This window comes from Eptesicus fuscus, chromosome 25 (genome assembly GCF_027574615.1).
Source record: "Eptesicus fuscus isolate TK198812 chromosome 25, DD_ASM_mEF_20220401, whole genome shotgun sequence".
In the NCBI taxonomy this organism is placed as follows: domain Eukaryota; kingdom Metazoa; phylum Chordata; class Mammalia; order Chiroptera; family Vespertilionidae; genus Eptesicus; species Eptesicus fuscus.
Genome location: NC_072497.1, coordinates 4,875,072 through 5,156,444, shown reverse-complemented (window position 1 = coordinate 5,156,444; position 281,373 = coordinate 4,875,072). Strand labels below are relative to the sequence as shown.

Genomic DNA, 281,373 nt, shown 5'->3' with positions numbered 1-281,373 from the left:
TGTGGCCACATGGCCACTCACCCAATGAGGCCGGCCCACGGAGAATGTCCAACACCGTGAACAGGGGTCGGTGGGAGGGAAGCTATTTCTTTTTTTTTTTTTTTTAATATATTTTATTGATTTTTTACAGAGAGGAAGAGAGAGGGATAGAGAGTTAGAAACATCGATGATAGAGAAACATCCATCAGCTGCCTCTTGCACAACCCCTACCGGGGATGTGCCCGCAACCAAGGTACATGCCCTTGACCGGAATCGAACCCAGAACCTTTCAGTCCGCAGGCCGACGCTCTATCCACTGAGCCAAACCGGTTTCGGCGGGAGGGAAGCTATATCTGCTTCCGCAGGTGAGACTCCTGGGTTCCAGAGAGGGTGGATCTGGTTGGTTATTGGGGAGCAGAGCCATCCCAGAGGACAGATGCAGAGAGAAAGGTGCTTCCCCCCCCCACACCCCGCCGTCTGCTGGTCCCCCCAGGAGAGGCCAGAGGGGGGCTGGGGGCCGGAAATGCTCCCTGGAGGGAGTCCTGGGGCCAGCAACCACTCAGAAAGCCTGGCTCCAGCCGGCTGGTGTGGCTCTGAACTTGAGCATCGACCCACGAACCAGGAGGTCAGGGTTCTATTCCAGGTCAGGGCACGTGCCAGGGGTTGCGGGCTCGATCCCCAGTGGGGGGCGTGCAGGAGGCAGGTGATCCATAATTCTCTCATTACTGATGTTTGTCTCTCTCTTCCCCTCCCTCTTCCTTCTCTGAAATCAATAAAAATATATTTAAAAAAAAAAAAGACTGCTCCAAACCCAATCCGAGTGACACAGGAAGGAGTGGGGGGGGGGTCAGGGGACCCCAGCGGAGGGGAGCCCCACAGCCCCCGTTCATTTGGAGACCTCGGCCGGCGCCTCTTATTCTGTCCCTGCCCAGCCAGGGAGCCCTGGCGAGGCCAGTTCTGAGGAAGGAGCCACTTCCAGCAACACCGCACCCTCCCTCTGGCAGCCGCGTGGCCAGACCTGCCGCCCAGGGGCAGGGCCTCCTCTGTGGACCGCAGCCTGGCTCCCAAATTTTGTTCTGGAAAATTCCTCCTGTGCCCCGAGGCCTCCAACCCTGGGGTGGTTTCCTTCGCCCCCGTTTCCAGCCACTCCAGTCCGTCCCTCCTCTGTGGCCGGGCCCCTTTCCCAGATCACCAGCCACTGGCCTGCGCTGCCCCCACTGGCCACTTCCTGATGGCCCCTGCCCAGGGAGGGAATGCGCCAGCACCTCCCAGAAGCCAGTGCGCTCAGCCAGGAGGCCCTGCGCCCGATTGGCAGCGTCCTGGCCCCCCAGCAGCCTCCTCCCTCCTCCGGCTGGGAAGCAACGTGCCGTCGGGCAGGTGGGGGGTACGCTGAGGCTCCGGGGACGCTGCGGAGGAGGGTGCGGGGGACCAGCACCCGGAGGAAGGACCACACAGCAAGAGCTCCAGGCAGTGACATAAATATATTTTGGAAGCTGCCTGTGCACTCGGGGGGGCCGCCCAGGCCCGCCCACCTCCGCCCCGTCGGGTCCACAGACCCACCCCGCCCCCTTCTGTCTTTCCAGGCTGCAGCTCTCAAGGGTCAAGAGGGGTCTCCAGGGGAGGTGGGCGGGCGTGTCAGAGGGCTGGGTGGCGGCATCAGGAATGGCAGCATCAGGGACTGTTATCTCCAGCTTGGCGCCTCGGGGTCCTCCTCCAGCGCCCCTGGGAATGTGGGGGGTGGGAGGCGGGCTATTGGCGACAGAGGCTGGAATGGGGGACCTGAAGCCACACCGCGGGCTTGGCTCTTTCCTGTCCATCCCAGGCCTATTCAACTCCCGCAGCGCCTAAGAACACGGGATGGACTGTCCCTCGGCCTTTTGGCAAGATCAAGTGTAGGAAGTGGGAGGGCGTGAGGGCTGGGCGACAGGCGGGGGAGGGGGAGGGTGGGAGGTGGGGCGGGTGTGTGGGAGGTGAGGTGTGAGGAGGACAGAGGGAAGGAGAGGGGGCTGACATCTCCCCCACCCCCGCCCCCCACGGCACTACAATCAGGCGGGCGGTGGGTGGAGGAGGCGGCAGGACCACAGAAGGTCAGGAGAACCAGGGATGGGGCGTTGGCCCCACGGCCGTCCGGTCCCGTCCGCCGGTCCTACTACGCGCATCCCAGCAGCTCCACCCGGAGGGTGATTCGGTTGTGCCAGGCTACGGGCAGGATGCGCACGAACCGAGCCACAAAGGGCGCCTCGAACATGTTCTTCTTGTGGGAATTGTTGTCACAGTTGCCTGGGAAAATCTAGAGACAGAGAAGGTATCAGAAAGGCCCCCCCCCCCACCCCCGCCCCAAGGCTGGCCGCCCTCCCCTCAGAGCCCCAGGGGCCCGGCTCGGAGGGCAGCGCGGAGTGGCGAGGGGCGGACGGCTGACACTCACCTTGCCGCCCTCGGCCCCCGGGTCCTTATACTCGGTCCATCTCAGGCCATCGTTGCTGTGGGCCACCTTGTAGGCCGCCACGTACTGGATGCTGCCGAAGTCTCGGGCGCCCTGCGTGATGATGCCGGCCACTTGCTTCTGAGAGCCAAGGTCAATCTACAGGGGGGAAAAAAAAAAACACAAAATCAAATCAAATCAACCACCTTTTCTTTGCTTGCATCCTTTCCAGTAAAGTGGGAAAAGGCAGACACACGGAGACAGGAAATGGGAGTTTGGGGAACGCCTGGGCCTGGCAGCCCTGCCCTACCCCCCATCCCACCCACAGAGCCGGGCCCACCTGCAGCCACTCGGAGGCAGAGTTTTTCTCCGCGGTCCAGGCGTTGAACTTGCCCTGCTGGTCCAGCCGCGCGTAGTGGGGATACCAGCTGAAGGAGCTCAGGCCCCAGGTCTTGTAGATGCTGGAGGCCGTGATCTGCTGGTCGGGGATGACTCTGTCCTTCATGCCCAGGGGTTCATCACATCCTGCTAACAAGGGGGGGGCTGGTAGATCGGGGGGTCCCCAGGCTCCCAGGGGTGTGAGCACAAGGCAATGAGGTGGGAAGAACTGTGTGGATTCCACTAGCCCCTGGCATCCTCTTGGACAGAAGCTCTTTCTGCCTTTTATTTATTTTTTTTATTATTATTTTTTTTAAATGTATTTTATTGATTTTTTTACAGAGAGGAAGGGAGAGGGATAGAGAGTCAGAAACATCGATGAGAGAGAAACATCGATCAGCTGCCTCCTGCAAACCCCCCGCTGGGGATGTGCCCGCAACCAAGGCACATGCCCCCGACCGGAATCGAACCCGGGACCCTTCAGTCCGCAGTCCGACGCTCTATCCACTGAGCCACACCGGTTAGGGCTCTTTCTGCCTTTTAGGATCAACCATTCCTGCCCAGCCCGTGTGGCTCAGTGGTCGAGCCATCGATCTGTGAACTGGGAGGTCACGGGTTCAATTCCCAAGCGGGGCGCGTGGCTGGGTTGCGGGCTCGGTCTCCAGCATAGAGCATGCGGGAGGCGGCAGATCAATGATTCTCGCTCATCACAGATGTCTCTCTCTCTCTCTCTCTCCCTCTCCTTTCCTCTCTGAAATCAATAAAAATATTTTTAAAAATTAAATTAACCATCCTTTGTTCTCACTGCCTGCCCCACCCACGCCTCCCTCAGCCACCTGCTCTCAGCTCCCACCCCCACCCGACTTGCCCTTCACCGATCACCTGCTAGTCTTCCTTCTCTGCACCAGGGCAGGCCCTGATCGATCCACCACTTCCCCACCCTCCTTCAAGGCCGGCCTGTGAGACACCTCCTCCAAGAAGCCCGCCCTGACCACCTCGCTGGGGCAGGACTCACAGCACTTCCTGCTGAGTCCTGGAATGATCCTCCAGGACATGAATAACAACCATGTCATTGATTCAGTGCTCACTTCGGTCAGTTCATCTACCACACCGAAAACTGAAGATATTAGCCACCCCATTTTACAGGCAGGAAAACTGAGGCCAAGAGACAAACACTGTTCCAAGCCACACCCACAAACTCCTGATCGCCACACCATGCTGTAACATCATCTCCACCATCCACACCCCCACCCAGAGCCGTGAACAGGACCTCCAGCAGGTGGAAGTCAGAGAATCAGAACTCCTGGGGCCCAGCAGCCCCTCTGTCAGCGTCTAGAAGATTCCACACTCAACAGCCAGGCCTGTGAGGGCGGGCCTCAGGAGCGGGCCTGGGTTTCATTCAGGCCTGCCCCAAACACTCAGGAATGTGCCAGACTGTTATGTACTCGTCACGTGCCCCTTCGGGTGGCCTTTAGAATAGCTGAAGACTCCCAGGGGAGGGATGGGTGTGTCTCACATCTGGCGGAATCCCCAGTCCACAGCTGGTCTCCCTTTGGGTAACTGGGTGGGTGGGGGGCAGTGGGCCTGGAGAGCCGGCCGACTGGAATGTCTAGCAGGGGCAAGGAGATGGCCCAGACCTCGAGGGAAGCAGACAGGGCATCCTCGCCGGTTCGGCTTGCCAGGCTCAGCCTGTCTCGGCCTCAGAGGGAGGCGGCGGGGACAGGACCGTGCAGGCAACGGTAACCGCCTAAGGCAGTGCTCCCCAACCTCTCTCTGGCCACGCCCCACCTAAGCATCTCCAACATCCTAATGCCCCCTGTGACCTATAGTTCTTACTATTCAAAACGTGAGCTCCTATTCACGTGGAGGAAGCCTCAAAGGCCATGAACTTGGTCTAAACAAGCTTCCCAAGAACATGGCATCCATGAGAGAGAAAGATAAAAGAATGAAAGGAGCCAAAACCGGTTTGGCTCAGTGGACAGAGCGTCGGCCTGCGGACTGAAAGGTCCCAGGTTCGATTCCGATCCAGGGCATGTACCTTGGTTGCGGGCACATCCCCAGTAGGGGGTGTGCAGGAGGCAGCTGATCGATGTTTCTCTCTCATCGATGTTTCTAACTCTCTATCCCTCTCGCTTCCTCTCTGTAAAAAAATCAATAAAATATATATTAAGCCAAAACCGGTTTGGCTCAGTGGATAGAGCGTCGGCCTGCGGACTGAAAGGTCCCAGGTTCGATTCCGATCCAGGGCATGTACCTTGGTTGCGGGCACATCCCCAGTAGGGGGTGTGCGGGAGGCAGCTGATCGATGTTTCTCTCTCATCGATGTTTCTAACTCTCTATCCCTCTCGCTTCCTCTCTGTAAAAAAATCAATAAAATATATATTAAGCCAAAACCGGTTTGGCTCAGTGGATAGAGCGTCGGCCTGCGGACTGAAAGGTCCCAGGTTCGATTCCGGTCAAGGGCATGTACCTTGGTTGTGGGCAAGTCCCCAGATGGGGTTGTGCAGGAGGCAGCTGATCGATGTCTCTCTCTCATCGATGTTTCTAACTCTCTATCCCTCTCGCTTCCTCTCTGTAAAATATCAATAAAATATATATAAATATATATATATATATATATATATATATATATTAAAAAAAAGATCTTTAAAAAAAAGAATGAAAGGACAGTGGAAGGACTGAGGAAGAAATCACTAAGAAATTGCTAAAATAATAATATGAAGTGATAGGAAACAATCACTAGCAAATAAAGTTTCAAATATAGAACAGAGACCTGAAATGCATACATATGTCACCATATATATTTACAGGCTGTACATGAGGCCCCGAGAACCAGGAGACATGCAAAAGATTCACTGTTAATAACTCATTCTCGAATTGCCCCCCTTAAACATCACATTGCCCCCCTGTGGGGCGTGTGCCCCACGTGGGGACCCGCTGGCCTAAGGCTTCAGACCAGGACAGCGAGTAGGAAGGGACTCCAAGGACAGGGGCCAGAGTCTGGGACCCCCAGAAACTGCCTCTGCCCTTTACCAACGGCCAAAATGTCCCTTTAGCAGAAGAGAGCGTCTTTTTCTTTTTTAATTTGTATTGAATTTATTGAGGTGACACTGGTTAATAAAATGAGGTTGCAAGTGTACGATCCTGTAATACGGCATCTGTATAGTATATTGTACACTGAGTGGCCAGATGATGATGATCTCTGAACGCGTAATAATCTGGCCACTCAGTGTCTATCCTATATAGTAAAAGGCTAATATGCAAATTGTCCCCTCGACCAGGAGTTTGAGCAGCAGGCAGGCTGGCCAGCCGCCCATGTCCCCTCCCCCTGGCCAGGCTGGCCGGACCCCACCCATGCACGAATTCATGCACCGGGCCTCTAATATATATATATTTATACACACACACACACACACACACACACACACACACTGAGTGGCCAGATTATTATGCGTTCAGAGATCATCATAATCGGGCCACTCAGTGTATGTTCACCAACCAGTCAAGTCTCCTTCCATCACCATGTATCCCCCCTTTACCCTCTTCTACCTCTGCCCACACACCCCTCCCCCCCACTCTGGTAATCGCCATACTGTTGTCTGTGTCGAGGAGTGTTTTGTTCGGTTTTGTTTTTAACTTAATCCCCTTCACCTTTTTCACCCGGAAGGCAATTATTTAACTCCCCACTTACACAATTAGGCTCAAAAGGTAGTGGCCCTGGGAACACAGAAGCTCACACTTAAAAAAAAAAAAACTAAACCCAGCCAGGCACAGAAGTCAACTTCGAATCGTATTGGGTGGTATCTGAAATGGGGTAACAGGAAGAAGTGCCACGGAGGGGGAAGGGGGCGCAAAGGGTGGGGGGTCTTGGGTAACAGGAGAAAGGCGATCGGCCTTACAAGCCCTACAGTTCCGCCAGTGGCCAGCAGGTGGCACTGTGGCTGCAAAAAAAGCGGGAACTACTACCTGGATCTCCGAGAGAAAACAGCTGAGCTGAGACAAGGAAGCTGGGTGGCCCAACCCCCTGCACCCTGACCCCCTGCACCCTGACCTCCCCAATGGTGCGGTTTTTTCCTGGCTCAGAGGAAACCCGTCCCTTTCTTGTCCCCCATTCCTTTGTCTGGGACTGTCTCTGGAAATGGCAGCAGGAAGCACCAGCTACCCTAGAAACCTTCCTTGACTCTTAAATGCAGACAAACTGTGGAGTTTTTTTTCGGGGCGGGGATGGAGGTGGGGGTGGGGGTGGAGAGTAAAAGTACTGGATGGGTAGGTGTCAGAAGCCCAGGGATCTAGACCAAGTTTTTTTTGTTTTGTTTTGTTTTTTTAAATATATTTTATTGATTTTTTTACAGAGAGGAAGGGAGAGGGATAGGGAGTTAGAAACATCGATGAGAGAGAAACATCGATCAGCTGCCTCCTGCACACCCCCCACCGGGGATGTGCCCACAACCAAGGTACATGCCCTGGACCAGAATCGAACCTGGGACCCTTCAGTCCGCAGGCCGACGCTCTATCCACGGAGCCAAACCGGTCAGGGCTAGACCAAGTTTGAATGCCTGCCAGCTGTAGGCCCTTGATAAATAATTTATCTGGGCCCTAGCCGGTTTGGCTCAGTGGATAGAGCATCCATCAGCCTGCAGGCTGAAGGGTCCCGGGTTCGATTCCATTCAAGGGCACATGCCCGGGGTTGCGGGCTCGATCTCCAGTAAGCAGGCATGCAATGAGGCAGCCAGTCCATGATTCTCTCTCATCACTGATGTTCCTAACTCTCTCTCCCTCTCTCTTCCTCTCTGAAATAAGTAAGAATATATATTTTTTTAAAAAAAAATACTAACCATTTATCTGGGCCTCACTTTCCTCATTCATTCACTCATTCATCAAGTACCATTCATTCATTCATTCATTCAGGCACCGTTCTATGCACCGGGAACAAATCAGACCAACTCCCCGCGGACGGGAGCTGACATCTGCGACACAGAACGGATGCTACGGAGTCTTATCAGAATTAAGATAGACTCAGAATCAAGGAGCCCATCAGGATTAAGTGACAACACTCTGAGGGCGGAAGCGGCGTCTCTTTTGTCCTCTACCCACCAGAATGCCGTGGGTGGGCACCGAGAGGGTGATTCCCCGGGCAGGGCAGCTGACGGCCGGGGGACCCCTCTCTGCTGTGTGAGCCCGGGGTCCCTGGGCCTTGCTTTTGCTGCAGCCCTGCCCGGCTCCGCGGGGCTGAGAAGACAGGCCAGCCCCTGGGACGGACCCCGGCCCCCCGCACTCACCATTCAACTCACAGCCGAGGAGCTCAAAGCGCAGGGTGCAGCCCCGATGGCAGCCCACGGGCATCAGCCTCACGTACTGCAGCTCTTGAGGGACGTCAAACATGTTGACCTTCAGGCCACTGTTGTCCACGTTCCCCGTAAAAATCTAGGAGGGAGAGGCGGCGTGGAGGAGAGGTTCGGGGCGTCTGGAGGCTGCCCAGGAACTGCGTTCCGTTGCGCTCCCTGCGAAGCCATGGGAAGCGTGCGATCCTTGGGCCCCCTTTGAGGGAGGGGGGCATTGACCCCCCCAGGGCAGTCCACAAGCACCTGGAACAGGCGTCCTCAAACCAGGCCCCTTGCGTGTGGCTCTTCCACAAAATACCACGGCCTGGGCGAGTCTATTTTGAAGAAGTGGCGTCAGAAGAAGTTTAAGTTTAAAAAATTTGGGTCTCAAAAGAAATTTCAATCGTTGTCCTGTGGACATTTGGCTCTGTGGACGAATGAGCTTGCCGACCACTGGGCTAGCTGGTTTGGCTCAGTGGAGAGAGCATCAGCCTGTTGCCTGAAGGGTCCCAGATTCGATTCCCGTCAAGGGCACCTACCTAGGTTGCAGGCTCAATCCCTGGCCCCAGAGGCAACCAATCGATGTGTCTCTCTCACTTCAATGTTTCTCTCTCTCTGTCTCTCCCTCTCCTTTCCACTCTCTCTAAAAAAAAATTAATTAATTAAAAATAAAAATCAATGGAGTCCAGTAGGCATGGCTCAGTGGTTGAGCATCAGTCTATGAACCAGGAGGTCACGGTTCGATTCCCAGTCAGGGCACATGCCCGAGTTGCAGGCTCCATCCCCAGTGTGGGGCGTGCAGGAGGCAGCCGATCCGTGATTCTCTCTCATCATTGATGTTTCTCTCTCTCTCTCCCTCTCCCTTCCTCTCTGAAAGCAATAAAATATATATTTTTTTAAAATATCAATGGACAAATATCCTTGAGTGAGAATTAACAACAAGAACAAAATACCAAAGAAAAGATAAAAACCTTTAAAAAATTTTAAAAATAGAACTATCATATGATTCATCAATCCCACTTCTGGGTTTATATCCAAAGGATAAGAAAAAAATAATAATAATAAATAAATAAATAATAAATAAATAAATAAAGTGAGGCGATTTACTTGTAACCACAAAACATGGGAATAATCTGGGTTTCCCAATTTTGGGGAGCGAAGACGCACTTGAAGACCCCTCCACAACGCGGGAGCCTCCGGGGTGCTGACCACAGCCCTTCCTTCCGGCCCAGGCGGCCTCACCTTGTCTCCCGAGTCCCCCTCTTCCTGGATGAACTTGAACTTTTTCCCGTCGAGGCTGTACGCCACCTTGAACATCTTCACGTACTCGGCTCTGCCCGCGCGGCTGGCGCCCTGCGTCACCACGCCCGTCACCTGCATCCTCCGCAGCAGGTTCACCTGGACCCGGGGTGGGGAGGACAGGACCCTTAAAACTCCCACGGCCCTTCTACCTCCGCCCCCCCACCCCACCCCCCAAAAGCGGAGCAGGGACGATGCAAGCAGATAAGTGGTGGATGGAGTCTCTCTCTCACCCCATCCTCTCAGGACTATGGACCCAGTGCTCAGGGAACCCCAGAAGGATGCACAAGGCCCCCAGAGACCCCATCCAGTGCAAACAGCCCCTCCACAGCCTGGGGTCGGCTCCCCCTCTCCCCACCCCTATACTCCAAGTCCCCCAAGGCTGCCCTCCTCTTACAGGCAATTCATCTGGAGGAACCTGCTACCTTGATACCTGGACCCCCTGATGAACCCTCCCACGGCGACCCCCAAATGCAGGCACCCGCATCTCACCTTTTCCCCCCCTCCCATCACGCCACCCACCCCCACCCCCCTTCCACACCTGGATCCAGGGCTTCCTGTCGTAGTTGCTGGCTGTCCAGGCGTTGACGATGCCCGAGCGATGCAGGCGGGCCAGCTCCGGGCCCCAGCGCTGCAGAGCCATGAAGCCCAAGTGCACGGACGAGGCGGAGATCTGCCGGTCGGCGATGGCCCCCGTCTCCATGCCCAGCGGCATGGCGCACCCTGCAGGGAGGGAGAGGGGCAGTCAGGTGGCCACCCTCCCAGGGGGGACCCAGAAGACAGGAGAAGAAGAAGACAGACGGTGTGGCCTCTGCCAAGGACCCCGAGCAGAGACCCTAAGAGGCCCAAGAGGAGGTGCCAGGAAAGGGTGCGCGGTGAGGAAGCAAGCACAGCACCCAGGCCTGTACTCAATCACAGAGGCTGCCGTGATTGACAGCTGGAGTCTCCTATCAGGAGGACCGTTGCACCCAGCCCCGCCCCTGGCTCCCCCAGGACGGCTTTGGGAGAAGGGGCACCTCAGAGGGCAGTGGGCTGCCCGTAAAGCAATAAGCACACCCACGCCCTAGCCAGTGTGGCTCAGTGGATAGAGTGTCAGCCTGGGGACTGAAGAGTCCCGGGTTCGATTCCCGGTCAGGGCACATGCCTGGGTTGCGGGCTTGATCCCCAGTAGGAGGCGTGCAGGAGGCAGCCGACCAATGATTCTCTCTCATCATTGATGTTTCTCTCTCTCTCCCTCTCCTTTCCTATCTGAACTCAATAAAAATATATTTTAAAAAATAATAATAAGCACACCCATAAGCAAATCCGTGTGGAGTCTTCTAGAACCCCATAAGGCATGAGTTTTCTGGTGGGACGTGAAGGCCATTCTGATTTCTCCCGGACCCTCTGCTCTTTCCAACTGCTGGTCGGTCGGGCCCCAGCCACCTGCCCAGCCGCCCCTGGCCGAGGCCACACCGCCTTCACCATCACCCCCAGCGAAGTGGTCAAGGGGTGAGCCATTCTCCTGGCTCCCAGCAGGGAACCCAGGTTCAGGCCACCCCCTACCGCCGCACCCCAGGCTCACGCAGGGAGAGCGGGGCTCAAAGTGCGACCACGCGCCCAGGATCAGAGCCGCCAGTGGCTGAGCAGAGGTCTGAACCCAGGTCTGGACTAATCTCACACCCCACGTGCCTGCCCCCTTAGGGACTCAAACGTGCATTCTTGAAGCTGCAGCCCTAGCCAGTGTGGCTCAGTGGATAGAGCAGCGGCCTGTGGACCAAAGGGTCCCAGGTTCGATTCCGGCATGTACCTTGGTTGCAAGCTCCTCCCTGGCCCGGGCCCTGGTCAGGGCACGAGCAGGAGCCAACTAATCGATGTGTTTCTCTCACATCGATGTTTCTCTCTGTCTTTCCCTCTCCTACTCTCTCTAAAAAAAGTCAATGGAAAAATAGCCTCGGGTGAAGATTTAAAAAAAAAAAAGAGGGGCTGCAAAGGTCCCCCTGGGGGGCCGCTCAGCCTCTGTGGACGCCTCCTGCCTCGCTCAGGTGCCACCCGTCTAAGGCAGACCCCAGGCCAGAAGCACAGGAGGCTAGGTGGGTAATTCCGACTCAGGCACACCCATGGTTACCTCGGCGCCCAGCACGGTAATTAGTGGGCCCACCTGTCCCCCACCCAGGGCTGTCTGCGTGGCGAGCCTCCCACCCCCCACTCCCCACACATTCCTGCACCCGGGATAGCAAATACATTGGCCTCGGCCCAGGGCCCAGGGCCCATGCCTGTGAGGTGAAGGGCATCGTTTAACCTGCTCCCCCCGCACCCAGCGCCCCAGCAAACCTCACAGTGTCCCCTTCTCCTGCCTGAGGACAACCTCCTGCCCGCTGCCCAGGATGCTCAGTGACAGACCCAAAGGACTGCAGAAGCCCGCCCACCCCCGCATCCATCCCGGGCAGGGGGACTTTTCACACCTGGACCAGGAGGGAGGACACGAGAGCCACTGCGGGCCAGGTCAGCTGGGCCCGCCCAGGGCCATTCTGCAGCTGCCGGGTAAGCAAGCAGGACACAGGCCAGCTCTCTGCATGTGCCTGGCTATGGGCCTCTGACGGCCTGACTGGGGAAGGGACAGCCCAGCCTCCCCAGGCCCCGCCCTCCTCACCTCCACAAAGAGGCCAAAGGTCAGACATGGGCCAGGGGCTGTCAGACCCGGAGGCCCAAGCTTTATTGACTGACCTCCTGGGCCCCAAAAGAAAAATCCTAACACTTGCCCTAGCCGGGTTTGCTCAGTGGTTAGAGCATCAGCCTGCAGACTGAAGGGGGCCCCAGGTTGGGTTCTGGTCAAGGGCACATGCCTGGGTTCCGGGCTTGATCCCCCAGTGGGGGGTGTGCAGGAGGCAGCCAATCAATAATTCTCTCTCGCTCTAACGGGTTTGGCTCAGTGGATAGAGCGTCGGGCCTGCGGACTCAAGGGTCCCAGGTTCGATTCCGGTCAAGGGCATGTACCTTGGTTGCGGGCACATCCCCAGTAGGGGGTGTGCAGGAGGCAGCTGATCCATGTTTCTCTCTCATCGATGTTTCTAACTCTCTCTTCCTCTCCCTTCCTCTCTGTAAAAAGTCAATAAAATATACATTTTTATTTAAAATAATAAAATAATTCTCTCTCATCATTGATGCTTCTATCCCTCTCTCCTTCTCCCTTCCTCTCTGAAATCAATGGAAGTATCCTATATAATAAAAGCCTAATATGCAAATCAACAGATCAGAGGAAGGACTGGTGGAACGACTTTGCTCTGATGAGCACTGACCACCGGGGGGCAGACAGTAAATGCAGGAGTTGCCCCCAGCCGGCAGGCCCCAGGCCAGCCAAGGTGGGTGCCAGTGGGCTCCCCATCTCCCATTGCCCCGAGGCAACCCGCAGAGGGAGGTGACTATTGGCTGCAGCAGCAGAGGTGGGGCCAGCTGGCAAGTGGATGGTGGGGGGGCGGCGGGCGGGGGGGGGGGGGGGTGGGTAGCAGGGCCAGCCAGCAAGTGGGCTGGACGTGGGAGGCAACTGGCGGGGCGATTGGGGGGTAGGGCCAGCAAGTGGGCAGCCCCAGGCTGGCCAAGGCAGGTGCCAGTGGGGACCCCTTGATCATCCCACCAGTCGCCCCACAGATCGGCCCTGATCGCCAGCCAGGCCTTAGAGGCCCTCCTCAGGCATGAATTTCATACCCCGGGCCTCTAGTACTAAAATAAAAGCAAGAAAAATCCCAACACTTAGCCTTAACTAACGCTATTTATCTGGTTCCTGGGGACCCAGGAAACAGCACTCCCGTGATTCAGGGGCCACCATCCCCCTGACTCCCCCTGCAGGGACATCTGGCCTGGCCTGCAGCCCCAGGAAAGAAGCAACAACACCCCGCCCCCATCCTATGGCCTAACTTCGGCTCTGACCCACCCTCACCTCAATCCACCCAGAGGAGGCCCTGACACAGGATAATAAGACCCGGACATGACCCAGCTGCCAGGACGGTGGCTCGGGGTCTCCTGCGACCCCGGCAGGGACAGGCCCCAGATACTCACTGCTCTCACAGTGGATGCCCGAGTAGCCTTGCGGGCACTCGCAGATGTACTGTTTGAAGACATCGCCTCGGTGTTCCTCCTCCCCAAGCGCCTGGCATTCGGCACCATTGCGGCAGGGGTTTGGGAAACAGGGACCTGGGTAGGAGGAGGCAGGTAAGATGGGCAGGTGATCAGGAAACAGGGCGGGGGAGGGGAGTGGAGACAGAGACAGACAGCAGCCATTGGACCCAGCTCAAAGGGACCCTCTGCCTAAGCTCCGCCCCCTGCCCGCCTCCCTCTCCCATGCCTTCCCTCCCTCCCCCACAGGGCCTGGTGGGGCCTGGGCCAGCCTGGCACCAAGGAGGGTCGTGGGTGGGTGGATCAGCCCAAATCAAGGAAGCACGCAGCTCTGCAAGGGGCTCGGGGGTTTTCCAGGGAAATGCTGGCTGACAAGGGACAGGTGCGGGGGACACTGCCCGCTTCGACACAGACCAGCTCACCCCAGCAGCCTGGGCTGCCCCTGGGAGGGAGGCGAGGCGGGGGGAGGCAGGTGCAGCCCAGGGCAGGTACCTTTCTCAGTCTCGTTGCAAATGGGCCCCGTAAAGCCTTCGGGGCAGAGGCAATAGAAGGGGAGCTCGTCCTGGCCCGACAGGCAGGTCCCGCCGTTCAGGCACTCGAGGGAGTCACAGAAGTCACCTGCAGCGGCAGCTCCGACTCAGGAACAATTCCTTCTCACAGTCAATACTTGGGGGGCCCACTACCATCTACGTATGCGCGGGGTCCCCCCCGAGACAGAGAAATCAGGCGTCGCACAGGCCTCAAGGAGTCCCCGGGAGGAGGCGGACCAGTGAATGGGGGTGACAGGCCCCATGAGCCTACACAAGGGGCCACTTTCCAGTGGTTTCCGCCAAGGAGACTGCGGTTCTGCAGAGGAGGGGGTAGGTGAGCTGGCAGAAAAGACGGGCTGGGGGCGTGCACCAAGCAGGGGAGTGAGGAGAGAACGTGCTAAAGAAAGGCAGGCCCGGCCGGTGTGGCTCAGTGGTTGAGCATTGACCTAGGAACCAGGAGGTCACGGTTCGACTCCCAGGCAGGGCACATGCCCAGGTGGCAGGCTCGATCCCCAGGAGGGGTCGTGCAGGAGGCAGCCAATCCATGATTCTCTCTGGTCATTGATGTTTTTTCCTCTCTCTCTCTCTCCCCTTCCTCTCTGAAATCAATAAAAATCTATTTATTAAAAAAAAAAAAAAAAAAAAGGCCGAAACCGGTTTGGCTCAGTGGATAGAGCGTCGGCCTGCAGGCTGAAAGGTCCCAGGTTCGATTCCAGTCAAGGGCATGTACCTTGGTTGCGGGCACATCCCCAGTAGGGGGTGTGCAGGAGGCAGCTGAGTCGATGTTTCTCTCTCATCGATGTTTCTAACTCTCTATCCCTCTCCCTTCCTCTCTGTAAAAAAATCAATAAAATATATTTAAAAAAGAGAATGACAACTTTAGACTTTTCTACCTGCACACCAAGGGCTCGTCACCTTCCTTCAGCCTCCCTACCAGGATCCACCAGAAAAAAAAAAAAAATCAGAGATCCTCACTCGGGACGGGATGATGGGGACCCTGGTTCCAGTTCCGAGAAGGGAACTGTTATCTGCCGAGATGGGCTGGACTCGCCGGGGGTGGGGAGGCGCTTGGGAGGGACACAAAGATCCCTCTGACTGTTGGGTGGCCAGGTGACAGGATCGGGGAGGTAGGGGGCCAGGAGAGCATCGGGGAGGCTGCCCCAGGCCTCCAGGTAAGAAAGGAAGGCAGAAGGGGTGAGGAGGGCAGGTGGGTGTGAGACACCCTGGACGAGGACTTCAGACGTGGGAGGAGGGCTGGCGGGGACATCACAGCCTCGGGTTGGGGCCTGCCTGGGTGGCCGATGTGAACGATTACCCAGAGTCCCTTGGCTCTGGTGAACGGGGTGAGCCAGGCCTGGAGGAGGGGCTTCTGACCTTAGCATCCCAGAGGGCTCCCCCAGGCCCCACACCTGTTCGGGGTTAAGACATGAGACACATTTGTTCCTCCCCGCAAGTCTGGCCATGCCAGGCTGGAGGGTCCTCCTGGAACCCCCAAATCCCTGCGAGCCGGGGCCGGGCTGCAGGGAAGGGAATACCGTTAATGAGCTGTGGAGCCCTCAGAACTCCACCTCGGCACGGGCCTCCTCGGGAGCTTAGGCGGCTCCCAACGCGCTATTAGTCACTTGCTTTAAATAGCAGGTTAATCCCCTCCCCTGACCTGGCGGGGGCGGCGGCTCGGGCACAGACAGGGCCTTGGTAATGGCCAGAGTCCTGGGCTCCGGTCCCAGCAAAGTCCAACGGCTCTTCCTCGCCCTCCCAAGTGGCTGCAGGGCCAAGTGGTCCAGGGGGAAGAAGGGAAAGGGAACGGGACAAGGTACCCCTTTCCCTTGGGGGCCCTAGACTGACTCACCTGGCCCGTCCCAGGAAAAGCCAGATCACCCCCCTACTGCAGTAACCACCTTCGGGATTCCAGGGTCCCGCCCTTTGGGTACATTTCTCCAGGGGCATTTTGCCAGGCTGCCAGGACTGAGAGGAATGGGACGGGACAAGACCCAGCGCCTCTAAGGGTTCCTGAGGGGAGCCACCAGCTAGCTCCCCAGTGCGTGGGAGCCTGGCATGCCCTCAAAGGCTTCTGCTGCAGGCCAGGGGTCAGGGGTCAGACCGTCACGGTTGGCAGAGCCAGGCCTCCGCTCTGATCCACCCACCCCCTCGCTTCAGTCAATCGTGGAAATGATGGAGGGGGCGCCTGAAGAGTCCTGGTCACCCACCCACCTCCTTTTCCCGGTCCCGGGGGAAGGGCTGCGTGACCCCCCGCCGCCAAGGGGAGGATGGGGCATCCCAGGACCCGCCTGCGGGGAGGCCCGGCTGGTGGAGGGAGGCCTCCTGGGCGGGGGAGGAGGAGGCCCAGGGAAGATACAACAGCAGGCCAAGGCCACGGAAGGAAGGAGTCAGGAGAGGAAGCCAGTCTGGCCGGCCGCGGCAGGAGGCAGCCCTTTCCCGAGGCCTTCCCCAGCCTGGGGATCCTCTCCTGGGCCCCCCTCTAGAGCCCTTCCCATCCCACCCACTTCCCAGCCCTCCCTCCCTCTTATCACGGGAAGGAAATCTCCAATGATCGGACCAGCGGCCAGGGCTTGGGAAGGAAGCAGTTCGTGGCCAAGGAGGGAAGTTGGCTGGAGACTTCTCGATACCAGAGTCCTAGGGACGTACAGCGGGAAGGCGCGCGCGCGAGGCGAGGCGGTCACCGTGCCACGGCCTCATTAGACAGACGGGGAAAGAGAGGCCCTAACAACAGCGGATTCCTTTGTTATGTGGAAGCCACCTCCCTGGGGATGGCTGGGCTGTCACCCCGTGTCCCGAGCCACCGCCCGCCCGACGCCCGAGCCGCTCTCGCCGACCCAAAACTCCCCCCAGTGCGGAGGCAGCGGGAGAAGCCGAGCGCACCGCGGCCGCCAGCGGGGGCGCAGCCGGGGAGGTCGCCCCGCGGCCCCGCGGCCCCGCGGACGCTCTCTGCCCAAGTTTGTCAACAGTTGGAGGTGGAGGGAGGGCGCCGCGCCGAACTTCCGAGCGGAGAGGAGGGGCGAGGGCGGCGCGATCACTCACCGGAGCCCGCGGAGACGCCGGAGGCGCAGAGCAGCGCGCCGCAAAGCGCGGCCAGCAGGCGGGGGCCCGGCATGCTGCGCACCAGTCGGTGGGGCGGGTGGGGGGGACCCGGCGGAACTGGAGATCGGGCCGTGCAGACTGCAGGCTCTCACTCCTAACTCCTGGACCGGAATAAATCAGGCAGCGCTGCACCTCCCACTGGCCCGCGAGCTCCGCCCAGGCCGGCCCAGAGGCGGACTCGGGGCGGGGCTCCGCAGCAGGGGTGATGGGATGCGGGGGACCCAGGGGTCCTCGCCTCCCACCTCCTGCCCCGGCCACGCACGCCCGGCCCGGCGTCTGGATTGGGGCTGGTGTGACCTAGTCTAAATAGACTGTGGACAGGAAAGAGCGCAGATGGAGTTGTTTGGGGTTTTAGTTGTATATATATATATATTTTATATTTGTTTTTACTTTATTTTAGACTTAAATAGCTAAACCTTATGCATCGTACTAATGACAACGGCAAGCACGACGAATACCAGTTTCACTTATCAGATTGGCGATGAGCAAAGGATGCGCGCACGCTGTTTGCAGGGGGCTGTGGGGAGCAGGCCCCAGCATGCATTGTTGGAGGGCGTGTCCATGGGTCCAACTTCTCCCGGGAGCTGCTCGGTAATCCCTGCCCAAGTGACGAGCGCTGAGCCCAGGAGACTTAGCAATGCCTCGTGTAGGAATTCGTCCTCCACATGTGGCCCTGGCTGGTGTGGCTCAGTGGATAGAGCCTCAGCCTGCGGACTGAAAGGTCGGCCCGGTTGGATTCCGGTCAAGGGAGAGGTGCCCCGGTTGCTTAGCGGGATCCCCAGTAGGAGGCGTGCAGGAGGCAGCCGATCCATGATTCTCTCTCATCCTTGATGTTTCTATCTCTGTCTCTCTCTCCCTTCCTCTCTCAAGTTAATAAAAATATATTGAAGAGCCCTGACCGGTTTGGCTCAGTGGATAGAGCGTCGGCCTGCAGACTGAAGGGTCCCGGGTTCGATTCCGGTCAAGGGCATGTACCTTGGTTGTGGGCACATCCCCAGTGGGGGGCGTGCAGGAGGCAGCTGAATCGATGTTTCTCTCTCATCGATGTTTCTCTCTATGCCTCTCCCTTCCTCTCTGTAAAAAATCAATAAAATAAGTGTTTTAAAGGTGTAATTCTTTTTTTAAAATATATTTTATTGATTTTTCACAGAGAGGAAGGAAGAGGGATAGAGAGCTAGAAACATCGATGAGAGAGAGACATCGACCAGCTGCCTCCTGCACGCCCCCCACCGGGGGATGTGCCCGCAACCAAGGTACATGCCCTTGACCGGAATCGAACCTGGGACCTTCCAGTCCGCAGACTGACGCTCCATCCACTAAGCCAAACCGGCTTCAGCAATAAAATAAATTTAAAAAGAAAAGAAAGAAACTCGCATGTGTAAATTGATGTGCATACAAAGGAAGCATAGCACCTCCTAGCAGCATCCTTTGACGTGGAGTTGATAGATGGCGGCGGCTCCCTCCCAACCTCCGTTCCCCTCCCCTTGCCCCTGTCCCCTTCCCCCCACCCGGCCTCCACTGCCTCCTGCCTTCGGGGAACCGGCCCCAACAGCGGTCCCCTCGCTCCTCTCCTAAGGCTCCTCCGAGCGCCACATGGCGCCTGCCTCCCGCCACTCCGCACGCTCCAGGCCTCTGGCCCCCGCAGTGCCACCCGCAGGCCATTTCGGGCCCATTTGCATCCTTGAAGAGCCTCAGCAGAAGAGGAAGGAAAAGATGGGGTGAAAACATACACTCCTAGCTCTCCTGCCCGCAGTCAGGAAATGCTGCGACAGCTAAACATGCTGTGAAATGATGGCCATTTCTCTGACATCACCATTCCTGTCCAGGACAAAATCCGCCGGCACATAAGGTGGTACTAGCAGTTGGCAGTGATTTTTTTTTTTCTCCGCACCAAACTTGTAGGCCAAGCAGAGGAGGAGGACAAGAATGTGTTGGAGACCTAGCTGGTTTGGCTCAGTGGATCGAGCGTCAGCCTGCCGACGGAAGGGGTCCCGGGTTCGATTCCGGTCCAGGGCATGTACGTTGGTTGTGGGCACATCCCCAGTGGGGGGTGTCCAGGAGGCAGCTGATCGATGTTTCTCTCTCATCATTGATGTTTCTAACTCTCTATCCCTCTCCCTTCCTCTCTGTAAAAAAAATCAATAAAATATATATATTTTTAAAAACTATCTCTAAGAGGCTGGTTTACAATTATTGGTCAGCACTATGCAACTCCATCAATGTAAAGAGGAGAGAAGAGACTGCCCGACCAGCCCCTCCTCCTCTGCTTTCCGGCATTGGGAGCGCAGACATCCCAGGAGCTTGAGCAGAATGGGACAGTGGCCCCACACTCACAGCCTTGACACTCACAGCCTTCAAACGCACACCCTCTTTCCCAAAGCAGCTGCTCTGTGAGCAAACATCCCTGCCCGGGGCCCGAACAACCCGCTTTTGTTGACAGGCCAAAGGCCAAGGGCCAGGGGCTAGTGCTGGGGAATAAATACGCTCTCAGTTTCAAAAAACGCAGAAGTGTTTTCTCGCCGAAACCAAAAAGGTGGGTCGGATTCTGAGGTCCCTTTATGTGAATTTTCTTACTTCGGTTGGGGCTTCAATTAACCACTGTCCTCCCTGATGTCTCTGGCGACGACCCCACCCTAATTACCCGCCTCTGACGCCTGAAGCCGGACGCGCAGAACCAGCCAAAGGTCCCCTGGTCACAGCTGAGCGGCATCCTGATGTATCTTCTCACCCACCGGCTGCTGCACAGGAGTTAGAGCTGGACCCAAGCCCCAGCTTCACATCTTACCTGTCCGATGACCCCCGCCCAGCTGCTCGTCAGGCACCTTTCTTTTCTTTTTATTTACTTTTTACTTTATTTATTTTTTCTTAAATTATTTTTATTGATTTCAGAGAGAAGGGAGAGGGATAGAGAGAGACAGAAACATCCATGATGAGAGAGAACCATTGATCAGCTGCCTCCTGCACGCCCCCTACCGGGGATCGAGCCTGCAACCCAGGCATGTGCCCTTGGCCGGAATCGAACCTGAGACCCTTCAGTCTACAGGCTGATGCTCTATCCACTGAGCCAAACTGGCTAGGGCTACTTTTTTTTAATTTTTTTTTTTTTTATTGATTTCAGAGAGGAAGGGAGAGAGAGAGAGAGAGAGAGAGAGAATCATCCATGATGAGAGAGAATCATGGATTGGCTGCCTCATGCATGCCCCCTACTGGGGATTGAGCCCGCAACCCGGGCATGTGCCCTTGGTCGGAATCGAACCTGGGACCCTTCAGTCTGCAGGCCGACGCTCTATCCACTGAGCAAAACAGGCTAGGGCTTCTTTTTAATTATTTTTAAAATATATTTTTATTGATTTTAGACAGGAAGGGAGAGGGAGAGAGATAGAAACATCAATGATGAGAGAGAATGATTGATCGGCTGCCTCCTGCAAGCCCCTTACAGAGGATTGAGCCCACAACCTGGTGTTAGGTTTAATCAAATAATTGAATTGAACCCTAACCGGTTTGGCTCAGTGGACAGAGCATCGGCCTGCGGACTGAAGGGTCCCAGGTTCGATTCTGGTCAAGGGCATGTACCTTGGTTGCGGGCATGTCCCCAGTGGGGGTGTGCAGGAGGCAGCTGATCGATGTTTCTCTCTCATCGATGTTTCTAACTCTCTATTCCTCTCCCTTCCTCTCTGCAAAAAAACAATAAAATATATTTAAAAAAATAAAAAAGAATGTACACTGGGCTTGCTAGCACGGACCCAGATTGCTAGGCCCCCAAATATCAGGGTTACATTGGAATTAGCCCTTTTTAGACTTCTCAAGCCCATCTGGTTTTCCAGGTGACCTAATAAATGCATAATTCTTCACCCCTTTTCGCCTCGTGTGTTCCTCCTTCAGCGACCCTAACATAAGCCCTGACCGGGAATCGAACCGTGACCTTCTGGTTCATGGTTAGACGCTCAACCACTGGGCCACAGCGGCCGGGCAGGCACCTTTCTTTTCTCCCTCCAGAGTTCGTCTCCTTTCTTCCTTCCCCAGGGGCTAAGGGCACCACGGGGCGTGGCCTCACGGGCCCAGAACGGTTCTAGCAGCCTGCATCGGCTGAGAACCAGAAACACGCCCACACTAGGCTGGGTGGGTACCCGCTCCACAGAGTAGGGAAGGGAGGAAGTGACAGAAAGGCCTTAGAACGATCTATTTTTATAGGGCCCGGTTCAAGGCCTTTCTAACTGGGCCAGCTGGACAGCTGGACATCCCATCAGCTCACGCCTGAGTCCAGAGCAAGGCCATTGCCAGAAGAACATCAAGTTCTTTCCTGGAAGTGGAATACAGGAAGGCCTGGAGCTGGGCAGGGTGGCGGGCGAGGTGTCCGTAAAATCCAGGCCAGGACAGCTGGTCACTGGCTACCCCCATCAGCACTACCATCGCCAGCACCAGCCTCTCCTGTTCCTCCCCTCTTCTCATCCCTCAGCTGGACGTGAGGCAGGGTAGTAAGAAGCTGGGAGAGCCCTAGCCGGTTTGGCTCAGTGGATAGAGCGCCGGCCTGCGGACTGAAGGGTCCCAGGCTCAAATCCGGTCAAGGACACATGCCCGGGGTTGCGGGCTCGATCCCCGGTTGGGGGCATGCAGGAGGCAGCCGATCCATGATTCTCTCTCATCATTGTTGTTTCTATCTCTCTCTCCCTCTCCCTTTCTCTCTGAAATCAATAAAAGTATATTTGAGCCCTAACCGGTTTGGCTCAGTGGATAGAGCATCGGCCTGCGGACTGAAGGGTCCCAGGTTCGATTCCGGTCAGGGGCATGTACCTTGGTTGCGGGCACATCCCCAGTGGGGGGTGTGCAGGAGGCAGCTGATGGATGTTTCTCTCTCATCGATGTTTCTGACTCTCTATCCTTCTCCCTTCCTCTCTGCAAAAAATCAATAAAATATATTTAAATATATATATATTTTTTTTTTGAAAAAAATAAGAAGAAGCTAGGAGAATTCCTTGGCACGTGGAATGGGGAAACTGAGACAGAGAGCTGAACAGACAAGTCCAGCAATTTACAGCCTGATAGTAAATCGCCAGGTCTTATCTTCCCTAAGCAAAGACGCTTAGGAGCAGATGTTTACACAATCAAATCGTGCCCGGGCAGGATCCTAAGTCCTTCCTTTGTTGTGCTGTCCACGGCTTCCATAAACGCGCTCTCCAAGTCCCCTGGACTCGTGTTGTGAGATCCGTCCTGTGTGAAGTCAGGAACCCACACACTCCAGGCCGGCCCTGGGCCTGGGCCCCTCCCACGGACAGAAGGAAACTCTCCTCAAGGGCCTGGGAGCCTTTCCCCCGAAAAGATCCCCAACCAGTCTGGGAGCTGGGTGTCTGCCTCGTACTCACTGTGCCCTCCCCTCCCTCCAGCAGCCCCAGGAGGACGTGTCAGACATGCATTTTCCCATTTCTTTCAAGAAAACGTCACCCTCTCGCCCTAGCCAGTTTGGCTCAGTGGGTAGCGCACCGGCCTGTGGACTGAAAGGTCCCGGGTTCTATTCCAGTCAAGGGCATGTACCTCAGTTGCAGGTTCCCCGACCCTGGTTGGGGCGTGTGCAGAAAGCAACCAACCGATGTGTCTCTCTCACATCGATGTTTCTCTCTGTCTCTCCCTCTCCCTTCCTCTCTGAAATCAATAAAAATATCTTTAAAGAAAATATTCACTAAGCCCACTGCCAAACTGTGTGGTGCGAGGAGCCATTTAGAACCCCAGAGTTGGTATAAAGAATATTTGAAAGCCGAAACCGGTTTGGCTCAGTGGATAGAGCGTCGGCCTGCGGACCGAAGGGTCCCAGGTTCGATTCCGGTCGGGGGCATGTACCTTGGTTGCGGGCACATCCCCAGTGGGGGGTGTGCAGGAGGCAGCTGGTCGATGTTTCTCTCTCATCGATGTTTCTAACTCTCTATCCCTCTCCCTTCCTCTCTGTAAAAAAATCAATAAAATATATTTTAAAATAAAATAAAAAGAAAAGAATATTTGAAGCTGGAGACATTTGAGCTTCAACAGATATAAGAAGCCTCTGGAAACTTGCCTCTCTGACCAGTCAGAATCTTTTTTTTTTTATTCTCTCTTTTTTTAAAAAAATATATATTATATATTTTATTGATTTTTTACAGAGAGGAAGGGAGAGGAATAGAGAGTCAGAACCATCGACGAGAGAGAAACATTGATCAGCTGCCTACTAGAGGGAATGTGCCCAAAACCAAGGTACATGCCCTTGACCGGAATCGAACCCGGGACCTCTCAGTCCGCAGGCCGATGCTCTATCCACTGAGCCAAACCAGTCAGGGCATACAGTCAGAAACTTTCGAGAAATTAGGACCGCCATCAATTCTCTCTTCGGGGTGGGTCTACTCCCAGGAAAGGGAGCGAGAGTAACCCTATTATAAATCCCGTCTCTGGACGAGTTTCCTGGCCCTGAAGGAGACAGAAAGACCAGTCGTATCTTTAGAGGCGCAAACATCATCACATTCCCATGTCTTCTTTTCTTCTCCTAGGAAAACACATTTGTTCTTACCATAGAATTATTTTTTTTAATCCTCACCCCAAGGATAGTTTTCCATTGTTATTTAGAAAGAGTGGAAGAGAGAGGGAGGGACAGAGAGAAATATCAATATGAGAGGAACGTATTGATTGGTTGCCTCCTGCAGGAGCCCCGACCAGGGCCAAGGTCGGGGAGGAGCCTGCAACCGAGGTACATGCCCTTGACCGGAATCGAACCCGGGACCTTTCAGTCTGCAGGCCGATGCTCTATCCACTGAGCCACACCAGCTAGGGCCCATAGAGGCTTTTTATCCCCCTTCCCTTTCCCCGGCTAAAATAGATAAGCCCCTAATTCTCACCCCTACTTGGAGTTAGTCATCTGTGAGCAAGCCTGTGTGTAAATGAAGTCTCCTCTCTTGTTACTCTGTCTTTTGTAAATTTAATTCACAGGCCCTCAGATACAGAACCTAAGAGGGTAGAGGAAATGGTTTGTTTTCCTTCCCAACAGTGGTTTGTACTAAACCTTGTTTTACCCTCCAGTTCTCAGCAGGGTCTGGAGCCCCTCATGACGTCACCTACCACTCCCAACCTTTTGACCCTGAGACATTAAACCCTTCTCACAGGACCCGTGGGGGTGTCTCCAGTCCTAGCCTTGCTCCCCGCTGTGCTGTCCACGGTTCTACCAACCTCGGCAGAGGAATTCCCTGGGCCAGGGGCTTTGGGCCAGAATCCACTCCTTCCCCAGCACATCCACAGCCCAGAGATATTTGTCTTCTTTCTTTTTTTCTTTTAATATATTTTTATTGATTTCAGAAAGGAAGGGAGAGGGCGAGAGCGAGAGGAACATCCGTGATGTGGACCAAAGGGGCCACGTGCACACCTGACAGACTCAGGGGAGGCCTGCTTGGCGATTGTGCAAACTCAGAGACCTAAAATAACCACAAAAGATGGTCTGAAAATTAAATATTTAACGACAAGCAGGTTATGGTGGGTAGTCATGTCCTAGGCCAGTATTTTCCCTGGCAAAGATCAACTTAGATCTTTACTGAGCCCATTTGTTTGCCTTTTTGCCTCTAAGATAACATTACCTGTGAAATGTCTGGGTAACTTGTAACTTCCCTTTTTTCCGGACCCCTCAGGGCACAACAAATGGCACCAGGACATCCCCTTTGTAACTTCCCTTTTTCCGGACCCCTCAGGGCACAACAGATGGCACCGGGACACCCCCTCATTGTTATCATGTTAATCGTCAACTGTTCACTATGTTAAACTATCCTGTATTCATCTATGTAGCATATGGCCCTCATTTCACTTTTTACCCAGTCCCAGAGGTTTCCCCGCTTTGCTTTCTCCCACCTCCTTAATCTATCACCAATGGATTTCATGTAACTCACCTACGTCCCTTTCCTTTGATGGCAATGTATAAATAACAGATGTCACCCTCCATTCTCCGGAGCATTATCTCAATTCGTTGAGGTTCTGCTTCCCGGCATATGTCGACAGTTTGGCTCAAATAGACTCACAAAAATTCTTCACAGGTTTCCATGGTTTTTACGTTAACAAGATGAGAGAGAATCACTGATGGGCTGCCTCCTACACGGCTTCCTACTGGGGATTGAGCCCGCAATCCGGGCAGGTGCCCTGACCAGGAATCGAATTGTGACCCCTTGGTTCAGAGGTCGACGCTCAACCACTGAGCCACACGGACCGACCGGGCAAAGATATTTGTCTTTTTTTTTAAGAATTTCGTTTCTAGAGTCCATACTTGTCTTTCTAGAATCTAGAATGCTGATGAATGCTCTGGGGCAAGGATGTCAAACTCAAAGGCTAACACGGGCCAAGTACACGAGGCATGTGGCCCGAGGGCTGTGAGTTTGACACGCTTGCCCTAGGGGCTTCTGCCAGACTTTGCTGGGCTTTTCTCCAATAATCCAGCTCAGCGTTGCTGAATGAGATCCGCCCACATTTCCAAAGATCCGCTCTCAGAAAGAGTCTCGCCTAACCCTTCAGGACAGGCCTCTACGAGCCAGGCTGCCTCAGATACAGAGTTCATACTGAAGTATGGTAGTAAAAACTGCTGTTAGGGTTCTGTACTTATTTGTTTGCTAAAACAATAGAAAGTTATTTTGATTTTCTGAACTTAGGTATGATTGAATACTCCCTTGATGGCGGTTTGAATGTCCCATTGATTGTGATCTCACTGGTCATCGAAGCACATTCCTGGGACCCAAGACAGATCAATGATCCTAAATTGCCTCAGTAGCTACAGAGAGTGCATTCCTGTTGACTCGGTGATCCCAGAATCTGGACAGCACAATTATTCTAAATTGTCCAGGTGGTCCGTCCCAGATAATGTGTTTCTGTTGATTCAGTGATTCGTAGACACTTTAGATAACTAACTTGCTCAGTTTCACTTCTGTAAAATCTCGAAACAGGTTCCTCATTCCAGACCCAAAGATGTAATCGGTACCTTTGTGATATTCGGCCAATATAAGCCAGGCGTGGCAAGCTGTTCGGGGCTGCGAGGTCTGGAGCTTCAGCCCCTCGTAGGCCGCTGGCCTTTAATAAATGACTCCATAATTCGACTTTTTTGAGGCGTCCTTTGTAAGATGGGGGTTACACCACAACAATACTTCACACCCTGCTCCCCCAGGCCCCAGGGCCTGCCAGGCACCAGAAAGGGTGCCAAGGAGCCAGACCCTTCAAGGCTGCTTCTCTCAGCCACACACACACACACACACACACACACACACACACACACAAAGAACCGGGGGAAGCTTTGAAATGACCACTTGTAAAGGCGCGATCAAATTCTTAGCCGCGGGGGGCCCTTTTCCCCCTCTGCCCCTGATTGGCAGTGGGGAGGGGAGAGGACATTCTTCCAGGATTGTTGTGTTTGGGGATGTCAAGTTGAGATGTGGGAGGAAGTGGATGCATACAGATAGGTAGATAAATTGTTGGAGAGTGGGAATTTTTGAGCATGCTTCCAGAGAGGCCGTGGACTATGCCCCAGATAGAGTTGTCAGTGCTGACACTAGGCCAAGCCTTGAGATAGGGCCTCATGGCCCCTTCCCAGCACATAGGCCTTCTTTCATAGAACACTGTCGGCTTTCTGGAGAACAGGATGACCCTGTGAATAACGTGGTCGTCATTGGCATGATCCTGACGTTGCTTGGGAAAAACTGTTTTGTCTTGGGTTACTTGTTCTGCAAAGACCGGATGTGGTTAATGTGCTTAAAAGCGGTCCTACACAAAGAGTCGCTGCTGCTCTCTGGTCTCCCTGCGTGGAGAATGGCAGAGCAGTCGCCGGGTCGCCCGGCCGGCCGGCTAATAAAGGCTCCCTAAATTTTAATTTGGTCTGGGCTCCAGTGGTCGTTCACTCGCATCCGCTCCACAACAGAATGTGACAATCCTCCCAGGCCGTGGGAATGGGGGCGCTCCCTTGGGGGCAGAATCCAGGAGGAGGCGGAAGGTCTGTGTTTGCACCTGCGGGCTCCGAGAAGGTGCCCTCTGTTAGGGTCTCGTTCCTCCTTCGGGGACCCTAGCACCCTCCCTCACCTCTGCCCGGATGCCTCGACTACTGAAAGGCCAAAGGGCAGGGAGGAACTGCCAGCGGGGGAAAAAACATCCAAACCTGTAAGCATCTTGATGAGTTCATTTGATCCAAACTGACCATTGCTGGGAAGCAAAATCTCAACGCATTGAGGAAGGTTCGCCATTCTCGGGCGCGTGTTTTACACATTATAATCAAAAGGGAAAGCAGAAGGGGGTTTTTACATGATATCCATTGGAGATAGATTGGGGAGGCGGGAGAAAGCAAAGAGGGGGGCGGTGAGGAGACTCTGGGATTGCATAAAAAGTAAAAAGAACAAATAGACACGTACTTCTTCTACATAACAGTGAGGGGTTCTGTAGTCTCTGCTCGGGTGGGCGATTGTGCCCGGAGGGGTCTGGCAAAAGGAAATTACCTCGACTTCTTAGTGCAAAAGGACAATAGGCTCAGTTAAGGTAAAGGTCAACCTTTAAGTCCAGCCAGGTGTGGCTCAGTGTGGGGCCTGCCGGAGGCAGCCGATCCATGATTCTCTCTCATCATTGATATTTCTAGCTCTCTCTCCCTCTCCCTTCTTCCCTGAAATCAATAATACATATATATATTATATATATATATATATTTGAGAAAAAAAAAGATCGACCTTTATTAGGGAAGGTACTGGCCTAGGAGGTGACCACCTGCATGACTCCCTTTTAGTTAGAAAGTTTTAATTTCAGCCCTAGCCGGTTTGGCTCAGTGGATAGAGCATTGGCCTGCGGACTGAAGGGTGCCATGTTCGATTCCGTCAAGGGCACCTGCCCGGGGTTGCGGCTCCATCCCTAGTAGGGGGTGTGCGGGAGGCAGCTGATCAATGATTCTCTCTTCATTGAGGTTTCTATCTCTCGCTCCCTCTCCCTTCCTCTCTGAAATCAATAAAAATATTTTTTTTATAGTTTTTTTTTAATATATTTTATTGATTACAGAGAGGAAGAGAGAGGGACAGAGAGCTAGAAACATCGATGAGAGAGAAACATCTCAGCTGCCTCCTGCACACCCCCCACTGGGGATGTGCCCTCAACCAAGGTACTGCCCTGACCGGAATCGAACCCGGGACCCCTGAGTCCGCAGTCCGACGCTCTATCCACTGAGCCAAACCGGTTTCGGCTCAATAAAAATATTTTTTTAAAAAGAGAGAAAGTTGCCGCCCCTGAGCTTGTCAAGTTTAGCCCTGCCCTTTGACCTTAAGTACTCCAGGCACCTTCAAAGAGCCTGCAGGTGCAAACACAGAGCTTGTCAGCTTGTGAGTGCCTACTGGCCACGAGGAAATATTAGGATTTGTAAAGACCATGGAGTTCTGAGGCCTCCAAACTGGGACCCACATAATATCTGGGGACCAGTGCAAAATGAAAATGCCAGTCCTTCTGCTCGAAAATTATTAAGAATTTCAGCCCAGCCGGAGTGGCTCAGTGGTTGAGTGTCCACCTATGAACCAGGAGGTCACAGTTTGATTCTCTGTCAGGGCACATGCCCGGGTTGGGGGCTCAATCCCCAGTGTGCGGCGTGCAGGAGGCAGCCGATCCGTGATTCTCTCTCATCATTGATGTTTCTCTCTCTCTCTCCTTTCCTCTCTGAAATCAATAAAAATATATACTTTTTTTTTTTAAAGAAGCTCAGGTCTTTCATATTCATCAAGGTGAAAGTCAGCAGGGCAGCAGACCTTTCTCATCGCCTCTCTGAGAGCATGACTTTGCTACATTATGAGGCCAGAAGGCCTCTTTCCTCCTGGGATGGGAAAGGAAATAAAACGGGAAGCTATACAAAAATACATGGCTCGGCGGTTGAGTGTTGACCCAGAAACCAAGAGGTCGCTGGTTCAATTCCCGATCAGGGCACATGCCTTGGTTGCAGGCTCAATCCCCAGTAAGGGTGCATGCAGGAGGCAGCCGATTGATGATGTTTCTCTCTCATCGATGTTTCTATCTTTCCCTCTCTCTGTAAAAATCAATCTAATCTAATAATAGACAAATATGCAAATTGACCGCACCTTCGCTACACCTAAACCACGCCCACCAGCCAAGCCACACCCACCAACCAATTAGGACGAGTATGCAAATTACGCCAACAAAGATGGCGGCTAATTTGCATATCAAGACAGCGTCGAAAGAAGCCAAGAGCTGCAGAAGGGAGTAAAGAGTCGAAGAAGCAAGCAAGCCGGGGGGAGGGGGGGGAAGGAGAAGGGAGGAGCGAAGTCAGGGTCAGGGGCAAACGGAAAAGCAGGCGGGCTGGAGGAGAAGGTGGGGCAGGCGACAAGGGCGGGGTGGAGGCGGGGCCGGGGGCGAAGGGAAACACGGGTGGGCTGGAGGAGAAGGTGGGGCTGGTGACAAGGGCGGGGCGGAGGCGGGGCCGGGGGCGAACGGAAACGCAGGCGGGCTGGAGGAGAAGGCGGGGCGGGCGACAATGGCGGAGCGGAGGCGGGGCCGGGGGCAAACCGAAACGCAGGGGGGCTGGAGGAGAAGGTGAGGCGGGGGACAAGGGAGGAATGGAGGCGGGGTAGAGTGCAGCAGGAAATCCTATTGCAGGATTTTTCCTGCAACGGGAAAGCTAGTAAAAACATATTTTAAAAAACCACACACCATTACACCTCTCAAATTACAAGCCACAGTTAATCCAGATTACTTATCTGTGCTTGCAAAATGGCCCCGGAAAGTACAGGAGAGTTAACAATTAACTCGTTAGCAATGGACTGCGATGCATGAAATTCTCCATCCTCGGGCTGGGCATTCAGTATCTGCCAGGCCTGGTGCGGAATGCCACAGGCGCATCCAGGCGACCAGATGGAGCTTGAAGCCCAGCAGGGCAGCGACCTCACCTAGGGGCTAACGAGGCAGACGTGATAAGGGTGCCGTGAGGGGTTCTAGCTGAGACCACTGGCTCTCAGAGACAGTGCCAACACCTGGAATTGCATACGTCACACTCCATGCATCTCTGCAGGTGCCTTCCTGCAGCAATGCTCATGCTTTCCCAAGCCGGGGTCTCAGTCTGAAAACTCATGTCCTCCCTGCAAGTAGCAAGTGGAGGCCCTCTTGTTGCCTAACTTCCGTGATGAATGTGGGGAGAGGGGGGTCTCCCAAAGCCCTCTGCCTTAGTATGGCAGCCTCCTGCTTGCTTCCCCAGCACCTCCCAACTCCTGTCCTGGATGCACCCCCTCCAACGCCAGGTTTAGGGGCTTACTTCTCCCAGTCATCACGAAGCCTCTTCTCACCCCGCAGCAGGCTCCTCTATATTTATTTTAATTTAAATTCTTTATTGTTTAAAGTATTACATATGTCTTCTTTTTCCCTCATTGACCTTTCCCCAGCCGCTCCCCCTATCACTCCCCACCCCCCCGACCCCGGCCCCTCTATTTCTGCTCTTCCAGCAAAATTTCTCCGATTGGAGACTTGGCTGTAGCCCTGTTCTCTCCCTGCTTCATTTGGGCACCCTCACCTTCAAATCACCTTATTCCGTTGTGAACCCGAGAAGACAGATTCATCTGACGTGAACCTCCAGACGGAACTAATCTGCTGAAATGGACTCCTCCATGGTCAACTGAGGGCCCAAGTTCTATAAATAATGAGAACCTGGACGGGGGCTTCTCACCTATTCTGTGACGGAACCCTGGCTTCCCGCCCCTTGTCTGCTTGCTCATGTCCCTTTAAGTCAACTCACATGGGAAGTTCCTGGTTCTGTCATTTTTTTTTTTTTTTAAATCCTCACCTGAGGATATTTTTCCATTGATTTTTATTTTTAAAAAATATATTTCATTGATTTTTTAGAGAGAGGAAGGGAGAGGGATAGAGAGTTAGAAACATCGATGAGAGAGAAACAACGATCAGCTGCCTCCTGCACACTCCCTACTGGGGATGTGCCTACAACCAAGGTACATGCCCTTGACGGGAATCGAACCTGGGACCTTTCAGTCCGAAGGCCGACGCTCTATCCACTGAGCCAAACAGGTTAGGGCTATTTTTCCATTGATTTTTAGAGAGAGGGAAAGACAGAGAGAAATATCCATGTGAGAGAAACATATCGATTGGTTGCCTCCTGCACGGCTGGGGCGGAGCCTGCAATCGAGTTATGTGCCCTTGACCAGAATCAAACCTGGGACCCTGCCGTCTGCAGGTCAACGCTCTAACCACTGAGCCAAACTGGCTAGGACTTTGGTTCTGTCTTCTGACCAATGGGCTTTGACCTGCCATGGCCAATCAGAGCTGCACGACTATACCCTCATTTGCATCTAAAACGGACCAATCAGAACTGCTCCATCTGGCCAATCAGATCGCGTAATGCTGACCAACCGGGACTGCGCCACGCCTCCTTTACGTACGGACGTAAACCGGAACCTGGGTGGGAAGTGTCTCTATAAATGGCAGCCGCCCCTTCCAGTGAGGGAGTTCCCTTTCGGTGTCTACCACAGGCGCTGTTTTCTCACTTTGCAAACTGTTCGTGGGCATAATAAGGCCTCGGCCATTTAATATTCTTTTTTGGGAATTTTTGTTGACGGTGCCCGTGTCACAGTGGGAGGGTGAGGCGCAGAGAAACCTCCCGCTTGCTGTCGGCTCAGGGCAAAATGGAGGCCAGGCCCTGAGAGCGAACAGAGTGAGTCCTGGTTTGGGACCCGGTCCTCCAGGGAAGGCATGTCGTCAGAGCTGGCAGCCGAGGGCAGCTCCCGGGCTCCCTCCCCGCGCTCCCCTCGACCAGCGAGCGAGCTTAGACTGGGAGAAGACACTCAGGGGAAGCACCGGAAGCGGAAGTAGAAGCTGCCTGCAGCCTCCCTGCAGCCTTCCAGACTGAGCCGTTCTGAGATCAGGCCCTGGAGGAGAGCAGGTGACAGGTAGGCCGCAAATGGCGCCCTCTATAGGGAAAAGCAAAAATAATACATTTAACCAGTGGGTGGGTGGTCAAATGTTTACCTCTCCCTTAAAAAATTTAAATTCGGGAGATCAACTGAAGGACTTGCATGCATGCATATAAGCATAACCAATGGACGCAAAACTCTGGGGGGTGAGGGCATGGGGTGGGGGAGGGCAATGGTAATATATGTACACATATAATACCTTAATAAAAAAATGGGAAAAAATTTAAATTCGGGGTTTTGCCCATAATAAGACTTATCACCAGCCCCCCCCCCCTTTTTTTTAAATATATTTTATTGATTTTTTACAGAGAGGAAGGGAGAGGGACAGAGAGCTAGAAACATCGATGTGAGAGAAACATCGACCAGCTGCCTCCTGCACACCCCCTACCTGGGATGTGCCCGCAACCAATGTACATGCCCTTGACCGGAATCGAACCTGGCACCCTTCAGTCCGCAGACCAACGCTCTATCCACTGAGCCACACCGGTTTCGGCAGCCCCCCCTTTTTTTTTTGCCTATTACTGAACGCCTACTTTTTCTTTTAATTAATTAATTAATTGATTTATTTATTTTTGGTTAATCCTCCCCCAAAGATATTTTTCCATTGATTTTTAGGGAGAGTGGAAGAGAGAGGGAAAGAGAGAGAGAAACACACTGATTGGTTGCCTCCTGCATGAGCCCAGACCAGGGCCCATGCTGGGGAGGAGCCTGCAACCCAGGTACATGCCCTTGACCAGAATCCAACCCGGGACCCTTCAGTCTACAGGCCGACTCTCTATCCACTGAGCCAGAGAAAGAGAGAGAGAAACGTTTGTTACAGAGAAACCGGAATAATCAAACAATGCCCAGAGAGTGTGGAGTCACGCTTTATTCACCGGTGGGCTTAGAGAAAATGAATTCAAATTCTAAGCAAGGCTACAATCAGAACTTCCCTTTTTATTAAAGAGCCAGCCCCATGTGCGCTTAGTGGTTACCTCGCTGCTGGCCTTGAAAACAACACAGTTCTATCCAATTAAAAAATGCACCTGGCATGGCATTGAGAGTATGGGCATATCTAGTCTCAGGCCTACAAGGTCAGACAGCTCAGTTTATCTTCCTCATTATTCAAGCAGGCTAAAGCAGGCTAGAAAGCAAAGTTATTTTTTTTTAGAATAAGAGGCCGTCTAAAAAAACAGCAGAGAATGCCAAACAGTAGTTTTACAAAATAGGGGTTAGCCTTCTCACATTGATTTGCCTTCCACTTATTTATGCATTCATTGATTGATTTGCTTGAAGATGCCCTGACTGGGGATCAAACCGGAACCTCAGCTTATCGGGAGGAAGCTCTAACCAACTGTCTACCCAGCCAGCATGAATATCTGCTGTTACTGAGCCGAGAGAGAAAGACCTTCCTCCCCTGTGTAGCCCTAAGCCAGTGGTCGGTACGCTGCGGCTCGAGAGCCACATGCGGCTCGCGAGCCGCGGTTTGCCGCTCTGTTGACTAATGAGTTTGCCGACCACTGACCTAGACTCTCGATTCCAATAATTACAGGCTGCTGTTGTTCCTTGTGATTAAGCCCCTATCCCAGTGGTCGGCAAACTCATTAGTCAACAGAGCGGCAAACCGCGGCTTGCGAGCTGCATGTGGCTCTCGAGCTGCAGTTTGCCGACCACTGCCCTAGGCTTTCCCTCATCCTTAGCTCAGAACGTGGGATATACCTCATTTTCCTTCTGTCTCTGAACCTCTCTCGTGTACGTGGGCTTCCTATGTGCACACACATCTGTAGTTAAAGTTGGTCATTTTGCCTTGTTAACCTGTCTCATGTCATTTTAATTCTTAGACCAGCTGAAAGAACCTTGGAAGGTGGAGCAATGTTTCTTCCTTCTCACACTACCAGTGGCATTTCCTCATTAGCCCAGCTGGCCAGACCTCCCTGCCCCTACCCCCACGCCAAGCCCAGAAAGCCAGTTGGCACGGAACGTGGGCACCAAGAGTTCCTTTCCAGTGTGGCAATTAGATCCAGACATGGGAGCAGATGCACATTGTCAGGGAGGCCAGGTCCCAAGGCCTTGGCAGGCACCGCGGCAGCTGCCCATGGCCAGCGAGGCTGTCAAAGGGAAGTGAGGCGTGGGAGCCAGGCCCTTGGAGGGGCCACCACGGGACCTGCCAGGCTGCCACCAGGTCTTGGCACGAAGAGAAAACTTCTCTGCTCTTACAGAGAGTAACGAAAATGGCAGCGTGGCCGGGCAAGCCAACTTCTGCCAGTCTGCAGGGGGCGGAGAACAAAACCCTTTTTTTCTCTCGGTCCTCGAACCCTCTGCCAGGCCCAACCATTGGTTGGTTCTTTCCCAGCTCTCTTGGCACTGGGAAGTGTGGCGATGGACCCACTGAGGAGAGGCCCTGAATTGGCACATTCAGGAGGCCCAGGCCAGCGGATGCTCCTTCCTGGAGTCCAAGCCTCATGGGCTTTGCATTCTGAGAGACCTGCATTCACCGTCCAGGCTCCATAACCCCTGGGAACCTCAGGGTCCTCTGATTTAAAATACTGACCATAGCCCTGGCTGGTTTGGCTCAGTGGGTAGAGGGTCGGCCTGTGGACTGAGGAGGGATCCCAGGTTGGATTCTGCTCAGGGGCACATGCCCGGGTTGCAGGCTTGATCCCCAATGGGGGTTGTGCAGGAGGCAGCCAATCAATGATTCTCTCATCACTAATGTTTCTATATCTCTCTCTACCTCTCCCTTTCTCTCTGAAATCAATTAAAAAAATACTTAAACCGGTTTGGCTCAGTGGATAGTGCGTCGGTCTGCGGACTGAAAGGTCTCGGGTTCGATTCCGGTCGGGGGCATGTACCTTGGTTGCGGGCACATCCCCAGTAGGGTTTGTGCAGGAGGCAGCTGATCGATGTTTCTCTCTCATCGATGTTTCTAACTCTCTATCCCTCTCTCTTCCTCTCTGTAAAAAATCAATAAAATATATATTTTTTAAATACTTTAAAAAAATATGTGAAGTGCTTAGGACAGTGTTCTGTGTGTGCATTCTTATTCTCAGAGAGGGGTGGTATGATGAGTTGGGCAGACGTGGCTTTAAGTTCTCCCTCCCCTCTTACAAGCTGTGTGACCTCAGATAAATAGCTTAGCCTCTCAGAGACTTAGTTTCTGCATCTGCAGACCTGCATCTGCAGACCAGGCCATGAAGCCAGTTTGGCTCCGTGGATAGAGCGTCGACCTGTGGACTAAAGGGGTCAATGATTCTCTCTCATCACTGATGTTTTTATCTCTCTCTCCCTCTCCTTCCTCTCTGAAATCAATAAAAATATATGTAAAACAAAACAAAACAAAAAACCTGAATCCATCCTAAGAAGGGGGATAAAATAATAGTATTTGCCATGTGCAGTGGTTGTAAAGATTAAATAAGATAATGTATTTAGCCCTGGCTGGTTTGGCTGAGTGGATGTCGGCCTGTGAACTGAGGGGTCCCGGGTTCGATTCCAGTCAAGGGCGCATGCCCGGGTTGTGGGCTTGATCCCCAGTGGGGGACTTGTAGGAGGCAGCCGATCCATGATTCTCTCTCATCATGGATGTTTCTAGAGAAACATCCTTTCTGAAATAAATAAAAATATATATTTTTAAAAAGATAATGTATTTAATGGCTTATTATATAGTGCCTGGCACACAGAAAACTTTGACTAGTAGATAGCAGCAACTTCTTTGGGATATATGAGGAGGAGAGCTTGCTTTCCTCTTTTTTTTTAAAATTATATTTTATTGATTTTTTACAGAGAGGAAGGGAGAGGGATAGAGAGTTAGAAACATCGTCTACGGTCATATCACCCTGAACGCGCCCGATCTCGTCTGATCTCGGAAGCTAAGCAGGGTCGGGCCTGGTTAGTACTTGGATGGGAGAGTTAGAAACATCGATGAGAGAGAAACATCGATTAGCTGCCTCCTGCACACCCCCCACTGGGGATGTGCCCGCAACCAAGGTACATGCCTTTGACCAGAATCGAATCCAGGACCCTTCAGTCCACAGGCCGACACTCTATCCACTGAGCCACACCGGTCAGGCCTGCTTTCCTTTTTTTATTCCTTTATATATATAACCACTTCAGGAAATTCACTTTACAAAACCCCCAATTTTTTTTTTTTTTTAAAGATTTTTATTGATGTCAGAGAGGAAGGGAGAGCGGTGGAGAGAGAGAGAAACATCAATGATGAGAGAGAATCATGGATCGGCTGCCTCCTGCACGCCCCCCACTGGGGATCGAGCCTGCAACCCGGGCATGTGCCCTGACCAGGAATCGAACTGTGACCTCCTGGTTCATAGGTCAATGCCCCCATCGCCACACCTCCCACTGAGCCACGCCGGCCGGGCACAAAACCCAAATTTTGAAAGAGAAGATAAATCCGAGGAAGAAGATTCTAGTTATGAAATAACTCACTGACTGGATTAGGGGTTTTATGTGTTTGGCTAATGGCTGGAAAGCAGAGATCAGGCAGAGAACAGACTTGGTCATTGACACCATAAGTGCTTTGAAACCCTGAGAGGACAGTACCTGCAGGAACCGATAGCCGTGCCTTCGGCATCCTGAGCTGTTGCTGAGGAGCTTCTTGCTCTCAGAGCCGAGGGCTTCCCAGCGGCTTCCCAGATAGACCCCAGCTCTCATCTTCCCTCCCCTTCATCTTAACCCAGGCCACCCCTGTCCTTTTGGAAATTCCAAATTTTCCAGCCTGATCCTCCCCAAGAACAAAGCCACGCACAACTGGCCACAGCTGGCGGCGACACCTTCTGCCCCAGCTTCCTGGCCTGGCAAGGAGCTGAGCTGGCTCTGGACAAGCCGAGGGCCTGGAATCAGATGGCCTCTGGGCATACCAGGGCAGAACTTACACTCGGCCCCGGGGCAGTGTGGGATGGATGTCCCCTCGGCCCCTGAAGTCCCCTCCCTGGACCCCTTCTCTGTCCCTCCCTGACTGTGGGCCCCTCTTCTATTTCTCTCCTCCCCTTGCTCGTGAATCCAGCCTCTTTCCAGCCTAAACCAGCGCCCAAGTGAAGAGCCCATCTCTCCTATGGGGGGGGGGGGCATTTCACACCCAGCTTTGTCCTCCCCTCCTGTGTGTGTGGTCCCCTCTGAACGTGCCCACGTGACCTTAGGCCACACCCACATTTTCTAGACCAAACAGACCCTCCAGAAGTAAAGATGCCAACCCCCCGTGATTCTGGGTGACGGAGAGGCAGTGCCCCTGACATCCCGGGCTCCCGTCCCAGTCTCCCTTGTTTGGCCTTGATCGTGTGACCTCAGAGCGTCACGCAAATTCTTTCCTCGGTGCCATAAAGTGGGGGGAGTGATAGCCACACGGCCCATCTTGCTCGAGTGTGGTGAGGATGAAGTGAGTTGCTATGAGGGAAAGGATCCTGTAAACAGAAAGGCATGTAAGGAAGAAATTATGATAATACGTTTGCGGAATTTCCAAGACCAGCCTGACTTGGCACACTCTCCTTCTGTCCCCTGCAGTGACCTCAAGCTGCTCGGACCCTTCCTTCCCCTTGCCTGAGGGAAGACACGTCTGTTTGTCCCACGGCTCGGAGGGTTTCCTCCACACCTGGTTGCATGGTGCCTGGGACCTCGTGAGCATGTCGCTCTGACCACCTCCTCCCCGGGACACCACTCACCCCTCATCCCAGCTCCCTGCTGATGCCCAGTCCCAGGACAAGCCACCTGATTGGCTGAGTGAGGTAAGAAGTCAGCTTCCCCAACAAAGGTCTCAGACTCCCCGTCAGATAAAAATGCTTCTAAGAAAACAAAAGGGATTCTGTGGTTGAAAAAGTTTGGGAAATTCTGCTGACCCACGACTAACCTTTTCCTCTCCCCCACTCATCAAGGAAGAGGCAGCCTGCCGAGTTGGGATAGCGCAATGGGGTGTTTTTTTTGTTTTTTAAATATATTTTATTGATTTTTTTACAGAGAGGAAGGGAGAGGGATAGAGAGTTAGAAACAGTGATGAGAGAGAAACATCGATCAGCTGCCTCCTGCACAGCCCCCACTGGGGACATGCCCGCAACCAAGGTGCATGCCCTTGACCGGAATCGAACCCGGGACCCTCCAGTCCGCAGGCCGAAGCTCTAATCCACTGAGCCAAACCGGTTTGGGCTGTTTTTTGTTTTTTTTTTTAATATATTTTTTATTGATTTCAGAGAGGAAGGGAAAGGGAAAGAGAAATAGAAACATCAACGATGACAGAGAATCATTGATCGGCTGCCTCCTGCACACCCACACGGGGATCAGATCGTGACCTCCTGGTTCATAGGTTGACGCTCAACCACTGAGCCAGGCCGGTTGGGCATAATGGGTTTTTTTTAAGGCAATTTGCAAATACACACAAATGCAGCGAAGGGTAAAAGGGATCCTTTGGTGTGTCGTTCGCCTCAGCAATCATCAACATTTAAGAACAAGGGAGACCGAGGGTTTGGGAAACATCCTCACGTCGGAATTCCAGTGCCACCAACCAGTTAGTGCTGGACCCTGCACAAGCTGTGCAGTCTCTGAGTCTGTGTTCTCCTGTATGAAGTGGAAATGTTCCCTCAAACCGGAAGGGACTGTTCTAGAGTCAATGAAATACGTCAGTTCTCAGGCACTAGCTGAATGTCCCAAGGGGAGTGCTCAGTAATAGGACCAGTCATTGCTAGAAGCAAGGTGGACCAGGCTGAGTGTGTGGGATCTGGCGCCAGATTTCCTGGGTTCGAATCCCAGCTCAAACTGCTTCCTCGCTGGGTGACCTTGGACAAGTTGCTGATCCTCTCTGTTCCCGAGTGTTTTCATAGCAGTGCCTGCCTCCTGGGTGTTTTAGGAAAACTTCCCCCCTCTTCCCGTCTCAGTTGTTTAGCTGATCTAATAGGTAATGACATTGACACAAAACAGATTAATGGGGAAAACATTTAATGTAGCACATAAAGAGATAAGTGATCATATCTTTGTGATCAAAACAGGCGGGTTTTAGACCTTTTAAATAAGAAAACAATAAATTTGTGAAGAATTGACAAAACAAAGGGCTTAGGTTTGCTTATAATCTTTTCAGCCTAAATTTTCTTTTCTTTTTTTTTTTTTAAATATATTTTATTGACTCTTTACAGAGAGGAAGGGAAAGGGATAGAGAGTTAGAAACATCGATGAGAGAGAAACATCAATCAGCTGCCTCCTGCACACCCCCCCACCGGGGATGTACCCGAAACCAAGGTACATGCCTTTGACCAGAATCGAACCTTGGACCCTTCAGTCTGCAGGCCGACGCTCTATCCACTGAGCCAAACTGGTCAGGGCTCAGCCTAAATTTTCTGTCTCTGGTCATAAGGATGCCTTCTCCCCACCTCGTACAGGGAGGGTACCTTCACAGGAGAGATTTACTTCCTGCTTTCAGGATGCTAAAGGAAGGATTCCTTCTCTCTAAAGCCCCAAATTGCCTTACATCACCCTTAGCTCAGCATGTCCTTCTTACACAGGCCGTTTCTCAAGAACTTTAACTCAGAATAATAAACCAAAGTGGCACATTTGGGGCTGGTATAATTTGCTCCCCTTTAGACATGAAGAGCAGTGGGGCTCGGCCTTGGTGGCTCAGTGGTTGAGCGTCAACCTATGAACCAGGAGGTCACGGTTCAGTTCCCAGTCAGGGCACATACCTGGGTTTCTGGCTCAACCCCCAGTAGGGGGCGTGCAGGCGGCAGCCGATCCATGATTCTCATCAATGCTTCTCTCTCCCTCTCTGAGATCAATAAAAATAAATTCAAAAAAAGAGCAGTGGGAACAGAGCTTGGCAGGTAATGAGGGCTCAGTACAGGTTTGTTTTGTTACTGTTAACACAAGCTACTGCATTTGACTTGGCGTTTTGTAAATCCCATTCACACCTATAAGCATCTTCCTTCTGAAGTGGAATCTCAGAGCCCCTGTTTGGGGAAATGAAGAAATAAAAGTCTGAGGAGTCCCACTCCCACCATCGGTGCTCCTGCCGAGATCTCAGCAGAAATGTCAGACCTGTGGCCCCAAGAGTTATGTGCCCTGATTTGCTGGCTCAGTGTGTGGGTCATAGGCTATTCACAGGACACAGAAAAGCTCTTAGGGTGAGTTGATGCAACCCGGATAAGCTGGAGTCACAAACCAGGGGGGAGGTTCACAGTGCTTCCCCACCTCTAGCTGAACAAAGGGAATCTCTAATCTTGAAGACCTTTGAACTGATGTCTGACCCTTCCCCAGGAGCCCTGCCACCTGGAAATCCTGGAATGGGGCTCCCGGATGGTCCGTTCCATTATTCTTCGCTTGTGGAGTGAACGTAACATGCTGGGCACTGGGATGGCAGGATGCAGCCTGCCCAGTTTTCTCTGGAGCTCCTTGGCGGGTCACTTGACACATCTGGGCTTTCTTTCTTACTTTCTTTATTTTAATTGATTTTTTTACAGAGAGAGAAAGGGAGAGGGGTAGAGATAGAAATATCAATGAGAGAGAAACATCGATCAGCTGCCTCCTGTACACTCCCCACTGGGGATGTGCCCACAACCAAGGTACATGCCCTTGACCGGAATCGAAGCTGGGACCCTTGAGTCCACAGGCGGACGCTCTGTCCACTGAGCCAAACCGGTCAGGGCTACTTTCCTTTTTATATATATATATTTATTGATTTCAGAGAGAGAGAGATAAAAACATCAATGATAAGAGAGAATCATTGATCGGCCTCCTGCACGCCCCCTACTGAGGGATCAAGCCCACAACCCGGGCATGTGCCCTTGACCGGAATTGAACCCAGGACCCTTCAGTCCTCAGGCCAATGCTTTATCCACTGAGCCAAACCAGCTAGGGCTGGGCTTTCTTTCTTTCTTTTTTTTTTTTTAAATCGTCAGCACCCCGATGATTTCGAGTCCCTTTCAAACTTTGCCTTTTGTGTTTATATAATTCTGTTTTTAAAAATCCGAAATTCTACTATTCTAATAATCCGGTTCTTTGGCCCAAATGAGGGAGCAAGAGGGAAATCAGGGGCCTGTGTCTTCCAAAGAAGAGCGTGGTTCCCCTCTCCGCCTGCATCTGCCCACCCCACCTTCTACATCCAGATGTTTACAGCAGCCAAAACCACAGCACTTCCTTAGCTTTCAGGCAGTGTGGCCAGCTCATCCCCGCTGACCTTTAGCTTTGTTTATTAGGGAAAAAACACCCCAAAATCCCAACTGTCAAAGTCCCAGACAGGCTGAACCTATAACCTCAGGGAGGGCAAATGCCCTGAGGCAGTGCCAAGGGGAAATCCCAGAGGCCCCAAGGACAGGCGGCCTCCTTTCGACACCCTGGCTGCATTATCAGGAACAGGGAAGAGAGCATCTGTTGCCCAAGTTCTGAGCTTTTCACACCAGAGTCCAGATACTGAGTTTAAAGTATCTGTGTGGACGGGCTGAGCAGATAGAAGGAAATGTGGCTCTGAAGCTCATGAGAGTTGCAGGGAAAAGCATTGTGGTTTGGACAGGCCTCAAAATACAGGAGAGAGGTAAGGCTGTAGGAGTGGATGTGGTCATCCAGAGAGGAAGCAGTGCGTGACAATCAGTGCTCTGTCTGGCTGCCGGGGAAATTCCAGCACCAAAAGGACTAGCAGATAAAGAAGTTACAAAAAAGAGAAAAAATAAGGGACATGAGGGGCAGTTCATCTGGAAGTTCCAGAAATGGAGAAGAAAAGCAGACAGAATGGAACCAATAGAAGAAAACACCTATGCTTTGAAGAAAGGAAGGACTTCATGTTGAAAGGGCTCAAATGTCAAGCAAGATCAACAACAGGACAAAACACCCCAACAAAACTAGACACAGTCTGATGATACTACAGCACTGGAAGGGTAATCTTTAAAAGGAAGTCCTAAAAGTTTCTGGAGAAGGAAAAACAAGTCACCTGCCTAAGAAGGAACATCCAACTGGCCTCAAACTTCTCATCAGCAATATTGGATTCTACAACATATTGAAATAATGACTTTCAAGTACGCAAGGGATATCGTTTTAATCCTATAATTGTATGCCCACCCAAAAGATCAAATAAAAATTTTTTGAACATTGATTTCCCATGTGTCCTTTTGCGGGGGGGGGGAGGGAGGGGGCGGAATCAAGGACATAAATTTTCAAAATGAAAAGGGAATTCAGGAAAAAAGAAATAATGAGATTAAGTGCGGAACAGAAGGGGAGGAAAAAAAATCCCAGAATGGCACTTGTCCACAGATCTGTCAGTTAGTGGCTCAGTTATAGTAGGAAGTCAAGGAGTTTCATGAAGAATGCTTTCAAGGAGAAAGTGGATTCCAATCAACAGATAATATTTTTTTAACTTTAAATAATTTTTATTTTTTAATTACAGTTGGCATTCATTGTTAGTTTCAGGTGTACAACCCAATGATTAGACAGTATATAACTTACTAAGTGCTCACCCCAATAAATCTGGTACCCATCTGACACCATATATAGTTATTACAATATTATTGACTACTAGAGGCCTGGTGCATGAAATTCATACATTCAGGGGGGTCCCTCAGCCCAGCCTGTGCCCTCTCACAGTCCAGGATCCCTCGGGGGATGTCCCACTGATGGCTTAGGCCTGCTCCCTAAGCTGTCAGTCAGACATCTTTAGCGCTGTCTCTCCCGCCACCGCCACTATGCTCGCCAGCCTTGAGCCTGGCTTCTGGCTAGGTGGTACTCCCCCTGTGGGAGCACACTGACCACCAGGGCACAGCTCCTGCATTGAGTATCTGCCCCCTGGTGGTCAGTGCATGTCATAGCAACCAGTTGTTCCACGGTTGGGTCAATTTGCATATTAGCCTTTTATTATATAGGATATTCCCTATGCTGTACTTTACCGCCCTGTGACTGTTCTATAATTGCCAATTTGTACTTCTTAATCCCTTCATCTTTTCCACCCATCCCCTTAATCCTCCTCTCATCTGGCAACCATCAAAATGTTTTCTGTATCTATGAGTCTGTTTCTGTTCTGCTTTTTAGAGTCCACATACAAGTGAAATCATATGGCATTTGTCTTTCTATGTCTGACTTATGTCACTCAGCACAGTACCCTCTGGGTCCATCCATGTTGTTTCAGATGACAAGATTTCATCATTTAAAGTAAAGATGAATATGTACTTATTGCCATTTTATTCATTTGTTTTTCCTTCTTAAAGAAGACCCTTTAACCTTTTGCACTCGGATGTCGAGATTAAAATTACTCTTTGAATATATCAATAATTTGAAATATAAAAAAAATCCAAATAAATAAGTTTGTATGAAAAGAAACTCCAGTGTTTTTTTCTACTGCCGTGCTTTGTAAAATCTGGGGTATTTAAAAAATTAAATCCTGAGTAGAATAAAGGAATCGAGAAAAAAGGAAGCGAGTGCAAAGGGTTAACATTTCTTGTAATGCTGGTTTGGTGGTAATGAATTCCTTTATCTTTTTCTTGTCTAGGAAGCTCTTTATCTGTCCTTCAATTCAAATTATAGCTTTGCTGGGTTGTAGGTCCTTGTTTTTCATCAATTTGAGTATTTCTTGCCAATCCATTCTGGCCTGAAAAGTTTCTGTTGAGAAATCAACTGCCAATCTTATGGAAGCTCCCTTGTAAATAAATAACTGTGTTTGTCTTGATGCCTTTAAGATACTCTTCTTTGTCTTTAATCTTTTTCACCCATACCCCTAACCCTCCTCCCATCTGGCAACTATCAAAATGTTTTCTATATCTATGAGTCTATTTCTGTTCTGCTTGCTTATTTTGTGTTTTAAGGTCCACATACAAGTGAAATCATATGGCACTTGTCTTTCTATGTCTGACTTACTTCACTCAGCACAATACCAGTTGAGAAATCAACTGGCATTCTTATGAGAGCTCCCTTGTAGATAACTAACCACTTTAGTCTTGCTGCTTTTAAGATTCTCTCTTTGTCTTTTTTTTTTTTTTTTTTCTCTCTTTGTCTTTATCCTTTGTCAACAGATAATATTTATACCAGAGGACAATTTTTGTCTCCCCTTCAGTAAAAAAGGGGAACCAATAAAAACAAAGAAAAACAGCCCAGCCGGCATGGCTCAGTTATTGAGTGTTGACCTATGAACTAGGAGGTCACGGTTCAATTTCTGGCCAAGGGCACATGCCTGGGTTGCAGGCTCGATCCCCCGTAGGCGGCAGCCAATCAATGATTCTCTCTCATCATTAATGTTTTTATCTCTCTCTCCCTCTCCTTTCCTCTCTGAAATCAATAAAAATACATTAAAAATAAATAAATAAAATGGTGTTTTTCCATTACTTTGGAAAACAGTCTGGAAGTTCCTCAAAAGATCAAGCAAAGAGTTACCATATGACCCAGCAAATCCCTCTTACTATATACTCTAGAAAAATGAAAACATGTTCACACGAAAACCTGCACACGAATGTTAATAACATTATTCATAATGGCCAAAAAGTGGAAACAGCCCAAATGTCCATCAGCTGATAAGTGGATAAACAAAGTGGAATATCACACAATGTAAAACTATGCAGCAATAAAAAGAAACAAATAATATATTCTGCAAAGTAGAGGAGCCTTGAAAACCTTATATTAAAAGAAAGAAGTATCCTATATAATAAAAGCCTAATATGCTAAGTGTCCGGTCATCCAGTTGTCCGTTCAACCAATCGAAGTGTAATATGCTAATGATATGCTAAGGCTGCTCAACTGCTTGCTATGACGTGCACTGACCACCAGGGGGCAGATGCTCTGACCAGTAGGTAGGTTAGCTTGCTGCTGGGGCCTGGCCGATTGGGACTGAGCGAGATGGGCTGGACACGCCCTGGAGCCTTCCTGCGTCCCTCCCCGGCCCCAATCATGCACCGGTGGGGTTCCTCAGCCTGGCCTGTGCTGAGGAACCCCCCCCACCCCGAGTGCACTAATTTCGTGCACTGGGTCTCTAGTCCAGAATAAGAAACCTGTAGAGACAGAAAGGGGATGATCGTTCCTAGGAGCTGAGGGGAGGGAGGAGTGGAGAGTTTCTGTTCATGGGTACAGGGTCTCTTTTTGGGTGATGAAAATATTCTGGAACTAGTGGTGATGGTAGGACAACTCTATGAATATATTAAAAGCTGCTGAATTGTACACTTTAGAAGGGTAAATTTTATGGTATGTGAGAAAGGAAGGAAAGAAGAGAGAGAGAGGAACAAAATGAATGAGAAAGAAAAATACAAAGAAAAAGTTTGAGGGAGAAGGGAAAGAAATTCCGGACTTAACTAGCCCTTTTATTTTCTCAAAGAAACATTCATTCCACAGGATGAGTTATGTGTGGAGCGCTTAATAAATGCTTCTTGACTCAGCAGCGGCTCTGTAGCTGATCATTTAACAAGAAGGCAACAGGTTCTGCTGATTTAGGAGGAGTGGGGTTGAGGATTTAAGCGGGGAGGGGTCCCATTGACCCTTCCTAGTGCCAGGGAGCACCCTTGGTGTCTTCACCATCCTGGGCCCATGGTCTGTTACCCAGAAGCCTTTTAAAAGGGCAGGCATCCTTTTCTTGGCTTCTGCAGTGAGTCACCTTGCCAGTGACAACATCGGGGGAGCAGTGGGAAAGGACATGTTTCTAGTTCCTGGGTAAAAGGACATATTTTTAGCCTCCAGGGTTTTGGCGAAGAAATTCTCGTTGCCATTTACCCCATAAGTGACTCATTCTCCTGGAGGCAATTCCGTGGCACTTCCTGGACACCCACTCACCTGGAAAAACTGAGATTGCGCCTGCTGTTACCTGTGGAGGAGACAGGCAGCCTGTTGTAGGTAGAAGTGGCTGCCTTCGCTCTCCTCCACGACCACCTCATCCCCGCGTGGTCTGGGGGACTTGTCCTCGATGCCAGAGTGAGCAGAAGGAACATAGATTTGTCTTAGGGGCTGGAGATCTGGTTAGGACAAAGAAGGCCGCCTTAGAATGTTTTGTTTTGTTTTAAAATATATTTTACTGATTTTTTACAGAGAGGAAGGGAGAGAGAGAGAGAGTTAGAAACATCCATGAGAGAGAAACATCCATCAGCTGCCTCCTGCACACCACCCACTGGGGACATGTCCGCATCCAAGGCACATGCCCTTGACCAGAATCGAACCCAGGACCCTTGAGGCCGACGCTCTATCCACTGAGCCAAACCAACCAGGGCATCCGCCTTAGAATGTTAATGACGCTAAGAGACATTGTTCTATGGCTGCTGAAGCTTAACCACAGAGGTGGCACTTCCCTGGCCTTTCCGGGTAGCGGAAGCCACGAAATGCCCCAAAGCATAAGACAGCTTTGTTCTCACTCGGTCACTGCTGGCCACGTTCCTCGGTCTCTGTCTGCCTGAGTGGCCCCATCTTTGGCCTTCTTTTTAAAATATATTTTTATTGACTTCAGAGAGGAAGGGAGAGAGAGAGAAACATCAATGATGAGAGAGAATCATTGACCGGCTGCCCCCTGCACGCCCCCCACTGGGGATCGAGCCTGCAACCCAGGCATGTGCCCTTGACCAGAATCGATCCCGGCACCCTCCAGTCCACAGGCTGACACTCTATCCACTGAGCCAAACCGGCTAGCTAGGGCCCTTTGGGCTTTGTGAGGATGCAGTGAGGAGAATGTGACACCCCAATTTGAGATGTCCCGCTCCCCAGTGCCCTCTAGTGACTAATCGGACCCACTGCTTTCTCCCCTCCCTTCAACCACCGCACCTCTGGTTCTGGGATCTGAAGGATCCTTTTGTAAGTCAAAACACTTCCCTGACCACATCACACATCCAATGACACGTCGCCAAATACTCAGGACAGTAAAAGGGCTTTTAATATCCATTGCTTGAGGAAATGTTTTTGAAAAACTGGCAGTTACATAAGTAGACAAAGCATGTTATCTGACTGCTTGCAACGTCCTTGGCATGTGTACTTGTGTCATGTGTTGTGTATGCGTTCCCTGTATTTCCAGGCGCTTCTCGCAAGCCACATGCGGCTCTTTGGCCCCTTGAGTGTGGCTCTTCCACAAAATACCACGGCCTAAGCGAGTCTATTTTGAAGAAGTGGCGTTAGAAGAAGTTGAAGTTTAAAAAATGTGGCTCTCAAAAGAAATTTCAATCGTCGTCCTGTTGATATTTGGCTCTGTGGACTAATGAGTTTGCCAACCACTGGGCTAGGCCACTCTGGCCCTTGTGTTAAAAACAGACTATGGCCCAGCTGGCTTGGTGTGGTTCGATTCCTGGTCAGGGCACATGCCTGGGTTGAGGGCTAGATCCCCAGTGTGGGGTATACAGGAGGCAGCCGACCAATGATTCTCTCTCATCATTGAGGTTCCTATCTCTCTCTCCCTCTCCCTTCCTCTCTGAAATCAATAAAAAAATATATATTTTTTTTTAAAAAAACAGACTAAGGCTGTAGCCACCGCTGTCAGTAGTTAGGTTCTCACTGCCCATTGCTCCGTTCACTGGGGAAGTTCCAGAAGCTGTCCTCCGCTTTAGCCAGGGCTGACTGACATTCCCGGGGGAGGGGAAGTCCTGTGGGGAGTCACGTATGCTCCCAGCTTCCAGGCTGGACCTCAGGCGTCTGGCAGGAGGGTCTCTTGTCGCCTGACCTTGTCTTCGAGTGACTCGTGGTGTGTAGGTGGTGCCAGCATTGACCGCGTGTCTGCAGTGTTACAGTGGGTGAGGTCAGCGGGCTCCTCTCGTGATGTGGTCATTACTGTTATCACAACCGCCAGCATTTTGTGGGTCCCTACTACGTGCAGAGCACATTCCAGGAACTTTGAAAGAGTAGAAAGCAGTGCCTTTGTCTTCCCAAAACATATAGTCTTTTTTTTATAACATATTTTTATTGATTTCAGAGAGGAAGAGAGAGTTACATCAATAATGAGAGAGAATCATTGATCGGCTGCCTCCTGCAGGCCCCCTACTGGGGATCAAGCCCGCAACCTGGGCATGTGCTCTTGACCGGAATTGAACCTGGGACCCTTCCATCAGCAGGCTAACGCTCTATCCACTGAGCCAAACCAGCTAGGGCAAAACCATATAGTCTTATGGAGCGAGGGGCGGTGATAACATGAGTACATACGAGAAAATAAAATTCTGTTCAAGTCCATCAAAACCAGTTGAGCACTTGTGTAAGGACTTGCATAAGGCATTTTAAAGTTGCCTTAGAAGAAAATTGTTAAATTCTTAGTTAGAATCTTCTGAGGACAATAAGAATGAGGAATGGGACATTATTAAAATACTAGAGGCCCGGTGCACAAAATTTGTGCACAGATAGGGTCCCTAGGTGTAGCTGGCAATCAGAGCCAATCAGGTTCCCCGCCTTCATGCCCCCGCCTCCTCCTTCCCTTGCTCCCTCAGCACCCCACCATCGCCGCTGGTCACCCGCCATGTTCCGCGCTGCCCCCTGGTGGTCAGCACACGTCATAGTGAGTGATCGAACTCCTGTTCTGGTCGAACTCCCAAGGGGACACTTTGCATATTAGTCGTTTATATATATAGATAACAGTCAATGGTGCAAAGTAGAGTAAGTTCATACCTATACTAACCAGGACTTTCTACTGCAAATACCAGTTAGTTAGCGCAAACTCACATAAACAAACAAAAAAGCCTTTATTGGTTCATTGAAAGGATAAAAAGGTAGGAATGGGCTAGCTTCAGGGACAGCTGGATCCAGGACGGAAATACCAGGAGGACGCTGGCCCCTTCCCGCCAACCCAGAATCTTCAGGTTTCTCTTCCCGTGGCTCACACAGAAGGGCTTTCTCAGCAAACAGGAAAGGGGCCCCGGGCAGATCTGGACCTGTCCCTTGGCGCTCTACCAAAGAAGAAATGAAATCTTCCCTTTGGGTTCCATTCAACAGAAGATAAAGCAAAAACCAGAAAAGGACTTGATGTGCTTACCCTTCTGGGAAGCGTGGGGTGGGGTGCTTTTATTGCTAGCCCATCTAGAGCCAAAGCGTTGGAGCGGGGAGAAATATACCCCCAAATAAAGGGGAATGGTGGTCTTGGTAGACAAAGCAAGGTAAACCAGTATGAGTCACGTGATTGCTTTTCTGGAATGAGGGTCCATAGTTGTTGTTTTTTAAATATATTTCGATTGGTTTCACAGAGGAAGGGAGAGAGAGAAAGTGATAGAAACATCAGTGATGAGAGAGAATCACTGATCGGCTGCCTCCTGCACACCCCCTATTGGGGATGGAACCCACAACCCAGGCATGTGCCCTGACCAGGAATTGAACCGTGACCGTCTGGTTCATAGGTCAACGCTCAACCACTGAGCCATACCGGCCAGGCAGGGTCCATAGTTTTAACCAATGGTCAAAGGGATCCCAAGGGATCCCTAACCCAAAAACTTAGCTCTAGAAGTAACCTTGGTGACCACTGGGTTCCACTCCCCCATTTTAAAAAAAATATATTTTATTGATTTTTTTACAGAGAGGAAGGGAGAAGGAGAGAGAGTTAGAAACATCGATGAGAGAGAAACATCGATCAGCTGCCTCTTGCCACACCCCCTACCGGGGATATGCCCGCAACCAAGGTACATGCCCTTGACTGGAATCGAACCTGGGACCTTTCAGTCTGCAGGCCGATGCTCTATCCACTGAGCCAAACCGGTTAGGGCTCCCCCATTTTATAGAAGGGAATACTGAGGTGCAGAGGGTTTAGGTGGTTCGCCTAAGATCACACAACTATGACGGGTTTCCATATTGATCTCATGTAGGTTGAGGAAGGGGATATGTAAGAAGTAAGGGTCAAAACCTGATCTGAAGGTTAGAGATAAGACAAACATTTAAAAAATGGTAGCGTACCATAAAAAGAGAGTGTGGGAAGCCCAGTCAGCGTGGCTCAGTGGTTGAACGTCGACCTATGAACCAGGAGGTCACAGTTTGATTCCCAGTCAGGGCACATGCCCGAGTTTCAAACTTGATCCCCAGTGTCGGGCGTGCAGGAGGCAGCTGATCAGTGATTCTCTCTCATCATTGATGTTTCTATCTCTCTCCCCCTCTCCCTTCCTCTCTGTTAAGAAAAAAAAAACACTTTTTTTTTTAAGAGAGAGAGTGTGTGGGGGAAAAATAAAGCATAGAATGAGGTGAGGCTAATTTTTAAAAAACCAACAAAATAAAAATAAAACTTTGCCCTGGTCAGGTAGCTCAGTTGGTTAGAATGTTGTCCCAGTATACCAGAGTTCAGTCCCCGGTCAGGGTGCATACAAGAACCAACCAAAGGATCCCATATAATAAAAGCATATTATGCAATTTGTCCCCTTGACAGGGAGTTCGTCAGGGAGTTCCACCAGGGGGTGGGGCCGGCTGGGGGAAGGGAAGGAGTACCGGGCCAGTAGCCAGCAGCCAGCAGCCCCAAGGGACCCTTCCAGTGCACGAATTTCATGCACTGGGCCTCTAGTGCATAAATAAATGGGACAACAATTGACATCCCCCCCTCCGCCCCTCCCGCCCTCCCTCCCTTCTTCCCTTCTCTCTCTAAAAACATCCTTTAAAGTCAACAAGGGCTGCTTTGGTTAAGATTCAAGGCTTCATCGGTGTTTTTAATCTTGGGAGTTTTTAAGAATGGGTGAGGCACCACCTGACTAGAAATGGGCAAATGTTGTTCTGATCTTCCAAGAGGAACAAGCTGATTCTAAGAGTTCCAGGCTGGTGGCCTGGGCAAGGCTCCAGTGTGGGTTTAAGAACAGATCATGCCAGACAGGCCTCATTTCCCTTTTTGAGAACAGCCTCGCCCCGGCAGGTTACTCGGGAGGAATGTGCTACACTCTAATCCCTGCAGGGACTGAAAAACCAGGGTTGCCAAACTAGTGACTCCCACTTCAATCCAGGCCTCAGACACGTTAAATAAATGAGGACATTTCCCATAAAGCCTGCCTTTCTGGCTTCATGATGAGATTGGTCTGCGTTCCTGCCTGCCAGGGGGTATCACTGCCCTCAGTAGGTAAAGCATGCCCATGAACACGCCCCTTCACCCCAGACCCCACCGTTCCCTGTTGCCTCACCGTTGGCCAGCTTCATTCCTTAGCGTCAGCCTGTGAGTGTGTGCCCCTGACCTCATCTACCCTTTATTATTTTACAGAGACTCCGGAAAGACGTGGGGCTGGAAGCACTTCTCATTTCTCCAGAAGATGGCAATCTGGCGTGGGCTACAGCTCCTGTCTACGTGACCAACTCTGGAGAGACCGGAGAAGCTTGGATCTGAGAACCAAACCTCAAAACCGTGAGTGCTCCCGGGAAAACCAGGGCTGCTGTGAGCTAGTGTGTGGTGGTATTTTGGAGCGTGGGGGCTGGGCATCCGCCTGGGGGCATCCACCTGGGCATCCTCCTGGGGGCATCCACAGCAGTGGGAGGATGGGCTGCAAGAGATTTTTTTTTTCCTTTTTTTTAAATATATTTTATTGATTTTTTTACAGAGAGGAAGGGAGAGGGATAGAGAGCTAGAAACATGGATGAGAGAGAAACATCGATCAGCTGCCTCCTGCACACCTCCTACTGGGGATGTGCCCGCAACCAAGGTATGTGCCCTTGACCGGAATCGAACCTGGGACCTTTCAGTCCTCAGGCTGACGCTCTATCCACTGAGCCAAACCGGTTAGGGCTATTTTTCCTTTTTTAAAAAATATGTTTTTATTAATTTCAGAGAGGAAGGAGAGAGAGAGAGAGAGAAGCATCAGTGATGAGAAAGAATCCTTGATCGGCTGCCCCCCCTGTACGCCCCCTACTGGGGATCGAGCCTGCATCCCAGGCATGTGCCCTGATAGGGAATCAAACCATGACCTCCTGGTTCATAGGTCGACGCTCACCTACTGAGCCATGCCAGCCAGGCCAAATTCTTAAGTCTTTCTCTTACTTCTTCCTCTCACTGATTGGGACATTCTGTGTGGCAGAAGCCAGGAGTGACAGTTCACATTTCAGGTGCTGGTGGGGTGACATCAGGGGTGAGAAGCTGGGGAAAACAGGTGTGAGCTGACCAGTTTCCCTCAGACTTTCACTGGAGGAGACAGAATGTCCTGGAGAAAGTGAAGGGGGCCGGGCATCCCCTCCCCTCAGATGCTGGGCCGGGGAGGAGGAAGGGGTCGGGTCCCAGGAGCAGTGCAGACCTGGCCTGGCTCCCTGACAGACCCCAAAAGCCACACACCTGACCTGAGAGAAGAATGGAAGCAGTGTGTGTCAGGTGGGGGGCTAGTTTAGGTGAAATTTGCAGAGTTTCTGGGCCTGGGGTCTCGGGCCCAGGATTATGGACCTTTTGGCCGTAACCAAGTAGACATTTATCCAACAGGATGGCTTGACACGTCTAGGATTTGGGGACTGAAGAGCAGCCATGGGGTGGGGTAGGGGAGTAAGCAGCCCATCTCCTTAGAAACCGGGGTTAAGTGTTCCCAGGTTAGCAGAGTAATTGACTTTGAAAAGCGGAGTTAAACCTCATGTGCATCTGAGTTTGCAGGCAGATGTCCACCCCGTGCACCTTCTCACATTGTGAGTGCTGGGGACCCAGCCTGTCCCCATTCCAGCGATCTCCCTGGGTTCCATCTGCTGGGGTAGGAGGTGGGGAAGAGAGGGCCGGCACCAGGTGACAGTTCCCCAGGGGGGTGCAGCCCCGAGGGAGGCAAGGGCAGCATGAGGGACATCCATGGGTCAGTGAGCTTGGGGAGCGCACTCCAGGGTCCAGGAGAAGAGTGAGGAAAGGAAGCTTCATGAAGCTGTCTTAGCAGGGGACTTTCAGTCCGTTTTAGAATGACCTTACTGACTGCTTCCCATGTGCCAGGTCCTAGGCTAGGCGCTGGGGGATAAGTAAAAGAAAGAATGCCAGAGCTTGGCTGCTGTGCCTCAGTGGTTGAGCATTGACCATTGAACCAGGAGTTCACGGCTCAATGTCTGGTCAGGACACATGGCGAGTTGTGGGCTCAGTAGGAGGTGTGCAGGAGGTAGCCGATCAATGATTCTCTCTTATCATTGATGTTTCTAACTCCTCTCTCTCTCTCTTTCTCTCTCTCTCTCTCTCTCTCTCTCTCTCTCTCTCTCTCTCTCTCTCTCTCTCCCTTCTTCTCTGAAAGCAATAAAATATATATATATATATTTTAAAAGAATGCCAGAGCCGAGGCTGGTTTGGCTCGGTGGATAGAGCGTCGGCCTGTGGACTCAAGGGTCCCTGGTTCGATTCTGGTCAAGGGCATGTGCCTTGGTTGCGGGCGCATCCCCAGTGGGGGGTGTGCAGGAGGCAGCTGATAGAGGTTTCTCTCTCATCGATGTTTCTGGCTCTCTATCCCTCTCTCTTCCTCTCTGTAAAAAAATCAATAAAATATATTTAAAAAATAAAATAAATAAATAAATAAATAAAAGAATGCCAGAAACCACGCGTCAGAGCTTGGCCCTTAGTGGGCGCTTCATAAAAATGCCTGTACTCCTAAAAGGCTACAAAGATGAAGAAAACGCTTAGCCCTCCAGGGTCGAAGGTCCTATAAGAGGTTGACCCTTGCACACAGCTCTCGGTAACCCGGGCAGAGCAACGGAAACACTGTCGCCTGGGCCCCAAGATCCAGGGGCTCATGGGAGGGCCAGAGACGTGGTGGAGGCGTCCCAGGAGAGGTACCATGTGAGGGCTGAGTGTGTGTCCAGGGGAGGTGGGAGGTGCGGAGGGAGCCAGGGGACCAGACTCGTGGGAAGCTTATGGGAAGACTGAGCTGCAAGAGAACACATTCCGGCAGCCCCTAACCTCCAGAGGGCAAGTTCATGTGCAAATCAGTCCTTTGGAATCTGGAATGCATTTTCCCATGGGAACAATACCATACATGGAGGCTGGGTTCTTAGGCCAGTGGGTGGAAACGGATTTACCCCACAACGTTACTCAGCTCGATTACTCAGAGCTTTTCCCTAGATCAGGGCTCAGAGAGACCGGAGCTCTGAGCATAACTCCTTTCCGGGGAGCTGGGCCTGTCAAAGGCCAAGGTCTTTTTGTGTGTGGGTTGTTACGACTTAGGAGGGGATTGAACTTGAGTCTAGTTAAAAAAAATTTTTTTAATATGCTTTTATTGATTTTAGAGACAGAGGAAAAAATAGGGATAGAGAAATAGAAACATCAGTGAGATACATCATCAGCTGCCTCTTGCCTCCTACTGGGGATTGAGCCCACAACCTGGGCATGTGCCCTGACCAGGAATCTAACCAGTGAGCTCTGGGTTCATGGGTCAATGCTCAACCACTGAGTCACATCGCTGGACCATAAGGCTAGTTTTAAGTGTATTTAATAACAAAGCTATCAGCTGACATACATTTATAATTACATATGAAAGGGGTAGTTAGCTTGCAGGAGGTAAGGGATGACTACATTGCTATCAGATCAGAGGCAAGCTAGTTTCAGAATTTCACAGTGGCCCAGGCAGTTCTGTTTGATATAAATGCCTTCGAATCCCTAATCCAGTATAACAGGTGTTCTTATAAAAAGGGGGAATTTGGCTCTAACTGGTTTGGCTCAGTGGATAGAGCGTCGGCCTTCGGACTGAAGGGTCCCGGGTTCGATTCCGGTCAAGGGCATGTACCTTGGTTGTGGGCACATCCCCAGTAGGAGGTGTGCAGGAGGCAGCTGATCAATGTTTCTCTCTCATCGATGTTTCTAACTCTCTATCCCTCTCCCTTCCTCTCTGTAAAAAATCAATAAAATAGCCGAAACCGGTTTGGCTCAGTGGATAGAGCGTCGGCCTGCGGACTGAAAGGTCCCAGGTTCGATTCCGGTCAAGGGCATGTACATTGGTTGCGGGCACATCCCCGGTAGGGGGTGTGCAGGAGGCAACTGGTCGATGTTTCTCTCTCATCGATGTTTCTAGCTCTCTATCCCTCTCCGTCCTCTCTGTAAAACATCAATAAAATAAATTTAAAAAAAAAATCAATAAAATATATTTTAAAAAGGGTGGGGGTGGAATTTGAACGCAGACACGCACACAGGGAGAAAAGAAAAAGTAGAAACTCATGTAGCTGTGGCCATGGAATCAGAGACGGGGCCTGTCAGCTGCAGCAGGTGCTGAGGCAGGCCCCTTGGAGTCAACGCTTCCTGCTGCCATTCCCACTCTGGCCTCAGGGTGGCACTGCTCCCTCTTCAACAATGACCATTGATGGCTGCCGCACAGCTAAACCCTAAACCCAATCTGAACTCCCCAACAAGATGGTCCTAAAGGCTGAAGAATAACCCAAAGAAAATAGACTCAGGGTACCATGAGTTAAAACTCCAGCTCACCAGGCCTAGCTTATCCCCTGCAGCTCACAGCCCTTTCCCTGACCGCCAGGGACCCCAGGACTAGGACTCCCAGCCCTAGGCCCTCTTTTCTGCTGTGGACGCCCCTGGTGTCCAATGATTGACACCATAAAGACCTCACCTGCAGGCAAGATCACAGCGGCTGATGCTAAAGTCTTTCTCCCTGAGCCCTCAACAGTATCTCAATAAAAACAGCAACCCAACGCTCATATCATTAGAAGTCTACAGTGATGAGGGGTGGGGTAGGAGCTATTATTTCAAGGGAACAGAGTGCCCGTCCTCTCTCAGGGGACAGATAATTCTGGCCTTAATGCAGCTCTTCATCTGCCCAGTCTCCAGCTGATGGGAAATCAGGCTCCTGAAGCAGCCCCAGTGAGAGATAAGGGCTCTCTGCCTGAAATGAAAAATTCATGAAGAAAGACGAGGGATCGGGCACTCGGATAGCTGCCAAGTCGCTGTGCTCTGGGGACATGGCAAGGAGATGGAGAAGCCAAATGGAAATTTTCTCTCCTGTCCAGCACCTCCCATCATGCTCCCCTTCCATGTTGGGGGTCGGGGTGGGGGCTCCCTTCTCGGCTACACCAGGTCACACCTCAGGCTCAGGACATCAGGAAGAGGCCAGTTAAAGACTTCATCTCAGTTAATGCCTTCCTCTTAGCTTCCTCCTTATGCAGATCAGGTACCCACCAGCAACCTCAACAAAACTGTGCACTGTTGCTAGAGCTTTCTGGAACAGTCCTGACCACCTGGCACTCCCAAACCTGGACGAGCCCCAAACAAGTGATTATTTGTCCCTGGGAGGACCCCCTACAGATGACTTCCTGTTCCAGTTCCCTGACGCACAAATGTGATCACTTCCCATGTGGTTGGTCAGATGGTCATAACTCACAACGGGGGAAGGAAGCCTGGGATCTCTTGTCACCATACTGGCAGACAACAGTTTGGATACAGTTAAAGGGGGGTAAACCCTCAAAGTGTAAGAGTTGGATAATTTTTAAAGACAACAACCTTCCACATTATTTAAAAAATATTTTTATTGATTTCCGGGAGGAAGGGAGAGGGAGAGAGAGATAGAAATAGAAACATCAGCCGAAGCCGGCTTGGCTCGGCAGATGGAGCATCGGCCTGCGGATTGAGAGGTCCCGGGTTCGATTCCGGTCAGGGGCATGTACCTTGGTTGCGGGCGCATCTCTCATCGATGTTTCTGGCTCTCTGTCCCTCTCCCTTCCTCTCTGTAGAAAATCAGTAAAATATATATTTTTTTAAAAAGAAATAGAAACATCGGTGATGAGAGAGAATCATTGATCGGCTGCCTTCTGCAGCACCCCTCTACTTCTCCCCCCCCCCACCCCCCGCACCCGCTACTGGGGATCGAGCCTGCAAACCAGGCATATTCCCTGGCCAGGAATCAAACCGAGACCTTCTGGTTCATAGGTCGAAGCAGAACCACTGAGCCACGCCATCTGGGCAGAGTTGGATAATTTTACTTTAATGTAGGGATGGGCTTGAGAATTGTGACTGGCTAGCCTGCAATATGCAAGATGGCACGATAGTTGCAGATGCCAGTCCAGAGATGGCGCGCAGTGAGTGGGCAGTGGCGGGTCCTCAGAAGTCAGGTAGGAGGGCAGGCTGCCCTGGCAAAGGAATCCACAAGACTCCACTCTCAATGGGAAGTGGCGGACTGATTCTCCTGCTGCAGTACCTCCTCCCACCCACAGGGGCCGCTGGTCCATGGCTGTAGGAAAATCTCACTCCACTGTCCCCTGCCCAGGCCAGCCTAACCCTCAAAGGAACACATCTTCCTCGGTGAGCTTGGGGCCCAGTGCCTTTGACTGTTGGCTCTCAGTTCTTTCAAGTGTTTGCACAGCTTTTCCCGTTCAAAGAGGAACCCGGGCTCAAGCAACTGCCTCTCATTGAATACCAGCCCTTATCCCTCCTTCTCATCTCTGAGAACCTGTTTTTCAACACCAGCTCCTCCAAACAAAGGATATGTTCAGCCATTTCCTCTATGTTAGAGCTCCATCAAAAGAACACGGACCTCAAAAACCTGAAGGCTGATCTGCTCGCCACCCCACCCCGACATGGACAGGAACCTCTCACACAGCATCCACAAAACACAAATTAAATTCTCATTGATATATACCTGGAAACAGCAGTTCAGACTAGGGCCCCAGATGCACAATTTTGATCAGCAGTATTTTTCTATGGCATTAATAATACTTCACGCCGAAACCGGTTTAGCTCAGGGATAGAGCGTTGGTCTGCGGACTGAAAGGTCCCAGGTTCGATTCCGGTCAAGGGCATGTACATTGGTTGCGGGCACATCCCCGGTAGTGGGTGTGCAGGAGGCAGGAGGCAGCTGGTCGATGTTTCTCTCTCATCGATGTTTCTAGCTCTCTATCCCTCTCCCTTCCTCTCTGTAAAAAATCAATAAAATATATATTTTTTAAATGAAAAAAAAATAATACTTCACAAACATAATGGCTGAATTACTGCCTATAAGATGCATGTACCATAATTTGGGTGGTGAATCCTCTGCTCTTGGACATCTAGGTTGCTTCTATTGCTTGCTAATTTAAATTATGTGATTCCTGTCTCTGCATAGATCCTTGTCTATCAGCTTAGGCCAGCGGTCGCCAACCTTTCGGACCTCACAGACCACCAGTGTCCGTGGACCACCGGTTGGCGACTGCTAGCTTAGACTATGTCCTTAGGATAGAGTCCTGGAAATGGGATTATCAGGTCAGAGTCTCAAAGATTATGAGCCTTTTCAGGACCTTTTTTCATCTTGCCAAGTGGCTTTTGTGAAAGTACATACCGGCAGTGCAAGATTCAATTCTAAGGCCACTGGGTTATAAGGCCGAAGCTACACCAGTTAGGAGTGACTGGGGCGCAACTGAGCTTGAGGTAAGGAAACAGTACCCCCAGACAGAGGAGCTGGGTCAGGCAGAGCAAGCAAAGTCCAGGCTCACAGAGACCACCAAAGCTGGAAGACACTCTAAGACATGAATTCTGGCCCTAGCCGATTTGGCTCAGTGGATAGAGCGTCAGCCTGCGGACTGAAAGGTCCCAGGTTCGATTCCAGTCAAGGACACATGCCGGGGTTGCGGGCTTGATCCCCAATAGGGAACATGCAGGAGGCAGCTAATCAATGATTCTCTCTCTCATTGATGTTTCTATCTCTCTCTCTCCCTGTCCCTGCCTCTCTGAAATCAATAAAAAAATAGGTTTAAAAAAAATACATGAATTCTGGAGGATACAGCCACAGACAGAAAGAGAGGAGCCTTGCTGAGGCCATGCTGAGGTCCAGGAAAAAGCACAGCGAGTGGAGAAGGGTGTTGAGGGACTCAGTGCTGTTCGTTCTGGAATATGAAGGTTGTTTGGGTATTTGGGCATGATGTGCACTAGGGGTAAGTCTGGAGGAGGGCACTGAATTGATTTTTTAAAAAGACATTTAGGCCCTAACCGGTTTGGCTCAGTGGATAGCACGCTGGCCTGCGGACTCAAGGGTCCCAGGTTTGATTCTGGTCAAGGGCATGTACCTTGGTTGCGGGCACGTCCCCAGTAGGAGGTGTGCAGGAGGCAGCTGATTGATGTGTCTAACTCTCTATCCCTCTCCCTTCCTCTCTGTAAAAAATCAATAAAATATATATTTTTTTAATAAAGACATTTAGGAATGGACCATGGGTGGTGGTTCTAAGGCAAGCGAGAAGAAAGTAGTAGTAGAGGATGTTCTATTGTAAAAGGGGCATGAATATGTCAAAGAAGAGATCAGCTGGCCCATCTCATCTTGTTGGTTTCTCCTGCTTACTGAATGAGTCGTTTTTGTTGGAGAGCAATTTTTAAAAAATATGTATATCTTTATTGATTTCAGAGAGGAAGGAAGAGGGAGGAGAGAGAGATAGAAACATCCATGAGGAGAGAGAATCATTGACCAGCTGCCTCCTGCAAGTCCCTCATTAGGGATCGAGCCCACAACCCTGGCATGTGCCCTTGACTGGAATCGAACCTGGGACCTTTCAGTTCACAGGTTGATGCTCTATCCACTGAGCCAAACCCGCTAGGGCCAATTTGTTTTAATCTTGCTCATTTGACTATGTCAAGTCTCTTTAAATAATCACAATGGCTGCTTCTTGCTAGAACATGGAATGCCTTTCTTTTGAAACTGGGTTTAGTTTTTTCTGGTTACACGCCTAAAACCATATGCTGTGTCACCCAGCAGCAGCCTCATGCATCCCGTGTTTACTGCGTCTCTTGATTGCATCATTTTCTCTTCAGCTTGATTTAATCTCGTGGTGGTTGTTTTTTGTTTGTTTGTTTGTTTGAATCTGATGGGGTTTAAAAAAATAAATTTAGTGTGGCCTCCGCATGCAGTGTTTAGAAAGTCTACAATCGTGTGCACTAATGTCCTGGGCCTTCATATTCACTCAGCACTCACTCACTGACTCACCCATAGCCGCTTCCAGTCCTGTAAGCTCCAGTGTTCAGTACAGTAATAGGCCGTATCAGCTTGTAAGCTATGAGCAACAGGCTGTATCCTAGAGCCCAGATATGCAGGAGGTGGTACCATCTAGGTTTGTGCACATACACTCTGTGATGTTCGCACAAGGATGGCATTGCCTGAATCACCTATTTCTCAGAACGCATCATTAAGTAGCACATGACTGTAACAAGAAGGTAGTAAAGAGTTAGGGTCAGCCCTAACCGGTGTGGCTCAGTGGATAGAGCGTCGGCCTGCGGACTCAAGGGTCCCAGGTTCGATTCCGGTCAAGGGCATGTACCTTGGTTGCGGGCACATACCCATTAGGGAGTGTGCAGGAGGCAGCTGATCGATGTTTCTCTCTCATCGATGTTTCTAACTCTCTATCCCTCTCCCTTCCTCTATGTAAAAAAATCAATAAAAATATATTAAAAAAAAAAAAAAAGAGGGTCAAAATTCTGGAGTTTAGGATGCCGGGAGCCTGCTGTGCCCTGTGCTAGGAGAGCCAAATAGGGAAGAGGAAACCCTTGACTTAGGGAACATCAACTGGCCTCTGTCACTGCCCTGGCCGCCTTTCCATCTTCTCTCCTGCTGAGTCTGCACTTGGCCTCTACTCGGAACAAACCGGCTTGTGTTCTTCCACTGGGAGCCTGCGTTCCTGGGGTCCTACCACCTGGACGGCCATGCCAGCCCCACCCCAACTCCAGCCCCAAGGATCTAAAGCAGAAAACATTATTCCCTCCTCTGAGTAATTCTTCCTCACACTGATTACTCTCGGTCACTTACTGTTCAGTTCTTGGAGTTATCTCGCACAGTATGTCCTCTTTGTCCTATATAGGAATGGGACTTTGCTTTATGGCTCTGTTTACTTCTCTAGTATTGTATGTCTCGTGCGATAAAAATATTTACTCTTGCCCTAGCTGGTTTGGCTCAGCGGATAGAGTGTCAGCCTGCGGACTGAAGGGTCCCAGGTTTGATTCCAGTCAAGGGCACATGCCCGGGTTGTGGGCTCGATCTCCAGTAGGGGGCATGCAGGAGGCAGCTGATCCATGATTCTCTCTCATCATTGATGTTTCCATCTCTCTCTCCTTCTCCCTTCCTCTCTGAAATCAATAAAAATATTAAAATAAATAAAAGCTCAGTAACATGAAATTATGCAGGAAAGGGTGTGTGATGCCCTTATTTAACGCGCAAGTTTTATTGACTTCTTTTGAGTGAACAGCATGAGGAACTCAACTTTTATTACTGTAATTAAGGATGACGTCAGGAAGGGGAATGCGTGGTGACTAAGAAGGCATCTTTAGCCAACCACCAGCCTGACAGCGCGTATGTATCTGATTATAAGGCTGGAACAGCTTTTCATCGTGTGTGTGTGTGTGTGTGTGTGTGTGTGTGTGTGTGTGTGTGTGTGTGTGATGGGCATTTACAGTGCTGGATCCTGTGCGTGTAAGTGTAAGTATTCCATATATTGTGTCGTCCAAACTCTGAGACTATTTGAGAATGAGAAGGGGACACTATAAAAAATTTGCCAAGGCTGTCCTGGGCATGAAAGCAAGCACCCTATGATTTTATTATAGACAACTTCACCCATAGGTTTAAGGAAGCAACCCAAATCATAGCCAAGGGGATTATTCGTCACTGTTTTTGAATAGCCAGCAGGAAGCTTTTCCAATAACTAAAGACATCATAGAACCATTGCATGCTGGGACTTAAAACTTGCAAACTTTATCTCCATTATCAGAAGGACTGGCCTGGAGGCCTGGCATCGGGCATGCTGAACTCACTGCCTAGTTACACACAGGCAGCACTGGCTGTGGAAGTCACGTGACAATTCTGGGTTTCTCAGCGCCTGTGCCATCTTGGCCTTCAAGGGAAGTCCATGAACATCCAGGCTGCAGCTTCTAGTACTGTTCTCTCAGCCACGTCCTTTGCCATTTCCCTCACAGTGATTAAGTTGATGAGGTCCAGGCTCAAAAATCTTAACTCAGTCCTTGGAACCCTCTTTTGGTGAGGATATTCTGAAGGAAAAGTTTCTCTGTCCAGGTGGTAGATGTTGCTGGTTTAAAACAAAAATCCGCCCTAGCCGATTTGGCTCAGTGGATAGAGTGTTGTCCTGTGGACTGAAGGGTCCCAGGTTCGATTCCGGTCAAGGGCATATACCTCAGTTGCAGGCTCCTCTCTGGCCGGGGCCCTGGTCGGGGCTTGTGCAGGAGGCAACCCATCGATGTGTTTCTCACATCGATGTTTCTCTCTGTCTTTCCCTCTCTCTTCTACTCTCGCTAAAAATCAATGGAAAAATATCCTCGGGTGAGGATTAACAACAAAAAAATCCTTCATGTTTTGGGGGGATGGGTAAATAGGAACTTGGTGTCCAATTTTGCTGTTAACCTAAAACTATTTTTAAAAGAATGTCTATATGAAAACTTGAGAAAATGAGTTAGTGCCTTAGAGAAAGGGTCTTCAATGGGCTCCTGGAATAACTAGGCAAAGACTTATTGGGAACTAAGTATGTGCCAGGCTCTGTTTGATGCACTTGAACTCATTTGCTCCTCACAGCACCCCATCATCCGAATTTTACAGAGGAAAGGGGGGCACAGAGAGGTGAGTACTTGCCCAAAAATCACAAGGCGAGGAAGGGCGGAGGCAGGGTTCAAGCGAAACAGCAGAGGCGCCAGAGCGGGTTGCTCTCAACCATCCCTTAAGGACACAGAAAAAGCAGTCACTGATTTTGCAGAAAGAAAATAAACAGAGCGCGCCACCTGCTGTGGCCACTGCTGCCTGCTGCCTCCCATGGGAACTCGAGGACTTTCCAAAGGGCTGGGAAACCCTGCTGAGAGGCCCCAGGGGAGTTTAGAGCCAGTCCCACTTTAGTCAATCCCCTCCGTTCTCTTGATAACAAGGCACGCACATGCTTTCAGAAGAGCACTTCACAGCCTCATCCTAACGCCTAGTTATCCCAGGCCAAGCCTCACTAACCTGAAGGCAAAAAGGAGTCCATTCTGTCTCTTCAATGGCCGCCCGCAGGAAAACTTGATAGAATGAAATAATACGGCTCAACAGAATATGGCAAGAGCCAAAGCAGAGGGGAGGAAATAGACGCCATGGACAAAGAAGAAAGCAGTTCTAAGTGTTGCAGGTGGTAATGGGTCATTACTGAAGCCACAGCCAGTGCAAAGGAGAAGATGTGTGCGTGCCTTCCTCCTTCTTCCTCTGCCTGGGCTCATTCTCGGCTTCTTTTTTCAGCCTCTGTGACGCGATCGTGTTTTAGAATTCCTGAACTGGGTGGACACGTCCCTTTCTGGAAATGTTGGCTGAACCCATGTTCCTGACCTGGGGGGAAAAATATCAGTCTGCACAATGGTAAGTCCAGCTGGGGTTTACGCCTCACAGCTGCTTTCTGTGGCTTTGAATCAAGCTGGAGAAATCTCCCCGGATCTCAGGAGCCACTCCATGCCTTTCACGACCTGACAAGACATCTCAGTCTCCTTTTGCCAACACAAGCAGAGGCAACCCTGTATTGGGCCGGCCTGTTTCCCCAGCACGTGTGCAGACATATGTATGGCCACCAAGCAGAACTATTTAAAGACACAGAACTAGAAAACAGTGGAGCAGAACCAAGCGCGCGCGCGCACACACACACACACACACACACACGCACAACTGGCAAACAGATCTAAAGCTCTTTTCTGGAACCCCAAATTGCTTTAACACAGAGTCAGAACTAGAGGGGTCCCTCACTAAAATCCTTTGCTACAGAAGCCTGGGTTTTTCTTCCCCAAGGTGGAATAAATAAATGCTGAGGTAAACTTTTTTTTAGGTAAACATGACAACTGAATGAAAAATAGAGCAGTGGCAAAGGATTCTCTCTCCTCTTTCATCCTGGAACACCATGGCTGTGGGTCTCTCAAAGGCAGACCTAGAGGGTCTGGGGCGCCTTTAGAATGGGAATGGGCTTCAGAAGTCCCTGGCTGATAGATTTTTATGCAGTGAGTTCTGGTCCAGTGCTGATCGGCCTTTTTTTTTTTTTTTTTTTTTAAATATATTTTATTGATTTTTTACAGAGAGGAAGAGAGAGGGATAGAGAGCTAGAAACATCGATGAGAGAGAAACATCGATCAGCTGCCTCCCGCACACTCCCTACTGGGGATGCGCCCGCAACCAAGGTACATGCCCTTGACCGGAATCGAACCCGGGACCCTTCAGTCCGCAGGCCGACGCTCTATCCACTGAGCCAAACCGGTTTTGGCTGATCGGCCTTTTAAGGGTTATTGAAACCCAAGCCCTGGGACACTTGGATGGGTGAACAGGATATAGGACGCTCCATTTTTCCTTGTCATAATGCTAAAATACGTTGGGGAAAAATTGACATTGCTACAAATACCACTTCCCTTCTCTGGCTAAATGGCTCCTCCCATCTTTTCCAGAGCTATTGTCCCCTGGTAGGGTGGTGCTGTCAGCCCCAAAGGAGTTGCATTTCAAGTCAGTCAAGTGTTCTATTCTTGGTAAAGCACATGCCATTGTAGAAGCTGTTTCAGGCTCATAGAATTTTAGCGCTGGGCCTAGTTCCCTAGACCTCTGGGGGTGAGTAGGTGGGGAACCAGTGTGGACTGAATGCCAGCCAAGCCTGGCATGTTATTATTGTTTACGTCTGCGTTATTTCATCTTATTAACTGCTATTGTTACTCCCGGTTGCCCGATGAAATCAGGGTGCATGCACAAAGGTTAAAGTGACTAGCTCAAGGCTATGCAACAGCGGCTCAATTCTAGGTTAGACTCCAAAGCCTACATTCTTTCTGGTTGCTTCCCACTCAGCGAGGATCTTGAGGGATGCTAGGACAGTGGGACAGTTAACTGCGGTCCACACTGCCCAGCACGACCTAATCAGTTTCCTAGCTTCCCTAGCAGGAACTCCCCTGCAGTTCATTAAACATATTCCAGGCGGCTGCCCCCACCTTCTTCCCTCTCTTTGAGGTTTGGTCCCTCACTTTCCTCCCTCGTCTCTCCCCTGGCCGGACCCCCTATTCCACCCCCCCACCCCCCCGTGTCCTCGGCTACAGGTGAGTCAGTCGTTCGGCCTGGCGCCATCAGATCCCGCAGCTGAGCTACCAGATGGTCTCCCTCCTCCCCTCCCAACCCTAGATGACACCAGACCTCACACAGTCCTCCCTAACCAGCTGGAGATCACAATTGCCTCCCTCTCTGCACCCGCCCCCAGCAACATCAAACGCGACCCGTGTTTTAGCCCTCCTCCCTTTTCCCGCCCCCTCCGGGCTGGCCTTGTCCAATCAGGGCTTGGCCCACGGGCCAAAGACGTCAAAAGTAACCAATTGTCTTTCTTAAGGTCCCCGCCTTTCCGCTGAGGAGCAGCTCCGTCGACCAATGGGCTGCCTCCTGGGCGCAAGGAGCGCGCGGGGCTTTTAGAGCGGCGGCTGAGCGGCCCAATGAAGCGCGGGTTTCCGTGGTTGGGGGCGTGGGAGCAGCGGTCGTCAGGGGCGTGGCGGCAGTTGCTTGGGCGGGCCCGGTAGCCGCGGGAGCTGCCCTGGCCAGGGGTTCCGGCTGCTGTTCCATGAGCGCCGCGGAGCTGCAGGAACCGGACGGGGGACGAGCTGGGCCTCTGTAGTCAACCACACACAGGTAAAGCCAGGGCCGAGCGAACCCCGCTAAGCCGGGATCGCGCCCCGAATCGGTCGGGTCAAACCCCTGAAACCTCGCGGTCCTCATCGTGGCTCGGCCCATCGCACCGCTGCCTGCGCGCCCGGGAGCTTCGGGGCCTGTCACCTGGCGCCACGGGAGTCCCGAGGGCCGATTCGCCAAGTGGCCGGGAGGGAGGCTGCTTGGCCCGCAGCGGGTACGCGTTCCTGAAAGCCCTTTGTCCCCTCCTGTCCCGGCTGCCGAGGTCGGGGACATCCCGGACTGTAGCCTCTCTTGCCGGCCATCGCTCCATCGGTGCGCACTCTTGGGACCTCTGGGGAGGGCGGGTATGCTGGCTCAGGCTTGGTGACGGAGGGCCAAGGGGCCTGATGGTCGGGCATCCGAGTGGCCTCTGCGTTTCAGGGCTCCAGGGGTACACCTGGGACCGCTGGGTTCAAGTTGTAGGAAGGCAGCTTTTGTCCCACTTGGAGACGCGCTTACTGAGCTCGCCGGGGCTCCGAGCACTGTTCTAGGCGCTTTGTGGGCTTCCCCACTAGGAGAGCTGTCCAGCAGGGGCAGGTGGCTGCCTGCCAGGCTGGGCAGCCAGCGCCTCGACCTTGGAAGTGTCCGGGCGGAGGTCAGATTACAGCCACCTGTCAGGGATGCTGAGGAAGGGACCCACCTGTAAAGCCTGTGGCCACTCACAGACGCGTTCCGGGTGACTCGCACGCCTTGCTTGGGAGGGATACTCCTGGGGTAGTTGGGAAGTGGATGTTGCATTCACCCATCATGAGTTTTGTGGTCTCAACTCTCAAGAGTGGGTGTAAAAGAGAATAGACTGTGGCAGAAATACAAGGTTCATTTAACCATCATGGAACTCCTTAATTTGAATGTGGACTGCCTGTCTTAATCTTCCGATTCCTCTCCTTCAGCACGTCAGTTTCACCTACATTCCATTAACGGGATGTGACCCGGCTCATGACAAGGATCTGGGGAGAGTTAATGTAGGTTGCACAGAGTTAATGTGACCTGCGGCCAGAGCTTTTTTGAGGGCCATTTTGTTAAAACCACATTAAGTCGAGTCCAAAAGAGAAAGCATACAGTATCAGTTGACTGCCCTCTGTCATATGAGATGACATAATAATCTCCTGAAGGTCAGGAGGCAGGGAACTTTGACACCACTTGCTGCCTGTTTTAGGATGAATTAACCTTTGAATAACCAGTCAGACAGCAGATCAGTCCATACAGCTTGGGCTTGTGGCATTTTATTTATTTTTTATTTTTTGTTAATCCTCACCCGAGGATATTTTTCTTTGATTTTTAGAGCGAGTGGAAGAGAGAGGGAGAGATAGAAACATCGATGTAAGAGAGACACATCGATTGGTTGCCTCCTGCACACACGCCGACCAGGGCTGGGGAGCCTGCAACCAAGGCATGTGCCCTTGACCGGAATCGAACCCGGGACCCTTCAGTCCTCAGGCCGACGGTCTATCCACTGAGCCAAACCAGCTAGGGCTGGACTTGTGGCATTTTAGAGCTGAAAACAGCTTAGGTAGAGCTCATCTAATCTTTCTCCTCGATGCACAGGTGAGGAAACTAAGGCCTGGGGCGGTCACTGGTCATCTCAGAGCCAGGCGTAAAGGATGCTCTGTTGACTCTGGATCTGTCAAGTTCATGACTGTGTTTCACTCCCAGCCCATTTATCTCACTCTTGATGTTTAAATGCTAGGGGAGTCCCGAGAGGTTAGGGGCACAGATTTTCATGTCATAGTGCCTGGACTTGAACCCTAGCCTTGCTTCTTTCTAGCCGCAACTTTGGGCAAGTTACTGAACCTCTCCAGGCCTCTGTTTGCTCATCTATAAAACAGGAATAATAATGGTACTTCAATTAAAAGGGTTTTTTGAATGGTACATGAGTTACTATATCTGAAGCACTTAGTTTAGTGCCTGGCCCATAATAACCATTATAGATTTGCTGAATACAATGTTCTGTTGCCCTTTTATACAGTTTTCTTCATGTCTACACCCAGTATTTTCTATCAGGAGTTTATTTTTCTCCCTGCCTTCTCCCCTGCAGTTCATTAAACAGATTCCAGGTTTTATTGTAGATGTCTGTGGGGTTTTCCAAGTCACACTACATTTTGTTTATTTTTCTGTCTTTTATTAAATTAGGGCATTCTTTTTTTCTCTTGTTAGTTTTTTCCTTGTAATTTACACTCTTTTTTATTTTATTTTATATTTTTCTTTTTTTTTTTTTCTGCATGACCTCCCCATCGGGGTACACTCTTTTTTAGACTCCAAATTTGTTTTATTCTTTTTCAAAAGGAGGGGAAATCCCTTCAAATGCTAGTCTCCGATGATACCAATTTCCACGCGTTCTTCCAAATATCTCTTCCCTCTGCTTGGCCCTCCTTCCCAGTTGTCAGTGTGATGCGGCTCGATTATAAATGGATGAACATTTTTAGATTAAGATTTCATGAGCCACTGTATTAAGTGCTTTTCGGAAGTTCAGGGATCGTGTGTCAAATGCAGTTAAGCCAGTTACTTAGTCATTGGAGCAGCGGCAGCGCCTGCCTTGCCGGGCAGACACACAAGTGTGTGACTGGTCCCGGCTGCTAAGCCAGCTTGTTCACTGCTTTCTGTGTGTTTCCTATTCTTTCCTTGAGCTTGAAATAAACCAGATGACAAGTAACCATGGCACAACACTCTTTTCCTCTCTCTTGAGTAGGGGACCTTCCCTCTCGTTCCTTTTTATTTTCACCTTCATTTCCTTTATCACCTTTGCAGTTTTGATAGATACCTACTCTGTTTGCCAGCTAATTTTTTTAAAAAAAATAGATTTTTTATTGATTTCAGAGAGGAAGGGAGAGAGAGAAAACATCAATGATGAGAGAGAGTCATTGATCGGCTGCCTCCTGCACCACCACCCCCCCCCCCCCACTGGGGATCCAGCCTGAAACCCAGGCATGTGCCCTTGATCAGATTCGAACCCAGAACTCTTCAGTTTGCAGGCTGACATTATTCACTGAGCCAAACCAGCCGGGACCTGTTTGCCAGCTAATTTAATTCCTTTTTATTTAGGAGGTGCCTGTCACCTTTATTTCTTGCAGGAATCTCTGGTCACCTTTGGTTTTCCCTTCTCTGTTTTTACGTGTGTTCTGGAATAAAGCAAAGATGATCACTGTTCATTAGTTGGCACCTTCTTAAGAGTTGATTCTGAGGTTTGTTTTTTCGTTTGGGGCATTCCAGAGCTCGGCCATCTTAGAATAATTGCTTTAGTTCCATTGTTGGTGTGTTAATAATGGGCCCCTTTCTCTCTCTCTGGCTCTCTTTTCTCATAATGTCCTGCTGAAAGGGCTTCTCATTTACTGTTATTCTTTTGTCTGTTGTTTTGTTTTGTGTTAATCCTCACAAAAGTGCATTTTCCCACTGATTTTTAGAAAGAGCAGAAGGGAGAGGGAGAAACATTGATGTGAGAGAGACACATCGATTGGTTGCTTCCTGCACACACCCTGACCAGGGCCGAGAAACCTGCCCCCAAGGTAAATGCCCTTGACCGGAATTGAACCCGGGACCCTTCAGTCCACGGGCCAACACTCTATCCCCTGACCCAAACCAGCCAGGGCTATTCTTTCATTCTTTACTCACACCTTCCTCCTGGTAATCTCTGGCAGTGCCCACAAGGAGTATAGGGGTTCCCCACACCCCTTATCCAGAGCACATAGCATTTCTTTGGTCCCATGGAAGACAGGGTCAGAGTCTGTCTTATTTTTTGCCTAAAACCTGGCTCTTTGAAAAGCCGTAGCAAAGAGAGAGACTTCCAATGTAATGAAACACCACGTGGCAGAACCCTGCTATGACCTACTACTTACAACATTCCGGTTCTTATCGCAGTGCGGGATCGCTGTCATATCTGCACATGTATTTTTGCTGTCCTGGTTCCAGGGCATCATGTTTCTGTATTAAGCGTTTTCTGGTTATGAAATGGCTGGTGTGGACGGGCGGCCAGACCTGTTGTTGCCTTTGAAGCTTGTGCCCTGGACCCAGTTGGGTGATGCCGTTACACAAGGACCCATTCTCCGATGTTTTTAAAAATATATATTTTTTAATTATTTTTAGAGAGGAAGGAGAGAGAGAGAGAGAAACATCAATGATGAGAGAGAATCATCGATCGGCTGCCTCCTGCACACCCCACACTGGGGATGGAGCCCGCAACCCTGGGCATGCGCCCTGACCGGGAATCGAACCCTGACCTCCTGGTTCATAGAGTGATGCTCAATCACTGAGTCACGCCGGGCGGCCATTCTCTAATCTTTTTTTTTTTAATTTAATTTTCTATTTTATTTTTAAAATATTTTTTATTGATTTTTTACAGAGAGAGAAAGGGAGAGGGATAGAGAGCCAGAAACATTGATGAAAGAGAAACATCAATCAGCTGCCTCCTGCACACCCCCCACTGGGGATGCGCCAGCAACCAAGGTACATGCCCTTGACCAGAATCGAACTGGGGACCCTTCAGTCAGCAGGCTGACGCTCTATCCACTGAGCCAGACCGGCCAGGGCTTTAATTTTATTTTTTAAAGTATTACAAATAGTAGTACATATGTCTCCTTTTTTTCCCCCATTGACCTTCCCCCAGCCTCCCTTACCACCCCATTCTCCGATCTATTATAGTAAAGTAGCATCTAGGCAAAGAGCTTAATAGAGAATTGGAGCACTGAGGCCGGTGGGTGGGTTTGCCTGGTTTCTGATTCTCTTTTGTTCTCTGTACGTGAAGGTCCATTAAGTTCCGCAAACTGAGCATCTGGTGCGTGCCGGCGACACAGCTGTCCAGATTAACAAGTGTGTTTGGTTTGCTGCATAAAGATTATTTTACTTGTATTGTACATTAAAAACATTTTAATGTTTTTAATTTAAAATAATTTTTCAAATAGGTAATACGTTTGTGATGAAAGGAAATATTCGAAAAGCACAAAAGGCTGGATGTTAAATATGTCTCTGTCCACCCGATTCTGCCACCTAGTTCTTTGTTTTTTTAAAAGATTTTTTTAAACTTTTTTATTTCTAATATATTTTTATTGATTTCAGAGAGGAAGGGGGAGAGAGAGAGAGAAACATCAATGATGAGAGAGAATCATTGATCGACTGCCTCCTACAAGCCCCCCACTGGGGATCGAGCCCACAACTCGGGCATGTGCCCTTGACCGGAATCGAACCTGGGACCCTTCAGTCTGCAGGCTGATGCTCTGTCCACTGAGCCAAACCATCCAGGGCTCAACATGGTCGTAATGGTTTCTGTGGCTCCCAGAATCTTGCTTCTGTTGTGTTTCTCTCATTCCTTTAATGTGCCTTAATCTGCTTTCCTTTACCTCTGAGTCTAATTGAGTCACCTTGAAATTGGATTGAATCTTGAAGATGTTAGTCAGCCAACCTGATCTAGAGTCGTGACTTTCTGGTGTTTGCTCATTGCTGGGTGGCCACATTATCAGTCAGTTGTGCCACAGATAACCGTGTTATGTAATATGAGGGGCAGGACACTCTGTCCAGTCTCTCTGAGGTATAAAAGAGAAGCTTATAGAAGTTTCCCCATTTGTTTTCAGTTCCTCTAATATACACTCCTCTATGTGCTGTTTACCTAGTCATGTCGGTGAGAACACTAAATAACAAGCAGGAAGCCCTAACCGGTGTGGCTCAGTGGATAGAGCATCGGCCTTCGGACTCAAGGGTCCCAGGTTCGATTCCGGTCAAGGGCGTGTACCTTGGTTGTGGGCACATCCCCAGTAGGGAGTGTGCAGGAGGCAGCTGATCGATGTTTCTGACTCTCTATCCCTCTCCCTTCCTCTCTGTAAAAAAATCAATAAAAATATATTTTAAAAAAATAACAAGCAGGAAGTCCAATATAGACTTGCCAAATTTTAATTTTTTCAAATAAAGAAAAAATATCCTATCTCCCATTGTTACCATCATTTAAGAAAATATATATATATGAAGGGAGAGGGATAGAGAGCTAGAAACATCGATGAGAGAGAAACATTGACCAGCCGCCTCCCGCACACCCCCCACGGGGAATGTGCCCGCAACCAATGCACATGCCCCCAACCGGAATTGAACCTGGGATCCTTCAGTCCGCAGGCCGATGCTCTACCCACCGAGCTAAACCGGTTTCGGCAAGAAAATATATTTTAACACCCAAAATGAGGGAAGGTCATTGTGCCAGAGAAACCTTATAAACAGAACGTATTTCGATTGACTTAATGGGACTAAAGTGGTCGGGATCCATCCAGCTCTCTGAAGGGCCTTTAAGACAAACAGGTGCCGGCCTCACTCCTCTGTATTCCTAGAGCCTTACCCAGGGCCTGGCACAGAGAGGGTCCTGGGCCTCAGTTTCCTCTTTTGCACTAATAATAACTCACAGAATTGCGGCGAGTAGCAAATGAGGTAGTGTCTGAGGATGTACTTTGTAAACAGTAAATTCTGTAATTGGTCTGAACTGTCAACACCAGTGCATGTTGTGACATGTTTGAGGAGTAACTGAGGTCATATCTTAAAATCACAAGCATTTGATAAATGTGGAGATACACAAATAAGAACGTTTATCATCGTCTAGTTCTGCTCTGTCATTTTAAAAGATATAGTGACTTGTGCCCTGCCGGTGTGGCTCAGTGGTTGAGCGTCGACCTATGAACCAGGAGGTCACGGTTAGATTCATGGTCCGGGCACATGCCTGGGTTGTGAGCTTGATCCCCAGTGGGGGCGGGGGGCATGCAGGAGGCGGCCCATCGGTGATTCTCTCATTATTGATGTTTCTATCTCTCTCTCCCTTCCTCTCTCTGAAACCAATAAAAATATATTTTTAAAAAGATATAGTGACTTGTTAGCATCAGCCAGAGAAGACTCACGTGTGGTTCACAAACCTAATGTTCTCTCTGGGTGCCGATAGAGAAGCTCATGGCCTGGAATGGGACAGGGGTGTGCATGTACTCACAGGCAGGGCCAGGCTGGACTGAGTGGGCTTGAAGACCCAGACTGTGGCTTAGACCCAGTCCTCCAGCCTTGTTGGATAAAGCCGACCCCACCTTTGCCTTCTCTGGTGAGCACACACTGCCTAGTTAGCATTGTGTCTGTGTGTTTAACTTTTTTTTTATTTTTATTGAATTTTTTACAGAGAGGAAGGGAGAGGGATAGAGATTAGAAACATCGATGAGAGAGAAACATCGATCAGCTGCCTCCTGCACGCTCCCCACTGGGGATGTGCCCGCAACCAAGGTACATGCCCTTGACCGGAATTGAACCTGGGACCCTTGAGTCCACAGGCCGACACTCTATCCACTGAGCCAAACCAGCCAGGGCTGTGTGTTTAACTTTTATTATAATAGCAGGACACTTATTATTCCCATGTAACAGGTAAGGGAACTGAGGTGCGAAGAGGTTAAACTTGCCCAAAGTCCCACAACCAGGAAATGGTAGAGCTGGGCTTCGGGCCAGACCTGACCTTCTCCCAAGCCTGGGAATTTATCTACCCTGTTGTGAGCGGCCTCTCGACCCCAGCATCAGTGCACACCCACAGAAAGCATCTCCGCGAAGCAGAAATCTTTGTGACGCCAATTGTCCCACCCTGTTCCCACAAACCTGTTTCAGATACCGCAGATATCTGAGAAAGCATTTCTCTGTTTCCCTTGGATGTGGAAAAGGATTCCTATTTTATAGTGACACGTACATCTCAGTCTAGGTTAACCTAGGATTAGTTCTAACCAAATTTATATTTTCCGGCCCAGCTGGCGTGGCTCAGTGGTTGAGCATTGACCTATGAACCAGGAGGTCAAGGTTTGATTCCCAATCAGGGCACATGCCCAGGTTGTGGGCTCAATCCCCAGTGTGGGGCATGCAGGAGGCAGCCGCTCAATGATTCTCTCTCATCATTGATGTTTCTATCTCTCTCGCCCTCTCCCTTCCTCTCTGAAATCAATAAAATATATATTTTAAAAATATTTTATGTTTTCTGGATTATATATGTTCATGTCGGATGGAAAATACCATGGACAGGTTTGTTGCATTGGATGTGTTGGAGTGAGTAGCAGAAAGCATGAGTCGTCCAGTGATATTTCCGGGTTTATCTGAACGCCAACAGTCAATTGCCGAATCCCATCTCCCTTCTCTTTGGGGACCTTTCGTTCTGGTGCCTCAGACAGCCTGTTTTTGCTCTGAATTCTCTTTTTTCGTGAACAGTTTCTGAAGTAGAGTGATAATTCTTTGAACCTAGGAAGAAGTGCTTTGGACAAGCAGGGAAAAGGGAAAAAGAAATACGGCATTGGACATTAGTTCCTACGAGTGATAGAAAACGGAAAGCTTTCATTGTGATGGATAGTCATTTGCCTGAACTTGGAGATAGTCTTTAAACTCTCCAAAAGCCGCCGACAGCCCAGGTCACACTGAGCTTGCTCTTCGTCTGAGCACGGCAGTTACTCCTGAAGGCCTGTACCTCTCAACTCAGCCCCGTGCAGTAATCTCAGAAGAAAATGTTGCTCAAGGGACCCGAGTAGTGAGTGATATGTTAGGCCTTTCCCACAGAGTCAATAAATATTTACAGAGTGCCCACTGAGTGCTCAAGACCATAAATTTAAACTTGGATAGAATTTACACATGAGGCCCTAGCCGGTTTGGCTCAGTGGCTAGAGCGTTGGCCCATGGACTGAAGGGTCCTGGGTTCGATTCCAGTCAAGGGCACGTACCTTGGTTGCAGGCTCCTCCCTAGCCCGAGCCCTGGTCAGGGCACATGCAGGAGGCAATCAATGTGTCTCTCTCACATCGATGTTTCTCTCTCTCCCTCTCCCATCCACTCTCTCTAAAAATCAATGGAAAAATACCCTCAGATGTGGATCAACAACAACAACGGAAGAATTTACACATGAGGATTGAATTAGACTGGCACAGACAGAATCCCCAACAGAGATGACTAGTAAAGGGATATGAACTGCCACTGTCATGGAGAGATGAGACTTTCAGATCCTCTGGATGTGAGAGGGTCTTTGCACACGCGAAGGTGGGAGACGGTGTGATTGTCAGGGCCTGGCGGGGATGTGCGCCCCCATGAAGGTTCCTGTATGGTTCAGCAGGTTGAGCAGAACCGTCTAGATGCCGTTGAGGGCTTGCAGTGACGTTCAGGTGGTGAATGACAGTGCTTGTCCAGCGTCCCATGGATCAGGTTACACCTGCTCACACCCCCTGCCACATGTTAGCCCCTCAGGTTGCCAGCCCAGCACGTGTGCGACACACATGTAGTGCCATCTTCCAGGCTGATCTCTGGAATTCCTTTGTAAGCAAAGCCCCGCAGCTTCATTCCGCAGTGACTCACTCCTTCTGCTCCCAAACCTGTCCCTCTTGTCTGCCGGCCTCCAGTCTCCTGACTGCCCCGCATTCCTGGCCTAGCCTCAGCCTCTGAGCCCAGCCCAGTCTGCGCCCACCCCTCCTTCTCACCTTCTCGTCTGTTCCATTCTTCTATGGCTCCCCAGCTCTCTGAGGCCACCTCCTTCTCCTTCCTGTCTCCTTGGTTTGAATTCCCCTCGTATTTATAGGGGGTACTTCAGGATTTCATAGATTTGCACTGTTTTCTAATTCTTTTATGAGTGCCCTGCATTATGCTTTTTTAAAAAATAAATTCTTATTGATTGCAGAGAGGAAGGGAGAGGGAGAGAGAGACAGAAAGATAAACATCAATGATGAGACAGAATCATTGATCAGCTGCCTCCTGCACACCCCTCACTGGGGATCGAGCCCACAACCCAGGCATGTGCCCTTGACCGGAATCGAACCTGGGACCCTTCAGTCCGCAGGCCGACGCTCTAGCCACTGAGCCAAACCAGCCAGGGCCTGCATTATGCTTTTTTCATAGCCCCAACAGAGCTCAGCATGAAACTGATATTTTGGTACCCACGGGGAGTGGAGTGAAATGTCAGAAAGGGAGTGTAGTTTTACAAACGTCCCCCCAGCGCTATTGACACCCTCTTTGGGGGCGGGGGGAGAGGGGGTGTCTGTCCTCTTTATGTATAAGCCACGGCATTATCCACCAAGGCTCTCCCAACTTCCACGGGGAAATCAGTTCTGGGGAAATGCGATCACTCTCCCAATGATGGAGAAGCATTTACCTCATTTCTTTTTTTTTTTTTTTTATATATTTTTTGATTTTTTACAGAGAGGAAGGGAGAGGGAAAGAGAGTTAGATACATCGATGAGAGAGAAACATCGATCAGCTGCCTCCTGCACACCTCCTACTGGGGATGTGCCCGCAACCAAGGTACATGCCCTTGACCAGAATCGAACCTGGGACCCTTGAGTCCGCAGGCCGACGCTCTATCCACTGAGCCAAACCGGTTTCGGCGCATTTACCTCATTTCTGATGAAATCATCTTCCTTGGTGGCTGCTCCCTCCCAGGACACGCGCCTGCCTGGGGAAGGAGTCCCTGGGCGAGGAAGAGCTCCTGGAAATGAGCGAGTGGCTGACGCTGCTCTGAGGGCCGTGCACCTGCTTCAGGGTGTGGAGCGGACACAGTGGGTTTATCTGCCAGAAGGCGGTGCGGGTGAGGGGCAGCCTCTCCGGGAAAGGAGGGGCCCCTCGGCAGGAGAGGGGGGTATGTGTCAGGACTGTGCACTGCCAGGACCCCTGTTAGCACACACACAAGGACATGCCTTGAAACTGTTCATGGAACTTGACAATGGACCCTTATTACTCGGGGATTTATCAAGTCTGTGTTACAAGAATCCAGAGTGTGTCCTGGGACTAATTTCAAACTTGGAGGAGGCCCGAGCAGTTAATCAGCTAGCTGTTTCATTGTGCGTGAGGTCTCTGTGTGTGAGGAAAGTGTGTCTTTTGCAGTAATTTCATCTGTTGGATCGGGGAGTTGACCTAGGCAACACGGAGGAGAGTCCGGTAGTGGTGATGGTATAGCTCAGTGGTCAGCAAACTCATTAGTCAGCAGAGCCAAATATCAACAGGACAACGATTGAAATTTCTTTTGAGAGCCACATTTTTTAAACTTAAACTTCTTCTAACGCCACTTCTTCAAAATAGACTCGCCCAGGCCGTGGTATTTTGTGGAAGAGCCACACTCAAGGGGCCAAAGAGCCGCATGTGGCTCGAGAGCCGCAGTTTGCCGACCACGGGTCTAGCTAATATTTGGGCGCTTAGCTGAACCGCAGAGGCAAAGAGACCAAGCCAGTAAACATCTGTGCACAGAACCCAGTTTGTATTGTGCTAACAAGCAGCTTGGGAGCGTTCGCCTCGTTAGCTGATTATGGTCTCTCGGTTGGAGCTCGCTGGGTAACAAGGGACCTTTTGAAAGGATGTGGCACTGTTCTCCCGCCTCTGCAGGCCAGGGGTGCGGAATGCTGAGTCACGGGGGGTCATCTGGGCATGTCCCCTCACAGGGCGGGGTCTGGAAGTCAGATCAGGGTCGCAGGTCGGTTTCCTCCCTCGGGCCCTGAGAGGAAGTCTGTTGTGGCCTCTCCTTCCGTCTGGTGGCTCCGGGGCTTAGAGACCGCATCACCCCAATCACTGCTTTCATCTCCCTTCCCCTCTGTCTGTCTGCGTCTCTGTCCAAATCCCCTCTTCATATGAGGACGCCAGTCATGGATTAGGGCCCATCTAATCAGCATGATCCCATTGTAGCTTGCCTACATCTTCAATGAGTCTCTTCAAATAAGGTTCTACGTGGGCATGGATTTTAGGGGGACACTTTTTTTTTTTTTAATACTAGAGGCCCCATGCACAAAATTCGTGCAAGGATTGGCCTTCGCAGCTCCCTGCCCACTGATCATTCCGGAAGGTCGTTCCACTGTCCAGTCTAATTACCATATTAGCTCTTTATTATATAGGATATTTTTATTGATTTCAGAGAGGAAGGGAGAGGCAGAGAGAGATAGAAACATCAATGATGAGAGAGAATCATGGATCAGCTGCCTCCTGCATGCCCCACACTGGGGATCGAGCCCACAACCCGGGCATGTGTCCTGACTGGGAATCAAGCTGTGACCTCCTGGTTCATAGGTCAATGCTCAACCACTGAGCCACACCGGCTGGTCAGGGGGATGCTGCTTACCCCACTACACTAGGTAGTGAGTTTTCAGTGCTTAAAGTCTCCACTCAGATTTTTCTGTCTTCATAGTCAGTTTTGGATTGTCAGGGAACATTAATATTCCAAGGCCGATGCAGGTAGAATGAACATGATGGGATTATTGGCATCAGTGGCACAGCTGAAAATGCATGACTGTGGAACTTATTATTTTTTAAAATATATTTTTATTGATTTCAGAGATGAAGGGAGAGGGAGAGAGAGAGAGAAACATCCATGATGAAAGAGAATCATGGATCGGCTGCCTCCTGCATGTCCCCTACTGGGGATCGAGCCCACAACCTGAGCATGTGTCCTGACCGGGAATCGAACCCTGACCTCCTGGTTCATAGGTCGATGCTCAAACCACTGAGCCAGCCGGGCGGGCTGTGGAACTCATTTGAGGGAAGAAGAAAGGCCCCGAGGGCTGCCGTTCTTGTGGATTGTGTGGTTCCGAGGTCCCCAGTGGCTGGGCAGCGGCTGTCTTCTGTTACCCAGCTCCGAGCTCCGAGCGTTGTTCCTGTGCTCTTCAGCCAAGGACTGCAATTCTATCCCTAGAATCTCAGAAATTTTGAGCTGCAAGAGGTCTTTGGTATTATCTACTTCTCATGTAACCCTCTTGTTTTACAGATGAGGTCTTTAGGGCCCGGAAAGGTTAAGTGGCTTGTTCAAGGTCACCGGCGTGGAAGGGGCAGAGCAGGCACTGAGACCCAGGCCTCAGAACCCCTGGAGGAGAGCCTGCGCCCGCCCCGTGGCCCTGCCTCTCCCTGCATCTGGGCCTCCATTGTATTTCTTTTTCTTTTTTTCTTTTTTAAAATATATTTTATTGATTTTTTTACAGAGAGGAAGGGAGAGGGATAGAGAGTTAGAAACATCGATGAGAGAGAAACATCGATCAGCTGCCTCCTGCACACTCCCCACTGGGGATGTGCCCACAACCAAGGTACATGCCCTTGACCGGAATCGAACCTGGGACCTTTCAGTCTGCAGGCCGATGCTCTATCCACTGAGCCAAACCGGTCAGGGCTGGGCCTCCATTGTAAAAGGTGGGCCGAAACCGGTTTGGCTCAGTGGATAGAACGTCGGCCTTCGGACTGAAAGGTCCCAGATTCCGGTCAAGGGCATGTACCTTGATTTCGGGCACATCCCCAGTAGGAGATGTGCAGGGGGCAGCTGGTCGATGTTTCTTTCTCATCCATGTTTCTAACTCTCTATCCCTCTCCCTTCCTCTCTGTAAAAAATCAATAAAATATATTAAAAAAAAAAAAAAAAAAAAAAAAAGGTCGCTCTTGGCCGAGACAGAGAAGCCCAGGCCCCGCCCTGGCGGGGATGCCAGTCCGGCGTGTCTCGGACCCAGGGCCACCCTGAGAGCTCCTATACTGTTGGGTGCTTGGCAGCACCTTGCGTTGCTTTGTTCATGTAGAGGCTACAAATGGAATTTTAACTATGAGTTCCAGCATCTAAATTCCACTCACAGCCCTAGCCGGTTTGGCTCAGTGGATAGAACGTCAGCCTGCAGACCAAAGGGTCCCGGGTTCGATTCCAGTCAAGGGCACATACTTGGTTGCAGGCTCCCCCCCCCCCCCCCCCGGGCCCGGGCCCTTTGGGGCTCCTGCAGGAGGCAACCAATCAATGTGTTTCTCTCACGTCGATGTTTCTCTCTGTCTTTCCCTCTCTTCCACGCTCCCTAAAAATCAATGGAAAAATATCCTCAGGTGAGGATTAAAAAAACAACAAAAGATAAATTCCATTCATTAAGTGACTGAGGTGGGAGCCGGGGAGGTGTGCGGCTGATGGTCTGAAGAAGGACTGATCAGGCAAGTCCATGGGGGTAGGGGCAGGGGCTGGGGCGAGGCTTCCTTTCTATCCTCAGCATTCCCGGCCCTCCAGCCATGCTGGGTGACTTCCCTATGGGCTGCCTGATGGTCATTTTAACTGGATTTCACCTGCTTGGAAAGGGGACAAGGACACACAAAATAGTGCAATGGAAGCTGAGTTTGTTATGTCTGGAGCAAATCCAGAATATTAATATGCAGTGGCAGGTTGATCTTGGAAAGAAAGAACAACATAAAATAAAAAGCAGCAAGATGATTTTAAATTAATTTCAAGAGTTTTGTTCTTAAATTGCCAGCTACTTATTGGCTTAATACACATTCTCACACTTAAACATACTTCTAAATCCTAAGGCCCAGTTTTAGGTCTAGCTGCTCTGTAAATCCTTCTATGGTTAATTATTTCCTGGACTAATTATTCCTGTCCCCACGTTTCTAAAGTATATGTAGCCTTAACAGAAACTTCTTTTCTACCCCGTTAAGATGAGAATTCTACTTCATTACAGTCCCATACAATGCTTAGCATAGTGCTAGGCACACAGTAGGTCCTCAAGCCCACTGAAGTTCAAGGGCGGTGACCCTGGTGACTGCGGTAGAACTGCCCTTCTCCTCGGGAATTCAGGTTCGAGCCCTGAATCAAGGCTGCATATTTGGACCAGAGTCATTACAGCCCTCTCATAGGATTGCCTTCGCTGAATTGAATTCAATTTTAAACCTTGTCATTTTTCAAGGGTTGAGTAAATTATTTCTCTATTGCATTTGCTATTTAAAAAGGTTGTAGGAGGACACTGCCTATCACTTCACTCAAGGTCCTTTTTTGTCAAGTCCCACGGATTTTTTATTTTATTTTTTTTAATAATTCCGTGCCTGAAAAACCCTGCTTCCCCTGAGTGTCTGTCATGCTTTCTGGGGTAAGAACACAATACACGTTAGCTCTCTTCCCATTTTGGGTCTAAATGGGTTTTCCTCTTCCCCCTGGCTGTCAGAGATTGCAAACGCGTTCTGGGTTCCATCACATAGGTAATGGTGTAGGATGGCATAGGTACTTTCCTTGTTCAGAGTTTCTTTTTGTTGTTGTTGCTAATCCTCGCCCGAGGATATTTTTTCCCACTGATTTTTAGAGAGAGTGGAAGGGAGGAGGAGAGACAGAGAGAAAGAAACATTGATGTGAGAGAGACACACTCAACTGGCTGCCTCCTGCGCTTGGCCTGACCAGGGCCAGGCATCCAAAAGCTGCAACTGAGATACATGCCCTTAACCGAATCAAACCCGCGACCCTTCAGTCCACAGGCCAACGTTTCTTAATTTTTTCTTGGGTTTTGCTCGTTGCTATTTTAAAGTTCTTTTTTCTAGCAAAACCAGTGGACACAGACAGTAGCGGGGAGGGGGGGTGAGGTCTTGTGCTTGGGGGAGGGAGTTGCGGGGGAGAGGTCAATGGGGGGCAAAGGAGACTCATACTTTAAACACTAAAGACTTTTTTTAAAGTTCTTTTTTTCTAATAACAAAAATATTTATAGTCATTAGAATTTTGGAAAAGAAAAAAGAGAAAGAAAAATAGCCTACAATCTAATAACCCAGCAACTGTAGCATCCATAACGATTTGGGTGTATAGTATTTCCTTCTGTGTCATTAGAAATTGCAGACTCAAGGAGTCTGGAAATAACAGTGGCTTACACATGCAAGGGTTTATTCTCTCACATAAAAGAAATCTTGAGGTAGGCAGTCTAGGTCTGATATGATGGCTCCATTAAATCATCAGGAACTCGAAGCTTCTTTCTTGCGACTCTGCTGTCCTCTTAATGTGGCTCCGAGAGTGACCGTGAGGCCACTTCATGGCCCCAGATGACTGCTGGGTTGCAGCCATGTTACTGCATCCCAGGGATGCAGGCAAGGAAAAGGGCCGAAGAGCTAACTCCCTGCTTTTTAAGGAGTCTCCCCAGAAAGCACACCAGCCCCTCCAGACATGGCCAGAATGTAGTCCCAAGGACTCAGGACCCACCTACTGCTCGGGAGGCTGGGGTCTGAAGTGTTTATTTTCCAACAAGGCACATGCTCCAGGTTTTTGTTGCAAGAAAGGAGAGATGTCTTTTGGGGAAGCAATCAGCAGACTGCGACAGTTCTTTCCATATCACATATCTCTTCAGTGTTTTATGGAAGCTACCTCAAATAGTTTGTGGAAAGAGTTAAGTTTTAAACAAACATCAATGTAATTATCAATAAGTAAAGTGCATTACCATTTTGTTAGTTGTCACTCTGCTTTTCCATAATCCTTTTCTGGGAATTTATCACTTATACCAATAGTGTATGTTTTGTTTTGTTTTCTAATATATTTTTACTAGAGGCCTGGTGCACAAGATTCGTGCACTGGGAGAGGGGGCCCTCAGCCCGGCCTGTGCCCTCTCGCAGTCCAGGAGCCCTTGGGGGATGTCTGACCGCTGGCTTAGGCCTGCCACTGCCGCTGTGCTTGCCAGCTGTGAGCCTGGCTTCTGGCTGAGCAGCGCTCCCCCTGTGGGAGCTCACCGACCACCAGGGGCAGCTCCTGCATTGAGCACCTGCCCCCAGGTGGTCAGTGCACATCATAGCAACCGGTCATTCTGCCATTCGGTCACTTTGCATATTAGCCTTTTTTATTATATAGGATTGATTTTAGAGAGAGAGGAAGGGAAGAGGATAAAGAGATAGAAACATCTATTGGCTGCCTCCTGCATGTTCCCTACTGGGGATCGAGCCCACAACCTGGACATGTGCCCTGACCAGGAATCAAATTGCGACCTCCTGGTTCATGGGTTAACACTCAACCATTGAGCCACACCAGCTGGGCAATCTATGTTTTGAATTTCAGTCAGCACAAACTTATCCAGGGCTAGAAGGGACCTTAGGCAGATCTCTCTAAGGTTTGTTTATTCAGATGCCTGCAGGACCCATTCAGGTACCATAACTGATAAGGAGGCCAGGGGTCAGTGTTGAGGACCATGATAGGGAGTGGTGGGGACTGTGGCAACCAGGAGAGAGCATGCTCTGTGCAAAAGGGGTAGCAGCCACTCGGCTGCATTCACTGTTGCTTTTTTTTCTTTTCCCAAGAGAAATCAGAAATCCAGATTTTTATATGAAACCTGGCACTTATAACTTAGCAGCTAATACATTTAATTTTTAAAAATGCCAACCAAAGGCAACACCATCCCGTGGGCTACCAGTTTAGGATCCACTTGTTTTTCAGGTGGCAGCGAAGCCCTGAAGAGGTCCAGTGGCTTCTGACAGGGCCGGAGACTTTGCTGTTCCGTCCCCAGCCGAACAAAGCCTGGTCTTCTATGGCTAATTCATCTCAGAATACAAAGACATACTACACATTTGCAGTTGAGCAAGACTACTCCAAAGGTTCATTGAATCGCCCCTTCAACTGGCTTTCGTTTTCTGTTTAAATCGTTTTGGAGTGGCGGAACCCGAGAATATTGGGCTGGAACCCCCGCTCCACGGTTTCACAGCTGTGTGACGGGGCAAGCTTTTCATCTGTGTCTCATGTGTGTTTCCTGCACCATCCATTTTCTTTCTGGCTTGCTTCTCTCTCGCTCTACTCTTCTTGCTTTCAAGTGGCACAGTGTGGTGGTTAAGACAAGGATCGCTGGAGCCAGATAGGAATCTTGGCTTCTCTGTCTACTAGCTGTGTGGCCTTGGGCAACTTACTCAAGTTTTCTGTGCCTCACAGGGTGTGGTGAGGATTCAGTGTGTTAATATGTGTAAAATACACAGACCAGAGCTTGGCACGCAGTGATATATAAACACCGTTCTCTTTTTTTTTTTTGTCTCCTCTGCTGCTTTGAAAGGTATGGAGCCCTGGCTAATTTGGCTCAGTGGCTAGAGCGTCGGCCTGCAGACTGAAGGGTCGTGGTTTTGATTCTGGTCAAGGGCACATGCCCAAATTGCAGGCTCGATTTCCAGTAGGGGGTGTGTAGGAGGCAGCCGATCAATGCTTCTCTCGCATCATTGATATTTCTATCTCTCTCTCCCTCTCCCTTTCTGAAATTATTAAAAATTTATTTTAAAAAAAAATGTAAGGCATGGATCTCCAGCGCAGTGGGCCTGGCTCTGGCTCTCCGTCTCGCGGGAGCACTTTTAGCTCCTGGTTCCTCTCCACAGCCAGCCTCCTGCCCCCAGTCTGGACCCAGACCCGCCGGCTGTGCGCACTCCCTACCCATTACTTCTAGTCTGTGCCCTTATTTTATTTTTTCCGTCACCACTTATCCCCGCTATGCCCTCTTCCACCTCCACCCACCCCCCTGTCTGCTGTCTTGACCTAAAGCCTCATTAAGTTATGTCATTGGTTAGACAGAGGCAATACCTTTCCGGCGTTTCTGAAGATTATGTTACGAGATAAAGGGGAAAAGCAGGGCGAGTTTGCTTTAGCCAGAGTTCTGAGCGCGGCAGATAACTTGTCCTGGAAACCGGAAAGAGCCGTCACTCTGTGGGTTGGCAAAGGCTTCCCCCAGCAGGTTTGTTCAGACGGCCAAGAGTGTGGCACACATGTTAATTACAGAAATTGTCCTTTCCCCTACAGACTTGCAATGCAGAGAAATGTAAATGTGCTTGTATTTCAATTAAATTGCTTCCTTCTTGTCCCCAATCTTTTCAGCTTTAGGTAAATCTGAATAAGAGATCTGACCTGCCCGGCCCAGCTGTACAATATTTCAAGTTCATATTCCCACCTAGAGAGGAGCTAAGTACATAGGTATGTATTGTCCAGACTCTTGTCCAGTTAACTTTTTTTTAAAAAAAATATATTTTTATTGATTTCAGAGAGGAAGGAAGAGGAAGAGAGAGATAGAAACCAGAAACATCCATGATGAGAGAGAATCATTGATGGGCTGCCTCCTGCAAGTCCCCCACTGGGGATCAAGCCCGCAACCCTGGGCATGTGCCCTTGACCGGAATCGAACCCGGGACCCTTCAGTCCGCAGGCTGACACTATCCACTGAAGCCAAACTGGCTAGGGCTATTTTATCTTTTTTATTTGATAAGTCTGCTCTGGACCAACAGGGGAACTGGTGAAGGCACCTGCTGCTTTCTCTGTTCTCTTCCCGACAAAGGGGGCAAGAAAGAGCCCCTGTCTTGGGTCCATAGCACCAGCGTCAGGTCAGAGAAATTTTGGAGTTCCTGCTCCATCTTGTTTTGAGCTCTTTCCTCGCTAGACTTACAGATCCACGTTAACAAGCTGAGTCATCTTGGATGTTTGTTTCTCATTGGCTTGACTGGCCCAGGTGGCAGGGCTCTGATGAGGTGAAGGACCGGGGTCATAGGTTGAACGCTGGCACTAACTGTAACCTTAGCCCTAACCCCTTGGAGAACTGATGAAACCTACAGACCCCCCTCTCCAGAAAGCTGTGCATTACACAGACTGCCACAGGGTTCCTGGGACCCAGAATCCTTTAGGGACCTACACACTCCAAGTTAAGAATCCTGTTTTAGGCCCAGCTGGCATGGCTCAGTGGTTGAGCATTGACCTATGAACCAGGAGATCAAGGTTCAATTCCTGGTTGGGGCACATGCCCAGGTGACGGGCTCGATCCCCATTGTGGGGCGTGCAGGAGGCATCTGACCAATGATTCTCTCTCATTGATGTTTCTAGCTCTCTCTCCCTCTCCCTTCCTCTCTGAAATAAATTAAAAATATATATATTTTTAAAAAGAATTCTGCTTTAGGAATTCATAAGCAGCTAGTCGGTAGAGGGGACATGTCTCCAGAGGTTGAGTTTCAGGGAAACTGTCAATCTCTAAAGTTCAAAGGTGGCTGCACTGAACGTGTATTTAACGGTCTAGCCTGGATGGGAAATCGTGTTGATAAATCTTTCAAAGTTTTTCTTGCCCTGATGGTGGACAGCGGGTGAAGGAGCTGCGATGTTTGCTTGCCGTCCTCACTGAGTTGGGAGCCCTGCCAGGGAGCAGTGTGGGTAGGTCCTGCATTTGCCAAAGTCACCTGGACTTTGGCAAATGCAGGACCTACCCACACTGCACCCCCTCTGGCCTTGCTGTGGGTCTCGAGAGAGTTCCTTCTGTTGTGCCCCAAACCTGTCTTCGGAGATTGTTTTGTCCGGCCTGTTCTGTTCTGTCTGCCCGGGTGGCCGCCAGAGCTCTGGTGCTGTTTTTAGCAGAGGCTACTGGAAGCCGTGCCAGGGGAAGCCGTTGCCATGGCTACCTTGGCTGGGAGAGTTCCCTTTTTCTCCTTTTTTGTTAGCTTGTGGTTTCCCTGATTCTTAAGGTGCCGGCTGATGTTCTGTTTTTTTGCTAAGCAGCAAGGAAAAGACTGGATTTCTGTTGCTTTTGTTGTTGCTGATGTTCGTTTTGTGTGTGTGGAGGTGTGTGCGCTCGCATGTGTGTCTTGGAGATGGGGTAAAGCGACCTCAGAAGATGAACTATCAGGAGAGCTTGGGCAAAGCCAGATGTGCATGCGCAGTTTTCTTTTCTGTTTTTAAAAATATATTTTATTGATTTTTTACAGAGAGGAGGGGAGAGGGAGAGCAAGTTAGAAACATCGATGAGAGAGAAACATCGATCAGCTGCCTCCTGCACACCCCCTACTGGGGATGTGCCCGCAACCAAGGTACATGCCCTTGACCGGAATTGAACCTGGGACCCTTCAGTCCGCAGGCAGACGCTCTATCCACTGAGCCAAACCGATTAAGGCAGTTTTCTTACTCTAGTTTTTAATTTTGGCTTAGCGATTGAATGTGGTCCACTTTTAGCCTCTTTTGTAATAGTAGCGGGGACATTTGCTGAGCTTCCTTCCCCAGGAGCAGGGATCCCTGCGACTCGGGCTGGGTCTGAACTTTACACGGGTGCCCTGAGGAGCAGATGGCTGAGTCAGACCCAGGTGGCTTTATCTCGTTCTGCTCTAAAAATAGAGTGGTGGAGCCAGCAGGCGGTACGGCCACACCTGGGGGCCATCGCAGTCCCATGTCACATCTGTGTCCCGGCTGTAAACGGGGCCCTTCACACACCTGGCGCACCACCTGTGGGTTAAGTCTGCAGGGATCCGAGGCTCCTGTGCACAGACCTCAGGGTGCCCCTCCTGGTGCCACTCGTCCTCTCCGGCGCCTTCTTTCTCCCACTCCCCGAAGGCTCCTATTCTCAGCATTTTCCAGTTTGCTTATCTCAGAAGGTCCATTACGTTTAAATAAAACAACACCTTCCCCAGCTTATCAGTGCTCAGGACTGTTTGTGATTGGGGTGTTGCCAGTCCATGGGAGGCCGCGGGGTGCTGATGGCAGGCCACCTGGGCGGGCCCTGTGGACACATCTGGATAGGACACGCCATTGCTGGGTTGGTCGCCTCGTGTGCGGGCTCCACCCGCCTCACTGAGCTCTAAAGGTATGCCTGTGCCTCTGCTTCCCAGGTCAAGATGAATGCCATGCTGGAGACCCCCGAGCTCCCGGCCGTGTTTGACGGGGTGAAGCTGGCCGCAGTGGCCGCCGTGCTGTACGTGATCGTCCGCTGTCTGAACCTGAAGAGCCCCACCGCCCCGCCTGACCTCTACTTCCAGGACTCGGGGCTCTCGCGCTTTCTGCTCAAGTCCTGTCCTCTTCTGACCAAAGAGTAAGTAGACCTCTCGCCTGCCGTAGGCCCGCCTGCTGCGCTCTTGGGCTTGAGCGATGTTCAAAGAACCTTCTCCCATGTGTCTTCAAGGCCACCATGTAAAACGGTGTCGTGGCTGATAAAATAGCCACAGTCTCCATAGAAGTCTGTGTTTTGAATCCTGGGGGGTAGGAGACAGAATCCGACCTTGGTTGCCTGGAGTCGTCATTCATGACAAGGACTTTGCAGAAAGCGGCGGTCATTTATTTTTAGGTAGATACAGAAAACTTGGACAACATTCTAGCCCTTTATCAAATGGTCTGTTGCTGGGACCGAAAAACTATCCTTACCCCAAATAATCTAAATAATAAAAGCGTAATATGCTAATTAGACCGGACGGCCGAACAGCAGACCGTCTGGACGACCTTCTGGACGAAGCCGGGGCTGCGAGGGCCGAGCCCCTTGCACAAATTTCATGCACCGGGCCTCTAGTTAATAAATTGAAAAGCATAGATGTGTGAGTTGGGCACTCTCCATCTCTTTTATTGAGAAATGGGCTGACGTTGGCTAAGAGGATCCACCACCTAAATAGAATGCCTTCATTCCAAGTGAACCAGGGGTCCCTGTAATAGGCCAGGTCTATCTATCATGTGAGCATTGCTTCTGAAACAGGAAACCATACTTGTAAAGCGTGCATCTTATGTCACATAGACTGTTTTCTTTTTTAAATATATTTTTATTGATTTCAGAGAGGAAGGGAGAGGGAGAGAGAGAGAGACATCAATGATGAGAGAGAACATTGATCGGCTGCCTCCTGCACCCCCCACACTGGGGATCAAGCCTGCAACCTGGGCATGTGCCCTGACCGGGAATCGAACCATGACCTCCTGGCTCATAGATCGACACTCAACCACTGAGCCACACCGCTGGGCACACAGACTGTTTGCAAGAGGCGTGCGGTTAAATGTTTCCCTGTTGATGTCTTCATAATAACTGTGTCTTCCTTCAGGGCTCGGGCCAAGCCTCATGCATGAAGCATTCCGTGTGCTCCCGGGTCTGGAGGCCTCCCTTTCTCCTCATTGCTCTGCACTCTGTGCCTCTTTAAGCTGAATCCATTCTGCCGGGTGTGCCTTATCAGGCGGAAGCTGCTGGGGGACTGAGTACTCCCACTGTGCCCCTCAGCGTGTGACCACATTCAGTGGAGCATCTAATGCTCTGGGCACTAGCAGCAGCTTTCTCCTCTGTCCTGATACGCTCTCTCCCGCCTCGGTAGGGGTTGGTGAATGACTCTCCTCTAAGAGCAGGCAAATGTGTGAGAACTTGGATTCTTGCTTGGCTCATTTGACCGTCTAGTTCATTTTCACGTGCTGTTCGCCTAGGGCAGTGGTCGGCAAACTCATTAGTCAGCAGAGCCAAGTATCAACAGTACAACGATTGAAATTTCTTTAGAGAGCCACATTTTTTAAACTTAAACTTCTTCTAACGCCACTTCTTCAACATAGACTCTCCCAGGCCGTGGTATTTTGTGGAAGAGCCACACTTAAGGGGCCAAAGAGCCGCATGTGGCTCACGAGCCGCAGTTTGCCGACCACGGCCCTAGGGTGAAGAGCTGTGTGGGCTTTGGGTGTCTTGTACGTTCGTGTGCAATTTCCTTGTAGTTGTAACAGTGATGTCATGACCCAAAAGTTACTATTAAGTCGGAAGAGACCTATGCCTGGATTGTGTTGCCTGATACTTGTGGGGTGCCACGTGCAATGTGAGGTCACCATGCTGAGTTTGGAACTGCCCCGCTGAGGGGACTCCATCCCAGTGGCTCCACACCGGAAGGCAGTGCCCAGAGCCTGTATGCTTTTCAAATTGTCCAGCTTTTTTTCTTTCCAATTCTTCATGTAGATAATTCACTAATCTGGACTGGCAGCTAACATTTGCACGCACTTTGAGACGGAGTGGGACCCCGAAGCTAGGCCCAGTTCCTCGGCCATCTCATGTGTAGAGCTTTTGGAAAGCGAGGTGTTCAATCCCTATAAGTTTATATCGAGGTCACTGTAAATTTCCACCCCCCATTGGGTCCTGGTAATGAGAGGAAGCATGGAAAAGCTGCTATTGTCCAGGCTTCCGAGAAACAGCACATAAAGTCTGATTCTGTACTAGTAGCTCACAAAGCTGATTACGGCAGGTTTTTGTGTGTGTTTTTATACCTCTCTTTTAAAAATATATTTTCATTGACTTCAAAGAGGAAGGGAGAGGGAGAGAGAGATAGATACATCAGTGATGAGAGAGAACCATTGATTGGTTGCCTCCTGCACATCCCCCACTGGGGATCGAGCCTGCAACCCCGGCAGGTGCCCTGACCGGGAATCGAACCCAGGACCCTTCAGTCTGCAGGCCGACGCTCTATCCACTGAGCCAGACCAGCTAGGGCTTACCTCTTCTTGTTTTCCTTTTAGAAAAGATAACCCAGAGTCATTAAGTTTAATGGTTTCCCTTTGCCTCATAAGCATTATGTCTTTTAATCCTCTTAACAACTTTGAGGTCAGATTCCTTTTTCCTTTCATACTTAAGGACAGGGAAACAGTAGCAGAGAGGGAAAGCGATCCCAAGTCTGTGACTCTGGACTTGGTTCCCTTCCTCTCCATGGAGGAGGGGGACAGAGACTGTTCTTGGGGTACAGGTGAGGGGAGCGGCGGAGGGCAGCCAGGGGCCATCCTTAACGCATCTTCAGCGGGACTGGGAGGCCTTCCAATTTCCAAGTGACCCTCTTTCTGTTTCACTCCCTCTGTCGGAAGCCACTGTCCTTCATGCTCTTTCTCGGTCTTGCGTTTCTGTCACAGCCTCCCATCTGTTTGAAGCCGAAGGCTGGAAGTACGTCTGTTAGGGGTAAAAGCGTTTCTCTGGCAACTTAGAAGTTTTTTTTGTTTTTTTTCTAGAGGAAACCTGCCTGCACCCTGCACCAGCCACTGTCTGGGCTGGAAAGTGCAGCTAGCTGCCCTTGCTGGTTTGGCTCAGTGGATAGAGCATCAGCCTGGGGACTTGGAAGGGTTCCGGGTTCAATTCCAGTCAAGGGCACATGCCCGGGTTGTAGGCTCGATCTCCAATAGGGGGCGTGCAGGAGGCAGCCTATCAATGATTCTCTCTCATCATTGATGTTTCTCTCTCTCTCTCCCTCTCCCTTCCTCTCTGAAATCAATAAAAATATATTAAAAGAAAGAAAGTGCAGCTAGCTGATTTACAACAGGCTGACGGCGTTACTCAGTAACCCTGACCGAAGCGGCCCGTGGTTATGACTTATGTGCGGAATCAGAACATTTCCGCTTGCTGTTCTGGAATAAAATACAAAGTTGATGAAAGGCGAACAGTGAAAATAGGAGAAAAGGGATTTTTTTCCCCTGTCAGCATTCCAGTCAGTTTTTAAACCTGCCTTAAGGTAATCAGTCCTTAGGAATGAACCTTTTTAATGTCTGGAGGAAGACTCTGCTTAGGTGGGGCGACGTGTTTCTTGTTCACTTAGCAACAGGTCAATATTTACCTAGTGATTCATTTCTTATTCTCAAGACGTGTTTGCTTTCAGCGAAAACCGCAGGCTAAAAGCTCAGTTCAGAATTAGGAGAAAATGTTGGTGACGATACGAATCTCCTTTTTTTTTTTTTTCTGAATAAAACATTGAATGCATATTCATTGTTTTGAGCTGTCGCTGACATGTAGTAAAAGGCACAGACCTACAGCTCAGGGCCTTTTGATATGTACTCACCCGTGCAGCTACCATTCCCTTGGGCTTTTACAGGAGTTTCCCGAGTCACCTCCTCTGACCTCACATGTCACAATGCCACCGGAGTTGGCTTCCTCAAGCAGGCCAGCACCTAGGCACACTACAGTGTGACCCCACCACCTGCCCAGCCCCACAACCTGGCCTGCTCTCATAGCCCATGAAGTGCCAGCCCCCTGACCACCCCTAAACCCCCTCCTTTCTCTGCACCAAAATATCACTTATCGTGTAAATGAACTTCAATAGCATGACTTCTGAGAAACTTCTCCTGACTTCCCCCTACTGCTCAGTCAGAAGAAGCCCCTTTTCCTTCTTTCTACTCGTGCTTCCCCAGCATGTAGCTTCTATGCCCAGTTAGCCCATCCACCTTCTTTTATGGGAATTTGTGTCTGTCTCTTTTCTATCACTACACTGAGTGGCCAGATTATTATGATCTCTGAATGCATAATAATCTGGCCACTCAGTGTATATCTACACTAATAAAAGAGTAAGATGCAAATTGACCGTACCTTCGCGACACACACAAGCCAATCAGGAGTGAGTATGCAAATTAACCCAACAAAGATGGTGGGTTAATTTGCATATGCAGGCACTGAGCGGCAGGGGGCTCTGGGCAGCATGGGAAGGCAGAAAGGCGGCTCTGGCCAGAGCAAAGGCGGTGCTGGCAGCCAGGGGAAGGAAAGGCCCATTCTTGCATGAATCTTCATGCATCGGGCCTCTATTCCTATATAATAAAAGGCTAATATGCAAATTGTCCCCTTGACCAGGAGTTCGACCAGTAGGCAGGCCGGCCAACAGCCCATGTTCCCTCCCCCTGGCCAGGCTGGCCGGACCCCACCCATGCATGAACTGATTATTATGAGTTCAGAGATCATAATAATCTGGCCAGTCAGTGTAGAGCACATGTACCCCAAATCAAGAGCCAAACTCTTGTTTTTAAAAAAAATATTTTTTATTCAGAGAGAGAGAGAGAGAGAGAGAGAGAGAAAAATCAATGAGGAGAGAGAATCACTGATTGGCTGCCTCCTGCACACCCCCTACTGGGGTTTGAGCCTGCAACCCAGGCATATTCCCTGACTGGGAGTTGAACCGTTACCTCCTGGTTCTTAGGTCAGTGCTCAACCACTGAGCCAACTGGCAAGAGCCACACTCTTGATGAGACAGAACAGGATCCCTTGGGGTTCCAGATCCTGAGCATAATGCTGTGCTGTGTCGTATTTACTGTGGACAGATAGAGGTGAGGGATATATCTATTTTGACAAATTCCAGGTGTGCTCTGGGAAAAGAAACCACAGTCCCCAGCCTATGCAGTCAGTGCAGCTGGGACACCTGAGAATTTTGTTTATTGGGAAGTCACTACCCGGTCTCTGAAAAAACATGGGTTGGTTGTTTTTGATCTTAAGTCAGGACAACCCCCAGGTATAAGCGTAAAAGCAGTTTCAGCCTCCGCCCTTCCCTTGGGCACAGCTGAAGTTTCCATACCAGGTCCTGGTCGAAAGCAATTGGAGGCAAGATCCCCATCTCTGGAAGTCAGAGGAGGTGGGTACCCTGTCTCTGGAAGTCAGAGGAGGCAGGTACCCTGTCTCTAGAAGTCAGAGGAGGCAGGTACCCTGTCTCTGGAAGTCAGAGGAGGCAGGTACCCTGTCTCTGGAAGTCAGAGGAGGCAGGTACCCCATCTCTGGAAACCTCCTGTTCGATCTTCCCTGTGGAAAGCTAGGCCTCTGCTTTGTCGTGAGCAGGCCTGGTGCAGCTAAAGATACAGGCATTTAGGAGGCGAGTGATGGAGGGCTTAGCTAAGCCACAAGCCTAGAAACAGATAGCGGGGGAGTTTTTATCGCGATACCTAGGAGCCCCTGCAGGGTCTGAAGAAGGGAAGCAGTGTGATCAAAGCCACTGCCATGCGTTTGTGGCTCCTTTCTTCCCCAGAGACAAAAATGCAATCGCTTTCTTCCATAGCCAGCTGCCACCTGTGTTAAAAACTGGACGTTATTGTCCTCCGTGCGTTTGAGAGATGCCTGAAACTCGGGGACCAGGATCACACCCATTCCAAGACCAAGCCAGAAAGAGGAGTTGACTCTCCCAGGCCATGGTGCCTCGCTGAGCATTCCCTCACAGGGGAATGGCAGAAACCCCATGACCTTCCCATAGGTCGTAACGGCTTCATCTTCTATGGTTTTTCCCTGTTTTCTCTCTTCACAGACTTCAAACAAGAATCCAGCTGAAATGTTGCGCCGGTCATAGTTAGTCCCTATGGGTTGCCGGCTTGATTCCCAGTGTGGGGTGTGCAGGAGGCAGCCGATCAATGATTCTCTCTCATCACTGATGTTTCTATCTCTCTCTCCCTCTTCCTTCCTCTCTGAAATCAATAAAATATATATATAAATATACATATATATATATAATATTTTTTTTTTTAAAGAGAAGTACTCTATAGGAAAGCAGTACTAATTCGGAGGTCTGATAGGGCAATGTGTGGAGCAGTTTCCCGGATCTAAAGAGCACAGTCTCGGTATATGTGCTTCTACACCTGCTGCCATTTCCTTCTCCGCCTCCTTTGTGGAAGGCTGTCCAGTTGCTGTGGCGGTGCCAGTGGCGGAGCGAGGGCGAGGGGCTTGGGTATGGACATTTGCTGTTTTCTCAGTCTTAAATAAAACATCATGCAGCCAGCCGGCGTGGGTCAGTGGTTGAGCATCAACCTATGAATCAGGTCACAGTTCAATTCCCAGTCAGGGCACATGCCGGGTTGTGAGCTCGATCCCCAGTGTGTGGCGTGCAGGAGGCAGCTGATCAATGATTCTCTCTCATCATTGATGTTTCTATCTCTCTTTTCCTCTCTGAAATCAATGTTTAAAAAACCATCTTCATACACCCCCTTCTGGTCAGATGGCCACCCCAAAACCCCCCCTCCCCCTTATGTAGAATTTTGGGAGCCAGTACAGTTTATTTATAGTGAGTTAAAGTTGAAAAGGATTTCATTATCTTGGGCTTAAATTCCTCCTAATTCCCTCTTGCTCACAGAGACATTCCAGATCAGATTTAGATCCTTTCCTCCTTGGCTGAACACTATAGCTTTGTCCTTTTTATAGGATAAACTCGTAATTGCCAAGAGTCTTAATACCATTGACCTGGCTTGGCCTGTTTTAAGAACTGTGCAAATATTTCCGTAGATGCGTGTGGTAAGCCATTAACCACTGGTAAGCGGATCTGTGGTACGTGATGCACGTGTTATAGGCACCAGACCTTCAGTTTACCTGGAAACTTCCGTTGTAAGAGAGTTCTCGAAACATGAAAGACTCAAAAATCATCTTTATCGAGACCAAGGATTGATGGTTAGCGTCGGTGAGGTCGCATTCTCAAGTGACTTCATCTTGAAATTGCTTGTGTTGCTGATGAAATAGCCCAAATCCCAACTGTCAAGGGGAAAAGGTGGAATTGCTAAACCTGGGCTAGTGTCCTCTGGACTAGACTGGCCAGGCGTCCCGTTTTCCCAGGACTGATGGGGTCCCGGAATGGGGGCTTTTCAGTGCTAAACCGAGGATGTCCAGACAGGAATGAGTTGCTTACCGTCTCTCTCTCTCTCTTTTTTTAATCCTCACCCGAGGATATTTTTCCATTGATTTTTAGGGAGAGTGGAAGAGAGAGGGAAAGACAGAGAGAAATATCAATGTGAGGAAAACACATTGATTGGTCAAACCCCGACCAGGGCCCGGGCCAGGGAGGAGCCTGCAACCAAGGTATGTGCCCTTGACCGGAATCAATACATGCAGGCCGATGCTCTATCCACTGAGCCAAACCAGCTAGGGCGTTGGTTTGTTTGTTTGTTTGTTAATGCTTACCTTCTCTATTATTCACTGTCTTCTGCTATGCATTTGGGGGCGGGTGTTTAGGTTTGATTCGACTTTTGGATGTTGCCCACCTACACTGTCTCTGCTCCAGCAGGTCACTCACCCACGAGGCCATCCCAGCCAGAGAGGCAAGTGCCACCATCTTGGAGTCTGTTAGGGGGCTGGGCTGAGGAAAGCATCTCCCGGGTTTGTAAGGAAATCTGCCCCCTCTACAAAATTCTAGGGCCCTGACTGGTTTGGCTCAGTGGATAGAGCGTCGGCCTGAGGACTGAAGGGTCCCAGGTTCGATTCCAGTCAAGGGCATGTACCTTGGTTGCGGGCACATCCCCAGTAGTGGGTGTGCAGGAGGCAGCTGATCGATGTTTCTCTCTCATCGATGTTTCTGACTCTCTCTTCCTCTCTGTGAAAAAATCAATAAAATAGATTTTTTTAAAATTCTAGGAAGCGAAGCTGTTTCTGATACAGAACGCTGTAATCCTTGACCCATTGATTTTTCCCATGACCGTTGGAGATGCCATCCCTGTTACCACCCAGATGACTGTCTGCCTGGCAGTGCCCTCTCCCCAGGCCTGTCTGCTCCTCGGAGCTCTTCATCTGCCTCAGGCAGCCGCCTGCCATGCCGTGTCACCCCGTGCCCTGTCACCGTGAGCCATGGAAATGAGTCAGCCCTGGTGGCAGTTTGTGACCCCCCCCCCCCCAAGGCCCCTCCCTGTGTCAGCATCTAATCATAGAGTCTGGGCTGTAGGTCAGTGTGGGCACATGGCGTCAAGCCAGACAGACGGCTTAGCTTCTGAGGTGGCTATTAAGAGCGTCTATGATGCAGAGCAGTTGGGGACCCCCCCCCCCCCCGGAGGTCATGGTTCATCCAGAACCCCCTGTGGCCTCCCAGGTAGGGAGAGGCCATGCAAAGCAGCAGCTGATATATTTTTCCATTTTGTTTTTACTGGCTACTGATGCCATTGCCACAGCCAGCCTGCCTCTCTGGTGACATGTAGTACCAAAGTCTCCTGCTGGCGAGACCCTGGCCTGGTGTTTTCAACCTGGTCATAAAAGCTCAAACAGTAATTCCTCATTAATAGGAAGTGAGAAACTGCATATACATTCTGCAGTGTGAAATCTGCCTCCCATAACAGTACGGACTTTTCCTTGTTTGTTGATGTATACCCTCTCTATTATTCACTGTCTTCCACTGTGCATTTGGGGGCTGGTGTGTAGGTTTGATTCGACTCATGGATGTTGTCCATCTGCCCTTGGTATTTCGTTAAAGTATTCTCAGTGAAAAATAAATATGTTTGCATGTAAGTCAGCCCATTCATATTCAGTAACCTGTTCTTCTAGTTTGTCTACTGTCTGTATGCTACACTCAGTCACACACACACACACACACACACACACACACACACACACACACACACACAATCCTTTCATATTTTCTTCCACCTTCTCTGTCCATCAAATTCCTATGTCCCTCAAGGCCTCCTGACATCCTCGCTCCTCCAGCATTTTCTTTTACCCCTCGTCTGCCCCCCTGGCTCCTACAAGGGAATGTAACCCTATCTCCCCATGTGTCTATCTGTCATCACCCCCAACTGTATGCTGAGAGGCTTAAGGACAGACTGTCTTAAATTCTCTGCATTCGCTGTGGCCGCTGCCTCCCACAGGCAGTGCCCTCTAATGTTGGTAGATGGTTTCGGTAGGAACCTCTAAGTCAGAATGAGTAAGCTGAGTGACAAAGGAGTGTGGAGAAGGGGAGAGGGTTGTGTGAAGGCTTCGGTGCTGAGGTCACCAGTAGGTGGTGGTGGATAATGGAATGGCCTTGGGCTTTGTAGGAATGGGCTGAGTCACCGATTGCGAATTGAGAGAAGAATGGAGTCATTGACAGAAACAGAGAAGTCAAATGAGGAAGCTGTTTTCTCAGGGAAAGTTGTGTAGTTTGGGGCACTCTGTGGGATGGGCAGGTGGGCAGGTACAAACGGGGCAATAGAACGTAGGTGTGAGCCCAAGGCCAGACTGCAGATTCCAAATGAGCAGCTGGCAGGAGAGGAAGGCGGGGTGGGGAGAGAAACCCAAGGACTGCTGGCTGCGGCAGGTGGGATGGGAGGAAGAGCCAGCCAGTTAGCCCGAGACAGGCAGTTAAGAAAGGGAAGAAAGAGGACCAGGAGCCTCGAGCATCATGGAAGGCAGAGAAGGAGGGCATTGAAGAGGAAGGTGCTAGAAACCACAAAAAGTTAGGACAGATGAGCACTGAGCAAAGAGAGGCCTCCAAGCTGTGTTCTCACTGCCCATTAGTGTCTTGCACATATTAAGTGTCCAATCAATATTTATTGAGTGAATACACAGATCATAAATAAAGGAGTAAAAGCATTGATCCTAATACTATGAAGTTAGCTCTAACAAATCGTTTTTTAAAGTATATTTTTATTGATTCCAGAGAGGAAAGGAGAGGGAGAGAAAGATAGAAACATCAGTGATGAGGAGAAACCAAGATGGCGGCATAGGTTAAACACCTAACCTGCAGCCGGGCACAACAATTTCAAAAATACAACTAGAGGTCAGAACGGACATCGTCCAGAACCACAGGAGAGCTGGCGGACTGAAATGCCCACAGCTGGGGGGAAGGAGAAGGCCACGGGGACAGTCGGGGAAGCCGTAAAAGCCTGAGGTATGGAGAAACGGGCGGAGACACGAGCACACGCGCCTGCGGGGAGGATGGAACCGGAGAGGAGGGGGCGGCTGATAACCTGGCCGGAGTTCACTGGCAGGAAGGAGATAAAGGCTCCGGAGTGCGCTGAGCACCGGCTCCGATTGCACTGAACCCCATTCCGGGCGAAACCCTGGGAAACTCACTCACTTTCACAACTCCGCCGCCCCCGCAGGCCGCCCGGCCCGGGACGCTGGGGACGCCGCCGCAGTGGCGGCGCCCGGAGCCCGGCGGCCTCCCAGCACCCGTCCCCGCCGCGCAGCCCCCGCGCGCCTGGTCCCGCGGGCCGTGCGCCCCGCACACCGGACGGAGGCCCGGGCGCCCTCTCCGTGCACCTCCCGGCGGCGCTAGACTTCAGTAGAGTTGACTGAATTCAAGGGATTAAAAAGTATAAATTGGGGGGACGCCGCGGCGGCGACGTCCGGAACACGGTGATGGCGGTGCCTGGAGCTCGGCGGCCGCCCAGCGCCCGTCCCAGCCGCGCAGCCCTCGCGCGCCTGGTTCCGCGGGACGCGCGCACCGCGCACCGAACGGAGGCCCGGGCGCCCTCTCCGTGCACCTCCCGGCGGCGCTAGACTTCAGTAGAGTTGACTGAATTCAAGGGATTAAAAAGTATAAATTGGGGGGACGCCGCGGCGGCGACGTCCGGAACACGGTGATGGCGGTGCCTGGAGCTCGGCGGCCGCCCAGCGCCCGTCCCAGCCGCGCAGCCCTCGCGCGCCTGGTTCCGCGGGACGCGCGCACCGCGCACCGGACGGAGGCCCGGGCGCCCTTTCCGTGCACCTCCCGGCGGCGCTAGACTTCAGTAGAGTTGACTGAATTCAAGGGATTAAAAAGTATAAATTGGGGGGACGCCGCGGCGGCAACGTCCGGAACACGGTGATGGCGGTGCCTGGAGCTCGGCGGCCGCCCAGCGCCCGTCCCAGCCGCGCAGCCCTCGCGCGCCTGGTTCCGCGGGACGCGCGCACCGCGCACCGGACGGAGGCCCGGGCGCCCTTTCCCTGCACCTCCCGGCGGCGCTAGACTTCAGTAGAGTTGACTGAAATGAAGGGATTAAGAAGTACAAATTGAGAAGTTTGAAAAAGATGGCGGCGGAGGTTAAAGGCTGTTCTGTTGCCTCGCACCCAGCGAAATCGGAGGGGATGAGGTGTGGAGGTGCGTGGGTCTGGCTGGTGGCGGGGGAAAGGGGCTTTTGTTCCAAACCTAAGGGAGATTAGCTCTCCATCACCCTGAAACCCATCTTCTGGCGAACCCCGGGAGACCCAGATGCCTGCGGGGAGAGGCGGGACTCTTGCAGAGGTGCGCCCAGCAATCAGTGTTTGCTGCGCTGGAGTGCGGAACGAGGGGACTTAGATACATGGAAGGCAGAAGGACCAGACTCACAGCCATCGAGGCTCGCCGCACCATGGCCTGTTGGCGCCCTGAGACCCCGCCCCGCCCTGGGACCCGCCCCTCATGTTTTGAAGACCTGCCCCGCAAGTCTTGCAGGCACACCTGCGCCCCAAGCAACGGCTTATGCATGTGGGTGGCCTGCCCTCTGGCAGCGGACCAGATGATCTGCTGTTCTAGTCGGACTGCTCCAGGGCCACTCAGACAGGAGGAAGAAACTACAGTTTTTGCTGTAATCCTTGCTGAGTGCCTAAGGCAGTAGCTGATCTACACCCCATTGGAGACCCAGAAACGAGGGCATCTAGTGGTCTGTGGGAGATGACACCAGATTTCAACCACGTGCATAAGGGACACATTCAACGGGAATATTCAGTGAGCGCCAAAGCTTTGCTGCACCAAGACCCGGCCCATAAACGTGTCTCCTGCACAGCAACTCTTCCTTTATAGACAAAGAGAGCCCCCCCAGTGACACCAACAACAATCAAGACTTAACTATACAAAGGAGGACCAAGATGGAGGCATAGGGCGGAAGCCTGATTGTTGCCTACCACAACAACTTTGAGACTACGACAAGAGAGCAGAGCAGACACCATCCAAGACCACCATAGGGCTGGCTGAGTAGATGCTCTACAACTAGAATAAAAGAGGGGTATGTGGGATGATGCTGATGCCGGTGACCCAAAGACCACACTTTAAGAACTACAGCTCAGGCGACACAAAAGAACTATGGCTCAGGCGATACAACAGCGGCCTGGAACGTGCTCGGCGCAGTTCCCCCGGCGGTCTCCGGCTGAGGGGACGGCTCCACTGACAGCCAAGCACGGACAGACGAGCCCCTATGAGACATGGGGTGGGAGACTCCGCGCTTGCTGACCTCTGAGTCCGTCAAGAATCTCAACGCCCCGGAAGCGGCCAGGTGCGCATGCTCGGCGACCGGCCACCTATGCAGACCCAAGGGCCGACGCAGCGACGCCAGACTGGCCCACCGCCATGCACCGGGTGCACCGGAACTTCGCCGAGCCGCCGCCCGACGAGTTCTGCAGCAGCCATACTGGAGCTCTGGAAGGATGGCCAGGGGAATTGCTGAGGGGGGATTGACCGGCAGGAATTGGGATCGGGAAGACGGGGCCCCGCTGAGACCCGGGTGCGGGCGGGGTTGCGCGCCTCTGGACTCGGGTGTGGTCACACGCCTCTGGGTATAAGTGAGGCCTCACGTCCCTGGGTCTAGGTGAGGCCACATGCCCCTGGGTCCAGGTGAGGCCGGACTCCGGGTCCGGGTGAGACCAAGTGCCCCTGGACCCGGATGACGCTGGACCCCATGCCCGGGCGAGGCCAAGCGCCCCTGGGTCTGGGAGAGCCCACACACCCCTGGGTCCAGGCGAGACCATGTGTCCCTGGATCCGGGTGAGGCTGCGTGCACCTAGGCCCGGGTGAGCCCAAGTGGCCCTGGGTCTGGGAGAGGCCAAGCGTCCCTGGGTGCGGGTGAGACCAAGTGTCCCTGGATCCGGGTGAGGCCTCGTGCACCTAGGCCCGGGTGAGGCCACGTGCCCCTGGGTCTGGGAGAGGCCAAGCGTCCCTGGGTCCGGGTGAGACCATGCGTCCCTGGATCCGGATGAGGCCTCGTGCGCCTAGGCCCGGGTGAGCCCAAGTGGCCCTGGGTTTGGGAGAGGCCAAGCGTCCCTGGGTCCGGGTGAGACCATGTGTCCCTGGATCCGGGTGAGGCCTCATGCACCTAGGCCCGGGTGAGCCCAAGTGGCCCTGGGTCTGGGAGAGGCCAAGCGTCCCTGGGTCCGGGTGAGACCATGTGTCCCTGGATCCGGGTGAGGCCTAGTGCACCTAGGCCCGGGTGAGCCCAAGTGGCCCTGGGTCTGGGAGAGGCCAAGCGTCCCTGGGTCCAGGTGAGACCATGTGTCCCTGGATCCGGGTGAGGCCTCGTGCACCTAGGCCCGGGTGAGCCCAAGTGGCCCTGGGTCTGGGAAAGGCCAAGCATCCCTGGGTCCGGGTGAGACCATGTGTCCCAGGATCCGGGTGAGGCCTCGTGCACCTAGGCCCGGGTGAGCCCAAGTGGCCCTGGGTCTGGGAGAGGCCAAGCGTCCCTGGGTCCGGGTGAGACCATGTGTCCCTGGATCCGGGTGATGCCTTGTGCACCTAGGCCCGGGTGAGCCCAAGTGGCCCTGGGTCTGGGAGAGGCCAAGCGTCCCTGGGTACGGGTGAGACCATGTGTCCCTGGATCCGGATGAGGCCTCGTGCACCTAGGCCCGGGTGAGCCCAAGTGGCCCTGGGTCTGGGAGAGGCCAAGCGTCCCTGGGTCCGGGTGAGACCATGCGTCCCTGGATCCGGATGAGGCCTAGTGCACCTAGGCCCGGGTGAGCCCAAGTGGCCCTGGGTCGGGGAGAGGCCAAGCGTCCCTGGGTCCGGGTGAGACCATGTGTCCCTGGATCCGGGTGAGGCCTCGTGCACCTAGGCCCGGGTGAGCCCAAGTGGCCCTGGGTCGGGGAGAGGCCAAGCGTCCCTGGGTCCGGGTGAGACCATGTGTCCCTGGATCCGGGTGAGGCCTCGTGCACCTAGGCCCGGGTGAGCCCAAGTGGCCCTGGGTCTGGGAGAGGCCAAGCGTCCCTGGGTCCGGGTGAGACCATGTGTCCCTGGATCCGGGTGAGGCCTCGTGCACCTAGGCCCGGGTGAGCCCAAGTGGCCCTGGGTCTGGGAGAGGCCAAGCGTCCCTGGGTCCGGGTGAGACCATGTGTCCCAGGATCCGGGTGAGGCCTCGTGCACCTAGGCCCGGGTGAGCCCAAGTGGCCCTGGGTCTGGGAGAGGCCAAGCGTCCCTGGGTCCGGGCGAGACCATGCGTCCCTGGATCCGGATGAGACCTCGTGCACCTAGGCCCGGGTGAGCCCAAGAGGCCCTGGGTCTGGGAGAGGCCAAGCGTCCCTGGGTCCGGGTGAGACCATGTGTCCCTGGATCCGGGTGAGGCCTCGTGCACCTAGGCCCGGGTGAGGCCACGTGCCCCTGGGTCTGGGAGAGGCCAAGCGTCCCTGGGTCCGGGTGAGACCATGTGTCCCTGGATCCGGATGAGGCCTCGTGCACCTAGGCCCGGGTGAGCCCAAGTGGCCCTGGGTCTGGGAGAGGCCAAGCGTCCCTGGGTCCGGGTGAGACCATGCGTCCCTGGATCCGGATGAGGCCTCGTGCGCCTAGGCCCGGGTGAGCCCAAGAGGCCCTGGGTCTGGGAGAGGCCAAGCGTCCCTGGGTCCGGGTGAGACCATGTGTCCCTGGATCCGGGTGAGGCCTCGTGCACCTAGGCCCGGGTGAGCCCAAGTGGCCCTGGGTTTGGGAGAGGCCAAGCGTCCCTGGGTCCGGGTGAGACCATGTGTCCCTGGATCCGGGTGAGGCCTCATGCACCTAGGCCCGGGTGAGCCCAAGTGGCCCTGGGTCTGGGAGAGGCCAAGCGTCCCTGGGTCCGGGTGAGACCATGTGTCCCTGGATCCGGGTGAGGCCTAGTGCACCTAGGCCCGGGTGAGCCCAAGTGGCCCTGGGTCTGGGAGAGGCCAAGCGTCCCTGGGTCCAGGTGAGACCATGTGTCCCTGGATCCGGGTGAGGCCTCGTGCACCTAGGCCCGGGTGAGCCCAAGTGGCCCTGGGTCTGGGAGAGGCCAAGCGACCCTGGGTCCGGGTGAGACCATGTGTCCCTGGATCCGGGTGAGGCCTCGTGCACCTAGGCCCGGGTGAGCCCAAGTGGCCCTGGGTCTGGGAGAGGCCAAGCGTCCCTGGGTCCGGGTGAGACCATGTGTCCCTGGATCCGGGTGAGGCCTCGTGCACCTAGGCCCGGGTGAGCCCAAGAGGCCCTGGGTCTGGGAGAGGCCAAGCGTCCCTGGGTCCGGGTGAGACCATGTGTCCCTGGATCCGGGTGAGGCCTCGTGCACCTAGGCCCGGGTGAGCCCAAGAGGCCCTGGGTCTGGGAGAGGCCAAGCGTCCCTGGGTCCGGGTGAGACCATGTGTCCCTGGATCCGGATGAGGCCTCGTGCACCTAGGCCCGGGTGAGCCCAAGTGGCCCTGGGTCTGGGAGTGGCCAAACGTTCCTGGGTCTGGGTGTGACCATGTGTCCCTGGATCCGAGTGAGGCCTCGTGAACCTAGGCCCGGGTGAGGCCACGTGCCCCTGGGTCTGGGAGAGGCCAAGCGTCCCTGGGTCCGGGTGAGACCATGCGTCCCTGGATCCGGATGAGGCCTCGTGCACCTAGGCCCGGGTGAGCCCAAGTGGCCCTGGGTCTGGGAGAGGCCAAGCGTCCCTGGGTCCGGGAGAGACCATGTGTCCCTGGATCCAGGTGAGGCCTTGTGCAACTAAGCCCGGTTGAGGCCACGTGCCCCTGGGTCTGGGAGAGGCCAAGTGTCCTTGGGTACGGGTGAAGCCAGATCCTGGGTCCGGGTGAGGCCGTGCGCCCCTGGATCCATCCGGGTGAGGCTGGGTCCCAGGCCCGGGTGAGACCACGCGCCCCTTGGATATGGGTGAGGCCACGTGCCCCTTAGTCCAGGTGACGCCGTGCCCCTGGGATCGGCCGAGACCAAACCAGAGGGAGTCAGACCTCCATTACCACCATTTGTCCACCATCCAGAGCTGAGGGGTCAGTGCTGACATGTACACATAAGGAACTACTGGACATCGAAATTGGGTCTCAAAAGAACTGTTGGTCCAGGGGGAAGCTCGCTACAGATTGATTCATTTGCCTGTCAGCATAAATATTATTGCTCGTCTCACATTCAGTTCTTATTAGTATATATCTAGTGACATTTGATCTCGTTCATCTAGAGGAAATGATGAACAACATAGACTGAGGAACAAGAACAGAACCAGAAGCAAGGAGGCATCGATCGGACTATCGGGCCTCAGAGGGAGGATACGGGAGGGTAGGGGGAGGGTGGGGGGAGGGGGAGAGTTCAACCAAAGGACCTGTATGCATGCATATAAGCCTATCCAACGGTTAAGTTCAACAGGGGATTGGGGCATGCGTGGGGAGAGGGGTAGGATGGGAATGGGGGGATGAGGACAAATATGTGACACCTTAATCAATAAAGAAATTAAATTAAAAAAAAAAAAAAAAAAAAAAAAAAAAAAAGAAACATCAGTGATGAGAGAGAATCATCGATTGGCTGCCTCCTGCACGCCCCACCCTGGAGATCAAGCCCACAACCCAGGCATGTGCCCTGACCAGGAATCCAACCGTGACCTCCTGGTTCATAGGTCAACGCTCAACCACTGAATCACACTGGCCAGGCACAAACAAATCATTTAAACTAGGATAAAAGCTAAGCTTTAAAAGTGGCAAATCAAGTACATTTTTTCTTTATTCCCTCCTGAATCCGCACTAAAATGATACTGTAGGATGAAGTCTCAAGAACGTAGAATAGGCCGAAACCGGTTTGGCTCAGTGGATAGAGTGTTGGCCTGCAGACTGAAAGGTCCCAGGTTCGATTCCGGTCAGGGGCATGTACCTTGGTTGCGGGCACATCCCCAGTAGGGGGTGTGCAGGAGGCAGCTGATCGAGGTTTCTCTCTCATCGGTGTTTCTAGCTCTCTATCCCTCTCCTTTCATCTCTGTAAAAAATCAATTAAAAAATATATTTTTAAAAAAAGAAGAAGAACGTAGACTAGGAGAGGAGATGGAGTAGATGAGTGGGAAGCCGATGGACAAGCGGACACTGACCTAAAGACTAGAGAAAGCAGACCCCCAGCCTGCGCGGGGAAGCCCTCAGGAATGAGGCTGATTTTGAAGGCTTGGGAATTGGAGGCTCCAGGTACCTGTGAAGATGGGGTGTGAAATATGTCGGAAAGCGTGAAGATTGCTGTTAAGTTTCCCAGTCTCCACCCCATCTCACACGGCCAGGTGACTGCCTACCTCGGCTCCTGCAGAGTGAGGGTGGGGGCGAGGCCCCAGGCCATGGAGTCTGCCCATGGAGGGTCCCCAGCCACAACCAAGGAGATGGGAAGATTTCCCCCTGGGGAAACGGACCACCTGAGAGATTTTGGGGGGCCCTCTAACAGAGTGGCTGGAGCCGACAGATTGGCAGGCCCTGCCTATGTGGACAGCCAGCTCTGCATCTGCTTTTTGGTGCCTCACCCTGCAGTCTGAGCAGAAAACCAGGAGTCACTAGACGTCTGAGGAAAGCCTCAAACATGAAAGACAAAGATACAGAGCAAAGTGGAGGACGCACAATGAAAAGAACCAAACTCAACTTGAGCAGGAAAACCTGGAATGAGCATGCTCAGAGAGAAGGCGTGCAGGATATGTGGCAAGAAGAGACCACGGAATGGGAACACTCCGAACAGGAGGCGCTTTTGGAGGAGAAAGGAAAAGATTTCATCAGGGATTAGAAAATAAGATGGAGGGTCTCTTCCAGAAGGTAGAAAAAGAGGACAAAAAGTGGAACGTGGAAGAGAAACTAGAGAATCCGTCCAAGGAATCCAACATCCAGGTAACAGTAGTTCCAGAAAGGGGCTAGAGAAAGTAGAGGGAAAGAAATGGCCAAAGAAACATCCCTTCGCTGTGCAGAGTGTAGGCCCTGGAACTCCAGATTCCAAGGCTTTCTGAGCTGTTGCCAGTTGATGTGAAGTAAAACAGAGGCCTCTGAATATGCATTTCATCCTTCACAGTTTTAAAAGTTGAATATAGTTTATTGCTAACTAGAGGCCCGATGCACGAAATTCGTGCAAGAGTAGGCCTTCCTGCCCCTGGCTGCCAGCACCGGCACCCGGGACCTGGGCTTCCCTCGCAGCCCCGGTTTCGTCCGGAATGACATCTAGTCTAATTAGCATATTACGCTTTTATTATTATAGATAAGTCTGAGCCCTGACACCAGCCACTGTCTTTTTCGTTTGTCCTTCATGTGTAAAGAGAGATGAACTTTGCTTTTCCAGAACTTTCTAGAACCTTCTTCTTTCTGTGGTTTTGCAATGCTCTCCTGGGGTGTGGACAAGAATGAAGGCGTGAGCTGCTGTGAGTTTTCACAAGGGTGGGGTGGTTGACCATTTGAGGAAATATTTTTCTGTGTTCTCTGCCACGGGCGAGGGCTGCCCTTCCGGCGGGGCTAACCCACAGCCACGGACAGTGGCTTCTTTCAGCGTTTGGACCCAACCCATGACAGCTCCACGGCGGCTGCAGCGTTTCCTTCCATTTCCGTTCAAGGCGCAAGCAGTAGCGGCTGCGTTTCCCCATAGCTCTCAGTCAAGGTCACCGCAGAATCTTGTTTTCTCCATCAGTGTCGCCCTGGCTATCAGTAGGCTCCTGTGTTTATCAGAGTAAATTTAGAATAGTTATACATCTCAGAAGCATCCTTAGCCCCTTTATTTTATAAAACAGGTCATACATTTACATTAAAACACTCCCCCAGCCACCATCCAGTTCCCTTCAACTAATGTTTCCAGTTTCATGATTGCAAAAACATCAGTTACACACACACACACACACACACCTTTTCCTTTTATTGCACAAATAACAGTATGCTATATACTCTCATCTTGCTTTTCTTCATGAAATATGCCTGAGTCTTCCATAAGAATATAGGAATAGCTTCCTCCATTTATGTCTTGACTACTTAGTGTTACATAATAGACTGTCATTTGCCCAGCCAATGTGACTCAGTGGTTGAGCATCGACCTATGAACCAGGAGGTCACAGTTTGATTCCGGTCAGGGCACATGCCTGGGTTGTGGGCTTGATCCCCAGTGTGGGGTGTGCAGGAGGTAGCTGATCAATTATTCTCTCATCATTGATGTTTCTCTCTCTCTCTCTCTCTCTCTCTCTCTCTCTCTCTCTCTCTCTCTTTCTCTCTCCCTCCCTTCCTCTCTGAAATCAATAAAAATATATTACAAAAATAGCCCTAGCCAGTTTGGCTCAGTGGATAGAGCATCGGCCTGGTGACTGAAGGGTCCCGGGTTCAATTCCGGTCAAGGGCACATGCCTGGGTTATGGGCTCAATCCCCAGTTGGGGGGCATGCAGGAGGCAGCCGATCAATGATTCTCTCTCATCATTGATGTTTCTATCTCTCTCTCCCTTTCCCTTCCTCTCTGAAATCAATAAAAATGTATTTAAAAAATATTTAAAAAAATAGACTGTCATTTGTCTAACCAGTTTCCTAATTGGAGGTTTTATTTATTTCCAATCTTTTGCTTCCTGATGCTGCACAATAGATGGTTTTGTACTTACATCACTCACACATGTGTCAGTGTAGGGTAAACTGCATGCTGGGCCAGAGGTGGTGTGCCTGGGAAATTTTGTCGCCCCATCCCCTCAGGCTTCCCCTGTCCCCACAGGCACCGAATGAGTGTCTGTTTCCCCGAAACCTGGCCAGCAAGAGGGGTTCGTCTACTTTTTGATATTTAATCTGGTAGGTAAATTGTTTTTTCTCACTGTGGTTTTAATTTGTATGTCTCTTCTGAAAGGGGCTGTGCCTCTTTTTTACATTTAAAAACTATTTGTATTTCCTTTTTTGGTAACCCCCGCCCATTCTTTTGATGGTCATTGGTCTCTTTCCAATCATTTGAGAGAGCCCTTTATGTACTAGGGAAATTTGCCTTTTGTGCTATGAGTTGCAAATATTCGTTTTCGTTTGTCATTTGTTTTTTAACTTTGCCCATGGTGGTATTTGCACTCCGAATTTTAAAAAATGTTTGCATAGTCAAACCTTTCGGTTCTTTCTTTGATGGTTTCTGGGATCTCTGGTTTATTCAGAAAGGTCTTTTTCATTGTAGGATTATGAAAAAAGCTCTACACTTCTAGTATGGTTTCATTTTCTATGTTGACATGTTCAATCCCTCTGGAATTTATCCTGGTGTGAAGTGTAGCTCTAACTTAGTATAATTCTAGATGTTACCCTTTGCCCAATGCCATTTATTAGACAAGCCATCATTACCCCATTTATTAAAATGCCATCTTTTTCTTGTACTAAATTTCAGGATGTATTTATACATATTTCAGTACATTCTGGTCTGTTGATAATCCTGAATGTATAGACTATTAGCCTATTTGTAGCTTTAAATATGTTTTATTATAGACAGTGGGGGCAGTGCTAATACCCCTTCAAGACTAACAAAACAAACATTTTAAGAACCCATTTTTTTTAACATCATTGCTTGCCATTTTCTGAATTCTTTTCTGCACATCAACGAAAGGGACATGTGCTCATGTTGATCAGTAACTTAATCCTCATAGTCAACTCTTTTTTAAAAAATATTTTTTTACTAGAGGCCCAGTGCATGAATTTGTGTACTAGTGGGTTCCCTCCACCTGGCCTGTGGAATTGGGCCGAAACCGGCTCTCCGACATCCCCTGAGGGGTCCTGGATTGTGAGAGAGTGCAGGCCAGGCCAAGGGACCCCACTGGTGCATGGGGCCAGGGAGGGGCGCAGGAGGTTGGCCAGCTGGGAGGGACCGCAGGAGGGCTCCAGGGCATGTCTGGCCCGTCTTGCTCAGTCCCAATCGGCTGGACCCCAGCAGCAAGCTAACCTACCAGTCGGAGCGTCTGCCCCCTGGTGGTCAGTGCACATCATAGCAACTGTTGACCGGTCTACTCTCTGCCTCCTGGTGGTCAGTGCATGTCATAGCGAGTGGTTGAGCAGCCTTAGCATATCATTAGCATATTATGCTTTGATTGGTTGAACAGATGACTGGATGACCAGACACTTAGCATATTAGGCTTTTATTATATAGGATTGATTTCAGAAAGGAAGGGAGAGAAGGAAAGAAGGATAGAATCATCAGTGTTGAGAGATAATCATTGATTGGCTGCCTTCTGCACGCCCCCTACTGAGGATCAAGCCCACAACCCAAGCACGTGCCCTTGACCAGAACTGAACCCAGGACCCTTCAGTCTGCAGGCCGACGCTCTATCCGCTGAGCCAAACCAGCTAGGGCCTCATAGTCAACTATTGATTACAGTGTTCTTAAATGCATTTTATGTAGATAACATGGGAACTTCACAGGAAGTCTTCAAGCTTCCCTGCGCTAGGAATAGTAGCAGAAACGATGTGAGTTTTCAGCACTTGTCTTCCCTCCTCCCCTACCCCAGCATAGATTTTGAGGTGGTCTTATGCCGAGAAGTGACGAAGAGGCAATCCTGGGTTGGCCGAAGGGCAGACCATTGACATCTATGTGCGTTCTCCAAACACAAGAGGAGTGAGCTGGAGAGACAGGGACAAATCACAGGTGTCCTGTGTGCTGTGCGTCAGCATATGCCCTGTTTGGTTAGCACTGGCGGTTTTCTCACATCCTTAGCAACAAGAAAGGTGCGGTGTCTTCTGTGGACCGGCTGGACAAGCAGGCTGAGTGGAGGAGCTTTGCCTGAGCGCCTGGCTGTGGGCTCCGGGAGCTGCGCTGCAGTCTCCTCCTTAGGTCACTAGCAGTTGACTGGCTCTTTGCAGGACTAGTTCTTCAGTGGATGGCATTTGTCGGGTGAACCCTGGAGACTCCTCATAAACTCCAAGCCCATGTAGAGCATAGTGTCAAAGCCAGGTTGAGCCGGCCGGCGTGGCTCAGTGATTGAGCGTGGACCTATGAACCAGGAGGTCCCGGTTCGATTCCCGGTCAGGGCACATGCCCGAGTTGCAGGCTTGATCCCCAGTGTGGGGCGTGCAGGAGGCGGCCGATCCATGATTCTCTCTCATCATTGATGTTTCTATCTCTCTCTCCTTCTCCCTTTTTTCTGAAATCAATAAAAATATTTTTTTAAAAACACCACGTTGAGACACGAGGAGAGAGGGCTGTGCTACTGGAAGGAGTCCGGCCAGTCCTGACCGCTGTTTGTGGAACCGGAAGAGAATGGGATCAGATACGGTTACCATGTGAATAGAATTCTGAGGCATTTTAACTGGTTTCCTCTGTACTTGAAAGTGGAGTTTATTTTGTGCGGTGGTGGTTGTTTTTTAAGCGGTTTTATTGTAACTCACTTGTGCGCCTGTTCTTCCCACATTTGGGTTTCACAGCTCACACAATGGGTCACAGAGGTGCCAGCTCGCCCCGTGGCCTCCGTCCCATATTTAGAAACCAGTTACAGGAACAGAAGATGTTTTCTTTCTTTGTCACACGGCCACTTTTGGTCACTCCAGGCAAAAGCAAGGCAGTCGCTGCGTTGGAATTTTCCTGTGCAGAGGCCTGCGATTCAGGCCCGGGACGTCCAGCAACAGGGAACCGTCCTGGGTGACAGCTGCGAAGGAGTGTTTGCCTCCATGTCAGTGCTGTGTTCGCAGCGTGGTTCTGGCGAGCCCGTTAATGAGTGTCCCGCCGGCCAAGCTGTCTGTTCCCGAAGTTAATGCTGGAGCCGTGTCCCAGCCTCGGTCTTGCCCCAGCAGGACTGTGCGGCCCAGGGCCGGGTCCACTCCACATCTGCCTCCTGAGGAGGCGGGACTTCCGGGGGCTGTATCCCAGCGGAGAAGGGGGAACCAGGGGGGTGGGCTCACAAAAGACCTCCTGGCTCAGGTCAGCCAGGCTGGATGGGACAGAGAGACCACAGAGGGAGCCATAGGGGTCTGTGGTGGGAGCAGCAAGAATCCTGGGTTCCAGGCCCGTGGAGGGGAGGCTCTGGCAGGTCAGGATCCAGGATAAGTATCTACAAAATGTTCCCCTAAACTCTAAAGGGTTTTGCCCCCTTCCTGCTCCCTTCCCTCCCCTGTGTGCACACAAGCTTGTGTATACACAGAGACATGTACACACACACACACACACACACACACACACAGGCCTGGAGCTCAGTTTTCTGGCTTTTGGAGCTGCCACAAAGCTTTGCACCCAGGGTCTCCCCCCGCCCCCCACCCCACTGGTGCTCACCCTGATTAGTGTATTCTCCCTCACTGAGTAGGATAAAAAAATTCCTCCCCAAATCAGACACCTTTCACCTTCTCTGAAGCACCTCCATCCTCTCGCTCTTACTCCCCCCCCCCTCTCCTGGGCCTCGTTCTCTTTAGGACATATTCAGTGTGATTTTTATTAACACTCTGGCCTCCTCAGAGGAATAATCAAGTGTGAATATTCTCATTAATTACCCCCAGATGGAACTCCTGCAGGAAAACTTCACTAACATCAAAAAGTTGGTTACAGCTGTACAAAAACATGTAAAATCAAAGAAAGGTGTTTGGGGCTTTTTGTTTGTTTAATGGAGTACATGAATAACACCAAAGAGAAGTTCTAGTAAATTCAATTATCAACTTGGCTAAACAGGATTTAAAATGACATTCTAACAGCTGATCAGACAGGAAAGAAACAGGCACAAAGATATTCATTATTTTGCCCTAGCCGGTTTGGCTCAGTAGATAGAGCGTTGTTGCCCTGTGGACTGCAGGGTCCCGGGTTCGATTCCAGTCAAGGGCACGTACCTCGGTTGCAGGCTCCTCTGGCCCATCCCTGGTCAGGGCGTGTGCAGAAGGCAACCAATCTATGTGTTTCTCTCACTTTGATGTTTCTCTCTGTCTTTCCCTCTCTCTTCCGCTCTCTCTAAAAATCAATGGGAAAATAGCCTTGGGTGAGGATTTAAAAAAAAAAAGTGTTCTTTATTTTGACTTCTAGTTAAAACGTCTTGAGCGTGACATAGAAAGAAAAGCTCTGGACAGAACTCAAAGACCTGACCTTGAATCCGGTCTTTGTGAGACCAGGCAGGTCAAGACTCTGTTTTCCTCATCTGTAAAATGGGGGTGATACCATCGCTCAGAGTTGTTGTGGAGGCTAAATGAGGGCCCTGACTAGCCCAGTCCTCCACTCAGAGATGAGTGCTCAGAAACGGCCTCACTCTCTGAGGACCTAAGTCTGGGTTCCACAGCTATAAAGTGGTTTGATCTACAGCCAAGGGACCTGGTCCCCTTAGGGAGAATTAGTCACCCACAGATTTAGGGCAAAGAAGAGCATGAGTCACCTTTGTTTTTTCAACTCTCTTTAAATCAGCCCAGCAACCATCTGTCCTTGCTCATGTGAACTCGTTGGTGTGTGTATGGTGGGAGGGGGGGGTCTAGATTTTCCCTTGCGGTCTGTCCCAGGGCCAGTTCTGTTCGTATAGCCAGATGCTGATTACAAATAGGTTCAGGAGACAAGGGCAGGCTGGCCTCTGTACTGGGCTGTGGTCTAGCTGCTTTCTTAGTGACGAGCATTTACTAACCACTGGCCACAGTACAATATGACAAAACCCCATATGGTTAGTAAACTAGAAAACATCGCCTCTGCTTTCAGAGAATTAGGAATAAACAAGCCCAGATGCTAACTCTAAGAATAGCTAAAAAAAAAAAACAATAAACACATACACACACACATACACACACACTTGTGAAGTACATGCAATTAGTGTAGTAAAAACAGCATTGAGCCCTAACTGGTTTGGCTCCGTGGATAGAGAGTCGGCCTGCGGACTGAAGGGTCCCGGGTTCGATTCCGGTCAAGGGCATGTACATTGGTTGCGGGCACATTCCCAGTAGGAGATGTGCAGGAGGCAGCTGATCGATGTTTCTCTCTCATCATTGTTTCTAACTCTCTATCCTCTCCCTTCCTCTCTCTGTAAAAATCAATAAAATATATTTTAAAAAATAACAGCATTGACACAAGTAGCAAGCTATAAAGTCTTACTGTAGGGCATAAGTGCCATGCTCTTGAGTGAGACAAGTCAAAATTGTACAGATGTCAGTTTTCCCCAAGGTAGAATGTGTTTGGTGTGTTTCCAATTAAAAGCCCCAAGATCTTCATAGAACAAGCTGCTCCTAGAATTCACCTGGAAAATAAAATGCCAAAAATCTGCCAAGAAAGTTTGAAAAGGAAGAGTGGAGCTGGCCTTTGCACTATCGTCTCTCGAAATATTCCATAGAGCTGTGGTGATGAAAGCAGCGTCATACTGACACAAGAAGAGACAAATAGATCGATGGGCCAGAATAGAGAATATAGGAACAAGTCTAATATTTCATTGGAAACTTAACATATATGTTTGTTTGTTTGTTTGTTTGTTTGTTTAGAGAGAGTGGGAAAGACAGAGAGAAACATTAATGTAAGGGAAATACATCAATTGGTTGCCTCCAGCACACGCCCTAACCAAGGCCGGGGAGGAGCCTGCAACTGAGGTACGTGCCCTTGAGCAGAATTGAACCTGGGACCCTTCGGTCCACAGGCCGACACTCTATTCACTGAGCCAAACCAGGTAGGGTGGGAACTTGATATATATTTAAAGTGACAGTTGAAATCAGCAGGGCAAGGATGGGCCATTTATGGTGGAAGGACAGGTAGGGAACTGTTAGGGGAAAAATTCATTTACTTCTCATCCTTGACAAAAATAAGTGGATTTAGAGCAATACATTTTTAAAGATGACAGGAGTAATAGAAGATAATGTTAGGGAATATATTTATAATTGGGTGTTAGAATAGCTCTTTTTAACCTTTTGCACTCGGATATCGATTATGACTCGACACAGTTAGCATCGGTAGCAGGAATCGAGAAAAAAGCAAGCAAGTGCAAAGGGTTAAAACAAAATGCAAAACACAAAGGTTTTAATAGAAAAAAAAAACTAACAAATTTAGACACTATATAAAAGTTATATATAAGACAAAAGATAAGCCAAAACCGGTTTGGCTCAGTGGATAGAGCATAGACCTGCGGACTGAAGGGTCCCGGGTTTGATTCCGGTCAAGGGCATGTACCTTGGTTGCGGGCACATCCCCAGTGGGGGGTGTGCAGGAGGCGGCTGATCGATGTTTCTCTCTCATCGATGTTTCTAACTTTCTATCCCTCTCCCTTCCTCTCTGTAAAAAATCAATAAAATATATTTAAAAAAAAAAAAAGATAAAATGAAGATATACCATAGACTGGGCAGAAACCTTCGCAACATAATATATAATGACTTACTGTAGAGGTGATAAAATAATACCTACAAATCAAAAGGAAAAAAATGGACAAAGTACATGGACAGACAATTCACAAAAGAAGTACAAATAATAAATATATGAATCAGGGAAATGCAAAGAAGAAACTTTTCACCATAGATTGGGTCAAACTTAAGAAATACAAATTGAAATAAAATACCCATTTTTTTGGTTTATCACAGTGGCCAAAAGGTAAAAGATTGATAACACGAATTATTGATGAGGGTGAAGAAAACAACAGGCACTTTCATGCATAATGGATGGGAGTGTCGACTGATCTTTTTAAAAATATATATTTTTATTGATTTCAGAGAGGAAGGGAGAGGGGGAGCGAGAGATAGAAACATCAATGATGAGAGAGAATCACTGATCGGCTGCCTCTTGCACCCCCCACACTGGGGATCGTACCCACAACCTGGGCATGTGCCCTGACTGGGAATTGAACCGTGACCTCCTGGTTCATAGGTCGATGCTCAACTACTGAACCACACCGGCCAGGGGCGATTGGTCTGTCTTTTGAGAGAGGCGATTTAGTGGTCCTCTAAAATGTGAAATGTACATAGCTCTCAGTTCCATTCACATGCCCTAGGCCCTCTCCTTATTACCTCAGGGTAATGCATCCCGGCCTCCTTTCAGCACGGTGCCAGGCCTCCAGGCCTGAGAAAGGCCAGGCCCAGATCTGACCGCATTCCTTCCATCACACTCTGCGAGCCCAAACCAGTCGCAGGCAGCCTGCACTCCTGCAGGGTGGGGAGGCTGCTAGGTCCCGTGGGGACAGGAATAGGTGGAACTTGGCAGCTGTATTATGCAGGTAGTTAGAGTAAAGCATTTCCTCCATGTACCTTTTCAGTGGCATCTCGTAAGTGTTTGTGTGTTTTTATACATTTCTAAGTTTGTCATGGTTTTGGCCCATGTTTCCTCCCTTAACTAAACCAGGTGCCGAGGCACCGATTCTGGTTGTTTGTTTTGCAACTTTTTTGGTATGTGGATGCGTTACATAAGCAACAAAAACACACCGAAAAGCCCCAGCGCAGTAAATGCTGTCCACAGTTTCAATTTTGTAAACCCGGGTGTTGTGTTATTGGGAAGTCAATTAAAAAGCAGTGTTTGATCAGTAGGTGGTAATTGTCATAAAATTAAAGATTGTTTAACTTCCACTGTGCACAGCTGAACTGAGAAGTTTTCAGGGGGTCCCAAGGCAGTTGCTTAGACACACACATACACACGCACGTACATATCTTGACAATTTTATCCCAGACTGAATTTTATTTCAGTCTGAAAATGATGCTAAATAGCCTGAAAGAATACAGTCACCAGACTCCAATCATGCTACAGCCGAATTCACATTGTTAGGGTGCATATTATTTTGTCAGCGTATCTTCATATTTTCAGATTGACTAAGTGGGTCTGTACTGTGTTCATTCAGCAGGTCCCTCCCTGCTTACCGTGCCCTGGGGTTAGACACACAGGTGAGTGGGCCTGGCCTGGCTCCTGTGGGTGGCAAGCGGAAGGTCCTTGAAAAGGGCCTCCAGATTCACCAAGCCCCTGGGTACTCGGACAGAGCTACGCACAGGGCACTCCCCTCCAGGAGCCACCTGCCTAGGCACAGTGTCTGAAAGTGTTTGTAAATCCTGTGTCTAAAGCTTGTATAGTATTGCCGAGACCGGTTTGGCTCAGTGGATAGAGCGTCGGCCTGCGGACTCAAGGGTCCCAGGTTCGATTCCGGTCGGGGCATGTACCCTAGTTGCGGGCACATCCCCAGTGGGGGGTGTGCAGGAGGCAGCTGATCGATGTTTCTCTCTCATCAATGTTTCTAACTCTCTGTCCCTCTCTCTTCCTCTCTGTAAAAAGTCAATAAAATATATATTTAAAAAATAAATAAATAAAGCTTGTATAGTATTCATTTGTCTAGTTGACATGCTCATAAGCTCACTTTTTGTTGTTATAATCTACCCATCTTCTCTATATAGAAAAGCGTAAGTGACTGTTATGACCCGTTGACCAGTCGCTATGATGCGCACTGACCACCAGGGGGCAGACGCTTAATGCAGAAGCTGCCCCCTGGTGGTCCAGTGCTCTCCCATAGCCAGCCTCCCATGGCCCACCAACCTCCTGCGGTCCCTCCCCCAGGCTGGCCGGCCTGGATCAACCAGGCAAGATGGCCCCGATCGCCAGCTAGACCGAGGGACCCCATCCGTGCATGAATTCACCAGGCCTCTAGTCTCTTATAAATGCCTTTGTCTGCCTTCCCAATGTAGTAAACACTCCTGAATGCAACGTGGAGTGTCTCGTTTTCCCAGTAATTAGCTTGTGGGTTTTGAGCTTTCTACCCAAGGACCAGTCTCTCCAAGTTTTCACGAAGGATGGTTGTTAAGGTGGCGTCATGCCTTGTGTAGGCTAACCAGCCTTTATCCTTCAACAGTTCAACAAATATTGACATTGCTCAGCCCTTCCAGCACATTCTGTGGGGCTTACAATGCCCTCCGACCCCCGACACACACGCCCAACGCACTCACGGGCTCTTAGAAGAGTTTGCAGCCCTTCCCAGTGTAACAGAGCAGGTCTGGTGAAAGGAGTGACCACTGCAGCCGTGGACTGTCGTGTAGGGGAAGGCCAAGAAGTGAGCATTAGTGAGTGTCGGCTCTGTGCTGCTACTTTCTATACACTTGCTTATTGATAAGGAGGCTAACCTGTCATGCAGCATTTGTTTATAACGTATCACTTGCTTTCTTTTTATTCTACGTTATGGAAATAACCTATGTTGAATTACTGAACACCCTAAGTTTGAAATCCTGTCCAGATAAGCATGTCCTGGTTGATTGCTGAGGCTAATCTGACACAGGATGTATTAATAAATGAGGGAAGGGGTAAATCGTGGCATGGATGTAAGGTTTAAAAAAAAATCTCATTTATGTTTAGTGTACAGAATTTGTCAGGAAACATCTTAAATAGTTTTAAAGACTTTTGCTCAAAGGTTTTTGAGAGCATTATTCAAGGAATGTGGAGAAAACTGACCTCTTGTCTCCTTCTTTCTTAGATACATTCCACCACTGATCTGGGGGAAAAGTGGACACATCCAAACAGCTTTGTATGGGAAGATGGGCAGGGTGAGGTCGCCACACCCATATGGGCACCGGAAGTTCATCACCATGTCCGATGGCGCCACTTCGACCTTCGACCTCTTCGAGCCCATGGCTGAGCATTGTGTTGGAGGTGAGCGAATGCAGGTCGTATGATTGGGCCATCACTCAGAGAAGGAGCACTAGACAGTGAGGGAGCAGTGTGCACACACACTCCTGCTACCACTCTTACCAGGCCTCGTATCCAGGGCCTGGTAAGAAATCTGCTGAGATACATCACGTTGGAGCACCTGGCAAGGCTTAGGTCCGCCTGGGGCTGGTCACCATGTATAGCTCACAGGCGGTGTTGAATGCAGTTTCTAATCCTCTTGTGAGAGACAGAAGCTTGGTGCAGAGGGATGAGGGAGAACTCGGAGCCCAGGCTCCCCAGGACCGGGCCTCTGGCTTGTTAACAGCAGCAGAAGCTGAGCTGCTGTACGTGCTTTATATATCCTATGTAGTAAAAGCCTGATATGCTAAGTGTCTGGTTGTCTGTTCAACCAATCAAAGTGTAATATGCTAATGATATGCTAAGGCCACTCAACTGCTCACTGTGATGTGCACTGACCACCAGGGGGCAGATGCTCAATGCAGGAGCCAGGCTCATGGCTGGAGAGCACAGAGGTAGTGGCAGGCCTAAGCTGTCAGTCAGACATCCCCTGAGGGCTCCCAGACTGCGAAAGGGTACAGGCCAGGCTGAGGGACTTCCCCCCCCCCCCTCCAGTGCACGAATTTTGTGCACCAGGCCTCTAGTACTATCATATCATTTAATCCTCAGCAGGTGGGTGCCTTGTTGTCCCTACGTTACTGAAGACAGAGCTGAAGCTTAGAGATGCAGTGTAGGCTGGTTGTGTTGGTTGGATAGCAGCAGATAAAGGCTCTCAGGTACCCTCTTAGGTTTCCATGCACAAAAAGACACATTAAGGTCTATGTATCAGGCAGGGGGCTGGGATGCCTATTTCTCACAGACTCCTCTTATTTCCATTGCTCTGTCCAGCCTGCACAATGAATACACTCAAAAATGAGGGTTTCACAATGAGGGCCTGGAGGAAGTGGAGTTAGATGGCAGCCCCATCTGAATGCCATCCCGACCGGAAGAGAACATGTCTTTTGAATTCTGTAGTGTGCAGAGGCACCCAGTTTCGTTTTATAAAAGCTTGGTCAATATTTATTTATGGGTGGCCAGGCCGGCGTGGCTCAGTGGTTTAGCGTCAGCCTATGAACCAGGAGGTCACGATTCAATTCCCGGTCAGGGCACATGCCCCGGGTTGTGGGCTCGATCCCCAGTGCAGGGCGTGCAGGAGCAGCCGATCCATGATTCTCATCATGGATGTTTCTCTTTCTCTCTCCCTCTCCCTTCCTCTCTGAAAACAATAAAAAAATATATTTTTTTAATTTATGGCTGGATTAAACATACTATAACTCTCAGTTACTTAAAGTAAAAGAAATGCTGAGTAGCTAGTGACGAAGGGTTACTTTAGGTTCCCTCTGTCTGAAATGCTCGTCCCCAGACTTGCACGTGGCTGCCTCCTTTTGTCATTCAGGTCTCAGCTCCGATGCCCCCTCCTCAGAGGCACAGTCCCTCCCTCCCCTAATGAGTGTTTCCTTCGCAGGAAATCCATCATGCCTTCCCGCTTTAGTGCTTGAGGGTACCTGCCACTCTCTAAACTGATTTGTGTGGTTGTTTATTATCTGTCTGCCGGAATGGAAGACTCCCCAGAGTCCAGACGGCAGGTTCCCAATAAACAGTCCCAGAAGGAATGAATAAATGATAGGTTAGGAGTTCACCTTGTGTTTATAAGTCTCCTAGCTAGCATTGTCCTTGCATCAGAAGGTCGCAGGTTCAATTCAAGGTCAGAGTACATATCTGGGTTGCATGTTCCATCTCTGGTTGGGCCACATACTGGAGGCAACTGATTCGATGTTTCTCTTTCACACCTATGTTTTTCTCTCTCTTTCCAGCCTCCTGCCTTCTCTCCCTACCTCTCTAAAGTCAATAAAATAAAATAAAATAAAATAAAATAAAATAAAATAAAATAAAATAAAAAAAGTCTCCTAGCTGATCTTTCAAATATTTATGTCTCTGCCATGCCCAGTTACATGCTTTTTTTCTCCTGTTTCTAATACTCATACTTCTTCTACCAAGAAAGCACAAAATGTAATTTAACCAGCCTGCTCTTCCGCCCAGGGCGGAGGTGGAAAGTTGAAAAGGGAAAAACTTAGATTCTTTGTTTTACTCACTCATGTCCTTCTATCACCCCTGTCCCCAGAAAGGGTTGGTGGCGGTGGGTCTGGGGAAGAGAGAATTCCCATCCAAGAAATGCTCTAAGAAAAATAGTCCATTTTTCCTTTTATTATTTGTTTCTGATTTTTATCTACAAAAGGAATAAATACTCATTTTAGAAAGTTTAGATAAAACGGACTTTTTTGAGAGAGAGAGAGAGAGATTGGGAGGGAAGAGGAGGAGACAGAGAGAGAAACATCAATATGAGTTGGCTCATCACATCAATTGGTTGGCTCCACACGTGCCCCGACCAGAGCCAGGGATCAAGCCTGTAACCAAGGTACGTGCCCTTGACTAGGAATCAAACCCATGACCCTCAGTCCAAGGGCTGATGCTCTTAATCACTGAGCAAAACTGACTAGAGCAATACAGAAACATTTTCGAAAGAGAGCACAATCACCTACACTGAGTGGCCAGATTATCATGATCTCTGAACACATAATAATCTGGCCACTCAGTGTATATCCTATATAATAGAAGGCTAATATGCAAATTGTCCCCTCGACCAGGAGTTCGACCAGCAGGCAGGCCGGCCAACTGCCCATGTCCCCTCCCCCTGGCCAGGCTGGCTGGACCCCAACCCATGCACGAATTCATGCACCGGGCCTCTACACACACACACACACACACACACACACACACACGTGCGCGCACACACATGCACACACACATACACTGAGTGACCAGATTATTATGTGTTCAGAGATCATAATAATCTGGCCACTCAGTGTATAATCCCACCACCCAACATACCATTGTTAACATTTTGTTTTATTTATTCCCAATCTGTACATTGTTTTTCCAAAATTTGAATTATTAGACATTACAAGTATTTGCCCATGTCGTCCACATTGTACATTCATTGTTTGGCAAATGTACAGATGTATGTTTAGGATGAATACCTAAAGAAAAGCTGCTGGATCAGAGGTCTGTGCAAACCATTTGTTCATTCACACAGAATTTCATACAGAAATTAAGAGTAATGTTCAGAAACTTGTTTAGCAACTTGGCAGAATAGTTTTATATCTGTTGAATCTAATAATAAAAAATTGAGATTTATATGTGGGGGTTTTTTCCACATCATTTTTTTAAATATATTTTATTGATTTTTTACAGAGAGGAAGGGAGAGGGATAGAGAGTTAGAAACATCGTTGAGAGAGAAACACCGATCAGCTGCCTCCCGCACACCTCCTACTGGGGATGTGCCCGTAACCAAGGTACATGCCCTTGACCGGAATCGAACCCGGGACCCTTCTGTCCGCAGGCCGACGCTCTATCCACTGAGCCACACCGGTTTCGGCGTCCACATCATTTTTCTAGTAAACAATTTTGATTGTATTTTTCAAAAGTATCTGTCCATGACAGATTGGAGATTTTAAAAACTGGCTCTTCCCCGTAAAACGTTGAGAGGCAGCTCCAGCTAGAAGGGCCCGATATTATTTCCCAGAGAACTGCGGGAAAGGATGTATGTTAAAGTTCCTCCTGCTGTTTTCTAAGCCAGTACGCGTAACCGTGTCCTGCTTTATTGTGCCGCTGATGATTCACGGATATCCCGGGATCTCTTTCGCCACCCTGCAGATGACATCACCATGGTCATCTGTCCTGGGATTGCCAACCACAGCGAGAAGCAGTACATCCGAACCTTTGTTGACTACGCCCAGAAAAATGGCTACCGGTGCGCTGTGCTCAACCACCTGGGCGCCCTGCCCAACATCGAACTGACCTCGCCACGCATGTTCACCTACGGTAAGCAGGGGGCACGGCCACGTGGGGTCTCCGGGTTCCTGTCCCCACTGCGAGGGCGCTGTGACTTCCGCCTGCCTCTTCTCGGTTTAGAATTTGTGCCAGTCTCCAAGGGACGCTGGGACACGACGGGCCCTGTGACCACCCCCAGGTCGCAGGGGCAGAAACTGAAGCTCCCGGGGGAAGTCGGCTTTTGTTTCTGCACCTGATGTCATGGTTAATTTTTTAAAAAATATTTTTATTGATTTCAGAGAGGAAGGGAGAGGGAGAGAGAAATAGAAACATCAATGATGAGAGAGAATCATCGATTGGCTGCCTTCTTACTGGGGATCGAGCCCGCAACCCAGATATGTGCCCTTGACCGGAATCGAACCCGGGACCCTTCAGTCCACAGGCCGATGCTCTATCCACTGAGCCAGACCAGCTAGGACCTAATCTCTTCTTAAAAAGACACCAGTCATATTGGGTGAGGGCCCACCCTAACAACCCATTTTAACTTTATCATCTTAACCCTTTGCACTCGCTTTTTTCTCGATTCCTTTATTCTAATGCTAACCGTGTCGAGTCACACTCGACATCTGAGTGCAAAAGGTTAAAGGCCCTTTCTCCAATGCAGTCGCATCAGACGCCCCTCTTACCCAGCTAACGTTGGTGACACACCCATGTGCCAGGCCCGGGCCTGGTGTGCAGGATACAGCGATGACTCAAAGTCTCCAGCCACAAGGAACAGCCCGTCTCCAGGTCCCTGCATCGGAACCTACTTAGTCATGTTAGTGACATTTGAAATAGTGGCTTTCGGGCAGCCCTAAGTTTGCCTGTGTTTAGGGGGGAGCTTGTGGCAAAAGGACTTTCCTGTTCCCAGCAGGTTGGCTCTCCAAGGTGGCCCAGCCGCCCTCATCTCGCTCAGGCCAGGTTAGTGTCTCGTATTTCATTGTGGCTTTAAGAAGCTGCAGCAAGATTAGAGACCTAAAGCTTGTTACTGGTGCTAATCCCACAGGGATTAGATACATAGAACCTCATTAAAACCCTCCTGGTATTAAAAAGCAGATTGCCGAGGCTCTTAGTGAACCGGCCCAGGGAGGGACCCGCAGACACTGAGCCTTTGGTAACTGACTTCAGGCGGAGATCCGGGGAGGACCCAGATTCTACCCGAAGGCCCGGCCTGGGGCTGGGCAGACACCACATCCTTGCCTGTCCCTGGCCGGGGAGAGAGACAGCTCTTCACAAAACACCAGCAGCTTGTCCGGCATCAGGCAGGCCTGGCCCTTGATGCAGATCAGACCGTTTGCATTTAATTACACCGAGCCTCCCAAAGTGCCACCCCAATTAGCTGTAATTGCTCCTCAGCAGTGTAGCAAACCTGGGGTTTGTACCTGCCCCAGTGACATCCGAACATCTGCTCGAGGTCTCAAATAATTAGTCTCAAACCCGAGTAAAGGAAGATGTGTCTAAAAGGAATCAGATGGTGAGAAAGCAAGACTTTTATTTAAAAATTTATTTAAGCCGAAACTGGTTTGGCTCAGTGGATAGAGCGTCGGCCTGCGGACTGAAGGGTCCCAGGTTCGATTCCGGTCAAGGGCATGTACCTTGGTTGCGGGCACATCCCCAGTAGGGGGGCGTGCAAGAGGCAGCTGATGGATGTTTCTCTCTCATCGATGTTTCTAACTCTCTATCCCTCTCTCTTCCTCTGTGTAAAAATCAATAAAATATATTTTAAAAAATAAAAAATAAAAATGTATTTAAAAATAATTTTGTTATTTGTTTTTAATAGCCAGTTCAAAAGTCCAAATGCAGTGAGTAAAACTATGTCCCGTCCACTCTAGTCCCCCGCCTCCTCCCCAGAAAATGAATGACTGCTACAGTTTTTCAGCGATTATTCAATCAGATGCGTGTGCACATGTGCACATATAATCCCTTTAGAGCCCAAGTACACACGTGAGATGGTGCTAGTCCTCCTCTGCCCTTGTTTTTGTCCCTCAGTAAGATGGCACCGAGTTGTTCCATGTCAGCAGGTCAGACTCCGTGTCATCCTTTTTCACAGCAATTTAGTCCTCTGTGGATGGAAATGTACGTTATTTCCAGTCCTTTGCTGCTACAAACAGGACTCCAGTGGACATTCCTGTACTCATATCTTTGCACACGTGTGTGCATCTTTACATACATCTGCAGTGTAAAGTCCCCAAAAGTGTAATTGCTGGGCCAAAGATCCGTACTTTTAAAAACAGGCACAGTTTCCTAACTCTCTGTATGCTGGTCTGTCGTATACATGTTTCTGGCCACAGCCCCTAACTTTCCTTGTGAGGTTTTATTTTAGGCTGAGTCCGGGGTCGGGCCTTAGAAGGATGCGTTGAATCCCTTCACCCATGTCTGGCCACCAACCTGCTCCTCTAAACAGAGCTGCTGAGACCTAACATGGCTTCACCCGCTTCCCAGGGGGCCCCCGTTGAGATCATTCCTCCTGGGCAAACGAGGCCCTCACACCTCTCTGTTCATGGTCTCCTGTGTGTGTTTCTGAATGGGCCACCTCCCTCGCCACCCTGTCCTTACGTCACCAGGAACACTTGATCCTAATCCTACAGCGCATCTGGCCATCCCTCTGGACTGAAGTTTGTCTTTCCTTCCCTCTCCCCAAGAAGATCCCAGAAATAACATCCACCTGGTACTTTCCTCACCCCCATGAGTCACTATACAGATGGGTACAGCGTCCTATCCTATTTGTAGCTCAAGAAGCTGATCCCAAGGGGTTTGCTCTTGCTTTTGCTCCATCTGTGGGCGAACACGTGTGCTCATGCACTCTCGGAACCTCTCTTGATTTCCATGCGCATCCACACAGACTTCCCACAACCCGCCTCTGAGGGTGCATTACACATGTGTGATACCCGGTACCTTCCTTCATGGCCACTACTAACGCCATGTTTCCTCTTTACTGGGGATCTGGGAACTTCTCTCCAGGTAGCCAAAGAGACCTGTCTGTCTGTGTTTGTCTCTCTCTCTTTTTTAATATATATTTTATTGATCTTTTACAGAGAGGAAGGGAGAGGGATAGAGAGTTAGAAACATCGATGAGAGAGAAACATCGATCAGCTGCCTCCTGCATACCCCTTATTGGGGATGTGCCCGCAACTAAGGTACATGCCCTTGACCGGAATCGAACCTGGGACCCTTGAGTCTGCAGACTGACACTCTATCCACTGAGCTACACCAGTTAAGGGCTGTCTGTGTCTCTCTATGCACACACACACTTGGCATCCGTTCAGTAACCCCTCCCCCCCGTGTCACATTGTCTCCAGCCTTTGTCGCACCTGACATGATGACATGACCTCACCTTTCTGCCCACAGGCTGCACCTGGGAATTCGGAGCCATGGTCAACTACATCAAGAAGACATACCCCCTCACCCAGCTGGTCGTCGTGGGCTTCAGCCTGGGCGGTAACATCGTGTGCAAATACTTGGGGGAGACACAGGCGAACCAAGACAAGGTCCTGTGCTGTGTCAGCGTGTGCCAGGGGTACAGCGCGCTGAGGTGAGCGACCCCACCCCGGGCCCCCACTCCTGTCTCCCCTCGGGCCCTTCCGTTAGCACGTGTTTGCTGAGATGCCCCAGTGCACCTCACGCGGCTGCGCAAAGACCCCGGGAGAGGCTGTGGCAGGCGGAGCAGAGGTTTCTGGGTCGTTGCTTGCACGGCATACACAGGAGCGGCCCTATCAGACCCCGTCAGCCTGGGGCGTGCAGCTGTATTCGGACCAGATCTGTAGCTGAGCGAGCCGAAGCTCCCTTCCAGCCGCCGTTCCTTGTGGAGTCTGTGGAAAGCCTTCCTCTGTGCTGCAGGAGTTTTGCACGACGGGGGTTAGGAAAGGATACAGGAGATGGGCTAACCAGCGTCTGACGGCTGGGCCTTAGAACCCTAGAATTCAGTGGTCGGCAAACTCATTAGTCCACAGAGCCAAATATCAATGGTACAACGATTGAAATTTCTTTGGAGAGCCCAATTTTTTAAACTTGAACTTCTTCTAACGCCACTTCTTCAAAACAGACTCGCCCAGGCCGTGGTATTTTGTGGAAGAGCCACACTCAAGGGCCAAAGAGCCACATGTGGCTCGCAGGCCGCAGTTTGCCGACCACAGCCCTAGGTTCTTCCTCCCACGGAAGAGTCGGCTCTCAGGTGGCATCTGGAAGGGATCTGAGGAAGTCATTTCATCTGTGCCTCATCTTCAAGTGTTCCTCTCTCAGGTGTCCTAGGCGTCAGCACAAAGGGGGTGCCCTGCTCGGTAAAGGGTTATCTCGCCCTTTGGTGTCCTGGCAGCAGAGCCCGGCAGGATGAGCCTGGGAGGGGTTACAGTCTGCTCAGAGTCCCCCCCCAGATCGGTGTCGTCCCAGATCACTCTCAAGTCACCACACACACACACACACACACACACTCACACACACACACACACTCACACACTCTCACACACACACACTCATGCACAAATACACACACACACACCCCTCCAAACTCTTCAAATGCTGAATATCGTTTCCTGTGCTCACTCTTCATTATAAGGGCTTCTGTGTTACTAATGGGTACGAGCGATTAGAAAGTGAGTCAGCCACTGCTCGCGATCATCATTATTCACTGTCAGATGAGATCGGTTCGGATCAGTGGGTCACAAAGGCCAGTCTGGTGAGCAGTGAGGATCTCACTTCACGGAGACTTACTGGGGGTTGTGGGAGAAGTAAATTCAGTTCTGTGGGCCCCACCGCTGGAGATTCTGACTCATGAGTCTGGAGCCTGTGGCCAGGAATCCACATCCGGACATGTTTCACGGTGACGGCTGATGTTTAGCCACGTGAAGCCGTCCCTGGGCCTGGGACCTCCGTGGTCTCTCCAGCTCCAGTTGGCAGGACTAGGTGCGTTCCCTCTTCCTCCTGTTGGGAACCCTCCCCTCGGTCCCCTCTACTCTCTGGAGGGCCAGCTGAAAGGACCTGTGCCTTGGACTTGGCTTGACGAGAAAGAACCAACTCCAAGTTCACAGCCATCTTGTAACCAGAGTAACCAAAGTCCCTGGGACAGCAGAGAGGCGAGCAAAGGCCTGCCCGGGGCTCAGGGGAGCAGGGCCTGGCCCGAGAGCTTCGTCTGCTCTCCCCCCACACGTGGTCCAGTTTTCGGTTCAGTCATCTGGAAAATTGGGGTCTCTAGGGTCCCCTCCTGAACCAGGCGCTGTGAAATCGCTGTGCACACCGGCTTTGTGTTCAGAGAGCACTGGATTGGATACGTAGGGGATGTGGGACGTTTCTTTGCCTGTGTTTTTCAACGAACAAAATCGGCAAGGACAGCCTTTTTTCATTTTGCGGCAGTAGCGCCATCTGCTGTTGGCAAGAGCACCTGATCCGCACATTCGGCAAACCGAGGTGTTGGAATTGAGGCCAAGGAGGTTTAAGGAGCTGAGAACCTAACTGGTGGCTGCCAGAGGAGAGAGGGGGGATGAGCAAAAATGGTGGAGGGAATAAGCAGTACAAGCGTGCAGTTATAAAACAGGTAATCATGAGGATGTAGGTACAGCACAGGAAATATGGTCAGCACTGTCCTAAAAGCTCTGTAGGGTGACAGACTTACTGCAGCATCGCACAGAAAGGTGTATAAATGTCAGGTAACTGTTGTACACCTGAAACTCGTATAATGTGTGTCAACTATACTTTAATTTTCTAAATATATATTTTTATTCATTTCAGAGAGGAAGGGAAAGGGAGAGAGAGAGAGCATCAATGATGAGAGAGAATCATTGATCGGCTGCCTCCTGCACGCCCCACACCGTGGATCAAGCCCACAACCTGGGCATGTGCCCTGACCGGCAGCCATACTTCCCTCCTGTCAGGCTGGAGCGGATAAAGTTCGCCTGCCTCTCGGGGCCACACGGGACTTATTGCTTCTGGCAAATCTTTCCTGGTTGAGTCTACAGCACTGGTTGTCAGCCAGCCATCCCCTCCCTCCCTCAGGCTTCGCATCCAGTAGCACCTCCCTTCTAGCTAGAGCCCTTCTAGGCCCCAAAGCCAGCACCGCTTGCTGTATTAGCAAAGTCTAGCTGCTGCCACCAGACAAGCTCACGTTGAGCTGGCGAGGGAGGGACACCGGTGCCCTAAGCTGCTGGTATCTAGTGGATGCCACACGTTCCCTCGCATGAATGGCGGCCCACTAGCCCTGGAAATGTGTGTGGTCAGACTCCGTCTAACTTTCTGGTTTAATTCTTTTTTATTATTATTTTTTAAAATATATTTTATTGATTTTTTTACAGAGAGGAAGAGAGAGGGATAGAGAGTTAGAAACATCGATGATAGAGAAACATAGATCAGCTGCCTCTTGCACACTCCCCACTGGGGATGTGCCCGCAACCAAGGTACATGCCCCTGACCGGAATCGAACCTGGGACCCTTGAGTCCGCAGGCCGACGCTCTATCCACTGAGCCAAACCGGTTTCGGCTGGTTTAATTCTTTTTTAAAAATATATTTTTACTAGAGGCCTGGTGCACGGATTCGTGCACCGGTGGGGTCCCTGGGCCTGGCCTGTGGGGATTGGGCTGAAACCGGCTTTCTGACTTCCCTCGGGGGTCCCAGATTGCAAGAGAGCGGTTCTCGGGTTACACACCCTGGAATCGGGCTCCCTCCTCTCTGGTTCCGGGTGCATCACCTGAGAACCGCAGCTGCCAAGTCACCGCAGCTTGGCAGCTCCTGCATTGAGCGTCTCCCCTCTGGTCATTGCGCATCATAGCTACCAGTTGGATGGTCACTTAGGCTTTTATATATATAGATTGATTTCAGAGAGGAAGGGAGAGACTGAAACATCAATGATGAGAGAGAATCATTCATCAGCTACCTCCTGCATGCCCCCTATTGGGGATCAAGTCCACAACCCAGGCATGTGCCCTTGACCAGAATTGAATCCGGGACCCTTCAGTCTGCAGGCCGACACTATCCACTGAGCCACACCGGCTAGGGCAGCTGTCGCCAACCGATGGTCTGTGAGGTCCAAAAAGTTGGCGACTGCTGGGCTAGGGCACTCTCCAGTTTAATTCATCATTTGAACTCCATTATGAATATCGAGGCCAGGACAGACTCATTTCTAACACCACTAATCCTGGTCTGTAGAATCCTGTCTACAGACTCCCGTCCCCCATTAACAGAAGCAATGAAGACACCACTGCGGTCCCCTGGGCGGCCTCTGTGGGGCCTGTGATGGGACCAGCTAGATACCTCAGCTGTAGAGCAATCGGGTGTGAAAATGGATTCTCTAAATCAAACCCCTGATTTGACAGATGAGGAAACTGAGGCTTGGCGGGTGAAGCGGCTCGTGCAGGGTTTGGTAAACCACCCAGCCGGGTCAGATGGGCCGTAGTTCAAGTTCCTGCTCTAATTCACTGTGGCAGCTGCAGTGGGGCTCACACCAAACAGCAGCTAGAGTTGCTTTAGGTTTTTCCCCGCCTTGTACATCCCCACACCCACCCACCCTGTACACACTCCCATCATTAAGCCAGAAAAATGTGTGCAAGGTAGGAAACCAAAGAGAAAGGGTTCCCTGACGGCTGAAGCAGACTTTGGTGCAGGCAGGTTCTGTGACTGAGAGGAGGCCAAGGTGCTGGAAGAGTGTCGGGAGTGTCACCCACACAGCCTGTGTCCCTGGGGAGGTTTCTCCTGGGCTCTCACGTTCTGCACGTCTCTATCGTTTTCCATACAGAGAGTGTGAGTGCCAGCGAAGCCCCCTCCACCGCAGGGAGCAGCTGCCCTCTCCCCCCCACACCCCCATTTCCTCTCCAGGACGCACCCCATCACCCTCCTGTGATTGTTTCAGGGCCCAGGAGACCTTCATGCAGTGGGACCAGTGCCGCCGCTTTTACAACTTCCTCATGGCCGACAACATGAAGAAGATCATCCTCTCGCACAGGTGCGTCACCTCCCCTCGGGACAGTCCTTCCTCGGCTCATCTTGGCGTCGCTGAAGGCCAGGGCTCTGGTTCTCCAGGGAACAGGAAGGGGGGGCGGGGGAGATGCGGGTGCTCTGCTGGCTGCTGTCATCATTCCCAGTGATTCCCAGTGGATCCAAGAGGAGAGACGGCTCCCCCACTTTTCCTTCCCAAGCCCAGGCCGTCCCGGGGCGGCTGCTTAGTGTTCAGGAACCTCTCCCCGTAGCACGCTTTGTGTTTGGGGGTCTTGGGCGCCTGACCGAGCAGCAGTGGGACAGGAGCCCAGCGCCTGGTGCCCCCTGAGGTGTCAGATCTCCGTGCTCCCCCGGCCAGTGCTCAGAGCAGGCCCGGCGTGCGGGAGCTCTCAGGAACATGAGCGTGACTCATCGTTATGATTATTCAATATCTTCTGAGTCCCAGAGCCTGGCACATAACGGGCTCTCAAAAATACATTTTAGGGTGTTTGAGCACCATCTGAGAAAAGGCAATGTGACTGAATGATCGATTACTTCCTCTCTTTTTCTCAAGGACTAGCACTGGGGTGCTTGCCGCCTGGCCACACACCCAGATGGGGTCCTGTGGGTGGGTTCACGTGGCGCTGGCCTTGAACCCTTCATGTCATCCTGAATAGAAATGATCACCCTGCTGAGTACATATTAGCTTTGGAGCTAACACGTTGGAGAGCCGTTAACCCGTTAACTGCCACGCGTCCAAAACGGGAACCATCCCCACACGCCACGATACTTTGAATTGAATTTAAAAAGTCAATTTGCAACGCGTCTTATAAAAATAAATATATCACTCCCAATTCGGGTGTTCTTGGATATTTTCAGCTGAACACTCTCATGAAAAATGATTTTAAAGCTGGTCAGGGCTGCCACTTAGGGAAAATATTTTTCTTTTATAGACGCGCATGGCGTGCGGAGAAGGTCCCCGCTTGCGTCTACAGACGCTTATGGCGTACAATGGGTTAATTTGCCCGAGTGCTAAATGGGTTTAACTACTGTCTTCCTTGGTAAGCGACAGAAACAACCAGAAACAACTCGTAAAAGGAAAGGGGTTCTGCCAGAGGGGCCCCCTCACCGCCAGTGTAAACACGAGGCCCCCCTGTTTGGGCCACTGCCCCCCACTCGCTGTGTGATTGCCCGCCTGCAAGGAAGGCCTGGTCACAGTCACCCGGGCTCAGCCCAGTCTGGAGTTTGTCTAGCGGCCCCTGAGAAGGAAAGTGAGGTCCTGACACCCATCTTTCCACCGTTACTCCCAAGTCAACAGCGCCAGCTCCTCCTCGGAGACATGCTGAGGGCCGGAGGCATCTGTATCTAACTCCCCCGGATGCGCGCTGTCCTGCCCCCTGGCCGCCTCCGGGCCGGGAAGCAGGCTCGGCTGTGGATCTTGTCTGCTGAAGCATTTTTTAAATTAAAAATGGATGCCGAAGCCGGTTTGGCTCAGTGGATAGAGCGTCGGCCTGCGGACTGGAGGGTCCCGGGTTCGATTCCGGTCAGGGGCATGTGCCTTGGTTGCGGGCACATCCCCAGTGGGGGTTGTGCAAGAGGCAGCTGATCGATGTTTCTCTATCATCGATGTTTCTGACTCTGTCCCTCTCTCTTCCTCTCTGTGAAAAATCAATAAAATATATTTTTTTAAAAAAATGGTTTCCAGCTGCGCTGCGGAGTCCCCGGCGATGAAATGGGAGGGTGTTTGCAGTGTGCGTGGGATTCGCTTGGTTTCTCACCCGCGTGTCCTTCTGTTTGCCTTGTGTCTCCCTCTAGACAAGCTCTGTTCGGGGACCATGGGAAGAAGCCCCAGACCCTGGAGGACTCGGACTTGAGCCGCCTCTACATGGCCACGTCCCTGATGCAGATCGACGACAACGTGATGAGGTGAGTCCTCGCGCTCGGAACGGGGCCAGCAGGAGGCCGCAGGCCAGCGCTGTCCAGCAGCGGGGGACAGGGGCGTTTCTCTGCCCCCTTTAGTGCTTGGGGCTTTTTTTTTTCCACTCCTGAATACATGTCCAGTGTTTAAAAACAATAGAAGAAGAAGGGGAAAAAGACAAAAACAAACAAACCCCCCCACAGATTTCACAGAAAATGAAAATTGTAGCTTCTCTTGGAAAATAGGAAGAGGATCTGGCCCCTCATTCTGCGTCCCTGCTGGAACTGGGGCTGGAACTGGGCTTGAACCGGGGCCTGGGGAGTCACACCCAAGCGGCCCACAGTGCTCCCCCCTCCTGTGTGCATTTGCAGGGGAGGGAAAGGAAAAGGAAGTATTTCTTGTCCCTGCCTCTCCAGGCCCCCGAGGCCGGCACCCTGACAGTGTCCTCCTTCCTGGTACCCATAGTTTCTGATTGAGGTTAGTCTTAACCGGGAAAGGTCAAGTTGATCTCTGACCTCATCAGTCTATCTTTTTTTAAATCCCCCTTTTTATTTAATGACCATTTGACACCTTTAGGCCTGGTCTAGAGCAAGTTTGGTTCATTCAATAGATAAGCATGCCCTGGCCGGTTTGGCCCAGTGGATAGAGCATCAGCCCGTGGACTGAAGGGTCCCAGGTTCCATTCCGGTCAAGGGCATGTACCTTGGTTGCAGGTTCTCCAACCCTGGTCAGGGCACATGCAGGAGGCAACCAATCGATGTGTTTCTCTCTCATCGATGTTTTTCTCTGTCTCCCTCTCCCTTCCACTCTCTCTAAAAACCAATGGGAAAATATCCTCAGGTGAGGATTAAGAAAAAAAGGGAGATAAAAATAAAGACTTAAAAAAAAAAAAAAAGATAGGCAGGTACTGACCTGAGGTATGGAATCTGCACTTGCCTTTCTTATAGGATCTTAGTCACCTTCTTACACCAAGTAACCTTGAAAGATGCCTGTTGAGAAACTAGGAAATTGCTGGTGTGTAAGAAGGCGAGAATGAATCCGACCCACCCTCACTTCAGACGGGCGTGTCTAATGAGAACAAACAAACAAACCCAAGCTTATTTCACTTCCCTGTTCATCATCTGAGTTTTGTGAAGCCCCAAAGAGAATGTTCGTCAGCTCTCCCTGAAGCGCCTCCGCTCTGACAGTGCTGGGCAGTTCGGCTGATGTTCCCCAGTGGGCGGCCTCATCCCAAGCCCGCACGAGTGACCCCGAGGGTGGCAGGGCTTCCCGGCCCCTGACACCACAGGGACTGGTTTCGGGAAGCGTCCTGGAGGAGAGCCCAGCGCCTCCCCTCCCTGGGGAGGGATCCTGATGGTCCGGCCTGAGCTGCCTGGGTCCTTCCGGGCAGAGAGGTGCCCGCATCCTGGTGGGGAAAGACCCACCACTTGGGGGGCGGGGTGCAGGGGGAGAGGGATGTCGTGAAGTCGAGTCAGAATAGAAGCACCCGATGCCCTGATGTGTGTCAGGAAGAGCTGAGGTTTTCAGAGCCTCTGGCGGGGCGGACTGGCTGCTGGATCCGAGCTCCAGGCCGCTCAGGGCCGGGCAGACCCCGCTGAAGGTTTGGTCAGCGTCAGTTTCTGTCTGACTGCCCCGTGACGGACGGAATCGGGGACTCTGAATCCCTCATTTCAGTTCACAGTGTTGGGGTTACTCTGCCACGAAGGCTCTGCTGTAAGGAAAGTTCTAGTAAAAGGCCTTTGAATTCCAGCTTCTTAGTGTCCAGTGACATCCGGCTTTACACTGCCTCGGAAGATGTAACGTCTGCCAATAATCACCATCGATAACACTTACTGAGTGATTTCTCTGGGCCGGTAGCGGTGCTGGGACACACTTCAATGTCAGCGATGTCACAGCGCCGTTAAGGCAGGCCCTGTCCTTCGCTCCGTTTACAGAGGAGAAGCTCAGCGGTTAAACCCATTGCCTGAGGTCACACAGCCAGTGAGTGGAAGGGTCAGGATTGGAACCCAGCGCCAAAGCCGGGGCTCTGAACCCTAACTCTGGTGCCAGGTATATTCCACGGATGTGCCTGGCCAGTTAGTACAGGAACCGGAGTGGGAGTGCAGTCTGCTCCGCGTTCCCATCTGATGCCACGTGTTGTTTTGTCCTTTTCCTGTGTGTGTGCCGCAGGAAGTTCCATGGCTACAACTCCCTGAAGGAGTATTACGAGGAGGAGAGCTGCATGCGGTACCTGCACAGGGTGAGTGGCAGCCCCGGCATTCGGTCCTCATCCCGCCTCCGCCCAGGGCAGCTCCCTCCTAACCGTCCCTGTTGGAAGCTCGGCCAGAGTCTGGCTCAGACCGTCCAGCGGTTAACTTGGGTTAATTATTGAACTGAACCCTGTCCCTCTGCGACCCTGTCCCTCTGCGACCCTGTCCTTCTGTGACTCCGTCCCGCTGCGATCCTGCACCTCTGCGGCCCCGTCCCTCTGTGACCCCGTCCCTCTCTGTGACTCTGCCCCTCTGCCACCCTGCCCCTCTGCGACTTCCGTGTGTCATCCCTGTGCTGTCCCTTCATGCAGGGCAGGACCTGGACCCTCCTTTTGGCCCTTGTGTATTTACTTAGTGTGGTGCCTAGGGCGGAATTAAAAAGTCCTGCTGTGATCTGGTGATCGCAGTAAAATAGGCATATTTCTCTATCAAAACAAGGAGGAATATGTCTGTTGACAAAGAGACTAGGTTTATACTAATGCAGTTATAGCAGCTGTAATGAACTTTATGCGTATTAAATTAAGTTTGTGGCCAACATAACCCCCATATTTTAAAAATATATATTTTTATTGATTTCGGAGAGGAAGGGAGAGGAAGGAAGAGATAGAAACATCAGTGATGATGCCCCTGGTCGGCTTGGCTCAGTGGATAGAGCGTCAGCCTGCAGACTGAAGGGTCCCAGGTTCGATTCTGGCCAAAGGCACATGCCTGGGTTGTGGGTTCGATCCCCAGTAGGGGGCATGCAGGAGGCAGCCGATCAATGATTCTCTCTCATTATTGATGTCTCTCTCTCTTTCTCTCTTTCTCTCTCTTTCTCTCCTTCTCCCTTCCTCTCTGAAATCAATAAAGAAATATAAAAAAAAAAAAGAAACATCAATGATGAGAGAGAATCATTGATGGGCTGCCTCCTGCCCGCCCCCCACTGGGGATCAAGCCCACAACCTGGGCATGTGCCTTGACCAGGAATTGAACCCGGGACCCTTGAGCTTGCAGGCTGACATTCTATCCACTGAGCCAAACCGGCTAGGGGAACCCCCGTATGTTTTTTACCTGAACCACCACCACCGGTCTCTCTCATTCTGTGTTTGCACAATTGCTCTTTTTACTCCAACATGGGAGTCCATTTACCCCTGACGATGAGCACCTGTTGGTGTGGCCCACCGCCCGCAGCTGAAGCAGGGACTTGTGGGCTGCAGTTCGGCCATGTGTCATATCGGCCACCCCTCCTAGCTCAGCCTCACACCCAGGCTTCTGGTGTCTTCATCTGCACCATTACAGCACCGTGGAGCCGCCCAGAGCCAAGGCCAGGGACCCCAGCTTAGCACACGCAGGCGTGTACTCCCGGCATAGCGGTCCAGGGGTGTCCGAGTGCCCCATCGGCACACGCCTGCCAGGGCCGGAGTCACAGCAGCAGCTGGCCATCCGGGGACCAGGTGTCCTTCACCCACCTGTTCAGCACGCTGAGCAGGGACCACCACCTTCCCTCTTGTTCAGGGCCAGGTCGGGGAGTGAACTTGAACCGTGGATCAATGGGGTCCACAAAAGCGGAGCAATCACTTCATTCTTTTTCTTTTCTTGGTTCAGATCTATGTGCCCCTCATGCTGGTTAACGCAGCCGATGACCCCTTGGTACATGAAAGCCTTCTAAGCATTCCAAAATCTCTCTCAGGTAAGTGTCTTTCTGCTGCTCCCTCATGCACTCGGCAGACTGCCGGTCATTCTGTCCCCTTCACGATCTGTCCCTCCTGGCGGTGCTCTTAGTCAGACCCGACAGTCCCGGGCTGTGAGGGGGCCTGGGCAGAGCCTCCCCGTGTCCATTCCGTGCAGGAGGCAGGCCTGTCCCTTACATCAGAGACAAGAGCGGAGTCCCCTGCGGCTCTGAAACTGTCGGCTCGGGGTTACGGCTCCATGAAGTCTGAGAGTTTGGCTTAAAGAGGTATTTACACTTCAGACTTGACCTGAAAAGCAAAAAATAAATAAAAAACCACTCGTGACAGTCAGCCTCTCCATCTGCTCTGAGGATAAAAATATAAGCAGCTGAAAAAGCAGGCTGTGGCCGGTGGGAGTGTTATCCAGCACAGGCAGGAAGGAGCTGAGGAGAGCTAACGGGGTCGCAGGAGGAAACCTGGGGACTCCCAGGGCCTCATTTCCCTGCATGACCTCTGTAAGTAGCATATGGAGAGCGGGTTACCTCTGCTTCTCTCGTGACCCCAAGCTAGAAGGGTAGATACTACAGCAGACAAGGACCCACGCCCGCCTGCAGAGAGCTCCGGGGCACCGCGCAGAGTGCGTGCCGCGCGTGGGATGGGGTAAAGTCTCTCTCCTGTCACCCGCGCCCTCGGCCACGTGGGCAGCACACAGAGAAAGCAGTGTGTCTGCTTCCTTCCCTACCCCCAGCCAGAGCTCTGCTGCTGTGGCACAGGAATGTATGCAATAGTGACTGCAGGGACAGGGGACAGGGGTCAGGCAAGAAAGGACCCCCAGGAAGTGTCGCCCACCCAGGGCAGCCAGCAAGGGGCTCTGTCAGTGATTCCCCAGGAAGACAGCTGCTCCGTAGCGGCCCGTTCCGTGCTGGCTGTGCTAGCAACCAGCCTCCCTCATCTGGACTGAGCAGGTGCCACGCGAGTGTGAGCATCCGTAAGCACCGCTGGCGGCTTTATGTTTCAGTCTTAGCAGATAAATGGCATGAAAAACCATCGACTCACTGAGCTGCCTTGTTCTCCAGTAAATGACAGTGTAAATGCTATGCACCCTTCCCAGGAACCCCCCCTCCACGCAGCCTCAGCACCGCCTGGGAACTCAGCTCTCTCTGCCTGGGAAAGCAGCGCCTGGATTTTAAGGCGACATCCCAGGGGTTCCGATGCACAAAGTTGGGGCGTGCTTGGCCGTACAGCCTAGTCATTTGGGGAGCTTTAGCAGCTGCAGCGCCTGGTTCCCCCTCCCCCCATCCCCTACCCCAACTGAGATCCTGATGTAACTGGTCTGGATGCTGCACAGTAATCATATATATATATATACTAGAGGCCCAGTGCATGATTGAATCATGCACGTGTAGGGTCCCCTACACGCTTTCCCTTTCGATCACGGGGAGCTGGGTGCCTGGCCGCTGATGCACCAGGCGCCGGAGGCTTCTGCAAGGCCTGGTGCCTGAGTGGACAGGCACCCAGCTCCCACGCTTTTGCTTTCGATCACTGGTGCACCAGGCCTTTCAGAAGCCTCCAGCGCGGCGGAGGCTTCTGAAAGGCCTGCTGCCTGAGTGGACAGGCACCCAGCTCCCACACTTTTGCTTTCGATTGCGGGGGAGCTGAGTGCCTGTCCGCTCAGGCACTCAGCTCCCCCACTTTTGATGGTCCGCGCGGCGGGACGTGAGCTCGCTGCCCCAGAGGCCCCTTCTGTGCTGCAGCACAGCCATGGCGCAGACGCTGAGCTCGTGCCGCTGCTGGCGATGCAGCTCAGCGTCCCGCCGGCCCAATCAGCTACCCCGGCCACCCCGAGTCCTGCCCCCCTGCACCTCCTGGCCAATCATGGGCATAGCCAAGGTACGGTCAATTTGCATATTTTTCTATTATTAGGTAGGATATATATATATATATATATATATATATATATATATATATATATTTGATTTCAGAGAGGAAGGGAGAGCGAGAGAAATAGAAATGATGAGAGAGAATCATTCATCGATTGGCTGCCTCCTGCAGGCCCCCTACTGGGGATCAAGCCCGCAACCCAGGCATGTGCCCTTGACCAGAATTGAACCCGGGACCCTTCAGTCTGCAGGCCAACGCTCTATCCACTGAGCCAAACCAGCTAGGGTGCCGCACAGAGATCTTTCCAAACCCCTGTGTGCTACCACGCAGCCGTGTTTGAGAACCACTTAGATCTCCAAGGCTCCGCTCCAAACCAAGCTGCTGTTCTCCAACCTGCTGGGTCCCACTGTTGTGCCTGCGCCACCAGTCTCCCTCCTACGGAGGTGAATGAGGCAGTGAGTGGAGGTCGGATGCCCTTGTAGGTGACCTTGGCCTGTGGGAACACCCGGGCCACCTGGCCAGCGTGCGTCCGCACCTGCTGCCGTGGAGCTACCCCGGGGTCAGGGACTCACGGCTGCCTTTCCCCTGCAGAGAAACGGGAGAACGTCATGTTCGTGCTGCCTCTGCACGGGGGCCACCTGGGCTTCTTCGAGGGCTCCATGCTGCTGCCCGAGCCGCTGACGTGGATGGACAAGCTGGTGGTGGAGTACGCCAACGCCATCTGCCAGTGGGAACGCAGCAAGTTGCAGTGCGCCGACGCGGAGCAGGTGGAGGCCGGCCTGGAGTGAGGCCCCCGGACTCTGGCGCCCCAGCTGCCCCCCTTGGACTGGCGTCCCTCACCGGCTGTTCAGGTCTCCCCCTCCCTCAGTGACCTGGATCTGACCTCACACCGTCAGCGGGGGCCACCACCGGGCACACCTGTCGGGGTGGGCGGCTACCCCGGGCGCTCCAGGCTATTTTTGTGCTTAGTTCCTTGTTTCCTCCATTGCGCTGTTCGCCGTGGTGACAAGCACCAGACAGCCTCGCAGCCTCCTGTCCGGTTTAGCAGCATCATCATCATGATTGCTTTTAAGCCAGTCACATCTAGTTTCCCTGTGAAAAAGGTGTCAGGACAGCAGTTTTGCTTTGCCAATCAAAAGGCTCTCCCCCAAGAACAATGAAGGACGTCTGTTATTCGGTGGTGGCCGTATGTGTCCTTGTGTAGACCGGAAAAGCGCTCACCAAGCCGGGCCCCTGCCGGAGACGCAGGTCAGCTCCGAACCTGGGGTCCCGGGGCTCCCGGCCGCAGCGTGGCCTCTTAGGGCAAAGAAAACCCCCTTGATCACAAGCCAAGCTTCTCCCTCGCTCTCTCCTAGGACAGTCTCTTAGCCCCTTGCAGGTGATGAGAGTGACCTGGGGCGCTTATTAAAAATTCAGCCTCCCAGGTCCCTCCCCGAGGAGAAGCCCAAGCCGCGGGCCTGGGAAAGGGCCTGGGGATTTTAATTTTTGACAAGTGCCCCCGGTGATTCTCATCGCCAGGCAAATTGGGGAAACCACTGTCTGCAAGGCCTTTTAAATTAGAAATATCTCAGTAGCTCTTTTTGTTAAAATCCATAGTCGGAGGCGTCACCCAGCTCCCAGGGACCCCCAAGGCCTGTCGTGCACAGCTACCCGCTGTGACCACACCTGACTCTGCTTCTCACTGGCTATATGACCCTGGAAAGGCCCCCTTGAACTTGAGCTTCCTCGCCTGTAAAATGGGGCACTTGGACCAGGTAGATTGCCGGCCGAGATCACTACCCGTCCTGAAATTCAATGACAAACTCACTTTCCTGAGGTTTGAGAGACCGTCCCTCCAGGGGGAGCTGGGAGCCGCCCTCCAGGCTAAACGTGTAGATGTCATCATTTCCCCTTTGTTTGTTTGTTTGCTTGTCTATTCCTCATGTCATATAAAGCCGTTTGTGGGGCCTTGTTTTATTATGCACTCTTTTGTAATTTTATTTTTTAACCCAGGTCTCTCTCCAACTCTGGCTTTTGATACCAAACAATTCAAAAGTTGGACCTGAGTTTGGAGCAAGACTTTCCCAACCCGAGAAGGTGTGGTTCTGCAAGCAGATTTTTAACTTAACCTTTTGCACTCGGATGTCAAGTGTGACTCGACACAGTTAGCGTTAGAATAAAGGAATCGAGAAAAAAGCAAGCGAGTGCAAACGGTTAATAGCCTATTGTAGTCTATAGAGGTCCCTCCTCAGGTGTCTTCCCAAATGAAATTGTCACTCTTAAGTTTCAAGTACTTTTCTCCAATCCTGTGGTACTTGAATGTCTAAAAACCCTGCACTTTGAAAAACCTGCAGTTGCTGTCTGGAGCGAAATGGAACTATGAGAGAAATTGCCTGGATGCTTCAAAATGTCCCCTGCTTCGTCTCCTTTGCTCCGGGGCAGACAGGAGTAGGAAAAGGGGATCCGACCGCGTGGGTGTTGAAGGGGTGGAGGGAGTCACCTGGGGGCTCGGAGGCCGACCCCTGTGGCCACAGGGGGACATAGTTTGAGCATTGGTCCAAGTGACTGTGACAGGAATGTCTGTGGCCTGGAGAAATTGTTTGCTGACAATCACTAGATCGAACTAACGAATAACATCAAAAACAGCCATTATCTCAAAAGGTGACGATGTCTGGGGTCCGGACTTCGCTGTGGTTTATACACACACCAGGTTTGTCCTGGTGACTCCCCCCGCCACCCCCCCCCCCGGCCCCCAAGTTATTCTTTTTCTAACGCTTTTCCTTTTCGCGTTGTTTTAGCACCAAGTGGCACTTTACCATCTAACCCTCAGTTTGGACGCCTGTCCTTTTCCCCTGTCACTTCCCCGCCACCTGACAGCCACAGCTGTGATCCAGAAGATTCTTAGTCATAGTCGCACGACTCCCTTCATTTCTTAAGACTTTCTGTGAAATTCGGTAAACGGAGCAGTAACTTGATAGGTTTGTATGACCATTTCCTTGTCATTCGCCCGGGTCCCCTCTCTTGCCCTGTTCTGAGGAAGTAGTGGCCAGGTACCAGCTCCATTCGGGAAGAGAAATGACAGTGTTGCTGTCACCCCCCGGGGTGCAGGGGACAGAAGTCCTTAGAGCCTGTTCTGCATGGCAGTCCGACCCAGGTGTCCCCCCTGGAGGTGAGGAGGGGGAGAGGCAGGGTTTGGGCACCTCCTCTGTTGCCACCCGACCGGAATTCACCCCCCGGAGCTGCGAGGGCGGCGGCCCAGCTGAGTTCTTTTCAGTGTGTGACTCTGAATGGCACTCACACGAAGGCCACTGAAGGCCTTTGTTCAGCGCCAGGCTCTCGGGCATGGAAATGAGAGGGTGGCTGTGGCCGTCTTAACAGGGGCATTCTTGTTTGCCCTGAATGAGCGCACAGGGCATTGAATGGACAGAGATGCGAACTCGCCTGGTACACAAGGGAGCGGCGCTTTGTATGTAGGTCAGCTTCCCCCTCCCTCCCGCTTCCCTTCGCTTTTCTTCTGAAGCCATTCATCTCTGGTGGCGACGGGAGTGCTCTTCTGGCTATTAAGGCCGCACTTGGGCTAAAACTAGAGCTTTTGAACGTTCTATTCTGAAATCAGATTGAGGATATAAGTTGCAAAGACCCAGACAGTTCAATCGCAGGAATAACCCGTTAAAAACCCTGCCTCCTAAACATTTTGAAGACACTGATGAATAACTGATTCGAGTCAAATTAGGATTTTCTGAAAAATGGTGTCAGGTCTCCTTGATGCACTTCCGTTAGACGGCGTTTAACAGCCTTGAAGAAAACCCCTTGCCCTGGCCAGTTTGGCTCAGTGGATAGCGCGTCGGCCTGCGGACTGAGGGTCCCGGGTTCAATTCTGGTCAAGGGCATGTACCTCGGTTGCAGGCTCCTGGCTTTGGTCAGGGGCAGGCGGGAGGCAACCCATCGATGTGTCTCTCTCACATCCGTGTTTATCTCTGTCTCTCTCTCTCCCACTCTCTGAAAATCAATGGGGAAGATACCCTCCATTGAGGATTTAAAAAACAAAACCATCACTTCTCTGCTGTGAGTTTGCACCCGGGACTCCAGGGCGGCCTGGAGAGAAGGTGGTTTGTGGTCACTGTCCTTGTAAGCTCTCTGCGGCGTGGCGGGGCCTGTGACAGACCACATGAGGGGAAATGCGCCTGAAAGGAGAGCGTCCCTTTGTGGGCGTGGTGTTAGGAAGCAGGGTGCAGGGGACCTGGGTTCTTGTCCCACCTGCCCCCCATTCACATTGGATGGGCGGCAGCCGCTTCACCTCCCTGAGCCCCAGTGATCCCAGACCAAGCATGTCAAACTCGCGGCCAGCAGGCCACATGCCTGGAGGCGTGTAATCCCGCAGGCCGCGAGTTTGACATGCTTGTCCTAGACCGTCTCTAAAACCATTCATCGACGTCCACGTCATTTTCCCGAACGCTCCCACTGGCCTTCTGCAGCTCTTGCTTTAGAATCCGGTGAGTCAGGGCCCCTGGCTCACCCTGTAGGGCTGGGGGAGGGAGCTGCTGCATTAGGCTTTGCGGGTGACCACCCTAGGCCTTGCCCTTGCCCTTGCCCTGTGTCTTCGGCTTCTCTTCAGCGTCTCCATCCTCATCTCAGTGTCTTGCTGTCCCGAGGCTTGGCCACGTGACCAGGACAGGTGCAGCGCTGGCCCGAGGCAGATGCCCGTCTTTCTGTGTGACTCAGGCAGAGCGCTGAGAGTTCCCGGGGCAGACGCCCTCCCAGCTCCGGCTGTCATTCTCAAGCCGCCGTCTTCATTCAAGCCCCACTCCCGGGTAGGGCAGCCGAGCCTGTGCGCCTGGCGTCCGAATGAGAGCGCGCTTTGTCGCCGTGTGACGTGCGGGTCGTTCCGCCAGTTCCCGGGGGGACAATGCGTGTGTTCTTGTTAGTGTTTGCCAGGCAGGCAGATGTCCGGGATGTGAGGGGCCCTTCTTTCCCGGGGGCATCGGTCCTGGCTTGGAGGTAAAATAAAGATCACTGACACCTCCCGTTGAGTTCAAGGTTGCTAAGAAGCATTTGCCTGCAGCATCCGCTCACAACATCATCTGGAATCCCTTTCTTTGACCAGAAAGCCTTAACTTGAATATCTCCCCCCCCTCCGCCACCCCCGTATTCCCCAATATCGTGGCATCGCAATTCAAATCCTTCCGCCGAGGGAGTTTGAAGCGGAGCCACATGCAACACCAGAGCATTTCTCCGTGTGGCCTGTACGCGCCTTCTTACGTTATAGGCACCCCCACCCCTCGGCGATGGGGGACCCAGAACCTGCCAAATGCCTCCTCTGACGCCGTTCTTCCTTCCTGGCCTCTTGTTCAAAGCCACGCTGGCTTACTTGGATGCTTCAAAGGCCGTGAAAAGGGGCCTGTTGGTGGCGAGCAGAGGCCCAGCAGTGGAGGGGGAGGTTAGAGAACCTCAGAGGGAGGCACCCCCTCTTCCTAGAGCAGGATTGCTTTTGCCAAATTGTATCTGAGGCTAAGGGAAGGGGGAGCGGCCCCTGCTGGCAGTGAGGCTGGGATGCTGCCCAAAACAGCGCCGCCGCCGCCCCTGCCCCGGATGCTGCAGCCGGGCCTCCTCGGAAGCAGGCGGCGGAGTCCAGCTCGCCAGCCATTCTCCACTTCCAGACAGCGGACAGCTGTCCCTTTGGAAGAGTTAGCCTCCCCCACCCCCTCCATGTTTTCGGAGCTGTTTTTCCTGGCATGTGTGTGTGTGTGTCTCTAATAAGATGACATTCACTTCTTAACTGGCAGATTAAGCCTTTTAACTCGACTCCTCTGTCAATTAGTAATGAAATCCATATCCTCCGTTCTCCCCCTCCTGGTCCCCATAAGCCAAGAAATCTACTATTGCCATAAGTTGGGGACAGCCCACTTATAGCACCTGCAGAAATACCCGCATCTCCATGGGCATTCTCCTCCCAGACCACCCACGCTGAGCAGCCCCCCGGCCGTGGGTGTGGGGGGCCAGGCTGCCCCGTTTGGTTTTTCCTTTGGCCTCCTTAGTTCCCCTGAAGCACAAGTCCACCTAGAGCCCTGTCACCTCTCCCCCCAGCTCCAGGGGAGCTGGGCCAGTCCCACTGCCTCAGGAAGACCCGGCACTGTACCTGAGCTCCCACTCCTGCCACTGCAGCTGCCTTAGCGACACCCACGGGGCGGGAGGGCGGGAGCCCGCGTGCGCCTCCCCCTGGCCCGCTTAGACTCCCGCCAGCCGCCCCCGTCCCCTCGCAGATCTGCTTCCAGGTTGATTTTTGAGAACCATCACGTTCACATTCCTGATGTCTGTTTTGTTCCATTTCGTTTGGATTTTCCCGAAACGTAACGTCGCCGCCCTGAAAACCATGTATTTTTGAGTTTGTGTTCTGAAAGCCTCCGTGCTGCTGGGTTTGGGGGGAGACACACGGGACCCCCCAGCACCGAGGTGTTTAACATCTGCAACTAGCAATGCAATTTTTTCTAAATAACGAGGATATTTACCTTTATTAAGAAACTATACTAAACAGCGGTGTCCTTGAGCATTTTATGTTCTCCTATTGCGTTGGGTCCTATTTTGATTCTGTGTGGTGGTAAACAAAGATCATTACAAGCGAAAACTGTAATTTTGTTATCTTTGATTCAATGGAATTTCTTTACTTAAAAAAAAAAATTAAAAGACTAAAAACGTGGCAAGGCTGCGAGTTTTCTGTCTGGGGGGGGGGGGGGGCCGCGGTTTTATATTTAAAAGGGTTCTTTGCTGTGTCTTCACCAAAGTGTGAACTTGAAGGAAAATGGGCCAAACAGCAAGTTCTCATGATGACCGGTTTTTAAAATATATATTTTTTATTGATTTCAGAGAGGAAGGGAGAGGGAGAGAGAGAGACAGAAACATCAATGATGTGAGAGAATCACTAATTGGCTGCCTCCTGCACGCCCCACCCTGGGGATCAAGCCTGCAACCCGGGCAAGTGCCCTTGATAAGGATCGAACCCGGGCCCCTTCAGTCCGCAGGCCGACGCTCTATCCACTGAGCCACACCAGCCAGGGCTGGTGACGACTGATTTTAACCCAGCCTTGCAGATAAGGGGGAATGACCAGCCCACAGGAGTCTTGACTAGTACAAGCCCGTCTCTCCAGGCAAGAAAGCCAAGGCCTGAGCTGAGCGAGAAACCGGCGTTTTACTCAGCACAGCGAACCGCGTGGGCGAAATGTGCGGGGAGAGACACGTGGAGGTTGCCATGGTTTGATTCACGTGCCTTTCCAATGGAGCTCTTTGAACAGAGTGGGCGGACATGACCTGAATCGAGATTGTCTTGGGTTGGTTGAGTGATGGCGGAGTTCTCTTCTCCTTTGGTATCTGTCTGAATCCAAGCTCAGGTCCCCCCCGGGCCGGGCCAGGAGAGCTCCCCTCTTGGCCAGGAGCCAAGCTCCCCTCTTTGGCCAGCTCTGAGCAGCTGCAGTCTCCTGCAGAGGCTGTCTGAACCCGGCGGCCCGTTTCCCTGCCGCGACCTCCACCCACCTTAACCAGCTGCCTCCATCAGCTAACACAGCCTCCCCCCCCCCCCCCCAGGACCACATGCACCATTGCAACCTCCCAGCTCTCCCTCTGCTCACACTCCTTGGGCGAGGCAGAATCCCTGCTTCATCCCACACATCTCCAGAAAGGAAGCGGTTCTGAGCAGTTGTCACTGAAGTGACCTTTTGTTTTCCTTCCCATATTGGGTGGCTTTCAACAGGATATCTTATTGTCCCTCTTCCTCTCTTTTTAAAATATATTTTTGTTGATTTCAGAGAGGGAGAGAGAGAAACATCAGTGATGAGAATCATCCATCAGCTGCCGCCTGCACGCCCCCCACTGGGGACCGGGCAGGTGCCCTCACCAGGAATCAAACCCTGACCTCCTGGTTCATAGGTCGATGCTCAACCACTGAGCCACACTGGCCGGGCCCCGCTTCCTCTCTTACTATTACGGTGATGGTGGCCACTTGTAGGAACCCAGTCTGTAGGCAGCTGGGATTTGGGGAGGCTGAGCATGTCAGATTTAACATTAACATTCATGGTCTTGGGACACAGTCTCCCAAAGGGGACGGGGAAGGTCTGGCCCAGCCCACCCACCTCTTTCCTGCTCAGCTTGTCTCTGAGCGGGGAGGGGCAGTACCAGGGCATGGCCAGCAGGGGGCGGTGCCAGCCCACAGTCGGCAAACTCACTTGTCAGCAGCTCCTGGCTGCCTTAGCTTCAGATGTCGTAGGAAAGCCCTCAGGATGAGGCTATAGAGTCGCTCCTCTCTTTTTAGGCAGCTTTTGCTGGAGAGGCCCCACAGACAGGAGGAGGGGGGCACAACTGGCCGTCGCCGCCCGCATCAGCCTGCACCTGACTGAGGGGAGCCGGCCACCCCAAGATGGAGCTGCTGCAAGCCTGCCTCTAGCCTGGAATTGCACGTGGGAAGCCCTCACTGCCTGCTGGCTGCCGAGGTTCCTGCCCCCAGATCACTCGCGCTCCTACCCCCCTCCTTGCCTGTTTTCACGGCTCTAAGTAGCAAAACTCTCTTGCAAAGGAAATCATTATGAAACTTCGAGTTTCACACAAGCCCTTATCCCGCAGCTTCAAAGACAGTAAGAATGTCATTGTTCCCAAGTCATCACCGTTGTCTTTTTTTTTTTTATTTATTTTTTTTATTTTTTAAAATGTATTTTATTGATTTTTTACAGAGAGGAAGGGAGAGGGATAGAGAGTTAGAAACATCGATGAGAGAGAAACGTCACTCAGCTGCCTCCTGCACACTTCCTACTGGGGATGTGCCCCAAACCAAGGTACATGCCCTTGACCGGAATCGAACCTGGGACCCTTCAGTCCGCAGGCCGAGGCTCTATCCACTGAGCCAAACCGGTTTCAGCATGTCGTCTTTTTTTTAAACAAGATGTTTATTTATTATTATTATTTTTAATCCTCACCCAAGGATATTTTTCCATTGACTTTTAGGGAAAGTGGAAGAGAGAGGGAAAGACGGAGAGAAACATGGATGTGAGAGAAACACATCGATTGGCTGCCTCCTGCACGCACCCCGACCAGGGCCCTGGGCTGGGGAGGAGCCTGCAACCGAGGTCCATGCCCTTGACCGGAATTGAACCGGGGACCCTTCGATCTGCAGGCTGACACTCTATCCACTGATCCAAACTGGCTAGGAATTCCCCCTGGTTTGTCGCCCCCAAGCTCAGGGAGGGTCAGGGAAACCACAGTCCCCGCAGGCAGCCCTTTTCCCAGCCTCTGGGTCGGGGCACTGGGGAGAGGCCCAGGGATGCTAACTACAGGTCGGAGGGCAGGAGAGTCCTCAGAAGGCCGTGTTCTCGGCGTGGGCCCGGGGGCCGAAGAGCTGCTCAGCAACCACCTTGCCGTCGTACTTGGGCAGTGTGCCCCCGAAGTCGGTGGGCAGGATGTCCTTGTCAACCTCCTGGAAGAAGCCGGAGAGGTCATCTCCGTGGACAAAGACCTGCAGGAAAGCAGAGACAGAGCTGAGCTGGGGGGAGGGCCTAGAATGCACTCATCAAAAGTCACCAAACCGCCCTAGCCAGTTTGGCTCAGTGGATAGAGCGTCGGCCTGTGGCCCGAAGGGTTCCAGGTTCATTTCCGGTCAAGGGCATATGCCCAGGTTGTTTGCTCGATCTCCAGTAGGGAACATGCAGGAGGAAGCTGATCAATGAATCGCTCTCCTCTTTGATGTGTTCTTTTTTTAATATATTTCTTTATTGACTTCAGAGAGGAAGGGAGAGGGAGAGAGAGATGGAAACATCAATGATGAGAGAGAATCATTGATCGGCTGCCTCCTGCACACCCCCTACTGGGGATCGAGCCCACAACCCGGGCATGTGCCCTTGGCTGGAATCGAACCTGTGACCCTTCAGTCTGCAGGCCGACGCTCTATCCACTGAGCCAAACCGGCTAGGGCTCATCATTGATGTTTCTATCTCTCCCTCTCCATTCCTCTCTGAAAGAAATAAAAATAAAAAATCACCAAACACATCGCCCGGCTAGCGTGGCTCAGTGGTTGAGCATCGACCTATGAACCAGAAGATCATGGTTCGATTCCCGTTAAAGGCACATGCCCGGGTTGCAGGCTCGATCCCCAGTAGGGGGTGTGCACGGGGCAGCCAATCAATGATTCTCTCTCATCATTAATATTCTCTCTCTCTCTCTCCCTTCCTCTCTGAAATCAATAAAAATACACTTTTTAAAAAAATATATTTTATTGATTTTTTTACAGAGAGGAAGGGAGAGGGAGAGAGAGTTAGAAACACCGATGAGAGAGAAACATAGATCAGCTGCCTCCTGCACGCCCCCTACTGGGGATATGCCCGCAACCAAGGTACATGCCCTTGACCGGAATCGAACCTGGGACCCTTGAGTCCGAAGGCCGACGCTCTATCCACTGAGCCAAACGGTTTCGGCAAAATACACTTTTTTAAATCATCAAACACCTGAGGCACGCCAACCCCACAGAAGAAATGGAGGGAGGACAGCGACCAGTGTGTATGCCACCTCTCTGCCTGGTGACAGCCTTCTCTACAGTCCTCCTCATGTTGTCTGCGGGACCCACTCAGTTCAGGACTACGGGCAGAGTCTGAGGAGGGCTCAGGTGGGGTCCCCTGTCCCCCTAACCTCCCTCCTCTTGTCTCAAAAAGCCTTTCCTCCCATGCCCTAGCCGGTTTGGCTCAGTGGCTAGAGCATCAGCCTGTGGACTAAAGAGTCCCTGGTTTGATTCCGGTCAAGGGCATGTACCTCATTGCTGGCTTGATCCCCCGGCCCTAGCCAGGGGAGGCAACCAATCGATGTGTCTCTCTCACATGGATGTTTCTTTTTTCTTTTTTTTTTTTAAATATATTTTATTGATTTTTTACAGAGAGGAAGAGAGAGGGATAGAGAGTTAGAAACATCGATGAGAGAGAAACATCGATCAGCTGCCTCTTGCACACCCCCTATTGGGGATGTGCCCGCAACCAAGGTACATGCCCTTGACCGGAATCGAACCTGGGACCTTTCAGTCCGAAGGCCGACGCTCTATCCACTGAGCCAAACCGGTTTTGGCTCACATGGATGTTTCTTGTTTCTCTCTGTGTGTTTCTCCCTCTCCCTTCCACTCTCTCTAAAAATCAATGGGAAACTATCCTTGGGTGAGGATTAACAACAACAAAAGAAGCCCCATCCTCTCACCCACTCCTCAGCCAATCACTGTGCAGCACCCCTGCTCGCCCCGCCCCTCCCTGGGCAGCCGGCCGTCACTCACCCGCTGGAGCAGCTTGCTCTTCAGGAAGGGCCTCACCACGTTGTAGGTGGTGGTGAAGTACCAGGGCTGGTGGATGAAGTGGATGGCCTTGAACCGGGCTGGGAAGGAGTCCTGCGGGGACAGAGCGCCCCACCCCGCAGCCGCGATGGCCTCAGAGGTTCCCCCTTACTCCCCCACTGCCTCTCCCTCCCCAAGGCAAGGGGGACAGGCCCCTGAAGGTTCCAGCCCCAGGCCACCAACTGGGGAGCCCTGGCTTCACCCCGAGAGGAAGCCCCGGAGGCCACGCAGCCCAGCCCTCTCCCAGCGGCTGCACGAAGCCTGGGGTTTCATGGAGTGAAGAAATGAAATGGTAGCCTCGCTGGATGTGTAGACCAGGCTTTTCAAACCCACTTTCCTGCTGAGCAGACTGCAAACTGTCACAGGCCACAGGGACACCTCTGTCATGCTCACGGTCCCCCACCCATCCCCGCCTTCCTTCCCCAGGTGCACAGACAGCGGACTTAAGATGCTCTCTAAGAAAGGACTCATGGCCCCGCTGGTGTGGCTCAGTGGTTGAGTGTCGACCTATGAATTAGGAGGTCACGGTTCGATTCCCCATCAAGGGCACATGCCCAGGTTTTGGGCTCGATCCCCAATAGGGGCGTGCAAGAGGCAGCTGATCAATGATTCCCTCTCATCATTGATGTTTCTATCTCCCTCTCCCTTCCTCTCTGAAATCAATACAATATATATATATATATTAAATTTTTTTTTTTAAAGGACTAGTGACACAGGAGTGAATGTCATGGGTGTTAGTGATATCCTCTCTTGGGATAAATTCACATTCAAAGAGACATATGCAGACAGAGTGGGATTTGGGGTCAGAAGGTGTAAGTTTAAGTCCGGCTTCTGCCACTTCAGAGTTTTGTGACCTTGAGAAATCACACAAATCTCTGAGCCTTGTTTTCCAGGTTTTAAAAATGAAGCATGAACGCCCTCACTGGTTTGGCTCAGTGGATAGAGCGTCGGCCTGTGGACCGAAGGGTCCCAGGCTCCATTCTGGTCAAGGGCATGTACCTCAGTTGTGGGCTCCTCCCTGGCCTGAGCCCTGGTCAAGGACACGTGCAGGAGGCAACCAATCGATGTGTTTCTCTCACATTGATGTTTCTCTCTATCTCTCCCTCTAAGAATCAATGGGAAAATATCCTCGGGGGAGGATTAACAAAAATATATAAAAATTTAAAAAATAAAAATAGCCCTAACCGGTTTGGCTCAGTGGATAGAGCGTCGGCCTGCGGACTGAAGGGTCCCAGGTTCGATTCCGGTCAAGGGCATGTACTTTGGTTGCGGGCACATCCCCAGTGGGGGGTGTGCAGGAGGCAGCTGATCGAGGTTTCTCTCTCATCGATGTTTCTAACTCTCTATCCCTCTCCCTTCCTCTCTGTAAAAAAATCAATGAAATATATATATTTTAAAAATTAAAAATAAATAAAAATAAAAAATGTGAAGAAAATGAGGCAGGAAGCAGCGAGAGGATGCTCTCTCCGGGCAGATGAACTAACGGCTGTGAATCCCTGGCCCACTGGTTTGTTTGTTTGTTTGTTTTTTTTAAATATATGTTATTGATTTTTTACAGAGAGGAAGGGAGAGGGATAGAGAGTTAGAAACATCGATGAGAGAGAAACATCCATCAGCTGCCTCCTGCACACCTCCTACTGGGGATGTGCCTGCAACCAAGGTACATGCCCTTGACTGGAATCGAACCTGGGACCCCTCATTCCACAGTCCGATGCTCTATCCACTGAGCCAAACCGGTCAGGACTCTGGCCCACTGTTGATCACCATGCAAGTGTCTGTGGTTGGCCTTGCCCTTTGTGGCACATTCTCAGCGCCCTGCCAGCACCGTTAAACCAGGACTCCGGGCCCGGCCGCCCCGCCTCCCGCCCTGCAAGGGGCTCCCCCACTCGGGCCCGGGCCGGGGGCCCCACCTGGAGCATGTCCACCATCTTCCTGAGGTCGGCGGCCCGCAGCCCCGCGGCCTGCTGCAGCGTGAAGCCCTTGAAGTTCTCCACGATGCAGAAGCCGTTGATCTGCGTCTCCTCGTTCTCCAGCAGCTTCTCCAGGATGAAGCAATACGCCTGCAAGATCTTGGCACAGAGGGGACAGGCTCCCAGCCCCGCCCGCGGACACCAGGGCCTGGCGGCAGAGCCGACTGGTGCACCCTGATCGGAGGTCACTGGTCACCTGGGCTTAGAGCTGGGACACTCCCCCCTTTCGGAGTGGGTTCCAAGAAATAACCGTGAGTGTCCCAGCCATGGGTAGACGCCAGAGTGCTTATCCCTGTCCCTTTAAACGTCATTGTATTTGCCAAGGCTTTTTTTTTTTTTTTAATATATTTTATTTGATTTTTACAGAGAGGAAAGAAGAGGGATAGAGAGCCAGAAACATCGATGAGAGAGAAACATCGACCAGCTGCCTCCTGCACACTCCCCACTGGGGATGTGCCCGCAACCAATGTACATGCCCTTGACCGGAATCGAACCCGGGACCCTTCAGTCCGCAGACCGACGCTCTATCCACTGAGCCAAACCGGTTTCGGCCCAAGGCTTTTTAAAAAACATATTTTTTTTATTGATTTCAGAAAGGAAGAGAGGGAGAGAGAGAGAGAGAGAAACATAATGATGAGAGAGAATCATGGATCGGCTGCCTCCTGTACACCCCACACTGGGGATGGAGCCCGCAACCCGGGCATGTGCCCTTGACCGAGAATCGAACCGTGACCTCCTGGTTCATAAGTTGACGCTCAACCACTGAGCCACGCCAGCCAGGCAGGGCAACTCTCTTAAGAGCTTGACCCTTGCCCTGACCGGTTTGAAAGGCTCAGTGGATAGAGCGTCGGCCTGCGGACTGAGGGGTCCCAGGTTCGATTCCGGTCAAGGGCATGTATCTTGGTTGCAGGCACATCCCCAGTGGGAGGTGTGCAGGAGGCAGCTGATCGATGTTTCTCTCTCATCGATGTTTCTAGCTCTCTATCCCTCTCCCTTCCTCTCTGTAAAAAATCAATAAAATACATTAAAACAAAAGAGAGAGAGAGAGAGATTGACCATTGGCATCGCCTACGTGTCAATGCGAAGAAGTCAGGCTGCTAACGGGGCTGGAGCCGGTGCTCTCCGGAACCCCTCCCGGCTCTCCCTGTTCTCTCTGCGGCTCTCAGCTTTCAGCCTTGGGCAGGGCTGAGCCCAGCTCCTGGCCCACAGCTGTCACCCCGCTTGGCAGGGACACGGGGACCCTTGGCCAGCGGGCCCTGCCTGCAAAGCTGCTGGGTTTCCCAGCTGCCCTGGCCCCCCTAGGAGTTCTCCCCCAGCTGGACAGGGCCTGGCGGCCTTGGCTGCCTGCCTCCCCCGCCCCCACTTCGCCTGGGGAGGGGGCGCGGAGCCAGGGCTGAGCGCCCCACAGAGGCCAGGGCTGGGGGAGGGAGCCCCGCGCAGCCCAGCCCAGCGTTTGCGAGGGACTCGCTGACCTCGTCAAAGGTGATTTCTTCACTGTCCCAGTTCTCGATGTTGAAGAGCATGACCGCTCGGCCGTACTTGTCCCGACTGGAGAGGACGCCGGGGTAGCCAGCCTCGATGGTGCAGCGGACGGCCTCCAGGGACAGGCTGTCGAAGAGCTCGGGGTACTGCAGCCGGAAGTGCACGTAGCCTGGTGCAGGGAGGACAGAGGGGTCCCTCTGGGAGCCAGCCCGTCCTGGGGGGCTGGGGGGAGGCGATCCCGAGGCCTGCGTGGGACCCAGCAGGACACCCCCTCTCTGGGATAATTGCCGCGGGAATCAAGACTCTAGGCCGGAACATCAATGGCCAACTGCCCACGTGTGAGGTGGGATCCTAAATCTGAGGACGGCACCGACTGGGTCCTCCTCTCTCCCACGGGCCGGGGCACAGGGGTCTCGGCTGGGCACAGGGTGAGCTGAGCGGGGCAGGGAGAAGATAAAATCAAACCCCAAGCCCCAGCCGGTGTGGCTCAGTGGATAGAGCGTCGGCCTGCAGACTGAAGGGTCCCGGGTTCAATTCCAGTCAAGGGCACATGCCCGGGTTGTGGGCTTGATCCCCAGTGAGGGGCGTGCAGGAGGCAGCCAATCAATGATTCTCTCATTATTGATGTTTCTATCTCTCTCTCCTGCTTCCTTCCTCTCAGAAATTAGTTTAAAAAGAAAAATCACACCCTAAGGAGGTCACAGAGGCCCCGGATTGAGCACCCGCGCCACCTCCACACCCCATCTTGCTCATCCTGGACAGGTCCCACCTCTCTGTCTCCACCACCCAGCTCTGGAGGGACCAGGCCCAAGGAGGAGTTCGGGGAGCAGCTGGAAGGGAATGCCGCTGCCTCCTGCAGCCCTCCCGGCCCCCCAACTCCCCCATCACTCAGCCTTGGTCCTGCTGCTCCCTCCGCCCAACTGCTCTGCCCCCAAATACCCCGTTTCCTTCGGGTTTGAGACCAGGGCCTTCCACTTTACATAAAAAACTTCAACCCCTCCATGCTTCATCTCCGCCTCCTCTATTTTCCCGTTATCCCCTCTTACTATCTGACACTCTCAAGCCCTGAGCCAGGCCGGCCAGCTTACATATTTTTACTTTATCTGCTTTATTTTTTCCAGCGTTAGAATGTGAGGTGCGTGAGGGCAGCCCGGCTGTTCTTGAGTGTATTATTCTCGGCCACACCCTTTGGCCTAAACCAGCAGATGGCACAGCCGGCAGGGAATGAACATCTCGGGGAGGAAGGAAGAAGCAAGAACAGGAGACCCGGCCTGCAAAGGGCCTGCTGGGAACCCACCCTCCGCCAGCACCAGGGCCTCCATTTCCGGAGGAAACCTGTCTCCAGGGGCCGGCAGGACCAGTCTCCGGGGCCCTGCCCAGCCTGGCACCATCTTCTGTCCCCCTCTCTGCATGAGCGCTGGGCACCTGCAGCGAGCCAGGGATCCATGGCCACCTTCCCCGCAGAGCCCCAGCGCCAACGCCTAGCCTTGGGGGGGGCGGGGGACTCCTCTCCTCTTTGGGCACCCAATTTGGGGGATTCGGTTGTGGACGAAAGGGGCCACAGGCTAACCTGACCAGCTCAGGTTGTGGCCTGCATGGCGGTCTTGCAAACTCAGAGACCTAAAGTCACCACAAAGGATGGTCTGAAATTAAACTTTAACTAAAAGCAGTTATGGCCGAAACCGGTTTGGCTCAGTGGGTAGAGCGTCCGCCTGCAGACTCAAGGGTCCCAGGTTCGATTCCGGTCAAGGGCATGTACCTTGGTTGCAAGCACATCCCCAGTGGGGGGTGTGCAGGAGGCAGCTGATCGATGTTTCTCTCTCATCGATGTTTCTAACTCTCTATCCCTCTCCCTTCCTCTCTGTAAAAAATCAATAAAATATATTTTTAAAAAAATAAAAAATAAAAAAAATAAAAGCAGTTATGAAAAATAAATAAATAAATAAAAGCAGTCATGGTGGGCAGTCACATCCTAGACCGGTATTGAAACATAGTAACCTCCATCTTTTTTTTTTTTTTTTTAAATATATTTTATTGATTTTCCACAGAGAGAAAGGGAGAGGGACAGAGAGTCAGAAACATCGATGAGAGAGGAACATTGATCAGCTGCCTCCTGCACACCCCCTACTGGGGGATGTGCCCACAACCAGGGTACATGCCCTTGACCGGAATCGAACCTGGGACCTCTCAGTCCTCAGGCCGAAGCTCTATCCACTGAGCCAAACCGGTTTCGGCAGTAACCTCCATCTTGTATAAAAAAAAAAAAAACTGCTGTTTGAATTCTCTGCTATTGTTAGGTAGTCCCTAGTCCTGTAAGCTCTGTCATTATAAACTCTGTCACTTTAAGACAGTCTGTCATTCTGTAAAATGACTTTGTTTTTAGTTCAAATAATAGAAAAAAGATAAACTTAACTGTCTGACCTTGCAAGCTAGCCAGCCAATGTAACAGACTAAAATAGACTAATACTGATAATAATTATGCCAAGTACAAACTCATTATGTATTCAAGGTTACAACTGTCGGTAACAATATAACTCACACTGAGCCCTTTGTCATATCTGCAAACAAAGAGGCTCGAAAAGTATAAATACGGAAAAACTTCCTGTATGGGTTGCTCAGAGATTTGGAAAAAGACACCTCCCTCTGGGCCGTGTGCAATAAACGAGTCCTAATTCATTGGCTCATGAAGGCGTCTTGTATCTCATTCGATGATTTACAATACAACATTATCTTCGCTGACAAGGTCAGCCTTTACCTTAACTGAGCCTATCTGTCTTTTTGCGTCTATAATAACACGCCCTTGAAATGTCTGGATAACTTGTACCTTCCCTTTTTCCGGACCCCTTGGGGCACAGCCTAATGTGCCTGGGCACCAGGACAGAGACCACAAATTCCTTCATTGTTATGTTAATTGTTCCGGCACCCACCTGAGTATGTGTCTATCATTTTACTTCTTATCCAATCCCAGGGGTTTCCCCGCTTTGCTTTCTCCCACCTCTCCAGTCTATCACCAATGGATTTCTTTCTTTTCTTTTTTTTTTTAAATATATTTTATTGCCGAAACCGGTTTGGCTCAGTGGATAGAGCGTTGGTCTGCGGACTGGAAGGTCCCAGGTTCGATTCCGGTCAAGGGCATGTACATTGGTTGCGGGCACATCCCCCGGTGGTGGGGGTTGTGCAGGAGGCAGCTGGTCGATGTCTCTCTCTCATCGATGTTTCTGGCTCTCTATCCCTCTCCCTTCCTCTCTGTGAAAAATCAATAAAATAAAAAAATAAATATATATATATTTTATTGATTTTTTACAAAGTGGAAGGAAGAGGGAGAGAGAGGTAGAAACATTGATCAGCTGCCTCCTGCACACCCCCCACTGGGGATGTGCCCGCAACCAAGGTACGTGCCCTTGACCGGAATCGAACCTGGGAACTTTCAGTCTGCAGGCCGATGCTCTATCCACTGAGCCACACCAGTCAGGGCACCAATGGATTTCATGTAACCCACCTACGTCCCTTCCTTTGATTGCCATGTAATTAATACAGATAAAACCCGCCTTTCTCCGGAGCATTATCTCAATTCATTGAGGTTCTGCTTCCTGGCATATGTCGCCAGTTTGGCTCAAATAAACACACAAAAATTCTTGACAGGTTTGAATGTGTTTATGTTAACACGGTTCTCCTCATTGAGTCCTAAGACTGAGAGAGAGGGCAGGAGCCCTATCTCTAGGAATCTGGTCCTGTCCCATTCATTCATTCATTCATTCATTCATTCATTGTCACAGCTGAGCGGGATCGCCCACTGTCTGACCATTTTAGGGGGTAAAGATAGGGAGGTTCAGAGCCACAGGGTGGGCAGGGAGTGGGAGGGAAACAGAGGGGGTCAGTCCGAGCTGTGGCTGCGTGAGGGTCACCCCCACCCTCATACCCTCCTCTCCTCCCCCAGCTCCCCAGCGCGGGCCTCACCTCTGAGCAGCTGGTAGGCGCGGCCCACGTCGAACTTCCTGGCGCGGATGAAGCGCAGGAAGAAGGCGCTGTCCCTCCCCCGCACCTTCTCGGCCACAGCGCGGGCCAGCTCCTGCCCGGAGGCCGCCTGCTCCAGCACCAGCTCCTGCAGCTCCCGCACCACCTCCTCCCGCGTCTCCTCCCTCTCGTTCAGCTCGTCCTTGGCCTGGAACAGAGTCGGGTTGGGAGCAGGAGGTCACGGGGAGGTGCTGTGCGGGGCGGGACACAGGCACACAGGGTGAGACCTCGCTGGGGCAGCGCCGCGGACAAGTGGTCGTAGTTGGAGAAAATGAGGTCCATCTGCTCATCCAGGCTTCCTTGGGCAGGACATAGCCAAAGGTCTGAATGTCTCTCATCCTAACAGCCTGCACTTACCGGAGCCCCTGGTTAGCACTCTGCCCAGTCCTTTCAGTACATTGTGTGTTTCACCTATGAACCAGGTAGGAGATCAGGGTTCGATTCCCGGTCAGGGCACATGCCCGGGCTGCAGGCTCCATCCCCAGGGTGGGGTGTGCAGGAGGCAGCCGATCAATGATTCTCCCATCATTGATGCTTCTCTCTCTCTCTCTCTCTCTCTCCCTTCCTCTCTGAAATCAATAAAAATATATTTTTAAAAAATAAATACAGTGTGTTTTTCAATATTTGCCACAACCCATCACAGTAAGGTTGGAATTCTCCCCATTTTTCAAAGGGGGGAGGGGAGGGGAAACAGACTGAGGTTCATAGAGTGAAAATATTCTTGCCCAAGGTCAGCCATAAAGAAAGAAGTGGAGTTGGGACTTAAAAGTCCTACTCAGGCTGGACTTTTATTAATTTATTTTTCTTTTTTTTTCCTTTTTTTTAAAAATATATTTTATTGATTTTTTACAGAGAGGAAGAGAGAGGGATAGAGAGCTAGAAACATCAATGAGAGAGAAACATCGATCAGCTGCCTCCTGCACACCCCCCACCGGGGATGTGCCCGCAACCAAGGCACATGCCCCTGACCAGAATCGAACCTGGGACCCTTGAGTCCGCAGGCCGATGCTCTATCCACTGAGCCAAACCGGTTTCAGCAATTTATTTTTCAAATATATTTTTATTGATTTCAGAGAGAAAGGGAGAGGGAGAGAGAGAGAGAGAAATGTCAATGATGAGAGAGAATCATCACCGATTGGCTGCGTCCCGCATGCCCCACACCGGGGACCGGGCTTGCAACCTGGGCATGTGCCTCGACCAGGAATCAAACCATGACCTCCAGGTTCATAGGTCAACACTCAACGACTGAGACACGCCGGCCGGGCCAGGCTGGGCTTTGAATCACGTGGCTCTGCTGCCTCCCAGGCTTAATTCTGATCTTTTCAAAAACAAAGATACCCGGCCCGAACTGGTTTGGCTCAAGAGCATCAGCCTGCGGACTGAAGGGTCCCAGGTTCGATTCTGGTCAAGGGCACATGCCCGGGTTGCAGGCTCGATCCCCAGAAAGGGGCGTGCAAGAGGCAGCCCATCAATGATTCTCTCTCATCATTGATGTTTCTCTCTCTCTCTCTCTCTGCCTCTCTGAAATCAATAAAAATACTTTTTAAAAATGCAATGTCACGCCCTGACCGGATTGGCTCAGTGGATAGAGCGTCGGCCTGCAGACTGAAGGGTCCCGGGTTCGATTCCCGTCAAGGGCATGTACCTTGGTTGCGGGCACATCCCCAGTAGGGGCGTGCAGGAGGCAGCTGAATCAATGTTTCTCTCTCATCGATGTTTCTAGCTCTCTATCCCTCTCCCTTCCTTTCTGTAAAAAAGCAATAAAATATATATATTTTTAAAAAATGCAATGTCCCGCCGAAACCGGTTTGGCTCAGTGGTTAGAGCGTCAGCCTGCGGACTGAAGGGTCCCAGGTTTGATTCCGGTCAAGGGCATGTACATTGGTTGCGGGCACATCCCCGGTAGGGAGTGTGCAGGAGGCAGCTGGTCGATGTTTCTAGCTCTATCCCTCTCCCTTCCTCTCTGTGAAAAATCAATAAAATAATATATTTTTAAAAAATGCAATGTCCCTAATATCAGAGTCTAGGACGATCCCTGGCCGGAGGCCCCAGGTCCCAGGGAGCCCCGTGGGTGCTGTAGACTTGGATAGGCGGGCTGATGTCTGCTCAGCCCAGCGGCTGCCAGGCCTGACCTCCAGGAGGGGCCCTAGCACAGGCCAGCCCGTGAGGTTCAGGACAACCGGGAGAGCTGCGAGGAGGCCATCAACACCCCCCCTTGTTGCCTCCCTCACCTGCCCGCCCCCCACCTGGGGCCACCTCACCTTCTGCAAGGTGTGTGGGGGCAGCTGGCGGCACTGCCCAAAGACAGGCCCGTGGTCCTTGGTGGTGAGCCGCTCCAGCTGGGCGCGCAGCTGCTGTTCCCCTTCAGGGACCTCGCGGAAGGTGCCCGCCTGCGCGGAGGGGCGGCAGGAAAAAGCAGTGACAGGTTCCCACCAGCCTGAGCGAGCCCGTGGCCGGCTGGGACCCTCCCCTAGGTCTCCGGCCTCCTCACTGTGGGCGGCGTCCAGGGCCGCAGAGAGGTTGCAGGGGAGAATGCTCACCGCAGAGCAGGTGTGGAGAAGCAGGGAGGGGGCAGGGCAGGGCAGGGGGAAGGTGGGTGGAGGGGAGCCCCAGGGCGCAGGGGGACTCACCCCCCCTGACATGCTGCCTCTAGGAGTCTGAGTCCTGGGCCTCTGTCCTGGGAGAGGGGGTCGGGGCAGCAGGGGATGGAGAAATGGCAGATCTGGTCTCAGAACCACGGATCTCAAACTTTCCCACGCATCATCGCAGTCACCTGGGGCATTTGTTGTTGTTCCGCTGAAATGCATTGTTTAAATTCACATGCACATTTCATTGATAACTTATTTGCTCAGTCTGCCAAGAGGCCGGTCTGGCCCAGCCTGGAATCTGGGCTGAGAGCGCCTCTCCCGCCCCATCCCTGACTCTCACCGTAGTCCTGGACTCACCCCACACCGCCCCAGCCCGGCTGGGCCCCTGGTACTGACTTACCTGCCGGGTCCGCAGCTCCTCTTTGGGGCCACCTGGTGCCTGTGTCCTGGGGAGCCTCGGAGGTCGCCTCTGCTGGGGGCGTGGTCCCGTCAGCAGGCTGGGATTAGAGTGTCACAAGGAACGTCTCAGGGCCCAGGATTTCCTGTTAAATCAGGCTCACGGGAGGCCCAGGCTGGGGCACGCGCAGCGCCAGGGGGCTGCGGGGGTCAGCCCGGGTCCGGCTGGAGCCACCTCAAAGCCTTCCTTTGTGTGGTCTGCTCGGGGTTCCTGCTCAGCCATGGATCTGGGCCAGCCCCATCCCCCGCCCCCCCTTCCCTGCCCTCTCCCTCGTCCCAGGGGGCTTGGGGAGCTCACACCCAGAGCTAGGCTTGCAGGAGGCGCAGAGAAATTTTGAAAGTGATTGCCGATGCAATAGCAGCTTTGGGGAATCCAGACCTGCCACCCTCTCCCCAGCCCAGCAGGGCCTGGCGAGGTCGTTGTCACCTCCACAGTGAGTGGGGCAGGGGTTAGGCTGAGGGGGAGGACAAGACTAGATAGGCCGACCCACCTTCTAGGCCAGCGGTTTGCCGCTCTGTTGACTAATGAGTTTGCCGACCACTTCGTGAGGCATTACCCTTACCCAGAAGTTTTGACTTCAGGTTAAAGACATTAGTACATTATTGAAATGTTTTTTTAAGTGTTTTTCCCCAAGGCATGTGGCTCGCGAGCCGCAGTTTGCCGACCACTGTCCTAGACAGTTTGTGCTAGATCTGTGCCTGCTCTGGATCCAGTCAATTCTCCCAGGCCAGCGAGGGCCCTAAGGAACAGGGTCCCATTGCTATGGGGGCTGAAGGAAGGAATTGGTGCTGATGACAGTGAGGTTACCTGCTAAGGGTTGAGGAGATAGAAAACTTTGAAATGATCCTCATTTTTCTTTTCTTTCTTTTTGCAGCAAAGCAAGCAAGAATTTATCGGCTGCAGCAAAAACACAATTAGGACAGTGAAACAAAGCAGGGTGTAGAACAAGCATGTCAAACTCGCGGGGTACATGCCTCATTTATTTGGCCTGTGTTAGCCTTTGAGTTTGACATGTTGGTGTAGAAGAAGCAACAGGAGGGCCTAGGCTGGGCTGCTTTGGCTCACTGGGAACTCAGAGAAAAGGGGCCTTGGACACAGGTTTGGGGGATTAGCCCTGGATAAGCTGCCAATGCCCATTGCTCCCCTGGTTGCAAGTCTGGTGGGGTCCCTTAGCGGGGAGGAAGGGGGAATGGCCCCGGGCATGCTCCCCTGGGGGAAAGGGGGCACTGGGTCCTTTGCATTGAGGGTATTTATCTCTCTCTTGTACTTGGGGACATTCAGGGGAGGGTCTTAATAGAATATTCATCAGCTTGAAATAATCCTCATGAATAAAGGAATAGACATAGACTCTCTGCTCTCCCCCGTGTTGTTCTTTGTAAACATTTTATTTATTTATTTTATTTATTTATAAATATATTTTATTGATTTTTTTACAGAGAGGAAGGGAGAGGAATAGAGAGTTAGAAACATCGATGAGAGAGAAACATCCATCAGCTGCCTCTTGCACACCCCCTACTGGGGATGTGCCCGCAACCAAGGTACATGCCCTTGACCGGAATCGAACCTGGGACCCTTGAGTCCGCAGGCCGACGCTCTATCCACTGAGCCAAACCGGTTTCGGCTTTTTTTCATTTTTTTATTAAGGTATTATATGTGTACATATCTTACCATTGTCCCCCACCCCACTCCCATACATGCTCTCACCCCCCAGAGTTTTGTGTCCATTGGTTATGCTTATATGCATGCATACAAGTCCTTCGGTTGATCTCTTATCTTTGTAAACATTTAACAAACATTTACTGCTTTGCCAAGCTATGCACTGAGGGGTCACTGGCACCTCCAATGGCACACGGAGTAGGACACCTGCCTCTGCCTTCCAGACCTTCAGATGCAAAGACCATCGCTTCCTTGGTCCCCGCCCCCTGCCTTCCCTGGAAGGGCTTAACCAATCACACGTCTCGCCGGGCACGCCCAGCCCTCACTGCGCATGCTCACTCTTGCGGGTCTCGCGTTCGAGTTCTCACGCCGCGCCTCCCCCGACTGTGCGTGGGGACGTCCGACGGTTCCCCCACCCCATGGGCCTTAATGGTACAGTCCGCCGCGGGCGCCCGGCGGCGGAAGCGCGCTGCGGGGGCGGGGCCTGTTGCTCCGGGTGACAGGAAGTGCGGCGGCGTGCAGTTGCGCGGGAGTTTCGGAAGTTGGCGGCGGCGTTGGGGCTGGTTTATCGGTGCCGACGGGCTCGGCGCGCGGCCCGGGCGGCGCGTTCAGGCCCCCGGAGGAGGGAGCGGGTCTGTGAGGACAGCAGGGTCGCGCCAGGAGTTTCTGTGGCCCGGAAGGTCGAGGTGCGCAGCCTTGTCCCTTGGGTGTTCGCGGTTCCCCCCCCTCCCCCCCCGGGTCGTGGGACGCTGCAGCCCTCGCGTTCAGTGCTTTCTCCGTCGAGGTTCAGCTGCTCCGTCCCTTAATTAAATTTCCCTTCATTAACCCTCATACGGCCCCCCCGTCGCTACCACCGAAATAGCCCAGTCACCTCCCAGCCTCTGCTCATGGCACGTCGATGCCGGATGTGCTGTCGCAATCTTGTCACTCTCTCTGGCTCCAGAAATGTTGGTTGCTCTCTTATTATTTGCAGAATAAAACCCAAATTCCTTAACCTGGCATTTAAAATCTTGCATAGTTTATTCCCAACCTATCCTTCCAGCCTTCCTACTCACTGCTCCCCTCTTTACATTCTGCCCTCATTTTCCCCAAAAAAGTGTCCCAGGTTCCCATAGGCCTTCGTTGATGATAACGAGCACCATCTGTGTATCTTGACTCCAAATTTAGTCTCTGAGCCCCAGTTCCTGCTTCTCTTCTGCTGGGAAGATTTGAACGTATTTCTTTCTGCAGCTTTGTTAATGTCTCCTTTGTTTTTATACCATTTAATTGGCCTTTGCGTTTGTTTATTCTCTTATCAAGTATTACTTTATAATAATGCATATCCTTGCCTATATACTTACAATAATTTACTATGTATTTGATATACCGTTAAATGGTTTTGTTATGGGTAGATGCTAAGAAAATAGGATAAAAGTGTGGGCAAAATGGTGAATCCACTTAATGAGAATAAACGTTTGTAGTAAGGACATTCAAGGGAATTCTTTTTTTAAAAATATATATATTTTATTGATTTTTTACAGAGAGGAAGTGAGAGGGATAGAAAGTTAGAAACATCGATGAGAGAGAAACATCAATCAGCTGCCTCCTGCACACCCCCCACTGGGGATGTGCCTGCAACCAAGGTACATGCCCTTGACCGGAATCGAACCTGGGACCCTTCAGTCCGCAGGCCGACGCTCTATCCTGAGCCAAACCGGTTAGGGCTCGAGGGAATTCTTGAGATGATTTTGTTTGGCTAAGAATCACCTAACAGGTACGAGTTAGTCCTCAGGCTGTAGCATATCCTCTGTTGTTGTCCATAATACCTGTGAAATACTCAGTTAACAGATAGGGAAGGAGGGAAAAAAAAAAAGAAATCTTGTTTGCTTCTGGAAGTTTCCTCAGTGCTGACACGTTTGCCTTTCAGTGCCCTGATATGTGCAACGATGGACCAGAAAATTCTGTCCCTCGCAGCTGAAAAGACAGCAGACAGACTGCAGGCCTTTCTTCAGACCCTGAAGGAAGAGGACGTGAGTACGGGGAAGCGTGTTCCCCCAAAAGCAAAGGTCAGGCCCGACAACAGGTTCCAAGGACGTGTTAGAGCGGTCACCCCGCCACTCCATCTCCTCCCCACTCTCCCTAGGGGACGAGGATTTGTATGGTTACAGCTCATGGAGGTTAAGAAACGAGGAAGAGAAATGGACAACTGGAGGGCATTTGTGTACATTCAAACAACTCTATAGCAGCAAATAATATTTATGCAGCTGTGTGTATTTTGAGCAAATTAGTACACTTTTATGGTTCTTAGAACAATCCAATATGAAGATAATACCCAGGCTGTAGTTATTAAGGTATTAGATTTGCCTATTGGTGCTGTCTTTCCTCCCTTCCTTCCTTTTTATTTTTCCCTAGAGAAGATAAATTCATAAGCAGGAGCCCTACCTGGTTTGGCTCAGTGGATAGAGCGCCGACATGTGGACTGAAGGGTCCCAGGTTTGATTCCGGTCAAGGGCACATGCCCAGGTTTCAGACTTGATCCCCAGTGTGGGGTGTGCAGGAGGCAGCCAATCAGTGATTCTCTCTCATCAATGTTTTTATCTCTGTCTCCCTCTCCTGTCCTCTCTGAAACCAATAAAAATATATATTAAAAAAATTCATAAGCAGTAAAATATTTCGAAATTATTAGTAAGAGAATACCACCATGTCTTCACTAAGTATGTGATTATAAAATGGGTTAATAATTACCTTACGTTAGGCTGTTGATTGTTCGTAATCTTCCTCTCCTGATCTACTTTTTTTGTAATAATTGATCAGCCTATTCAAATTCCTGCATCGAGAAGAATCCCTCCTTAAGATTAGCCTACTCTGCCCTGGCCAGTGTGGCTCAGTGGATAGAGTGTCGGCCTGCAGACTAAAGGGTCCTGGGTTTGATTCCCGTCAAGGGCACATGCCTGGGTTGCAGGCTTGGACCGACGTGCAGGAGGCAGCCAATCAATGATTCCCTCTCGTCATTGATGTTTCTATCTCTCTCTTCCTCTCCCTTCCTCTCTGAAATCAATAAAAATATATATATATAAAAAGATTAGCCTACTCTAGCTGAAATCATCTCCCTTTCCTCAGGTATTGTCTATCTCAGCTTTCGATTTATTCCCTTTACAAATTTTTTTTTTCCAAAATTTTTTCTGTCACCCTTTCCCCTCCTGCTCTACTGTAAACTCTTTGAGTCAGATGATCATGACTCTCTTGTTCATCCTTGTATCCCTCGTGCCTAGGGAAAAGAACTTGCTCAAAATACCTGTTGAATGTGTATCTCTAAGAACATAGCTCAGTACCTAGTGCTGACTGAGCGCTCTATAAATGTTTGTAGTATTGAAACCGAACACAGTGGGTCCGAGGCCGCCTGTCAGTATTTGAGCCAAATTGAGCAGAGACAGGGTTGACTCATATATGCGCGTTTATTCCAATAATGCCTGCAGTATGGGGAGAGCAGTCAGTCACCCTGGAAATTCTGCTCTGACACTACAGCCTTCAGGAGCTCAGAGTCCGATAACAAGTCGGCTAATCTTCTACGATGTTACAAACAGCTTAACTTGTGCCTAGTATTGGAGAATGGTCAGTGTTCCTGAGAAAAACTCTCGGAGGGGGTCAAGGTCCGGGCACAGCAACCAAGTCCAAGTGTGTCCTGTCCTTGGTCTGTTCTCAAAATGTATTTCTTTTCTGAGTCATGGACCCATCGAGGTATCTTATCTTTTTACAGCCTTGTTTCATCCTCTGGTTTCCTAGGGTCTGCAAGAAAACTTCTTGTCTGTAGTTAGTGAGGTGAATAATTATTAGACAACTGTGGCTCTATTCTCATTACATGCCCTTCCCCACTATCAGTATGAATAAAGTTCAGTTTCTTTTTTTTTTTTTAACTAGAGGCCTGTTGCACGAAGATTCATGCAATAGGCCTTCCCTCCCCTGGCTGCCTGCACCGGCTTTCCTCCAAGCACCTGGGACGCAGGCCTTCACTCTGGCTGGAGCCTTCAGTCTTTGCTCCTGGCCGGAGCGCCGCTCCTGTAGCTCCCCCTGCCCCCTGCCCTCCCCCTCATAGCAGGCGTCCTGCCCCGCCTGGCTGCTCCGCGCCTGCATGCATGCTGCCCAGAGGCCCAGAGAGGCGGCGGGGGGGGGGGGGGGAGAAGGGTGGAGCCGCTGCCATATTTGTCTGATTAATTTGCATACTTGCTCCAATGGGGGGAGAAGGGCGGAGCCGCTGCCATCTTTGTCTGATTAATTTGCATACTCGCTCCTGATTGGCTGGTGGGTCGTTTGCGAAGTCACGGTCAATTTGCATATTTCTCCTTTATTAGTGTAGATTGACTTCAGAGAGGAAGGGAGAGGGAGAGAGAAACATCGATGAGAGAGAATCATGGATCAGCTGCCTCCTGCATGCCCTCTACTGGGGATCAAGCCCATAACCCGGGCATGCGCCCTTGACTGGAATCAAACCCAGGACCCTTCAGTCCACAGGCCAACACTCTACCCACTGAGCCAAACCGGCTAGGGCTGAAGTTCAATCTTCACAACCCAGTGTCATGTGAAAATCTTTCTGGTCTACCTAAATGAATATGTTATTTCTAACCCCTGGAGTCTCAGAAGGCCTTGAACCTGACATGAATTGTTTCATGTTGGGAGGTTAGGGCGTTGGGGTAAAGAAGTTGTTGCCAGAGACTTGTAGTCTTTTCTCTCTCTGATCGCAGCTAGCTAATCTCCTTCAGAATCAGGCGGTGAAAGGCAGAGCTGTTGGAGCCCTCCTGAGAGCCATCTTCAGAGGTAACGATAACGAAGGCCCTCCCGTCTCCCTTGCTTCATTGGTAGAGCTGTTTACTTGGGGCGCATATTGCTCTTTTTCATGCTGTTTGCAGCCCCGCTGAGACTTGGCTGCATCTGGGAGATTTTACGGAATCAACTGAAGCAGCAAGTCTCTTGTCTTGTGGATGTCAATGATTTTGCTGAAGGGGGTTGCAGTGGCTGCCTGAGATTGTATAGCTGGTTTGGGGTGCATTTCATAAAGTCACCTTTGGTTTACTTGTGCTTTTCAAATGGTGGAGAAGACAGTAGCAGTGGTTAGTGCCTGGTCTGCTTAAGGGGCTAAGAGTTCTGGGATCGAATGAAATGGGATATAGAGATTCCTAATTTCCAGCAGGGTATATTTGTTTCCATATTTTGAAAAAGGGCCAGTTCTACATTTTTTTTGCAGATTGTGACTCAGAGTGATTTTTAAAATTGTGGTAGAATAACATTCTACAAGGCCAAAAAAAAAAAAAAAAAGTGGCTTTATACTCTTAGCAGTGCATTTTTTAAAAAATATATTTTATTGATTTTTCACAGAGAGGAAGAGAGAGGGATAGAGAGTTAGAAACATTGATGAGAGAGAATCATCGATCAGCTGCCTCTTGCACACCCCCTACTGGGGATGTGCCTGCAACCAAGGTACATGCCCTTGACTGGAATCGAACCTGGGACCTTTCAGTCCGCAGGCCGACGCTCTATCCACTGAGCCAAACCGGTTTTGGCATTAGCAGTGCATTTTAACTTGGTTTAGTTTTCTTCCCCTCTCAAGTAAATTGGATCTGGGCTGCAAAGGTCTAAAAACACATTTTCCTGCCCTGGCTGGTGTGGCTCAGTGGATAGAGTGTTGGCCCACAGACTGAAGGGTCACAGGTTCGATTCTAGTCCAGGGCAGGTACCTTGGTTGCAGGCTCGATCATCAGCCCTAGTCGGGGCAAGTGCGGGAGGCAACCAATTGATGTGTCTCTCTCACATCGATGTTTCTGTTTCTCCCCCTTCCACTCTAAAAATCAATGGAAAAATATCCTCAGGTGAGGATTTAAAAGATTCTTCTATATAATAAAACCCTAATATACAAATCGACCAAATGGTGGAACGACTGGTCACTATGATGTGCACTGACCACCAGGGGCAGACGCTCAATGTAGGAGCTGCCCCCTGGTGGTCAGTGTTCTCCCTCAGGCGGAGTACCGCTCAGTCAGAAGCCGGGCTCACGGCTGGCAAGTGCAGCGGTGGTGGCAGGAGCCTCTCCCGCCTCAAGTTGCAGGCGGGCGGTAAGGAGTGAGGGGTCCTGGACTGCGAGAGCCCTGGACTGCGAGAGGGATGTCTGACTGCCGGCTTAGGCCCGATCCCCCCGGGGGTATTGGACATCCACCAAGGGGTGTCGGACTGCGAGAGGGTACAGGCTGGGCTGAGTGACACCTCCGTCCCCAGTGCACGAATTTCATGCGCCAGGCCTCTAGTAAATAAATAAATACACATCTTCCTATGCATGAAAAAACTGTCAAAATTGGTTGAGTTAACCTTTATAGAAACTTGTTAAATGACTATTTCGTAGAAATATCAGAGAAAAGGAGGTTAGGTGAAAGAAAGAAGAGTAATTTTTTTTTTTAAATATATTTTATTGATTTTTTACAGAGAGGAAGAGAAAGGGATAGAGAGTTAGAAACATCGATGAGAGAGAAACATCGATCAGCTGCCTCCTGCACACCCCCCACTGGGGATGTGCCCGCAACCAAGGTACATGCCCCTTGACCGGAATCGAACCTGGGACCCTTCAGTCCGCAGGCCGATGCTCTATCCACTGAGCCAAACCGGTTTCGGCAAGAGTAATTTTTTTTCCTGGACAGACAAACCTGAGGAAGATTATTATAGCTCCCACCTATTTTCATCTTATTTAAAAATACAGACTTGGAAAACCTCATTTAAAAGTAGCATGGGTTATCGAGTACTTGTGGAAACTACTTTCTAATCATTTTATTTTATTTATTTTTTAAATATATTTTTACTGATTTCAGAAAAGAAGGAAGAGGGAGATAGAAACATCCATGATGAGAGAGAATCATGGATCGGCTGCCTCCTGCAAGCCCCCCACTGGGGATGGAGCCCACAACCCAGGCATATGCCCTTGACCGGAATCGAACCTGGGACCTTTCAGTTTGCAGGCCAACGCTCTATCCATTGAGCCAAACCAGCCAGGGCCCTCCTAATCATTTTAATTCATTGATTATATAAAAGACCAGTAGTTAAGACGACATTTTAAGAAATTGAGATATATTGCACATACTAGAAAATTTACCCTTTTAAAGTGTTCAGTTGTTTTTTTTTAAAATTGAGATATAATTGACGTATCATACAATTCATCCATTTAAAATGTTCAATTCAGTGGCTTTTGGTATAGTCACAGAGTTGCATGTCCATCACCACAATGAATTTTAGAGTATTTTTATAGTCCCGAACAGAAACTCTGTACCCCTTCACTGTCATCTCCCAGGGGCTGTTGGCTTTTATTGTGACTGTGGAGCTGTTAGTTTTAAATTGAAAAAAAGTACATTTTTACTGATTTCATAGCGGAAGGGAGAAGGAGAGAGAAACGTCAGTGATGAGAAAGAATCATTGATCGGCTGACTCCTGCACGCTCCACACTGGGGATCGAGCCCTCAACCCTGGCATGTGCCCTCTTGGGGACTCGAACCCTGACCTCCTGGTTCGTAGGTCAATGCTCAACCACTGAGCCACGCCAGCCTGGCTGGGGCTATTGGCTTTTAAAGACTCCTGAGCTTGTGGAAGGCAGGGGGATGGGATGAGTGGATATTAAATGCCAAACTCGCTGTTCTCCCTGAGATTCTGCTGTTTTTCTTAAATACTCCCTGGATGGTTAGACGTCTCTGGTTAATTTCCAGAGTTCTGAACAAGTTGGTTTTCACTATTTTTGTCAGTGTTCTCTTTCTGCTTTTCTGGAGGAAAAAATCTTCCAAGATCTTTATTACTCTGACATCACCCAGTGCTGATATTTTGAAGTATGTTAAAGACATTTAATTTGGGTTATGGACCCAGAAAAGTGTCCAATAGTTTTTAATTCTTTTAAAAATTAATGATAGCCCTAACTGGTTTGGCTCAGTGGATAGAGCGTCGGCGTGCAGACTCAAGGGTCCCAGGTTCGATTCCAGTCAAGGGCATGTACCTTGGTTGCGGGCACATCCTCAGGAGGGGGTGTGCAGGAGGCAGCTGATCGATGTTTCTCTCTCATCGATGTTTCAAACTCTCTATCCCTCTTTCTTCCTCTCTGTAAGAAAATCAATAAAATATTTTTAAAAAATTAATGATATAGGTGGAAGAAGAAAGATGACATTTTCAGCCAACTGCCTAAGTTACTTTTTCAAAACTTCTAAACATTGCTGTTCTAAACACCACAGTAATCAGTATTTTGATCATTCTTTTTCTGTGTTAAACTACAAAGCTGTGTGTTTTTTCCTGTTTATTTACCCTTCAACCTTGTAAGCCTTTCTTCCTTTTGTTTCTGTACCTCTTTTTAAAACCAGGCTCCCCCTGCTCCGAGGAAGCTGGCGCTCTCAGGAGACGTAAGATATACACCTGCTGCACCCAGCTGGTGGAGTCGGGGGACTTGCAGAAAGAAACAGCCTCTGAGATCATCGGATTGCTGATGCTGGAGGTGAGCTGGGACGCATACTCACTTCTGGTTCTGGGTAGATTTGGGGGGTGGGGTGGGCATCTGTTGTCATTTGCTGAGGGAGGAAAAACAGATGTGCCAAACCTGGCACAGATCCTGTTTATGAATGGGAACGGTTAAAAGACAAAATAGGTGATGGATGGGCCATAGACCTTCTAGGCGTTTCCGCTACATTTCTAGTGTCATGGACGTGTATCTCTTTGAAGAGCTGGCATGTTTGAAAACATAGGGAACTGGTGGAGGATTCTGACCTTTGCAATCTTTTTTAATATATTTTTATTGATTTCAGAGAGGAAGGGAGAAGGAGAGAGAGATAGAAACATTCATGATGAGAGAGAATTATGGATTGGCTGCCTCCTGCAAGTCCCCCACTGGGGATCGAGCCCACAACCCAGGCATGTGCCCTTGACCGGAATCAAACCTGGAACCTTGCAGTTTGCAGGCCGATGCTCTGTCTACTGAGCCAAACTGGCTAGGGCTTAATTTTTTATTTTTATTTTTATTGATTTCAGAGAGGAAGGGAGAGGGAGAGATAGAAACATCAATGATGAGAGAGAATCATTGATTGGCTGCCTCCTGCACGCTCCCTCCTGGCCATCTAGCCCACAACCCAGCTATGTGATCTTGACCAGAATCAAATCCGGGACCCTTCAGTCTGCAGGCTGACGCTTTATCCACTGAGACAAACCAGCTAGTGCAATCCTTTATTTTTTATTTTATTTTATTTTATTTTTTTAAAAATATATTTTATTGATTTTTTACAGAGAGGAAGGGATAGGGATAGAGAGCCAGAAACATCGATGAGAGAGAATCATCGACCAGCTGCCTCCTGCACACCCCCTACCAGGGATGTGCCCACAGCCAATGTACATGCCCTTGACCGGAATCGAACCTGGGACCTTTCAGTCCGCAGACCGACGCTCTATCCATTGAGCCAAACCGGTTTCGGCTAGTGCAATCCTTTATAAGGATAAGTTTGTACCAGTCTGGTTTCATTGCCAGTTCTGTTAATTCAGCAAAAGACTCATTTCTTGAAAAGAGATAGCAAACATTTGAATTTCTGTTTAATTTATTATTATTTTTTTTATCCCATGAACACTTAGGTCCACTGTTTCCCAGGACCATCGTTGGTAGAATTAGCCAATGAGTTTATTGCTGCAATCGCAGAGGGCAGCCTAACGAATGGGAAATCTTTGGAGTTATTACCCATCATTCTCATGGCCCTTGTTACCAAAAAGGGAAATCTGGTGTGTGGAAAAGGTAATTTTTCTTCCCATTTTAGTGGCTTTTCTCTATTCATGTAATTAAATTTATTTCTCAGTGTATTTGCATTTCTAGATGAACTGAGTGGGGAAGAGTGTAAGAAGCAGTTGATCAGCACCCTCTGTTCTGGCCGGTGAGTCTCTCTCATTAATGTGTAGAACTTTCCCAGGACTGCAAGGGTCAAAAGAAAGAATTCCTGCCCCAGCCGGTTTGGCTCAGTGGATAGAGCATCGGCCTGTGGACTGAAAGGTCCCGGGTTCCATTCTGGTCAAGGGCATACACCCGGGTTTCGGGCTCCATCCCCAGTGGTGGGCATGCAGGAGGCAGCCAATCGATGATTCTCTCATCATTGATGTTTCTCTCTCTCTCCCTCTCCCTTCCTCTCTGAAATCAGTAAAAATATATTTAAAGGAAGGAAGGAAGAATTCCCATTGGTTCTAGGAATGCATGTCACTGAGTATTTTAGTTCATTTATAATGTGCCACTTGTATAAAATCACTTAGTCTGTGATGCATTTTTGAGAGATTATTTATTACATTTTTTCTAAGATTATACATATAATTTCTATTTATTTGACTGTCCATCTTAACACAGCAATTTAGTCCACCAGTATTATTTGGAGTCCTAAGATCCCTAAGGCTGCGAAATCACCCTTCTGCTATATCTTTTATTTATTTATTTTTGAGGGAGTGAAGAAAATTCTCATACATGGATATGTTCAACAAAGAAATTTGTGATCAACTTAATCATAAAATAATAGAGACATGAAACTTATACCCATGAAGAGTAAAATGTATAAAGACATACATCGAAGATGAAAAGCTTTCACTGTATAGTCAGTGAAATACAAAGTGAAGGATACTGAGTTACAGAAAACTATGATTACAGTTAGGTATATTAAAAAGAACCAGAAGGGCCGAAACCGGTGTGGCTCAGTGGATAGAGCGTCGGCCTGCGGACTGAAGGGTCTCAGGTTCGATTCCGGTCAAGGGCATGGACCTTGGTTGTGGGCACATCCCCAGAAGGGGGTGTGCAGGAGGCAGCTGGTCGATGTTTCTCTCTCATCGATGTTTCTAGCTCTCTATCGCTCTCCCTTCCTCTCTGTAAAAAGTCAATAAAAACATATTTTAAAAAGAACCGGAAGGAAATATCCAGCATTATCTAAACCAAAGATGACCCCTTTCATAGTTCCTTGTATAAGACCTTTTACATAAGTGATTTTAGGCAGGTATATCAGCACATGTATGTTTATCCATTGATTCATTTGTTTTTAAGTATATTTTCATTGATTGCAGAGAGGAGAGGAGAGGGAGAGAGAGAAACATCAGTGATGAGAGAGAAGCACTGATTGGCTGCCTCTGCATGCCCCTGACCGAGAACTGAACTGCAGCCTCCTGGTTCATAGGTTGACGCTCAACCGCTGAGCCACACCGGCTGGGCTGATTCATTTGTTTTTAATTACACAAAGGATCTTATTCAGTACACACTATACTATTCATATTTCACTTCTGTTCATGTCTGTGTATAAAACTACATCATTTTTTTACGTCTGTTTTTAATAGTTCCACAGTAGTCTATTTGGCTAATATCCAATTGCTAGATCCTCCCCCCGCCCCCCAGTAATATTTGATCAATACCCTTTTGCAATTACAACAAGTGCTGCAGTGAACATATTTATCTGGGTGACTGTTACAAGCATGTAGAGGGGGGTATCTTTCTAATAGAGAGTTGGGTGGGTCTGTGCTTATGTGCATCTTTTTTTTTTTTTTAATCCTCACCCGAGTATTATGTGCACCTTTAAAGTCGGGGAGTCTTGTCTTCCCAGGAGGGCTATGTCAGTGTACACTCCCTAAAACAGCAGGTGAGCAGTGTTTCTTCCCCACAATCTCACCAGCATTGAATATCATCAGACTTGGATTGCTTGCCGGTCTGCTAGGTTAAAAGCATTTGTTTCATGGTTTTACATGTTACCTCTTGGATCTTGCTTCCCAGTGGTACCAAATCACACTAGAAACGGCCCTAATTTCCCCCTCCTTACTAATTTTATAAGTTAAAATGCGATGAACTGACATCTTCTTCGTCATTATCTTTAACCAGATGGGATCAGCGATACGTGATTCAGCTCACCTCCATGTTCAAGTAAGCATCGTCCTTCCCTCTCCTCCTGTCCTGCATGTGAGCTCCCCTGCTACAAGCTGGAATGTAGCAGCTCACACCCACTCTCTCCCCAGTGACAGTACTGGTACCTGTGTTTTCTGTTACAGGATTTCCCCCCACTCTTTTTTTTTTGCTTTATTTGCTTTCTTAAAGTATAAGTTTATGATTTTTTTCCAAGGCGACTTCGCTTAGGTAAGGTTCTTGGTTTCCTTTAAGGTTCTCCGTTGGAGACAATGCTAACGGGGCATTATAATCTTCTAGTATCTCCCCCATTAGGCTGTGGCGTGATCAGGCTCTGGCCCTCAGACTCTTTGCTCCACAGGGATGTGCCTCTGACTGCAGAAGAGATAGAACTCGTGATGGGAAAAGTGTTCAAGATGTTCTCGAAGCTGAACCTGCAGGAAATACCGCCTTTGGTCTATCAGCTGCTGATTCTCTCCTCAAAGGTAGGAGGACAGCATTGTTTCAATTCTTTTTTTAAAAAAAAAAAATTTTTTTATTGATTTCAGAGAGGAAAGGCGAGGGAGAGAGAGAGAGAAACATCAATGATGAGAGAGAACCATGGATCGGCCGCCTCCTGCACGCCCCACACTGGGGATGGAGCCCACAACCCGGGCATGTGCCCTGACCGGGAATCGAACCAGTGACCTCCTGGTTCATAGGTCGGTGATGCTCAACCACTGAGCCACACTGGCCGGGCTGCATTGTTTCTTTTTTAACTCCAGTGGGACGTCCGGTCAGGGCCCTTCAGCTTATTCTTACCCTTGATGTACCTGCTGGGCCATGGTTGCTTTCATGCCATGTTCGGTGATTTGATCTAGTAAAAAGGTCATGGTCCTCAGCCCAGGAAAACGGCTTGTCAGGATGTTTGGTGTGTGGTAGTAAAAGGAATACAGATCTCAGAAAGGGTGGGCTGTAGGCCCCTTAAGTCTGGCATTAAGATGTATTTTAGCCCGGCCGGTATGGTTCAGTGGTTGAGCCATGAACCAGAGGTCACGGTTCGATTCCCAGTCAGAGCACATGCCTGGGTTGTGGGCTCCATCCCCAGTGTGGGGTGTGCAGGAGGCAGCTGGTCAATTTCTCTCTCATCATTAATGTTTCTCCCTTCCTCTCTCTGAAATCAATAAAAACATATTTTAAAAAAGAGAGATGCTTCTATCTCTCTGTTCCTTTCCTCTCTCTAAAAAAAAATCAATGGAAACTTTATCTTTTTATTTTTTTTTATTTTTTTATTTTTTATTTTTTAATATATTTTATTGATTTTTTACAGAGAGAAAGGAGTGGGACAGAAAGCTAGAAACATCGACGAGAGAGAAACATCGACCAGCTGCCTCCCGCACACCCACCACCGGGGATGTGCCCGCAACCAATGCACATGCCCTTGACCGGAATCGAACCCGGGACCTTTCAGTCCGCAGGCCGATGCTCTATCCACTGAGCCAAACCGGTTTTGGCATATCTTTTTATTTTTTTATTAATTTCTTTTTTTGTTTAAAGCAGCGGTTGCAACCTTTTGGACCTCACAGACCACCAGTGGTCGGCAGTTGGCAACTACTGGTTTAAAGTGTTACATATGCCTCCTTTTTCCCCCATCGACCCCTCCCTGGCCACTCTCACCCCCCAGGACAAGCCCCCACCACCCCAGTGTCCGTGTCCATTGGTTATGCTAATATGCATGCATACAAGTCCTTTGGTTGATCTCTAACCCTCTCCTCCCCTGCCCCACCCTCCCCTGCTTTCCTTCTGAGGTTTGACAGTCTGTTTGGTGCTTCTCTGTGTCTGGATCCATTTTTGTTCATCAGTCTGTGTTCATCATATTCCACAAATGAGTGAGATCACGTGATATTTATCTTTCTCTGACTGGCTTATTTCGCTTAGCATAATGCTCTCCAGGTCCATCCTTGTGTTGCAAATGGTAAAAGTTCCTTTTTTATAGCAGTGTAGTATTCCATTGTGTAGATGTACCACAGTTTTTTAATCCACTCACCTGCTGATGGCCACGTAGGCTGTTTCAATGGAAACATTAAAAAAAAAAAAGATTATTTTAAACCCAATTTTAACATGAAAGTATTCCGTATTCATAAATTCTTACTGTGACTCTAGGTTGTAATTTGTTTATTTAAATTTATCCTTGAGAAGCCTTTAAGCTGAAAAGTTCAGCTTGCTGATCTTGCCTGTTTTCTATTTTTTCAGGGAAGCAGAAAGAGGGTTTTGGAAGGCATCATAGCTTTCTTCAACGAGCTAGATAAGCAGCACAAAGAGGAACAGAGTGGTGATGAGTAAGTAATACAGTTTAGAAACAAAACCACTTTTATAGATGTATCGTCTCATTGTGTATTTTAGCTCCTTCATTGTTATCTAACCTTCCGGTCCCTGCCTCCACCTCCGAGCCCAGAGCTTCCCTAACCCTCTCCTAGCTGCCCAGTAACAAAGTTAAAAGAACCGTGCATCCTCCTCAACTCTTCATTTGCACCTTTCCAGGAAAATAGCAATAACTGTTCTGTAAGTTGTAAGTTTAAAAGCTATTTGTTATTAAGTGTCTCCTCTGTGGTCCTGAGCCTGCAGTGGTGAGCCAGTCAGTCAGGCAAGGCCCCCGCTCTTGTGGAGCTTAAATTTTAGTTAAAAGAGAACAGAAAATAAGAAAAATATTAGAGTGGGAAGTGCATCTAATTCAGATGGATGATGTGATAGTGGCGGCATAGCCACTATCAAAGCATTGTGTTGGGGTGTTGGGTATTCAGGGAGACCTCTCTGAGAAGCTGCTATCTTAACTGACTGGTAAGAGCCATAATATGTAGATCAGGGAAAAGAACATTTTAAGTTAGTGAAACAGTTAGTACAAAGGCAGGAAACAGCATGGCATGTCTGAAAAGGGATTTTTTTACAGCAGATATTTGTAAGTGCTTATCTGTGCCACGTGCTGTTTAAGCACTTTAAACCTCACAACAGCCTTATTTTGTTTCTATTTTTTGGGTGTAGAAACCACGGCACCGAGAAATTGAAAAATTTCTCAAGATTATATAGCCAGGGCGTGGTGGAGCTGGGTTTGAATCCAGGCGGCTTGGCTGTAGAATTCACACACTTTTTTTAAATTATTAATTTGAGAGAGGAAAGGAGAAGGAGAGAGAGAGAGAGAAAGAGGATATCAATTTATTCTTCCATTTATTTATGCATTCATTAGTTGCTTCTTGTATGTGCCCTGGCTGGGGATCAAACTCAGCCTTGGTATATCGGGACAATGCTCTAACCAATTGAGCTACCCAGCCAGGGCTAGCATTCACACTCTTAATCCTGTTGCAGCCTACTGCCTCTGCTCTAGAGTAACCTGCAGTTATTTGGATACCCAGGAAAGACTGACAGAAAAATAGGTTTCGGGGGAAGTAAACTCAGCTGTGACTCTGTTGAGTTTGAAGTGTATGTTAGCATTCCATACGGAGGAAGAGAAAGAAACCCAATACTGAGCCCAGAGGCATTCCACCATTTAAAAGAAGGGTGAGCTCAGCTGGCGTGGCTCAGTGGTTGAGCATCAGCCTGTGAACCAGGAGGCCACAGTTCGATTCCCAGTCAGGGCACATGCCCGGGTCGCGGGCTCGATCCCCAGTGTGGGGCGTGCAGGAGGCAGCTGATCAATGATTCTCTCTCATCATTGATGTTTCTATCTCTCTCTCCCTCTCCCTGCCTCTCTAAAATCAATAAAAATATTAAATAAGTAAATGGAGGGTGAACCAGCAAAAAAAAAAATAAAAATAAAAACATCAGCGGTCTGTGACAATGCAATGCCCCAGAACCTCAGAGAAGAAAGTATGTCAAGAAAGAAGTGGTCGGCTCTGTGGGATTGGCCGAGGCTTTAATATGGGACTTGATGATTGGTTTTGGCAGCAGAGGGATCATTTGGAACCCTTGCAATACTGGGAAGAGGTAAAGACGTGGAAATAATGACTGTAGACACTTTTCAGGAAGTTGTGTTGCAAAAGGGAGCAGAGAACGAGGTGCTGGAATCGGAACTTGCTGCCTTCCTCCAGCGACCATGCGTTCAGCCCGCCTTGGTCCACTTGTTCGTCGTAGAATCTCCCCTGCTGTCTCTTCTTACTTTTCTGCTGAATCTCGCAGGCTCTTGGATCTCATTACCGTGCCGTCAGGTGAACTTCGTCACGTGGAAGGCACCGTTATTCTCCACATTGTGTTTGCCATGACATTGGACTGTGAACTCGGCAGAGAACTCCTGAAACACTTAAAGGTAGGGGCAGCCAAAACTGGTTTGGCTCAGTGGCTAGAGCGTCGGCCTGCGGACTGAAGGGTCCCAGGTTCGATTCCGGTCAAGGGCATGTACCATGGTTGCGGGCACATCCCCAGTGGGGAGTGTGCAGGAGGCAGCTGATCGATGTTCCTCTCTCATCGATGTTTCTAGCTCTCTAGCCCTCTCCCTTCCTCTCTGTAAAAAATCAATAAAATATATTAAAAAAAAAAAAAAAAAAAAAGGTAGGGGCAGACTCTTGAGGTGACCCGGGATCTCTGTGAAGCAGGGATGTCTGAGCTCAGCCCCTTCTATGCCAGTTAGTGACAGGAAGGAAGCAAGGAGAGGTACTGCAGAATGAGCCTGGGTCTAGAGCAAGCATGTCAAACTCGCGGCCGGCGGGCCACAAGTTTGACATGCTTGGTAGAGGATCTCTTTTTTGACTTTGAAAATATATGATGTCATCACACTGGTAAGCAAGTTCCATTTTAACCATTTGTATGCCATAAGCGTCTATGACGCAATTGGCGGATCTTTTTTTAATTAGATTCACAATATCGTAGCAGTTAACTGGTGAAAGCCATTCCTTAAACGTTGTAGTGTTTGAAAAGAAAAACACTTTTCCGGCCAGCGTGGCTCAGTGGTTGAGCTTCGACCTATGAACCAGGAGGTCACAGGTCGATTCCTGGTCAGGGCACATGCCCAGGTTTCGGGCTCGACCCCCAGTGTGGGGCGTGCAGGAGGCAGCCGATCAATGATTATCATCATTGATGTTTCTATCTCTCTCTTCCTCCCTGAAATCAATAAAAGTATATTTTTTAAAAATTTAAAAAGAAAGATGGGAACTGTTCAGCAAGGAACTGAAATTTTAATCTTAACTGCACTAGTATCTTAATGTCAACCCTGAACTGTTTCCCCTTTTATGAATTAAGGATATTGCCTATTTCTAGTATATTTGAGGTTTTGTGAAGCTAAGTCATTCATTAAATATTTGTGACGTACTAAGATAAAAATTTGAAGTATTCCAAACTCTTAAAGAAAGGTAGTATACAGATAAAGGACCTATTTTTCCCTAACATTTTGTTTTGAAATGTTTAACCCACAGAAAAGTTGAAATACTTTAGCAGGACAAACATCTGTCTACCCTTCACCTAGATTTACACATAAACGAATGACTATGGCTGTGAGCCAGTGAAACTCTATAAGGGCACCGAAATTTGAATTTTATTTAATTTTCATGCATCATGAAATATTCCTTTGATATTTTTCTCCCTCCACAATTTAAAAACATAAAAACGAGTTGTAGCTCATGGGCTGTACAAAAACAGGCTGGATTTGGCCTGCCAACCTCTGTGCCGTTGCATTACATCCGAAGGCTCATGGTAGCAGGCTGTCTACTGCTGGTGATGCTAAATCTTCTGCTTCAGACAATGGCCATCAGTTTTCTTCATTTGTAAAGATACATGTTTCCTTTTATAATTCGAAAGTCATCCATGGGATCATAATTTGAGATCATGTGACAGTCCTCATCCTCATCAGCCTTTCACATGTGGTTTTTGTCTTACGTACTGAGGATTCTTGGCCTACATCAGTAATTATGCTGGGTGTTGCAAAAAGGTAGAATGAAAATTAAAATGGTTTTTCTGCATTATTGATTGCCTTTTTTCTGTGCAAAGAGCCTTCCTTTTGCCTTCTAATTTTTGGGGGGAGTATCATTATGTACCCATGAACCTTTTTAAATTCAGTGTACTCAGTGCATTAAAGTGAGCCATATTTGGCCAACTGGATCCTTCTAGTTTGCTCATGTGTCCTTCCGACCCCTTTAGTCTTTGGACATTTTTATGGCATAAACTATCCCAGGCTCACTTTGTACGATCCTTGCCCCATCCTGGTACCAGCCATTTCTTTTTTTCATTGTATGTCGTCTTATTGAGTTAGAAGAATTCTTTGTATATTCTGGGTACAAGCCCTTTATCGTATATATGGGTAGCACGTATTTTTCCTAGTCCCGTGGTCGGCAAACTGCGGCTCTTTGGCCCCTTGAGTGTGGATCTTCCACAAAATACCACGGCCTGGGCGAGTCTATGTTGAAGAAGTGGCGTTAGAAGAAGTTTAAGTTTAAAAAATTTGGCTCTCAAAAGAAATTTCAATCATTGTACTGTTAATATTTGGCTCTGTTGACTAATGAGTTTGCCGACCACTGTCCTAGTCTATGGCTTGTCTTTTAATTTTCTTAGTGGTGTCTTTTGAAGCACAAAAAAGTTCTGAATTTTGATAATGTCCAATATATCTTATTTTTTTTCTTAAATAAATTTTGCTTTCGGTATTGTGTAGAAGACAATTTTTGCCTAATCGGGGTTCTTAAAGATTTTCTGCTGTTTTCTTTCAAAAGTTTTATAGGTTTAGCTCTGACACATAGGTTTCTGATGTATTTAAGGATCTTTTTTTAAGTAGGCTTGTGTTACACTTTTAAGATGTAAGTAATGACTCCTTTTTTGTTTATCTGTTCTAGGCAGGACAGCAAGGAGATTTCAGTAATAATATATGCCCCTTCAGCATTGCCCTCCTGCTCTCTGTAGCAAGAATACAAAGGTTTGAGGAGCAGGTATTTATTTATTAATGACTTTTTTGTTCCTTCTATAGCTGATAAGGAGTTCAAGAGCCTGTGTTGTTGTTTTTTATTATCCTTTCCTAAACAATTCCACCTCAGTCCTGCCAGCAGCAAATTCATCTGTAAGACATGTAGGGCCCTAGCCAGTTTGGCTTAGTAGATAGAGCATCGGCCCTTGGACTGAAGGGTCCCAGGTTCAATTCCAGTCAAAGGCGTGTACCTCGGTTTCAGCCTTGATCCCAGAGCTTTGTGCAGGAGGCACCAGTTGATGTGTGTGTGTCTCTCTCTGTCCCTTCCACCTTCTCTATGGAAAGATATCCTCAGGTAAGGATTAACAGCAATAAAAAAAGACATGTAGGCCCACACTGTTGTCTGGAGGTTGCTTGAAGACTTTTCTTCAGGTACTTGGTTTATACCTCTATTTGCTATTGTTTGATAAGATAGGTGAATAAAAATGGAAACATCACACAGTACAGGTGGTAAGGATGGGAAGTTTAGCTGGGTGTTCTGCAGTTCTATTATGGTCTGTTATGTTCTACTAGAGGCCCGGTGCATGAATTCCTGCATGGGTGGGGTCTGGCCGGCCCCGCCCCAATCAAGAGGATCAGGGCGGGGCCAGCCAGAGGGAGGGGCCATGGACAGTTGGCCAGCCAGCCCCAACCCCTGGTTGAATTCCTGGTCGAGGGGACAATTTGCACATTAGCCTTTTATTATATAGGACCTAGAGGCCTGGTGCACGAAATTCGTGCACGGCGGGGGGTGGGGGGTTACCCTCAGCCCAGCCTCACCCTCTCCAATCTGGGACCCCTCGCATGATGTCTAACTGCCAGTTTAGGGGGATTGGCAGTCAGACATCTCTCTCACAATCGGGGACCACTGGCTGCTAACTGCTCACCTGCCTGCCTGCCTGATCACCCTTAACTGCCCCCCCTGATGGCCTGGTCACCCCCAACTGCCCCACCTGCCACCCTGGTTGCCCCACACAACCTGCTGTTTGGTCATCCCTCACTAACCCCCCTGCTGGCCTCATCGCCCCACACAGCCTGCTGCTCAGTTGCTTGGTCGTCCCTCACTAACCCCCCTGCCGGCCCGGTCACCCCACTCAGCCTGCTGCTCAGTCGTTCGGTTGGCCCTCACCCCCCAGCCGGCCTGGTCGCCCCACGCAGCCTGTTTGGTCGTCTGTTCGGTTGTTTGGGTTGCGACAATCCTTAGGCTTTTATATATATATACACTAGAGGCCTGGTGCATGAAATTCGTGCACGGGGGGAGGGGGTGTCGCTCAGCCCAGCCTGCACCTTCTCCAATCTGGGACCCCTCAAGAGATGTCCAACTGCCTAAATGGGATTGGGCCTAAACGGGCAGTTGGACATCCCTCTCACAATTCAGGACTGCTGGTTCCCAACTGCTCGCCTGCCTTCCTGCCTGATTGCCCCTAATCGCTTCTGCCTGCCAGCCTGATCACTCCCTAACCATTCCCCTGCCAGCCTGATCAACGCCTAACTGCTCCCCTGCTGGCCCGAATTCCCCTAACTGCCCTCCCCTGCCAGCCTGGTCACCCCTAACTGCCCTCCCCTGCCAGCCTGGTCGCCCCTAACTGTCCTCCCCTGCAGGCCTGGCCCTCCCCTGCAGACCTTGGTCCCCCCCCCCCAACTGCCCTCCCCTGCCAGCCCGGTCACCCCTAACTGCCCTTCCCCGCCATCCTGGTCGCCCCCAACTGCCCTCCTCTGCTGGCCCAGTCACCCCTAACTGCCCTCCCCTGCAGGCCTGGTCGCCCCAAACTGCCCTCCCCTGCTGGCCTGATCGCCCACAACTGCCCTCCCTTGCAGGCCTGGTCCCTCTCAACTTCCCTTCCCCTGCTGGCCATCTTTGACCACATGGGGGTGGCCATCTTGTGTGTTGGAGTGATGTTCAATTGGCATATTACCTCTTTATTATATAGAATATAGGATTAGCTTTCCAAGAAATTATCCGTGATCAAGTTGAAATAATGGTGAATAGGTTATTTGCAAGGATAAAATTCTTTGACCTTTTTTCTCATGTGTTCTCTACTTGTGGGAAGGCCTGTCTCTTAAGTTCCCACTGAAAGTCATAATTTTAATGTCGTACTCATCTAGTGAAACAGTTGTCATGGGGATATGAGTAGAGCAGCAAGTAGGAACTATGACAAGGTTATGATTCTCTGGCAGTGAACATCATTTTTTGCTTCATTTTCCTATTTCTTTCATTATATTAGGTGTTTGACCTTTTAAAGGCTTCAGTTTTTAAAAGCTTTAAGGATCTCCAGCTTCTCCAAGGCTCAAAATTTCTTCAGAATCTAGTCCCTCATCCGTCCTGTGTTTCAACCATGATCTTGGAAGTGGTGAAGAACAGGTGAGTTCATGAGCCACACCTTAGTAGGTTCTTCAGTTGTTCGGTGTGAGAAAATGTGTGGTGCCATACCTATGGCCCATCAGAGAAAACTGCTGACGTGTTTGTGTAAGTTCCTTTTTAACGTATTACTGGTTCATATTGGTGTGCCCTTGCACTGTAAGAAGTCCTGTCTTCCCCAAATGCAGATGTTTTTTCCTTTTATTTTCTTTGAGTAACCCCTTTCCCTTTCTCTCTGTTCTCTCCCATTCGCTTTTGGAATTTCTTGATCTCGGTGCCATATCTCTCAATTTTTCTTTCATGCTTTTCATATTGTTGTCTTTTTATGTGAAGTTCTACAAAAATCCCTTAGCTCTTTCTTCAAATTAATTTGTTCTTCAGCTCTGTCCATTTTACACATCAGTCCATCAATTGGGTTTTTCACTCCAGCAATCATGTTTTTCATTTCCAAAATTTCTAGTTTCTTTTATAACAGTTTCTTTTTGTTTCATGTTATTGTATTTTTTTTTTTTTAATCCTCATCCGAGGATATTTTTCCATTGATTTTTGGGGAGAGTGGGAGAAACAGAGAGAAATATCGATATGAGAGAAACACATCGATTGGTTGCCTCCTGCACACACCCTGATCAGGGCTCGGGCCTGGGAGGAGCCTGCAACCAAGGTACATGCCCTTGACCAGAATCGAACCTGGGACCTTTCAGTCCGCAGGCCGATGCTCTACCCACTGAGCCGAACTGGCTAGGGCCATGCTATTACCGTATTTTCCGGTGTATAAGACAACCTTTTAACCCAGGAAAATCTTCTCAAAAGTCGGGGGTTTTATACACCGGAAAATACGGTATTTACAATTTTGAATTAAAGTGAGTTATTGCCAAATGATGGGTGGGTTACCGTATTTTCCGGCATATAAGACCCCCGACTTTTGAGAAGATTTTCCTGGGTTAAAAGGTCATCTTATACACAGGAAAATACGGTATATTCTTACTAGAGGCCTGGTGCACAAATTAGTGCACGGGTGGGGTCCCTCGGCCTGGCCAGCAATCAGGGCCAATCGGGGCCGTCTTGTCCAGTCCCATTCGGGGCGGCCATCCGGCAGGAGGTTAGTTGTCCCGGGGGAGGGACCGTGGGAGGTTGGCTGGCTGTGGGAAGTTGGCTGTGGGAGCGCACTAACCACCAGGGTGCAGCTCCTGCATTGAGCATCTGCCCCCTGGTGGTCAGTGCGCATCATAGCAACCGGTCAGTTGGTCGCTTAGGTTTTTATATATATAGGTTTCTCTAAGGATATTCTTTAAACTTTTAAAATCTCCCATGTGTTCCAATATTAGTTCTTTTTCCTGAGATATTAGTTCTATTCAGTGAGTTTGGTGCTGTTCTTTCAAGGCTTTTTTTTTTTTTCTTGAATTTGGTGATTATTGCTTGTCCCCTCACTGTTTCTGGTGTTCCCTGTTAGTTTGGGAGGGCCGCACCTACCTAGCACAGTCTAGCTCTGATCTGAGAGCGGTAGATGTGCTGAGGGCTGATTTAGGCGTGTGGCCCCATATCCTCCAGGCCCCATATCCAGAGCAGCTCTGTCTCAGGCCCAGGATCCTCTGCTCACACATGTCAGCTCAGGGCTGTCTGGTCATGGCTCACTTCTTGGCATAAAGTGGGAACATAGCAGGTCTTGGAGAAGCAGGTGGAGGAGGATGCTGTATACCATAAGGATGCATGAGAAGAAACGGTTCAGATGAAGGCTCTTGGTTATCGTTATCGGATCAAGTTTGGGAACTGTGTGACATGGCAGCGAAGATAGAGGGAAGGTGTTTCACTCCGCTTCTCCTTTTAACTAAGTGTTGTTTTCTTGCAGTGTCCATAGTTGGGATCATGTTACTCAGGGCCTGGTCCAGTTCGGTTTCATTTTAATGGATTCATATGGGCCAAAGAAGGTTGTTGATGGAAAAGCTATTGAAACCAGCCCAGGTCTTTGGAGAACACCAAACCAGCATGCGTGTAAGCTGGGAGGTAACATCCTGTTGGAAACTTTTAAGGTAAGACTCTAGCTTGGCAACTCTTCCTAATTTCATTAAGTGATATTATAAGTGGGGCATGATGTTTGCCTGGAGTTTGGAGGACAGGAAATTTGAGTTTCGGGAATAGATTGGGGTAGTAATTGAAACATTACAGTTCTAGTTTAATGGAATACTTACTTTCCCATCTTTTATTTGAGTTTTTCATTTTAATTTTTCATTCTGATAATTTCTTTTTTTAAATAAATCTTTATTGTTGAAAATATTACATATGACCCATTTTCTCCCTCATTTACCCCCTCAAGCCCGCCCCCACCTCTGATAATTTTTTAGAAGTATGAGTATATGGCCCTAGCCAGCTTGGCTCAGTGGATAGAGCGTCAGCCTGTGGACTGAAGGGTCCCAGGTTCAATTCTGGCCAAGGGCACATGCCTGGGTTGCAACTCGATCCCCAGTGGGGGGTGTGCAGGAGGCAGCTGACCAATGATTCTCTCTCATCATTGATGTTTCTGTCTCTCCTCTCTTCCTCTCTGAAATCAATAGATATATTTTTTTAAAAAAGAAGTATGAATATATATTAGATTTCCCATGGTTTCCTCCAGCAGTAAATCATTTCTGAGTGTTTTTTTAATGCTATTTCTTTAAAAAAAAAAATAGTCTTTTACATTGCTGTAGACTATCAGGCTTGAAGAATCATGCTTATTAGTTGTTGTTCAAGAACCAAAACGGGGAATTTACCTTTTTTAAACTCGTTACTATATGATGACTATTGTCTCAGTCTTAATTTCTGAATCAGCTTTGAAAAATACATTTTCTTTCGAGTAAAAAAAGAAAGCTGAATCTTATCTGAGGCTAGAAATGTTGCTTTGCAAGTGATTCCTCTAAGTCATCTTTGTTTTTCTTTTTTTTTCTTTTTTTTAATCTTCACCCTAGAATATTTTTCCATTGCTTTGTAGAGAGAGTGGAAGGGAGTGAGGGATGATAAGAGAGAAAGAGAGAAACTTTGATGTTAGAGAGACACATGGATTAATTGCCTCTTGCATACGCCCCGACCAGGGTTGGGGATCAAATCTGTAGCTCAGGTTTGTGCTCTTGACTGGGAATTGAACCCCTGACCCTTTGGTGTGAGGGCTGGCACTCTAACCACTGAGCAACACTGGCCAGGGCATCTAAGTCATCTTCTTGACATGCAGTTGTTAAATGTGGCTACACGCCAAAAGTGTGGGCTGAAATTATTTGATACTAAATGTTTTTTTAAAATTGATTTCAGAAAGGAAGGAAGAGGGAGAGAGAGAGAGAGGGAGAGAGAGAAACATCCACGATGAGAGAGAATCATGGATTGGCTACCTCCTGCAAGTCCCCCACTGGGGATTGAGCTCACAACCCGGGCATGTGCCCTTGACCAGAATTGAACCTGGGACCTTTCAGTTCGCAGGCTGACGCTCTATCCACTGAGCCAAACCAGCTAGGGCTATTTGATACTAATTGAAATGTTAATCTAGTGTCCTTATCTGGAACTATGAAGTGAAAGTCATAGAATAGCCCTTGAGAGTTATATGTTAGATGATATAAATGACTCTTATTAATAGTAATTGGATTAAAAAGCACTTTAAGATTAAGAGCCTTTAATAGTTTCCATTTTTAATCTTCTTTAAAACTAGGGAGGTTCCATTTGATTTCACATAGATAGATGTTGGCTTTGTCAAGGCATCTCTAGAGCATATAATTTACTGCTAATAATCTCATTATTACTCTATACCTCAAATAACCCAGTTCGGGGAAGAAATTTAACTAAAATTCCTAACAAGTCCTTTTTAAGGCAACCATTGCACTTCCAGAAACTGGTGAAGGTATTTTTAGGTTTTCAGACATTTCTGTGGGTTTATAAATTTTCCATTAAATGTGCATAAACCTGGCTGGTTTGGTTCAGTGGATGGAGTGTCGGCCTGTGGGCTGAAGGGTCCCGGGTTCGATTCCCAGTCAAGGGCACATGCCCCATATGGGCTCCATCTCCAGTAGTGGGCGTGCAGGCAGCAGCTGATCAATGATTCTTCTCATCATTGATGTTTCAATCTCTCTCTCCCTCTCCCTTCCTCTCTGAAATCAATAAAAATATATATTTTTAAAATGTGCATACTGTCACCAATGTGGATGGTGGCATGTGATGGATACCCAAGTGCAATCATTCCTGTTTGATGTTGAACTTTATATGTAGCAACATTTTCATTGTAGGTTCATTTTCATTGTAGGGATCTCTCTGTAGGTTCCTAAACATGGTTGTTTGAGGGTGAGGTTGAGGGATCCTGTCTTTCAAGTGATTCTCACATCTGTCTTTGAAATAAACACTGAAGTTTTATCCATATCCAGACTGTCCTTCATTCTGCCTAACATGCATGGATGCATTTGTAAGCTGAAAGTCACCAAGGAATATTTTATTGGTTCTTCTGTTCTTTTAGATCCATGAGATGATCAGACAGGAAATTCTGGAGCAGGTCCTCAACAGGGTTGTTACCAGAGCATCCTCTCCCATCAGCCATTTCTTAGGTATGGAACTTGGAAAAGGTGGTTAAAGTTCTCAGGAATATTTTCATTTCAGTGTCATCATGTTTTGATCATGGGGGGGAAATTAACGATAAAAAGAAATTAACAGCCCTGGCCGGTTTGGCTCAGTGGATAGAGTGTCGGCCTGCGGACCCAAGGGTCCCCGGTCTGGTCAAGGGCACCTACCTCGGTTGCAGGCTCCTCCCTAGCCCAGGCCCTGGTCAGGGTGTCTGTGGGAGGCAACCAGTCAATGTGTTTCTCTCACATCGATGTTTCTCTCCCTCTCTCTTCCTCTCTCTTCCACTTTCTCTAAAATCAATGGAAAAATATCCTTGAGTGAGGATTAAAAAAACATGTATATAAAAAAGAAATTAACAGGAGTTTTGTGCAGTCTTTTATTATGTCAGTAAAACATTGAGTCCATTCACGTTGTCTGGTTGTCCAGAAAGGAAAGCGCATAGAACCAACGAGAAGCTCTGACCTTGCATCAGCCTTGTCTGTTTGTGTAGTAATTGTCACGAGTGCTGTCCTGCCCCCATGGACTCCCATTCTAGCCCTGCGCACTTGCACGTCTCCAGGGCTCATTCCGTGCAGCCCTCTGCCTCCTCGTCCTCTGCCGTGAACTCTAGGCTTTCCTGACCCTCAGCTCCGCCCCTGTCCCTCAGGAGGACCGTGGGTCCGGGTCTCCCTCTCTGTGGGTGGGGCGGTGAGAAGGCTCACTGGTTGCTTCCCTTCCTCAGGGACCGTTGTCCTGTGCTGCCTTTGTCTACTGTCTGAACATTGCAGTTTGATATCATTTGTCCATTTTGTTGTTGTTGAAAGTTGGAGGGTAGCTCACTGTTACTTCATCATGGTGGGAAGCAGACGCCTGTTCCTCTTTTTATGTCTTCTTGCTTATGCATGTCATTCCTGTTTCCATGATTTCAGTTGTTTTCACGGGCACGGCTCCCAAGTCTTCATGTCTAGACTGCCCTCTTTCCGCAGCTCATTGCTTTCATTCCTGCTGGGTTTTCCATTTAGTATGTTTTCCCTTATATCTCAAGTGCAAGAGAGTTTCCTTCAAACAAGTGCCCCTTTTTATTGCCGCTATTTCTATTTGAGGCCTGGCTCTCCAAGTCCCAGAAGCTGGAATTGTTTTTTATCTTCTCCAATACACTCATATCTAAATTCTCCCATTCTTTTTATATATATATATATACTAGAGGCCTGGTGTACGAAATTCGTGCACAGGGGGATGTGTCCCTCAGCCCAGCCTGCACCCTCTCCAATCTGGGACCCCACAAGGGATGTCCGACTGCTGGCTCCCAACTGCTTGCCTGCCTGCCTGATCACCCCTAACCGCTCCCCTGCCAGCCTGATAGCCCCTAACTGCCCTCCCCTGCAGGCCTGGTCACCCCTAACTGCCCTCCCCTGCCAGCCTGTTTGCCCCTAATTGCCCTCCCCTCCAGGCCTGGTCCTCCCCAACTGCTCTCCCCTGTAGGCCTGGGTCCCTCCCAACTGCCCTTCCCTGCAGGCTCAGTCGCCCCCAACTTCCCTCCTCTACCAGCCTGGTCAGCCCTAACTGCCCACCCCTGCAGGCTTGATTGCCCCCAACTGCCCTCGCTTGCAGGCCTGGTCCCTCCCAACTGCCCTCCCCTGCTGGCCTACTTGTGGCGGCCATCTTTGACTACATGGGGGCAGCCATCTTGTGTGTTGGAGTGATGGTCAATTTGCATATTACTCTATTATTAGGTAGGATTGATTTCAGAGAGGAGGGGAGAAGGAAAGAGAGAGAGAAACATAAATGATGAGAGAAAATCATTGATTGCTGCCTCCTGCACACCCCCTACTAGGGGTCGAGACTGCAACCCAGGCATGTGCCCTGACTAGGAATTGAACTGTGACCTCCTGGTTTATAGGTCATCATTCAACCACTGAGCCATGCTGGCTGGGCTAAATTCTCCCATCCTTTCCCTCATACTGTTACTTCCCACCACCGCCCCTCTCCCCCGCCCTCCCTCCCTCCCCCGCATCCATTGCCTGGTTCCCATCTTCAGACCTTGCACGTAGACCGCTGCCTCTGCTTCCTAACCGGCCTCCCCTGCTTTCTCCTCTCTGCAGTGCAGCCTGGACATTGCCACCAGAGTATTCCTACCGCACTTCCATCACTTGGGAATCACTGATTCCCTCAGTACTAACTTGCCAGCTCTTTGTCCTGCACTTAAGGCCCCTGACAATTGATACCCAGTATTAACTTCAATTATTTACTTACTTATTCGGAACCTTCACTCCCACTGCACAGATGTGCGCACTGCCCCTGCCCATTCCTGTACCTCCCCCTGCTTTCCCTTGTGTGTAGCAGGCCTTTCTGGCTCGTGGTCTCCTCTCTGCTGAAGCACGCCAACCCATGATCTCTTCCTTTGAAATCCTGTGTGATCTCTTTTTTTATTTACAACTTTCTAGGCCAGTGATGGGCAACCTTTTGAGCTTGGTGTGTCAAACTTCGCCAAAAAACTGAGCATAACTCGGGTAGTGTGTCACTTTGAGGAAAAAACATTATTTCGCAAATGTTTCATCCTCAGGAGCAGCAAATGTTTCATCCTCGGCATGCGGCCGCGTGTCATCAGAAATGGCTACGCGTGTCAGTGCTGACATGCGTGTCATAGGTTCGCCATCACTGTTCTAGGCACTAAACTATGTTAGGATTATTAGATATTTGGTATTATTTTGTTATTTACCCCTTTCATTCTTTTAACCCTTTGCACTCGCTTGCTTTTTTCTCGATTCCTTTATTCCAGTGATGGCGAACCTATGACACGCGTGTCAGCACTGAAAGGTCCCAGGTTCAATTCTGAGGTGGCCGCATGCCGAGGATGAAACATTTGCTGCTCCTGAGGATGAAACATTTGCGAAATAATGTTTTTTCCTCAAAGTGACACACTACCCGAGTTATGCTCGAGTGTTTTGGTGAAGTTTGATACACCAAGCTCAAAAGGTTGCCCATCACTGGTTTATTCTAATGCTAACCGTGTTGAGTCACACTCGACATCCGAGTGCAAAAGGTTAAAATATAATTACTTGACTTCCAACTAAATTAAAATTCTTGAAGGGAGCTAGACCATGTTTTGAGCCTTTGTATATTCCTTATAGGATCATAATACGTATGCTTACAGATAATCAAAGTTCCTAAGTGTTTATTGCCTTTGCTTGGAAAGATGAAGATACTGTGTGACCTGTCATGCAGTACAATGGATTTTTTTCTTAGGTAATTTTTCTAGTCTTGTATTATTGCAGAAGAAAGTTCAAGTATCCTGGTTACAGTGACGGTAGAGAAATCAGTAGCATCAGTAGAGATCTATATTGCAGTATATTTGACTTGAGAAAGGAAATAAACTCATTACCATTCCTTTCCCCGTTTTAATTTTCCTTTTATTTGAAATATCCTTAGCTATTTGAGTCAACTCATAATGGATTCTGTTTTTCAGAACTGCTTTCAAATATCATCATGTACTCGCCCTTGGTTCTTCAGAGTTGTTCTGCTAAAGTCACAGAGAGTTTTGACTATTTGTCCTTTCTGCCCCTTCAAACGGTGCAGGGGCTGCTGAAGGCGGTGCAGGTGAGTCTCCCCAGGAGCGGGGAACCCAGGTGGGGGGAAGTGGGAGTCCGATGTGTTTCTTTATGAATATATATATATATACACACATATATATATATATATATGTCTAAGAAATCCGATTTCTCTTGATTCTAAAACATTAAATTTAGTATTAAAAGGGCAGGAGCCCCAGCCTAGCTGGTTTAGCTCAATGGATAGAGCGTCAGCTTGTGGACTGAAAGGTCCCAGGTTTGATTCTGGTCAAGGGCACATGCCCGGATTGTGGGCTCGATCCCCAGTAGGGGGTGTGCAGGAGTTAGCCAATCAATGATTCTCGGTCATCATGATGCTTCTCTCTCCCTCTCTGAAATCAGTAAAAATACATTTAAAAAAGGGGGGTGGGGCAAGAACCCCAGGCTCTAGACTCTGTTCTCCAAGTTGACCTGTCTTCATAGCACTACTCTCTGGCCTTTGACTCACTTTCAAGTTAGTGAAGAAATCGAAAGGCTCTTACAAAATTGCTAATTGAGAACTATAGAGTTAAAGACTCGGTCCAATGTAGTATTTCAACTACAGTGTTGTCCTCATTACTAAGTGTGACGTACATTGAAAAATATATAAAAGTGCCTTAGAGCCTGGCTGGTGTGGCTCAGTGGTTGAGCAGCAACCTATGAACCAGGAGGTCACAGTTCGATTCCTGGTCAAGGGCACATGCCCGGATTGTGGGCTCGATTCCCCAGTAGGGGACGTGCAGGAGGCAGCTGATCCATGATTCTCTCTCATCATTGATGTTTCTTCTATCTCTCTCCCTCTCTCTTCCTCTCTGAAATCAGTACAAACATTTAAAAAACAAAGTGCCTTAGAAAAGGCAAACAGTAACAGCATTGAATAGCAAGGAGCTAAGGCCAATAAGCAATCTCATTCTGGTTTTACCCTCCACTGCTTCCTCTTTCAGCCCCTTCTCAAAGTGAGCATGTCGATGAGAGACTCCCTGATACTGGTCCTTCGGAAAGCTATGTTTGCCAGGTACGTAGCGTCCCATCTAATGTTACTTGCAGCCCTCTCTGCCGTCTCCTTGTGCAACCTGGTCATGGGCGTGCGAACGCCTCACCCAGCCGAACACGTTCACCAAACGGCATTGTGCGCAGTGCTTTACTTCCCTGTCTCCAGAGCAGTCCTGTGAAGTGCGGGTTACTGCAGCTCCCATTTCACAGACCATGAAACCGGGGCTTAGAGAGGTCCGTGACCTGCCAAGTCCAATAGGGGTTGGTGTTGGAGCCCGGATTCGAGTTTGTGATGAGGGTACTCTGCTGTGCACTAGAATAGCCCTGCAGATGAGGGTCCAGTGCCGGCTGGCAACAGTTCTGAAGGGGCAAACACCTTCATTAAGAAGTAAATATTAGCAGGCTGGCGTGGCTCAGTGGTTGAGTGTTGACTTAAGAACCAGGAGGTCAGGGTTCGATTCCCGGTCAGGGCACATGCCCAGGTTGCGGGCTCAATCCCCAGTGTGGGATGTGCAAGAGACAGCCAGTCAATGATTCTCTATCATCATTGATGTCTGTATCTCTTTCCCTCTCCCTTCCTCTGATATCAATAAAAAATGTAATTAAAAAAATTTTTAAAGCATATTTTAGTGAACATCAGAATTGTGGGCTAGTGACTGTAGACCAAATCAATTTTTGAGGATCTTGGTCTTTTGGTTTTTGGCTTAGCCAATGCTTCCTGACCTCTCTTCCTTTATTCCTTAGTATACAAGCTATAGATGATAATACATTTCCTACAAAGTATTCTGAGACAAGTAGTAGGTGGAAACCATTTGGTGCTTTAAGTATAAAATCACATGTTGCCCTCATGGATAGCCATAGGAACAGCCTATGCTAGTGGTCGGCAAACTGCGGCTCGTGAGCCACATGCGGCTCTTTGGCCCCTTAAGTGTGGCTCTTCCGCAAAATACCACGGCCTGGGCGAGTCTATTTTGAAGAAGTGGCGTTAGAAGAAGTTTAAGTTTAAAATATTTGGCTCTCCAAAGAAATTTCAGTCGTTGTACTGTTGATATTTGGCTCTGTTGACTAATGAGTTTGCCGACCACTGGCCTATGCTGTTGCCCCTATTGTAGAATTGAGTTTTCTGTTGCTCCTCACCCAGATAGATGCACGTCTGACAGGCTAAGGTGAATGTTGTCGCGTCTATAACATGAATTCGTCATGGAGCCTCGGGGAGATGGCTGGACCATTTTTTCTGGGTGGAAGGTTTATAAGGCACCACGCATGGCTCTCCTTTAGGCGCAGAGAAAATCAACCATTTCCTTTGCGATTCAGCACTTGCACGCTTGTCTCCGCACGCTTGTCCTCATTCCCCACGTAGCCGGGTCAGGATAGAAGGAAGTATAGGGAATGTCATGAGGTTAAGCAGATAATGAAAACATCAGCTGCCGATTGCTGTGAACAGCTGATTTCTTTTTTTTTTTTTTTTTTTCAAAATATATTTTATTGATTTTTTCACAGAGAGGAAGAGAGAGGGATAGAGAGCTAGAAACATCGATGAGAGAGAGACATCGACCAGCTGCCTCCTGCACACCCCCCATCGCGGGATGTGCCCGCAACCAAGGCACATGCCCCTGACCGGAATCGAACCTGGGACCTTTCAGTCCGCAGGCCGACGCTCTATCCACTGAGCCAAACCGGTTTTGGCAACAGCTGATTTCTTATTCGAGTACATAAATTCATTGTGTTTCACTGTTGATACATATTCCTCTCTGTACAAAACTTACTGGATTTTTAAAATACATGTGTGTGTTTTTTTATTGATTTCGGAGAGGAAAAGAGAGGGAAGAGAGAGAGAAACGGCAATGAGAGAGTCATGAATCGACTGCCTCCTGCACGCCCCCTACTGGGGATGGAGCCCGCAACTGGGCATGTGCCCTGACCGGGAATCAAACTGTGACCTCCTGGTTCATAGATCAATGCTCAACCACTGAGCCACACCGGCCCGGCTAACTGGATTTTTTTTTACCCAGAAGCCTACTGCTGTGAAATTAACACTGTTTGCCCCTTGCTTCTCGGTCTGTCCCTGAGCTAGACAGCTCGATGCCCGGAAATCGGCGGTGGCCGGGTTTCTGCTGCTCCTGAAGAACTTCAAGGTCTTGGGCAGCCTGTCGTCCTCCCAGTGCAGCCAGGCCATCGGCGTCAGCCAGGTGAGGCGGCCCAGCCGGCTGTCGCGGGCGCTGCTGCGGGGCGTGGGGACGGGCCCGCTGGCTTCTCTTCCTCCTGTTACCCTGGTCGTGCAGACCGTCCTGAAACACGGCTGCTCAGGTGCTGGCGATGGCCGTGCGCTCAGCACTGCTGATGGCAGGTCTGCTGTGTGCGCCACGCCGTGCGGTGCGGTAGCCACCAGCCTCAGAGTGGCTATTGAACTGGACACCTGGCATGCGGCTAGTCCAGGTTCCGTGTGTGTGCGTGTAAAGTACCCTGGGTTTTAAAGACACAGTGCGAAACTAAAGAATGGACAGTATCGTTAATTTTTTATTTCAATGACACATGGAGATAATATTTTGGATATGTTGGTTAAGTACAAAGTTAGAATTAATTTAATCAGTTTCTCTTTAAATTTGGTTACCATGCAATTTAAAATTAGATATGTGAGTTGCATTTGTGGTTTGTCCTCTTAGACACTAGGCTAAGTGCTTTACGTTCATTATCTCACTTATTCTTCACAGTAGTTCTCAGAGGCCAAATACGTTTATGACCTCCATCTTTTCTAGTTTATTTACTTGGCACGTGAACATGTATCAAACCCAGTTACCTGAGAAAACAAAATTATAATTGCTGAATTTATTATGCACATTCAATAAGGGGTGTTGTTGTCATGTGCGTTTCTAAACTAAAAACGACCTCTGACCCTCTCAGGATTTGGTGGGAGCAAAGAGAGCTAGATTCTTCTAGCTACTGAAGACATTTGAAGAAGTCTTGTAGGCCTTTAAGTAAGTCAGGTAGATTGTGAGCTACTGGATTCCAGTGGAGGAGCTAACCTGTGCCTTCCTGAGCAGGTCCACGTGGATGTCCACAGCCGGTACAATGCTGTGGCCAACGAGGCTTTTTGCCTTGAGATCATGGATAGTTTGAGGAGATGCCTGGGCCAGCAGGCTGACGTTCGGCTCATGCTTTATGAGGTAACTCCGCAGGTGGGAGGAATGTCGCATCCCCCAGCTCATCATCTCTTTTATGTTTTTAATTCATTATGTCCTTACTGTTGAATTTTTTGGGGTACAGTTGAGGCAGTAACTTAAACTTTCTGAATTGTTTCTCTAGCAAATAATATATTCATCTTTTTCAAAGAACTGAGAATAGGATAAAGAAAGATAGTGTTGCCCTGGCCGGTTTGCCCCAGTGGATAGAGCGTCGGCTTGCGGATTGAGGGGTCCCAGGTTCGATTCCGGTCAGGCACATGCCTGGGTTGCAGGCTCGATCCCCAGTGTGGGGCGTGCAGGAGGCAGCCAATCAATGATTCTCTATCATCATTGATGTTTCTATATCTCTCTCCCCCTCTCCCTTCCCTCTGAAATCAATAAAAATATATTTTTTAAAAAGATAGTGTTATTTTAAAGTTATGATTGTCTGAATCACTGGTATCTCTGTTAGAGAGTTTATTTGTTCTCTGTTTGATTCCTCTCAGGGGTTCTATGATGTCCTTCGAAGAAACTCTCAGCTGGCTAATTCGATCATGCAGACTCTGCTGTCACAGGTAAAAAGCATTTATAGATACAGAAAACAGATAATGGGGCTTTGAGTGGCGATTGACATTTTCCAGACTTTGCACAATGTGAAATAATTCCCAAATAGTCACTGGCACATCGACTGGGGTGTGTGATGCTATCTTGATGGTTTATTTACTTATTTGTTTTTTTTGTTTGTTTGTTTTTTATATTTTTTTGATTTTTTACAGAGAGGGATAGAGAGCTAGAAACATCGATGAGAGAGAATCATTGACCAGCTGCCTCCAGCACACCCTCTACTAGGGATGTGCCCGCAACCAAGGTACATGCCCTTGACCGGAATCGAACCTGGGACCTTTCAGTCCGCAGACCGACGCTCTATCCATTGAGCCAAACTGGTTTCGGCTACTTATTTATTTAAAAAATATATTTATATTGATTTCAGGGAGGAAGGGAGGGGGAGAGAGATAGAAACATTAATGATGATAGAAAATCATCGATCAGCTGCCTCCTGCATGCCCCACACTGGGGATCGAGCTTGCAACCCAGGCATGTGCCCTGACTGGGAATCGAACCATGAATTCCTGGTTCATAGGTCAGTGCTCAACCACCGAGCCTTGCTGAGCGGACTGTGATGCTGTCTTGATGTTTTATTTTAATGACCACTTGTGTACCTGCCATGTTGTCACTGTTTAATAGTTACCCTCTCAGTTCACAGTCCGCATCTTAGGTCTGAAGGACACTTTGAAGAGCCATTTGTACCAGGGTTGTCAGCAGCTGTATCTGTTGTTTTACTTCTGAAAGAAAAGAGAGTGAGATCTGGAGCGCACACAACAAAATACTGCCTTGTGTTAAGTCTGGGTAATATACTTCAGTGTCTGTTAGGTTATTTTCTGTATTTTTTAGTTAAAAGGGGTTTTTAAGTTATGAAATATTTCAAAAGGACACTCAAGATAGGAAGAATTCAGCTAGAGAATATCTGGTATAAATAAGACCTTTTACCCTTAACACTTACTCATTCCGCATTTGTTTGAATTTTTTAAATAGCTTTATTGAGATATAATTCACATACCATGCAATTCATCCATCTAAAGTATACAATTTCTTGGTCTTTAGTCTATTCGGAGAGTTATGCAACTTTTACCACAATCGGTGTTTGAACATTTCATCACCTTAGAAAGAGACTCCACACTCTTCAGCTATCCCCTGATTTTCTCATCTTTTCCCCACCCTCCCAGCCCTAAGTAACCACCAGTCTCCTGTCTTTTTATACATCTGCCTGTTGTGGACATTTCATGTAAATGGAATCATATAATGTGTGGTCTTTCACTTAACAGTGTTTTCAAGATTCACCCATGCTGTCCCATCTATCACTACTTCATTTCTTTTTATGGCTAAATATTTCATCGTGTGGTACTTGAATCTTTTCATATATCAAAAGAGTTCAATGGGGTGGTGAACACACAATACAGTGTGCAGATGATGTGTGGTGGCATTGTGCACCTGAAGCCTGTATAATTTTGTTAACCAGTGTCACCCCCAATAAATTCAGTATAAAAAGGGGGGAACAATTTTAAAAGATGTCCTTATGTACTGATAGTAATAAGAATACCTACCTATGTTAAAATCCCAGCTAAATGGTGTTGTAATTTTTCCTTTAAACAGTTATATTTTATGCCTTTTTTAAAAATATATATTTTATTGATTTTTTTACAGAGAGGAAGGGAGAGGGATAGAGAGTTAGAAACATCGATGAGAGAGAAACATCGATCAGCTGCCTCCTGCACACGCCCCCACTGGGGATGTGCCCGCAACCAAGGTACATGCCCTTGACCGGAATCGAACCTGGGACCCTTGAGTCCGCAGGCCGACGCTCTATCCACTGAGCCAAACCGGTCAGGGCTTTTTATGCCTTTTATAGTAATAGAAGAAAAAGCAAAGTATACAGGCACACGCACAATTCTTCATATGTCTCCGCTTTTTACCATTGCCGATGCTCCTTATTCATTCCTGTGGATTCAGTTTTACCATCTTGAACAATGGGCCCTTCCGCCTGAGGACTCTAGAGCCTGTATTCTGATCGTGAAGCTCTACTGAAAATGCTGAGTGCCTGTGGAAGTGTAGGCATTGGCGTGAGAACGGAACGTTTCGTAGGAGAGGTCACGGAAGTGGGATAGGAAAGAGGCTCTCAATTAGTAGATGCCTCAGCGAGGGCGAAGGATGTGGGGGAGCCAGCGCAGTACAGATGTTGCTGCATTCTTCTCTGGACCTTTGGACGTAGGTCTGAGAAGCTGCTGCGCATTACGCGTGACCCATTTAAAGTGAAAAGCGGCGCTGAGCGCGGTGTCTCTGTTCCTTGCCGTCTGTAGCTGAAACAGTTCTACGAGCCCCAATCCGACGTGCTGCCGCCTCTGAAGTTAGACGCTTGTATTTTGACCCAAGGAGATCAGATCTCGCTCCAGGAGCCACTGGTGAGACTGCCGTTCTTCCTGTAACTTGTTTTTACTGTTTAAGACATGAACCCGGTTGCTTGTTTGAAAGAGACACCTTTCCCCGTGAAGCTGTCTGCTCCTCCCAGCGAACTCTTTCTCTGAACGCTCCCTGCTTTTCTTTTCTGGCCCATCAGCGCCTGTGTCTGTTGGTAAGATGTGTGTGCCAGCACCCACCACTTCCCCCGGAGCACGTGATCTCCCTCTGTGGCTCTTGGGTTGTGGCACGGAATGAATGTCCGTTAGGATGGGGCGGGAGGGAGGCTAGGAGCCGAGGAGCCCAGGGCACCTGCTTCATTAGTCTGGAGGGCGTGTGTGATTTAGGCTGAGCTTGCACTGGCGCGCTGTGGGCCCTTCAGGGGAACTAGGACAGGTAGGTCTTCTGTTCTTGCTTTCTAGCCTCAGAAAGACAGGGAAGCGAAGATAAAACTGAAACTCCACCCCAGTGGTCAGCAAACTCATGAGTCAACAGAGCCAAATATCAACAGTACGATTGACATTTCTTTGGAGAGCCAAATTTTTTAAACTTCTTCTACCGCCACTTCTTCAAAATAGACTCGCCCAGGCCATGGTATTTTGTGGAAGAGCCACACTCAAGGGGCCAAAGAGCCGCATGTGGCTCGCGAGCCGCAGTTTGTCAATCACGACTCCACCCCATTTGGAGCTCATGGTCACGGAATGGTCATATTCTACCTTCATGCACGGACCTTCTCTGCCATGCAGTGTCCTCAGCATCGGAGATGCTGTGTTGATCTCCCAGAGATCCCTTCAGCACAAACCCTCGCCTTTAGAATAGCCAGAGAGGATCTAGCTGCCCAGCTTGGCTCCATGGTGTTTGTACCGGAGCAGAAGGAGCGCGTCCGCCGAGGTGCCAGCTTCTTAGGCAGCCAGTTCCTTTGGGGAAGGAAGGTCAGGAACCCATGCCTCTGCTGGTCAGCTTTTTGCAGTGTTGTTAATTCGGATCGACATAACCTGTGCTGTTAGTGAACAGCTTATTTTAGCCTCATAGACAAGAATTAATTGTTGGTTAGCAACAGCTTCGCAGGTTATCTCTGAACACTCAAGAATATTTCTTTTTTTTTTTTAATTATTGATTAAGGTATCACATATTTGTCCTCGTTCCTTCTACAGGACCACCTGCTGTGCTGTATTCAGCACTGCTTGGCCTGGTATAAGAGTAAAGTGATGCCCGCACAGCAGGGAGGAGAGGAAGAGGAGGAGGAGGAAGGATTCTACCAAGAGTTAGACGACATGTTAGAGTCTCTTACCAACAGAATGATCAAGAGTGAACTAGAGGACTTTGAACTGGTAAGTGCTAAATCTGTTATTTATTATTTACTAGCGGCTCGGACCCGGTGCATGAAATGTGTGCACGGGTAGTGTCCCTAGGCCTGGCCAGCGATCAGGGCCCATCGGGGCCTTCCTTCATTCCCCGCCGCCCCCTGGTGGTTAGTGCGTGTCATGGCAAGTGATAGAACTCTGGAGGGGACACTTTGCATATTAGCCTTTTATATATATACTAGAGGCCCGATGCACAAAATTCGTGCAAGGGCCTTGGCCCTAGCCCCCACCCGTCACTGCCAGGGACCTCTGCCAGGGACCTCTGCCACGGCCCCCTCCGGCTCACTGCAGCTTTGTCCGGAAGGAAGGACGTCCGCTCTAATTAGCATATTACACTTTTATTATTATAGATAGATAATCAATTTTTAGAAATTGGTTTTGAGAGAGGGAGAAACATGGATGTGAGACAGAAACATCGATCAGTTGCCTCCCATATGCAATCGGACCAGGGATCGAACCCGCAACCTGGGTATGTTCCCTAACTGGGAATCGAACCCGCAGCCTTTCGGTGTATGGGCCAGCGCTCCAACTGAGCCACACTGCCCAGGGCCTCAATTAAATTGAACAATGGAAATTTTTGGACGTTTGTTAGTTTTTCTCCTGTGTCTTTCAGGATAAATCAGCAGATTTTTCCCAGAGCACTGGTAACGGCATCAAAAATAACATCTGTGCTTCTCTTGTGATGGGAGTTTGTGAGGTTCTCATGGAATATAATTTCTCCATCAGTAATTTCAGGTAAGGTATTGCTGTGACTCTAATTGCAGTTTGCCTAATTCTCCATTTTATGGGTGGGATTGTCTTTTTCTTTTTAACTTGAACAGTATGCTAGGTACTGAACATACCACAGACATGGCAGTGTATCTCTTTTTTTAAAATATGTTTTCATTGATTTTGAGAGAGAGAGGAAGGGAAAGGGATAGAGAGATAGAAACTTTGATGAGAGAGAACATCCTTGATCGACTGCCTCCTGCATGCCCTCCCTGGGGATTGAGCCCGAACCCTAGGCATGTGCCCGGACTGGAAATTGAACCAGTGACTCTTGGTTTAGGGGTCGACGCTCAACCCCTGAGCAATACCGGCTGGGCCGTGACCAGTATCTCTTGTATGGACATCTAGCCGAAGCCCAGGCACTCTTTTCTACCAGGGAACACCCAAGCTTATGACGGCCAGGCAGGCGATTGTCGTGCCTCTAGCAGGCTTTAATTCAGAATTCCTGGCCCTGAAATCAAGAACTCCTCCTTCTGATGGGCGGTAGTGTCGGACCCTCACGCTGTGTATTGCCTGGTCCAAATACGGGAGGAAACCATAGCCCCACAGGTCGCATGCCTGGGAGCTCCCTGGTGATGAGGGGTCCTTCCCGCCTGACACTGTGGCTGGAATAGAGCATCTGAGGAAGCGCTGTGGTTCCCACACGCGACAGGAAGCCACAGCCCCTGACGCCGCCCTTGGTGGTCTGCTTCCCCTTGTCCACAGCAAGAACAAGTTCGAGGACATCCTGAGCTTATTTACGTGTTACAAGAAGCTCTCTGACATCCTCACCGAGAAAGCTGGCAAAGGCAAAACCAAAGCGGCCAGCAAAACCAGTGACAGCTTCTGGTCCATGAAGTTCGTGTCCGAGCTGCTCACCGCGCTTTTCAGGTGAGGCTCCGATAGGGGCTGGGAGACAGCGGCGCTGTGACGACGCTGCGGGGAGCCCGGGCGGCCTTACCCTCTGGGTGGGAGTCGTGATTCTTACTGTGCGTGTGTGTTTCTGAGTCCTATGAGAGCCATTCCAGCAAATTAATTGAACCCCAGGAGGGGATTGTGGGAACCTCTGATTTATAGCCAGCCGGTCAGAAGTGCAGACAGCAGCCTGGACTTAGCGTTAGCATTCCGAGCTGGAGGGGTCATTGCAAACTTCAGTGTGCAGCCGGTTGGTCTTTCAGAACCTCTGAGGCGAACTCAGGTGTTACCTGGGCTGGCAGGTGGCGTCTGAAGTGGGGGGTGGGCAGCCTTGTAGGACTGGACCCCCAGCCTGTGGCATCCGATGCTCTCTGCAGCAGATAGTGTGAGAGTGGACTGCTTGGACACCTAGAGTCCATCATCCGAAGCTTGCTGGATGCTGCGACACTGAGCAGTCCCCAGAAAGCAGAGGGGACCTTCTTCCTCCCTCTGTCTAGGGACAGTACCCAAAGCCATGAGGAGAGTCTGTCTGTCCTGAGGTCCAGCAATGAGTTCATGCGCTATGCAGTGGGCGTGGCTTTGCGGAAGGTGCAGCAGCTGAAGGAGACGGGGCATGTGAGCGGCCCCGACGGGCAAAACCCAGACAAGATCTTTCAGAACCTCTGTGACATAACCCGGTAAGTCACACACGCTCACCCTCGGAAACCTGTCCCACTGGGTGTGGAGTCTCCAGGAAAGGATGATTAGAATAACTAAAACAAGTTTGAGGTAAAAGAACAAAGCCGACTCACACCCTGATTTCAAGTCTTTAATATATATATTGATTCCAGAGAGGAAGGGCGAGGGAGAGAAAGATAAGAACATCATTGATGAGAGAGAATCATTGATCGGCTGCCTCCTGCACGCTCTCCCATTGGGGATCGAGCCCACAACCTGGGCATGTGCCCTGACCGGGAATCGAATCGTGAGCTACTGGTTCATAGGTCGATGCTCAACCACTGAGCCACACCAGCTGGGCTCAAGTCAGGAAGTTGCTGTATTTAAGATAGTGTGGTATTGGCAGAATCAGAGGAACAGAATAAACAGTTATAGGTTATTTGATTTAACAAAGGTGCCGAGGTAATTTCATGGAGAAAGAAAGGTCTTTTCTACAAATGGTTTTGAAACAATTGGGCATTCTTATACAAAAAAGAGAATCTTTATCCATTCCTGATGTCATATACAAAATACTAACTTGAAGTGGATTTGCATATGGCAAGTTTTATTTATTTGGCAGTAATAGCCAAATTTGAAACAACCCGAGTGTCCACCAGCTGATGGGTAGATTGGTGTAGAACAGGCTGTGGTGCGTCCATGCAGGGGAAAACTGCTGAATGACACAGAACAAGCTGCCGACAGTTGTAGCAGCGCAGGTGGATCTCAGAAGCATGTGCTAATTCATAACACAGCCAGACTCAAAAGGCTGCACGCTGACTGACACCAGTTTTTGTTGTTAATCCTCAAGGATATTTTTCCATTGATTTTTTTTTTTTTTTTTTTTTTTTAGTGAGAGTGGAAAAGAGAGAAACATCGATGTGAGAGAAACACATCGATTGGTTGCCTCCTGCACGAGCCCCGACTGACCAGGGCCCGGGCCGGGGAGGAGCCTGCAACCGAGGTACATGCCCTTGACCAGAATCCAACCCGGGACTCTGGTCTGCAGGCCGATGCTCTGTCCACTGTGCCGAACCGGTTTGTGCTGAATGATACCATTTTTGTGTGATATTTTGTAATTGGTAAACCCATAGGGACAGGAAATCAGTGGTTGCTTGGAAAACTGGGGGGAGAGAATTGACTATAGAGGCGCATGAAGGAGCTTTTGGGGAGATGGGACTATCTTGATTGAGGGAATGATTACACATTTGATAAGTTTGCTAAAATTCATAGAGCTGTACATCTGGAGGATGTGAATTTTACTGTATGTAAATTGCACCTCAGGGAAGCCAGCTTTAAAAATAAAGTCTCGCCCTAGCCGGTTTGGCTCAGTGGATAGAGCATCGGCCTGTGGACTCAAGGGTCCCGGGTTCGATTCCGGTCAAGGGCATATACCTTGGTTGCGGGCACATCCCCAGTAGGGGGTGTGCAGGAGGCAGCTGATCGATGTTTCTCTCTCATCGATGTTTATAACACTCTATCCCTCTCCCTTCCTCTCTGTAAAAAATCAATAAAATATATTTAAAATAAATAAATGAAAAAATAAAGTCTCTGTTCCCCTTCAGGGTCTTGCTGTGGAGATACACGTCCATTCCGACGTCGGTGGAGGAGCCGGGGAAGAAGGAGAAGGGGAAGAGCATCTCGCTGCTGTGCCTGGAGGGCTTGCAGAGGGTCTTCAGCGCCGTGCAGCTCTTCTTCCAGCCCAGGGTGCCCCTGTTCCTGCGTGCGCTGGGTGGGCACCTCCGCGGGATACATGGGCTTGGTTCGGGTTTCTCTTTCTTTTTTTTTCTCTTTAATATATTTTATTGATTTTTTACAGAGAGGAGGGAGAGGGATAGAGAGTTAGAAACATCGATGAGAGAGAAACATCCATCAGCTGCCTCCTGCACACCCCCTACTGGGGATGTGCCTGCAACCAAGGTACATGCCCTTGACCGGAATCGAACCTGGGACCTTTCAGTCTGCAGGCCGACGCTCTATCCACTGAGCCAAACCGGTTTCGGCTCTCTCTCTTTTTTAAAATACATTTTTATTGATTTTTAGAGAGGGAGAGAGAGAGAGAAACATCAGCGATGAGAGAGAATCATGGATTGGCTGCCTCCTGCATGCCCACACTGGGGATCGAGCCAGCAACCTGGGCATGTGCCCTTGACGGAATCGAACCGTGACCTCCAGGTTCATAGGTCAACGCTCAGCCACTGAGCCACGCCGGCCGGGCTGGGTTCTCTGTCTTCTCTTTCTTAACCAGACCTCTTGATTCTATTTGTTAACCTGTCCTAGGTCATCTGAGCTCAGTCCTAATGTTGTTAGGAAGTGACATGTAGTGGGTTCAGAATTGGCATGTACGGGACTATGCTTAACCATGAATAGGGGCTGGAAAATGGGACATAGTTTGAAGAAGTTGCAGAATGTTAGAAATATATTTAAATCTGCCTGTAGGACGTTTGGCTTTCTAAACGTTTAGCTACTAAAAGGCCAAGAGCGTGGTTCGTTTCAAGGAAGATAGAGTTCTCTCCCTCCCCTAGATGTCCCGGATAACGAGGAGGAAGAGGTGGAAGCCACTGTCACCCAGAGAGCGGCGTTCCAGATCCGGCAGTTCCAGGTGAGCAGCGTGGGAAGCTGCTGGGCTTGCCTGGGGCCTCGCCGAGGGGCTGCTAGCAGGGCCAGCCGTGGGAGCCAGCGATAGTGAGCAGGTAGGAAAGGGCTTTTCTCTGGGTCACCATCCAAACAAGCGGAATCACTCTTAGAGAAGAGGCAACGCACAGAAAGGATGCTGGCTGTGTGTGCTGAGCCAGCCCGCCTGCCGCAGTCACTGCCCCCGGAATCACTGCCCCAGGAGTCACTCTCCCAGGAATCACTGCCCCCAGAATCACTGCCCCGGGACTTACTGCCCCGGGAATCACTGCCCCAGGAGTCACTGCCCCCGGAGTCACTCTCCCAGGAATCACTGCCCCCGAGTCACTGCTCCCGGGAGTCACTGCCCCCGAGTCACTCATTGCCCCTGGAGTCACTGCCCCCGGGACTCACTGCCCCCGGAGTCACTCACTGCCCCCTGGGAGTCACTGCCCCCGGAGTCACTGCCCCTGGAGTCACTGCCCCCGAGTCACTCATTGCCCCTGGAGTCACTGCCCCCGGGACTCACTGCCCCCGGAGTCACTTCCCCTGGGAGTCGCTGTCCTGGGAATCACTGCCCCGGGAGTCACTGCCCCGGGACTCACTGCCCTGGGAGTCACTGCCCTGGGACTCTCTTTCCCGGGACTCACTGCCCCCGGGACTCACTGTCCCCTGGAGTCACTGGCCCGGGACTCACTGCCCCGGGACTCACTGCCCCTGGAATCACTGCCCCCAAGTCACTCACTGCCCCGGGAGTCACTGCCCCGGGACTCACTGCCCCAGGACTCACTGCCCCGGGAGTCACTGCCCCTGAGTCACTCACTGCCCCCCGGAGTCACTGCCCCCGGAGTCACTGTGTGAGTTGACACACACATGGCCAGGAGCCTGTTAAGTGTGGAGTTTGTCTTTGTTTTGTGTCCCTGGCGTAATTGGGGGTTGTCCGATTTCATAAAGGCTGGACAGTGTCTAACCATCTGATTAGTTGTCATACTCTCAGGATAACTTGAAAGTTTCTGCGCTGCGCCAGGTTCTGTTCCAGGGGCTGGTAGATCCAGTAGGGAAGGAGGGGGACAGAGTCCCTCCCCCCCGGTGCTCACCTGGCAGTGGGGAGGAGACTCGCAGACAAATACAGTCGATTCAGGTGGTTGGAGAGGAACAGAAAAGGAAAACAGGGCAGGTGTGTAGGGAGTGCTGGGGTGGGGTGTCTAAACCTGGGCGATGGATGGGCGTGGGGAGCTGTAAACCGCCCGGAATGGGGTGCACAGTCCTTCCTAATGTACAGGGGGAGGGACGCTCACATCGATGGTGGAAAACGGTAGAAACGAGCTGTTCCATCGAGTTCATCTTCAGATTTTGTCCTCTTTGAATCCTTGTTGGCCCAGCCTTGGGGTCTCTGGATGTTTCTTCTCCCTGATGCGAACATGTCCGCTAATGTGTCCGCGTCCTTTCCTTTCTCAGAGGTCCTTGTTGAATTTACTCAGCAGCCAAGAGGAGGAGTTTAACAGCAAGGAAGCCCTGCTCCTCGTCGGCGTCCTCGCCAGCTTGGCCAGGCTGCTGGAGCCCACCTCCCCCCAGGTACGGCCCCCTCGTTCAGTCCCACCTCTCATCCCACAGAAGGGCAGGGTACTGCATCTTAAAAGAACGAAGCTAGCCTTGGCCGGGTTGGCTCAGTGGATAGAGCTCAGCCTGCAGACTGAAGGGTCCCAGGTTTGATTTTGGTCAAGGGCACATCCCCAGGTTGTGGGCTCGATCCCCAGTGTGGGGCGTGCAGGAGGCAGCCGATCAATGATTCTCTTTCATCATTGATGTTTCTATCTCTCCCTTCCTTTCTGAAATCAATAAAAAATGTATATTAAAAAACACACGTATCTAAATAGCCTCTCTAAGTCTGACTTATTTTAGACTGTATCTTTAATTATGCTCCTGAGTTAGTTAATGTGAGACCTATTAGGTTACCCTCTCCTGCATGGTGCTCCTACCCTGACAGCATCTCAAGCGGCCGCATGGGCAGGAGCACTGCTTTCTGGGTGAACAGGGAGCACTATGGGAAAAAGTTACCTTCGGTGCCCTCGCTAGACCTTCTTAACCTATGGAAATATGTTAATTGTTAAGAAGGTAGCTGCCTGGTCAGCGTGGCTCAGTGGTTGAGCGTCGACCTATGAACCAGGAGGTCACAGTTTGATTCTCAATCAGGGCACAAGCCCGGGTTTCGGGCTCCATCCCCAGTGGGGATACAGGAGACAGCCGATCGATAATTCTCATCATTGATGTTTCTCTCTCTCCTCTCCCCTCCTCTCTGAAATCAATAAAAATGTCTTTTAAAAATAATATATGGCCCTAACCAGTTTGGCTCAGTGGATAGAGCGTCAGCCTGTGGACTGAAGGGTCCCAGGTTCGATTCCGGTCAGGGGCATGTAACTTGGTTGCGGGCACATCCCCAGTAGGGGGTGTGCAAGAGGCAGCTGATCGATGTTTCTAACTCTCCCTCTCCCTCTCTGTAGAAAATCAATAAAAAATATTTTTTTTAAAAAGAATATATGTATATATTTAATATATTCAAAATATATATACATATGTGTATGTACATATATGTATATGTGTGCATTAGCCATATATATATGTGGCTATATGTGTGTGTGTGTGTATGTATATATTTAATATATTTAACCCTTTGCACTTGCTTGCTTTTTTCTCGATTCCTTTATTCTACTCGGGATTTAATTTTTTAAATACCCCAGATTTTATAAAGCGCGGCAGTAGAATAAAAAACTGGAGTTTCTTTTCATACAAACTTATTTATTTGGATTTTTTTATATTTCAAATTATTGATACATTCAATACAATTCGACATACGAGCTGCTACCGATGCTAACCGTGTCGAGTCACACTCGACATCCGAGTGCAAAAGGTTAAATATATATACATATGTGTGTGTACACACACACATATGTATATGTGTGCATTAGCCATATATATATATATATAGTTAGCTAAAATTGATTTTTAGCTGACATTCAGCAGTTGCCTTTCTCAGCAAGGTTAGCTGGTACTGACTTTGGGGGCAATTCAACAAAAGGTGATGAAGTCAGAAAGCGTGACTACCATCCCAAAGCAGAAACAACTCTGCCGAGATAAGTTGTGTGCAAGCATACGTACAGCTGTGTGCACACCCAGGGAAGAATGAGAGGAGGGCCACGTGTTGGGTCTGCTCCATTCAGGAGGAGTTCCCAGCAGGAGGGCAGGGAGCGTCCTTGAGCGCCGGGCTGTGTTCTCCCACGTGGCCCCCTGATCTGGGAGGACAGTTGGAGCCTTGGGGACAGGCTCCCTGTGTGCGCCCATGCTTCCGGGCGAGCTGGTCTCTCAGAGGCCACAGCCTGGGGTGCTAGGGTGGTGTGACGTTTGAGTGCTGGAAAGCGGACCTGATTCTCCTGTCCTGCAGGTCCAGGTAGCCCAAAGGAAGTCTCTTTTGCCAGCACTTACCTCATCCTGGAGCCGAACAACTCACCCCACTTTACTTTCTCCATCATTCTTTCATCCCATAACTTTGCTGCAAAGGACAGAGGACTAGGAAAGAAATACGACGACAGAGGCAGGGGGACCTTTGAGGGAAAAGAAATGGGTTTGGAAAGGTTTATATACATAGGAAGTGTTTTGTTTTTTTAAATCATCACTTCCCCCATAATCTCAGGTAGTCACTTGTTTGGGAGGTTTGTTTGTTAATCCTTACCCGAGGATATTTTTCCATTGATTTTTTTTTTTTTTAATATTTTTAGAGAGAGTGGAAGTGGAAGGGAGGGGGAGAGACAGAGAAAAACATCGATGTGAGAGAGACACATCAATCGGTTGCCTCCCGCACACACACCAACCAGGGCCGGGAATCAAGCCTGCAGCCGAGGTGCGTGCCCTTGACCAGAATCGAACCCAGGACCCTTCAGTACGTGGGCTGACGCTCTATCCACTGAGCCAGACCGGCTAGGGCAGTCCCTTGTCTTTTAAATTTAATTTTGAACAGATAATAAAGTCTTTTGATTTGAAGACCGACGATTATAAAGACATTTATAGTAAATGACCTCCTCCTATCCTGTTCATGCCGCCCCCTGTCCAGCTCCTCTTCTCCCCCAAAGAAGTACACACCTTTTCTTCGTTTCTTACGCATCCTTCCAGAGTTTCTTTAGCCCTAGCTGGTTTGGCTCAGTGGATAGATCGTCGGCCTGCAGACTCAAGGGTCCCAGGTTCGATTCAGGTCAAGGGCATGTACCTTGGTTGCGGGCACGTCCCCAGTGGGAGGTGTGCAGGAGGCAGCTGATAGATGTTTCTCTCTCATCGATGTTTTTGACTCTATCCCTCTCCCTTCCTCTCTGTAAAAAAATCAATATATATATATATAGATACACACACACACACACACACACACACACACACACACACACACTAGCGTTCCCGTTGCAGGAAAAATCCTGCAATAGGATTTCCTGCTGCACTCTACCCCGCCTCCGCTCCGCCCTTGTCGCCCGCCCCGCCTTCTCCTCCAGCCCGCCTGCTTTTCCCTTCGCCCCCGGCCCTGACTTCGCTCCTCCCTTCTCCCCCCCCCCCCCTCCCGGCTTGCTTGCTTCTTCGAAGCTTTACTCCCTTCTGCAGCTCTTGGCTTCTTTCGATGCTGTCTTGATATGCAAATTAGCCGCCATCTTTGTTGGGGTAATTTGCATAGTCGTCCTGATTGGTTGGTGGGTGTGGCTTGGCTGGTGGGCGTGGCTTGGGTGTAGCGAAGGTGCGGTCAGTTTGCATATTTGTCTATTATTAGATTAGATATATTAAAAAGTTTCTTTGTTCCTGGAAAAGCAAATCCGAATGGAGCTCCTTTTCCCATCCCCACCCTCTTCACGCCAGAGCGTGTTCTGCACCTGCTGGTTACAGTCACACTGCACCTTAGGCCTTTCTGCACCAGTTCCCAGAGAGCTTTCAGATTTCGGCTCTGAATGTACTATCCCCCCAACACAGCACAAGGAGTTCTTCCTGGTTGTCTTGCACTTAAGTATCACAGCCTTAGGGGCCTTTGTGGCTGAAGGCCAGGGAAGGAACTGCTGGGCAGAAAGCTTGGTGTGTCTCCTACCACCTAAGAAAAATTGCCTCTATTTATTTATTTATTTTTAAATTGGTTTCAGAGAGGAAGGGAGAGGGAGAGAGAAACATCAATGATGAGAGAGAATCATGATCGGCTGCCTCCTGCACGTCCCCCACTGGGGATCGAGCCCGCAACCCGGGCATGTGCCCTTGACCAGAATTGAACCTGGGACCCTTCAGTCCGCAGGCCAAATCGGCTAGGGCACCTCTTTCTTTTTTCTGCCTACTCCCTTCTAACTTCCTCTGGCCTCTTGTCTCCTAAAAGCGAATTCTGCTGTCTCTGTGGCCGGGATCTTACTCTCCTGTATCTCTCCACTCGCCCAATGTCCTTGGAGATGCCTCAGGGCTGGGGGCACGGGGAGGAAGGGAGCAACTCCAGCCCTGGATGTGGTTGTGGGGCGGGGGAGGCTGGGGTAAGACCCAGCCCGGGATCCCAGGACAGTTGGCCCTTAATGAGGGCCCAGACTGTGGGAATTAAGTTGTATGCTATCTTACAAGAAAAGTATCAGTAATCCTCATAATTTGGGGCTTATTCTCGTGCTGTTCCAAGTAGAAGTTCCAATAGGTCCGGGCACGCGTATTGGCGGATGGTTAGACGTGGGAAGGTCTAGGGCTCTTGTAGATGCGTTTCTTGGCCGTTTCTGTAATACCGAATGGTCTCTAGTTTGTGCAGATGTTATCCTGGACCTCCAAGATCTGCAAGGAAAACAGCCGGGGTGAGTTTGCTGCCGCGTTTCCTGTCAGCCTTTATTTAATCATCACCGAGTAGCATTGACGCATTCGGCAGAAGAGCCCACATGAGAAGGAGACACAGCACCCAGTGTCGGTGGGAGGAGAGCGGTGGGACCTCTGTTCATCTGCCCTGGAGCGCTGGCACTGTCAGCACAAGAGTACTTGCTGTATGACCCCCTGTAGATCAAGGTCAAAACCAGACAAAACTAGATGCGAGGTCAGGGTAGCAGTTTCGCTGTTGGGCGATCGAGGCAGAGGGTTTCTGGGTGCGGGTTACGCAGCGGTCGGGGTGACCGGTCTTGGGAGCTGTCTCCCTCCTTTGGGCACGTGGAGATAAGTGCACGTTTGTGGGCGAGCTGCTGGGTCCAAGGGGCAACTCGTGGTTGTGCCGGGACATGATGAGCTACGTGTTCTGTCCGGGCACCCCCTCCCCTGAAGCACTGACGGGGTTATAACTCGGCTTCTGGTTTCCTTTCCTTCCTGCCCTAGAGGATGCCTTGTTTTGCAAGGGCGTGATGAACTTGCTCTTCAGCCTGCACGTTGCGCACAAGAGCCCCGTCGCCCTGCTGCGGGACCTGTCCCAGGACATCCACGGGCACCTTGGGGACATAGACGAGGTGGAGTGACAGCGGCAGCCTTCAGCACCGCACGGGGAGCGGGGAGGGGCACAGCCTACGCCGTTACAGCTCGCTTCTCTCTCGCTCCCCAGGATGTCGAGGTGGAGAAAACAAACCACTTCGCGGTGGTGAATTTGAGAACAGCGGCCCCTACCGTCTGTGTAAGTCCTGATCCCGGAGCCATGGGAACAGCCCTGTCATCCTTCTTCCCATTTCATGTCACCCGAAGAGTACCGTACTTTCCGGCGTATAAGACGACTGGGCGTATAAGATTTTCCTGGGTTAAAAAGTCGTTTTATACGCCGGAAAATACGGTATATTGGACTATATTGATGGGATTAGATATAATGGATTAGATATATTGGACTACCTTATTTTCCGGCGTATAAAACGACTTTTTAACCCAGGAAAATCTTATACGCCCAGTCGTCTTATACACCGGAAAATACGGTAACTTACAGTGACTTATGTCCTGCATCCTATGGCCATGGCTATTCTGTTTGGCTGCCGAGGGCAGTGGCCATGGCAGGCATCCCTTCCTTTCCCAGCTGCTGGTTCTCAGTCAGGCGGAGAAGGTCCTGGAAGAAGTGGACTGGCTGATCACCAGGCTTAAGGGACAAGTGAGCCAAGAAACCGTATCAGGTGAGACGAGTTCAGGGTGGGGTGCCAGGAGTCGGGCGGAAAGCACCGTCCACCAGGGTCCAGCCCGGACCACGCATGAGCTATTTGTGTGGGCCAGGTCTCCCGTGGCTGCACGGTGGCTTCAGACAGCGGTTGTCCCTTCACTGTGCGTAGCGAGTCACGTGCCCATTTCCCTGCAGACCTCCTAGTTAACGGTGTCCATTTCTGAGCCTCCTTCGCTGTAACTAGAAAGGACGGCCAGCTGGGTTTGAATGCGCCAATTTCTTCTCCCTTCAGAAGAGGCGTCTTCCCAGGCAGCCCCACCGAACCATCCCGTGGAGAAAGCCGTCATCATGCAGCTGGGGACGCTGCTCACCTTCTTCCACGAGCTGGTGCAGACCGCCCTGCCCTCGGGCAGCTGCGTGGACACCTTGCTGAAGGACCTGTGCAAGATGTACACCATCCTCACCTCACTTGTCAAATATGTGAGTATCTGGGCGGGGACCAGGATCACCACCACTGTCCCCAGCGGGTCAGGAGACCGGGCCACGTCCTGGTTTGGTCAGTAGGGGGCAGGCGTCTCCACAGGCCAGAGAAATCAGTTGGTGGCATACTTGTACACCTGCTCTGAGAGGCCTTTATTTCCTTGGCACATGAGTATGTGGCCTGATTGAGAGTGAATGCCTTGCCCTAGCGCCTGTTTGGCTCAATGGATAGAGCGTCAGCCTGCAAACCAAAGGATCCCGGGTTCGATTCGGGTCAAGGGCACGTACCTCGGTTGCAGGCTCCTCCCTGGCCCGGGCGCGTGCAGGAGGCAACCAATGAATGGGTTTCTCTCACATCGATGTTTCTCTCTGTCTTTCCCTCTCTCTCCCACTCTCTCTAAAAGATCAATGGAAAAATATCCTCGGATGAGGATTAATAACAACAACACAATTAATGCCTCTTCAAACATCTTCTAAGACTCAATCTGAACTCTAGCTATAGAATTCAGTCTCATTTCTTTTTTCTTTTTTTTTTTTTTAAATATATTTCATTGATTTTTCACAGAGAGGAAAGGAGAGGGATAGAGAGCCAGAAACATCGATGAGAGAGAGACATCGACCAGCTGCCTCCTGCACACCCCCCACCGGGGGATGTGCCTGCAACCAATGTACATGACCTTGACCGGAATCGAACCTGGGACCTTCCAGTCCGCAGACCGACGCTCTATCCACTGAGCCAAACCGGTTTTGGCTCAGTCTCATTTCTTATTGCACACAAAAAATGACACTGTTTCAACCAGTCTGGGCACTAAAGGTGTTTATTCCTTCTTCCTCCCTTTAACAAGCAGATATTCAATGCTTTACAGGTCAGGTGCTAGGGTGGGGAGGAAGTTTATGTTTAAAAAATACAAGGCATACTCTGCATTGAGTTTAAGTTCATGCTTCTTAGTATCTGTTAACAAAAATCTCTTCTCTTGCACTTGAATACCTTGGCCCTGAGCAGACATTCAGAGGGCAGCGAGCCATGTTGCATACTTGGGCATAGACAGCGCCAGGAAGACTGTAGGCCAGCACAGCGCTCCCGAACAGGACAGCTGTCTGAGAACATACAGCCCTGGCCCCTTGTGGGCCACTGAGCTTCGGCAGCGGACACGCTGAGCTGCTTCTCTTTATTGGCTTTTTAAAAGGAGAAATAGCAAGGCTGGTTTTCTGGATGTAGGGACTGTCATCCTGAAGGGTTTTCAAAGTGATGAGCTGAACAAGTTCAAAACAAACCCTGTCGGGTCGGCGTGACTCAGTGGTTGAGCATCGACCTGTGAACCAGGAGGTCACAGTTTGATGCCCAGTCAGGGCACATGCCCGGGTTACGGGCTTGATCTCCGGTGTGGGGCGTGCAGGAGGCAGCCGATCAGTGATTCTCTTTCATCACTGATGTTTCTATCTCTCTCCCTCTCCCTTCTCTGAGATCAATAAAACTATATAGACTAGTATTTGGGGGTGGGGAGGACCCCTTTCCTCTCCTGTTGTCGGAGCTAGGAGCTTTGAGGAGGGAAAAGGAAGCCTGTGTACCTTCAGTGTGTGGGACATCTGTACGGGATGATACACTAAATCCAAGAATCTTCTGTTAGTACATCCAGTTGTGTCGGAGCACGAGAGGAATCCCAAAGATCATGGAGAAGCTGGTGAGTTGGGAATGCCTTTCTCAGGAGTGGGGGGAGCTATTTTATTCCTGCGCTGACGTCGGCTTCCTCCTCCTTTGCTGCAGGTGAAGCTGTCGGGTTCTCACCTGACCCCTGTGTGCTATTCCTTCATTTCTTATGTGCAGGTAAGTGGTTCGGAGGCCGGCCATAGGAGCTCCCAGTGAGAGAGGGCTTCCCGTCCCCCGGGGCCTGCGTGGTCACCTGAGCTGAGTGTTATGTCCAGTTTCTCACCGTAAGCCCAAGGTGCCATTGAGACCAGGCCAAGGCTTGAGATCTTTGCAGCAAGGAAAAGGTGTCTGATTGGGTGAGAGGCACGTCCAATAGGCTTGTATTTAGAGCAGGGAAGGAACGAGTGCTGGGCTCAGCGACTTGGTTTATTTCTGGGGGATTCCGATCCCATCGGAGGAGGCCTGCGAGTCGAGTAGCAGTGAGCCGGTGAAGAAGGGCCGAGCTCGGGCAGAGGAGAGCAGCCCCGTCGGGGAGTATCACACTGGGACTGGTTTGTGTACGCCCTAGGTCTTTCCCCCTTTCCCGTCTGTATTTGACTTAAAGCCTCACAAGTCAGCTGAGCCACAGCAAACACTGTTCTCTGAGGGTGAGTACTTCATAGAAAAATCCGGGTTGCGTCGTGGGGAAGCACGGGCCTTGGTTGGAAAGTCTGTACGGAGGATTCTCCGAAAGGTCCGGGGCCTCTAGGGCAGGCGGTCCTCAAACTACGGCCCGCGGGCCACATGTGGGTGTTTTTGTCATTTTGTTTTTTTACTTCAAAATAAGATATGTGCAGTGTGCAGAGGAATTTGTTCAGAGTTTTTTTTTAAACTATAGTCCGGCCCTCCAACGGTCTGAGGGACAGTGAACTGGCCCCCTGTTTAAAAAGCTTGAGGACCCCTGCTCTAGGGAGACCTTGCTGAAGGCAGCAGCCCCCGCCTTGACTTTTCCAAACAAGTCCAAGCCCCCAGGTGTTTTACTGGAGTCTCTCTGTTTAGTCTTTAGACACGACCTTGTAGAAGCATGTGCTTTCTCAAGGATGCTTACCCTGCTGATGGTGTCTAGAGGTTACTTTGAGTTCAAGCTGTTGTGACAATAAAAGCCTAAGGAGGCAGCAGTCGGGCTGTTTGGTTGCTATAGCCAAGCAGTCCCTTAGCCTTCTCTTTCACGGAAACGTCAGAGTCATCCATTCATCCATTCATCCATTCATCCATTCATCCGTCGCTCAGGGTCTGCTGGTCAGCCCTGGCATTGCGTTTGCACATCTTTCAGAGAACGGGTCACTCTCGTACAGCCCCTCCTGCTCTCACATGGCTCCCGCGCTGTAACTGCTGTCCGTTTCCAGGGCTCAGTTTCTCATCCTCTGACCTGCCCACAGGGTGGTATGTCTGGGCCTAGGAGGCATAGGACTCCCCTGGAGGTGAAGGCTCCTGTTTGTATGCCTCACTCGGGGGCGGTTTCTCTGCATCTCAGATCTGCCTTATCAGAACCTTGTACTTCCTGTCCTCTTCTTCCGTTCCTGCTTTCCCCGGCTCTTTATTCTCCGACTAGAAGCCCGATGCACAAAGATTTGTGCTAGAATGGGCTTTCCTTTCCCTGGCTGCCAGCACTGACTTTCCACTCCGACCCAGCCCCTTTCCACTCAGGCCCCGGAGCCACCTCTTTCCGCTCCGGGTGCCACCTCTTTCTGCTCTGGCCCCGCCTTCCCATGCTGCCTAGAGGCCCTGAGAGACCGGGGGTGGGGCAGAATGCCTTCGCAAGCGTCCCACCCCTGTCACTCGGTGCCTTTGTATGTAAATTAACCGCCATATTTGTTGGGTTAATTTGCATACCACTCCTGATTGGCTGGTGGTGTAGCAGAGGTACGGTCAATTTGCATGTTTGTCTATTATTAGGTAAGATTAGCCACAGCTTTGAGAAGTGTCCTGGGACCTGAAACCCTTCTCCAGCGTGTGACCACATGGCTTAGAAGTCACATCTGGCGATGGCCTCTGGGCGGGAAGGCTGCAGGCCCAGGCACTGCCTCTCCAGCTTCCTCTCCTTTAGGGCACCCTTTCAGCCACCTCCCTCCTATCTGTCCGCTTATGCCCCTGGCCTGGTCCTGCCCTCACCTCCAGTACTAGTTCCAGGAGCAAGGTTGCAAACCTCACAGCAGTAGTGTGAGGGCCGTAGGGGTCACGTGTTTCCCATCTCCCACACCAGCTGCATGATAGCGCCTTAGCCAGACTCGGTGCCCTCGGGAGTCCCCGTGCCCAGCGGTCCTGGAAAACGGCCTGCTGGTCTGCAGGAGTAAGAGGGTGGTTTCTGTTCTAGAACAAGAGCAGCAGGAGCCCACCGTGCCCAGGAGGGAAGAAGAAGGCCGCCGCTGCTGGAGCCGTGGCCGTGGTAAGCCGCGGCGCGCTCACCCGTGTGGCTGCTGGCGAGAGCGTCCCAGGAATGAGACCGCGCAAGTCTTAAGGGGACAGGAAGCGGCTAGTGGTTACCTGGAGCTGGGATCGGAGTGGAGACTGGGAGGTGCCTGCTGAGGGGGCTGCAGGCTGCTTTGTGGGCACGAAGATGCTCAAGTATTTCTGAGGGGTGACGGTTGCACGATCTGAATGTGCTGACACACGGACTGGACAGTGGGAAGGGATGATTGTGTGAATTGTATGTCAGCGCTGTCACAGACCTGTGTGTGGCTGCTTCTCAGCTAACGGGTTTTATCGGTTCTCCTCTGAACCCAAAAACATACGCTTGATTCAGGAAGCTCCAGAAAATGTTGAGCTCGTGCTTTAAAAATAGAAATGGCTTGGGGTGCGCTCTGGGAGGGATCCTTTGAGGAAAAGTGGGTGAGAGCAGAAGGCACTGCTCCTGCCTCAGGGGCAGGTAGGCAGGAACCGCTGGGTTTTAGGAGCTCTTGACACACACACACTGGATGCAGTGATTCCACCTTTAGGATGCTGTCACTAACAGGACCGGTAAATGGGTTTTAGTACGTTTACACTGTAGACTACTATGCAGACTTGAAAAAATGAAGTACTACCGCCAAGATAGTCTTTTTAAAAAAGAAAAATCGAGAAGTGCCCTCATTTGGGGGTGGAGGGGTTTAACTATATAGAAGCATATCTATATCCATAAGAAACGGCTGGAAGGATCTACAAGCTATAATGCCAACGGGGAACTTAATCTCAGTAGTGAAAATTAACGTGCAGGCTAGAAAGAGGAAGTAGAGCCAGTGCAGTCTTAATATCGAGTCAGCCCTGGCCGGTGTGGCTCAGTGGATAGTGTTGGCCTGCAGACTGAAGGGTCCCGGGTTTGATTCCGGCCAAGGGCACATGCCTGGGTTGCCGGCTTGATCCCCAGTGGGGGGCGTGCAGGAGGCAGCCGATCTATGATTCTCATCATTGATGTTTCTATCTCCCTCTCCCTTTCCCTCCCTCTGAAATCAGTAAGAGGGGCAACCACAGTTCTCAGGGTTGTAAGTGGGAGGACTCGGTGAGCTCTCTGCTGGCATTTGAGTCCTTGGATGAGGTGGAACGGCCGGAGAGCTTAGGTGGCTGGTACCTAAGCAAAAGTGCGTTTGATTGGAAGACGGCCCAGCGTTCCTCAAAGCCCTGGGCGGTTCTGACAGCTTTCGAGGACCAAGCGCCTCAGGAACCCTTGAACCTGAACTTGGGGCTTCTCTCCTGTAGGCCAGAGTTCTTCGGGAAACCAAGCCAATCCCCAACCTCATCTTTGCCATCGAGCAGTATGAGAAATTCCTCATCTTCCTTTCCAAGAGGTCCAAGGTAGGCTCGCTGTTCTTTTCTACCCGTTCATTTACCTGGCGGGGCCTGCCACTGACGCAGCCAGGCTGCGGGGAGGGCTGCGGCCTTCTCTTTCTGACCTGGCGGCCTGAACCCTAACATCACGTAGGAAACTGGTGGCTCACAGGTTGTGAGCATTGACCTATGAAGCAGGAGGTCAGGGTTTGATTCCCAGTCAGGGCACATGCTGGGGTTGTGGGCTCCATCCCCACTGGGGGGGGGGTGCAGGAGGCAGCTGATCAATGAATCTCTCATCATTGATGTTTGTTTCTCTCTCCCTCTCCCTTCCTCTCTGAAATCAATAAAAATCTATTTAAAAAAAAGAAAAAGAAACTAGTGGGCAAGCAGGGCCAGGGCATGTGCGTGCTTTAGGCAGGAACTGAGGGGTGCGGGTGAGGCTGTGGGGGCGGCCCTGCGGGTGCAGCCGCAGGAGCATGTGCGCGCTTGCGTCCGTCCAGGTGAACCTGATGCAGCACATAAAGCTCAGCACCTCGCGGGACTTCAAGATCAAGGGGAACATCCTGGACATGCTTCTCAGGGAGGAGGAGGAGGAGGAGGAGGACGACGACGAGAACAGAGAGGTCAGTGTCCGCTCCCAGCTGCGGGCAGGAGTCCTGCCACCCTCCCCAACAGGCTGCGGGGAGCCTGGGAGCAGCCGCAGGAAAATGGGGGGGCAGCAGCCAGACAGAGAATGGGCTGGAAGGACGCCAGGCCGAGACACAACTAAACTCTCGAGAAGAGGTTCACAAGCTTTGAGCCACACCCAGGCGCCCACACTTAATGTAACTTGGGGCACACGTTTCCAGAAGGGGGTGGTGACGAAACGAGGTCTGTCTGTGGGTGAAGCATGGGAGCTGACTGCCCGGCCCCAGCATTCTGGCTCAGGAGCTGGTTGCTTCCTCCTCGCCCTCCTCCCCCTGGCCGGTTCCGCCCACTTTGCTCTCCGTGGATAGCACACCCTGGGCCTGCGGCATCTCTGAAGCAGGGCCCAGAGTTGGATCAACACTGATTTCTGGCTGCTCAGAACTCCTGCACCCACACACACTGTCCCCCTGCAGGCCATGGTGTCCCTGCCCGTCCACTCCCTTGACCTACTTGGCGCTGGAGGTGAGCGCTTTGTAGCATTTTGGGGCTCCTCTTCTGTCATCTTGTCTCGTGCACCTCCCTGGTTAACAAAAGCCCAGAGACCAAGTGTCCGCTGCCTCCCTCTGCTCCGAGGCCTCCCTCCCCCTTCGGCGCGGCGAGTGGGGCAGGGAGAAAGCACAACACGCAGGCTCCGGTGCGAAGATAAAGGATCTGTGTTTATTTCCGGGCCTCTGAGCAGGGTGGTCACCCGAAGCGTTACTTCTCCTAGGACGCTGCGTCAGAGCACGGGGAACAGAACCAAGAACCAGCCAAGAAGAAAAGGAGAAAAGAAACGAAATGCCTGAGTTAATGTGCACTTTGGGGCTTCTGCTCTCCGTTTACCCGACAAGCAGCACTACCCCTCGTCCGACAGCCTGCACCGACGTTGGCCTCTTGGTCGTGAACCCGTTGAAATGGGCTGCACCCTCTGTGACAGGCGGTCCTCCCCGGCAGGGCCTGCTACCGGGAGAGCGCAGCCGAAAGCCTGAGTGTGGGCGCCGCGCACCCGGTGAGCTCCACGGGAGCAATGCCCGCCTCGGCGGCTACGGGCCCGGCCGGCCTTGCCTCTCCAGGGAGCCTTTGGTGAGTTCCAGGACCTGGTAGATATCCAGCGCTTCGCCTGCAAGAGAGCAGGTTGCTTCCGACTCTGTCGTGGGACTCGGAACTCAGGGTGAGGTCAGGAGGTCGGGGGGGGGGGAGGGCCTGCCTGTTGCACGTGGAGGTCCCTGTGCCTTCTGCATAAAACGTTTGTCTTAGATCCGCTTTATATAGAAAGGCGGCTTTCTGACGGTTGGGCATTCAGGGCACCGTTTCTTTCACCTAAGAATGCACTTTGACTTTGCACAATAAACCTTTAAACGTGGCTGGTGTGGTCGGAGGGGGGAAGGTGCAGATGGGAGGACTAGAGCTGCCGACACGCCGTCACTCCTGTGAGCGCGCCCTGGAAGCGCAGCCCCTGTGGCTCACGTCCCGCTGGCGGGGTGGGGGTGGGGATCACGTTATAAACACGTAGCCAACCTGCTTGCTAAGAGGGGGCTTGCCCCTCTGGTGCCCGAGCTTCCTGTGGCACCGAGCACTGCCCAGGGCGCCTCACATCCCACCCGTCACGAGAGAAACGAAGGTGCGCGCTCACCCTGGGGAATCCCGTATCTCCTCTCCATCCCGGTCGGGTTGGAGGGGGTTTTACAATCCATGGTCACTTCCTTCCTGAGACACCGGTCGATGTCGACGGCACTGAAAAAGGCGACTGACTGGGGCAGGTCATTGAGGCCCAGCTTGTAGGCAAACATGCACCTGCAAGAGACCAGCCTCCTCAGCGGTGCCCCTGCGGAGCGCCAAGGCCCGTCACCGCGGAGGGACGGCCTGCATCCGGGGAACTCCCGAGGCCCAGCGCCGCCGCCTTCCCACGCCCCACAGGGAGATCCTGAGATGCAGGGATGGCACACGGTACTGATGTAACAATTTCCCTTGGTTACTTCAGCATACAGGGACTTCGGTTAGCTCGTTACGCAAAGCCCCCTGGGATATAGTGCCGAGGGCATGGAGTCGGTGCCACGTATGGTAAACACTCATTTACCCGTTAATCAGGATAGAGCGTGGCTCCCAAACTGGTTGAGTGGCAGATCAACATGGAACTGAGCTATCACTTAATTCAACCATGTAAGTTAAATTCTATGAGAAAATGCAACCCCATATATAAGGTATAAATTATTTTACAATCACGTTTGAATTTCCCCATCAGCCATGTACGATTCTGTTAGGAAACATTCACAGACAGGGGGCGCAATTTGAGAGCTGCTGTTTGGCAACACGCCCCTGACCTGCCTGCTCGCCACGTCAGTGATCTCGTCTATGACACGATCAGACCAAGAGATCTTCAAAAGTTGAAGGCCAGCCTTAAGACTTTTACAGAGAAAAGCTAAAACACCCACTTCTGCGAAGATGGGCACTCGGATCCCACTCGGCCCGGCCCAGAGCCCCGCCCACCTGGTGAGCAGGTTGCTGATCTGCAGGGCCAGGGCGGCGCGGTAACGGTCCTCCTCGCGCACCAGGTAGCGGACCTCGTCGTGGATGCTGATGCAGAAGCGCCCGTCGATGGCGAACTCCTCAAACAGCCACTTCATGGCCACGAGCATGAGGTGCAGGTAGTCCACGGCGGAGCTCTGCACCACCCAGTTCACCCGGCTGGTCATGAACTGGGGAGGGAGGGGCGCCGTGAGGGCTCGCGCCTGCCGCACACCTGCGCCTGCCTCCCTCCCTCCCCGTGACCTCCCACGTCCACGGCGCAGCACCTCCCCCTGAGCCACCGCGGGCTCCAGGGCGCGGCTGATGCGGCAGCCCAGCACCGGGGTGCGGGGCTCGTCGGCCGTGGCGATGCTCTCCAGCTTGTTGAACATTTCTGACTCGGTGCCCCCCGTCCACATCCGTTCTGCAACCACGTTCCACTTCTTCCCGCGGGACCTGGGGGCCAGGAACAGAGGGAACAAGCACCGTCTGTCCGGATCAGCTCATCCCAGCTCTCCCGGGGCGCGCCCGGACCCTCCCTCCCTCCCTCCTTCCCACGCAGGAGGGTCTCACTTTCTCGACGCTTCCCTCTGGATCTTGCGCAGATCCTGCAGGGAAACGCAGCCGTCCTCAGTCCTCTCCACGGGGATGCGCAGCTGCCTCACCAGCCACTCGCCCTCATCGGACAGCCGATACCTGGGGGCAGGTCACCACCATCACGCCCATGCCCAGCCCTGGGCCTGGAGTGCTCACCACAAGCCCCGGGCCCTGCCTGTCCCCCACGGGCTCGCTTCTGAGGCAGAAATGGGCACAGAGGCTGGCTTGCTTGGGTCACACAGCCAGGGAGAGGCAGAGCGCAGGCAGGAATCCACGCTTTGGGTGATGCCGGGGTAGCTGCCTGTCCCAAAGCCTTAGACACTGAACTGCCAAAGGCCTGGCAGATTTTTTTTTTTTAATATATATTTTTACATTGATTTCAGAGAGGTAGGGAGAGGGAGAGAGAATCATTGATCGGCTGCCTCCTGCACGTCCCCACTGGGGATCGAGCCTGCAACCTGGGCATGTGCCCTTGACCAGAATCGAACCCGGGACCCTTCAGTCTGCAGGCCGACGCTCTATCCACTGAGCCAAACCGGCTGGGGCACACACCTTCGTTTCTCTCGTTACGGGTGGGATGTGAGGCGCCCTGGGCAGTGCTCTACCGATGTAATTAACCCTCTAAGGAAACCTGGTCAAGGCTGACTTAAATGTCACAACCCAGGGACGAGCCATCCTGCAGCTCGGTCACAGACGGGGGCAGTGAAGGGTAGGAGAGCAGGCCTGAGGCCCCGGGGGGGATGATGGAGGGGGGACTCGCCTGCGCAGGCCCTTGGTGACGGCGTACATCTGCTGGGCCTTCTCGGCTGCCTCCTGGGAGGTGAGGCGGTGGTTGAACTGCATGAGCAGGCGCTCGGCGAAGGGCTGCCCCGCGCCGTAGATGCGGCCGTAGTTGAAGACCTTGGCGTGCTCGCGGCTGATGCCCACGGTGGCCGCCGTCTTACTGTGCAGGTCGGTGCCCCTGCTCTTGCGGCCCTGCAGGGTCATCCACCCGAAGGCCGTGCAGCCTGGGGGCAGGAAGGAGGGAGAGGGGGCTCAGAAACGCGGCCCGGCCTCGCAGCGGGCTCCCTCCCCGTGCCAGCCCCGCTCCTGCTCACCGTGCATGCCCGCGAAGTGGGCGTCTCCCAGCACCGCTGCGATCCACAGCTCCTGCGAGTCCACGTCGGCGCCCACCAGGACGTAGCCGGGCGGGGCCTGCACCATGGCCTTCAGCTCGCTGCCCACGCGGTCGGGCTGCAGGAAGAGACACCCCTGAGATGCCTACCCACTCCGGCCGGGGCGGCGGTCTAGCAGCAACAGCTGGCAGGTAAGGGCCTCCCCACTCTGCGCCGGCCCCGAGTCCTGCCTGACCCCCATCTTGGGGTCCTTTTCCTGCCCCTCCCGGAAGGCCCTCTGCAACCCCCGTTTCTAGCCACATGGGAGAGGACGGGCAGGGACCAGGGGTGCAGGGGACACGTACCCGGGCGTTGCTGGCAGTGAGCCACGTGGGCTCCACGGCCCTGCGGGTGATGGTGCCGGCCGTCACCACCTGGGGCAGGATGGCCCCGTAGCGGTTCTCCTCGTCGTAATCTGGGTGCCTGGGGCGGGGGAGGACACAGCCTCAGCAGCCTGCTTTGGTCCTAGGACCGCCCGCCCCCACTCCTGTCCCCCAGCCACTGGGCAGGCCGTACCTGGTCACAGTGCGGGGCAGAGCCGACCTGGGCAGCCACACCACCATCTGGGAGCTGGGGGGCAGACAGGCCGAGGCTCAGCACAGCCCCCGGGGCAGAACCCAACCCTTCCCACGGGGCCCTCGCTGCCCTCGCTGCCCAGCTTCAGGCTGCTGGCTGTGCCTGCTCCTACCCAGCCCCATCCTCTTCCACGGACCTGGCTCAGGGCGGGCCCTGGTGCGGCCACCTGGGGCCCTAGGATCTACCAGGCAGGAGCCTGTGCCATCTGAGAACCAGCCAGGCTGCCTAATCCCAGAGCACCCAGGGGTCCTTTTAGAGCTGGCGGGGGGGACGGGGGGGAAGAAACGGGGTCCTACAGTACCATTCTCTATAAACAGGGCAGCTGAGGCTGGAGAGGGAGGGAGCTGGGCTGTCCGCTCAGCACAGGCTGAGTCAGGGGCCCTGGGGGAGGCAGGGAGGGAGCCCAGGCTGCCGGAACCTGCCAGGGGCAGATGGGCATGCCTGTGCCCCGTGGTGCCCACCTGATCCGTTTGTGGGCATTCCTCCAGAAGGAAATCATCTTGTTGATTTCCAAGGCCCGGGGCCCACTGGCGCCTCCCGGGCCCGCCTGCAGGGTGCCGTCCTCCATCTTGGGCAGGAAGTCCTTGGCGAAGGGGCTGCCCACGTTGCAGCTGTTGCCGTCCTGCGGGGCAGCGGGAGCAGGGGCTGGAGGCAGGTGGCAGGGCCCTGGCTGGGGCCCCAGTGCCCTGTGCGCTAGGGCTCTGCCTCACAGCCCAGAGCCAGCAGATTCAGTGCCAGCACCTGACACGGCCCTGCCCGCCCAGTTTCCGCAGGAACACCGGCTCAGATGGTGCTCTTTGTCCCGAGAGCGGGCTGGGCCCCACCACTGCCACCGGCGTTCCTGGAAGGGGCGGTCTCGCCGGCTGAGCCACGAGCCCTGAGCACAACGAGGACATGGACGGCGCGAACCAGGACACACACCTTGTGTGGCAGCTTGAAGAACCAGCAGCCGGGGATGTCCACATCGTGGTAAGGTCCGTTGCCGTGGTGATAGGCTGGCTGGCTGGCTTTGGGGCCGCCAGCCCCAGTCTGTGGGGCCACACACCTAGATCAGGCCCTGCCCCAGCACCTGCCTTCAGCACGGGCCAGGGGGGAGGCCGGGGTGGGGAAGGGGCCTGGAACGCTGAGCCGGTGAGCTGGGAAGGGGCAGGCCAGCCACCAGGTCTCCCCACAAGGGTGGGGCCATCAAAGGCAGGGCAGCACCTCCCAACCCTCAGGACCTCTGGGGTGCTGGTGGAGAGCTGCTACTTGGGCGTAAGGAGGTCCCGGCCGCCAGGACGCCCCCAACCCCCCGGGAACTGAGCATGCGCCCTACTCACCAGAGCTGGGGGCTGACCCGGAACTGCCGCCTCCAAGCTGTCCGCCTTGGCCTCATCCTGCACCTCTAAGCAGCCCAGCTCTTCCACCTGGATGGGCCCAGGTACCAAGGGAGTGAAGCAGGAGGCTGGGTCGGCCGGAATCCACCAGCCCCTCCCTGCGGCACGCAGACAGCCCAGGCCGGCCTGGGTGAGAGCTGGGCACCCCCGTGCCCCACTCCCCCCTTCCCTGGAGGGCACAGCGACCCTCCCCGAGCTCAGGCTGGTGCCCGCCCTCACCATCTGCCACTGGGCGCTGCTCTCGCTGAACAGGAACTCCTCGGCCAGGCGCGCCGCCTGCGGCTCCGGCTGCCGCTTCCCCTGCTCGGCGCAGTGCTTCCCGTACAGGGACTCGATGGCTCTGGACAAGAACAGCAGCGACTCTGGTTAGGGTGCCCGCCCTGGGCCGGGGCCTCCCACAATCCCCCTTGTTTAGTGCTCAGAGTCAGCCCTGAGCAGAAGTGGGCAGCTCTCCCCGGTTTTAGACGGCAAGCAACAAATCAGAAGCGACACAGCACCCGGGGGCAGGCTGGGTCCGAGGCCGGGACTGACTCTATCTGAGCTGCTCTCGGGCCAGAGCGGCGCCTCCCCAGGCTGGCTCCTGCCAACGCACCCACCCTCGCTCTGAGACCCACGCGGGACCCCGGCTGCCCTGCCGAGCCAGGACTCTGGACCACTGCAGTCTGAGGCTTCTCCCAGGCCCTGCCTCTCACAGCCCTCGGCCTGTGACCTCCCACCAACCGGCTGCCACGGCCTGTGACCTCCCACCAACCGGCTGCCACGGCCTGTGCTTCGTCCACTCTGCGACGGGGATAACCTGTCGCAGCCACTGCTTGGGAACGCACAGGGAGAGCGCCGCCCAGGGGTCTTGGCCCAGATGGTGAATCGTGCTCGGTAAGTTACCCTCAGAGAGAAACCCCCCTCCCTGCGCGCGTTCCTGTGGAGGCAGCTGGGCCCCGGGGCCGAGAGCGGACCCTAGTCCTCCCACTCCCGACCTCCCACTCCCGAGCACATGGCTCTGAGGCCCAGGGGAGGGAGGGGCCGTGGAAAAGGGAGCTAGAACCCAGCCTCTTAGGCCCACGTGAGCCTCACCTGTAGGGGCAGGCCACGCCCGTCGGTGGCACCGGAGCCAGGTTGTCCCGCCGCCCGGGCACCAGGTACCCCCAGCCGTGCCGCTCTGAGAAGTGCAGGGGGAAGCCGTCCCAGGTCAGCGCCATGAGCTTGGGTGTGACGCGCATCTGCAGGCTGAGGAGGCTGGGGCCCGGGGTCCATGCGGGGTCATCGAGCCGGGGACAGAGCTTCCGGTACCACCTGTGCCCCCGGAGGAGAAGTGTCACGGTGTGACTGCAAGGAAGGCTCTCTCCCCGGGACGTGTCCACCCGCCCTCCAAGGCCCGGGCCTCAGCCTACGTTGCCACTCTCTCCCGCTGGGAAGTGGCCCGGAACCCCCATGGAGTCTGCAGAATAACTGAAAGATCCCAGGGGCCAGGCATGCCCAGGGCAGTTCCTTTCCTTAGGGCCACTGGCCATAGCAACAAGCAGATCTGCCCTGCGCCTCCTCCCCCCGCCCACCCCCACCCCTGCCTCGGTTCTCGTGACACTCCAGGGCCATCAGAGCTCTGTCTCTCACTTGCTGGTCACCCTGGCTGCCCCTATTCTCCCAACTCTGCCCCTCTGTGAGGCTCAAGTGAAGGGTCACCTCCATTAGGAAGCCTTCCCTGATTACCCCAGGCAGTCAGGCACTCACCCTGGATACAGACGCCAGCTGGGCCGGCTGGTCTGCGTGCCTGGCAACTCGGGGTGAAGGAGCTCCGGGAAGGAGGAGCTGTGATCCCATCTGCACCCCCAAGGCCGCCGGGGCGGCACCCAGCAGGTGCTCAGTGAGCCGGGCAGAGGGAACTAGCTGAGGGCAGGCCCGGGAGGCAGCAGGAACCAACAGCAGGATGCCTCCCCTGTGCTGGGGCCCGGAACAGGGCATCCTGGGACGGGAAGGGGCCAGGGCTCACCCAGGGTGTCCAGGAAGGTGCTGCGGCCGCTTGGGCAGGAGCTCCGTGGTCCCCTTCAGCTGCTCCAAGCAGGCGCGGGCCGTGACAGCGCGCTGAAGCTCCTCCTCCTCACTGGGGGGGCCAGGGTCTGCAGGGCGGGGAGGGGGACACGGTCGGAACCAGGGAAGGGTCTCAGACAGACCCGCCCAGCCTCCTGCAGGCGGAGCGGCACCTTCCCAAGGCCCGTCTCTGCCCACCTCCTGCCCGAGCGCCCACCTTCCTGATCCTTGGCATCTCCGGGGGCCCCAGCACCCTCGGTGGGCACGTCGCTGGCGGCAGCCGGCTCCTTCCTCTTCACCCTCTTCACCTTCTTCTGTTTAAACTCTTGCAGATCCCACTCCAGGTCCCAGAGCCAGGGGTCATCTTTGTACCTGCGCAGCCAGTCCGCCAGGGCAGCGCTGAGGCCACGCTGAAAGCCAGCGCCCCCGCCGTGCCCTGCCCGGATCCCGCCCGCCCCGGCCGCTACCTCTGCCCGGATCCCGCCCGCCCCGGCCGGTACCTCTGCCCGGATCCCGCCCGCCCCGGCCGGTACCTCTGCCTGGATCCCGCCCGCCCAGGCCGGTACCTCTGCCCGGATCCCGCCCGCCCAGGCCACTACCTCTGCCCCGATCCCGCCCGCCCAGGCCACTACCTCTGCCCGGATCCCGCCCGCCCCGGCCGGTACCTCAGCCCGGATCCCGCCCGCCCAGGCCGGTACCTCTGCCCGGATCCCGCCCGCCCCGGCCGGTACCTCTGCCTGGATCCCGCCCGCCCCGGCCGGTACCTCTGCCTGGATCCCGCCCGCCCAGGCCGGTACCTCTGCCCGGATCCCGCCCGCCCAGGCCGGTACCTCTGCCTGGATCCCGCCCGCCCCGGCCGGTACCTCTGCCTGGATCCTGCCCGCCCAGGCCGGTACCTCTGCCCGGATCCCGCCCGCCCAGACCGGTACCTCTGCCCGGATCCCGCCCGCCCAGGCCGGTACCTCTGCCCGGATCCCGCCCGCCCAGGCCGGTACCTCTGCCCGGATCCCGCCCGCCCAGGCCGGTACCTCTCTCCAGACAGCAGCTGGCAGGCGTCGTTGGCCAGGTCCATCAGCGACTTCTTCATCTCCCGCTGCAGCTCCTCGTAGGTGCTCTGCGCCTCGGCCAGGTAGCGCTCCCAGTTCTGGTTGACGGGCAGGTAGGAGACCCCCATCTCCAGCATGCCGGCCAGAGTCACCGGGTGGGGACACCTGGGGGGCAAACACCGGGGCTGCCATCAACGATCCCAGGCTTTGGCCCGATCCCCATCGCGTGAAACCCCAGCTTCGCCGCTCTCCGGCCACAGGGCCTGGGAATCGCTTCACCTCTGAGCCTCGGTCCCTTCGTCCATAAAGTGGGTTCAGTCACGTGCTCCTTACCAACTGGGCACGTAGGTGACTGCCACGGTGCGGACACGGCAGAGACACCGACGAACCGAGATGGTCCAGCCCCCGCCCACCTGGGCTCTGAAACAGCTCCGGCTCCGGCTGCAGAGCTGTTACGCGTCTTACTGCACTGAATGCCGGAGGCAGCGCTAACACAGCGGCAAGCATTTGTGTGTCTGAACATCTCAACCCGGAAAAGATACAGTCAAGCCCTAACCGGTGTGGCTCCGTGGATAGAGCGTCGGCCTGCAGAAAGGGTCCCGGGTTCCATTCTGGTCAAGGGCACGTACCTGGGTTGTAGGCTCGATCCTGACCCTGGTTGGGGCAGGTGCAGGAGGCAACCAATCGATGTCTCTCTCTCACATCGATGTTTCTCTGTCTCTCCACTCTTTCTAAAAATCAGTGGAAAAATATCCTCCGGTGAGGATTAACAAAAAAAAAAGATACAGTAAAAACACAGTATAAAAGATAAAGTGTGTGTTTGTGCAGATGACAAGATACTATGTAGCGAGAACCCTGGGTCTGGCTGACGCATGACTACATGGACCGGAAGCCCCGAGCACTGGATCTGGGTAGAGTGGGTGCTTAAAAAACGGGGACCACGTGCACAAAGCTCCAGCACAGCCCTCAGCCTCCCTGCAGGACCTGCAGAAACCCGGAGTCCAGGGCCCAGGCGGCCCCCACGGATAGCGGCTCCCATCTTCCAGCCCAGAAAGGCCAAGGCCCTGAGCCCAAGCACGGCCCCACGCCCCGACGGCTGGGAACGCACTGGCCCAGGCTCCTCGGGGGCCCGCTCACCTCTCCAGAAAGAGCGGCAGCTGCTGCTGAAAGACCTCGTAGGTGGCCCACACGTCCTGGGCACAGTACTGCATCAGGTCCTGGCACAGGCGACAGGAAGGCGCTGGGTGGGCAGCCGTCCCACTACCACCGCCGGGCTCAGGGTCAGGTCTGGCGCGATGCTCCCGGGGCCGGCGAGGGCTCTGCCACCCCCTCTCCCCGGAGCCCTCCGCACCCCCATACCTGGAAGTTCTCGCGGACGTCCTTCATGCTGCCCTTGACAAAGAGCTCGCGAGGCTCCTTCTCCAGGGGCGGCCCCCCCACATAGAGGCCGTGCACGTCCGCCAGGTTGTTGACGCTGCTGATGTCCAGCCAGTCCCAGGAGGAGATCTGGGGGGCCGGGGCAAGGGACACGGCGGCTCAGCTCGGCCTCGGGCCTGACAGGCGGGCGGTGAAGGGGTCCCAAGCCCCCCCGCAGTGCGTCCTCACCGCTGGGCCGTTGCCTTTGCTCTGGGACTTCTGGGCTCGCTGTGTGACCTGCCGGGCCTTGCGCTTGCCCTGCTTGGCCGCCATCCACAGGCTGCGCTGGAAGCTGCTCAGCCCCGAGATGGCCATGTGCATGCTCATGGTGTCCAGGAAGCGCATGCGGGAGCCCTGAGGACGGGCTGCGGCTGAGGGCCCCGCCCGCCCGGGCTCCTCACACAGCCCCCTCCCCATCACACAGCTTCCCACACCGTCATGCTTGTGCACGCCTGAACCCTGGGCCTGTGAGGGGCCGGCCCTCCCCAATGCTGGCCATCCTGAAGATGCAGATCTGGCTCGATCCCAACGCACGGGTCCCCCCCAGCATCCAGCACAGCGCGGAGGGGCACCCTGGGCACAGAGTGGCCAAAGCGAGGCCTTCTGAGCTAGCAGGCGCAACCCCAGCCCTGCCACTCACAGGCTCCGCGGCCCTGGGCAAGTCAGCAAGGCTGAGCCTCAGCACCCTCAGCTACGGGCTAAGGCTGCGTCCCCTGCGCTGCCCTTCCCCCGGGCTGTCGGGAGAACACAATGATAAGGCATTTTCGTGAAGTTAAGAATTGTCACAACTAGCCCTGGCCGGTGTGGCTCAGTGGATAGAGCGTCGGCCTACGGACTGAAGGGTCCCAGGTTCGATTCTGGTCAAGGGCAGGTGCCCGGGTTGCAGGCTCAATCCCCAGTAGGGGGCGTGCAGGAGACAGCCGATCAATGATCCTCTCTCATCATTGATGTTTTTATCTCTCTCCCTCTCCCTTCCTCTCTGAAATCAATACAAATATGTTTTTAAAGAAAATAATTTTTTTTAAAAAGTTAAGAATTGTCACAACTGGCCCTAGCTGGTTTGGCTCAGTGGATAGAGTGTCAGCCTGCGGAATGAAAGGTCCCAGGTTCGATACCGGTCAAGGGCACATGCCCGGGTTTGGTCTCGATCCCCAGTAAGGGGTGTGTAGGAGGCAGCCTATCAATGATTCTCTCTCATCATTGATGTTTCTATCTCTCTGTCCCTCCCCCTTCTTCTCTGAAATCAATAAAAATACTTTTAAAAAAAAAGAATTGTCACAACTGTACATGAGGCATGTATCTGACCCTCCGAACGGGCAGGAGACAGGAGATCAGTGATCCTCTCTCATCAATGATATTTCTTTCTCTCCCTCTCCCTTCCTCTCTGAAATCGATACAAATATGTTTTTAAAGAAAATAATTTTTTTTAAAAAGTTAAGCATTGTCACAACTGTTCACCAGGCATGTATCTGACCCTCCGAACAGGCCTCTGAGACAGCTGCTGTTCCCTCCCTCCCTCCTTTCACGAAGAAGAAGGAAACTGAGGCTCAGGGATGCTGAGGAGCTCACCCGACTCGTCCACGGCTGTGGCAGGAGACAAGCCCAGGCCACACGAGGAGGGCCACCTGTCCTGTGACAGCCAGGTCCGGGGACAGGCTGGCGGACGGTGCGTGCCCCCATCCCCGAGACCAGGGCTCCCAGCCCACCCGCGCCAGCCGCGGCGCCGGCCCGGGACCCTCACCTGGATGCGGTACTGCTCCCTGACGTGGGCCCGGTCGAAGGACACATTGTGCCCCACCACTAGCTGCTCCTGCCCGTCTCGCTGGGCGGCGGGGCCGGCACTGGCAGGGGCCTCCAGCGGGATGAGGTCAGCCGGCGACAGCTGGCTGGTCCACGAGTAACGCTCTTCCACCAGCCGCCGGCTGCACCAGGAATACCTGGGGGAGGAGGGGCAGGCAGGGTCAGCAGAGAGGCTTCCGAGTCCCGCTCCACGGCACCCCCCGCAGGCCCCCCCCCCCCCCCCCCCCGCCGTGGCCAGGCCACACCAGCAGCCAGGACACCCGTGAGCCCCGATGGGTGCTCCTAACCCTCACAGAGCCAGGCCAGGGCGGGGGTATGTGTTGGGGGTGGTCGCAAAAGCTCCTGTACTCCCGCAGGTAAGGGTGGCGCCAACGCCACAGCACGGGGTCGGGGTTCAGCCCACGCTCCCATCCAGGTGTGCGCCCCCCCTGAGCTCGGCCCTCAGGTGCTTTAGACACAGTCCCCACCCCTCACGTCTGTAAACAAGACAGCGCGTGCTCCGACGGCCAGAACCTGAGAGAAGCAACTCGAACAGAATCCAAAGTGGAAATTGTGGAGGTTTTTGTTTGTTTTGTTTTTAAATATGTTTTTATGGATTTCAGAGAGGAAGCGAGAGGGAGAGAGAGAGAGAGAGAAACATCAGTGATGAGAGAGAATCACTGATGGGCCGCCTCCTGCACACCTCCTACTGGAGATGGAGTCCGCAACCCGGGCCTGTGCCCTGACCGGGAATTGAACGTGACCTCCTGGTTCATAGGTCGAAATTCAACCACTGAGCCACACTGGCCAGACTGTGAAAGTGGCAAAAAAAAAAAAAGAAAAAGAAAAGACAAATGCTGCATTCATGAAGGGGCTGAGTCATCCGACGGCTGGAACGATTCTCAAGGATGAAGAGCAAACCACGCACCTTAGAGGGTCGGTGTCTCTGAGCAACCTCGCTCAGTGAGAGAGCAGCGGGGAAATGTCTGCACCGCACGGGGCGGGGCGGGGCAGGAGCAGGGATGGCCGGACAGGGGTTCAGAAAAGGCTGGAGTCTGCTCAGGGGCCACGGGGCTGAGCATGCGCAGATGGCCGCTGAGGAGAAGCCCGTTGTGCACACAGAGGATGCCCAAGGGTCAAGGCCGGTCAACACCAAAGTGAGTGACGAGGCCACGTGTGTGGCCGCCACAGCTGCTAAGGCGCTCCCTGTCATCCTGACGGACAGGAGGAGGGGTAACCTGCCAGCAGCTTCCACAGACAGGTGGGGGGCGGGGTCAGCAAAAAGAGGTCCCTTGTTTTTTGTTTTTGTTGTTTTTTTTAAATATATTTTATTGATTTTTTACAGAGAGGAAGGGAGAGGGATAGAGTTAGAAACATCGATGAGAAAGAAACATCTACCAGCTGCCTCCTGCACACCCCGTACTGGGGATGTGCCCGCAACCAAGGTACATGCCCTTGACCGGAATCGAACCTGGGACCCTTCAGTCCGAAGGCTGACACTCTATCCACTGAGCCAAACCGGTCAGGACTTTCATATATTTTATTGGCTCAGTGGATAGAGCGTCAGCCTGCGGACTGAAGGGTCCCAGGTTCGATTCCGGTCAAGGGCATGTACCTTGGTTGCGGGCACATCCCCAGTACGGGGTGTGCAGGAGGCAGCTGATCGATGTTTCTTTCTCATCGATGTTTCTAACTCTATCCCTCTCCCTTCTTCTCTGTAAAAAAATCAATAAAATATTTAAAAAAAAATATATATATATACATATATATATATATATATATATTTTTTTTTTTTTAAAGTTCGGAGAGGAAAGAGGCGGAAGTGAAAAGGGGACTTCCGTTAAATGATCAAAATACAGGCCTTTCCTGCCAAAGGTTTCCTCGTTTCCTTCCAGCCCCTGCGGCCTCCCTGACCTTCTCGAACGATGGACGGCGCCCCCTCTGTGGCCATCGAGTTACATGAGCACCGAGTCTCGTCTCAGCTAGAGCTGAATCCGTGAGAACTCGCCTAGTACCGCTCTTCCTGCCATGAATGCCGCTCTCCTCCACTCAGCCAACTCCCCATTTTCAGCTGCAGATTGAACACTTCGCAGCTTTCTTTACAAAGGCGTCGCTTCCAGTAGAAATAAAGAAACTGCCAACTTTCTTGCTGGCCAGGCCCGAAAGCACGAAGGCTGTAAACAGTGTTTTAATCGTGGCATGAAGACTGAAAAAGGGGAGGGACAGGACTGCCATCATGGTTTGAGAAACGTGAGTGGCACTTAGAAAGTTACTTAAAAAGAAAAGGGACAAAATTAAATAAAGTAAAAAAAAGAAAAGGAGATTAGATATACCTTTGGGGTGGCGGGGGGATGCCTGCTTGGGAGGCTGGGGAAGGCAGCGTTTCGCAACTGGGGGTACTCAGGGGGATGCTACCTCCAGGGAACACTGGAAATGGGGGTGGGGAGGGGGGTGTCTGGCATTTACGGGAGCAGCAAGGATGCTAAATGCCTTATCCCGCCTAGGACAGTCCCCCCAAAGGGAGATCTCTCCTGCCCCAAATACCCAATAGAGTCCCCCAAACAGATACACTGTTCAGTTGTCTTAGCCCAGTGGTCGGCAAACTCACTAGTCCACAGAGCCAAATATCAACAGTGCAACGATTGAAATTTCTTTGGAGAGCCAAATGTTTTAAACTTAAACTTCTTCTAACGCCACTTCTTCAAAACAGACTCGCCCAGGCCGTGGGTATTTTGTGGAAGAGCCACACTCAAGGGGCCAAAGAGCCGCATGTGGCTCGCGAGCCGCAGTTTGCCGACCACTGTTTAGACTAACTTCTCAGGAAGCCATCAGGAGAGGGAAGAGACACCCCACACCACAAACCCCCGTCACCACCTGCACCTGTGTGGGGGTTTGTTTGTGGCCTCTACCTTCTCTGCAGGAAAGCTGGGGGTCAAGCCTATTTCATTATTTTTTAAAATATTTTTATTGATTTCAGAGAGGAAGGAAGAAGGAGAAAGAGACAGAAACATCAATGATGAGAATCATCCATCGGCAGCCTCCTGCCCACGTGCTGCATGCACCCTGACGGGAATCGAACCACAACCTCCAGGATCACAGGTCAACGCTCAGGCACCGCCGGGCACCCAGCGGGAGCTCAGTAAATGCTCCCTGAACCTGACTAGTAAGGTGGGCGCCCCACGTGCGCGATCCAGCCCCCCCCCAACCCCAGCCCGCACTCACCAGGCCGAGGGGGATATGGCCACCGCCAGCGTGGGGCAGGTTCCCTCTGCCAAGCAGACCTCCACGTCGAACACCAGGGCCCGCTCCTCGGGGATGGCCACGGGTTCGGCCTCCCCCGCGGGGCCGTACCGGGTCCAGCCCTCCGCCCAGGCCCAGCTCGGGGGCCGGGGGGGCAGCTGGGCCTGCAGCAGCGAGTGGGCCGCCTCCAGGTAGGGCAGGCTCTGCTTCTGCGCCAGGAGGCGGAAGTGCCGGTCCAGGCTGCCCCCGTAGAGGGGCGGCAGGCGCAGCTCCACGTCGGGCAGGGGCGCGCCCGGCTGCCCCCAGAGCCCGTGCTTCTGCAGGTGCTCCACGCTGCGGCGCACCGCGGGCTCGCCGGGCGTCTCCCCGCCGCCGGGCCCGAAGATTTGCTCGTGAAGCCCCCTCGAGAGCATCTGGATGTGCAAGGGGTTGTGCCGCAGCTGCGCGTCCCCCGAGGATGGCACTGGCGGCGGCGGCGGCGGCGGCGGCCCGTCGCTGGGGCCGGGGCCGGAGGCGGAGCTGGAGACCCAGCGCCCCGGAGCTGCTGGACCCGGCCCGGGCCCGACGGCGGCGGAGCCGGCCACTTTCCTCCAGAGCAGGCGGCTCATGGTGGGTGCAGGGAGCGCCCCGCTGGGATTCGGGACCCCTGGCTTTGGGCTCCAGCTTGGCTGCTTTTACTGGCTGCAAGACGTGGAGAGGGACACGTCTCGTCTCTGTCTTCCCGTCAGTGAAATGGGCCTGACCATGCCTGCCTTCCACCCACAGTCCTGGAGGAGACAGACGACAGACACAAAGTGTTATTTCACACGCATCACCTGTTCTGTCGGAGCACTTAGTGCGTCCCAGGCACCGTGCCAGGCGCTTCTAGGGGCATTTTCTCCGCTAAGCCTCCAACAACCCGGGGAGCTGCCAATACCCCCGCTGAGTAAACCGAGGTTCACGTCGGCTCCTCGGTGAACTCGGGGGAGGCACCCACGCTGGTGAGAAGCCCAGATTCTGGAGGCGGACGCGGGTGTGAATCCCGGTCCTGGCTCCCAGCAGCTGCGTGACCTTGGGCAAGCGCCTTAGGCCCCGATTTCCTGCTCTGTAAAATGGGGTTCAGGATTCTGTCCTACGGGATGCTGTTTGGGTGACAAGGGGATACGTCGCGGGGCCGGGGCCTCGGCAAATGGTGGCTGCCACGATCGCGAAAGCCACGGCCCGAGGGCCTAGCGCCAGGAGGTGAGTGACAGCACTCGGATTCGAACCCGCTATTCCCCGGGCCCCCACCCCCCACCCCACGCCCGGCCGCCCGCAGGTGCCCCGCGGCGGCCCGCGCTGCGCCCCGGGACGCGCCCCCGCCGGCTCCGGGCCCTGCTCCCAGGCTGGAGAGGGAGGGGCCGTGCCGCCGCTCCAAGACCCGGCCTCCCCGGCGCCGAGCCCGCGGAAACCTCGGTCCGCCTAGGGCCTCCGGGCCTGCCGCTCCCGACCCCAGGCCAGCGGCGCGGCTGCTTCCTCCGCGCGGCCTACGCAGCCTCGGGGTGGCGTGTGGCCTCCCCGTGCCCCGTGCGCTCCGCTGGCAGCCGCAACTTCCCGTCTGCGCCGCGCACGGTCCCGCGGCTTCCCCGAGAGGCGGGCGGGGAGACTCCCCACGCGGCCAATAGGAGGCCCGCAAGTGGACCGGTCCGCCCGCGGGGGGGAAAAGAGACTTCCGGGTGGGTCCACCCAGCAAAACCCTGGGAATCAGGGTCCAACCTCCCCTGCTCACGGAGCAGTTGGGTTGGCCCCAGGCAAACGTGGTCATGAGACTTTTTAGCCGATCCAAACGGCTCCGAATCTTGGGTGGCCGCGTGGCCTAATGGATAAGGCGTCTGACTTCGGATCAGAAGATTGCAGGTTCGAGTCCTGCCGCGGTCGTGGGGGTTTCGTCATACTTTTTCGATTTATTCCACGTCCCGGGAGCGAAGTGCTCAGACTGCTCTGGGTTTGTGCCCATGACCGCCCCGCTTTGAAGCCTGCGAGCGCCCCGACCTGCGGAAGTAACGGTTCCCACGCTCCACGCTCCGCACGTCCCCCGTGAAAGTGCGCGTCTGCGTGCCCCGGGCTAACGGGGCGCAGCTCTAAAAGGTACCCCCACGCGGAGGGGGGAGAGTGGAGAAGGAAGCGCATCCCAAGCGGAAATCCCGGTTTCAATTCAATGGCTGCGCAGGAACGGAAAGGAAGCCCCCCTTCCCTCGTCAGCCCCGGGCGGCCTCTCCCCGTCTGGGCCATTGTGATGGGTAAACACGCTGCCTTTTGTGGAGCCCCAAATCCGGCCCGCGGTTGTAAATACCTCCCCATCTCCCATCCCCCCATCCGGCCAAGCGCGTCCGGCTTCCTTCCGCCTGGGGAGCCTCCTCCAGGGGGTGCTTTGCAGTCTTTGTGGTCCCTGCATCCACCTCCTGTTGCTCCAGGTGCCTCCCCAGCCGGGCTCCCCGCGCCCCGTGGTGGACGAGCTGTGGGGTGCCACGCAGGATGGGGCGCACGCGAATAACGAGAGCTTGGAGACCCAGCTGCGCGGCCCAGGAAAGCGGGGTTCCGGCAGGTCCCCCATAGCTGATGAGGGACAAAACGTCCCCACCTCCCTGCCCGTGCAGGTGCCGGGACACCGCGATCGGAAGTGAGGCCCTGACTTCGGAGTGGGGGGCGGAGATGGGCAGGACACGCCTCCCCGCCCGCCCTGTGGGCTGGCCCCGCCCCGCCCCCCTGGCCCCCCTGAGAGACAGAAAAGCCCTCCTGTTCTGGCTGTGTGTAACATACACACGAATGTTTCCTTGTTTATTTTTTCTTTTGGCAAAAAAGTGAAATGAGCTGAAAACTCACCGTTTTATAATCCGTTTTCTTCTCTCCCCCCTCTACCCCCCCCCCACACTTAACCTTGTGCCCCTGACATTTTTCCAAAATACCGAGAGGAAAGGCTCTCCTTGTGCATCGGGGAGTCCCTGAGTGGGGAAGACGCGTTCATTACTTATTCCTACCGAAATGTAGCATTTCCTTCGATGATGAGGTTAGGCCACCAGCCACAGGGGTATTAGCAGCAGTACCCAAGAGCAATCATGTATATTTTCATAACGTTACGGTTGCTGCAGATTTTCCAATGTATTGCTTTTGGTCAAGGGGATAATTAGCTTGTCAATTTTTTTTTTCATTGATTTCAGAGAGGAAGAGAGAAGGAGAGAGAGAGAGAAACATCAATGATGAGAAAGAATTGATCAGCTGCCTCCTGCACGCCCCGCACTGGGGATCGAGCCCGCAACCCGGGCATGTGCCCTGACCCAGAATCAAACCGGTACCTCCTAGTTCATAGGTTGACACTCAACCACTGAACCACGCTGGCCAGGCGCTTCTCAATCTTTTATTTTATTAAAATTGGTTTAAATCCTCGCCCGGGGGTATTTTTCCACTGATTTTTAGAAAGAGTGGAAGAGAGAGGAAAATCGATGTGAGAGAAACACATCGATTGGTTGCCTCCTGCAGGGGCCCTGACCAGGGCCCTGGCCAGAGAGGAGCCTGCAACCGAGGTACGTGCCCTTGACCGGAATCGAACCGGGGAGCCTTTGGTTGTCAGGCCGATGCTCTATCCACTGAGCCAAACCGGCCAGGGCTCATTGTATTGTTTACACTAATCGCACTTCCAAATAACAATGTTACTAGGCCACCGCCAGATCTCATTATTTAATGAGTTAACCAAAAAATACATACTCCCTTTTCTTTCTAAGATTTCATTACCTTTGCTTTCCTGTGTAATTCTGTGTATTTTGTGCATTTAAAGGCATTATTCTAAGAAGGCGTGTGTGGTACAAAGGATGGAAGAATCCTCGGCCTAGTTAAATGTCACCTCCGGGGGAGGCTGTAATTGGGCCTGCCTGACAGCCATTGGGAGAGCAACCCAGTGCCAGGCAATGACCATCAAGATACCTGCCCCTCTCACAAGGCGGCTTCAGGCCAGGCAGGTGCCCTGCCCTGGAGTAAGAATCCTCGGCAAGGACAAAAATGGTTGACCCTTGCCCAGCCGGTGTGGCTCAGTGGTTGAGCGTCAACCCATGAACCAGGAGGTCACGTTTGGATTCCCTGTCAGGGCACCTGCCCGGGTTTCGGGTTCAATCCCCAATGTGGGGCGTGCAAGAGGCAGCCAATCACTGATCTCTCTCATCATTGATGTTTCCCTCTCCTCTCTCTCTCTCCCTCTCCCATCCTCTCTGAAATCAGTAAAAGATATAAATATATATATTTAATATATTTTTATTGATTTCGGAGAGGGAGAGATAGAAACATCAGTGATGAGAGAGAATCATTAATCGGCTGCCTCCTGCACACCCCGTACTGGGGATCAAGCCTGCAACCCCGGCATGTGGCCTTGACCAAAATCAAACCCGGGACCCTCAGTCCCCTCAGTCAGTCTGCAGGCCGCTGCTCTATCCACTGGGCCAAACTGGCTAGGACTAAAAGATATATATTTCTTAAAATGTCTTCATTTAAAGAAAGAAATGGTTGACACTGATTCCTGCTGAGGGAGGGTACCCGGGGACGTGAGCCCTCCTCTCTGCCACGTCTTACGAACATTTCTCATGGGGCTTCCGCCTTTGTGCTTGACTGATGGGACCCCCAAGAGATCCTCAGACTTACCACGAAGGGACTTTTACTCCCAAACCGTCAGACCTGCACCCCCGAGGGTCCGGAGTCTTTCCCGCCCCGCCCACAGCAGCCTCAGCCACGTGCGCCTGCACATCCCGGGAACCCCCGCCAGAGGGCGCATTTGGACAGCGCCGGGGAGCCGCGTCCCGGGGCCGGATATTGGCGAGCTCAGGACCGTCCAAAGGAAGGACCCGGGACTGTAGGTAGGACGGAAGGAGTGGGGCGTGGGGGGGTGGGATCCTGGGAGACCCTGTTGTCCTGCAAGAGCCTCGGCGTAGCCCGGCCAGGTCTTGGGGGCGGGGAGGGGGGGTGTCGGGGGAAGACCGGGCTCCGGCCTCCCAGCTCCAGGTCTGCAACCCGGTGCGAAGGGGGACGGCAGGGCGGCACTGCACGAGCTCAGCGGAGACGCCAGGGGGCGCTGGTCGGACCGCCGCCGTCCACCTAGGCCGCGGTGGGTTCTGCGAAGTCTCACCCTGTTCAGGTCCTGGTTCTTGCGCAGGTTCAAGCTTCACGTTCAGGCCTTTGGTGGGCTCGGGGCGAGGGGGGGGGGGGTCCGCCTCCTTACCGAACCCGAGGGGCGCTCTCTGGGGCGCACGGGCGTTGGAGCCCATCCCCAGGCGAGCACCAAGGAGCTGCATCCCCTGCCACGTCTCAGCAACTTTCCCCCTGAGATTTCCTCCTTTGTGCTTGGCTGATGGGCCCCCAAGAGACCCTCAGACCTAAAGGGAAGGGGCTTTGACGTCTTAATGTCCTGAGGTCCTACGGGCGTGCCCTCACGCTCTCTGTCTCCTTGGGACCCGAGGCAGGAGAGGGGGAGGCGGCGGGAGGCGGGGCAGCCTGGCCCCCCAGGAACCTGGAAGCCACGTCTTGGGTCAGGGCTCCTCTTGTCCCTGCTGGGGAGGCCGGCTCCCTTCACGCTCTTAACGCAGGAGAGGCCTGAGCCAGCTGGAAAGAGAGGAGGGGGGCCGGCAGGCTGCTGGGGCGCTGCAGAGGAGCAGGCGGGGGGAGGGGGATGCAGGGGGTGATGTCGGCTGCTCCTCCACCCCGTGCGGAGATCTGGCTCCCCCCTCCTCAGAGGCCGGCCCCTCCAAGGGCCCAGCAGAAAACCACAAGGTGTCCAGGGCCCTGAGTGAGGAGGGCGTGCAGACTGGGACTGAGTCGGGAGACTCCTGCAAGAGCCCAGCGGCGTGGCTCAGTGGTTGAAGGTCGACCTAAGAACCAGGAGGTCGTAGGTTCGATTCCCTGTCAGGGCACATGCCCGGGTTGCAGGCTCTATCCCCAGTAGGGGACGTGCAGGAAGTAATCAGTCCATGATTCTCTCTCATCATTGATGTTTCAATCTCTCTGTCCCTGAAATTAATTTTTTTAAATATATTTTATTGATTTTTTACAGAGAGGAAGGGAAAGAGATAGAAAGTTAGAAACATCGATGAGAGAGAAACATCAATCAGCTGCCCCCTGTACACCTCCTACTGGGGATGTGCCCGCAACCAAGGTACATGCCCTTGACCAGAATCGAACCCGGGACCTTTCAGTCTGCAGGCCGATGCTCTATCCACTGAGCCAAACCGGTCAAGGCCTGAAATTAATTTTTAAAAAACATTTTTTTTTTTTGGCCGAAACCAGTTTGGCTCAGTGGATAGAGCGGTCGGCCTGCGGACTCCAGGGTCCCAGGTTCGATTCCGGTCAAGGGCATGGACTTTGGTTGCGGGCACATCCCCAGTAGGGGGCGTGCAGGAGGCAGCTGATGTTACTAGCTCTCTATCCCTCTCCCTTCCTCTCGGTAAAAAAAAATCAATAAAATACATTTATTAAAATAAAAAAAAATTTTTTTTAAAAAAAGAATCCTACAAGGCCTGCACCGGTGCCCAGACAGGGTGGGACCTCAGCCTCCTGCCTCCCCACAGGGGGGCATCCAAAAAAAGGCCGCAGCAGAAGCGGAGGGGACAAGAAGGGGGCCTCGGGCACCCCGGCTTGGCCGGCGCCTCCGCGGGGCCGCAGGGGCCGAGTGGCGGGCCTAATGGATTCAGGCCTGCGGGCCCGGGCGCACCGCCCTCCCGCCCGAGCTCTCAATAGTGGACAATGGAGCCCCGGGGTGACCCGAACAAAGAATTTGGAAGTAGTTAAACTGCAGAACACGTTCTGGGCCTGGGTGCCTCCTTTCAAAAAAAAAAAAAAAAAAAAGAGCGCAGGGAGAAGAAAAGAAAGCGCTGGGGGCTGGGGGGGGCGGGGTGGGGAGTGAGAAAGTGCCCAGGGGGAGAGTTGGTGGGTCGCCCTCGGCGCCGCCAGCTCCCAGACACCCGGAATTCAATGGGGAGAGGGGGGAGGGGGAGGGGGAGGGGGCCCCCAGGCGGCCGCCCGCTGGGAGAGCCTGAGAAACTTCTCCTGGGGGGGCGGCGGGGGGTTCCCCCAAAGGGCGGAGCATTTGCCAGGCGCGGGGAGCCCCCCCCCCACCCACCCACCGGAGGCTTCCACTCTGGGCCCCGGTGGGAACTGGGCTGCCAGGGCGGGTGGGAGAGGCGTCTCCTGCGCTTCGGAGATGGGGGAGGGGGAGGGAGTGCTGGGCCGCAGAATCCAAATTCTCTCTCTCTCTCTCTCTCTCTCTCTCTCTCTCTCTCTTCTCTCTCTCTCTCTCCTCTCTCTCTCTCTCCCCTCCCTCCCCCTGTCTAGCAGGATCCCTCTGGGTTTTGTTTGACTTTCCCCATCCAGTTCAGCGAGGTTGGGTGTGTGCCCACCCACCCCACCCCCCCTGCTCGCTCCTCCCCACACACAACCAGCGCTCTAGACTCTTCTTTTGTTTTTTTCTGTGAAAGTCAGGCCTCTCGGTGTAGCCAGGAAAGCCAGTTCATGTTTGTTTGTTTTTTTCTCTCCGATGTTTTTTCAAAACTTTCTAATTTTTCCACGCACCATGAGCACAGCCCGGGAGAAAGGAAAGACATTGGCACAAGCTGTCCGTGACCCTGGTGTCCAGCTCGTTTAGAAGAAAAAGCAACCGGGGAGGTTATGAAGACAAAAGTGTCAATAAAATGACCCCCCCCCCAAAAAAAAAAAGGCCAGAAAATGCACATAAGGTGGGGGGGAGGGGGGCGAGTCCTCTATCCCTTTTCTAGCCTTTTCCCTTTCCCTGCGTTGTTTGGGGAAGAGAGGAAGAGGGAAGAAGGAGAAAGGGGTAGAGGTGGCTGCCGCTGCGGAGGGGTGTTGCCTCCGGGAACGGAGGGCGCGCGGTTCCGTCCTGTGGGCGGCGCTCGGCTTGCAAGGGGTTAACAGCGCTGCTCGTGAACTTGGCCCGTCTGTCTGCCCGGTGATGGATGTGGAGACCCGGCTGACAAGTTCAGCCGCAGGGACGTCCCCTGCGGCGGCGGCGGGGACCCCGGGCGCGCGGCCAGGGCGCGCACGGAAGACGGCGGTTCAGCGGCCCCCGAGGAGGCGCGCGGCTGCCCCGCCCGCCTCCTCCGCTCCCACCTCCGCTTGGCCGCTCGCCTCCTGCCCCGGAGCTTCCAACACCATCCCGAAGCAGCGAAGTTTCCCGGGATCCGCGTCCTGCGTGCGGGGACCTCCAGTCGGCCCCGGCGGGCGGGCGGGCCACGCGGAGCGCCGGGGAGCGCGCGCCCGCCCGCAGCGAGCCGCTCCCGAGGCCGAGTTCAGCATTTGGACAGCGGCTCGGGGCGGCCGGCAGCCCGGCGGGTGGCGTTGGCAGGGGCACCGCGCAGGGCGGGTGGGGCTGGGGGCGCCACCGGGTCTTGGAAAAGCAGGACCCAACCTGGGGGGCAGGCACCCTTGGCTGCGAACGGGACACGTTTCCTTGGAGCTAAAATATCTTTCCGGAGCTCACATGGGGGCCCCCGAGATCTGCCTGCCAATCCAGCGTAGATACCCTTCACCTAACCGACACTTCTGCGGCCCAGAGAGTAGACCCCCCCTCCCCAATCCCGTCACCTCTCCATGCTCCCCAAAGCGGCCCGCGTCCCTGCGCTTAGAGCGGCCGGCGAGGCATCCAACCCGCCGCCCGCCGCTCGCCGCCACCTCCCAGGCATCACGCGGGGAAGGAAGGGCTCCCAGCGCCGCGACTCCCCGGGAAAGGCTGGAGGCACGCGGGCTGGGGAAGGAAGCGCCTGGGAGCCGGGCTGAGCGCCCCGCACGGCCCGCCTCCGCCCCCTCCTTTCCGCACTGGTTGGGGCGACGAGAGGGGGGCGGGGGAGCCGCGCTGACGTCACTGCGGGCCGTGCCCGCCAGCGAAGGCGGCGCTGGGAGCAGCTCAGAGCCCAGCGAAGCCGCGAACCAGCCGCGAACCGCTGGGAGCCCCCGCGCCACCGCGCCGCGCCCGCCTCCCGCGGCTCTCGGCGTGCGTCCGCCGGGGCAGGGGCGCCTTGGAGAGCGGCCCCCGCCGGGCCCGAGTCCGGGAGACACTCCAGATCAGGGGCCGCGGAGCCGCGGTCCCCGCCGCCGCCCCACCCCCGCCGCTGCCTCGCGGGGTCCCCGGCCCCCTTCCTGGTCCGTAAGTGCCGCGCCTCCGCGTCTCTGATTTGGGGGAGCGGGTCGGGCGCGCGCGCGCTGTGGCCCGGGCTGGGGCAGCGCTAGGGCGCGGGTCTGGACTGGGAGCGGGGCTGGGGCATCCCCATTGGGGTCCTGTGGGCTGCAGGGGCGGCTCGGGCAGTCCCATCGCCACCGCGTGGGGTGAGGGGTGCGCTCGGACTGCGCGTGGAGGCGGGGTTCAGCGTCCGGGGCCTGACCCATCAGCCCCAACAAATCATCAAGGCCAAGGCCGAGGGTCGTGGGAAGCGCCCAGAGGTGAGGGCTCTGGGTTTGCAAAAAGGGAAGGGGAGCGGGGCCAGATGGAAGTTGTGGGACTGCAGACGGGTTTAGCCCAAAGGAGAGAATATTTCCAAAGCGAGGCCCTTGGGGGGGGGGGGAGTCCCCGGGCCGCCCCCCTTCCTCACCTCTGCCCCTACATCCCCTCTGCCCTCTCATGCCCTCTCCCACACAAATAATAGCGCAGAAAGTGGCTTCCTGAGGCAAGAATAGTTTAGGAAATAATGCAACTCACGGCGCCCACTCTAGACAAGATTTATGGCACGCGGGGCCGCCTCTGTGATGGGGAATTGTTGGGAACCCCTTTCTGTCCTGCTCCCCACTCCGGCGCCGGAGCAGGCCTCTCAGATCTATTTGAGGGTGTCTCCTCCGGCCCAGGCGCCAGAGTATGAGAGGAATGAGGGCGATGGGGGAGGTGGAGGCTGTGGGGGGAGGGCTTCTCTGGGAGAAGGCTGGGGCATGAGGGGGGGGGGTCAGGCTGGCCTTCAGCAGGGCAGGAAGGTGGCAGAAGCTGGGAGAGACTCTGGGGTCAGATCACGGGAGGAGAAATAGGAATGCATCCAGAAATAGCCACGTCTTTGTAACTGGGGAGAGATGGGGTGCTGGGCTGAAAGGGGGCTCTTTTCTGAGTCCCTCCCCATATACTGGAGGGGAGGGAGTCTTCAGGTACAGAGAGGGAGAGAATGGAATTTGAAGGTCTGGCATTCAATCAAGGGCCAGAGGCCAGAGGGTAAGCTGGGGTGAGGGGTCCCCAGGGGTGAGGGGTCCCCGAGCAAGGTCCCCAGGAAGGAGCCTCCAGGGAGGGGTGCTGCTCCCCTCAAATCTTCCCAGGAGGGCGTTTCTGGGTTCCTGCCCAGCCTGGGCCTCCCCAGAGCCCACAAACCGCATGTGTAAGCCTCCGCTTGAGGAAAGAGAGGCCAAATGTGGAGGCCAGAGAGGGCACCACAGCCCGGCTGAGCAGGTGTTGGTGAAGGTGGGTGTAGGGGTGCTGGGGGCCCGGGTGCAGGACGCTGGGGCCTCTGAGCTAGTCCAGTGCTGGGCTTCTAGACCCGACAACAGGAGGAGCGGTTTTGTCAAAGCTCAGGCCTGAGGAAGGAGCGAGGGAGCGAGGGAGGGAGGGAGCAGTGGGCAAAGGGCCCCCTGGACTGAGCCTCGATTGTGACTGCAGATCTGTCCCCTGAGGAAGGCCCAGAGGGGCTGGGGAGGAGCACGGGTCCCGGGCCGAGTGTCAGGTCTGGGCTGGAGTTTGGGGAGGTCCCTGGGCCTCAGGCTCTGCGCCCTGGACCAGGGCGCCTGGAGAGGGCTGTTGTCCAAAGTCAGAACTGCCCACTCTCCTTCCACTTAACCTCTTACTTCCCTCACGGCATCCTGAAATGTGGGGGGAGGGGGTCACACTCCAGTGGGTGGCCATACCCACACCCCCCGCCTGAGTTGTGTAACCGCCAGCAGGAAATAGGAACTGGGCCCAAGCCAGCCTGGAACCCTGGCTGCTGAGGTCACCAATGGGTACCAGAGCCCTTGTGTACGTGTGTGCACACACACACACACACACACACACGCACACACACACACACACACGCACGTGCACAAGGCAAGATGGGTGTTTGGGCCAAGTGTGTGTCTACTATGCGAGGGGGTTGCGAGTTGTGTGGATCTGCAGGCTACAACAGGGGAGGGCATTTTTGTAGACACAGGGATGGGGGCTCAGATGGAGGCACCTGGGAGGAAGCCGGATCCTTTTGAGGAGACCCCTGCCCCCTTGGGGCTCCCTTGGCGCCTGCCCTTTGCCCTGGTAGCTGCTGATTTCTCTGGAGCTCAGGTTTGGGACTGTGGGGTGGAAACCGGGGAAGTTCCGCCAACAGCAGCGCTGGAGAGAGAGGCCGGGCCCGCGCCGCCCTCAGCACCATGGCCAGGGCCTGGCGCCGCCTCTGGGGCTGTGGTCTCTGCGCCCCAGCGCTCAGCCGGACCCAGCGCCTGCTTTCCCGTGACCTTAGGGCCCCGTGGGTCGAGGCTAGGGGGCTGGTGTGGGACGAATGACATAGAACGAATGGCATAGGGAAGGGCGATCGCACACCGGGCCTGGAGTCAGCCTGCCCCGCAGCCGGCCGCCCCCAGCGGGCGGTGCCCGGCCCACACAATGTGGCTCAGGCTGGCACCCCCTGGGCCACCTCCTGTCTCAGCTGCGCGTGGAGGCCGCAGCCCGGTCCTGACCCCGCAGAGCAGCCTCCTCCCACAGCCCACAGCCTGGACACCAGGTCTCCCCGTGGCCCCTTTGGTGGACACGGAGGGCTCGCTGACCCCAGCTCCGCCCCACCAAAGCGGGGCGTGGGGGCCTCCCGGGCCAGCCTCGCCTGCTCGCCACCCAGGGACTCAGTTTCCCAAAGAGGGGAGCACCGCTGCGGGCCCCAGGACGGTGGCCTCCCGCATCCGGAACTGCATCCAAATCAGGCTTTTCATTCTTTCTCCCAGAGCCCCCGCCGCCCTCCCGCGTGCCAGCCGGGCCTCCAGCGCCTGCAGCCGCCGCCGTGTTCCGCGTGAGCCTCGCTGCGGAGCCATTTTGTGCAGCCTCCTGCTTAAATCGCACTCCCGGGGACTCCCTCCTGCTCTCTCTTCCCCTCCGTCCCCTCCCCCTCCCTCTCTCACAGGTGAACCGCTTCTCTGCCCTTTCCCACCTCCGCATCCCCACCCTTCCCACCGGGTCACCCTAACAGACGGGGACTCTGGAGGCCGCGCGCGCAGGCACACACACACACATACAAGCCAAGAAGGGGAGACTCCGGGTCCAGGAGCTGCGGGAGGAGGGGAAGCAAGGGGCACCTCCCAATGATGGTAATGCTTTGGAATTAACTATCTCGGGCCCAAATTCGGGCGGTTCCTTCCCCAGGGCTGCCGGGCCTCGCCCTCCTTCTCCAGCGGCCGCTTTGTCTGGCTCCCTTGGCGTGAGCAAAGGGGTTTTGGAGGGAGAGGTGTACACACCAGGCCTGGTCTGGCACAAGCTGGCTGGGGAGGAAGGAGGTGGGGTGCTTCGGGGTCTAGGATCAGGATGGAAATACAACCAAGCTGAGACTAGCAGGGGGTGGGGGGTGGTGCAGCAGGCACCTGGCCAAATCGGGAACTTGGCAAAAGGGGAGATGTGTCCTTTTGAGGGGAGAAAGGGATATTTGGAAAAAAATCACGAAAGGCTTTCCGAACCATCCTCCCCGTCCCCCCCCCCCCTCTTCTTTGGAAAGGGGGTGGCCTGGCTAGGAGCTGCTCAGCGCCCCAGGCCCTACTGAAAGGGACCCTCATGGGTGCTTTGTGCCGAATCTCTCCCCAGCTCTCAGAGCGTCCAAGAGGAAGGGGGTGATGGCTGGGGGGAGCAAGAAGGGGCGCCCCTGGGCCACTGGAAGGCTTTCCTGAGGCCTCCAGGTCTGGGGTCAGGCTCAGGTGGGGTGATTCTAGGGGATCCAGGTGGCAGCCGAGCCCCTTTCCGTGGGAGCTCAGGTGTGTGTGTGTGGAGCGCCCTAGGAGGAGGCCGAGGAGGCTCGGCTTTGTGCTCTGGTTTGTCGATGGAACGCGAATGTAACCAGCATGTAACCCGTTGGGGCCTAGGACATCTCCGAGGGGGCAGGCGCCATGGGTTGTACTTTCTTGATGCTCTCAGAGCGGGAAGGACCCAGCAGGCTGCACCGAGCGCCAGGGCCTGGCCCCCGGGGGAGCGTGGCCCGGAACCGCCGCCGCGCGCCAGGGGCTGTGGGTGGGACCGCGCACACCAGGACACTTCGGTGCTCCCTCCCCTCCGAGTCTCCGCGCGTGGGCTGGGTCTACAGCAAGGTGCCGGGCGGGGAGAGGAGGAGGGAAGCTGAAGGTGAAACGGCTCCTATTCTCGGCTCTCGGCCTCCCCAGGGCGCACGCCCTGGAGAGCCCTTCACCACGCCCCAGCAGGCGCGTCCCCAAACCTGGCCGCGGGAGCTCCCTAACTCTGAGGGTCCGCGGGGGGCTGCCGGGCTACCCCGGGCTTTAAGGGGGAGGCAGAGGAGCTTGGAGGGAAGGCCAGACGGCGCGCACCCCGGGCGCGCGGCCCGAGCGCTTTGGAGGGCAGAGGGGGCGCTGCCCTGCTCTCCGGGAGGGGAGGCCGTGAACGCCGAGGCCATTGAAAGGCTGGGCGGTGCGGAGCGCGGGAAGGGGGCTGGGATTTGAATGGGGGCCTGTGATTGGCCGGTGCCGGGACTGACGTCACTTCCCCGCGGGGCGATTAGCCTGCGAGAGGAGGGCTGGCGGGCCAGTGCGCTGGGGGCGGCCGGGGCGCCCGAGGCTGCCGAGCGCATCGCTCCGGCGCCCTGAGCGCGCCCGGGACGCCGTCGGAGCGGGCCGCCGGCGCGGGCGCCCGGGCGCACAGCACGGGGGGGTCGCGGAGAGCGCGCAGGGAGGGCGCTGGAGGGAGGGAGGGAGAGAGGGAGGGGACTGGGCGGGGGCCGCCGGCCTCGGTGGTGGGAGTCAGGGTGTCTGTGTGTCTGTCGGTCTCCTCTGGCTCCCCGCGTGCCCCCCCCCCCCCGACGGGGGATCCCGGGGGGCGGCGCCCGCTCCCGTCCCCGCGCCTGGCGGGCGGCGGCACGTGGGGCCCACGGCGCGGCAGCGGCGGTGGCGAAGGGAGGCCCGTTTCTCTCTTTGGTTATCTAGCTGTATGAGTGCCACAGAGCCGTCATAAAGCTAGATAACCGAAAGTAGAAATGACTCCCACAACTTCTGCGTGCGAGCGCCCGCCCCGCCGGCCGCCCCGGCCCGCGCGAGCCACAGGAGCCCGAAGCAGCCCAGCGCCGGCCCAGCGGACCCAGCCCGGCGGAGCGGCCGCGCCCGGACCAGGTACCTGCCCTCGGCGCTCTCTCTCTCCGGGACAGTTCTCGTCCCCGGAGGAACTTGCCAGCTTGTCCCCTAACTCCTCCTCCCTCGCCCCCCACACGTCCCCCAGCGCCGAAGCGGGAACCCCAAAGTGGAGCGGGGCATGGGGGGGAGAGCGGAGGGGTGGGGTGGGGTTGCAGAGGGGTCGCTGGCGGGGAAGGCGCCAGCCTTCGCCTTCACCCCATAAATCAGGCGGGAACAATCCCGTCCCGGAGGCTGGGACGAGGATTTTGGGATGCAAATGCGAAGGGAGAGAGGGAGAGGGAGAGAGAGAGAGAGAGACAGCGGCGGGTCGGGGGTGGGGGTGGCGGGAGCGCAGGGGTGCACCGGGGCTGCCCCGCCGCCAACAATGCGGCCTTTATGGAATTCTTCGACGAGTCGGCCCCGCGCGCCATTAGCATGCGGCTTGGGGGTTGCCGGAGCTTCGCCCCTCGGTGAGGTCAAGTTCTTGATAATTTGATCACTTTTCACGGGCTCTGGCAGCTGCCTTTGTGTGCGGTTGGGGGGTCTGTGTGCAGCGTGAAGCGGAGCAGAACTGGCGAGGAGTGAGCTCAATGGCGAGGGGCCGGGCCGGGGGCCTCCCTCCCGGACGGACGGGCCGGCCCTGCCCCTGCAGACAAACCCGGCGCCGGCGGGTGGGCGGGAGGGACCCGCTCAGCCCCGCGCCACCTCCGCACCAGCCGGGGGCCGGAGCCACTCCCGCCCGCACCTCCCCAACTTCCCCGAGTGCCTCAAAGGTGCAGGCCAGCTCCCCGACAGCCCCTCTCCCTGCTCCCTCCCCGCACCCCCCCCCCCACACCCAGTCGCAACATAAGATGTATTACAATGTCTAGCAAATAAAAAAGCAATTGGGGGAAATCTGCATTCCGTTTCCATGGCAACCCGAGGCAGCACACCCGGCTCCGAAGGCTCCCAGCCCCTCTTAGTTCAAGGCTTGGGGCGTGGGGCCCACACAGCACCGGGCGCTTGGGTCTGTCCCTCTTGGGGTCCTTATCCGTCCCCAGGTCACTCTTCTCCCGAACGCCCCCAAACAGTCCCAACGCCCGGCTTCTGTAAGCTTGGGGAACCCCCTGCCCTGCCTCAGAGAAGGAGGGTTCAGTGTGTGTGTTCAGAGCCCCCTGAGGGTTTGGGGGGGGGGGGCTTCTGGGTAGTGTGGGTGTGTGGGTGCTATGACAGTCAAGCTGGAAGAGACTTGGGCCACCACTCAGACCCAGTCCCCTGGCCCCTTTCCCTCACCGACACCAGGAGGCAGACGGGGAGGCCTGAGGGACCCCCCCCCCACCCCCCGCCAGGTCACCCAGCTCCCGCGTGCAGAGGGAGGCCCAGATACCTACAGGCCCGCGTTCCCGGCTCCCTCCCCGGGCCCTGCCCAGTGCACACTTGAAATGACACAAGTGTCTTCCCATTTTCATTCCTTCAAAAGCCTTCTTTAAAAAAAAATTTATTTTTTTTGGCCTTTGCTTACCAAGGTGATTTTGAAAATAGGTTCTATGTGGACAAGGTGGACATTCAAACGGTCCAGGAGGGAAACCTGGCGCCCCTGGGGCCAGGACCTGCCCGGCTCAGGTAGCCAGCTGGCAGGAGGGACCCTTCACGGTGTCACCTTTTGAATGTGGAGCCACGTGGAGGTGGGAGCTGTTGAGAATAAAACGCAAACGAGAAGAAAAGGGAACGGGCAGGAAGACTCCGCGGCCCTCCGCTCTGTCCCCCCAGGGGTCCTCCCCAGAGGTCGTCAGCAGGCTTTCCTGGGTCCCGCGTGGCACCCCCTCCCCATTTTTAGAGGTCACGCTCCCCTTTTCTTGGCGAGCGGCTGGCGAAGGGTGACTCGCGTGGTCCAGGATCCGCCAGGCAGGCCGTGGGCAGCGTCCCAGCCCCCCCCCCCCCCCTCCCGGCGCACCTGGGAGCCTGAGCGCAGACCGTGACCTCATTTCGGAGGAAATGGAGCAGGTCTTCCCACCCCCTCACCCTGTGCGTCTGCCTTCCGTCCCCGCCGCTCGGCTTCCATCTCCCTTCCCACCACCCCCATCCGTTTGCTGTTTTGCAAGATCTAGTCCTACTAGGAGCCTGGTGGCTTTGCAGCCTGACAGTTGTGTCTGCACGGTTCAAATGAGTTGTTTTTCTTTGTGTGTGTGTGTGAGTGAGTGTGTGAGTGTGTGTTTGACACCAGGGTCCCAAACCATCTGGGCAGTCCTTAAATCCGGGGCCAGGGATGGAGGGGTGTGAGCCTGGGAGGAGGCGGCTTTCTTTCCGCTTTCTACGAAATCGAAATCGGTTCCTGATTCACGCAAACCTCCGGTGTGGGAGGGAGCCACTAGACATGGCCCCCCAGAGAGACACCAACCCACCCGATTTGGGCCCGGGGATTAGGAATGACTGTCCCTAACCGAGCCCCGTTCAGATCGCCTCGGGACCAGGAGGCTCAAAACGGATGCCCCATCCACCTCTCCTGGCTTCCCAGAGATGGAGCCAGCTGGGCCTCGGGCCTTCTCCCCGCTCGCTCCCCCGGGGCGCCCTCCCCACCTCTTCTGGCCACTCACTCCCCGCGTCTGGGCCTCGCCTTGGTGGCAAGTTCAAGCCCCAGTGCCAAAGCTTGGGGGGGGGGGGGGGGAGCCTGGCAATGCCATGGAAGCTGCAGTTTGGAAGCCAGCATTGGTTGGGATGTCAGAGATGTTCGCCCAGCCCCGTCCCTTTGCCAGCTCGCTTACAGCCAGCTCAGTAAGGCGCAGGGGTTCGCCAAGGTCGCCCAGCAAGCCGCTGGAGGGGCGCGGATCGGCTGCCCCCCCCCCCCCCCGGTGGGGGAGGCAGCGAGGGCTTTTTTTCCTCGCTGCTCTGGGGACCCCCAGCCCTGACTGTGGGACCAGGTAGGCCTCTGCCCCGGCGACTGCCCAGCTGGCGTCCCAGGCGCCGCTGAAAACGGGCCCCGATCCGGGGAGCTGTCCGCGGTCAGCTCCGACCTCCGCGTAACGGGGCCCCGGGCGCGCGGGGAGCGGGGCCCGGAGGCCTCCCAGGGCCCGGGCGGCGGCGGCGGCTCTGAAAAGCGTGAAGGGCCGGAATTAGGCGCTCATTTAGCGAGCGTTACTAATCCGAAGTTACAGCGCTAATTCCCTGATCCGGCCGCTCCCACACGCCGCGCCGCCGCCGGGATTAGAGGCGCGGCCGCCGCCCCGCCCCGCGCTCACGCCCCAAACGCGCCTGCCCCGCGCGCGCCCTCGGGGCTGCGGGCTCCGCTAATCCGCGGCGCTGCGCTCGCCGGACCCGAACCGGAACGTGCCGCTGGGCGGGTCCGGGACGGGCAGGGAGGGGGCAGCCCTGAGCTCAGGGGCAGCCCCCCACAGGGATGCGTGCACCCCTCGAGGCCCCCCGGCGACGCGGCCCGGACCGGAGAGCCGCCCGGGTTTCTCCCACCCGGGTGTGCGCACCCACAGCGCGGCCCCTCGTTTCAATACCGCCCCCCACCCCCGATTCCTCCCTTGGCATCTCTGGCACCCAAGTGTGTCGGGCTATCTCTGTCCCCATCCCGCCCTGACTTTTGCCCCTCTCCATCAGCCTGGAGAGAGTGACCAATCAGCGCTGGCCTGGGGTGGGATGCTCGTCACCATGGTGACGGCCGGGCGCCCTGGCAGAGCTGCCCACCACCGAGGGCCAGTCTCCTCTCCGCCGGGACCTGGGTGTGAAGGGGAGGTGGGAGGGACGGCGGGGCGGGGGATCGGGGGTAGACAGAGGTGGCACCTTATCCCCACTCCAACCTCCTTGGGTTCAGCTTGGGCCAGGCAGGGGAGAGCGCATGCATGGTGAGGACAGAGCCTGAGCTTGTAGGGGAATGGATTCCCCAGGGCGGGACTCCCCTCCATATGTCTCATGGAGGCGCAGAGGTCTGTCTTGGTCTGCCTCTCACCCCTCTCTCTCTTCAGGAGCTCCCAGAGGTTCCCCCCCACCCCCAATTACCTTGCCCTAAGTGCTGTGCTTTTGGGCAAGCGACTTTCCCTCTCTGAGTCTCAGTTTTCTCATCCATAAGATGGGCCGCTCTGCAGGCTCATTACGGAAAGTACCCAACACACTGTAGGTGCTCCTTCTCCATTAGCCAGGAGGGCCAGACTATTGAGGGCAAAACTTGGGGGTGTCCCTTCTTTCTGGGGAAGCCCAGTTGGGGTGTCTCATGGTTTCCCAGAGCCAGCTTTTATTAAAAATATATTTTTTATTGATTTCAGAAAGGAAGGGAGCGAGAGAGAGAGAGAGAGAGAAACATCTATGATGAGAGAGAATCATTGACCGGCTGCCTCCTACTAGGGATCGAGCCTACAACCCTGGGCATGTGCTCTTGACCGGAATCGAACCCGGGACCCTTCTGTCCAAACTGGCTAGGGCTAGAGCCAGCTTTTCATCTCTCCTCCAGACAGCTGGGAATCAGAGGTGGGAAGGTTTTTTAAAAAACAGAGCCGAGGGCGGGGGGCTGTGCTGGAGCCAAACTGTGGTCAGCGGCTCTGAGAACGGCCCCCACCGCTCCCATAGCGCCCGGTCCTTCCTGCCAGCCCGGGGCCAGCGTAAGCGCCGCTTTAAGTGGTCGGGGCATTCAGTGGCCGGCCCCTCGTCGTAATTGAGCCGCAGGGGTTTGAAAAGAGGGCCAGGGCCTCAATGACAGGACCTTGGGCCAGGCTAATTGGTTTTGGTTCAAGGGGTTACTGGATTTGTGAAAAGCTCCGAACTGCCTTTCCCACGCCAGAGGCAGGTCACGGCTTTAAGGAGACGGGTTCGAGGAAGCTGGGACCAGGCGAGAGAGCTGGAGGATGAGAGAGACCTGCCGCTGAGGATGCTGTACTGCCGGCCACGGTTTCCCTCTGCTGGGAGCGTGGGAAGCCGCTCTAAGGGACCTCAGGGGTGCAGGCAGGTCCTACCAACCTTCTCACACACACACGAGGCTGTGCCAAGAAATGGGCCTCCTCTGAGCCCCTGGCACCTCTTAGTTGGGGAGACGTGTCACTTGTCCCCACTGGAATCGTCCAGTGAGAGAAACCAAGCAATTGCTGCGTAGTTCCTCGTCCTGCCCTGACATCTGGACTGGACCCAACCTGGGCTTTTATTTTATTTTAAATATGTTTTTATTGATTTCAGAGAGGAAGGGAGAGGGGCGAGAGAGAGAGAGAGAGAAACATCAAGGATGAGAGAGAATCATTGATCCGGGAATGTGCCCTGACTGGGGAATCGAACCCGGGACCCTTCAGTCCACAGGTAGAGGCTCTAGCCACTGAGCCAAATGGGCTAGGGTCAAACGTAGGCTTTTAGACTCTGGGAAAATCCTGGACTCTGTCCTGAGGCGGGAAGTGCAGCTGGTCTCGGGATAACCCACTTCCGTGTCTTGGAAGGTCCCCAAACCGCCTTGGGCAAGAGCAGCCCAGGTGGAGATGAGAAAATGAAACGTGTGGTGCTTTAAAAAAAACAAAAAAGATAAAGTGCCATCTATTTCTTTATATTCAAAAGCACTGATTGGATGACAACTGGAACCTGTCCTTATGTAGGTAATATTAATGTCCATGCTTTGGAATATGTAACTTCCGATGCACAGATAACTAGGTATTTGGACCGAATGATGACACATTTGTATATATTGGGCGTCCCCCCAAAATGTATGCACACTTTACAGCTGCTAGCTCAGTGGATGTTTCTTTCTTTTCCAATTTAACCCATTGGAATGAATAATTATTCAAAGTGCATATGCCTTTTGGGGGGGACACCCGGTATAATGTACCCATTCTTGTATATTTTTTAAAAATATATTTTATTGGTATCTTACAGAGAGGAAGGGAGAGGGAGAGAGAGTTAGAAACATCATCCATCAGCTGCCTCCTGCACACCCCCCACTGGGAACGTGCCCGCAACCAAGGTACAAGCCCTTGACTGGGAATCGAACCTGGGACCCTTGAGTCCGCAGGCCGAAGCTCTATCCACTGAGCCAAACCGGTTAGGGCCATTCTTGTATATATTTGATTTATATACCGAATCCCGCCCTTAGGTGACAATCAGTTTATGTTAAGGGTGGCCACGGGGTTGGGTGGGAGCTATAACAATAGCCATCCCATTCACAATGACATTGCCTTGTTGACCGAGACCTGGGTTTCATGGTTCATTGTGTTTCGAAGGGGGCATCCTAAGTACTCACCAGCTTTAAAACCAACAAACAAACAAAACACAAAAAAACCTGCCGTTGAAATGTTTGCCATGTTGGCGGTTGAGGCATCTGATAAGTAGGAGAAAGGTCTCTGGACGAGACAGAGAGCTCTGTGCATCACGTTTTCCCATTTTGATTTCAGTCTGTAATTGCCCACAGCCTCATGTCTCTGGGCCTCTGCTGATGTGCACATTGGAGATTCATGTGTAAACAGGCATGTGGCGTGTGCACACGCCTGGGCCTCCTTATCACCCCGTGTGCTCTCCCGGTGTTTAAACACACACGCCATGATGGGCTTGCATATTTGCCTCTTCTCTAGAACCGGGTTAATTCCCCCTCCGCTAATCCTCAAACCCATTCCCTTCTCCACCCCCCCCCCGCCAACCCCCACAGACAAAAAAAAAAAATCTACAGACCCGACCACCAACCAGTGATCTCAGCCTCCTCCTCTGGCAGGCGGCAGCTCCCCAGACCCGGGCTGGAGTGAGGGCTCTTATGAGGCAGACTTCATCAATATCCCCAACTACACCCCAGCACCTCTACTCGGCTGCTAGGAAGTATTAGCATCAAGAATTAAAACGAGCCTCCGGCCGGTGTGGCTCAGTGGATAGAGCTTCGGCCTGTGGACCCAAGGGTCCCAGGTTTGATTCCCTTCAAGGGCACATACATCCCTGGGTTGCAGGCTGGGTCCAACGTACAGGAGGCAGCTGATCCATGATTCCCTGTCCTCATGGATGTTTCTCTCTCCCCCTTCCTCCCTGAAATCAATACAAAATAATTTTTAAAAAAGAACCCCCGAAAAAGAATTCAAAGTAAATGGCACTTGTCAAAATGAACGGGCAAAGTGGAGTTAGCCATGTCTTCGCCTGGATTTCCTTGTCTTGGGTTTGCTTATTCACTGATTTGAAGAAGAGAAGAAAGGGAGGGGGGGAGAATGGACTGCCATGGGGAGAGGAGGAGAGAAGAGATGAGAGAGAGAGAGAGAGAGAGAGAGAGAGAGGGTCCTGAGCCCATGCCCCGAGGTCCCAGTCGTTAGGAGCTGGAATGCAAGCTCTAGCATCAGCTCCTAATGAACCTGGAGGTGTGGACCAGGCCGTAGGGACTCTTTGTTTACGGAGGCAGGGCCCTGGGAATGGGCGAGGGGATTGCTTTTGGGGGATTAAGGAGTGGGCTTTGTTTTTATGAAGGGCCTCACTTCTTTTCTGAAGTTTTTCTGCCGCTAATTGATTCAATTCAGACATTCCTCCTCCCTCCGTGGCCAGCGGGGGGCCTGAGCGTGCGGGATGTGCTGGGAGGGGGGGGGGAGCCCTTCCCCCAGCTGCTCCGGCCCCTTTCTCCGCGGTGACCCTGGAAAAGGGTGTGAACCTTCTGGCCCAGGGATCACAGGTGCTGGGGAGCCCGGTCAGAGGCCGAGACCTCTGCGTGTATGCGTGTGACAGGCAGCGACATACCCCGACCTATGTGACTGGAAGTCCATTTACATAGAGAAACACGTCCTAGGTGCACAGCTCCATGGGGTCTGACCAATGCATTCACACCCACGGGGCCAACAGGGGGGCAGCCTTTCTGTCTTTCCAGAAACTTCCCTCCTGCCTCTGAGTCCTCTTACCAAGCACCTCCCTAGGGTGTCATAGATGTGGCGTGTACGCCCGAGGGTTGATTTCTGTTGTTATTCTTGCTGTTGTTTTAATATATTTTTATTGGTTTTGGAGAGGAAGGGAGAGGAGAGAGAGAGAGAGAAACACCAATGATGAGAGAGAATCATGGATCGGCGGCCTCCTGCACGCCCCACGCTGGGGATGGAGCCTGCAACCCAGGCATGTGCCCTTGACCGGGAATCAAATCAAACCGTGACCTCCTGGTTCACAGGTCCATGCTCCACCCCTGAGCCACGCCGGCTGAGCGACTGTCCAGCTTGGGTGTGGATGGCCACGCTGGACTTGCGCTCAGCACTCTCCCTGGGGTGGGCCCAGAAGTCAGACCTGGAATTCTGTTGGGGGTGGGGGCTGGTCTTCTGCCAGGACAGCCCAGTTCTCACCCCGGCCTGTTAATGAGCAGGGAGGTGGGGAGGGGGGGGCGGGGGGGGCGGGGACAGGTGAACCTCACACCTTCCCACTTGCCTCCCTTCCCGGCATCCTGAGCTGAGGGAGAGCTATTAATGGAAGGTGCGGGCTTTGTGCTAATTAGAACTCCCATCTGCATGGTCCCCCCCTCTCCCTGGTCACCTCACCACCCCCGTTAGCTTGCCGACCTAGTTTTTGTCACCCCCATAAATTAGGGGGGTGCTGCTCCCCCGTTTCTGGTTGGATCCCCGTTCTTTGTGTGCTGCAGGCGTGCCCAGGCCGGCATCGCCCCAGCCTTCTCTGTCTTACTCGGCGGAGAAGGACGGGGAGTTGGAAAAAGGGGTGGGTACCACTGGCCACACTCAAGGCTAAGCTGGCCCTGCACCAGCCATTTGGGGTTATTTTTGTAAAATATATATCTTTATTGATTTCAGAGAGGAAGGGAGAGACAGAAACATCAATGATGAGGGAGAATCATGGATTGGCTGCCTCCTGCACGCCCCACACTGGGGATCCAGCCCGAAACCCAGGCATGTGCCCTGACCGGAATCCAACCTTGACCTCCTGGTTCATAGGTCGATACTCCACCCCTTGGGGTTACTTTGAAAAGGTCCCTCTCCTCTCTCTTCCTTCTGGAAAGCGAGGTTTCAGACACCATCGCCTCGGTCCCCCCATCCCTGGGTGCCTCCCTGTCTATTGTACCTCCCCCCTCCGCCCCCCGCCCCCCCGCAGTGCTCTCTGCCTCCCAGGCAGCCTGGGGGTGGGGGCTGGAGCCCTGGCCCTCTTCTGAAAAAAAAAAAAACATTTTATTTTATTTTTTAAAAATTTCTTTATTGATGAAGGTATCACATATTTGTCCTCATCCCCCCGAAAAAAATCATTTTAAAAGAAAATTTAAATTTCACTTTGCTTTTTATTTCTTTCACCTCAGGCCCAATGGATATAGTTGTTTGGTTTGTTTTTTTTAAACAGAGGTTGTCTCTTATAGAGGCTTCATTGAAGGGAGAAAAAAAACACCTGAACGTCACACAGACGTCATTTAAAGAAAAAGCGCCTCTCAGCTTAGAGGGTGGGGGCGTTCAGGCTTCCTGCCGAATGATCAGTTGGGAATCGCTCTCGCTCTCTTTCTCTCAGAGAGGGGCGTCTTCTCCTCGCAATGCCCCTCTTTTTTTAGCTCCTGAGTCCCCCCAGGTCCCCACTGGGTTTGTGTGTAAAAATAGCACGCCCTCCCTGCCCCTTCTCTCATTTCCTCCTGCTCGAATTATCCGGATAGGAATGCAGGTCACCCACTTCTTGGACTGTGTAGACCGGGGCTTTCGGAATCAGGAGTGGATCTCTGGCCAGCGTGAGGCGGTGCCAGTGTCTTGGGGACCCCGGCTAAAGAGGGGTGGGGTGTCCTGGGGTGGCGTTCAGCAAGGACTGGCTGCCCCTGTGGTCTTTCCTGCCCCCCCCCTCCGGGGGTGACATTTCCAGAACGGAGGCAGGAGGGGAAGACCCAGCACTAGCTTGGACTGAGTGAATAAACCGAGATCCCAATTCCAGAAGCGAAGGGGGGCGGGCGTGGGGGGGAGCTACCAGGCGGTTTTTGGGGGGATGTTTTGGCCATTACAATGCAAAGTGTCCTTGACAAGCCACATCCCCTCTCTGGGCCTCTGTGTCTCTGTCTGTGAAATGGGGTTCATGACTCCAGGGGTCCCGTGAGAACTGGAATATACAAGTAAGGTGCCTGCATACAGTGGGCGCCTACTAAATGGCAGCTCTTTCTGCAGCTGGGCCCGGGGTGCGCATGACCGTCTGGGTCTGGAAGTCTAACCTCCACTCGCTGGAGACGGTGACAGCACCGGTGATGTCCTGCGTCTCTGGAAGAAGTGATCAGTGCCCCAGAGCGCCCCCACTTTGGGAGATAAACCAGGACGCCAAGGGGCACCCCTGGCGGGGGGTGGGGGGGACATTGGGACACTGGAAAGTTCCAAGCGTGGCTGGCGTCGGGGGAGCAGCACAGGCCCCTATCAGCTCGGGGCTCAGCATTTCTAACAGGAGGTTGTTGCTCCAGGAAAGTGGCCTGGGGTCCCCGCGTGTTGGGGCGGGGTCGCCCCGGGCTGGGGCTGCCGCTCTCCGCGCTGCTGCGCTGGGCCCCATGCGCATCCCTACCGCGCGGGCCTGCGTTTCCCCCGCTCCAGCTCTCAGCGCGCAGGGTTCGCTCCAAGCGCGGCCTCCCGCGGCAGCCTGGGGGTGGGGGGTGCCCGGCCTGCTGGCAGGATGGAGCTAGGAGTGACCCCCCTCAGCCAGAACCCCCAACGGGCCTCCCTCCCGCATCCCCGGCTGCGGTCGGCTGTGGTCGTGACCCGGAGGACGCGTCCTCCCTGCGCCCTTTGAGCTGGAAGGGGAGCGCATCTGGGCGGGAGTGGGGGGCGCCTGAGGTCTCCCTCTGTTTTACAGCCACTGCCCTGCCTGCGCCTTCCTCCCCGCACCATCCCGGTGCGCAGCGCCCTCCCTCTTCGTGGGCACGAACTCGCCGTGGGCACCGGCTCTCTCGTCCGAGGGCGACTGCGGGAAGGTGAGTGGCCCCGGGCATCCCCCACTCCGCCCCGGGCGTCCCGGAGAACGCGCTCGCGGGCGGCGCCTCGGAGCTTGGAAGACCGAACCCGGCCGGCGGCGGAGCGGCTGTGCTTTCCTGGGTCCCCAGCCCGGATCCAAGGCCTCCCCACCCGTCCGCTACTCCCGGCGAAACGGCGCTAACCAGACACTCACCAGCTCGTTGTGTTTTGTGATTCAATCCGGCGGAGCTGGGCGCTCCGGGTCGGCGCCCTGCGGAGCCCGCGGCGCACGGTGGCCTCGCGCCTCCAGCGGGGACGGCGCGCCGGGCCCTGTGCCTCCGGGCCGCGCGGGCTCCGACACCCCAAAGGCCGGCCGGCCGCGCGCCCACTGTCCGGGCTGCGGAGACGGAGTCACCGGCCCGGACCCGGGCGCAGCGGGGGCGCAGCGTCCGCACAACCGGCGGCCCGGCCGGCACTCCCCGCGGGCACCAGGGCGCGCGGAACCCGAGGCGCCCGGCCCGGTGGGGGCCGCGGGCCGGAAGTCACCTTGCGAGCGCGACGCAGTGCGGCTGCGTGGGCGCCAGGACGGGCGCCACCGGACCCCGCGCCCCAGGAGCGGAGCGCGTGGAGAGCCCCGCCCAGCTGTGTCCACCGCCCGGCGCCCGGCAGGACCTCAGGTACTGACGACCCCGGGAAGCCACAGCGAGCGCCGGGGTCCGTCCCCCTTCCCGCCCGGACCCTCCGTCGCGGCTGCTGTCGCCCCCAGGTCGCCGCGTGCGCTCCCGGCCGGCCGTGCGCTCTCGCCGGGCTGCGGCGGTGACGGAGGCTTCGGTCCGGGCCCGAGCGGGGGGTGGCGCAGACGGCCTCCCCGCGGCCCCGAGGGCGCACTGGGCTGGAGGAGGGTCCCCGGAAACAGCTGCTTCACGTAGGACCGCAGCGCGTCCGCCCTGCCCTTTGGTGGTGTCCCAGCAAAAACGCAAGGCGCACGGCTGGCGCCGCTGTTTCTTGAAACCGCGAGGCCTAAAGGACGAGCAGACGGAGGCCGCCCCTCCCGGGTTGGGGGTGGTCCGCGGCCGAGGCGCAGAGGGCCCGGCGGAAAGGGCCGGGGATCTCGCGTTCCCCGCGTGGTTGGGGCCTGGAGGCTCCATTCGCTCGCTCCTTCCGGGCTGGCTGCGGGCTGTTGGGGAGGAAGACAGCAGGGTTGATGCTGGAGCTCCACCCCAGCAACTTTGAACTCGACCCCTGCAGGCCTCGGTCCCTGCAGGTCAGAGCTGTGGTCCTCTGCACGCCCCCCCTCTCCCACCTGGCGAGGAATCTCTGTTGTTCGAGGAGTCGCTGTTGTTCTGGCTGCTCCGGGTGCCCCACCGCGGCCCTGAGGCAGGTCCCACGCATGTGCGTTTGCACAGAGGGACTGGGGAGCTTCGGGAATGTCCCTTTGTGTTTATCCAGTCGCTCTTTGTGCCTGGCCCGGTGCTAAGCGTTTCGCCTTGGGGCCTGTCTGGCAGGGAGGGTGATGGTTTCGTAGACAGGGCTGTCTGGTCTGCCCCTAAGCCCTGACTTCTTTTTAAATTATATTTTTATTATTTTAATCCTCACCTGAGGATATTTTCCCCCCATTGATTTCTAGAGAGAGTGGAAGAGAGGGAAAGGCAGAGAAATATCAATGTGAGAGAAACACATTGATTGGTTGCCTCCTGCACGTGCCCCGAGACCTGTGTCCTGGCCAGGGGAGGAGCCCGCAACCAAGGTACATGCCCTTGACCGGAATCGAACCCCGGACCCTTCAGTCCAAAGTCGGACACTCTATCCGCTGAGCCAAACCGCCTAGGGCCCAGAGTCTGGCTTCTTAGCCTCACACACTCTTTGTTGCACAAACACATGGCTTCATCACCTTTGTGATCCTATCACCCACCCGACACAGCCCATCACTCCCCAACCTCCTGGCCTAAAGCTCTGGCCTAAAACACAGACGAATGTCGTGGTTGCTCCGAGCCTCCTGGCAGCCCAGACAAAGAGGAGAACAGGGTGGTTAACACTTGTTTGAAAAAAGAACCGTCATCAGAATGTCTAGAGACATGAACATTGTTTCTCCTCCATAAGATTATAGAGCCCGGCCAGCGTGGCTCAGGGGTTGAGCGTCGACCTATGAACCAGGAGGTCACGGTTCGATTCCCGGTCAGGGCAAGATGAATAGAAACTTAAAGCTTGGAGGTTATGCAGGTCAAGTGCTCACGTCACAGATGAGGGACCAGGCCCAGAGAGGGTAGGGCCCGCCCCCCCTCCCCCCCCATCATAAAGGTCGCTAGGAGAGCAAGGACTGGGGCCCAGGAGTCCTCCTTCCTATTCTCTGATGAACAGACATCAGTGGGCTCGTTAACAGGGAAACGGGTGTAGCGGTGTTATTGGTCCCTCCGTCCCTCAGATCTGTGTGCCGTCTGGTCCCTTTGCACACCCCCCTTCCTAGGGCTGGGCTGGGCTCCTTGCTCGTGTCTGCCAATATTTGATGAATGAGTGAGTGGTGCTAAAGGCTAAACCTCTGGACTGAGAGATGGGGTGGGAGTGGAATTCTCAGAATGGACTTGTGTTTGGAATGTTGGGTTTCTTTTCGTTGTCCTTGTTCATCCTCATTCATCCTTGTTCATTTCGTTGTCAAATGTTCATCCGAGGACATTTTCCCACTGGTTTTGAGAGAGAGAGTTAGAAGGGAGAGGGAGAGACAGAGAGAAACATCGATGCGAGAGAGACACATCGATGGGTTGCCTCCTGCACGCACCCCGACCAGGGCCCCGGGGAACCCTCAACCAAGGTACGTGCCCTTGACCAGAATCGAACCTGGGACCCTTCAGTCCGGGGGGGGGGGGGGGGGCAGACGCTCTAGCCACTGGGCCACACCGGCCAGGGCTGAAGGTTGCATTTCTGAGCCCAGGAATTCCTTAGACCCCTCTCAGCAAATGCTGTGAGCTGGGCAGTGTGTTCGCCCCTCTGGCTGCGTTCTGGCTCCATCACCACCTCATGGCTCCATCACCACCTTGTTGGACCTCATGGGAGGAGGGCTCATGTTTCCACTGAGGAAGCAGGTTGTCAGTGAGACCTGTGGGTCCCTTTACGGGGACGAAGGGGGGGGGTCACCTGCTGGCAGGGTCACAGAGTCGGCCACACATGAGACCTGGGACACCCATCCTTTTGTCCTCTTGGGCAGAGAGGGAGCCCGGCTGCCTGCCCGGGTTTGGTTCCCGCGGCCGAAGTACAAATCGCAGAGGGTGGCCCATCAGATCCCCAGAGCTTGCCCAGGTTAGGACATTTCCATGGCTCCCCGTACGCTCACTGCAGGCACGGAATAAATTGAGTGAGCCTGCCACAGGCCTGCTCCCCTGAACTCTGTATCAGAAATTTGTCCCCCTGGGTGTGTGTCGGGGGGGGGGGGGGGGGGGGGAGGGGCGGGAGTCGGCTTATGGGCGAGAAGCCCCTATTGGGGGAAAGGCTCCCAGAGCCAGATCCCGGCCAAATCCTGCCCCTTCTCCCTGAACCCGCTCTGCCCTGGCCAGGCAGGGTGGACGGCCGAGGCCCGCTGGCAGCGAGAGCCCCAGCTGCGGAAGAAAAACAGGGTACAGCCCCCCAGATTAGTTAACTGTCCACAAGGATTAAAGGCCCCCAATAATGGCTGGCCTCTCCCCCCCCCCCTCCTCCGTGCCCAGGAAAGCCATGTCAATTCAGCCGCACGCCAGCCTAGGCGGTGGATGTGTATAAATCGAATTTAGCAAATCAGATCATGGTTTAAATGCACTATTTAAAGCAGTCCCGCCGCGAAGCCTTTTACAAAAGGGAATAATCATTTTGTGATGCTAATCGCCGGCCTCCAATTTATCTCCTTTGTAAGTTCAGATGTGGGCGCGCCCGCCCCGGGGCCCCGCTCTGAAATTGGGGCGCTCCGAGGCGAGGCGATGGCTGTGGGCCTGCCTCCTCGGACCTCTGGTTTGACACGGTCGCATGTCCTCGCTCTCGCGGGGGGCCTCGGGATGCCTGTCACTTAGCCTGATCGTCCTCATCCATCCCACTCACCTTTTTTTTCTAATCTGGCAGAGCCGGCCTTTCAGCTGCTGCTGGCTCCCCTTCTGAGATTTGCGCCCATCCTGGGGGCGCGGGGGCGGGGTGGGGGGTGGGGGGGGAAGACAGAAGCCCTGCTGTTCCCAGATGCAGCTCCGTCTCTGATCTGAACCCTCTTTTGTCCCCCCTGAGCTCCTGGTACCCCTGGTGCCGGATCGCCAAGGAGATCTGAGTCCACCAGACACGCTCGCCGAACGGGCAGCGTTCAGAAATATTCCCTCTCCCCATTCACCGCCGCGGCGCCGAGGCCTGGATGGGCGGGCGACTTTTCCCACAAGTTGAATTGGGGACTCAAAGGTGGACCTGTCTGCTCGTTGCTATAAAAGTGTTTTATGCACCCCCGAGCCGACCGGCCTTGCTTTTGCCGAGAGAATGGAACCGGGGGCCATCTGGGTGGGAGAGGAAGAAGGGAGGGACAGAGATGGCTCAGAGCGGGCGGCAGAAAGGAAGTGGGCAGGAAGCTGGGGGCGGCGGGGAGCCGACCTTGCCCGGCGCACAAGCCCCGATACAGCGTCTTTGTCAAGGCGGCCACTGTTGGCGCGCTCCTCGGTAATTACGGCTGTGTGTTGGCATGGCGACTCGGAGCCAGAAGACGAGGAGCGCCGGGGTAAATGCACGACTTGTTCTTGCCTCCCCGGAGCAGAGAGGAGCTTTGGGGGGGACTTCCTTCCGGGGAGACGTGGTAGAAAATTCGCCAGGCCCAGTGCGGGGCCGTGGGCATTTAGAGCCGTGGAGCCAGGTGCTGGCGCTCAGGGGGGGGGGGGGGGGTCCCCCAGCCTGGATGCGTCTCCTGCTCCTTCCTGGGGGTCTTTGTTCCCGAGTTGTGATGCCAACGGTACCCATGTCTACTCCTCTCTGGGTTGTCTGTGCCTAACAGGTGTGGTTATTCTCTCTCTCTTTTTTTTTTTTAATGATGTTTTATTGATTTCAGAGAGGAAGGGAGAGGAAGAGAGAGAGAGAGAGAGAAACAGCCATGATGACAGAGAATCATGGATCGGCTGCCTCCTGCACGCCCCACACTGGGGATCGAGCCCACAACCCCAGGCATGTGCCCTGACCGGGGATCGAACCGGGACCTCCTGGTTCCTAGGTTGACGCTCAACCACTGAGCCACGCCGGCCGGGCTGGTTTATTCTTAAAGGATCTAATTCATAGGCCATGAGTGTGTGTTGTGAGGCTGAAAGGAAGGACTGATGGGCCCAGCGGTTGGGGTGGATTTGGGGGGGTTCCTTTCCTATGTTAGGGCCTTCTCCTTAGATCCTTGAGCCACAGCCTCACCGGAAAATGGGGGAGGTTGCTGGAGCCCGGAGCTGCGCTGCCCACTGTGCTAACCACGGTTGGTCTCATGCAATGTGGGCAGTGGGACGGGCTGCGGCGGAAATACTGGGTTAAGTAAAATACGCTATTAGAATTAGTTTCACCTGTTTCCTCCTTTTTAAAAATACATTTTTATTGATTTCAGAGGAGAAAGGAGAGGGGGGGAGAGAGAGGAGAGAGAGAGAGAGAGAAACATCAATGATGAGAGAGAATCATGGATCGGCTGCCTCCTACACACCCCACACTGGGGATCGAGCCCGCAACCCGGGCATGTGCCCCGACCGGGGATGGAACCGTGACCTCCTGGTTCCTAGGTCGACACTCAACCACGGAACCAAGCCAGCTGAGCTGTTTCTTACTTTTTTTAAAAAAGTTATTACCCTTTTTTAAAAATATATATTTTATTGATTTTCCACAGAGAGGAAGGGAGAGGGATAGAGAGCTAGAAACATCGATGAGAGAGAAACATCGATCAGCTGCCTCCTGCACACCCCCTACTGGGGATGTGCCCGCAACCAAGGTACATGCCCTTGACCGGAATCGAACCTGGGACCCTGCAGTCCGCAGGCTGACGCTCTATCCACTGAGCCAAACCGGTTTCGGCTGTTTCTTACTTTTTAATGTGGCTCCTAAAAAATGTAAAAGGAAACATTTCGTTTATATTTTCATGGGCCCAGACGAGAGAATCAAGACCGCTGCCAGCCCTGAGCTCAGTAACTAACCCTGCCCCCCCCCCCCCCCGCCCCGGGAGGTCTCAGGCCACAGAAGACCCCGCCCACAGAGGGCCGTGGAAAAGCCAGAGAGGGCCAGCCCTGATGGGGCTTTTAGGGGCACCTCATGCAGCCCCTTCAATGGGGGTTCCCCCTCAATCCTTTGAGGCCGGAGCCCTGGATCTGCAGGTAGCACCCTGTCTTCCAGCTTTTAGGGTGGGGGTGAGGAGAACCAGGGGGTAAGCCCACAGGAGGAGTCTTGGGATGGGGGTTCAGGGGTGCCCCGTGGAGTCTGCATGGGCACGGGTGTAGATGACAGGAGGGTGGTCCCGGGTGGGGGGCGGAACACCTCCCCTCGCCCTCCCCTTCCTCACGGGGGGGGCGGGGATTTCATCCCTCCCAGCTGTGCCCCGGGTTCCTGCCAGGCCCTCGGGGAGCAGGCTTCCTTTGGCCCGAGGGCTCCCCATGCCCCTCTCCCGGCCCCTGCACCCCCAGCCTCTGCCGCTCTCTGCCCAGGGAAGCCTCTGGGATGCGCCTTGGCTCCGAGCCAGCGTCTTCTTGGCAAGGCCTCCTGCCCTGGCTCCCTGCCAGGCCGGGGTCTTGGGAGAGATTTTCTGGGGAGGCGCTGGGCTCGCCCTGCTGTTGGGGGGCAGAGGGGCCTTCTCGCTTCCGAGGAATCCCGGCTGCTGCGGGTCCAGCCTTGCCTCCCTCCAGGCGCCCGTCCGTCCGCTCTCAGAAACTCCCGTTTCCTGCCCTGGAGACCCGGGCTGGGTGAAGGGTCACCCAGGCTGGGGAGCCCCAGGGAGCCCCGAGTTTGTGAAAAGAAGGCTCCTCACGGGACCCTGGGGGGTGAGGGATGGGCAGTCAGGAACTCCTCATGAGTCATGAAGGTAACCAGGGCCTGCTCTTCTCTTCTTTTTCCTTTATTTATTTTAAAAATATCTTTGTTTGCCGAAACCAGGTTGGCTCAGTGGATAGAGCCTCAGCCTGCGGACTCAAGGGTCCCGGGTTCGATTCCGGTCAGGGGCATGCACCTTGGTTGCAGGCACATCCCCAGTAGGGGGTGTGCAGGAGGCAGCTGATTGATGTCTCTCTCTCATCGATGTTTCTAACTCTCTATCCCTCTCCCTTCCTCTCTGTAAAAAATCAATAAAATATTAAATAAATAAATAAATAAAAGAGCAGAATTTCTTTTTTAAAAAAATATATATCTTTTTTATTGATTTCAGAGAGGAAGGGAGAGTGAGAGAGAGAGAAACATCCATGGTGAGAGAGAATCACGGATCGGCTGCCTCCTGCACGCCCCCCACTGGGGATCGAGCCCGCCACCCGGGCAGGTGCCCTGACCGGGACTGGAACCGTGACCTCCTGGTTCCTAGGTTGACACTCAACCACGGAGCCACGCGGCCGGGCTGCTCGCCTCTTTTACATCAAAGGCCGTCGGGGCGATGGCTTGTGGTGCGTCCCGGAAGTGCCAGCCCCGGGGCAGATGGAAGTCTGAGTCCCTGGGAGTCCTCCCGTCCCCAGAGCTGGCCCGGGTTTGGGGAAGCAGCATGCGCTCCTTGGGGTTGCTAGCGGATGGCGTTGGCGCGCCTCTCGCTTTGGGCTGGCGATGTACCTGGAGAATTTGCAGGGGTGGGAGGGTGGGGGGAGGGCAGGGCTCAGGGCTGGGACCCTGGGAGCCCTGGTGGGGTGCTAGGAGGGGTGAGAAGCATCCCACCCCGTCCTGGCCTCTCCCCATGGTCAGTGGGATCCACGGCCTGTCTGTGCCTCAGTCTACCCATGGAAGGAGGGGTGCACCTGTCCGTGCAGCGGGACACCCCCCCGGGGCAGCGCTGTCCTCCGGGGGAGGGACAGGGCTCTGTGGCCTCTGTCCAGTCTCCTGTGCTCCTTCCTTCCTATCCACGCAGCTTGGTGGCTCAGAGCTGGAGGCATGGAGGTGCCTCTGGGAATGCGTTGTTTCCCTGGGTGTCCTGTGGGGCGGGGGGGGGGGGGACTAAGGTCTCAAGGTCAGGCCACCCCTTCCCTCTGGGCCTGCAGCGTCCTTTGCCCCGGGTTGAGCTGCTTCTAGTCTGCTCTTCTCTCTCCTGCTGTTGGGTCGCCGCCTTCGAGGTCGTGATGGAGGGAGGCAGGGTGCGTGCGGCTCGGCGGGACCGGGGCTCTCCCTGGCCTCACCCACACCCCTCGGGCCACGGTGTCCCCGCCTCCCCGAGCCGGTTTCTCATCTGTACAGTTGGGGACGGAGATTCTCACCGTGTGGCACCCAAGAAGTGTCCGTTTGGCCCCAGCCGGTGTGGCTCAGTGGATAGAGCGTCGGCCTGCAGACCAAAGGGTCCCGGGTTCGATTCCGGTCAAGGGCACGTACCTCGGTTGCAGGCTCTTCCCCGGCCCAGGCCCTGGCCGGGGTTCGTGCAGGAGGCAACCTGTCGATGTGTTTCTCTCACATCGATGTTTCTCTCTGTCTCTCCCTCGCTCTCCCGCTCTCTAAAAATCAGCCCTAGCTGGTGTGGCTCAGTGGATAGAGCGTCGGACTGCGGACTCAAGGGTCCCGGGTTCGATTCCGGTCAAGGGCATGTACCTTGGTTGCGGGCACATCCCCAGTGGGGGGTGTGCAGGAGGCAGCTGATGGATGTTTCTCTCTCATCGATGTTTCTGACTCTCTATCCCTCTCCCTTCCTCTATGTAAAAAATCAATAAAAAAATATTATTTAAAAAAAAAAAGAGAGAGGAGGAATCCGTTTGGGGTGCAGTCGACAGAGAAGGCTCACTGTACCCAAACAGGCCTCCCCAAATGGAGGGTTAGAAGAGGGGGGTGGGGGTGGGGGGAAGAAAGGCAGAGCTGAGTCCTGCAGGCCTGGCCCAGAGATTTGGGTGCAGAAGAGCAGGCCAGAGGGTGGAGGCCCAGCACAGCAGGTGTGGAGGGCGGGCTAAGGGCCTGGTCTCCTCACCACGTGCAGGCCGGGTGTGGGGGGCCCTCCAGGCCAGCCTGAGCCGGGCCCGGACACCCTCCCCGGGCCTCTCACTCTGAAGGCTCTTGGCCTGGCCTGGGCCCCTCCAGGGCTGTTCTGGGGGCCCTATCCCAGTTGCAAGGGAACCAGGAAGCTGGGGAATTGGAAGTCTGCGTGCCCGGCTGTATTTTTCTACTGTGTTCATTCCCCCGCCTCCCTTTTTAAAAAAATATATTTTTATTGATTTCAGAGAGGAAGGGAGAGGGAGAGAGAAATAGAAACATCAATGATGAGAGAGAATCATGGATCGGCTGCCTCCTGCACGCCCCCTACTGGGGATCGAGACCACAACCTCTCTCATCGATGTGCCCTTAACCGGGAATCGAACTCTGACCTCCTGGTTCATAGGTCAATGTTCAACCACTGAGCCACGCCGGTCCCCTGCTGTGTTCATTTCTTCATTCAACTTTCATTGACGACACACTGTGTGTTGGGCTCCAGGCAAGGCCTTGTGGGTCAGGGAAGAAAACCACAGCCCTTGCCCAGGACTTGACGCCTGTGTGGTTCGGAGTTTCATCCATCCAGGTGGGAAGGCCAGCCTGGGGGGCCGGGGGGGGGGGGCGGCTGCTGGGTTGGTGGCACTGGGGTTTGACAGTTCTCACCAGTCAGCGACTTCCTGGCTGCCCTGCCCCTCTTCCCGCCCCAAGGCCCCGGGAGATCGGGGTCCGAGGCCCTGTGGTCCTTTGTCCCTGGTGACAGTGAGCTGCCGTTTAGCTTGGGCGAGAATTTCAATTTCCCAGGTTCCATTTGCTCTGTCTAGACCTGTGGCATCTCAGTTGCCTTTTTCTTCATTGAAAAACCAACTTTGGCTCTAACCGGTTTGGCTCAGTGGATAGAGCATCGGCCTGCGGACTCCAGGGTCCCAGGTTCGATTCCGGTAAGGGCATGTACCTTGGTTGCGGGCACATCCCCAGTAGGGGGTGTGCAAGAGGCAGCTGATCGATGTTTCTCTCTCATCGATGTTTCTAACTCTCTGTCCCTCTCCCTTACTCTCTGTAAAAAATCAATAAAATATATTTTTTTTAAAGAAAAACTAACTGTGACCTTGGGAATCTGCTTTGACCTTTGGAATCTGCATAGCAGTAACCATCGAGATTGGGGAGTGAGATTGGTAGGGAACATATCTTTTCTTTTTTTTTTTTAGATGTGTTTTTATTGATTTTTAAAGAGAGAGGAAGGGAGCGGGATAGAGAGAGAAACATCGATGAGAGAGGAACTTTGTCAATTGGCTGCCTCCTGCACGGGATGGAGCCTGCAACCCGGGCATGTGCCCTGACCGGGAATCGAACCTGCGACCTCTTGGTTCCTGGGTGGACGCTCAACTGCTGAGCCACACTGGCTGGGCTGGTAGGGAACACCTTAAATGCAATCGGACAATACATTTCATCTGGGTGAATTCAGGTACAGAGATTTCTCTTCCTTGCAAGAAATTGGGTGCCGTTTGGGGGATCGAGGCCTGGATTCGGCCCTGGTGCTGTTCAGACTGGATCCCGAGTTGGTGGTTGGTAGGGGAGCCTGCACGTGAGTTAGCAGCCGTGAGCACCCACCTGCCTTCCCCCAGCACACCCCGACTTTGGAAGAGCCATCCTTAGGTAGGAGGCTGCCCTGCAAATGGACCCTGCAGCCCTCCAGCCCGGACTGCAGGCTCGGTCGTGTCCCCCTTGCCTCCAGCGGCAGGAAGGCCAATTCAGGTCCATCTACATCGTGTTCCTACTTCAGTGGTTTTCTGGTTGAGGCCGGTGTGTGTGTGTGTGTGTGTGTTTAGAAAGATAAAACTCTAGCATTTACATGGCATTGGCAGCTAACGTTCCATTGATTTTTAGAGAGAGGGAAAGACAGAGAGAGACATCCATGATGAGAGAGAATCACGGATCGGCTGCCTCCTGCACGCCCCACACTGGGGATCCAGCCTGCAACCCGGGCATGTGCCCTTGACCGGGAATCAAACTGTGACCTCCTGGTTCCTAGGTCGACGCTCCACCACGGAGCCACGCCAGCCGGGCGAGACAGGTCTTGAAGTGTACGACAGTTATGATGACTTTTAAACACCTTTTCTTTGCATATGTATTTTTTTTAAAAAGCCCTAGCTGGTTTGGCTCAGTGGATAGAGCGTCGGCCTGCGGACCAAACGGTCTCGGGTTCGAGTCCGGTCAAGGGCACGTACCTCAGTTGCAGGCTCCTCCCTGTCCGGGGCCCTGGTCGGGGCTCATGCAGGAGGCAACCAATCGATGTGTTTCTCTCACATCGATGTTTCTGTCTTTCCCTCTCTCTTCTACTCTCCCTAAAAATCAATGGAAAAATATCCTCGGGCCCTGGCCGGTTTGACTCAGTGAATAGAGCGTCGGCCTGCAGACTGAAGGGTCCCGGGTTCGATTCCGGTCAAGGGCGTGTACCTTGGTTTCAGGCACATCCCCAGTAGGGGGCTGTGCAGGAGGCAGCTGATCGATGTTTCTCTCTCATCGATGTTTCTAACTCTGTCTCCCTCTCCCTTCCTCTCTGTAAAAAATCAATAAAATATATTTAAAAAAAGAGAAAAGAAAAATACCCTCGGGTGAGGATTAACAAAACAAAACAAACGAGCAAACGAAAAGTTAAAAAAAAAAATAAAAAAGGAAAGACATTCTCCAGGGCGGTTCAACCAGTCCTGACCAAGCGCTGAGTCCGGTTCCAAACTCTCCTGTCGTGGGATCGGCTTCTGTCTGGACGCCTGAGTCAGTCTTTCCTTCCCCTCCGGCTCCAGCTCCGGCTCCTGGAGGAGGGCGTTAGGGGAGCTGCCTAGCAGCCTCTCCAGAACCTCCCAGACCCCCCCACCCCTCCCCCAGGGCTGGGCGACCCACCCGCCCTCGGTGTGGGCTTTGAATGTGCCCGCCAGCCTGCACTCAGTCCACCATTGTGAGTGTGTGTGTCTGGCTGCCTCTGGGGTGCGTGTTTCTTTCTGTGTGTGCGTGTCAGTGTCAGGCTGTGTGTGTGTGTGTGTTTGCGGCGGCCTGTCTGGGCGCACTCAGGGCCACAGGCGTTGGGGGGCAGGGGGGAGAGTGTGGGTAGGGAGGGCATTCCAAAGCCCTAGATCTCACCCTCGGGGATTTCGGGAGATATATATGTATGGTGGTCAAAAGTAGGTGTACAGTTGTGAGTATGTGGAACACAGAGTTTATTCTTGTTTTATTATTATTTATTAAACATTGTATTTCTTTTTTTTTAAAATATATTTTATTGATTTTTTTACAGAGAGGAAGGGAGAGGGTTAGAGAGTTAGAAACATCGATGAGAGAGAAACATCCATCAGCTGCCTCCTGCACACCCCCCACTGGGGATGTGCCTGCAACCAAGGTACATGCCCTTGACCGGAATCGAACCTGGGACCCTTCAATCCACAGGCCGACGCTCTATCTACTGAGCCAAACTGGTTAGGGCTAAACATTGTATCTCTTTTTTTTTTTTTTTCTTTTTTTAATCCTCACCTGAGGATATTTTTCTAATGATTTTTAGAGAGAGAGGAAGGAAGAGGGAGAGACAGAGAGAAACATCGATGTGAGAGAAACACATCGATGGGTTGCCTTCTGCACGTCCCCCGACCAGGGCCTGGGAACCTGCAACCGAGGTCCGTGCCCTTGACTGGAATCGAGCCCGGGACCCTTCGGTCCACAGGCCGACGCTCTATCCACTGAGCCACACCGGCCAGGGTGAGTTCATTCTTGTATTATTTTTTCTTAATTGTTGTATTTCTATACAGACAACTGTACACTTAACGTTTACCCACCCCTGTGCGTCTGTGTGCACGTGTGTGTGTGTGTGTGTGTGTGTGTGTGTGTGTGTATACATATATATTACAGGCTTGTTTTTCTAATGCTGCTCATTGTGTGGGGCGACATGCCAGGGTTTGGCCAGGTGTGGTGAGAGCCGAGCCGGCTGGGGGGGCGGGGGGGGGGGCCCATCTGCTGAGAGCTCACACACTTCCCCGCCTGTCCGTCCGTCCGTGGGGAGCCTGTCCCTCCGCAGCTCCCGTCTCCTCTCTAATTTATGAGCTGGGAAGGAGGAGAAAATGAAACGTTGGAAGACAATGGCCGAGACGGCGGGTCCCACCCCGCACAGCACCCGACACCTCTCCCCGGGCCTGCCTGTCTCCTTGCTGTCAGTCCATCACATGGCTCCGTCCGAAGTGAGGGGAAAAGAGAACCCCCAAACCGGCCTATAAAAGCTGTGTCTGGCCCCGGACATGCGGGGACAGCCATAGTCTGTGGATTGTCGTGGGGGGGGGGGGGACGGGCGGAGGGGGTAGGGGAGGAAGACTTATATCTGCTGCCCAGCCTCACCCACGCTGGCCCCCACCTCCGAGTCCCGGGACCTCTCCCAGCCCCCGGGGGAGGGGAGGGGAAGGGAGGGGAGGGGCCCCCAGGCAGCTGCAGGGCTGTGTTAGTAAACATTTTCATCGCCCCCCCCTTCTCCACTCCCGACGCCCCCTTACACGCCTGCCCCCCGCCCCCCACCCCCCCAGCAGCCGCTTTTCTGTGGCCTGCACAATGAGCTCATTGTCCTGGGTGTGATCTGAATGAGGGATCGGCAGGCCCGTTCCCAGCATTGTCCGAGGGGCTGGGAAAAACCCCGGCGCAGGCGGGAGGACCAGACCAGACAGAGACAGATGCCTGAATTAGCAGCGAGGCTTTGTGCGCGGCCCCCGGACAAGGGCTCGCCTTGTTGGCGTGGGCTGGAGGCTGCGGAGCTGCCGGCTGCTCGCATGTCTCCCCCATGTTAATTAGTTTTGCATGCATGTCTGAGAAGGGGGCCCCCCCGAAGACCTGTTTGCCTTTCCCGGGGAGGGGGACCCGTGTGGCCCGTGCAGCGCGCCGGCTGGGACGACCTGGAGTCGGGCTCCGGCCTGGGCTGCCAGCTCAGCTGGGCATCCCGCGTTGCTGTCTCTCTGCGCCCTTCGGGGGGGCGGGGGGGCGCCTGGCTTTCCTCCCTGGGCCCCCTCTCCCCTCCCCGCCACCTCTCAGAGTTGGTTAGCTCTGACTACAGGGAGCTCACTGGCTTCCACCCAGACCCCAGGCCGGTGCCTGTCCATCTGGCCGTCTGTCTCTCAACACGGGCCCCCCACCACCACTACCCCCCCGGGACCGGGCAGCAGAAGCGGCCAGTCTGGACCCTCCTCGGTCCCCCAGCCAGATGGCCAGGCTGTTTATTGCATTATGCCCCGCCCCCCCAGCTCCCGGCCCCAGACCCCCGCTGCCCATGCAGGAGCCGGGATCCTATTTGAGACCTCAAGGCGGAGCCCCCACGTGGGGCCCTTGCAGAGGCCTGGCCCCCGGCAGGGACAGGGTCTAGGAGACGGGACTCGAAGTGCGTCCTTGTCGCTGGTCGCTGCGTGACCTCAAGGCCGCCCGTCTCCCCGGTGGAATGAGTGAGTCGAGCCCTAGCCGGTGTGGCTCAGTGGATAGAGCGTCGACCTGTGGACCAGAGGGTCCTGGGTTCGATTCCGGTCAAGGGCACGTACCTCGATTGCAGGCTCTTCCCCTGCCCCGGGCCCTGGTCGGGGCTCGTGCAGGAGGCATCCCGTCGATGTGTTTCTCTCACATCGGTGTTTCTCTCGGCCTCTCCCTCTCTCTCCCTAAACATCAATGGGAAAACATCCCCGGGTGAGGATTGACAACAACAAAAAGAAATGAGTGAGTTGAGCTCCGGGAATCTCTTGGTCTGTGCTGGTGGGGACACCACAAAGCTGAGTAGATTCAGGACCCACTGGGCAGGCGGGTTGGGAGGGTTTCATCTCCGTGGAAACTGGGGGATGGGCCTCCGTTTTCGGGGGGCAGAGCCTCTCCTCCCAGGTCCTCACAGAAGCCCCTGGAGCCCAACCCCTCTCCCCGCGCCCCTCCAGTGGGAGACAGACTGGGCCAGCAGCAGGGAGCTGGCAGGGCAGCCAGGGGGGGAGGCTGGAGGGAGGGCAGCTGCCGCCGTCCTGGGCCCTGTGCCTGGTCGCCCTGTGCAGGGCCTGGCATGGGGGCGGGCTCAGAGGGGGCCCCCGGGCAACGTTCTGGGTCCTGCCTTCAGCTTCCAGCTCTCACAGTGACCCCGGGAGGAGGGAGGGGTGCGGGGGCGTGGAGGGCAGCCCCTCTTGTTCAGCGCAGGGTCTCAGGACTCGGTGATCGGGACCCGGGGTCTGGCTCCCAGGCCCTTCCCGGGATGTCCCCCCTTTTCCGGGGACGTCCCCCCTGCAGCCCCCCTGGCCAGGCCCTGTCTTCACAGCTTCTGGGGAGCTCATAGGCCACGCCGGGGACACTCACCGTCCAAAACGCCCTGTGTCAAACCTCTAGTTCCTTCCCGTGGCGTCCACCCCGGCTCATTGCTTACAGATCTGCTGACTCCAGGGATCACCCTTGGGTGCTCAGTCCAGACTGGGGCCTGGCCTTGGCCGGTGTGGTTCAGTGGATAGAGCATCAGCCTGTGGACTGAAGGGTCCCAAGTTCCATTCCGGTCAAGGGCACGTACCTCGGTTGCAGGCTCCTCCCTGGCCAGGGCCCTGGTCGGGGAGGGGTGCATGCAGGAGGCAACCCATCGATGTGTTTCTCTCACGTCGATGTTTCTCTCGGTCTCTCTCTCTCTTCCACGCTGTCTAAAAATCAATGGGAAAATATCCTCGGGTGAGGATTAACAAAAAATAAATAAAAATAAAAATCCAGACCGGGCCTTCCCTCCAGGGTTCATCCACCTCCCTCACAGGACCCCTCCACCAGCCCCCACCCCAGTACACTCACGCCTTCCATCCTGGCTGCCCCTCCCCTCCCCCTCTCCTCCTTCCACTTGGGTGTCTGGGGCCCAAGGCTTTTCCATGTTCCTCACTCCCGCCTTGGATCTGGGCGAGCCCCAAGTTCAATGAGGAAAAGAGTAGAAGTTAGAGCTCAAGGCCGGGGGCGGAGAGCAGGGCCCACAGTAGGGGTGAGGGTGAGAGCGGGGGAGGGGGGTGCCCAGGGCCTTGGGACAGCTGCCCACGGCTCGCCCAGCCCCTCCCCACACCTCCCTCCGGGGTTTTAGCTGCCTCAGCTGTAGCCCTGAGCTCCTTAATCTGGTGATCAGCGTGGTGCTGGGGGGCGGGCAGACAGAGGCTTTAGGAGGTGACAGGGGATCTGGGGGCGTCGCACTCGGCTGACAGAGCGCGTGCAAAGCCGGGGAATCGCATTCCAAGCGCGCTCCCATCCCATCCCAGGCTGGACCGCTCCGCGCAGCATGGGTGGTGCCCGGTGAGGGCTGGGGCCCGGCCCTCATCACATCACCGCGCCTCTTTGTTCCTCAGCAGAAAGTTCCCCAGACCTCAGCCTCCAGCCCTCTGCGCCTGGCGAAGGTGTTAGAATGTGCGGTGGCTGCTCACAACCCGGTTAGAAGTCAGCATAATTTGCAGGTATACCCCCCTCCCGTTCTCTCCCCCCCCCCCCCAGCCAGGAAAATGCTGGTGGGGTGGGGATTTGGGGTTTAGTTCTAGAACTGGGCAAGTGTGCTGGGAAGTGTGCATCCCCTGGCCCTAGCTGGTGTGGCTCAGTGGATAGAGCGTCGGCCTGCGGACTGAAGGGTCCTGGGTTCGATCTGGTCAAGGGCACATGCCCAGGTTGTGGTCTCGATCCCCAGTGGGGGGTATGCAGGAGGCAGCCGATCCATGGTTTTCTTTTTTAAAAAATTTTTTTTTTTTTTATTTTTACAGAGAGGAAGGGAGAGGGAGAGAGAACTAGAAACATCGATGAGAGAGAAGCATCAATCACCTGCCTCCTGCACACCCCCTACTGGGGATGTGCCCACAACCAAGGTGCGTGCCCTTGACCGGAATCAAACCTGGGACCCTGGAGTCTGCAGGCTGACGCTCTATCCACTGAGCCAAACCGGCCAGGGCTGTTTCCTCTCATTGTTGATGTTTCTATCTCTCTCTCTCCCTCTCCCTTCCTCTCTGAAATCAATGAAAATGTATTTAAAAAAAAAAAAGAGAGAGAGAGAGAGCCGAAACAGGTTTGGCTCAGTGGATAGAGCGTCGGCCTGCAGACTGAAGGGTCCCGGGTTCGATTCCGGTCAAGGGCATGTGCCTTGGTTGCGGGCACATCCCCAGTACAGGGTGTGCAGGAGGCAGCTGATCGATGTTTCTAACTCTCTCTTCTCTCCCTCTCCCTTCCTCTCTGTAAAAAATCAATAAAATATATTTTAAAAAGAGAGAGAGAGAACTAGGGAGTTAGGAAACAGGCGCCGTGCTGAACACAAAACCCGGTGTTCGGGGCGTCTGGCCGGCCCGCTTGCTGGTGGCCCAGGGCCGGAGCGTGGCTGGAGGGAGGGACGGAGGGAGACGCTGCGGGCAGAGGCCCAGGTCCGAGCTCTGCGGCTGGCGTCACTCTGCAGCAGACCCCTGACTGTCTTGGCCTCTGTTTTTTTTAATTTTATTATTTATTTTGAAATTTATTTTTTCTGTTTTTTTTTTTTAAATAATATATTTTATTGATTTTTACAGAGAGGAAGGGAGAGGGATAGAGAGTTAGAAACATCGATGAGAGAGAAACATCGATCAGCTGCCTCCTGCACACCTCCTACTGGGGATGTGCCCGCAACCAAGGTACGTGCCCTTGACCGGAATCGAACCCGGGACCCTTCAGTCCGCAGGCCGACGCTCTACCCACTGAGCCAAACCGGTTTCGGCTGAAATATGTTTTTATTGAATCTTTAGAGAGAGAGGAAGGGAGAGGGATAGAGAGATGGAAACATCGATTAGAGAGAAACATGGATCGGCTGCCCCCTGCACGCCCCCTACGGGGGGTTGAGCCCGCAACCAGGGCATGTGCCCTGACCGCGAATCGCATCGGCAACCTCTTGGTTCGTGGCTTGGCACCTGAGCCACACCGGCCAGGCTGTCTGGCCTCTAACCCTCCTCTGTAGGTGGGAAGGATAACCCGTGTCCTAGGAATTACACGCGGAAACTATAGGTAGGGTCCCTCCTCCCTCTGCCTGAGGCCCAGGGCAGGTAGGAAGGGCAGGTCCTAGGCGGTGACTTGGGGGAGGAGAGCCGCAGTGATGGGAGGGAGACTCACCCGTGGGCACTGCCACGCGGACTGGCAGCTGGCCCAGCCCTCAGCCCAGGGAGGCGGGACAGCTGGGCTGAAACCGCTCATTTGTCTTTGCGTCTTTCTGCCCCACCGCGGCCATCGGCGAGCACGCAGCCCTCCCTCCGGGGTGGCGCCGGGCAGGGTTTGCGGGAGGCAGGGCCCCCGGGCATTCTGAGCGGGTCGGTGATGCCTGGCATGGGGCACCCAGGTGGCCGAGGACCCAGCAGCAGAGAGCAGTGAGCTGAGTCCGTCCCAGCTCCAGGCCCCGCCAGGGCTGTGGCCACGGGCTCTGCTCCTGGGACCAGCCTCTGCGGGGGGAGGGGGGAAAGAGGGAGGCTTATACCTTTCTCACGTCCCCTGGGGGCGCCCCTCCTTCCCGTCCCTTCTTCTTAGAATCAGAAGCTCGTGGGTGAGGATTAGGGGCCAGTCTGCCCTTTTTTTTTTTTTTTAATTATTTTTATTGATTTCAGAGAGGAAGGGAGAGGGAGAGAGAGAGATAGAAACATCAATGATGAGAGAGAATCATGGATCCGCTGCCTCCTGCACGCCCCCCACTGGGGATCGAGCCCGAAACCCGGGCATGTGTGCCCTTGGCCGGAATCGAACCTGGGACCCTTCAGTTCACAGGCCGACGCTCTAGCCACTGAGCTAAACTGGCCAGGGCGAGCCGGCCTTTGTGTTGTTGTTGTTGTTCATCCTCCCCCGGGGATATTTTCCCATTGCTTTTTATTTTATTTTATTTACTTATTTTTTATTATTATTTTTTTTAATATATATTTTATTGATTTTTTACAGAGAGGAAAGGAGAGGGATAGAGAGTTAGAAACATCGATAAGAGAGAAACATCGATCAGCTGCCTCCTGCACACCCCCCACTGGGGCTGTGCCCGCAACCAAGGTACATGCCCTTGACCGGAATCGAACCTGGAACCCTTCAGTCCACAGGCCCACGCTCTATCCACTGAGCCACACCGGTCAGGGCTTCCCATTGCTTTTTAGAGAGAATGGAAGGGAGAGACAGAAAGAAACATCGACGTGAGAGAGAGAGAGAGAGACATCGATGGGTTGCCTCCTGCACTCACCCTGACCAGGGCCGGGGAACCTGCATCCACAGTAGGTGCCCTTGACCGGAATCCAACCCAGGACCCTTCAGTCCGCAGGCCGACGCTCTATCCACTGAGCCAACCGGCCGGGGCCTGTCTGCCTTCTGACCCATCATCGCCAGAGGAGGCCCTGGTTCCTTCTGTCCGGCTGTGGAGGTGGGTGTGTGATGTCGGGGGCCGTGGGGAGCCGGGTCTGTCAGCCAGGAAGGTTCGAGGCAGCAGCTGCACCCCAGCCCCTGCCTCCCCAAAGCGTCCCCGGGACACGATTGCTTTGCCAACGCGGCTTCGTTCCCCTGGCCCTGCTCTTTGCCTCGTTGGGTGCAAAGTGGGCTGGGAAAGGGACCAGGGCTGTGGAGGACCCAGCCCCTCTCCTCAAGTCAGAGGCGGAGATGCCACTCAAACCTGTTGCTAGGCAGGCCCTCCCTTCCCGGTCCTTGAATAAGAGCTGTGAGTGGGATGGTATCTCAGGTCCCTCTAGCTCTGGCATTTTTAAAAATTATATTTTTATTGATGTCAGAGAGGAAGGGAGAGGGAGAGAGAGATAGAAACATCAGTGCTGAGAGAGAATCATGGATCGGCTGCCTCCTGCACGCCCCCTGCTGGGGATGGAGCCCGCAACCCCGGGCATGTGCCCTGACCGGGAATCGAACCGTGACCTCCTGGTTCCTAGGTTGACACTCAACCACTGAGCCACGCCGGCCCGGCGTCCCCCGTGTTTTATAATCTGGAAGTTCTTCCTGCCTTTTTCCCCTCTGTCACCTGCCAGTCACCCCGGCCCCTGACTCACAGGAAATCCAACCAGCTTTGTCCCCTTCCCCCTGGGACACAGGGAGGCACCTTCCTTTCCACCAGAGGCTACAAAAGTGAAAACGCAGCTCACCGCTGGCACGTGGCGTGAGGCTGGGCCGTGGCCTGCCCACAGAGCACGTCTCCCAGCCTCTGATCTGGAACCTTCTCTTGTGTTCCCATTGGCCCTGGTGGCTCTGAGCTCCTGTTTCTTCCTCCCTCCCTCCCTCCCTCCCTCCCTCCCTCCCTTCCTTCCTCCCTCTGTCCCTCCCTCCCTCCCTCCCTCCCTCACCCGAGGATATTTTCCCATTGATTTTTAGGGAGAGTGGAAGAGAGAGGGAAAGACAGAGAGAAACATCGATGTGAGAGAAACACATCGATTAGTTGCCTCCTGCACACGCCCCGACCAGGGCCCGGGTCAGGGAGGAGCCTGCAACCGAGGTACGTGCTCTTGACTGGTTCGAACCCAGGACCCTTCAGTTCACAGGCTGACGCTCTATCCACTGAGCCACACTGGCCAGGACAATTTATTTTATTTTAACCACCTTATGAAGTGATCTCCGTGTTATTTTATTTTTTTATTTGTATTTTGTTGTTGTTGTTCACTTGAGGATCTGAGGATATTTTCCCCATTGATTTTTAAAAATATATATGTTATTGATTTTTTACAGAGAGGAAGGGAGAGGGATAGAGAGCTAGAAACATCGACCAGCTGCCTCCTGCACACCCCCCACCACCACCGGGGATGTGCCCGCAACCAAGGTACATGCCCTTGACCGGAATCGAACCCGGGACCTTTCAGTCCGCAGGCTGACGCTCTATCCGCTGAGCGGAACCGGTTTCGGCCCCCATTGATTTTTAGAGAGACTATAAGAGAGAAGGAGAGAGACAGAGAGAAACATCGATGTGAGAGAGACACATCTACTGGCTGCCTCCTGCCCGCACCTCCACCACCAAACCTGCGACCCAGGTATGTGGGTGCCCTTGGCCGGAATCGAACCCGGGGACCCTTCGGTCCACAGGCCGGCGCTCTATCCACTGAGCCACACCGGCTTAGGGCCTGTTTGCCTGTTTCTGAAATGAGGCTAACCACACCGGTCTCTTGACGCTGCAGCGAGGCACGGACGGACAGAACCCAGGTCAGATAACCTGAAGTTACCTGGCTGCTGACTCTGAACCCACAGTCAGATCCCACCTCTTGCCTTTGAGTGTCCGGCCTGGGTAGGTTCTGAGACAATGAATGAGGCGGCTCCTCCCCGCCCCCTACATTCTTACCCCCCTCCACTCCCCCCTCACCTTCCTCCTTCCCCCAGGGAGCAGCGGTACCTACTTTCGGCCTAAGAATACCTGAATGAGATTTATAGGACACCTCCCTCCCCAGAGTGCAGGATTCCGCGCGTCCTTTCTCTGTAGATCGTCCGTCCTGTGCTGTGTGAGGGGCCAGCCTCTTCTCCGCGGCTCCGAAAATGGAGACAGGGTGGTGGGGGAGGGGGAGAACTGTGGGTCTTGCCAAGGGCACAGGACAGGAGTACAGAGCCCCGCCCCCCCCCCACCACACACACACACTCCCCCAAACACGCCAGGCCAGGTCGTCAGGAGGGCAGAGCCAGGCCAGAGTCGCTGTCCTGAATCTCAGGCACTCGGGGGCCAGGATGGAGGAGCATCTGTGCAGAGTGCCACCTCCACTCCCATCCCCGCACCTGGAACTCGGCCGGGGACCGAGGGAAACACGCCCTACCCATCCCACGGGGGCGGGGTGGGGGGGGCCTTTGCCTTTGGCCACCACTTGTCCCCTTGTCACAGCATGTGCCCTGGCCAGGCCTCTCTGGAAGGACGATGCTCTTTGCTCTTCTCCATCCGTCCGTCCACATGTCCTCCCTGGGGTGGGGGCGGCGCCCTCTCCCCAGCGGGCCTCCCCTCCCTCCTCCTGCTCCCTGCGGCAGGGCCTGGACCAGGGGAGCCAGGCTGCCCGTTGCCAGGGGAGCCGGGAGGCAGGTCGGAGCTATGCAGGGAACAGGCCCGGCCTGTCAAAGCGTCTGAGATGGACCGCGCCGTCCCCGAGCAGCTGGGCTCAGACGTGTCTCGGCTCTTGTTCGGGGCCTGAGAACGGCGAAGCCCGGTGAGGTTCAAGGGCAAACTCACTATTCATCAGTCAGGGGTTCATGACGTCCCCTCTCCCCCCAGGGATGGGTCCCCCCCCCCCCTTCCTCTCTCTCGCTTCCTTGTGGCACATTCCTGGGTTCCTTTGGTGAGGACTCATACCCTGCTCCTCCTCCTGCCCAGCCCCCTCTCCATAGGCCCTGATTCCCCCCTCACCCCCCCCCCCAGAAGGCCAGGCAGGGAGAGACAATGGCCGTAGGAAACCATTCAGGCGGGACCCCGGCCACGCTGGCCTGCCCTCCACTCCCAGCGCCCCCGTGGGCCCACTCCCCTCTGACTCAGGGCACCCAGGGGCCACCAGCTTTCTGTTTTTTTTTTTAAAAAACATTTATTTTTAGCCGAAACCGGTTTGGCTCAGTGGATAGAGCGTCGGCCTGCGGACTGAAGGGTCCCGGGTTCGATTCCAGTCAAGGGCATGTGCCTTGGTTGCGGGCACATCCCCAGTAGGGGGTGTGCAGGAGGCAGCTGATCGATGTTTCTCTCTCATCGATGTTTCTAACTCTCTATCCCTCTCCCTTCCTCTCTGTAAAAAAATCAATAAAATATATTTTTAAAAAACCCAAACATATATTTGTATTGATTTCAGAGAGGAAGGGAGAGGGAGAGAGAGATAGAAACATCAACGATGAAGAGAGAATCATGCATCGCCTGCCTCCTGCACGCCCCCCACTGGGGATCGAGCCCTCCACCTGGGCATGTGCCCTGACCGGGAACAGAACTGTGACCTCCTGGTTCATAGGTCAACACTCAAGCACTGAGCCTCGCCAGCCCGGCCAGCATGTGTATTTTAAGGCACTCAAACACTGCTGGTTGGAGAGTGTGAATTGTGGAATGTTTCCTGGAACGTGGCAACATCAAACCGTGAAACGCACACTCACGTGGTCACAAATGGCCCTGCTAGGCATTTCCTCCGTGGTTATATATGGACACACCTCCCCAGAGGCGTGTGCACAGGGATCCGCCTGAGAGCTTTTCTTCTTAAGAATGTGAAGTGTAGCCCTAGCCGGTGTGGCTCAGTGGGTAGAGCATCGGCCTGCGGACTGAAAGGTCCCAGGTTCGATGCCAGTCAAGGGCATGTAGCTTGGTTGCAGGTTCCCTGACCCCCCTGGTTAGGGCACGTGCAGGAGGCAACCCATCGATGTGTCTCTCTCACGTGGGTGTTTCTCTCTGCCTCTCCCTCTCTCTTGCACTCCCTCTAAAAATCAATGGAAAAAATTTCCTCGGGTGAGGATTAAAAAAAAAAAAGGCAAAGGTTGAAACAATACTATGAAGCTGAGTAAAAGGAGGGAGAAATAAGAAGACAAGTTTGCACTGCCTTGTTGATGTATGAAGACACTCTAGAGGGATACCTGAGAGATGGGGGGCACAGACAGGAAGGAGACCTCCCTGCAGATGTGACCTTTGACCTGGGTGACAGTGTTAGCTATTCAGACCAGTTAAATACCAGCGATCATCCAGCGATCATCAGCGGCTTCAGCGATGAGGTCCATGGTTACATAGATGCTCGAACCATGTCCTGCCCCGTCCACTGGTCCTGGTTGGCTCAAGGGCACATGCCCACCCCAGTGGGCACACACTCTCGCACCCGGCGCCCACGAGACGGCACCCCCTGTGGCCTGTCTGTGGGAGCCGGAATCGAACCCGGGACCCTTCAGTCTGTGGTCTGACGCTCTATCCACTGAGCCAAATGGGCCAGGGTGGTAACTTTTTTTTTTTTATATATATATTTTATTGATTTTTACAGAGAGGAAGGGAGAGGGATAGAGAGTTTAGAAACATCAATGAGAGAGAATCATTGATTGGATGCCTCCTGCACACCCCCTATTGGGGATGTGCCCGCAACCAAGGTACATGCCCTTGACCGGAATCGAACCCGGGACCCTTCAGTCTGCAGGCCGACGCTCTATCCACTGAGCCAAACCGGTTAGGGCCAGGGTGGTAACTTCTGTTAACCACCTTGGGGTAGGAGCTCTGAGGATGCTGGGGATGTTGCAGGAAAAACACCCAGAAAACCCACCACCGCCCATTTGCTGCCTGCCAACCACACTTCAGCACCCTGGCTGCAATGGTGCATTTTAAAGAGCCTACTCAGTGCCAGGCTTAGTATCTCTGGGTCCAGCTTAGGCGGGGCTCAGTGTTCCAGTTTCACAGATGTTCAGCCTGTTTGCTTGTCCAAGCTCCTGAGAGAGGCCTGGGAGGGGTTCCCTGTGTCTCTGTGAGCAGATGAGTAGGC

General features: G+C 52.8%; 5 protein-coding genes and 2 non-coding genes across 10 annotated transcripts; 4 read left to right on the top strand and 3 right to left on the bottom strand.

Moving 5' to 3' along the window:
• Positions 1-1,914: 1,914 nt before the first annotated feature.
• MFGE8 (milk fat globule EGF and factor V/VIII domain containing) lies at positions 1,915-17,226 on the bottom strand. Of its 4 annotated transcripts, none has more exons than XM_054713332.1 (9): positions 17,061-17,226; positions 13,984-14,109; positions 13,435-13,569; positions 9,941-10,122; positions 9,343-9,498; positions 8,059-8,203; positions 2,742-2,929; positions 2,405-2,560; positions 1,915-2,269 (listed from the first exon to the last, which is right to left on the bottom strand). In XM_054713332.1, the coding sequence occupies exons 1-9, from the start codon at positions 17,131-17,133 to the stop codon at positions 2,129-2,131; spliced, it is 1,302 nt and encodes a 433-aa protein (XP_054569307.1). In that variant the 5' UTR covers positions 17,134-17,226; the 3' UTR covers positions 1,915-2,128. The 4 variants fall into 4 exon arrangements, with proteins under 4 accessions (XP_054569307.1, XP_054569308.1, XP_054569309.1 ...); XM_054713333.1 differs by having other exon boundaries at positions 2,742-2,926; positions 17,061-17,225; XM_054713334.1 differs by lacking the exon at positions 13,984-14,109 and having other exon boundaries at positions 17,061-17,225.
• Positions 17,227-65,035: 47,809 nt separating this feature from the next.
• ABHD2 (abhydrolase domain containing 2, acylglycerol lipase) lies at positions 65,036-138,115 on the top strand. The gene is made up of 11 exons (XM_028136792.2): positions 65,036-65,361; positions 83,922-84,017; positions 86,678-86,877; positions 116,458-116,633; positions 120,403-120,570; positions 123,907-124,090; positions 128,391-128,483; positions 130,271-130,381; positions 132,543-132,612; positions 134,207-134,291; positions 136,744-138,115. Exons 3-11 carry the CDS (start codon positions 86,684-86,686, stop codon positions 136,938-136,940), a joined length of 1,278 nt encoding a protein of 425 aa, XP_027992593.1. The 5' UTR covers positions 65,036-65,361; positions 83,922-84,017; positions 86,678-86,683; the 3' UTR covers positions 136,941-138,115.
• A 7,203-nt stretch (positions 138,116-145,318) lies between these two features.
• On the bottom strand, positions 145,319-158,205 carry RLBP1 (retinaldehyde binding protein 1). The gene is made up of 7 exons (XM_054713181.1): positions 158,087-158,205; positions 157,200-157,428; positions 154,882-155,086; positions 150,915-151,093; positions 149,383-149,541; positions 147,416-147,526; positions 145,319-145,624 (listed from the first exon to the last, which is right to left on the bottom strand). The coding sequence occupies exons 1-7, from the start codon at positions 158,203-158,205 to the stop codon at positions 145,466-145,468; spliced, it is 1,161 nt and encodes a 386-aa protein (XP_054569156.1). The 3' UTR covers positions 145,319-145,465.
• Positions 158,206-161,555: 3,350 nt separating this feature from the next.
• FANCI (FA complementation group I) lies at positions 161,556-216,885 on the top strand. The gene is made up of 37 exons (XM_054713261.1): positions 161,556-161,648; positions 164,358-164,430; positions 167,991-168,121; positions 169,243-169,399; positions 169,478-169,535; positions 171,500-171,541; positions 171,882-172,005; positions 173,753-173,838; positions 175,670-175,796; positions 178,306-178,398; positions 180,638-180,774; positions 182,618-182,798; positions 185,234-185,321; positions 188,783-188,913; positions 189,848-189,918; positions 191,971-192,085; positions 192,938-193,060; positions 193,564-193,632; positions 195,973-196,074; positions 197,224-197,400; positions 198,047-198,168; positions 198,907-199,071; positions 199,593-199,772; positions 201,354-201,520; positions 202,314-202,390; positions 203,860-203,976; positions 208,187-208,238; positions 208,744-208,871; positions 208,964-209,032; positions 209,420-209,513; positions 209,790-209,977; positions 211,606-211,659; positions 211,743-211,802; positions 213,979-214,050; positions 215,337-215,432; positions 215,909-216,031; positions 216,805-216,885. Exons 1-37 carry the CDS (start codon positions 161,565-161,567, stop codon positions 216,883-216,885), a joined length of 4,014 nt encoding a protein of 1,337 aa, XP_054569236.1. The 5' UTR covers positions 161,556-161,564.
• On the bottom strand, positions 216,731-232,454 carry POLG (DNA polymerase gamma, catalytic subunit). The gene is made up of 22 exons (XM_054713260.1): positions 231,768-232,454; positions 228,508-228,703; positions 226,956-227,120; positions 226,710-226,856; positions 226,488-226,567; positions 225,333-225,515; positions 224,522-224,676; positions 224,267-224,393; positions 223,354-223,572; positions 222,502-222,622; positions 222,226-222,312; positions 221,828-221,935; positions 221,368-221,528; positions 220,847-220,900; positions 220,636-220,753; positions 220,274-220,409; positions 219,937-220,183; positions 219,153-219,275; positions 218,867-219,035; positions 218,562-218,770; positions 217,708-217,868; positions 216,731-217,194 (listed from the first exon to the last, which is right to left on the bottom strand). Exons 1-22 carry the CDS (start codon positions 232,391-232,393, stop codon positions 217,118-217,120), a joined length of 3,669 nt encoding a protein of 1,222 aa, XP_054569235.1. The 5' UTR covers positions 232,394-232,454; the 3' UTR covers positions 216,731-217,117.
• Positions 232,455-233,608: 1,154 nt separating this feature from the next.
• Positions 233,609-233,681, top strand: TRNAR-UCG (transfer RNA arginine (anticodon UCG)). The gene has a single exon. It is a non-coding gene; the product is annotated as a tRNA-Arg (tRNA).
• Positions 233,682-245,881: 12,200 nt separating this feature from the next.
• Positions 245,882-245,963, top strand: MIR9-2 (microRNA mir-9-2). Its single transcript, NR_129009.2, has one exon. It is a non-coding gene; the product is annotated as a microRNA mir-9-2 (primary transcript).
• The last annotated feature ends 35,410 nt before the right edge of the window (positions 245,964-281,373 follow it).

Coding starts and splice junctions, on each gene's coding strand:
- MFGE8 (XM_054713332.1), bottom strand. CDS start 17,133: ATGCCGGGCCCCCGCCTGCTGGCCGCGCTTTGCGGCGCGCTGCTCTGC. Junction 9,499..9,940: donor ACAGGAAGCCCTGGATCCAG/GTGTGGAAGGGG, acceptor CCCCGGGTCCAG/GTGAACCTGCTGCGGAGGAT. Junction 2,930..8,058: donor CCTCGGCTGTGAGTTGAATG/GTGAGTGCGGGG, acceptor CCCCCTTGTTAG/CAGGATGTGATGAACCCCTG.
- ABHD2 (XM_028136792.2), top strand. CDS start 86,684: ATGAATGCCATGCTGGAGACCCCCGAGCTCCCGGCCGTGTTTGACGGG. Junction 120,571..123,906: donor GCCACGCATGTTCACCTACG/GTAAGCAGGGGG, acceptor TTCTGCCCACAG/GCTGCACCTGGGAATTCGGA. Junction 132,613..134,206: donor GCATGCGGTACCTGCACAGG/GTGAGTGGCAGC, acceptor TTCTTGGTTCAG/ATCTATGTGCCCCTCATGCT.
- RLBP1 (XM_054713181.1), bottom strand. CDS start 158,205: ATGGCTGAGCAGGAACCCCGAGCAGACCACACAAAGGAAGGCTTTGAG. Junction 149,542..150,914: donor AAGAAATCACCTTTGACGAG/GTCAGCGAGTCC, acceptor CTCTGTGCCAAG/ATCTTGCAGGCGTATTGCTT. Junction 145,625..147,415: donor AGAGCAAGCTGCTCCAGCGG/GTGAGTGACGGC, acceptor GCTTTCCTGCAG/GTCTTTGTCCACGGAGATGA.
- FANCI (XM_054713261.1), top strand. CDS start 161,565: ATGGACCAGAAAATTCTGTCCCTCGCAGCTGAAAAGACAGCAGACAGA. Junction 169,536..171,499: donor AGCACCCTCTGTTCTGGCCG/GTGAGTCTCTCT, acceptor ATCTTTAACCAG/ATGGGATCAGCGATACGTGA. Junction 182,799..185,233: donor TCCTGTTGGAAACTTTTAAG/GTAAGACTCTAG, acceptor CTGTTCTTTTAG/ATCCATGAGATGATCAGACA.
- POLG (XM_054713260.1), bottom strand. CDS start 232,393: ATGAGCCGCCTGCTCTGGAGGAAAGTGGCCGGCTCCGCCGCCGTCGGG. Junction 223,573..224,266: donor CACCTTCCTGGACACCCTGG/GTGAGCCCTGGC, acceptor CCGGGGGCACAG/GTGGTACCGGAAGCTCTGTC. Junction 219,276..219,936: donor GTCACCAAGGGCCTGCGCAG/GCGAGTCCCCCC, acceptor ACCTGCCCCCAG/GTATCGGCTGTCCGATGAGG.